The sequence below is a fragment of the Pipistrellus kuhlii genome, unplaced genomic scaffold (genome assembly GCF_014108245.1).
Source record: "Pipistrellus kuhlii isolate mPipKuh1 unplaced genomic scaffold, mPipKuh1.p scaffold_m20_p_8, whole genome shotgun sequence".
Taxonomy (NCBI): Eukaryota; Metazoa; Chordata; class Mammalia; order Chiroptera; family Vespertilionidae; genus Pipistrellus; species Pipistrellus kuhlii.
The window spans coordinates 37,840,447-38,128,804 of NW_023425584.1; the positions used below are offsets into that span (position 1 = coordinate 37,840,447).

At 39.0% G+C, this 288,358-nt stretch overlaps 6 protein-coding genes, 1 long non-coding RNA gene, 1 other non-coding gene and 2 pseudogenes across 37 annotated transcripts; 5 read left to right on the forward strand and 5 right to left on the reverse strand.

The window, feature by feature from the left end:
* Positions 1 to 4,544: 4,544 nt before the first annotated feature.
* MFSD8 (major facilitator superfamily domain containing 8) lies at positions 4,545 to 31,413 on the reverse strand. Of its 3 annotated transcripts, XM_036424523.2 has the most exons (12): positions 31,277 to 31,398; positions 27,849 to 27,940; positions 25,584 to 25,627; positions 18,848 to 19,088; positions 17,283 to 17,396; positions 14,775 to 14,919; positions 13,774 to 13,829; positions 12,481 to 12,589; positions 10,036 to 10,170; positions 6,707 to 6,810; positions 6,373 to 6,617; positions 4,545 to 5,141 (listed from the first exon to the last, which is right to left on the reverse strand). In XM_036424523.2, the coding sequence occupies exons 1-12, from the start codon at positions 31,339 to 31,341 to the stop codon at positions 4,935 to 4,937; spliced, it is 1,557 nt and encodes a 518-aa protein (XP_036280416.2). In that variant the 5' UTR covers positions 31,342 to 31,398; the 3' UTR covers positions 4,545 to 4,934. The 3 variants fall into 3 exon arrangements, with proteins under 3 accessions (XP_036280416.2, XP_045432510.1, XP_045432511.1); XM_045576554.1 differs by lacking the exon at positions 27,849 to 27,940 and having other exon boundaries at positions 31,277 to 31,413; XM_045576555.1 differs by lacking the exons at positions 18,848 to 19,088; positions 25,584 to 25,627.
* A 283-nt stretch (positions 31,414 to 31,696) lies between these two features.
* ABHD18 (abhydrolase domain containing 18) lies at positions 31,697 to 67,752 on the forward strand. Of its 2 annotated transcripts, XM_036424519.2 has the most exons (13): positions 31,697 to 31,831; positions 38,345 to 38,452; positions 39,564 to 39,648; positions 44,389 to 44,489; positions 48,723 to 48,801; positions 48,902 to 48,986; positions 51,390 to 51,417; positions 54,366 to 54,504; positions 57,325 to 57,414; positions 58,060 to 58,161; positions 60,727 to 61,105; positions 61,674 to 61,836; positions 66,086 to 67,752. In XM_036424519.2, exons 2-13 carry the CDS (start codon positions 38,361 to 38,363, stop codon positions 66,135 to 66,137), a joined length of 1,395 nt encoding a protein of 464 aa, XP_036280412.1. In that variant the 5' UTR covers positions 31,697 to 31,831; positions 38,345 to 38,360; the 3' UTR covers positions 66,138 to 67,752. The 2 variants fall into 2 exon arrangements, with proteins under 2 accessions (XP_036280412.1, XP_045432509.1); XM_045576553.1 differs by lacking the exons at positions 31,697 to 31,831; positions 38,345 to 38,452; positions 39,564 to 39,648; ... (2 more) ...; positions 48,902 to 48,986; positions 51,390 to 51,417 and adding an exon at positions 49,423 to 49,441.
* On the reverse strand, positions 61,882 to 84,764 carry LOC123651760 (basic proline-rich protein-like). Its single transcript, XM_045576556.1, has 2 exons — positions 84,359 to 84,764; positions 61,882 to 62,226 (listed from the first exon to the last, which is right to left on the reverse strand). The coding sequence occupies exons 1-2, from the start codon at positions 84,762 to 84,764 to the stop codon at positions 62,204 to 62,206; spliced, it is 429 nt and encodes a 142-aa protein (XP_045432512.1). The 3' UTR covers positions 61,882 to 62,203.
* LOC118712000 lies at positions 65,149 to 65,304 on the reverse strand (annotated as a pseudogene).
* On the forward strand, positions 84,763 to 166,750 carry LARP1B (La ribonucleoprotein 1B). Of its 24 annotated transcripts, XM_045576550.1 has the most exons (20): positions 84,763 to 84,943; positions 84,974 to 85,354; positions 92,053 to 92,111; positions 92,505 to 92,564; positions 94,468 to 94,642; positions 100,702 to 100,842; positions 102,074 to 102,217; positions 102,441 to 102,606; positions 107,393 to 107,537; positions 115,148 to 115,322; positions 121,093 to 121,265; positions 125,932 to 126,297; positions 140,612 to 140,735; positions 150,158 to 150,324; positions 151,005 to 151,111; positions 156,679 to 156,869; positions 157,831 to 157,975; positions 162,281 to 162,390; positions 163,254 to 163,381; positions 165,484 to 166,750. In XM_045576550.1, the coding sequence occupies exons 1-20, from the start codon at positions 84,763 to 84,765 to the stop codon at positions 165,724 to 165,726; spliced, it is 3,381 nt and encodes a 1,126-aa protein (XP_045432506.1). In that variant the 3' UTR covers positions 165,727 to 166,750. The 24 variants fall into 24 exon arrangements, 18 of the variants coding, with proteins under 18 accessions (XP_045432506.1, XP_036280394.1, XP_036280395.1 ...); XM_036424501.2 differs by having other exon boundaries at positions 84,763 to 85,354; XM_036424502.2 differs by having other exon boundaries at positions 84,763 to 85,354; positions 156,709 to 156,869.
* Positions 162,294 to 162,945, reverse strand: LOC118711440. Its single transcript, XR_004985711.2, has 2 exons — positions 162,832 to 162,945; positions 162,294 to 162,599 (listed from the first exon to the last, which is right to left on the reverse strand). It is a non-coding gene; the product is annotated as an uncharacterized LOC118711440 (long non-coding RNA).
* A 1,640-nt stretch (positions 166,751 to 168,390) lies between the features above and the next one.
* Positions 168,391 to 168,527, forward strand: LOC118711937. Its single transcript, XR_004985888.1, has one exon. It is a non-coding gene; the product is annotated as a small nucleolar RNA SNORA66 (small nucleolar RNA).
* Positions 168,528 to 181,153: 12,626 nt separating this feature from the next.
* PGRMC2 (progesterone receptor membrane component 2) lies at positions 181,154 to 200,301 on the reverse strand. Of its 4 annotated transcripts, XR_006740632.1 has the most exons (6): positions 199,849 to 200,301; positions 190,171 to 190,326; positions 184,837 to 185,081; positions 184,240 to 184,325; positions 182,828 to 182,951; positions 181,154 to 181,220 (listed from the first exon to the last, which is right to left on the reverse strand). XR_006740632.1 is itself a non-coding variant. In XM_036424521.2 (4 exons), the coding sequence occupies exons 1-4, from the start codon at positions 200,264 to 200,266 to the stop codon at positions 188,283 to 188,285; spliced, it is 612 nt and encodes a 203-aa protein (XP_036280414.1). In that variant the 5' UTR covers positions 200,267 to 200,300; the 3' UTR covers positions 187,024 to 188,282. The 4 variants fall into 4 exon arrangements, 2 of the variants coding, with proteins under 2 accessions (XP_036280414.1, XP_036280413.1); XR_006740631.1 differs by lacking the exon at positions 181,154 to 181,220 and having other exon boundaries at positions 181,433 to 182,951; XM_036424521.2 differs by lacking the exons at positions 181,154 to 181,220; positions 182,828 to 182,951; positions 184,240 to 184,325; positions 184,837 to 185,081 and adding exons at positions 187,024 to 188,292; positions 188,414 to 188,441 and having other exon boundaries at positions 199,849 to 200,300.
* A 266-nt stretch (positions 200,302 to 200,567) lies between these two features.
* LOC118711294 lies at positions 200,568 to 224,104 on the forward strand (annotated as a pseudogene).
* A 36,192-nt stretch (positions 224,105 to 260,296) lies between these two features.
* Positions 260,297 to 260,688, forward strand: LOC118711436 (cytochrome b-c1 complex subunit 10-like). Its single transcript, XM_036424522.2, has one exon. It carries the CDS (start codon positions 260,320 to 260,322, stop codon positions 260,488 to 260,490), a length of 171 nt encoding a protein of 56 aa, XP_036280415.1. The 5' UTR covers positions 260,297 to 260,319; the 3' UTR covers positions 260,491 to 260,688.
* The last annotated feature ends 27,670 nt before the right edge of the window (positions 260,689 to 288,358 follow it).

The following is a 288,358-nucleotide window of genomic DNA, read 5'->3' on the forward strand; positions in this document are numbered from 1 at the left end:
ATAATATTCTATTTAATAAGAGGGTAATATGTAAATTGACCATAACAACGGAACAGCCAGAATGACCACTCAACCAGTCACTTTGAGGCACACTGACCACCTCTTGATTTCTTTTCCCAGCTGGCAGGCTCCAACTGCCCCGTTATGAACAGAGAACCTGGGAGGTGGGAGGGATGCAGGTGGCACCAAGCCAAGGCCTCAGCCCCCCGAGCTGCCACACACACACAGGGCAACTGCAGCAGGGGCCAGGCCAGCAAGCAGTGGGGAATGGACGACCTCTCAGTTGCTTTCCCAGGCCATCAGGTTCCAATTGCCCGATGGCAAATGGGGAACTGGGGGTGGTTGGTGGCGGTGGGCAGGGCCAGCTGCAGGCAGCCAGGGAAGATGGCCCTGATGGCAGCCCAGGCCTAGGGACTGTACCTGCACATGAATTGCATGCACCCAGCCTCTAGTGGTACTATAAAAAGAATTAAACTATGCATTACGTAATACCTGGGATATGAACTCTATAAATGTTAACTATTATACAATAGTTTCCATCATTACTATTATTGATGTTATTTCTGTCCTTCATGGTTCTTAAACCAAGGGTGAAGTTTACTCTAGGATTAGAGTGCCCCGAAAAATATAAGATAAAAGAAGCTGTGAACATTATGGAAGAGGGATCCCAGGATGTGACCAAACAGCCAGAAAATTTGTTCTAATCTAATTGAAGGATAGTCTTGCTATGGAAGGTTGAGAATAGTTAAAAGCAATCTTAAAATGTAATCACATGATAATTTCTGTCAGATTAAGCCCTTTATTACAGCCAAAGAAGTTGGATTTAAGAATACAACAAACCTCAGTAGTAAAAACCACAGAACAATCCAATATAAAAATGGGCTGATGATCTGAAAAGACATTTGTCCAAGGAAGACATACAAATGGCCAACAGGTAATGTTAAAAGGTGCTCCACATGGAGGAGATTAAAGATCAACTGAAGGACTTGTATACATGCATATAAATACAACCAATGGACACAAAACTCTGGGGAGGGAGGGCATGTATGGGACAGGGGGGTGGGGAGGGAGGGGGTGCAATGGTAAGATATGTACACATAATAATTTTTTTAAAAATTGAAGGAAAAAAAAAAGGTGCTAATGCTTAACTAATGCTAATGCATTTCCATAAGCACATAACTAATGCTCATGGAAATGCAAATCAAAACCACAGTGGAATATCACCTCACACCTCTGTGTGTATATATTATCTATACCAATAATCTGTACTAATAAAATCCTATCTAATAAAAATATGCAAATTATTCTAAAACACAAGTTGGCTGCCCCCATGTGTATATAAGATGGCCAGCAGGGGAGGACAGTTATGAGCAAACAGGCCACCAGGGAAGGGCAGTTGGGAAGGACCAGGCCTGCTAGGGAGGGCATTTGTGGGCAATCAAGTCTGCAGGGCCAGGCAGTTAGGGGTAACCAGGCCGCAGAGGAGGGAAGTTGGGGGTGACCGGGCCTGCAGGGAAGGGCAGTTGGAGACCCAGGCCTGCAGGGGAGGGCAGTTAAGAGCAAACAGGCTGGCAGGGGAGAAGTTAGGCATCCATCAGGCTGGCAGGGGAGTGGTTAGGGGGTGATCACGCTAGTAGGCAGAAGCAGTTAGGGGCAATCAGGAAGGCAGGCAGGCGAACAGTTGGGAGCCAACAGTCCTGGATTGTGAGAGGGCAGTTGGACATCCCTGGAGAGGTCCCAGATTGGAGAGGGTGCAGTCTGGGCTGAGGGCAACACCCCTTCCCTGCCGTGCATGAATTTAATGCACCAGGCCTCTGGTCTATACTAATAATATGCTAGTTAGACCGGATCAACCAAACATCTTCCAGTTGTGCTTCCAGACAAAGCCACGGTGGCAGGGGCCGAGGCAGAGGTGGTTAGAGGTGATCTGGCTAGCAGGGGAGCAGTTAGGAGTGATCAGGCAGGCAGAGTGGTTAGGGGTGGGCAGGCAGGCAGGCAGGTGAGTGGTTAGGATTGTAAGAGGGTGCAGGCCAGGCTGAGGGACCCTGTCCCGCCCTCCCCACCCCTAGTGCACAAATTTTGTGCACCAGGCCTCTAGTCCAGCTATAGCAAAGGAGTTCCTGCCTTTTGTGATGACATGGATAGACTCTGAGGGCATTATGCTAATAGGTATGTCCCAAATTTCATGTGCAATCTGAAGAAGTGAACTATTACAGAGAGTGGTTTGATAGTTTACAGAGTGTTGGTATGGAGGAAACATGAAAATGTTGGTTAAAGAATACAACTTCCGCCGAGGCCGGTTTGGCTCTGTGGTAGAGCCTCGGTCTGGGGACTGAAAGGTCCCCGGATTGATTCCGGCCAAGGGCATGTACATTTTGGGGGCACATCCCTGGTAGGGGGTGTGCAAGAGGCAGCTGGTGGTGTTTCTCTCTCATCGACGTTTCTAGCTCTCTATCTCTCTCCCTTCTTCTCTGTAAAAAAATCAAGAAATATATTTAAAAAAAAATACAACTTCCTATTACAAAATGAGTAAGTTCTGGGGATCTGAGGTACACATGGTGAACATAGCTAATAATACTATATTATATACTTACATGTCACTAAGAGAGTAGGTCTTAAATGGTTTCAGCACCAAAGGGAAATGGTAATTATGTGATGTGATAGAGGTATTAATTAATGCTATGGTAGTATAATTTTACAATATATAAGTATATCAAATTAACATGTTGTACACGATAAACTTACACAATGCTATATGTCATTATCTACCAGCATTTCCCAAAGTGTGGTACGCGTACCCCCAGGGGTACGGGAAGAGTTTGGTGGGGGTACACGTTGCACCAGAGTTTGGTGGGGATATGCACTGCACCGTGCTTAGCTGCGCCTAATTCTACGTTCTCATGAGTACGAGGGGTACTCAGCGTTACGAAAATTATAGAAGGGGTACACATATGTCAAAAGTTTGGGAAACACTGATCTATACTAATAAAAGGGTAATATGCTAATTAGGCCGGATATCTTCCAGACAAAGCCATGGTGGCAGGACCAAGGCAAAGGCGGTTAGGGGTGATCGGGCCAGCAGGGGAGAGCAGTTAGGGGTGATCAGGCCAGCAGGGGAGAGCAGTTAGGATCAGCCTGACAGGGGAGAGCAGTTAGGGGCATCAAGCAGGCAGGCAGAGTCGTTAGTGGTTAGGCAAGCAGACAGGTGAGTGGATAGGAGCCAGCAGTCCCAGATTGCGATATGGTGCAGGCCAGATTGAGGGAACCCCTCTCCCCATGCACAAATTTCATGCACTGGGCCCCTAGTATCTCAATAAAGCTGGAAACGAACAAAAGACAGAGGAAAAATACATCCATCTACAAGCCAAGGAGAGAGGCCTCAGAAGAAAGCAACCCTGCCAACATCTTTATCTTGGACATCTAACCTCTAGAACTATGAGAAATAAATTTCTGTTGTTCAAGCCAAATCAAAAAGCGTACTACATACTTAGTATAAAGTGCAGATTATAGTCTTTACTCAGTTTTGAAAATGTTTATAGCTTAGAGTAGAAAACATTTGGAAAAGTATTTCAAAATATCTTTACTTTTTTTGGTAATACTGATTATCCACATACATATTTCTGTACTAGTTCCTTTTATCAGCATTCAACATATATATAGAAACCATATACTCAAGTAAACTCAGTAAACTCTATTAGGTTAAAGCCATTTGTTTCAAATATTACCCTCACTATACTGGGACTATCATGGTTCATCCAAATGCAAGATTCTGCAGATTTGAATAGCTGTGCAGACAGAGACTGAAAACTGTTGTGTCTACCTTGTCACTAATAAGTGATGGGAAAAGTAAATAAAGTATTAGTTTTCCTCCAAAATTTAAGGGAGCTGAAAATGCCAATCCTATATAATTAAAGGGTAATATGCAAATTGACCCTAATGGTGAAATGACCAGTTGCTCTGACTTGCACTGACCAGTGGGCAGATGCTCAATGCAGGAGCTGCCCCCTGGTGGTCAGTGTGTTCCCATAGGGAAGTTTCACTAGGTCATAAGCCAGGCTTACTGCTGTAAGTGCAGTGGCGGTGGCGGGAGCCTCTCCCACCTCCCTCAGCAGCACTAAGAATATCTGACCGATGCCTTAGGCCTGCTCCCCTAAGCCATTAGTTGGACATCCCCTGAGGGCTCCCAGACTGCAAGAGGGTGCAGGCCAGGCTGAGGGACACCCCCCCTCCCCAAGTGCACAAATTTTCGTGCATCAGGCCTCTAGTAATTATAATAAACAGTTTGCTTTAGTATTTGTATACAATAACATATTCACAGTAACACATACCTGGCTTATGTCTCCAAAGCAAATTATTTATTAGCTCTTGGAAGAAAAAGTAGTTAACTACTAAAGGTAATAAAATTCATCTTAGTGTCTTAATCCTCTTTATTACTTAAATATTACCATTATCCATATTCATCTACTTAAGAGTTATTTAGTGAGATAAGACAGAAGGTGCTTTAAAAATAAATTAAAGAAGGTATGGTATGATGGGAGGCATAGTAATTTAAGAGTCATTTATTTCATAAGGGAACTTTCTATAGTAATAGAAAAAATTTTAAATAAATAAAAGTAGGTATCTATAATTTGGTCAAGATACCTACTATTTAGGTAAACCATTGCTATAATTTCATTCTGTTATACGGGATTCTTCCAGAACTTAACTGTGGTTTCACTGCATAGATATTCTCTTACTATTTTAAGTAATACCTCTGCATTTTGGGGAACAAAACATCTTAATATTCACAGTTACTCATAGAATTCCATGTTATTCAATATATTCTCTTGCTTTTCAAGAGTCACTTTTGGAAACTGACTCATAGCAACTGTCTGGCAGAGCCTTAGTAACGGAAGTCCACACAGCAAGTACTGTGCATCCCAGTGTTAGCTACGTTACTCTTGAATCGTTCCATTCCTTATAGAAAAAGCAATGAGTCTTTTGTAAACCACTCCCAGGAGTGTGATGCTGAGCAGAACTATTCCACACACAAGGCCGAATGCCCACCGTGGGCCCCAGGAAGTGTACACTTGGCTGATGTACACAGGTCCAAGAATCCGTGCTGCACTTCCAGAAGCTGTTAACCAGCCCATGTACACACCCTGTGAGGTGGGGATGGGGAGAAGCAGATTGAAATTCAGGTTTAGTTATTTTTAAAAAAGAATGATGCTGCTATCACAAAACAGTGGGAAACTTACAAGAATCACTTTCTCCATCTTTGATTAATGAATTACATATAAAATGTGTTTTTATAAATACAGCAAATAATGAACAGTAAACTTACTTGATAGAGTCAGCTTAGGAAAAATAAAAGTAGTATTAAAGAACAAATATCTGCTGAGGCCCTGGGAACAATAGAATTTACTAATTTACCTTTTAAGACTTTTATTTTGTACTTGTTATCTCCCACACACTGTGTTAGGTGCTTATATTTTCCAATGTTCACAAATGCTTATTACTGGTGTCCCTACATATGTGGAAGTTGAAGCTCAGAAAATTCAAGTAACTCTAACAAGAGCTTTGAAGTCAGGTGTGCCTAACTCCACTGTACCACCTTCCACTGCACCACGTCACTCCTTCAATTACTGTGCAGGGCAGCATTACCTTTAATAGTCTCACACTGAAAACCTAACTGTCCACGTATTTCACTCATATGTGCGACATATGATCAACATAATCTGATGAATAAAAATAGATCCAAAGACAAATGGCAGGGGAGGTGGGAAGGTTAGAGAGCAACCAAAGGACTTCTATGCATGCATATTAGCATAACTGATAGACACAGACACTGGATCAGTGGGGACTTGCCATTCCCACAGCCTGATCGATGCTTCTCTGTGTCTGGATCTGTTTTTGTTTGTCAGTTTATGTTGTTTATATTCCACAAATGAGTGAGATTATGTGATATTTATCTTTCTCTGACTGTACACTTTTAAGGCAACTATGTTTTCATCTTTTAGTAATTGGACCTAAGACTAAATGCAATTAAGCCTGGAGTCAAATTTGCCTATCAATTTTGGTTTCCCAACTGTTGCCTAGTTTAAGAATGAGTTTCAGAACTTTATGCTCCAGATAATTTTTTTTCTATGAAAATTATTTGAGCTTATAATCTTTGAGTTCAAGAGAGCTTTGCATTTTTAGAGTGCTTTTTGTTCAGTTTCAACACACAAGTCCTGTAAGTACTTTTTAAAAATTGTGCTTTTATAAATTCAAAATGCTGAATATGATTTTAAAAAATCCCCTGTATCAGCTTGTGTGAAAATAGAGAATGGTAGCACAGAATGTTAGTGAAGCATATTTCACATAACTGCTATGCCAGGGTAACTAACTCACCTGAGGTTTTGGTCCCAAAATTTTTGAATAAATTGTATATGCCATAACATTGCTGCATGGATAGCCTATTCCAATTAACACAACTGATGTGATGAACTGAGATAGATGGATCATGGGGGTATAAAGGCACCAGGCTTGTATAATTGGGCAACCAGTTGGTCCTTCTCTCAGATCTCTTGGAGACTGCCAAAGAGTAATAATAATTTCTCCAAATGTGGTATTAGGAATTGTATGATTATGTAAATCTGTAAAAACAAAATTAGTACAGTGCATGACTTATTACTAGATTAATAACAGAGACAATGTAACATTATAGAATTATGTATGGCTATACCTTGCCACTGTATCTTGGGAAACTGATTTCCCCAAGGTAACAAGATAAAGAAGCCAATCCATGTGATGACAAATCCTCCCAGCAGAACAGGACGCTCACCAATCCTGTTAGAGATCAGAAACATTATTACTTTTATCATTTTAAAAACTATAAATAAAGTATTTTCATGCTTTTAGTGATATATCAATTAATATGAATGCTAAATATAATTTCCCAGTAAGAAAAACCAGGACTCTTCTAAAAACTGGCTTATTTCAGGTTTGAGACAGACAATGTATAAACTGAGCCTGGACATCATCTAGTCATTCCAGAGTGCAGAAAAGCTACCAGTGACTACTAGGAATGATAAAAGGACTCGGAGCCAATTGGAAGAAGCTGGCCCAATACATGACAATGTGAACACCAAAATGAATAGTAATGATAATGAACTGAAACACATAAAAATGTTATAATCTATGAATTCATATTATATTAAAACTAGAGCTCTAATGCACGAAATTCATGCAAGGGGCTTGGCCCTTGCAGCCCAGGCTGCCTTGTGGCCCCGCGGCCTGCCCACTGGTCATTCTGGAAGGTCGTTCCACTATCTGGTCTAATTACCATATTAGCTCTTTATCATATAGGATACTCTTGGTCACTTTTAGGGGATATTATCAAACCAATTTTTATTTTAAAAGTCAGTTAATAAAATAAAAGCAAAGAATCACCCTGTCTTTCCTATACACACTATACCTCAGAATACCCAAATAGTTGGCGACAGGAAGTTTCTCTCGAAAATATTCCAGCAAATAAATAAATAAATGATAGAATCAAAAAAGCATTTTGCAATTATCTATTCATGAATTAATGAATCTAGGGAATGTCAATGACCTCTTACATAATAAAAAGATAAATAAAACATTTTTCCTGATGTAAGTTTATAACAACACCTATAAATTATTCTTGCCAAAAAAATTAAACTCAAATCTCATTAAATTTCCAGATCTAAGTATCAAATATTTTTTTATTTAGGAAAGATCATAATTAGTTTTGTTTTTCAATGAGATATGTACACAACTAGTAAGTTCAGTGCAGCAAAAAATCTTTCGCTGCCTTTCTAAGTATCAATTTTTGAGAAATAGAGACAGGAAGATGTTTTTTTAATAAAAAAAACACCACGGATTCAATCAGTGAGATACAAAATATGGGAAACTATAGGTCAAAGGGTGTGTTGTTCTTTTTTGATACTTTATTGTTGACAGTATTACACATGTCCCCCTCTTTTCCTCATTGACCCTCTCCAGCCCACCTCCGTCCCCCACCCCAGGCCCTCACCACTCCACTGTTTGCATCCAAGGGCAAATAGTTTCTTCAATTTGTAAAGGAAAAAGAGTGAAGTGGAAAAGATCAGATTAAAAGAGAAGGCACTTGAGAGCCTTAATCAAGTGATTAAGAACAAAACAAAGAATAAACAAACAGAATGGAAACAGTAGAGAAAACTTGAATACTGCCTGGATATTTAATTTAGAAATCACTTAACATTTTTAGATGTGATGATGTAATTAACTTTTAGAGATACATACTGAAATATTTATGGCAGACATGAAATAACGTCTGGGGTTGACTTCAAAAGAATCAGGTGTAGGAGGTAGGGAATGTGGAGGTATAGATGAATCAAGAGTATGCAAATGTTTATCATTATTGAAGCTGGGTAATGGTTATTAGAGATTCAGTACATGATGCTCTCTGCACCTTTGTATATATTAGAAATTCTCCACAATAAAAAGTGAAATATACAAACAAGATCAAAGGCTTCTTAAACCCAAACTCTTCCCATCTCTCTTAGAATGTCTCCAAGGATTCACATTTTTCCAACCTGACCTACTTAGTCCTCTCATTCTGCTCTGGCCAAACTGGCGTTTCTGCATGTTCCTCAAACATGCAAAGCTCAGTCTAATGTGGGAGGAGAGTTCCAAGCCACTTCAAGGCTGCTGTGACTTCACTCAGGTGTCTGATGGATGTGACTTCCTCAAGTGTGCCTTAAGCACTCTATCAAAATAGCACTTCCCTTCTCTCCCTACCAGCTCCTGCCCCTCTATTCTCTTCCTCTGTTCAGCTCTTCTTCATAGTACTTATCACTACCTGACCTCACCTTTGCATTGGCTTTCTCTCCAATAGAATTCACCCTTGCATTTGGTTTTTCCCTAATAGAATTCAAGCTCTTTGAATGTATGGAATTGGACAATCAGCCTGAATGACTATTAGCAGCTCACCTCTACTTATGTAGCAAGATATAATACATTTATTATTAATTAACTTGGAATATGAATTTGTCATCTATCTACATCTTGGCCCTCTACTGGGCTCTGTAAGAATCTTCATTGGTATTCCGTAACACCTAACCATACATACTAACTCAATATTTGCTCACTGGTTTTAGAACTTTGAGTTCTAAAGTATTAGCATATTTTAGGAATAATTAAGTTATTAGATCTGTATAACTTCATCTACTAATATCCCACCTCAGACTGTAAGAATGAATTTAATTTTATGCAAGCATTTGCCCCAAAGTGTGTTTGTCACAGTTGTCCTTTTACAAAATGCTTTTTTAAGAAAGTGTTTTGCCAAAACCGGTTTGGCTCAATGGATAGAGCGTTGGCTTGGGGACTGAAGGGACCCGGGTTTGATTCTGGTCAAGGGCATGTACCTTGGTTGCGGGCATATCCCTCGGAGGGGTTGTGCAAGAGGCAGCTGATGTTTGTTTCTCTTTCATCGATGTTTCTAACTATCTCTCTCCCTTCCTCTCTGTACAAAATTAATAAAATATATATTTTTTAAAAATTGTTAAAAAAAAAAAGTGTTCTGTGGTCAAAGTTACAAATAATTTTCAGAAATGCTACATGCTGTATTTGTCATGATGGTGATATAGTATGTATACACTGGAGATTTAGAGTAAATAAGTTTGATAATTTTAACCAGAATTTTCCAGATTTGACCACTGAATCTTTTTGTTGTGTAACATATATATCCAGGCAGCAGAACAATGTTCTATAAAATACACTTTTAGAAATACTGTAAGTAAAATATAATAAACAGATGCTACATTAGAAGGCAATTATTCACTTTGTAAATATATTGCTCTACTAAAGAATATGCCATATGGTTTAGAAATATCATGCTCCCTTAATAAGCTTTACATCTATTTTCAAATGTTTAAAGACTAAAACTACCACACAAAAAGAGAAAAGCTTTCAATTGTTTTACTTAACACATCCATTTACATTGTTAACAGTTTCATGTTTCACTTTTAAAACATAGATTTGGAACAAAACCAAAGACATATTACTTACAATTTGGCAAGTGATTTAATCCCTATGAAAACAAGAACAGCCTCAATTCCAAGAGCAGCAAGTATTATTCCATCATACAATACAGCTTGTACTGCAGTCCAGGCATACATATCCATTGTTAATGGAGTTAGGATGCTGAGAAAAACAAAAAAGAAAGTATTCTCACTTTATTTAAATCACAGTCATTGTTAAAGCTGATATAGAAACTTTAATAATGCTCTTGACACATTTAAGAATTTGTATCCCTTTTAACAATAACACCAGATCTAAAAAAACAAAAATTTTAACACACCTTTAGCAGTTTTTTATTTGATTGGTTATAGAGAGAAGAAAGAAGAGAGAGAGGGAGAGGAAACATGAATTTGGTGTTCCACTTATTCATGCATTCATTGGTTGATTCTTGTATGTGCCCTGATCAGAGATCGAACCTGCAACTTTGCAGTATTTGGACAATGCTCTAACCGACTGAGCTACCCAGCCAGTGCATTTTTAGCACATTTCGGTGTTATATTCACAAGCTACTAAGTTTGAGTGTTTGTGTTCTTATTTTTTAACATTTAATTATAAAGTAATATATGCACATTGTTAAGTTTGAAAAACAGGAAAATAAAACAAAGAAACCAAAATTCCTATCATTCTAATAAAACTAAATAAGCATGGTTATGTTTTGGGTAAAATCAGTCTCTTTTCAATTAAAAAATGTCACATTAGATTATTAGAACATTCTGGAATTTCTTTTCCTTGGTCTCTTTCATTCCTATCACTGAATGTGTATATTTTCGCCCTACCTCTCTCTGAATATCTCTCTCCCTATTATAACCATCTCCTTCCTTCCCAATCTTCTTTTCCTATTTCCTATCTCCTTTTGTTAACTAGTTACAAAATGGAATTGAAATATATTTAAAATATTCATTATTTTGCCCTGGCTTGTTTGGCTCAGTGGATAGAGCATTGGCCTGCGAACTGAAAGGTCCCGGGTTCCAGTCTGGTCAAGGGCACATGCCAGGGTTGCGGGCTTGATCCCCAGTAGGGGGCATGTAGGACGCAGCCAATCAATCTCTCTCATTATTGATGTTTCTATCTTTCCCTCCCTTTCTTTCTGAAATCAATAAAAGAAAAAGAAATTTTAAGTTCATTCTTTTTTTAAAAACATAAAAAACTAAAAAGCAAAATTAACAACAGAATATTACCATTTTTAAAATTTTAAAATCATATGAGCTGATATGGAACATAGTTTGGTGGTTTCACAATTACCATATGACCCAGCAGTTCCACTTCTGGATATATACCCAAAAGAACTAAAAGCAGGAACTCAAATAGATATTTGTACACCAGTGTTCATCACAGCATTATTCACAAGAGGCAATAGGTGGAAATAATACAAATGTCCATAGACAGATGAATGGATAAACAAAACTGGTATACATATAATGGAATATTATTCAGCCATAAAAAGGTATGCAATTCTGACACATGCTAAAACATGGATGAACTTTGAAAACATCATGCTAAATGAAATAAGACACTAAAAGACAAATGTACCATTCTACTTATATGAGGTACCTGAGAGAAAGTAGAATAAAGGTTACCAAGGGCTGGGTGACGGGGAGTAGAGACATTGTTTAATGGGTGCAAAGATTCTGTTTGGAATCATAAAAAGGTTTGGGAAATGGATAGTACATTCATATAACATTGTGAATGGACTTACTGCCACTGAACAGTACAATAAAAAATAGTTAAGCCCAGCTGGTATGGCTCAGTGGTTGAGTGTCAACCAGCAAGTCATGGTTCAATTTCCATTCAGGGCACATGACACTGTTACAGGTTTGATCCCCAGTAGGGGTGTGAAGGAGGCAGCCAATCAATGATCTCTCCCATCATTAATGTTTCTCTCTCCCTTCCTCTCTCTGAAAGTAATAAAAACATATTTATAAAAATAGTTAAAATAGTTTGTTTGTTTTTATCCTCACCCAAAAATATGTTGTTGTTTTTTTCATTGATTTTACGGTCTAGATGGTATGCTCAGTGGATAGAGCATCAGCCTGCGGAGTGAAGGGTCCCAGATTTAACTCCTGGCCAAGGGCACATACTTTGGTTGTAGGCTCCAGCCCTGGTCAGAGCACATGCAGGAGGCAACCATTCCATGTTTCTCTCACATCAATATTTCTCTCTGTATCCCCCTCTCCCACTCTCTCTAAAAATCAATGAAAAAATATTCTTGGATGAGGATTAACAAAAAAAATTATTTTAGGAAGGAGGGAGAGACAGAGGTAGGTACTAAGATTACAGACAAAATTAACCAAATTTAAATTAAATATCAAACGCTTTTTACATCATGACAAGAAAAATGTCATACATAAAGTTGAGAACAACTATATGCCTGATTAATATTGAATTAAATACAACTTGTTTACATAATCTAATGTAGAGGAAGACAAAACTTACGTTTCAAAAAGGGCAAAGATAAATAGGATCACAAAAAACAGAACATTGGTAGTCACTACAGCCACTTGATCAATATTTATCTGGGGAATCTGAATATCATCTCTTCTTACTGAAGTGAACAGGAGAAAAATTATATTATTTACAGGTGTTAGCAAATTCTATGACTAAACATTTAAAATCATTTTTAGGCTTCAAAATAATTTAGAAGTAATAATGTATATACTAGCAATGATATTTAAAACTCAAATAACTTTTCTTCCCAGGAAATATACTTCAATTCTGTTATCTATAGGAGATATTCTATTTGGTGTCTCTCAATTCAGAGGAGGCATGTATTTTACAGAATTCTATAAAATGATATTTCACTAAATACATGTTCTTTAAATTTCAGTTGCAGGGTTTTTTGTTTTCCCCCCCCTATCTTACCTTAATCTTAAATTACGAGAATTTCATGAAGACCTGAAATAGTTTATTAAATCAGTTCTCATTTCTATGATTCACTTCAATGAACATATATTTTATTTTTAATTTCAATCATATGTGAAATTAGTATTAGTAAATATCCTCATGTTATTACCATTCAAGTCCTTAAGTTATTTATATTTTTGCAAAGAAATAATTTAGGAGGGCAAGTGAGTGTACTGTCTTATCTTGAACCACTATAGTTAAGCAATCAGTACAAACTATTCCTGATATACTTGAGAAGTGTGAAGCTATATAGATCTTAGATACATCTGTCATGCTATTTTACTCAGAATAAATCCGGTAAGTAATACAAGAATGTGTTCATTTATGCTGTATAATTGTGTATATAGCAACAGCAGGGAACAGGCAGTGACTTTCCTAAAGCACAGTAAGTTTCTATAATTTTTCCATAATGGTACCTGCCTTTACATCTTAGGATTTCTGAGAAGGAATTCCTTCTCCAATTTCAAATGAGATTTGGAAATAGTCTGCTATACTTGGGTACAATTAAGAAAGTACCTTGGATATCAACATAGGGTCATGACCTCCCTTTCTAAACACAGAAATCTATAAAATTAGCTCTCTGAAACCAAGACAAAGTGATTTTTAGCAATGGTTTTAACCTTACCAATCATGAACACCAAATAACTGATATTTGTATGTCTTTTTTTTTTTTTTTAAACAACTTAGGTAACTTTCAACTTGGAAGATCTTTTCTAAGTCACTCCTTTTCTTGTCCTCAGAAGCAAAATACAAGTAAATACCAAAGAAATCATTAGAAACACTTTGTTAATTTTATAGTAATTTAGTTAAACAGCTTAATAATACCTTCTTCATTATTAATACTTGTACACTGTCGTCCTGTGTCATCCACACGATGCTCTCTTAAAAAGAAAAACATAAATATCATACCCATGAAATGGCTTAGTGTAATAGAAAAATGGGTTAAATTTTTACTAGCCTTCTATTTTTTCACATTCTGATCTAACTTTTTATATTGGCTTCTGAGCTATGAAATTATTAGCAATGAGAGATAACAAATAACATTTTAAAGAAACAAGTCATAATTCTTATTATGCTTATAAGATGGGGGAAAAACAACCACCAAATTCATCCAAAAGCATATGTGATCTACCTTAATCAGTATTTGAAGTTCTACAGTGGTTTTTAAACGTTATAAATGTTTTTGGACTCTTGGTTAAAGTATTCCAAAGAAATATAAACTAACCAAATTTTTATAGCTTTATAAATTTTTTTCTAATATATAAAAGATACATTTGAAGTAACGTTTGTATTTAAAGTTGATACTAATCATTAATTCACTTACAATATTGCTTTCATGCCATTTTCCTACTTAGAAAACTAAAATTATTAAATCAAGACCAAACCTTGCCCTGATCGGTTTGGCTCAGTGGATAGAGCATAAACCTGCGGACTGAAGGGTCCCCGGTTCAATTCCGGTCAAAGGCATGTACTTTGGTTGCGGGCACATCCCCAGTGGGGGTGTGCAGGAGGCAGCTTATCAATGTTTCTCTCTCATCGATGTTTCTGGCTCTCTATCTCTCTCCCTTCCTCTCTGTAAAAAAAATCAATAAAATATATTAAAAAAAAAAAAAGACCAGACCTTAACTTCTCAAAGACATTATAATCTGTTCTCATTTATCAAACTGTCTATTATTTTAGTTCTGAGTAAGTACATTAGCAAATCAGAAAATAACACAACTATAGACATGAAGTAACAAATAAAGACTTTTTAGGAATAATTATCCTCCAACAATGATAATGCTTATTTAATTAAAAAAGTAGTTTTATCATTTCTGTCTAATTACCTTAATATAACAATGATCAGAATAATATTTAAAAATCCAAGAAAGGCGCCAAGTAAAGCTGGTGCTGTATACATGTTTATCTGAAGCTGTATAGTCTCCCATGTCACGCCCTTTTCTCCAAGGATTGCAAAACAGGTCTGAAAAACTTATTAAAGTAAAACAACACAGATTTTTAAAGTTGTGAAAGACGTATACCACGAAATTAAAAGTAACATGGAATCATTTATCTACATCATGCCTCTGGACAGACAGAAAAAAAACTAGTTCTGGGTGAGGGGGACAGAAAAATTCACTCTTTTCTATATAAAACACATATACAGTACATACACCATATACAGTATGTCTGTGGTATTAAAATTTCATGGGATAGAATGGTTAGGGAAAAAATGTCTAAAAAAAAACTCCTTAGGGAGTCAATAATGAAAAAAAGATTGGAAAAAAGAAAAAAAGATTGAGAAACACTGATCTGCATAAATTTACAAAGGACTATATCTCAAGAAGTTACTTCAGTAATTTCACTTATTTAAAATCTCTATAAGAAATATATACCATGTTTCCCAGAAAATAAGACATCCTCCGAAGATAAGACCTACTTACAGGTTTCCTTCTGAGTGAAATATAAGGCATCCCCCCGAAAATAAAGCCCCCCTAGGCTAAACATGAGAGATTTGGTCCACTGATTCTGAAAGAAATGGAGTCACAAGAAATTCACCAGGAAATTCAGGAATTGGATTGTTATGATGATGTTCCAGAAGCTGATGACATGATTGTCATTGAATAAATGAGTAAATTCTTGATACTGTAGGATTCACAGCTTGTCTGGTTTGTGTTGACAACTACGGTACTACCGTACCGTATACAGGTAATAAATTTTCTTTATTTTCATTTAACAATAAATGTGTACCATATTCTTCTTCATGGAAAAATAAGACATCCCCTGAAAATAAGACCTAGCGCATCTTTGGGAGCAAAAATTAATATAAGACACTGTCTTATTTTCGGGGAAACAGGGAACTTCTTCCATAAATGGATTATATGTTTAGTAAACCTCGTGTCACACTTCAAGTAAATAGTTTAAAATATTACTGTGTATATATTTAAATTACATACATTTAATATTTTAAATCTAGTTTTATGGCAGATATTTAGATTGGGAGAATACTGATTTGCTCTCCTGATTTATATCTGGCTCTTCCAAAAAATATACATGTACTTCTGTGGTGAGGATTAAGTAAGATACTGCAGCACTTAGAACAGTATCTAGTACATACTCAGTAAATGTTAGTGCTTGTTGATGTAGTTATTATTAGGAAAGTTATCTAAACTTTTCAGGCCTACATTTACTATCTATAAAGAATGTTTAAGTGAAATAGTCTTTAAAATATTTAAGTGGTCAAAATATTTACTGAGAACCTGTGTACACCAGATACTGTGTGAGACACTGAGGGTCAAGTAAGATGCAGAGTATTTTATATTATGGCAGTAGATCCAATTCTACATTTGTAAAATACTGTATAAAAATATAAGTAAAATATTACATATTTTACATCAGCATGCTAAAATGAAATATTAAATATTGATGAATGTTGAATTAGATTCTAATCTGTTGAGCGTTTTCTTGGTTAATTAGCAGTAATGGAAACTGAAGTGAGGGTGGCATCTTGAAGTAAACTGGGTTTAATTCAAACTGCTGATATCCATAGCTTCAATTTTTCAATGCATGAGTCAATTATATGGTTTCAATGTTATTCTAGGCATAAAAATGACTGATTTCTGAACTCAGCAAAAAATACTTGTCCTTGGAGAAGTCTTAAATATCGTTACAATTTTTTTTATACACAGCTAAGGATAGAAGCTTTGGAAGAGAAAGATAATATTAAGTCTTTTTAAATTCTTTCATTTTTTTCATCCTCAGAAAAGTCTTAAAGTATGGACAAAGGGCAAAAGGATAAAGAACTCCTATAATTTTCCTTAAATCATTCAGTCAAAAAAAATTTTGTTTCTAGTTGGGAAAAGAAAGCAAACTCTTGCAGATAGTTCAAGCTAAATGATTATTATTATTTATAATATTATAATTAATTATTTAAATGATTTATTTCACAGAAGATATATTTCAGAGTCAGATAGAATTAGATTTGAACCTCAGATTTCCCATTTATAATCTAGCTGACCTTGGATCATTTGCTTAGATTCTAGGCCTTGGTGCCGTTATCTGTAAAAAGGGACTAACTAATAACACTTAGACAGCAGGAGTTAACATATATATAGGGTGGGCAAAGTAGGTTTACAGTTGTTCCTATAGAAAATAACATAATAAATAAGAAATTTTCACATAAAACTGTGGACCTACTTTTGCCCCATCCTGTAAAGAGTCTAATCTCACTGCTGCATCCAAAAATATCTGTTTCACTTCAACTATGAGGTTTTCTATTCGGATTTCATTTAACATTTGAACTCAGAAATTCTGCCCAATTCAAATGTAAATAGTTACAAGTGAAAAACACCTACCTGGACCTAGAATAAAACCTAATGCTTGAAATGCACTTGTATTTGCCATGGCACTTGTTCTTTCGTGGAGGCAAGTAGCACCGGCAATGTATGCTCTAATAACTGCCACATTCCCTAAGAAAAGACAAAATTAAAGAAAATATCCTTCAGTTTATAAAAGTTCAACTTAAGTTGGCATTATGCAGAGGAAATATTAATCCATAGTATAGTCACTGCTTCCTCTTTATTATCATACGAGGCGTGTTTATTGAGGAAATGCATTAATAGAAAATATTACTTTTAGTAAAATGAAAACACAGTTAAATATTTGAATTAATAAAAAATGGCATTAGCCCTAGCCGGTTTGGCTCATTCATCTGCAGACTGAAGTGTCATAGGTTTGATTCTGGTCAAGGGCACATGCCTGGGTTGTGGGCTTGATCTCCAGTAGGGGGCGTGCAGGAGGCAGGCGGTCAATGATTCTCTCTCATCACTGATGTTTCTCTCTCTCCCTCTCCCTTCCTCTCTGAAATCAATAAAAACATATATTTTAAAAACTGGCATTATAGGAATGACGAACTATTTTTTCATCATTAAGTACTGAGAAAGCACTGAGTACCAGTAAGTGGCATATTACTCATTGCTATAATTTTTTTTTCATTGCTATAAGTATTTTTAAAAGCAAGATGTCACAAACTTCATGCTTACACTAGTAATAAAAGAAACAGAAAAAAAAATCCACTAACAATTCAAAAATTTATTGAGCAATTACTGTGTACAAGAGACTTTGCTAGGGACCAGGCCACAAAATATTTTTTTTTTAGTCAAATTGTCTCTCATTACAAAAAAAGTTTACTGCCTGGTTGGTGATATAAAATAAAAACAGCCCAAAACAGTATATAAGAAAGGAGCAGGGCCCTAACTGGTTTGGCTCACTGGATAGGGCATCAGCCTGTGGATTGAAGGGTCCTAGGTTTGATTCCAGACAAGGGGACATGCCTGGATTACAGGCTCTCTCCCCAGTAGAGAGCATGCAGGAGACAGTAGATCAATGATTCTCTCTCATAATTGAATTTCTCTCTCTCGCTCCCTTCCTGAAATCAATAAAAGGATATTTAAAAAAGAAAGGGACAGGGTAGCCTAAGAAAATTCCTGGAAAATAAAACTTGAGTTAAATCTTGAAGGATGAATGATGGGAACAGAAGAAATAAGTAATAGGAACATCATGAGCAGGAGCTAAACAATAGAAAGGTATCTGTTTGGCTCAGTGGTGGAGCGTCGGTCTGCGGACTGAGGGGTCCCGGGTTCGATTCCGGCCAAGGGCATGTACATTGGTTGTGGGCACATCCCCGGTGGGGTGTGTGCAGGAGGCAGCTGGTCGATGTTTCTCTCTCATCGACATTTCTGGCTCTCTCTCTCTCTCTCCCTTCTTCTCTGTAAAGAATCAATAAAATATATTTTTTTTAAAAAAGAAAGATATCTGTTTGCAATCACATATTTATATGTTGAACATTGGATATGAGATTAAGTGAGACAGTTTGTGAATCTGACACAACAGAACATACACATATATACATGTATATTACCTGCTCCAAATCCCACCAATCCACGAGCCACCAACATGTAGTATTTATTATGAGAAGCTGGGACGTGCACATACGCATAGAGGCAGTTGGCTGCCACCGAAATGAAGAGGGAGATAATGAGAGGTTCCTTTCTTGGTCTATAATTAGACCACCAACCAAACATAGGTGAAGCTACCATTTGGCCAAGACTAAATGAAGCAATAACCCAGCCCAAAAACCTTGTATCAGCGGTGTGGTCAATCTGCAGGAAAAAAAGTACAATGCTTTAAGAATTACCATCCAAGGAAAGTTAAATTTAAAACATAAATACATTTTTATGACATGAAATATATTTTTAAATATATTTTTATTGATTTCAGAGAGGAAAGGAGAGGGAGAGATAGAAACATCAATGATGAGAGAAAATCATTGATTGGCTGTCTCCTGCATGCTCCCTACTGGGAATTGAGCCCACAACCTGAACATGTACCCTTGACCGGAATTGAACCCGGCCCTTCAGTGCACAGGCCAATGCTCTATCCACTGAGCCAAACCAGTTAGGGCTAATATTTATTATTTTAAAAAATAAAAACAATTCTAACTAATGTAAGTTTTGTAATACCATTGTTTACAGTAAGTGATTCAGATTTCTGACATTACAGTGAAATGTACTGAATTCACTATACATCAGGAAAAATGCTTGAGAAGCTTCACATTTTGGAATGATTATGAAGAGTTGGTTCAGCCTGGCCAGCGTGGCTCAGTGGTGGAGCATGGACCTATGAACCAGGAGGTCATAGTTTGATTCCCAGTCAGCACACATGCCCGGAGTTGCAGGCTCAATCCCCAGGAGGGGATGTGCAGGAGGCAGCCAATCAATGATTCTCTCTCATCACTGATGTTTCTATTTATCTCTCCCTCTTCCTTTTTCTCTGAAATCAATTTTAAAAATATTGAGCCCTGGCTGTTTTGGCTCAGTGGATAGAGCATCAGCCTGGGGACCAAAGGGTTCCAGGTTCGATTCTGGTCAAGGGCATGTACCTTGGTTGCGGGCCATCCCTAGTGGGGGGTGTGCAGGAGGCAGCTAGTCGACGTTTCTAGCTCTCTCTCTATACCTCTCCCTTCATCTCTGTAAAAAAAAAAAATCAATAAAATATATATTTTTAAAAAATCTTGTTAAGCCCAGCTGATGTTTACTCAATAGCTGAGCACAGAACTATGAACCAGGAGGATCAATTCCAGGTCAGGACTCATGTCCTGGTTTCAGGCTTAGTCCCCACGAGAGCAACGTGCAGGAGGCAGCTGATTAATTTTTCTCTCTAATCATTGATGTTTCTATCTTTCCCTTCCTCTCTCTGAAATCAATAAAAACTTACCTTAAAAAGTATTTTTTAAAATATAATCACATTAACATTAAAATAATAACATGACATTCTTTAATTCTTAGGAAGTAAAAATAATTATTTAAACATATTATTCTATAAACTAAACAGCCATTAGCACTGTAAATCTTTTTTCCAAAGGGGCACAATAGTCACATGCTTATGAGACAATAAAAACACAAAAACTGAAAGATAATTCTCATTAAACCTATTACTAATTCTTCCTTTGAACAAAAACAATTCAAGAGGGTTTATATATCATGATGAATGTTCAGGGGAGAACCAAATGATTAAAATTCACAAAATGCAATACTTTCAGAAAAAAGAAATTTTCAGCTTACAAAAATATATGTTAGGCTATATAATAATTTGAAAAAATAACCATTAAATTTTAGGAAATAAGTTTTAATGTATAGGTTAAGTGGTAGAACAACAGAAAAACCATGGCCTTTTCTAAAGTTATTTTTAAATAACAGTGAAAATACTGAGGTACATTTTGAGGGAATTAGAAATAACAGTAACTGAGTATAATGATTCATAATATTTTAAAGGTCTAGCCTTTAAAATATTTTTCAGTTCACTAGACAGGTAAGTTTTTTTCAATTACAGTTTACATTCAATATTATTTTGTATTGGTTTCAGGTGTTCAGAACAGCAGTTAGATAATCATATACTTTGCAAAGTGATCCCCCCAATATTTCAAGTACCCACCTGGCACCATGCATAATTATTACAATACTAGAGGCCCAGGGCATGAAATTTCTGCACTCAGGGGGGTTCCTCAGCCTGACCTGCACCCTCTAGCAATCCAGGAGCCCTCAGAGATGTCTAGCTGACAGCCATCAGGTGGACATTCTTAGTGCTGCCATGGAGCTAGGAGAGGGTCTGTGTTGAACTGCCCCCTGCTGGTCAGTGAATGTCATAGCGATCAGTTATTTCGCCATTCTGTCGACTTGCATATTAGGCTTTTATTATATAGGACTAGTGCACAAAAATGTGTGTACTAGGAGAGTAGGAGGGGGAAGGTCCCTCCCTCAGCCTGGCCTGTGCTCTCTCACAGTCTGGGAGCCCTTGGGGGATGTCCTACAGATGGCTTAGGCCTGCTTCCTGCGATTTAAGCTGCAGTCTGGCCTCCCTGTGCAGGAGGCAACCAGCTGATCAGAAAGGTGCTGTTCCCATCATCTTGTCACTGCTGTGGCTGCATTGCAGCTGCAGCAGCTTTGTCTGGATGTCCAGAAGGACGCTCAACTGTCTGGTCTAATTAGCATATATGCTTTTATTATTACAGATTATTGACTATATTCCCTATACCATACTGTACATCCCCATGATTGTTTTTTGGAACTACGTCTCTGTATTTCTTAATCCCTTCACCTTTTGTACCCAGTCCCCCAAATCTCTGCCCCTCTAGCAACCACAAAAATCTCGTTTTAGGCACCATGGTTTTTATTTTCTATCTGTATTACCTTTAGTTCCTTTTCCTCTCTCTCTTACAATATAAAATAACTTCATGCCATATAAATTTTAAAACTAATTTTCCATACAACAATGAAAACTCCATTTTAATATTAAATGTGTAGTGATTTAAAAGCAAAAGATACAAATGTTTTCTCAGAATATCAATGGCTCATAAGCAAATATCTATTTCATGGACAGAAGTGAGCTGACTCTTTAGGATAGCTCTAACAATATTAACAATATTTGCTGGTGACTACTGGAAATTTTTATTTTAACTGCATACTATTCTTTACATTGACTGGAATATGCTAGAATTATAATATCGATAGGAAAGTAACAACAGAAGGTGTTACTTCAGTAATTGAACTATCACCTGTGTTCATGTGCGTTTTCTCTTACAATAACAGAGTCTTATTTTTGGTCACCTCTGATGATCTCCATTATACTGTTTTCAGGAAAAAACCTAACTCACAAGCTGGCCACTGTCTGCCTAACTTCTTCTCTCTGCACAATTTGAACTTCTAGCCAAGTAGAACTGTTTGAAGTTTCCAAAATGAGCAAACGTTTTCTGCCTCTAGGCACCTGTTCTTCTACTGCCCCTTCCACCAGCAATATCTTCCCAACATCCTACTTCCTGGCCCCCACCTTGCCTTCAGGAGACCAAATTCCTCAGGACTTTAAAACTTGTCTTCTAGGATCTCTACTTCGGATTAGCAACATCCCCCTACCACCCATGTCTGTCTATCTGTGTCTGTGTGCGTGTATGTCTAAAAGTCACTTCTTTCTCCCACACCTACACACATTTACTTTTAGACCTTTACCTACTTATTTTGTATTGTTATTATGTATTGTTATTATTTGTAAACATGTTCGGTTTGGCATACTTCATTGAAAATTGGATCTATATCTCCTCTTAAAAACAAAAACAAAAAAATAAACTTTTGGTCCTAGCCAGTTTGGTTCAGTAGATAAAGCATTGGCCTGCGAACTGCAGGGTCCCAGGTCTGATTCCGGTCAAGGGCACATGCCTGACCTGTGGGCCTGATCCCCAGTAGAGAGCATGCAGGAGGCAGTTGATCAATGACTCTCTCATCATTGATATTTCTCTCTTTCTCTCTCCCTCTCCCTCCTCTGAAATCAATAAAAATATTTTTAATTAAATTAATAAAATAAAGTTTCATAATACTATATTTCAAATCATTCTTCTCTAAACATGTTAATAAATTGACAGACTCAAACTTCTAGAAATCTTCATGTTTTGCTATGGGAGCTGAGATATGAATAGAGGTATTCCAAGCCTTAACTATCCTATCTAATAAATATGCTAATTGATCCTCATGCCATTGCAAAGATGGTGGCACCCACAGCCAATAAAGAGGGAATATGCTAATACACTGCCATGCCCTCAAAGATGGCAGCTCTCACAGCCACAAGATGGAGGTACCCAGTCCCCTTAGCCCCTCAGCTACCCAGGGCTGGCCCAAGGTGCAGGCAAGCCTCAGATGGTGGCTTCCCAGCCACCCAGGGATGCCCAAAAATCAGGTAACCAGGTTCGGCTGAGGCTTGCGCTGCCAGCAGTGGCAACAGCAGAAGTGTGATGGAGACATTGCCTCCCACCCCTGAGGGCTCCTGGACTGTGATAGGAAACAGGCTGGGCTGAGGGACCCTCCTCCAGTGCATGAATTTTCATGCACCAGGCCACTAGTTTACTTATAAATGAATAGAAGCCTGTTGCATGAAGAGATTCGTGCAATAGGCCTTCCTTCCCTTGGCTTCCAGCACCAGTTTTCCTCCAGCACCCAGGAACCAGGCCTTTGCTCTGGCTGGAGTCTGCTGTCTTCGTCTTTGTTGCAGACTCCAGTCTGCAGTCTTTGTCTTCGCTGCACTGCAGTGCCAATCCTATAGATCCCTTCGCCCCCTGCCCTCCCTCTCATAACAAGTGTCCTACCCCATCTGGCCACTCCACACCTGGGGCAGCTGGGTGGCAGCCATCTTTGTCCTAATTTGCATATTCCCTCCTGATTGGCTGGTGGGCATAGTGGAGTGATGGTCAATTTGCATTTTTCTCTTTTATTAGTGTAGATTGCTTATTTATCCAATTAACAGTACTGTAATTAAGAGTCAGATTTTGGTTTCAGATAGGGTTGGCTCTGCCATTTTCTAGTTATGTGACCTGGGGCGAGCTATCTAACTTTTCTGAGTCTACGTTTCTTCATCTGTCAAACAGGTGTGATAATATCCACATTACAAAGTTGTTATGAAGATCAAAAGATGATGTAAGTGAAAGATTTAATACTGTCAAGGTGCATATGAACTCTCAATATGACGAAATAACTTGAGAAATTTAAGTTTTCTGGTGAAAATATTATATTCGTATTGCTAAAGAACCAATTATAAGTTCATGAAATCAATACATTTACCTTTGAAGAGTTTTCAAATATCTGGGGGAAGGTGTGAAAATTCAACATATTGGGCTGAGTAGACCTAATTATTGCAAATACCTTCTCTTGAGAATTTTGAGGTTAATTAGACTAAAAACAGGGACCTTACAAATCAACAGTTGTGATGCATGGATATTTAGCAAAGATACTGCTGCAGTATTATTAAATACTGTTTCAATTCCAATAATTCTGCCAGTGGGAAAAGAATTTTTACTGTCATGGATATAATTTAAAAAAAAAATTAATTTATTGACTTGAGAGAGAGAGAGACATCCTTTTGTTGTTCCACTTATGTATGCACTCATTGGTTAACTCTTGTACGTGTCCTGACTGGGCATCGAATCCCCAACCTTGGTGTATTGGGATGATGCTCTAACCAAACTGAGCCCCCCTACCAGTGCTCATACGTAATAATTTCATGTAATATAATTTAAAAATTAATTTACAAAATAGCAATGCAAATGTGGCACTAAATCTAGTTTATTTTTGTTTTTATTAGGGAGGTGGTTTTGATAAAGGTAAAAGTGGCTAAAAAGTAGATGACCATACCTATACATTTGCCTGGGACTGATCAGGTATAATCCTATTTTCCTGGTATAACACTCCTTTCACTTCAAGTGTTCTGGTTTGCACAATAAAGCATATGATCACATAACTTATAATCTTCTATTGAATTATTATCTTGAATTTTTCTAGTGAAGGTTAAATCATAGCCCTAGCCAGTTTGATTCAGTGGGAAGTGTTAGTGTGCGGACTGAAGGGTACAAGGTTTGATTCTGGTCAAGGGCATATGGCCAGATTTTGGGCTCGGTCCCCAGTAGGGGGCCAGGCGATCAATGATTCTCTCTCATCATTGATGTTTCTTTCTCCCTTTTCCTTTCTCTCTGAAATCAATAATGATATAATAAAAATTAAAAATAGATTGCCCTAACTAGTTTGGCTTAATGGATAGAGCATCAGCCTGTGGACTCAAGGGTCCCAGTTCGATTCCAATCAAGAGCATGTGCCTTGGTTGTGGGCACATTCCTAGTAGGGCGTGTGCAGGATGCAGCTGACTAATGGATGTTTCTCTCATCGATGTTTCTAACTTTCTATCCCTTTCCCTTCTGTAAAATATCAGTAAAATATATATATTTTTAAAATTAAATCATAGAATATCAAAGAGACTCCAGAAAACACTTAACTACATAAAAGTTAATACTATTAAAGCTACTTAAGAGAAGAATAGCCAAAACTGGTTTGGCTCAGTGGATAGAGCGTCGGTCTGCGGACTGAAAGGTCCCAGGTTCGATTCCGGTCAAGGGCATGTACCTTGGTTGTGGGCACATCCCCAGTGGGAGGCGTGCAGGAGGCAGCTGGTCAATGTTTCTCTCTCATCGATGTTTCTGGCTCTCTTTCCCTCTCTCTTCCTCTCTGGAAAAAATCAATAAAATATATACTAAAAAAAAAAAAAGAAGAAGAATAAAGTGTACAAACCTTTTGGAGATAGGGCCATATTGACATTATCACAATAGAAAATCCTGTAAAGAGGTAAACTGTTATTTATATTTATAATAATTCCATCACTGTAAATACCATTTTTTGATTCTAGCATGGATTTTAAAATTCTGAATTTAAAATTTATGCACCCAAATGTCTACTTTATCAAACAATGTGGTTTTAGGCTTAAAAGAATATATAAGTATAGTCCTTGACCATAATCCTATCTAATAAAAGAGTAAATGCAAATTGACCATTACACCAAGAGACAAGATGGCTGTCCCCATGTGGACACAAAATGGACACCACAAGATGGCCTGCAGGGGAGGGCAGTTGTGGGAAGTTAATGGTGACTAAGCCAGCAGAGGAGGGCAGTTGGGGGAGATCAGGCTAGCAAGGGAGGGCAGTTGGGAAAGGGACCAGGCCTGCAGGTGAGGGCAATTTGGGGGGCCAGGCTTGCAGGGGAGCAGTTGGGGGCGCGGGAGACAGGCCTGTAGGAGAGGGCAGTTTTGGGCAACCAGGCCTGCTGGGGAGGGCAATTTGGGGGGATAGGCCTGCAGGGGAGGGCAGTTGCGGGGGGAGAGGGTCAAGGCCTGCAGGGGAGGACAGCTGGGGGGGAACCCAAGCCTGCAGGGGTGGGCAGTTGGTGGGGACCAGGCCAGCAGAGGAAGGCAATTGGGAGACAGCAGTCCTGGATTGTGAGAGGGATGTCCAATCACTAGTCAGACATCCCTCAAGAGGTCCCAGATTGGAAAAGGTGCAGTCTGGGTTGAGGGACACCCATGCCCCCTTGCACAAATTTCTTGTACCAGGCCTCTAGTTAATATAATAAAAGTCAATTGCCTATTTTCCCTTCCAAGCCTTTACTATAAATGGTAATTACTAAAAGCTTTGTTAAAGTGTTTACAGCAGAAATTAATGGAGGAAAGGCCACTTGGTTATAGAGGAAGAGCTAGAGTCCTAATCTGTGTTGTTTGGGAGAGATTAATTAACTACAGGGATGTTTAGGAATAAATGAAAGGCAGTAGTTATAAAGAACCAGGACACTGCCTTGGCTGGTGTGGTTCAGTTGGTTGGGCATTGCCCTCATACACCAAAAGGTGGCTGATTTGGATTCCAGGTCAGGGAGGTTTCAGGCTCAATCTCCTGTAGGGGATATGCACGAGGCAGTCCATCAGTGTTTCTTTCCCTTCTCTCTCTGTCTCTCTCTCTCTCCTTTCGTTAATCCTCACTCAAGAATATTTTCCCATTAATTTTTAGAGAAAGTGGAAGGGAGGGAGAGGAACAGAGAGAAACATCAATATGATATTGGTTGCCTCCCACATGAGCCCACCTCCAACCGAGATATGTGCCCTTGATGGGAATCAAACCTGGGACCCTTCACTCTTCAGCTAACACTATGCACTGAGCCAAACTGGCTCCTCTCTCTCTAAAAATTAATTTAAAAATCTCAAAAAAAGACCCCACAAAAAAAGGATACTTAAGAGAAAAGTCATTATTTCTGTCATTGACTGAGATGTAATGATAAACTCCAGTGCTAGTTGTCAATTTTAAATGGTAGGCACATGCAATCAAAATTCTATAAAGTTTTTTTAAAGAAATTTTATTAAGATATAATTCACATATCATACAATTTACACACTTAAAAAATACAATTCAGTGGTTTTTAGTATATCAAATATTTGAAACTATCATCAAAGTCAATTTTAGAATATTTTAATAACCTAAAAAAAGAAACCTGGGCCCTTTAACCATATGTTGCTACAGTCCAGAATAGTCACATTCATAGAAACTGGAAATAGAATGGTGGTCCCTAGAGATTGGGAGGATGTGGAATAAGGAGTTGTTAACTGGGTAGAGTTTCAGTTTTGCAAAGTGAAAAACTAGGTATTGGTTATATAGCCATGTAGATACACTTAACACCTCTGATCAAGATGGTAAAGTTGAAGTTATGCAGTTTTACCTCAATAAAAATAATTTTTAAAAAATTAAATATTAAAATACTAGAGGCCAGGTGCATGAAATTCATGCATGGGTAGGATCCATAGAGCTGGACACCAATCAGGGCCAATCTGCAGGGCAACCAGGGGCCCCCCCGCTAGCACCCACCTTGGCTTGGGGGCAGCTCCTGCATTGAGCATCTGCCCCTATTGGTCAGTGCATGTTATAGCAACCAGTTGTTTGGTCAATTTGCACATTAGGCTTTTATTATATAGGGTACCTTATATAAATTTCTAAAATTATGTGATTTCTAGTACTTACCTACACTGCTGAGAAACATAGTAAGATACAGAATCCTAATAGATCTCCATCGGCTCTTATAATGCTCCTCAGTTTCTATAATTTCCCAATCTCTAGGTGTAAGGAAGAAAAACGTAGTACTAAGTTATCTCATTAAATGCAAACCTTTCTGTGCCAGACTTTTATTTGCTATAGTCTAAAATCATAGAAATTATATCAGAGGTATAATTTACTAATATTGATTTTTCTGTACTAATTCATCTATGAATAAGCATTATTCCTTTGGCTTTCCATGGGTTGTATTTATGCATTATTTTACAATTTTATTATTCCAGAGTGCTGAAACTTGTTAAACTGACCAAATGAATAAAGTTTATAAAAATAAATAAACTAGCTTCAACAATTAGGTCTCCCACAGGTGGGATATACAACTACTAAATATTTTAAGATAATTACTGTCATCATTATGACATGCTCTACTTGATGACAGTAAATTAACTTTGCTGCAGGAAGCTATTCTGGCTGGGTCAAATTAATGTAGACATGACACCAAGAAGGTTTGATGCGACCTAACACATTCCTACCCTGAGACCTCCTAGAACACTTGCCTTTCCTCTAACACACATGTGTCAAACACAAGGCCTGCGGGCCAAATCCGTCCCACCAGGCCTTGCAATGTGGCCCGCACCGCGATGTCATCACTGCACTCCGCTGCGTTTCCATCACAATGACAGTTTATGACTGTTCAGTAAACCATTCGGCCCGCGATTTAGGCTGGATTTTATATTTTGGCCCCTTCTCTGATTGAGTTCGACACCCCTACTCTAACACATGGACTAGAGAGACTGGTTGTTCGTTCATATAGGCTTGTGATCTGGACTAAAGGCCAAGTATATTAAAAAAGACAAGTATATTGATCAGGCATCCTACCTCTGTCAGGTGATATTCATGAGAGTATGTACCCATTACATTTTCACACATGCATAAAGAGTTTAATTTACTTTGAGAATTATGTTTTCAAAGAGTTAAGACAAGCAAAACAGACAAAATAATTTCTGATGGCTGTTCTCTCCACTTGGTAACCACTTGAGGTTTTTGAGCATCGCTTCCTGCTTGAACTCTGGATTCTAGAAGGAACTCCCGCCTGTGACTGGGCGAGCAATGGCTTCACCAGCAGAGCTTAACTGCCCCTCCACAAGGTCCTCTTCTCAGCTGTCCAATGAAGAAGGCTCAGGAAACCTTTCTCCCCAGCAGGACACAGAAGAATATGTACTGACGAGGAGTTATGGCCTGGTCTACAGGAGGAGACATGGAGTGAAGACAATGGCAAGTCTTAAAAAAGACCTCAAAGGCCTGTTTCCAACATGGCTGAGGAGAACGAATGAGGCCATTCAAAACCGCAAGAAGAACAAGCATGAGCCAATAATTGATTGTGACTGTAGTGATTGCCAATCAGATCCAGGTCCTTCTGGTATTATTAAGGATTATGAAGCGGTTTTGGCTGGCTTGCCTCAGTGGCAAGAGTGTCAGCCTGAGGACTGATGGGTCTGGGTTCAATTCCAGTCAAGGGCACGTGCTCAAGTGGGGAGCATTTGGAAGCAGCTGATCAATAATTCTATCTCATTGTTGATGTGTTTATCTCTCTCCCTCTCCCTGCCTCTGAAATCAATAATGTAAGTATATAAAACAAAACTCACACCTTAAAAAAAAGAATTATGACATGGCATATTCTTTTACTCATTTGAGTTGTAACACATTTTTTTGAGGCACTCTTTCAATGTTTAGTAGCAAATGTGTGTATAGGGCATCATTAATAAACTTGAAGCATATCTGAGAATATTAAAATAATAATAATAATAATAATAATAATTTCTGATGTTCCAGGACTATTTTCTAAAATAGATTTCAGACTCACATTAGTCTTAAAAAAAGAAACTTTATTTTTCAACTGTGATGTGACTGGGAGTGGTAGAGAAGGAGGGAAGAGGAGAGATATTAGATCTACTGTGCCAGGTATATTAAATCAGCTCCTGATACAACATATGCGTATGAAGTGCTTAACACCACACATGCCATTGCATAAATAGGAGAAATCTTTAGGCCTTACTCAAACTTCTATGTTCTAACTACACACAATTCTATTGACCTTATATATGGTTTATGAACCAGCACCAAAGTAGGAGTCCCAAAATAAAGTTGGGAGAAGTTGCTGACAGCAACAAAAACAGGTTTGCTAACAGGTAACAAATACATGATGAGGAATAGTCTGTGAAGAACAGAATAGGCAAAACACTAAAAAAAGACATGAAACTTTTAAGTACAGCAGTGTATAATAAATCAGAATAGGCCGAAACCGGTTTGGCTCAGTGGTAGAGCGTCGGTCTGAGGACTGAAAGATCCCAGGTTCGATTCCAGTCAAGGGCATGTACATTGGTTGCGGGCACATCCTCAGTAGGGGGTGTGCAAGAGGCAGCTGGTCGATGTTTCTCTCTCATCGACATTTCTAGCTCTCTATCTCTCTCCCTTCCTTTCTGTAAAAAAATCAATATAATATATTAACATAAATAATCAGAATAGGAGCAGTAGTCCAAAATGTCTCAATAGGCCAAGAACATCACTCCATGACAACATTTCAACACTGATATGACTGTAATCTCAAGATAAAATTACAATTCATGTATTGTTTAGTAAATCAGAGATCAGAGAAAGACATTTTCCAAAGAGTTTCAGACTGGTTAAAATAAGGTTTGGTGCTTTAAGAAGCACAAATGAGCAAAAATTAACGTAGACAGCTTTAACTGTGTATCAGTTTATCTGATTTTAACTATTATTTCAAATATAAAATACTTAACTCCGTTTTCCTAAAGGCAAAAAATACATAACTGGACAGTGAGAGATAAACTAACAATTCCACAAAGTAGGAGCAAAATAACCTTAGAATTAAGGGTCAAAGTACACTTCATCTCCTAAATGCTAAAAAATAAAAAGTAAGTCTTTATATACGGTATTTGGCATAGGACAACGGTGAACCCATTTCAGACGGGTTCACTTGCTCGCAAAGAATCCAGCAATTAGGTCCATGCTAAGGGCACTGTGTGTTCAAATGACAATGCGAACCATCATCTCGGGATCCTTGTGGAAATGTGTGCAGGGCTGAGCTCTGTAAAAGGCCAAGAGCCGAATGACGGACGGAGGCTGCACCCGCGGAGTGCCGTGCGAAGGCCCTGTGACTTTGACACCTTCACCGGGGCCCGCGGGCCCACGCGCGGACGCACGCCCCCCTCCGCGGCGGCGGCGGCGGCGGGGGATCATCTTCCGGTCACGAGTCACCTGCCGCCATGGGCCCCACCCCCCTCCCCACGCCTCCGCCCTCTTCTGCCCGGTCTGGTGAAAGGGACCAGGCCCAACAGCGCAGGAAGGTGAGGGATCCTTCCCCCACATCCGCTCACCTGCTTCCGGGTGTGCGGTCGCCTAAGAGCGGCTCCTGCTCAGCCTGGGTGCCCGGGCCCTCCATAGCTACCGCGCTCGCTAGGAGGTGAGAGAGGCTAACTCTCGCGACACCTCCGGCGCCTTCCCCCTCCTGCCCTGATGCGGGGCAACCCAGTCCAGCGAGTGCGCGTGCGCGCCCGGAAGCCATCCGTTGGCGGAGCGCCCCGGGAGTTTAGATCACGCGGGACTCGGGGCGGGGCGACGGGAGCAGCCAGGGGCGGGGCCCTGCGTCCCGGGCCTCCGCGGCGGGTCTGCGCCTCTCGGGTTCCGCCACCGCCACCGCCACCGCCACCGCGTGGGGAGGCCAGCCGAGGCGAGGGCTGGGCGTGTCCAAAAGGCCACCCCGCCCCGCTCCTTGGGTTTCCCGGGGCTCTGGTCCGTAGCCGAGCTCCCGAGTTCCTGGAAAGGCAGCTGGCGCCGCGGTCGGAGCTCGGACGCGAGGCGAGTCCCGGGAGACGGGCCGTGCGGTGTTGGGAGACTCGTGGGCTGGACGGACGGCGCCCGCTGAACGGCCAGTAAGTCGCCGGTCCGAGCCGCGCTCCCGAGCCCCTCTGACGCGCGGCGAACGTGCCGGGAGTCAGGGCCCGGCTGGAGGGAGACCCAGGAGGGCGAGGCCGGGGTCCGGGGCGCAGGGCCAGGTGGGGTTATGCATAGATGGAGGCACATTAGTTCCTTCCCCCCGTGGAAGCTGAAAGTGACTTCGCGCCCTTTCTCTTGTTGGGCTAACTCCCTGCTTGAGGCGTAGATGGGGCGCGGGAGATGGGGGTCCAGCCTCAGCCGACCTCCTGACCCCCGGATCCGCACCCCACTCCGGGGTCTTCCGCAGAGCCTGCTGCTGCTGTCACCCGGGGCTTAGAAAAAGCACAGCGGCAGCTAAGCAATGACCAGCTCTTAATCACCAGGAAAGTAGTACTGTTTTATTAGTACTAACACATTCTCATGCCCTGTGACACATTTCTGTTTTACATAGAGCTAATTCCGGAGAAGTTACTAGCTTACCCAGAGTCATTCGGTGTGGTAGCGGCAGAGTTGGAGCGAATTCAGTTCTTTTCAACCAGTATTTTATGAACACTTATCCTATCGCCAGACCCTGTATTGTTATAGGTTGCATGGTGTATGCCATCTGCTTCTGATCTTTGTCTTGTCTGTGACCTTTGGCGTATCCTGTCAGACACATTCCGCTGGTGAACAGCGAAATTGGAAATGTGTTTTCTATTCGTTTGGAATTACCTTCTTTGAATCCAGAACTGACATTTTGTACTTGGATTCAGTCTTGCAAATTTGTTAACAGCCAACACAGAGACATATCAGGTTCCTATGATTGGCTCCTAGAAAGTACATATGTAAAAGAATTAGTGGTGTGTTTTTTTTTTTTTTTTCTTGTTCCCCACCTACCCCTGTAATATTACTTTACTGTATCATCTGCTTCTTGTTTAATCCCTGGAGTCTAGTACAGTGTATGGCCTTTGTGTGTGTGTGTGTGTGTGTGTGTGTGTGTGTGTGTGTTTTACAAAGGGATTTTTTTTTTTTTTACAAAGGGATTTTTAACCAATATTAAACCAAGCAGAATGTTTGCTAGTTGAATGAATGCTTATAGAATTTCCTCATTTCACCCCTACAATCCTCCGAGGTGGGATTGTCTCAAGCATGCAAGGAACTGGAAAGCATAATAAAGGGAGCTAGAATCTAAGAAACACAGGACTCCTGATTGTAAAGCCTGTGCTTTTCACTGCCAGCCTTCCTGTGTGTGTGTGTGGGGGGGGGGGGGGGGGAGATGTGAAGAAGAATCATTTCCAATATCTCTTAAAATATATCAGAACAAATAATCAATTTTTATATATGAAATAATTTGCTATTTTGTATCAGGCCAGGTGCTGTTTATAGGCTAAGGTGACTTACTCAAGGTCACATGGCTAGTGGTAGAACTAGCTCTGATATTTTCCATTGCTGCCTCCAAGTGATGACTTGAGACCACAAAAGTACATGGAATGTACTGCATGTAAGCCTTGTGAAATCTAAATAAACTGTGTATTGTACCAATTTAAACAAAAAGGAAGAAAAATTTATTTCTTAATAATACACACAGCACCCAAACAAAGTAAATATTTGTAAAAGCCCATGGAAAAGAGGAGCTAGGTTTGAAAAGCTATTAGATTATTTGCTGAATGTTTCACATAGGTTGAGACAATCCATCTGATGAGTTTCCTTAGATGATTGCTTAAAATAGATACTCACCCTTCTAAAATGAACAGAGAAGTTTCCAATTTACCTGCTCTTCTCTTGTATAAGAGTAAAAGAATTGAATTTGTGGAGGCTAGATTTTAATAGTGGATATCTGTGTTATCAAAACACATTTTAGGTTACTTTACTTGTATTGAAAATATGTGATTTAAAAGTAAAGTTACAAGATAAAAATTAGGCTTGCATTTTTGTGGAGTAAAGTTGTATATTGTGGGTTTTTTTGTATATTGTGGTATTTTTTTTAAATTCATTTATGCCTTTGAGATATGTATCAACTATATGAGGATAAAAGTCCAAAAATTTCATTTTTTAAATGCTTAAGTACCGAGTGATAGGAAATAAAAATATTAGACGGCAAAAGATGTTGAGTACCACTTTAGCAATAGTGCTCATTTTTAGGAAAGACTTTTCATTCCTTGGCACTGTACAAGAATTTCTATTTTTGTTTCACTTTGTTTTCCCCTCCTTGGCTATTTAAAAGTATAGGAGTCAATTATGTCAGTTTGGCTTCAGCAGTGGGTCCTATTTCTGCAGAAGCTCGCCGGTGTCACATTAGTCTGATGTGGCTTTAAGTATTTGGTATGGCTCCAGATGGTGCCTCCATTTGATAAATTGGAGTTATCTTTACCCTGGGCTTGGATTAGTATTATCTCTTCACGGTGGCACTGGATAGCACTAAGCCCTACCTAGAAAGGGTGTCCTAGAAAACCTGATTTTTTTTCATTGTTCTTGGGACTGAAGTGGGACTTAAAAAGATCTGTGTAACCCCGAACTCCAGAACCAAACTATAGTAAGTTATGTGTGTTTGATTTATTTTCTGTTCCTTGTTAAGCCAGGTGTTTTCAGCAAGGGATATACTGGCTCTAGATTTGGAGTACTAACTTTTTTTTTTTTTTAATTTATCTTTATTGTTGAAAGTATTACAGATGTCCCCTTCCCCCCATTGACCTCCTCAACCCCACCCGCAGACCTTCACTACACTATGGTCTGTGTCCTTGGGTTATGCATATAGACATAATATTAGTTCTTTGCTTAATCTCCACCCTATCAATCCCCCACTCCACCTCTGCCTTACCTCTGGAGTGCTCTTTTATGGCCTATATAACGTGAGATTAAAGTGATCTGGAAGGTTGGCTTTTATTTTTTATTTTTATTTATTAAATTATTATCTGTGTACATATTTTAACATTGACCCCCCACATATCCTCCCTCCCCAGAGTTTTGTGTCCATTAGTTGTACTTATATGCATGTATACAAGTGAAGGTTGGCTTTTCTAATATAGGGTTGAAAATTAGAAATAACTAAATTTCATAGTACTTTACAAAATATTTGAAGAGTTCAGTACACTCAGCTTCTTTCTCATTTCCTTTGCAACTTTGCTTTTAAAAATATATTTTTAGCTTTTCGGCCAGAACCTCCATATTCCAGTAAATTGTGAAAATGACTAACACAGAAGGAAAGAGGAGAAGTACCTGCTATATGTTCTCTAGGCCTTTTAGAAAATATGGAGTTGTTCTTTTGGCCACATAACATGCGAATCTACTAGGTGATACTGTGGACATCAAGGGAATGGGCAGTGTTCAAAAAGGAATGTCCTACAAATGCCACCCAGCATGCAGTGGGCATTGTTGTGAACAAAAAAGTTAAAGAATTTTAACTTTTTAACTTGCCAAAAGAGTTTATGTATGTATTGGACATATTAAGCACTCTGAGAACCAAGATAACTTCCTGAAATGTGTGAAGGAAAGTGATCAGAAAAAGAAGGAAATCAAAGAGAAAGGTACCTGGGTTCAACTGAAACTCAGCCTGCTTCACCCAGAGAAGCACGTTTTGTCAGAACCAAAGGAAAGGAGCCAAAGTTGCTGGAACCCATTCCCTATGAATTTATGGAATAAGTGGAGGGTGGGAAAAAAGATTTCTGTGCTAATAAAATATGTAATTAAAGAAAACTTGGTGTCCTAGAAAAGATAGGTAGGTAGGTAGATAGATAGATAGATAGATAGATAGATAGATAGATAGATAGATTGATATAGATTTCAGAGAGAAAGGGAGAGGGAGAGAGAGATGGAGACATCAATGATGAGAGAGCAATCAGCTGCCTCCTGCTATCCTACCACTGGGGATCGAGCTGGCAACCTAGGCATGTGCCCTGACTGGGAATCAACCATGATCATGACCTCCTGGTTTAAAGGTCAATGCGCAACCACTGAGTTACACTGGCTAGGCACAACTTTCTCCTTTTTAAAAAAAGCATTTGGGTGCTTTTTTTTTTTTGCTTTTTTCCCTCACCTGAGGATATTTTCCCATTATTTTTAGAGAGAGTGTAAGAGAAAGAAAGAGAAATATTGATGTGAGAAAAACATTGATTGGTTGCCTCCTGCATGCATCCCAACTAGGGCCCAGACCAGGGAGGAGCCTGCAATCCAGGTATATGCCCTTGACTGAAATCAAATCCAGGAACCATTGGTCCACAGCCATGTGCTCTATCCATTGAGCCAAACCAGTTAGGGCAGACTTTCTTTTATATGTTTGTCTTGTTTTTATCTATTAACAACCTAGAAGAATAGTGCCAAGGAAAATGGATGTCTCATAACCAGTTTAGCACTTCTTTTTTTTGAGAGGGAGAGAGATAGAAAGCTAGAAACACCGATGAGAGAGAGTCATCGATCAGCTGCCTCCTGCACACCCCGCAACCAAGGCACATGCCCTTGACCGGAATCGAACCTGGGTCCCTTCAGTCCCCAAGCCGACGCTCTATCCACTGAGCCAAACCGGTCTCAGCTCAGTTTAGCACTTCTTACTGTGAAATGTGAGTGCTGGAATTTGGGGTTCTCTCTAACACTAACATGGGATCTGCTTATAGCCATTGATGCCATAGATGTTGTGGAGGAAGACATTGACCCCTTCCTTTTCCTGCCACAGTAGAGAAAATAAGTGGCCTGTAATACTCCCAAACGACTATGAAGTCCTGTGTTATCATGACAGTCACTGTTCTACTGCAGTTTAATAAATGTACACAAAATGTACTACTGCTATTTTTTTAAACCCAGAATGACCCAAGGAATAAAATAATTAAAAGCATCTATCATCTCTTAGAATTGTCTTTCCTTATGCTCTAGAACACATGTGTCAAACACAAGGCCTGCTGGCCAAATCCGTCCCGCCAGGCCTTGCAATGTGGCCCGCACCGCGCTGTCATCACTGCACTCCGCTGCGTTTCCATCACAATGACAGTTTATGACTGTTCAGTAAACCATTCGGCCCGCAATTTAGGCTGGATTTTAGATTTTGGCCCCTTCTCTGATTGAGTTCGACACCCCTACTCTAGAAGCTCCCTGAATATAGTTACATATCTAAATACTAGAGGCCCATTGCACGATATTCCTGCAAGAATAGGCCTCTGGCTTCAACTCTCCAGCAAGTCCCCACTCCCCACCCCAGCCACCCAGGAGCTGGCAAGTCCCCACTCCCCAGCCGCCTGGAGCCTGCAAGTCCTTGCCTCTGTCTGGAGCACCACTCCAGTAGCTCCCTCCGCTGCCCCCCTTCCCCTCATAGCAGGCTTCACATGGTCTGCGCCTGAATATGCAAATCAAATGCCATATTTGTTGTGTTGATTTGCATATTCACTCTTGATTGGCTGTGGGCATAGCAGAGTAATGGTTAATTTGCATGTTTCTCTTTTATTGGGTAAGACATAAAAGAGTTGGCTTCCTATTTGAAAAATGGAGCACTAATTCAGAATGTTGGTAATTGGGTAAAGAGTAAACTGTTCCAGCTGAAACCGGTTTGGCTCAGTGGTGTAGCATCGGTCTGTGGACTGGGGGGTCCCAGGTTCGATTCCGGTCAAGGGCATGTACATTGGTTGCGGGCACATCCCCAGTGTGGGGTGTGCAGGAGGCAGCTGGTCGATGTTTCTCTCTCATCGACATTTCTGGCTCTCTATCTCTCTCCCTTCCTCTCTGTAAAAAATCAATAAAATATATTAAAAATAGGTGTTTTGCAAGTATTTTCTCACAGTCTTTGGCTTGTTTTTTCATTTCCTAATGGAGTTTATTTTTAATAAATGTTCACTGAATAAATCAATTTCTTTAAATACATAGAATATTAGCTATATTTTCTTATTATACTGTTACTGGACTTCTTTGAGTGTTAATAGTTTTGCTTTTTACACTTAGCTCTCTAATCCTAATCCACATACGTGGAATTTTTTGTGTCTACTAAGTGTGAAGTGTTGGGAAGTTTAAATGAGAACATGTGCATTTATGTGTGTAGTTTTCTGAATGGTTCCTGGCAAATAATACAAAACTGTATAAGTTTTAACCACTACTATCTTTACCCAACAAATACTGATTTTTTTTTTCTGAGTCACTGTGCTGAGAATGGGAAGGAAGATCCTACACTCAATAATTTACAGTTTAGTGAAACTTGGGTTCAACTTCATCTTTTCTACTTTTATCTCAGTTCTTTCTTTTTCGGTATCTTAATTTTTCTACAGTTTCATTGAGATATGATTGATATACTAGTATAGCATTGTGTTAAACTGTATAAAATAATTATCTGATATATGTATATATTGTGAAATGATTACCAATAAGTTTAGTTAAGTTTTTCTTGTGATGAGTGCTTTTAAGGATCTATAAGCTAAATAATTCCTAGGGATGTAATATGTAGCATGGTAACTATAATTATACATACTATCTTATATATATATTTGAAAGTTACTAGGAGTTACTGACTGTTGCCTAAAATAAAATATTTTAAAATCATTTACAATTTTGTTTCATAGATGTTGGTTACTACTGATGGGTGTGAGTAAGTTAGATGTTCTATACCGGAGACTTCTCCTTACAAAACTTTTTATCAGAGGATGGGGAAAGCCAGAGGACCTTAAGAGGTAAACATTTTTTTCCTGAATGCTTTTTCTGACTTTGTTTTAGTAAACATTTAAAATTTTATTTCACTTTTAAAGTTCTTTGCTATAAATATAAAGTGATTGGAAAATTAACTATTAATATAAAAATGAAATTATTTCCTTTTCTATTTTCTCCCTTTAATTATTTCTCTTGTTTTAACCCACATAATCATAAATTGAACTAGTTTAAAAAAGTCATTCAGTTGTGAAAATAAAGAGCTCTCAGAAATAAAAGTTAGATTATTAACTTTAGTAATTTTAAATTGATTTAGAGTTTCCAGAGACTGAGCATTTCTGGGTAAATTGAAATTGTAATGGCCCTGACCGGTTTGGCTCAGTGGATAGAGTGTTGGCCTGCAGACTCAACGGTCCCGGGTTCGATTCCAGTCAAGGGCATGTACCTTGGTTGTGGGCTCATCCCCAGTAGAGGTGTGTAAGAGGCAGCTGATTGATGTTTCTCTCTCATCAGTGTTTTGGGTTTTTTTTAAATATATTTTTTGATTTTTTTTAGAGAGAGGGAAAGAGAGTGAGAAACATCGATGAGAGAGAATCATCTATCAGCTGCCTCTTGCACAACCCCTACTGGGGATGTGCTCACAACCAAGGTACATGCCCTTGACCAGAATCGAACCTGGGACCTTTCAGTCCACAGGCCAACACTCTATCCACTGAACCAAACTGGTTTCAGCTCATCGATGTTTCTAACTCTCTATCTCTCTCCCTTCCTCTCTGTAAAAAATCAATAAAATATGTATTTTTAAAAAAAGAAACTGTAATTACTATGAAGCTAGGTTATACTGTAGCTTATGGGAATATATGGACTTAAAAATAAATTTTTAAGATTTGTGCCTTTAATTTTGAGTCTTATATATGTTAATTACTTTCTGAATAATGATATTTATCACATCTTTCTGAGATAAAATGTTCAGCTTGCAAAAGACTAACAACTTACTCTTTTTCTTTGTTGATTAAAATTAAATTTTAGCATATTTTATGACCTGGACTTGGTAATTTTTACTCACTATTCATCAGCTTTAACATATTGCTATACTAATTTTTTTTTTTCCCCTTTTGTTCCTCTTTACTATAACAGACTCTTTGAATTCAGAAAGATAATTGGAAATCGAGAAAGATGTCAGAATCTGGTTTCAAGTGATTATCCAGTACACATCGATAAGGTAGTAAAATGAAGTAAATGTAATTATAGAAATTCTATTTTAACATAAACATGTGACAAGAATAGGTGGGGGGACAGGGGCAGGAAGATATTCACCTAAAAATTATATGCACATACGCATAATCTGTGGCAAAGGCAGGCAGGGGCAGAGTGGAGGAGGTCAATGGGAGGAAAAAGGAAAACATTTGTAATACTTTTAACACTAAAGATAAATTTTTAAAAATAATAGGTTGAATGTTAAGAGTATAACAATAGACACTAGAACATAAATACACAATATAGGTTTTTCATTTAATATTTTTAAAATGCTCTGAGTGTTCTAACTGGATGGTTATAATAATTAAATTCATTTATGCTTAGGAGCATATTCTTGCCTAAATATAAGAAAACTAGAGGCCCAGTGCATGGATTTGTGCACTGATGGGTTTTCCTCTCCCTGACCTGTGGGGATCAGGCTGAAATCAGCTCTCCAATATCCCCCGAGGGGTCTTGGATTCCAAGAGGGCACAGGCTAGGCCGAGGGACCCCACCAATGCACAATTGGGGCTAAGGAGAGACCACAGGAGAGCTCCAGGGCATGTCCGGCCTGCCTTGCCCAGTTCTGATCAAGTTAACCTACCAGTTGGAACATCTTTTTGAACCTCATTTTTTTATCTTTAGGCTTATGGGGGTTAAAGTAAATTATTCAAGTTTTCAAAAAAAATTGGCAGTAACACAGGAAAGTACTCTAGTTGAAGAATCACTACATGAGAAGTTATTAGCAAAAAGAACTTAATATCCATTCCTCTCTGTAAAAAATCAATAAAATATATTTGAAAAAAACAATAAAAAGAAAAATATTTTAAACAAAATAACATCAGCCCTGACTGGTTTGGCTTTGTGGATAGAGCATCAGCCTGCGGACTGAAGGGTCCCAGTTTTGATTCCAGTCAAGGGCATGTATGTTGGTTGCTGGCACATCCCCAGTAGGGGGTGTGCAGAGGCAGCTGATTGATGTTTCTAACTTTCTATCCCTCTCCCTTCCTCTCTGTAAAAAAAGGAATAATATATATATATTTTTTTAAATAACATCAGGGAAATGGTATGGGATATATAGTTAATTGCTGAGAAAAATGATAGAAAGAAATACTATAAAATTAGAGAAGTTGAAATGTACAGCTTATCCTTGAATAGTGTCTATTTGTTATAATGTTAATGAGATGCTGTAGGGACTTAACTCTTACTTACCTATCAATTAGCCAATGGTAAAATTGGTTTCCTTGTAAAGTCACAGAACCTATCAAATATGTTAAGTGAGGAACTATTGTATTTGAAATAGTTTTGTTTTTAAGCAACCACATGACTTTCTGGAAAAAAAAAATATATATTTTATTGATTTTTTTACAGAGAGGAAGAGAGATAGAGAGTTAGAAACTTTGATGAGAGAGAATCATCAATCAGCCGCCTCTGCACACCTCCTACTGGTATGTGCCCGCAACCACATGCCCTTGACCGGAATCAAACCTGGGACCTTTCAGTGTGCTCTAGCCACTGAGCCAAGCCGGTTTTGGCTGGAAAATATTTTTCTTTTTTTTTTAAATATATATTTTATTGATTTTTTACAGAGAGGAAGAGAGAGGAATAGAGAGTTAGAAACATCGATGAGAGGAATCATCGATCAGCTTCCTCTTGCACACCCCCTACAGGGGATGTGCCCGCAACCAAGGAACATGCCCTTGACCGGAATCGAACCTGGGACCACTCAGTCCGCAGACCGAAGATCTATTTACTGAGCCAAACCGGTTTCGGCTGGAAAATATTTCTAAGTTTATGAACTTGGGCACTACTGGGAGGGGTTACAAATGGTTGGGCTTCCCATTTCTCATTGCCATTAACCAAAGTAACTCTACTTTCATCTCTTTCATATATGTGATAACTTCAGAAGATTTCATTTTTCAAAAGTGTTCCACCACTAAAGACAAAATTTTAATTGGAAATTCCTCCTCTACACCACCTAAATGTTACTTCTGAATTTAGAACATTTCTTGCTCAATTTTTACTAAAAATATCTGTTTTTTTTTTATTCTCCTATTGAGGCCTGCAGACTCAAGAGTCCCAAGTTTGATTCCAGTCAAGGGCATGTGCCTTGGTTGTGGGCACATCTGCGGTGGGGGGGTGCAGGAGGCAGCTGATTGATATTTCTCTCTCATCAATGTTTCTAACTCTCCCTCTCTGTAAAAACATCAATAAAATATAAATAAATAAATAAGTAAGTAAGTAAGTAAGTAAGTAAATAAATAAATAAATAAATAAAATGCACTCCAATCCTGATTAAAACATTCAATTTAGAACTTAGGTCCATAAAAGGTTCCTAAAATAATTTTTGGAAGAACCATGAGAGTACAATCAGATCAGGAATACCAGAACAGAAAAAGTGGTAAGTAACAACTGTTTTAGTCATATATCAATGGGTGTTGTAAAGTTGCACTATGATCAACAGAGCATGCTATTGGTTCAGAAATAAAAGATGGGCTAATAAAGGATTAAAAATAATATGCCATAATTTATGCAAACTTATTTCATAGTAAGTCAGGTTTTTTGTTTTTGTTAATTCTCCCTCCCCCCAGGATATTTTTTGCATTGATGTTTTTAGAGAGAGTGGAAGGAGGAGGTGAGAGAGACAGAAAGAAACATCTGTGAGAGAGAGACACACATTGATGATTTGCCTCCAGCCCACAAGTCCAACCCAGGTACATGCCCTTTAAATGGGTATCAAACCTGAGACCCTTCAGACCAGAGGCCTACGTTTCTATCCACTGAGCCAAACCACGTAGGGTGAATTTGTGTTTTAAATAAAGCTAGACAAGGTATGTTTGTATTTTGTTTTTTTCTGATTTTAATGAAAATATTTGGTGCTTTAATGCTAATTTAATTTTTATTACTGGCTTGATTTAAATAAAAATTTATTTAAAAAAACAACTATTTGCCCTAGCTAGTTTGGCTCAGTGGATAGAGTGTCGGCCTGTGGAATGAAAGGTCACGGGTTCAGTTATGGTCAAGGCCACATAACTCAGTTGCAGGCTCCTCATAGACCAGGGCAGTGGTCAGGGCATGAAGGAGGCAACCAATCAATGTCTTTCTCTCACATCTACAATACATTTCTGTCTTTCCCTCTCTCACTTTCTCTAAAAATCAATGGAAAAATATCCTTGGGTGAGGATTAAAAAGAAAACACACACACACACACACACACACACACACACAAACAAATAACTATTTGAGGGAAGAAAAGTTTAGATACTATATATTAGCAAATTCCTTTAACACATATATAAATATCTTATTTCTCCTTATGTGATGTGCGGGGGGGCCTGATACGAAAAGAGAGATGAACGAACTGGTTCTAAGTGGAGGTGGCCAGGGATTGAGAAAATAAAGAAGATGCAGAAATAGATTTAAAGCTGGGAGCTAGGTGGACACCATTCTCTCTGATGGAGAGGCAGCGACTCTGAGCCTCGCAGCATGTTTATTTTTATATCCCAAAAATCTAGGAAGTAATACCAAAACTTAGGATCAAAGGAGCTTATTTGCATTTTTAAGTAGGCCCTAGCATTACTGGATTTACATATCTAGACTCACCCCTGCTGAAACCTGGACATAGGTAAGTCAGAAACTGAATAATATACCCTGTCCTCTTGAGGTGGGGTATAACCATGGGCATGTAACCATTGCCTCGTGCTCAGCTGACAATTTAAAGAAATGTCCATGTGCCTTCCCAGGGGCCCTCTACAGTGATGTGTTGACGTATTACATCAGTAGATTGCCTAAAAATATTTTAACATATTTTATATTAACCCTTATTTGATTGTAGTAAATTATTGTTACAATTTTGTAAATTGTTTATATGTTTACTTTTATATTATCAAGTTATCCTAATGGTATTTTATTTGGCATTATTATATTATTGTATATCATTGGGTAAATGAGGCTTAGTTATAGTTTATTTTTCCAACTAGACTGTAGTAAAGGATATTGAAGGAAAAGGAATGTGTATGAATCAGAGCCAGGTCCTCAGCGGCAAAAGCAATTCATAGTAGGCACTGGAGAAAAAGGTTTTTACTTATGGAAATTTTTTATAAAAAAGCATCCTATCTAATAAAGAGGGAATATGCAAATTGACCATCATGTTGTCACATATATTTTGGAGCCCATAGCCACAAGATGGCGGCACCCAGTCCCCCCAACTCCGCTGGAGTCCCCAGTCCCAGGAAGTGGCAGGCAAGCTGCCCCACCTGTTCTTTCACAGAAAATGGGTTGCCTCAAAAATTTGTTAAGCTTCTTAGGACAAAAAGCATTCAAAATCTTAGAAAAGGGAATTCCAATATTTATAAAAGTTTGAACTAGACAATTCAAGGTTACTTCCACTACAACCTTCCATGATTTTGTGATACATTCTGAATTCACATAGTACCAGCTGTATTGTATGTTAAACAGATATTATTTAACAGAGTGGCCGTTATTAAAACAATTTATAAAACCACACTGTATGTCAAGCACATTCTGTGTGGTTTTCCTAATGGCTGGAGTTAATACCCCTAAGCAGTCAGCCATCCCCTTAGGGCTCCCAGATTGGAAAGGGTACAGGCCGGTGCATGAACACCTCCCCATGCGTGAATTATATGCACCATACCTCCAGTAAATCTATAACAGACCAAGGTATCTTCGTTTACATGTATAAATCTTAGTTTTGTTTTTCTTTAAGATTGAAGATCAGTCAGACTGTAAGATCCTAGATGGACACTTTGTTTCCCCTATGGCCCACTATGTGCCTGATATCATGCCAGTTGAATCTATTATTGCAAGGTAAGAATTTTTATTCAGAAAGTTAAAGTACTAAGTTGTTTATGTTAATTTAAATTATAACAATATCAATGCCGTCTTATTTGAAATTACTTAATTATAATAATTATGTGACATTCCCATTATACATGGGGTGGGTGGAGAGTGAAATTATAGAGCTTTATTATTTTGACATATTTAGTATGCATTTGAACTTAAGTTGTTATCCACTGAAAATATACTATATAATAAAAACCTAATATGCTAAGTGTCCAGTCGACCAATAGGCTGTTCAGCCAATCAAAGTGTAATATGCTAGTGTTATGCTAAGGCCTCTCAACCACTCACTATGACGTGCACTGACCACCAGTGAGCAGATGCTCTGAGCAGTAGGTTAGCTTGCTGCTGGGGTCTGGCCAATTGGAACTGAGTGAGATGGGCCTATCATGCCCTGGAGCCCCGCTCCTCCTTCCCTCTCCTCTCCCTCCTTCCCCTCTAGGCTGGACAATCTCCCATTTCCCTCCCTGGCCCCAATCATGCACTGGTGTGGTCCCTTGGCCTGGCTATGCCCTCTCACAATCTGGGCCCCCCCTAGGAATGTTGGAGAGCTGGCTTTAGCTAGATCCCACAGGCCAGACCCAAGGACCCCCTCAATAAGTGCACAAATTTGTGCACTGGGCCTCTAGAACTGTTACAAATATTTTTTGTATAAGTTTCATGGTAATCACAGAACTAAAATTAATAATGTCTGAACAAAAGAGAAAGATAAAGAAATATAATTATATCACTACAGAAAGTCATCCTATATAATAAAAGAGAAACATATAGCCCTGACTGGTTTGGCTCAGTGGATAGAGCATCGGCCTGCAGACTAAAGTGTCCCAGGTTCGATCCCAAGGGCATGTACCTTGGTTGCAGCACATCCTCAGTAGGGAGTGTGCAGGAGGCAGCTGACCAATGTTTCTCTTTCATCAATGTTCCTATCTCTTTATCACTCTTCCTTCCTCTCTGTAAACAATCAATAAAATATATTTAAAAATTAAATAAGTAAAACTCATGAGGAGCCAAGGGCATGGGAAAACCCCCTTTTAAAAGAAAAAAAATTTGAGAAACCAAGATGGCGGCATAAGTTGTTGCGCCATACAGCAGGGCTGCACAGCTTAGAGCTGGAGCTGTACCCCGTTCCCCTGGAATGTTACACGACCCAGGGGACTGCCAACCAGGACAGACTTGACCGGGTCCGGGCTGAGCTGACAGGGATATTGATGGAGTTAGGCAGCCCAGGACCATCCTGCTTGCCACCAGGCCCTGTGGCCATAGGGAATATTATGACGTGGCATTTTCATGACTGGATCCTGTGCTATTCCCCTGTAATGACTCTACTCAGTGGGTGCACCTGAGCTTCTTTCTGGGCCTTTCAAAGCTGAAACCTCAGACTAGGGTGCATTGTACAGAGGCCACCTCATGTTTCAGGTTCATGATCAGTGTGAATGGGGAAAGGGAGGGACACAGCCATGGTACAGGATTGCAGGGACATAAGATGGGGAGTTCATGGGATCTCAAAGGCAGTGTCCTGCAATCAGAAACATGAATCTCATTTGCTTGGGGAGGGTCAGAATTTGGGCTTGAGCTTCTTGTGTGGGAGTGAATCCTGGGGTGGATGATTGTAAAAAGATGATCAGAAATAAAGACAATTTCAAAGGGGAAAAAAATGATGACCAGAATATCTGGTGAATATAATAGAATCAGGGGCATAGAAAGGGAGTGGACTGACAATCCTTGGGGGGAAAGGGATATAGGGGGTGTGGGAAGAGACTGGACAAAAATCATACACCTATGGATTAGGACAGTAGGGGGAGTTGGTAAGGCCATGGGGAGGTGGGAACTGGGTGGAGGGGTGCTATGGGGGGGGGGGGGGGGAGAGGATCAGCTGTAATAATCTGAACAATAAAGATTTAAAAAGAAATAAATAAAATAAAAGAGAGAAACATAAATTGACCATACCTCTGCTACGTTCATCAGCCAATCAAGAGTGACTATGCAAAGTAAATTGACAAATATGGTGGGTTAATTTGCATACACAGGCGCCAAGCGGCTGGGTCCTAGGAACATTCTTGTGTCCCAGGCCGCTCCTAGCCTATAGGCCCGTGCATAGGCTGTGAGTGGCCGAGGTTACAGAATGCCCCCAGCCACTCTGGGTCTTTGGGCACAGGTGCCAAGCGGCTGCGGGCGGCGCGATTGCTTATGTTTGTGCCCCCAGCCAGGCACCCACAACGTGGAGCTGGCTGCTGGCCTTAGGGTCATGTGCAGACCCGGTGGCCACTGCATGTCCAGAGTCTGCACATTCCCCCCAGGCTGGCACCCACAACACAGGGCTAGCTGCTAGACTGGGGGGGGGGGGGGGCGCGCGTGTTCCCCCACCCCCACCCCTGGGCTGTGGGAACACATGCTCCTAGCCCAATAGACATAGTGCAGTGGGTCCTCTGCGCATGAGCTACAGAGGAAACACCTTTTCTTTTTGTTTTAAATATATTTTATTGATTTTTTACAGAAAAGAGGGGAGAAGGTTAGACACTTGGAAACATCAATGGGAGAGAAACATCGATCAGCTGCCTCCTGCACACTCCTTACTGGGGATGTGCCCCCAACCAAGGTACATACCCTTAACAGGAATCAAACCTGGGACCCTTCAGTCTGCATGCCAACACTATCCACTGAGCCAAACCAGTTCAAACATAAACACCTTTTCTGACCGCTCATTTGCTAAGTTCCCTGTACACCGCCACTTGTACTGTTCTTGGTAACTTGGGTTGTAAGAATCCAAGAAGGTGATCCAGGGTTTTTCCACCTCACACCTGGAGGAAAAAACAAAGGTCCGCTGCTGGAGGGCTAAGAAATGTCATATCCTGCCCTAGTTGGTTTGGCTCAGTGGATAGTCTCAGCCTGCCGACCACAGGGTCAGGTTTGATTCTGATCAAGGACATGTACCTAGGTTACAGGCTCCTCCTTGGCTGGGGCCCAGGTCAGGGCTCATACAGGAGGCAACCAATCAAAGTGTCTCACATTGATGTTTCTCTCTGTCTCTTCCTCTCTTCCACATTCTTGTAAAATCCATGGAAACATATCCTCAGGTGAGGATTAAAAGAAAGAAAGAAAGAAATGTCATATCTTATGAAAGACACATCTTGAAAATCCTAAAGGAAGTTGTCATTTTTTTGTGGTGAAGGGACTGGGGTCCGTGTTGATGAAAACATCTTGGTAGCTGAGGTGGCTGGCAGTGGGTGCAGCAGCGGGGTGATGGGGCTGGTGCCTTCTCCTGATCAGCCTGGTTGCCTCCCCCAGAGGGAGGCCTGATGTCTCCCAGTCTGAGAGAGGGGGTAGGCTGGGCTGAGGGTTGAATTTTGTGCACCCGGCCTCTATTCAAATTATAAACGAAGAGAAAAAAAATAAAGAAGATACTCATAAGGACAGGAAGAAACAATGAACAAAATGGCTATAGTAAGTCCATACCGATTAATCTCTTTAAATGTAAATGAGTTAAGTTCTCCAATGAAAAGAAGACATGGAATGGTTGAATGGATAAAGAAAAAAGACCCAGTGCAGCTAGCATGGCTCAATGGTTGAGCATTGACCTATGAGCCAGGAGGTCGTGATTCTATTCCCAGGCAGGGCACTTGCTCAGGTTGCTGGTTTGATCCCTAGTCCCCGGTGTGGGATGTGCATGAGGCAGCCAATCATTGATTCTCTCTTAACATTGATGTTTCTATCTCTCCCTCCTCCAACTGGGGATGGAGCCTGCAACCTGGGCATGTGCTCTGGCTGGGAATCTTTTTGGTGCATAAGGTAATGCTCAACCAAGCCACACTGGCCAGGGCAGAAAAGCAGTTCTTGTTGCCTGAGAATACAGTCACAACCTAAAGAGTACTGTTTTCTAAGACTTAATCATATACATTAATGTTTCTAGAATGAGAAAATTTTATTATGCATTTATAAAGTTGTGGTATTGAACAAGGTAAAAAATGATTACAATAAATTCTGTGTCTATATGATAATTGAGTATTTTACTATCCTAACATAAAGCAAATTTACAGTATCTTTGTTGCCTTTAGGCAAATATTAAATACTTAATTACAGTTTTAATATAAAAATTCTGAAGACTTTTTTCCTAAATAATTTAATTATTAAACTTTTAAGCATTGAAAGTTTGTATTAAAAGCCTTTAAAAGATAATTCAGTGAGGTGCTTTATTTTAAATAGGTTCCAATTTATTGTGCCTAAAGAATGGAATAGCAAATATAGACCCGTATGCATTCATCTTGCTGGAACAGGAGATCATGTAAGACTTTATTATAATATCTAATACCTAATTTGTCTACATATTGTCCTTATCAGATGTGATTATTATATTCTTTAAGTGTCATCTTTTCTTTCCGTAGCATTATTGGAGACGACGAACACTGATGGCTCGTCCTATGATTAAAGAAGCTGGAATGGCTTCTTTGTTATTAGAAAACCCTTATTATATCCTTTTGTGATACCTAGAAGTCTTTTCTCTTATGTATTTATAGATTTAGTCATCCAAAGGAATGATAGGTAATAGCCAACTTTTCTAAATCAGGTAAGCTTAATCATCAGTTCAAAAAATACTTAAGAGTAAAGTGAAAAATTACTTTTTAGATTAAAGAGTAGTCAGACTTTTAAAAAGCCTTTAAGCCTTTTGAAAACTAAAGTAAGGATTGTGTTTCTATTGTATAATAAACGTAAATGGTACTTCTGTTTCTTGTGAGACTTCTTTTATGCTGCATTTTAATATTAAGTCAAATGTTTGTTATTTAAATACTTTACAGTGCTTTACAGTTAAGTATCAGTTGAGGTTTAGAAGAGTTCTTAACTTAATTTTCAAGATGACGTCAGACTATGTCCAGAAGAAGAAACGAAACTGATGCACAAATATAATGAAATGCTCAACATTGCTGGTAATAAGAGAGATGTAAAGTTAAAGCAACAATTAACAAATATTTTAAAAACAAAACATAAAACTCATGAGTCTATTGTGAAATGGGCACTCTCATTACTGATTACTGAATATCAGCTCAACCCCTTGGGAAATTTTAACACATTGAATTAAGAGCCTTAAAAAGCTTCACATCATTCTGAGAAATTTATTTTAAGAATAACATACTAAAAAAAGAGAAAATAATAGAAAAGAGAAAAGATATCTGTATAACTTTATTTATAATAGTAAAACATTAGAAATAGCTTGAATGTATAACAATAGCAACATGGTTGAGAAAACTGGTTCATAATATTGTAATATTATGTAACTGGTTCTGTAATGTTTATTGTTCTACCACTTACTGCCTGTATGACCATGGACTTGTTAACCTAATATTTTAGAACATCAATATTTTTGTTGGCAATGGGAATAGTCTCTTAGGTTGTTCAGAGTATTACAGAGTTAATACTGTCTAGAACATTGCCTGGTAAATAATGTGTTCGGTTAGTATTTTTAAAGTTTACAGCAATGTATGTATTTATAGTGTAAAAGTGGGATATATAACTCTATGGTATGATCTAGGTATACAAAAAAAACAACCTAAAAACAAAACCTATTTAAAAGACTGTGGAAAAAAAATAATAAAAAAAAATAAAAGACTGTGGAAAAAGTACTAGGAAAAATACACCAAGATATTAATATAGTTGTCTTTAGATAAAGTAAATTTTTTCTAATCCTTTCTGTATTTTCTGAACTTTTTAAAATTGATTTTGGAGAGAATTGAACTTGGAAAGAGAGGGAGAGGGGGTGGGAGAGAGAGAGATCAATTTGTTCCACTTATTTATACATTCATTGCTTGCTTTCTTGTATGGAATCTGGAGATGGAACTCTCAGCCTTAGTGTATAGGGGTGATGCTCTAACCAGCTAAGCAACCCAGCCAGGGCTTCTAGGTATTCTATAATAATATAAATGAAAAATTCCAATAAACTTAAGTTGAAGACTATACAACCCAATGAATATACTAAAAACATTGAATTGTACACTTCAAATAGATAAATTGTTTAGCCCTGGCCAGTGTGGCTGAGTTGGTTTGAGCATCATCCTGTGTACCAGAGCGATCAGGGCACATACCTTGATTGCGGGTTCCATCCCCAGGGCGCATACAGGAGGCACCAATAGATGTCTCTCTCACATTAATGTAGGTGTGTTTCTCCTTCCTTTCCTCCCTCTCTAAAACATCAATAAAAATTCTTTAAAATAACTTGTTAGTCCCAAAAAGAGAAAAGAAAAAAAATTATTATCCCTGTCCTATGTCTTCAGTGGTTAGAGCATCTGCCCACAAACCATAAGGTTCAATACCTGATCAAGGGCGTGTATCTGGTATGCAGGTTTGATCCTGTGTGCATGAGGCAACCAGTCAGTGTGTCTCACATTGATGTTTCTTTATCTTTCTCCAACTCTTGCCCTCCCATTCACTCTCTAATCAAAATAATACCGATACTAATAAATTATTTAAAAAATAAAATAGTCCTATCCAGTTTGGCTCAGTGGATAGAGCGTCAGCCTGTGGACTCAAGGGTTCCAGGTTAGATTCTGGTCAAGGGCATGTACCTTGGTTGCAGACGCATCCCCAATTGATTAATGTTTTCTCTCTCATCAATGTTTCTAACTCCCTCTCCCTTTCTCTTCCTCTCTAAATCAATCAATAAAATATATTTAAAATAAATAAAAATTATAAAATAAAATTAAAGCTCTAAAAAAAAAAAGCATTTGAAAAACTTGAGAACTTCTAAGCATCATATTTCAGATAACTACAATATAAAATAGTTATTTCAGTATTAAGTTGTCTTCAACTTTAAGTTAATGTGTTTTGATACCAGAGAATATTTAATTATTTTAAAACTTTCTCTTTGACCCACAATATTAAATGGCTGCAGGAAACCCAAGGATCAAATGTAAGTATATATCATCTTATTTTTGCAGTCTTTATACTGAATTTTCAGCAACATTTAAGTTTTTGGTTAACCATTTCAAAGTTTAATCTCCAAGTGTTATTGTGGGTAAATTTCTTTTATAAAATTATAGTAGGAATGTTAACTTTAATTTTTACTTTAAGCTTTTTGCATTTTAAATGTATGGTAAAGAGATAAATTTTAATAGGTTGACTAAAGATATAATTTATTTGTAAAACTTTAACTGAAAAAATTATAAAACATGTTCCTTTTTAAAAGGAAAAGTACATTTATTTTGTGAAATTAAACTTATAATTTTTTTTAAACACTATTATTTTTATTCTTGCAATGAATAATATAGGTAAACTTTCTTTTCCTTGTCTTTTAAAATGACCAACTTTTGAAGGCAGTACTTTTTGCATTTTCATAATCTGTGTTATATTTAGTTTTGATTCATTCAAGAAATATTTGATCCTAGACACTGGGAAGACAGCAACAAAAAGACAAGGTCCTTACTTTCATAGAGCTTATATTCTAGTATGGGAGAGAGATAAAAATAAGATAATTTCATGTACTTATCAGTACCATAAAGAAATAAAGCAAGGCAATGGGATAAAGAGTAATAAAGTATGGGTGCAGGGATGGAGCAGTATTAGTTATGAGGACATGATGTAACAAGAAGGAGCCACTGGGGTGAAGACCTGGAGGAAGATCAGCCTCAGGGAAGGAAGAGTAAATGAAAAGCACAATGTGAGCAACAGGTTGGAGAGTAGTGCATGATGAGATCAGAAAGGTAGGCAACTCGGTTAGAAAGAGCCATGATTAGAATTTTACTGTAAGTACAGTGGGAAACCTCAGAGTACTTTAAGCAGAAATTAAAATGATAAGACCTATTGATAAATTCATTATTGTGGGTAATAAATCAGAAGTTCTGACTTGAACATATTTGTGATGTCTGTTGGATCTGCAAGTAGAGAAGTCAAATAGGGAGTTGGAAAGTGGTGGAAAGATCGGTTTAAAGTCACTTGTCTATGTGATCATGACATAAAAGAAGTCATGAAAGTGGGGTGTGATATAAGCAAACCTTATAAAGTGTGAGAACTATATAGTTTCCCTAGTGCAGACTTATTGTGAGAATTGTAATGTTTATAAAATATCCTTTTACATTTATGTACCCAGAAAATGTAATAATGCTCAATGTATTTAATTTTTCTCAAATAATTCATCATAAGAAAGAAATAGCTTGCAATTTAAATAATAATAAACAATTACCTCTTTTAAAATATCTTAAGCCTGTTTTTGTCAAAAGTGGTTAAATAATTTGAGACTGGGTTTATTGTTATATATAGCTATTATCTCAAAACCTCACATTGTTAACTTTTTTAAAGAGCAAACTGAGTTGGACCTAAGAATTCAAACTTCTGTATCAGATGAAAATAATCAGGGGAATTCTGTAATCATAAATAGCAAATTAGAATGAGGATAGGAAATAAATACAAGGATAAATTAGTTATTTTATAATGAAGCATGAGTATGATCTGTTTTGATATAGGATAACATCCTATATAATAAAAGGCTAATATGCAAATTGTCCCCTCCACTGGAATTTGACCAGGAGGCAGGGCAGGCTAGCCAACCTCCCATTACCTCTTTTTCCAGGTCAGCACAGGCAGGCAGGACCCCACCTGTGCACAAATTCGTGCACCGTGCCTCTAGTGTGTTCCATAAAGACAAGTCCTGCCTTATAAACATGGAGCCCTGAGAGGATGTGGGAGGACACTGGTCATGATTCTGTTAACAACTTGGCATTCCTGTGGCACCTTATTCTTTTTTTTTTTCTTTTTTTTTAATATATTTTATTGATTTTTTTTGCCCCCCTCCCTCCCTCCCACACATCCCCTCCCTCCCCAGAGTTTTGTGTCCATTGGTTGTACTTATATGCATGTATAAAAGTCCTTTGGTTGATCTATTATCTCCCCCAGATCTTCCTCCCCTCCCCGCTGTAATTTGACAGTCTACTTGTTGATATACTGTCTCTATATCTATCTTTTGGTTCATCAGTTTATAATGCTCTTTATTATCCACAAATGAGTGAGGTCATGTGGTGTTTCTCTTTCATTGATTGGCTTATTTCACTCAGCATGATGTTCTCCAATTCCATCCAGGTTGCTGCTAATGATGAGAATTCCTTCTTTTTTATGGCAGCATAGTATTCCATTGTGTAGATGTACCATAGTTTTTGGATCCAATCATCAGCTGACGGACACTTAGGATGTTTCCAAATTCTGGCTATTGTAGATTGGCACCTTATTCTTTGCATATTATTATTCTATGTAGGCATATAGTGAATGACCATTGATAAAGTGAATTTTTGTACACTTTGGCAAGGTTTCATTCATCTATAATAGTAACCAACTATGTGCATGTCTTCATAAATTGTGTATTTAAGATTTTGGTAATACATGAAACTAGTATTAGGTTAAACTCTAACATTGCTTTTTAAAAAGTGTTATGCTTTTAAGTTCTATTATAATCAGTTCTTTCTAAGAGGGGACAGCTATAAATTTGTTTTTCCTTATACAGTCATGGTAATTTAACAAAATTGGCAGTATATGAAATACTATTTTCCCATAGGTATTTTAAGTTTTTAAAGTGACATCAAATAAATAAGATTCTTTTCTGATCTTGAAAATAGTAAAATAGTTGAAATTCAAGAAAGATTATATGCTAGAGAGCATATATAACTTAAAAAATAAGTTATGTGATTAATATGTAGAACTATATTAGCAGCACTCTAATTACATCAACTCAGTCCATTGTTTTACTCAACTACTATTCCCTTTAAAAGAAAAAGATAAACCTTGACTGCCTGTTGTAAATTTTCACATATGAAAATGTAAATATATTTAAATTTTTTTTTTTTTTTTTTTTTTTTTTTTTTGTGATACTAGAAGGTCCAGCTTAAAAAACGTGTCTGACCTATTTGTGATGGGAGGAGCTCTTGTTTTAGAATCTGCAGCGCTCTTGCACTGGCTGGAGAGGGAGGGTTATGGACCTTTGGGAATGACCGGAATATCCATGGGAGGACATGTAAGCCTTTCATTTCAGATGGTATTTACTTGTGATTGTGTTTATAAGGTGGGAAATCCAGTTACTTTTAAAATTCACTTTATGTATAGAATTTGGTGAAAGAAGAAACAGATTCTAAACTTTCATTCCAGTTATAAAATAATGATGTTATTTTTTTGGTATGATTTATGTAGACTCTGATTATACTTATTCTATTAAACTTTTTCTTAAACAGTTTTTCTCCACACCCTAGTGATCTTCCTCAATCTGATCTCCGCTCTGTCCTACCTAACACCTGCCAAAGTCTTGCTCTTGCACTGGCTGTAACTATGCCAGGTGCTGGCACCCTTCTGGTGCCCCTCCAGTCCCTTCTACCTAGCTGAATAATAGCTTGCTCTTCTGGTTCCAATTTGGAGGTTACTTCCTATGACAAGCTCTCCTGACTCCTAGCCTTACTCCAGACTATACTTCATCTCTCATTACTACTTATTTAGCAGTCAGTTTGTTCCATGAAGCAGTAGATTAACTGAGGGCCAGGAATATGCTCTGGTTCATTATGTGGACTGAGTAGTCATTCAGTACATTAAAAAACAGATTTGCTGTAAGTTATTTGACTTATAAAATTAAGTTCAAAAACTTACTCAAGCCAAAACCGGTTTGGCTCAATGGATAGAGCGTCGGCTTGGGGACTGAAAGGTCCCGGGTTCGATTCTGGTCAAGGGCATGTACTTTGGTTGCGGGCATATCCCCACTAGGGGGTGTGCAAGAGGCAGCTGGTCGATGACTCTCTTTCATCGGTTTCTAACTCTCTCCCCCACTTCCTCTCTGTGCAAAATCAATAAAATATATTTAAACAAAAAACAAAAAACAAAACTTACTCAAATTCAAAGGGGTTACCAAAGAGGTGAAGCTAATAAAATTACTTCAAGAATTTACTCAAATACAAATCAGTAAAACTGAAGGGTGAAAAAGGATTTCTTTTCCTATTTACCGTATTTTTCAGACCATAAGACGCACTTTTTTCCCCCCAGAAGTGGGGGGGGAAAGTCCCTGCGTCTTATGGTCCAAATATAGCCTACACATATACTTTAAAAAAAAAGTTTTTTTACTTGCCCGGCTCTGTGTGGTCTCTGTGTGCTTGCCCGGCTCTAAAATGGTTCTAAATGCTGCTGTTTACTTTACAGGGTTGATTACATGTGTTTATGACTGTGATGTTGGGTTTTAATGCACATAAAATATTTTAGGACACTCTTTGTTTCAGAATCTTTTTTTCTTCATTTCCCTTCTCTAAAAACTGGTGCGTCTTATGGTCCAAAAAATACGGTAGTAGTGTTTCCATTTTTAGAACCTAGATTGGGGCCTTATTATTTCACCTTGACTGCTGCTTCTTAACTGGTTTTCCTACCTCAAATCTGATTATCGCTAATCAGCCCTATAAACCACTATCATTTTAATTTCCTTGAAACATTCCTTTGACATGACATTCCTTTGTTCAGGCCTCTTAATTCCCCATTATCTATAACACAAAGGAACTTCTAATCTAATCTTGATCAATCTTTCCACCCTACCAATCTCCTGAATCCCTTGACTACATGTCACAATTGACAATCTGAGCTGAAGTACAGGGTGTATCAGAAGTAGGTTTACAGCCAAAACCAGTTTAGCTCAGTGGATAGAGCTTCGGCCTGTCGGCCTGCGGACTGAGGTCCCGGGTTCGATTCCGGTCAAGGGCATGTACATTGGTTGCAGGCACATCCCCAGTAGGGGGTGTGCAAGAGGCAGCTGGTCAAAGTTTCTCATTGATGTTTCTAGCTCTCTATCCCTCTCCCTTCCTCTCTGTAAAAAAATCAATAAAATGTATATATTTTTTAAAGTAGGTTTACATTTGTGAATATGCAAAAAAGTTTATTCTTGTATTATTTATTAACTATTGTATTATTTTCTATACAAACAACTCTAAACCTAATTTTGCTCCACCCTGTATTTTGGGTGGTCCCCTATAACAAAGACTCTGTGCTTTCTCACTATCTTGCCTTTAATCCTCTTGTCTTCTTAAATGGAAGACATGACACCATCTATCATTTTCCCTAAGTGACAGCCATTTCCTCTAACCCAAAACAACTCTTCCCCTCTCTAAGCATACATATTACATTATTTTATATCAGTTATATGTTGTTTTGTAGTTCACCAAATTCTTGGCATCTTTTAGTCAACTTCAAGGGTCAGATGTTTCTTGGTTTTATTACTATTTTTTAGGGTCTACGATTTTATAGTTGTAATTTTGCTGTACCTGAGCAATTTACTTAGATGAGTGTATCTACATCTCAGCATTTGTGCTCTATATTTACCCAGTAGAAAGTAGCTCTCTATGAAAAGTTTTAAAGTTACTTAAAATTTTCTAATATATTTTATTAGAGGCCTGGTGCACGAATTCATGCATTGGTGGGGTCCCTAGGCCTATCCAGCATCTCACTCAGTTCTGATTGGGGCGGGGTAAACTGGTCATGGTAGGGACTGCAGGAGGTTGGTTGTGAGAGTATACTGACCACCAGGGAGCAGCTCCTGCATTGAGTTTGCCCCGCTGGTCGTGAAGGTCACTTAGGCTTTTATATATATGTATATATAGTTAGCTTTCAAAGAGGAAAGTTACATGTTGTAGTTGAATTCATGACTTGGAAGTTTGAAAAAGTTGCTAGGCATTCTCATGAGTGTTTAGAGACTTTTTGTTTGTGTCTTATCTCATCAACTACTACACAAAGTGCTTATTAATATTACAGATTTTTTATTTTAATGAGTAGAAACTTTAAACAGAAACTCTCTGACTGTGTTATCATATTACAGATGGCTTCCTTAGCGGTATCCAACTGGCCTAAGCCTATGCCATTGATTCCATGTCTGTCTTGGTCCACAGCATCTGGTGTCTTCACTACGGTAATTTAATTGTAATTAATATTTAGTTATATATGCTTTTAGGTAATTGTTTTGGGGGCTCTCCACACCACCCCCAGGTTTGTTGATTCACTGGAAAAAATCACAGGACTCAGCATGTACTCATGACTAAGACTCATTAGAGCAAAAGGGTATAGTACAGAATCAGCAAAGGAAAAGATACAGGGGACAAAGTCCAAAGGACACCAGGCACAAGCTTTCAGTGAAGACTCATATTCTGTATTGGATTCCTCCAGCAGTGACAAATTAGCAAAGTTGTGTCCATTAGTGCAATTCACTTGAGCACAGAAGTCCAGGGTTTTTCTCAGGGCTCAGTCATTTAGCTGCCCTCTGTCTGACATGTACCAAAATTTCAGAAGGAAAGCAGGTGTTAAGCAGGAACTGCATTGTTTGTATAAGCAGTTTAGGCACGGAGACCCACTTTATCATTAGGAAGTTTTACATCAGGATAAAGAACTGTTTATTAGTAAAGTTCTCAAAATCTAGTCAAGGGCCAACCTTTATATAAGCAGGCTTTTCTAAAGACAGGAAATCTCAAACCTGCTATGTTAACTCTTCTGCACAGTAATAACAATTTTTGGACAGAATAATTTATGGTGTGACTTGATCTTTAGTTTGTTATTTCAGGGTGTGCTGAGTAAATCAATTAATTGGAGGGAGTTGGAAAAGCAGTATTATGCACAGACAGTTTATGAGGAAGAAATTATTCACATGCTTGAATATTGTGGAGTAAGTATTTTTAATTGCTGTATTATGTTAAAGGGAGGGTTGATTGTGTTTAATGATTCAAATTTTTGAAAAGAATTGCAAATTTTGGGCCCTGGTTGGGAAGTTTAGTTCATTAGAGCATCTCCTCATATGCCAGGATTTCAGGTTTGATCCCCAGTGAGAATCAACCAATGGGGGAAAAAAAGAGTTAACCAATGAAATGCATGAATAAGTGGAACAACAAACCTCTCTCTCTCTCTCTCTCTCTCTCTCTCTCTCTCTCTCTCTCTCTCTCTCTCTCTCTCTCTCTCTGTCTCTCTGTCTCTCCCTTCCTTCTTCTCTCTAAAGCACATGTATCAAACACAAGGCCCGCCGGCCAAATCCGTCCCGCCAGGCCTTGCAATGTGGCCCGCACCGCGCTGTCATCACTGCACTCCGCTGCGTTTCCATCACAATGACAGTTTATGACTGTTCAGTAAACCATTCGGCCCGCAATTTAGGCTGGATTTTAGATTTTGGCCCCTTCTCTGATTGAGTTCGACACCCCTATTCTAAAGTCAATATTTTTTTTAAGTCAATTTTTTAAAAAGAATTGCAAAAATTTTAAGCAATACTAACTTATTTTTTTAATTCTTTAAAAAAATACAGATAAATAAAACAACAGATACAGAAAATCATTCAAAGCAAATATGGTTTAATACATTTATTAAACAGAAACACATTTGTAATAGGTCAAAAATAGAGCTTGACCACCCATCTCAGAATTTTTTAAAAAATATTTATTTTATTGTTTTTTACAGAGAGAAAGGGGTAAGGATAGAGAGTTAGAAACATTGATCAGCTGCCTCCTACACACACCCCCACTGGGGATGTTCCCACAACCAAGGTACATGCCCTTGACATGAATCGAACCTGCGACCTTTCAGTCTGCTGGGACACACTATCTACTGAGCTCAGAATTTAACCACCCAACCCTGGAACACCACCTCTGTGTGTCCTGATCAAAGGCTCTTTTCCCCTACTATCATCTGATTTTTACAGTAACTACTTCCTTCTTTCTTTAAAATAATTTTATTATCCAATTGTACATCTCTAGATATTATAGCTCATTTGTTTATTTTTTAATTATTATTATTATTTTTTGTGTGTGTGTGTGATAAAGAGTGGGTGATGGAGAGCTAGATGAAGAGGGACAAGGGGGAAAGAGATAGATACTATAGTTTTTTATTTTATATTTCTTATAAGTATCTTAATCTATATGTTCCCTTCCATCCCTTTCTTTTTTCCTTAAAATCTTTCTTGCCTATTCAGTGTGGCTCAGTGATTGAGGGTCTACCTACGGACTAAGAGGTCACAGGTTTGATTCTTGGTCAGGGCACAAGCCTAGGTTGCAGGCTCGATTCCCAGTATGGGGCATGCTGGAGGCAACTGATCAATAATTCTCCTAATAGATGTTTCTATCTCTTTCCCTTCCACTTTCTCTCTGAAATCAATAAGAATAGACTTTTAAAAAATAAAAATAAAAAAAAAACTAAGTGTTCAAACTAGTTTCTGAATGAACATAGTTAAGGGTAAGTTAAAAAGCAATTTCTATTTTATTTTCTATGACTATATATGCATATCCTTTGCTCATTTTTTTTTTTTAAATTGTGATTTTGGGCTGTCACTTCACTCTAGCTCTTAAGCAATATACTCTTTGTCATATAGGTTGCAAATATATTTTCTCAGGCTATCATTTTTATCTTTTGATTTTGCTTTTAGTATTTGACAAAGCTTATTTTTATTTAAATGATGTATTTACAACTCTTTAAGCTGAGTTCATACTTCAAAATTTTTCATAGGCAATATTTATTCCTTGATCATTTTTAATTCTTATTAGTTCATCCTGAGAAAGATTTGGAGTGGCTATTGTATTACTGCCAGGATACACTCATTAGACTTTTGGAAGTTTAGTAGATCTGGATTTCCATACTTTGGCAATAAGAGAACGAGACAGACTAAATTACACTTTTTAATTACTTTTCAGTAGGAAACATTTAGCAGTAAAATATAAATCTTAGTCCTAAGTTAAATTTTGACATCTCTTTTCTCTATTTTTAATTGTGGTATAATATACACAACATGAGGTGTACCATTTTACCATTTCTAAATGTATCATTCAATAGTATTAAGTACATTCACATTGTTTTGCCACCATCATCTCCAACAACACTATCCAGTTGTAGAACTTTCAATTTTCCTAAACTGAAGTTCTGAACCTGTTAAACAATAACTCCATTTCCTTTTCCTCTTTTTCCTAGCAAGCACCATTCTACTTTCTCTATGAATGTGATTATTCTAGATTCCTCATAAAAATGTAATCATGCAATATTTGTCTTTTTGTGCCTGTTTATTCATTTAGCATAATGTCTTCAAAGTTCTCCCGTGTTTTAGCATGTGTCAGAAGTTCATTAATGATCCATTGTATGTGTACAACATTTTGTTTTTCCCTTTATTCGTTGATGGACATTTGTGTTTTGTTTGAACAAAGTTAAATAACATCCTATTTTTTATTAAATGATGTTTTCTTTTCTTTTATGTATTCAGACAGATTCTTTCAAAATGGGACAAGAGTTTGTGAAATACTTCCCTAGCAGTGCAGACAAGATCACTAACCTTAATCTGGTTTCTAGAACTTTAAACTTAGATATGACTGACCAGGTTGTGTCCTCGAAACATGATGAGTGCCATAAATCTAGTAAAACATCCTTTAGTGCCACATCAGAAGGACTCTTGTTGAAAGATACTTCTAAGATGGAGTGCTTCAATCAAACACTTTCAACCAACAAAAGTAGTTATACAAGTTGTAATCCTCAGTCATACCACCTACTCAGTAAAGAACAAAGAAGAAAGAACCTTCAGAAAGAATCTTTACTGTTTATGAAAGGAGTCATGGATGAATGTACTCATGTAGCAAATTTCTCAGGTATTTTATATGAAATTGAGAATATTTGATGATGCTTAAATTTGTGAAATATTTTTAAGAATACTTTACAAGTTAACTTTGTATATTCAAGAGTATATTCATTGTTGACCCCAGAATGTGCTTAGCAAGATAAGCAGGTTATTTAAATGTATCATATTTTATCCATGAAAATATAAGACCATCTTCTTTTTTTTTTTTTTTTTTTAATATATTTCATTGATTTTTCACAGAGAGGAAGAGAGACAGAGAGTTAGAAACATCAATGAGAGGGAATCATTGATCAGCTGCCTCTTGCACACCCCCTACTAGGGATGTGCCCGCAACCAAGGTACACATGCCCTTGACCAGAATCAAACCTGGGACCTTTCAGTCCACAGGCTGACGCTCTATCCACTGAGCCAAACCGGTCTCGGCTAGAATAGTTGATTTTTTAACTTATTCAAGGGAGTTCGTTTAATAAATGTTTCACTGACTACACTGTATGATGCATTTTATTTTATAATACAATTTAATAGGCTGTATAAAATCTTAAGAGATTTTGTTGCATTTTTTCAAATCTTGTACCTAGTTCCAGTAGACCCAAGCCTCATTATAGTAGTTCAAGCCAAAGAAGATGCATATATTCCACGAACTGGAGTTCGAAGTTTACAAGAAATTTGGCCTGGTTGTGAAATCCGATATCTAGAAGGGGGTCATATTAGTGCTTATCTTTTCAAACAAGGAATATTCAGGTAAGATGGTTGGTGTAAGCAGGTGTCTGTGGTATTTTTCCCCCCCATAAAATAATGGGTATTTTTATTGCATCTTCTAGGTCCTCTTGTTTCTTCCTTGCTTTCCTCAGTTCTCACACTGTGGTACTCTTTCCGTTCTTGTCCTCTTATTTTCTTTTTCTTTTAGAAAATGAGAAAGTAGCATATGATAGGCATGCTTTTTTTAAAATCTGATTTTACCCTCTTTAGATGCCAATGGCCAGGTATTTTAGAGAATAAGGAGAGACACCAGGGTTTGTAAATCTTGTCTAGGATTTTCCCGCCACACTGGTATCCTTCTCTAAGAATGGCCTGAGTATCTGTGGAATAATCTAGCAATGAATGGTTTTTAGTAGCAAGTAAAAGTTGAACCTTAAAATGAGAAGACAAGTATTGGTTTTAATATTAGTAACGTTTTTGTTTTTAATTGCTTTTGTTGATTTTTCCCCCCCTTTTTAATATATTTTTTGTTGATTTCAGAAAGGAAGGGAGAGAGAAAAACATCCATAATGAGAGAGAATCATTGATCGGCTGCCTCCTGCACGCCCCCCTACTGCAACCCAGGCATGTGCCCTTGACTGGAATCGAACCCAGGACCCTTCAGTCCACAGGCAGACGACGCTCTATCCACTGAGCCAAACCAGCTAGGGTTATTTATTTTTATTGTTATTTTTTTATTATTATTATTATTTTGTAGATAGAGGAAGGGAGAGGGATAGAGAGAAACACCATCAATTGGCTACCTCATACATACCCCCTATTGGGGATCAAGCCCACAACTCAGGCATATACCCTAGTCCAGAAGTGAACCAGTGACCTCTTGGTTTATGAATTAACACTCAACCACTGAGCCACAACGGCCAGGCAATGTTAATAATTTTATGACTCCAGTATTTGTTAGAACTTATAAAAACTTGTGCTCTATAACTCATTTTTTGTTATCCTTCATTATTTCAACTTTCATTCAAATTTATGGTAAAAAGTATCATTGGAATTTATCATTAGTGGTTAAATAAATTAGTTCACATAAAGTGCTTAGGTCAGTGCCCTGTGGATGATAAGTGTTCCAAAACTTCCAGCTATAAAATAGAAAAGTTGAGAGTGGTATATGTTTGATTTTATTTTTTTCTATCACTATTTATCCCTTCTATGCCCTCTTACACCTCCATCCATCCTCCCTGCAATCACCACACTGTTGTCTGTGTCCATGAGGCCTATTTTCCCCCCCTTCTTACTCAGTCCTTCCACCATCCACTCTCTCAATGCTCCCTCCCCCCAGAGCTGTCTGCCTGCTTTCTATGAGTCTGTCTCTATTTTGCTTGGTAGTTCAGTTTATTCATTAAATTCTACATATGCATGAAATTGTATGGTACTTTCTCTGTTTTTGATATTTTAAATTACAATAATATTAATCTAAGAAATACTTTGTATAGTTACTTAATTAGTTCAACTTGTAGATGTCAATCTTTTTTAGGTACAGACTAATTCTTTAAATCTGTAATATACTGAAACATTTTTAAAAATACATATTTTATTGATTTTTTATGGAGAGAATGGGAGATAGTTAGAAACATCGATGAGAGAGAAACATCTATCAGCCGCCTTCTGCACACCCCCCACCGGGGATGTGCCCGCAACCAATGTACATGCCCTTGACCGGAATCGAACCCGGGCCCCTTGAGTCCGCAGACCGATGCTCTATCCACTGAGCAAAACTGGTTTCGGCTCTACTGAAGCATTTAATAAACCTTTTTATTGTATGATTTCTTAAAAAATATATTCAGCATTTGGCATTTGAGTTCCTGTTAGTTGGTAATTGAGTACACTACGTATGCAGTGTGACTTTCTGGCAGAGCAAAAGTAAAACAAAAAAAACAAACAAAAATTGTGAGTATCTAGGGTTGCTCAGGTTGCTCAAGTGGAGTCTAAAGTTCTGTTATATTTGTGAATCAGAGAGTCTGCATGATTGCATTAGTAAATCGGTGTCAAAATTATGTTTGTTTTTTATGTATCTAAATGGGAGTGTGGCTGAGAGGTGTTAGGAAGAAGAATCATAGTCATCTGTGAAAACTCAAAAGTGCTCATTTAAAAGCTTCATTTGAGGAAGAGGTGTTAGCTGTTACCATGTGCCAAGTACTAGAGCAGTTGCTTCATGTTATTAACCCCTTTACACAGAAATGGGGGGAGGGGAGTGAATAAATTGCTTAGGTGGAGTCACTAGCTATTTGTTCTCCCTAAACCCGTGGTCGGTAAACTGCTGCTCTTTGGCTCCTTGAGTGTGACTCTTCCACAAAATACCACGGCCTGGGCGAGTATATTTTGCAGAAGTGGCGTTAAAAGAAGTTTAAGTTTAAAAAATTTGGCTCTCAAAAGAAATTTCAATCGTTTTACTGTTGATATTTGGCTCTGTTGACAAATGAGTTTGCTGACCATTGCCCTAAACCACTCTCATCCCCCCACTCCAACCCCCAGTCATTTCAAAACCTAATAAAGTTTGGATGTCACTGGAGTAGAATCTTAAAAAAATCATTCTTTTCAATTACCAGATATAATACAAGTCACTCCTTTATTTGCTCTATAATGTTATGTTGATATTTAGAATTGATTAATACAAGTGAATAAGAGACTCTTCAAATTATTAAATAGGCATATGCATGCCTTTCTTCCTCATATCATGTACCCAAGCCCAGATTGCAACCTTAGGCATCAGGAAGTAAAAGAGATTCATTTTAGTAGAGCAAGTATGCACAACTAACTCTTGGGAGGAAATTGTCTAGTGGACAAACATGTCAGGGCCTTCTCTCTAACCTACAGTCAATAAAATTTCTGATGTGCTTACACCAACATGCAAATGTTCATCATTAGCTTGTTTCCCTTATTTTTTGTTACATTTTATAAAGGACAAATATCTAAGACCAATACAAATGATAAAAAGCTATGTCTTCCCAACATATTGGAAGTCATAATCTATTAGTAGGCTCCCAGTTTCAAAGATAATCTTATCTTTTTTAAGGGTGTGGAGAAATGCTTTGTCCAAGTAGGATGCAGAATTAATATATTCTCATAGTTATTACTTAAACTGGGTGGAAATACAAATGTATGGATTTTAACAAAACAAGCCTCACCGAACCTGTTTGGCTCAGTGATAGAACATTGGCCCAAAGAGTTGGGTTCAATTCTGGTCAAGGGCACATACCTCAGTTGCAGGCTCCCTCCCCTGCCCAGGTCAGGGTGCATGTGGGAGGCAACCAATCAATGTATCTATCTCATATGGATGTTTCTCTCTGTCCCTTTCCCTTCTACTCTCTCTCTAAAAATCAGTGAAAAAGTATCCTTGGGTGAAGATTGACAAAAAAACAACAAAAACCCACAGGCTCATCAGAAATATATGATAACATTATAGGAGATACTTTTCTATACTTGATCTTAGCCAAAAGGCCGAGAAGCGAAATATAGGAGATACTTTAGAGTGATGGATTATTTTTCCCTTTTGTTTTTGGATTTTCTGAGCATTCTACTCTAAAAATGTTGGCCAGTGTGGTTTCGTGGTTGAGCATCAATCCATGAAACAAGAGGTCACTGGTTCAATTCCTAGTCAGGACACATGCCTGGGTAGTGGGGACTCAATCCCCAGCAGAGGGCATGCAGAAGGCAGCCCTTTGATGTTTATCTCTCATTGATATTTCTATCCCTCTATTCTTCACCCTCTCTCTAAAATCAAGAGGACATTTTTTAAATTCTAGAATAAATAAATAAAAATATAAGCTCTCACAATGTGAAAAAAAAAGTTAAAAATAAGTGTCTTTTAATGGGCAATGAATTTGATTCTTCCTTTCCAATTAAAGTACCTAGTAAAATTAATGTGGCTTTTTATTTTAAGTTCAGTTGCTAGGAACATGTTTTAATAAACAAAAGGTATTTATATAAAATCTATGCAATAGATTTAATACTATATTTTTTTAAGTTATGTAGCCAGTTGATATTCAACAAAAAGTTGCTTCACAGGAAAAAGTGGTGCTGAACGCATCATCAGTTGGAAATACATTTGAAGTTTCCCAGTAGTGGTGAAGTTAATGGATCCTAACACCCGCCTTTCAGGTACTTGCCTTTTTGACAGTTCTTTAAAGAGGAGGTCAGGTTGCAAGCCAAAGGTAATTTTGGAAATAAAGTAAAAGCAATGTATGTTCCCCCTTTTTGCTAATTACTTGTAGTTTTTCATTTTTTATTTTAGACAAGCCATCTATGATGCATTTGAACGCTTTCTGCACAAATATGCTAACTGATTGGATCACTGTATGTAACCAGTGTGGCCATCACGCTTCTCACAAAAGAAGTTTCATCCTTTAACAATGTGAAATCAGTAAGACATCACTATATATCTCATTGCTACCTATTTAGTCTGGAATTCAGTGTTACAGGTCAGTCTTTGAATGCATTTGAATAACTTTTAATCAATATTTGGGTGAAATGATGTTGAAGTATTTTGTTATTGCTTGTGGGACTCCCATATATTCAATATTTCTACTTATGAAAACTTTACATTTTTAATTATGAATAGTTTATTAAATTAAAATTAATGTATTCACAGAAACTGTATTGGTTTATACAGAGCTGCTGAGTCAAAATTTGTAATACGTAAGCTTTTATTGCATACCTTTATATGATATTTCTACTACTGACTTGCTTTGAGGAACATGTTTATTTCTTTTGTGGATCCATAGTACATTTATAATCTTATTTTCCTCTTTAATTTTCTGCCATGGAAATACTTATGATGTATGAAATCCCTGTTAACTTTGAATTCTAAAATATCCTGATTCTTTTGTATGTAAGTGCTTTTAATAATTAAAATGAATGTAGGAGTGCAGACATGCTGCAAAAGACTTGACTAACCTTTATAAATACCTAATATTGGGTTAGAGGGGAAAAAGCCAAATGTATTTCTGCTACTTAACAACTTTCAATTCATGAACAATGGAAATAACTATTGCATTAATTGAGACATTGTGTCTTAACTTTTTCTTACATGTGCATCTTACTTTGGGTTTGTAAATCGTGATATATATAACTTCACTTTTCAAGCCAAGAATGTAATCATTTGACCTTTTAATTTCAAAAATTAATGTCCATAAAAATTAATCAACCCATCCTAAATAAACTTTACAGAAAATATATAAATAATAACTTTTTTTAATTGAAAAATTACATGGCTAGATTTGGTGCTCTCTTTTTATAAACCTCTCAAGCTGAGAGCTAAAATACTCTCAAAAGTAGAAAATATTTTTGGGCATTGTTTATTTATTTGAAATCTGTATTATCTACAGATTGTATTTAAATATGTATTCCTAGTCTAGTAAGGATATTTGAATTATAATGTGCCTTTGTAGCCTTTTCAAAGGAAATTTTGTCACTCTAATGCCTCCATCATTTTAATTTTAAAAATCTTTTAAAATTACTAAAGTCATTGATGGCATAGTAGTAAATATTTCTTACTAAGCAATAATGTACTATGTTGTGTGACTTTCTATTGGTAAAAGAATAAAATTTTAATATTTCATTTAAACCCTTGGGCATAACTAATTTTTCCCAAATAAATGAGAAGAGAGGTATTTTAAAGATTTCATCTCCTAACCAGATGTTTTAAGAATGTATCTCTGGGGGAGCACTGGAGATCTTATTTCCCAGGATTTCATCCATTGGCTCAAATAAGCAAATTCTTAAAAAAAGAAGAAGAAAAAAACGAATATATAATAGCAGTTACCTAAACTGATTAATTATTCAAAGTCAAAATACTTTTTCTTACAGTTTTTATCTACTCCCCCCAAATATATATATGCATATATAAGTACATACACACCCACACACACAAAGCAGTGCTGTCTGCCATTTTGAGCATTGCTACATAAACTGCTAGAAATTCATTTAGGCCGAGTTGCAAATGGGTAGTTAATACCCACTAGCTTAGCCCAAAGTTGCTTTATCCAGTATGTATAATATTTCAAAATTTGAAATGTGTTCTGATTGGCATGCATTCCAGTTTGCCACAGTCTACTGGACTCCCTCATTTTAGACCATGTCACTACTTTGTGTTTCCTACTTAGCTCTAAAGACATCTGAGTTTGAGACTCCTGATTTAGATGTGTGGTTAGAAAATTTTTCTGAATTTCATGATTTCCTAATGATCTAATTACTATTAATTAATTTTATGCATTTTAAATTATTTCTTATGAAGGTAATTTTTAATGTGGTGCTTTATCTTGTAAAAAATATTGAATTGTTAACATTGTAACTGAAGTTTTTAAAATAATTTCTAAATATTTTATACTTCACAATAAAAGCTTATTTAAAAAAGTGATTTATCTTCAAGAGTATAATTTTAAATATAAAAAACAAATATGTCACATATCTTTAATGTATCCAAATTTGAAGTATGTATTCCTTAGTTATATTATGACCCAAATAAAGTAAGGCATAAATAAGCTAAGGAGGGGCCCTGCCCAGATAGCTCAGAGAATCATCCCACTATGCCAGGGTTACAGGTTCAATCCTGATCAGGGCACATTGCATAAATAAGTGGAACAACAAATAGATTGTCTCTTTCACTTTCTCACTTACTCTTTAAAATCAATAAATGGCCCAAGCCAATTTGGCTCAGTGGGTAGGTAGAGTGTTGACCTATGGCCTGAAGGGTCCCAGGTTCAATTCTAGTCAAAGGCATATGCTCAGGTTGTGGGCTCAATCCCCAGTAGGGGGTGTGCAGGAGGTAGACAATCAGTGATTCTTATCATTGATATTTCTATCTCTTGCTCTCTCTCTGAAATCAATGAAAATATATTAATAAATAAATAAACTACACTTTCAAAAAATAAATAGGTACATCTACACAATGGAATACCACACTGCTATAAAAAAGAACTCTTACTATTTGAAATAGCAGGATGGACCTGAAGAGCATTATGTTAAGTATTCACATGATCTCACTCATTTGTGGAATATAGATGGACAAACCTCAAGGGGGTAGGGGGGACCAAGAGGGGATAAGAGATCAACCAAAGGACTTATATGCATGCATATACAAGGTGTACCTGTTAATCAGGTTTATTTCAATAGATGGTGTTACACATATATTGATATATATGCTATTTGATATGTATGCTATTTTGTATTTACAAGCTTCAAAACTTCATGTCAAATTTACTGAAGGTGTTAACATCATAGATATTTTTATACTTAAAGATGTCGAATTTCGTGCTAAAAAAAGTATTTGTGGGAAGTTATAATTCATTATTTTGAAGAAAAGTGCTGCTGAATACTTTGGGAAGCTTATGGTGAAAATGCTTCATCTCAAGATACTGTGAACACTGGTTTAAATGCTTTCAAAGTGATGATTTCTTTTATATATATATATATATATATATATATATATATATATATATATATATATATATATTTTATTGATTTTTTAAGAGAGTAGGGAGAGGGATAGAGAGTCAGAAACATCAATGAGAGAGAAACATCGACCAGCCGCCTCCTGCACACCCCCCACTGGGGATGTGCCCATGCCCCTAACCGGAATCGAACCCGGGACCCCTCAGTCCACAGGCCGACGCTCTATCCACTGAGCCAAACCGGTTTCAGCAAAGTGATGATTTCTACGTAAAGGCAAAGAACATCCAGGTCAACCGAAAAAGTTTGAAGACAAATAATTACAAGCATTATTGGTTGAAGATGCCTGCCAAACTTAAAAACAACTTGCAGAAAGATTAAACATTACTCAGCAAACAATTTCCAATCATTTACAAGCAGTGGGAAAGATTTTAAAGGAAGGAAAATGGGTGCCACATCAACGGAATGAAAGACAAATGGAAAACCAAAAAGTCATCAGTAAAATGTTGCTTCAAAGGCATGAAAGAAAGTTTTCTGCATCGAATTGTGACTGGCAATGAAAAGTGAATTTATTTTGAGAATCCCAAACGCACAAAAGCATGGGTTGATCCAGGACTACCATCAACATCAACTGCAAGGCCAAATCTCTTCGGAGAGAAGACAATGCTCTGCATTTGGTGGAATCTGGAAGGTGTGGTGTTATGAGCTTCTAAAATCAGGTGAAACCCTTAATACTGATCACTACTGATGACAAATAATCAATTTGAACCATGCTTTGATCATGAAACGACCAGAATGAGCCAGAAGACATGGCAAAGTAATTTTGTTTCATGATGAAGCAACATCACACACTTAAAATGTTAAAGATATGTTTAAAAGATCTTGCCTGGAAAGTATCAATATTAACCCACCTGCTGTATTCACCAGACTTTGTTCCTTAAGATTACCACTTTTCTGATCTATGGCACACTCACTTTCTGAGCTGCACTTAAAAACATACGAAGTGGAAAATTGGGTCTCTGAATGGTTTGCCTTAAAACAAGAAAAGTTCTATGTGGACGGTATTCACAAATTACCTTAAATATGGGGAAATGTGTAGCTAGTGATGGACATTACTTTGAATAAAGCACTTATGATGTTTCTCTTGGAATTATCCTGTTTTCTTTGATTACAAAACCTGTATAATTTTTTAAAATATATTTTATTGTTTTTTTTACAGGGAGGAAGAGAGAGAGAATCAGAAACATCGATGAGAGAGAAACATAGATCAGCTTCCTCCTGCATGCCCCCCCCACTGGGGATGTGCGGCAACCAAGGTATGTGCCCTTGACTGGAATCGAACCTAGGACCTTTCAGTCTGCAGGCTGACACTCTATCCACTGAGCCAAATCGGTTTCGGCTAAAATCCACATTATTAACTGGTACACTTAGTAAGCATAACCAATGGACACAGACAGTAGAGGGGTGAAAGTAGCTGGGGGCGGGAGCAGGTAGGGGTGGGAGGTGGGAGGGTGGTGAAGGAGACAAATGTCCTTAAATTCTTTCAACAGTAAAGAATTTAAATAAAAAAATAAAAAATTAGCCCTAACTGGTTTGGCTTAGTGGATAGAGTGTCAACCTGCGGACTGAAGGGTCCCACCAGTCAAGGGCATGTACCTTGGTTGCGAGCACATCCCAAGTAGGGGTTTATGCAGAAGGCAGATGATTGATGTTTCTCTCTCATCTGTATTTCTAACTCTATTCCTCTCTGTAAAAAATCAATTAAAAATATTTTTTTAAAAATTAAAAATAAAAATAAAAAATTAGCCCTGTTCCATTTGGCTTAGTGGATGGAGCATCTGCCTGCGGACCAAGGGGTCTCCGTTAGATTCTGGGTGGGGCACATGCCTGAGTTGCGGGCTCGGTCCAACATGCAGGAGGCAGCCAGTCAGTGGTTCCTTCTCATCATTGATGTTTCTGTCTCTTCCTCCTCACTGAAATCAATAAAAATATATTTTTAAAATATAATTTATTTTTTTATTTTTATTTTTTTAAATTTTTTATTTTAAAAAAATACATTTTATTGATTTTGTACAGAGAGGAAGGGAGAGAGATAGAGAGTTAGAAACATCGATGAGAGTCATCGATCAGCTGCCTCTTGCACACCCCCTACTGGGGATATGCCTGCAACCAAGGTACATGCCCTTGACCGGAATCGAACCCGGGACCCTTCAGTCCCCAAGCCGACGCTCTATCCATTGAGTCAAACCGGTCTCAGCGTATTTTTAACATATAATTTAAATAAATAAATAAAAATAATCTAGGGAAGCCCTAATCTACACGAGCCAAAATGTCCCTCTATTTGATCCCACGGAAACCAGCATTCTGACAAACCATGGCTGAATGTTGTATAGCTCAGTATTGGATATGATTACATTTATACTAGTAAATGTACTGCAAACAATTAAAATTTAGAAATTAAAAAACTAAACTTCTAATTAGAAAACTATAGATGGGGAATGAGGGTCCTGGGGAGAGGTTGCTATAGAAGCTGGCTTTGGATATAAAAGGAAAGATTATGGCAGGTGAGACATAGGGAAAAGTTTGTTTTGCAGGAATAGGTAACCTAATTCTAGGAATAGTCATATAGACAGAATCCTAGGAAACAAATGATTGTATGAAGAATTTTGAGACAGTTTTAATTATAACATGTTGGACCAAAAGAATCCGAAATAATTTTCTCAGGACCTAAAGAGCTAATGTGCGGATTTACCAGATTTTGTTAGTCAAAGAAAATGTACTAGTAAACAACCGGAGAAGTTGAATCTGTGACTACCTAAAGCAGTGATCAACAAACTGTGGCTCACGAGCCACATGCTGCTCTTTGGCCCCTTAAGTGTGGCTCTTCCACAAAATACCACGTGTAGGAGCGCACGTACCATGTGATTGAAACTTCATGGCCCACGCCCAGAAGTCGGTTTTCGGCTCTCAAAAGAAATTTCAATTGTTGTACTGTTGATATTTGTCTCTGTTGACTAATGAGTTTGCCGACCACTGACCTAAAGTAAAACAGTTTTTCTACATACAGGATCTGGGTAATTCCACAAACAAAGAGGTGTATGTACCCTAGCACAGCGTTTTTCAACCGCTGTTCCGGATGTTGCCTGGTGTGCCGTAGGTGCAGACAAGACAAGAATTTTATAATTTTTCACTATTTTGTTTGCTTAATATTTCATAATAAATTATAAAATACTTTCTTTGTGTTTATTTGATTCCTATTCAAGAGAATTACTTTATATATAGTCAATATAGGCACAGAGTTAAATTTTTTAACATTTTCTAATGGTGGTGTGCCTCGTGATTTTTTTCATGAAACAAGTGTGCCTTTGCCCAAAAAAGGTTGAAAAACACTGCCCTAGCACTTTGCTGCTCAAAGTGTGGTCAGTCCATTGATAGTATTATGGTAATATTTAACCGTTTTTCAAAATACCCTACAAATAAGTTCAAAGAAGCATAATTTTTTCACTTCTACTTCTCAAAGAGCAGGGATTGTCAAACAATAGGGCATAGAATTTGTCAATGTAAGAAACATCCATACCTGTGTAGAGAATGTTTATGCGTTTGAGCCAAACAGACAACATGCTGGGAACCTATACACTGAAATAAGAGTTTCACAGCTTCTTTTATGCATTTGAAGTAAGGAAAATTTCATGGTGGTGGGCAAAAGCCAGCAGGGATTGGATTACAAAACAGTTAACAAGATTATGTGCTCTCCCAAGGGTTAATACCCGCTTCCAGGGGTAATACTGGTGTTAACCTACAAGCACAAGAACAATGGACAGGGCTGGTTTAGTAAAACCTTTCACTAAAGAATTTTATAGGTCTCAGGCTTGATTGCCCACCATGAGGTCAGATAGTCCAGAGGTTACTTTCCACAGAAACCTTTTTTTTTTTTTTTTTTCTTCCACCCACATTATAAATGAAGTCTAAATAGTTTGCCAGGAAAGGCAGAGTATCAATCCTAACTATTGGTGGAGAGTTCTTAGGCAAGACACTTAAACATTTAAGAGAGTTCCTACTTACCTAGAAAGGTAACCTATATTTGTTTTGAAACTGTGTTCTCATAGAAAGCACAGTGGGGTTGTTTTTTGTTCATTTGTTCTTTTGGTGTTTTTGTTTTGTCTTTTTTTTTTTTTTTTTTTTTAACCTATTTGTATTTTACAGATAAGTGAGGGGAAAAGTTTCCCGGAGGTGCTTTTATTCTCACCTTTTTTTTATTATTGTTTAAAGTATTACACATGTCTCCTTTTTCCCTAATTGACCCCCCGACCCCCTGCGCCGCTCCTACCCCCCAGGACAAGCCCCCACCACCCCAGTGTCCTGTCCATTGGTTAGTTAATATGCATGCATACAAGTCTTCTGGTTGATCTCTTACCCTCCTTCCATGCCTTCTCACATTATCTAAGATTGAATATATCAGTGTATTTATTGAAAGGAAGGTATGTGTGAAGCCTTTCAAACACAATTAGCATTGACCCTGACTAGAAGGTTAGAGATAATTGAAAGTAGTAATAATCCAAGCATTTAGCTCACATCTTTTATGATAAACAGGGCCCAAGGCTCTTTGACTTGGAGGTAATGTTGGTTCAGTGAAAAATTGGTCTCTTTTAAAGTCATTTTATAGGAAGTTACAAATCTCTGGGTTCCAGTTTTATCTTTCCCTTGGACTGTAGGACTTTGAAACAGACTATATCTAATGCATTCTCTGAAATCTCTCCAGCATAAAGTACACCTATTTGCACATTCTGTTTTCCCAGCCTGAACCTAAATTGCACTGGTAATAAAAACAAAGACCTTGATGTTCTTGTGGGACTTTACTTTCCTTAGACACCAGGGGGAGGGGAAGGAGTGGGTTCAATCCTCTGATGATAAATATTAGCGTACTCTAAACAGGAAAAACAAGATTTATCTTTCAAAGGCTCATTTGAACAATCATGAATATCAAGTTTGTATAAGGTAATTAGGTGTTTCATAACTTCTGAGGGCCTAGAGAACTAACTCCCCCCCCCCCCTTTTTTTTAATTGATTTTAGAATGGAAGGGAGAGGGGGAGACAAACATCAATGTAAAAGAGAAACATGGATCAATTGCTTCCTGTGATGACCCTAACTGGGGATCAAACCCGAAACCTAGTTATGTGCCCTGTCTGGGAATCAAAACTGAAACCCTTTGTTGCATAGGACCATGCTCCAACCAACCAAGCCACACCAGACAACACCTATCTCCCTTCTTTAAAAAGATAACCCTATACCTGTGCTCTAGATTCCACTTTTCCATTACCAAACAAACAGGTTATGAGTTCAGGTTCACAAACTTGAGTAGGTCATTCTCTTAATATTTTTTTAAGATTTTTAAAAATATATTTTATTGATTTTTTACAGAAAGGAAGAGAGAGGGATAGAGAGTTAGAAACATCGATGAGAGAGAATCATCGATCAGCTGCCTCCAGCACACTCCCCCTGGGGATGTGCCTGAAATCAAGGTACATGCCCTTGACCGGAATCGAACCCAAGACCTTTCAGTCTGACGCTCTATCCACTGAGCCAAACCGGGTTCAGTTCTCTTCATTCTTTTTGACTTTCCAGTCTTTTCAAATAAGTAGGAAGAAACAGATTTTTTAAATTTTATTTATAGATTTTTTTTTTAATTGTAGAGAGAGAGAGATTGACTTGTTCTACATTCATATATTCATTTAATGGTTCCTGTGTGTGCACTGACCAGTGATCAAAGCTCCAATCTGGCATACTAGGATGACTCTCCAACCAGCTGATTGGTAGGCCAGGGTCTTGATGTTCCAATCTTGAGGAGATAATTTGCCTGGTGGTCAGTGGCTGTGAACATGCATTTAATTAAACCTTTTGAAAGGATATAATGCATCAGGGAGATTATTATAACTACTAGAGGCCTGGTGCATGAAATTTGTGCACGGGGAGGTGCGTGTCCCTCAGCCCAGCCTGCACCCTCTCCAATCTGGGACCCCTCTCACAATCCAGGACTGTGGCTCCCAACTGCTCGCCTGCCTGCCTTGCTGATTACCCTTAACTGCTTCTGCCTGCCAGCCTGATCACCCCTAACAACTCCCCTGCCAGCCTGTTTGCCCCTAACTGCCCTCCCCTGCAGGCCTGGTAACCCCTAACTGCTCTTCCCTACAGGCATGGTCCCCCCCCAACTGCTCTCCCCTACAGGCCTGGGTCCCTCCCAACTGCCCTTCCCTGCAGGCTTGATTGCTCCCAGCTGCCCTCCCTTGCAGGCCTGGTCCCTCCCAATTGCCTTCCCCTGTTGGCCTGATTGCCCACAACTGCCCTCCCTTGCAAGCCTGGTTCCTCTCAATTGCCCTACCCTGCTGGCCATCTTCTGTCCATATGGGGGCAGCCATCTTGTGTATTGGAGTGATGGTCAATCTGCATATTAATTTTTTTTAGATAGGATAGAGCCCTGGTGCATGGGTCGGGGCCAGCTGGTTTGCCCTGAAGGGTGTCCTGGATCAGGGTGGGGGTTCCTTTGGGGCTGGGGGCTGGCCTTCGTGAGGGGCCTGTGGTGGTATGCAGGCTGGCCACACCCCCTGATGACCCAAGCGGAGACCCTAGTATCTGGGGTTTATTTTGTACAATTGAAACTTTGTAGCCTGGAGCAGAGCCAAGCCTTCTGCTTGCTCCATGGTGGTAGCCATTTGTTGGGATTTATGTATCTGCTATAATTGGAACTTTGTAGCCTTAAGCAGAGGCCTGGGCCAGCCAGGGTGTGCAGAAAGCTTGGCTTCCTCTATTGCCAGGGGAAACCCTAGCCTCCTGCTCTTTCTAGCTCTGTGGCTGCCACCATTTCTGTTTGGGTTTATGTATCTTCTATCATTGAAACTTTGTAGCCTTGAGTGGAGGCCTCTGCGACAAGGATGGGCAGAAAGCTTGGCTTCCTCCATTTCCAGGGAAACCCAAACCTCCCTCCTACTCTCTGTGGCTGTAACCATCTTGGTTGGGTTTATTTGCATATTTGCTCCTGATTGGCTGGTGGATGACGTGGCTGGTGGTATAATAGAGTGATGGTTAATTTACATATTACTCTTTTATTAGATAGGATAAGCAGTATAATTTCCCCTGTTTAAAATGTACTTCAGCCCTAACCAGTTTGGCTCAGTGGATAGAGCGTCAGCCTGTGGACTAAATGGTCCCAGGTTCAATTCTGGTCAAGGGCAGGTACCTTGGAGAGGGAGAGGGAGAGGGAGGGAGAGAAATCTATGCTGAGAGAGAAGCATTGATCAGCTGCCTCCTGCACACCCCACAATGGGGATCGAGCTTGCATCCCAGGCATGTACCCTGACCAGGAATCAAACAATGATCCCCTGGTGCATAGGTTGACACTCAACCACTAAGCCATGCCAGTGGGCAGAAGTCACCTTTTTAATATATTTTTAATATATTCTTTTATTGTTTTTTTACAGAGAGGAAGAGAGAGGGATAGAGAGTTAGAAACATCGATGAGAGAGAATCATCGACCAGCTGCCTCCTGCACACCTCCTACTGGGGATGTGCCCACAACCAATGTACATGCCCTTGACTGGAATCGAACCCGGGACCCTTCAGTCCGCAGACCGACGCTCTATCCACTGAGCCAAACCGGTTTTGGCTGAAGTCACCTTTTTAAACCAAGTGGCTTGCTCCAGAGTTTTAGCTTCCCCACAGATGTTAATGTCACTGCAGCAGAATGTACTAACCACAGCTGAGACATCTCTTTGCTCAGTTAAAAGATAGTCAAGGTTTATCCTATTACCAAGAACAACTGTGGCCACAGAGTCTAAGGGTTGATATCTTTTTTTTTTTATTCTTTATTTTTTAAAATTTATTGATTAAGGTATTACATGTGTTTTTATCCCCCATTATTTCCCCCCATCACCCCCATTCATGCCTTCACCCCCGTTGTTTGTGTCCATTGGTTAGGCTTATTTGCATGCACACAAGTCCTTTGGTTAATCTCCCCTCCTTACCCCCACTCTCCCCAACCTTCCTTCTGAAGTTGGAGGGTCTGATTGATATTTCTCTGTCTCTGGATTTGTTTTTGTTCAGTAGTTTATATTGTTCATTATAAGGATCAATATCTTCAATAGTTAAGGAGAGGTTCCTGGTCATGACCTCATTTACATTTATTCCTAAATAGGGAAGTAGGGGCCTGCCAAAGGAAGCCATTTCTAAATCATGAATGCCTCCTTTCTAACTCAAGATGTAAATCCAAAAGAGTTGACTTATGAAGTGCCCTACTTCCTTTGTGAGAAGTTAGGGGCAGTTAGAGGACCCAAGAGACATTGCCTGGTTATCTGCCAACCACTTAGGTATTCATAGACCCATGCAGAATAATAATCACCACAAAGACAAATCCTGTCAGGGCACAAACCACTTCCACCTAAGTGGCACTTTTATTCGAAGGGATTGTTACACTTGCCCATTTAAGCCAGAGGTCACATTTTTAGCACATATTCTAAGTTTTGTAGCCTGAAATAAAAAGTTGTCCTAAATTCTAGAGATTTAACTCCCCCCACCCCTGACCCCACTTTAGTAATGGCCTGGAGATACTTACTGGTGATGGTGTTCTCTTTCTAGGCAAACGTCACAGTAAAAAGAAGAGTTTCATGTTTAGCTAAAGTAGGAGGTCTTAAGCAGCATCTTGTGTGGCAGTAGTCTACATTGATGTGAGCTCCTTCTCTTCTTTGTCAATTTGAGTTAAAGGTGTCCAGCGTCTGCACAAGATCAGATGTCAGGAAAGTTTTCTTCAGTTGTGGATATTTTAAATATTTGTTTAAATATTTATTTAAATTATTTAAAAGCCCTTAAGTTTGGCTACCATCTGGGTAGTGAGGAGGACCTGGTATGGTTGCTTCCAAGGAGACTCGGGCATTTTTTTCCTTTTAATTGAGGAAGAAGGAGAAGGGGAGGGAGCAAGAGGAGGGGACGATTGAGAGATTTATTGTTCCACTCATTTATGCATTCACTGGTTGATTATTGTATGTGCCCTGACAGGAATCAAAGGGCCAGTACCTTAACTATGAATCTCAGTTTGACCTATGACCAAAAGGTGAAGGATTCATGGAGAGATTTGTCTGCAACCTGTAGGAGTTTTATTTTAAAAGGCAACTGCCTAATAGTCTCTTTAGAGTGGAAAAATAGATTAGAAGGAGAATTACTAAAATGTGAGTACTCAGGTGAAAAAGGATGGGGGAGAAGAGGGAAAAACATTTATCCTATCATCTTTTGTTTTAGGTACCTCAAATCTTTAAATTTTCATTAGCCTTTTCTGTTTTTTTTTTCTTCCATAAATCTATTTTGGAATCCTGAGGCCTTTTGCATGCCAATTAATGCAGGCATTCATTTCTGTTTGTTCAACTTTGCTCAAGTGCAGTTCACAAATGAGCCATCTGTTTAACTGGAATGTCCCAATAATGACCATCTTGATTCTAGATTATTAGTAAAAATATTTTTTGTCTTTCTAGATATATGCAGATCTGGCATTATACAATAACTCTTTTCTTTTTTTAAGATATTTTATTGATTTTTTACAGAGAGCGAGAGAGAGTTAGAAACATCAATGAGAGAGAAACAAACATCAGCTGCCTCTTGCACAACCCCTCCTGGGGATGTGCCCGCAACCAAGGTACATGCCCTTGGCCGGAATCGAGCCCAGAACCTTCCAGTCTGCAGGCCAACGCTCTATCCACTGAGCCAAACCGGTTCGGCAAGAAACTAATTTCTTTAGCTAGGCCTTTGAATTTCCTGGAGCCAAACTAATACCCTGTTTCCCCAAAAATAAGACAGTGTCTTATATTAATTTTTGCTCCCAAAGATGCGCTAGGTCTTATTTTCAGGGGATGTCTTATTTTTCCATGAAGAAGAATATGGTACACATTTATTGTTAAATGAAAATAAAGGAAATGTATACGGTATGGTAGTACGGTAGTTGTCAACACAAACCAGACAAACTGTGAATCCTACAGTATCAAGAATTTACTCATTTATTCAATGACAATCATGTCATCATCTTCTGAAACATCATCATAACAATCCAATTCCTGAATTTCCTGGTGAATTTCTTGTGACTCCATTTCTTTCAAAATCAGTGGACCAAATCTCTCATGTTTGGCCTAGGGGGACCTTATTTTTTGGGGATGCCTTATATTTCACTCAGAAGGAAACCTGTAAGTAGGTCTTATTTTCAGAGGATGTCTTATTTTCGGGGAAACACAGTACCTAAAACCTATCATGGGAGTGTTCTTGAGGTAAAGAGAGCTCTAACATCCTTTAAATGCTCAACCTATGCTCACCAGTGTTCGCAGCTTTTTTTTTTTTTTAATTTCCGAGATCCCCCATTAGAAACTAACCTTATTTAAAAGAAATTTTTATTTCTCTGAGGCCTCCCACTGGACTACATCTGATCACGAAACCAGTCCAGTTTACAAGTTGGACTCAATCTAAAGCCAGGTGGCAACTGTTAGGGTCACTGAAGGAGGGATGCAGGAGGCCGAAGTGGTAAGGGATTATAAATTTATTAGGTCATCTGGATACCAGATGAGCTGAGCTCCTAAATGGCGCCAGCACCCAAGGACAGGCAGTCGGAGATTTTAAAGGACTCTAGATGGTTTTCCTGGGTGGAGCATTCTTTGGGCAGGTGTGAATCCAAACAAGGTCCTGAGGGGAAGGGTGATGGTCTTAGCAAGTGGAATGTGGTCTTATCGAAATGGAATTTGGTCTAAGGAAAGGGATTGTCAGTTGTGAAGTGACTTAAAGGTCAGTTCCCAAGAGGAGGTGTGATTCAATTATCTGCTCAAACCTAACTACCGTATTTTTTGGACCATAAGACGCTCCGGACCATAAGATGCACCAGTTTTTAGAGAAGGGAAATGAAGAAAAAAAGATTCTGAAACAAATAGTGTCCTAAAATATTTTATGTGCATTAAAACCCAACATCACAGTCATAAACACATGTAATCAACCCTGTAAAGTAAACAGCAGCATTTAGAACCATGTTAGAGCCCGGCAAGCACACAGAGACCACACAGAGCCGGGCAAGTAAAAAAACTTTTTTTTTAAAGTATATGTGTAGGCTATATTTGGACCATAAGACGCAGGGACTCCCCCCCCCCCCACTTCTGGGGGGAAAAAAGTGCGTCTTATGGTCCGAAAAATACGGTAATTACCAACAATTCTCAACATGGAAGATGGTATACTAGCCTTTATTCTAAACACAACAAAACAGACAAACGTGAACTTTAACAAACCAGCAGTAACCAAAGAAATCTTACTATGGACTGACTAATAGAAGGCTGTGCACACTATCAGCCTTTCCCAGTGTGGGTTACACCAGCCGAACGCTGTGCTTAGGGACTGCAGACTAGAACTGGGGAAGGACTAAGCCAGCAAACCCCAGTCAATGGGAACTATTGTACAAACTGGAATGGGCAAAGGACTAAACCAGTAACCTCCAGTGAATGAGGGCTTCAGACTGGCACTGGGAGAAAGGAATTTCAAACAACTGGGGAACTAAACTGGGAGCTCAAACTGACCTAATCTTAGATCAAGAGCTCAGTGCAAACAGCAGGAATTCAGAACACCAATGGCCTTCAGAAACAGCAAGACAAGAGAATTCAAAAAAGTTCCTGGGCACCACACCTGTTTTTTGCTGCCCCCAAATGCTATCAGAACTTTCCTTCAAATCCCACCAAAGATCTAATTGTGTTGAAAAAGGTGGGGTCTTTCGGGAGCAGATTTCCTCACTAAAGTAGGTAAACCAGATGGCTTAAGGTCACATTCCTGGGAGGGGCTGGAAACAATTAAATTTACGTTTGTTGTGAGGTGGGGGTGGGGCAAGTGATACCACCTTGTTTGTATTTTTTTTTTTTTTTTACCTTGTTTGTTTCTAACAATTGGGAAAAGAGAAGAAAATCTGGTTAAAGGATGCCGCTTTCTCACAGTCCTATTTTTTTTTTTAATATGTTTTATTGATTTTTTTACATAGAGGAAGGGAGGAAAGAGAGTCAGAAACATCGATGAGAGAGAAACATTGATCAACTGCCTCTTGCACACTCCCTTCTGGGTATGTGCATGCAACCAAGGTACATGCCCTTGACTGGAATTGAACCAGAGACCCTTCAGTCTGCAGGCCAATGCCCTATCCACTGAGCCAAACCAGTCAGAGTTGTCACAGTCCTACTGATTCCTGGCTATTCCATTCCCATTTCCTTGATGACAGTGTTTTAAACCAAATAACTTGTTTCTCCAGGCTAAACGATGACCCTATCCAAGGGAAATAATCCATAGGATGGATAATAACTTGTGGGTAATAAGAACTATGACTTATATTCTGGCCTCTAATCACCTGCATATACTTCCCACTGCCTGAACCCATGGAAGATACAAAGGAGGGTCAGGGATCTATTACAATCTAACAGGTCAGCCTTCCCTGACACAAAAGGAGGGAAATGGTGGAGAGCAGATATGGAGGAGCAAATAGAAGACTGGTGAGGTTGTTTCCGAGAAGCAGCTGTCTGTGTTTAAAAGACCAAGTAGCCAAATTCCTTGACTGGCATTATAGGCATTGCCCTACAGTGAAGATCCCAAATACCTACTGCTGAGCTCTTTATAGACAGACCCCTTGGGAACATATTTACCCTCCAGTTTGTGTCCCTCTCCAAGCACAACTATTTCCTCCTGTGTTTCTTCAACCTTTATGTTTTTCACTTTAATAATAAAGAGGAAAACTACTGTTAAAGTGAAAAACCACAGTCTCAAAATGGTGTCACTTTTGCTAAAATCTCATGATACCAAGCCTAGATTAAATATTTGATCTGCCCCGCTGTGTTGCTCAGTGGTTAAGAATAAATAGAGCATAGACCAGGAGGTCATGGTTCAATTCCTGGTCAGGGTATATGCCCAGGTTGTGGGCTCAATCCCCATGTGGGGCATGCAGGAGGCAGCCGATCCATGATTTCTCATCATTGATGTTTCTATTTCTCCTTCTCTCTTCCTCTTTGAAAGCAACAAAAACATATTTTTAAAAAATCTGATCTACTTGCAGTTTCAAACTGGACCAGAAACACAATCTTAATCAACCTGTTTGGGATTTTCTGGTCAATTCCTATGAGGTAATCTCCATAGAAGGAAAAGGCAATCTACATGATAAAAATCCTCCTTTAAAAATGATGGCCTGGCCCATTTTTTTGGTTAACCTATTCCTCCCCCCCCCCCCCTCCCAGCCATGCCCTCCGGGCCCACATAACATTTTTCTCAACTGAATCAACCTTGAACTAAGGTGACCAGACCTCCCACTTTGGGCTGACAGCCACGATTTCTAACAATTTGTCCCGCGTCCCGCGGCGTTTTAAAAAATCCGATGTTTGGAAAGATTGTTAAAAATCGGGACTGTCCCGCCAGGGACGTCTGGTCACCTTACCTTTTAGGAAACGCTTAAACCCATATATGTAGCCATGCACCTCCTAACAATGTTTCTGTGAATGATATATATGAAGGTAGCCCCATAAGATTATAATGGAACTGAAACATTCCTAGCCATCGTAATGCCATAGTGCAACACATTTCGTGTTTGTTGTCACGCTGGTGTAAACAAACCCACTTGCACTGCCAGTAGCAGATACAATTATGTATGCAAGACATAATACTTGATAATAAATGACGATATTACCGGTTTATGTATTTACTATATTGTACTTTATTTAGAGTGTATTCTTAACAATACACACTATACCATACAGCTTAGGTGTGTAAGCACACTCTATGTTCATAAAATGAAGAAATTGCTAATGACACGTTTCTCATGTCTCCATCGCTAAGCAGCGATAGTTAAATAGCTACAGGTAAAATATAATTGTGTTCTCTGAGCCTCATCAAGTGTGAATGTGTTGATAGGCTTTTGGGGAAAAAAAGTCAGGCATTAACTAGCAGGACTCCTAAAGGCTGATTAGGAGGAGAAGCAGCTGGTTTCTAGTTAAAAACACAAAAGCTTCACCAATAAAGGGGCTAGTAGAGGGCACCCCTCTGGGACTGTGGGTGCAAATAACATCCCTCTTGAACTAGAAACGGATTTAGGAGATTGCTTAGGTCAGATAAATTGGGCACTAGTTATATATGAAAGGCTTTATTTATAGCTGTTGTAATATTCGCATAGGCATAGCTGATTAGCTTTACGAAGTGCGACTCCCGCAGGTGCAAATCGTCTGTCTAGTTTGACAGCCCGGGAGCGGAGCCCTTTTCCAGCAACCTCGCACCCCGAACGTGAACGGTCTTAACTCAGGAATGCACTTCACGTGAAACCAATGTCATCGCTCGTTGATTTCAGTGGAAATTAGGAAGGTCTTACCGGATTTTTAAAAATCAAAACGTGTCCTGGGAGAAAACATTTGGGACAGCATTAAATTTGTAAGTGTTTTTTAAGAAAAGATACTTTGTTTCCACTCAAGAGCCCTTTCCATTTTGTGGGTTGGGCTTGGGGCGGGGAAGCGCACTGAGCTAACCGCCTGGGCAAAGGTTTCTCAGCGCCTACAGATGGTACAGTTTTCATTTCGGACGAGGCTTACGATTGCCGGTGCCCGCGGTGCCCCAAGCGCCGGGGAGGCAGGGGTCGGGGCACTTGTTCTCACGTTGGCGGGGAGGCGATTCCCGTCGGGACAGCGCGGCCGGGTCCGGGGCACCTGCCCTTTGGGGAGCGGCCCAAGCTGGGCGCCCGAGACCCCCGGGCCCCGCCGCGGGACGGCTCCGCCTCAGCGCCGGGTCCCACGTGCGCCGCACAGCACGCCCCGCCCAGCCGCCGGCCGTCGACCGGGTCCGCCCCGTCCCGAGTCACAGAGGCCCGGTGCGCGCCCCGCCCAGGCGCCCGCAGCCCGGGAGCCGGGAGTCGCCCAGTTCGCCCTCCCTCCCCCTCGGCGGGCCGCTGGGGCGGGACCGGCCCTCGGGGCGGGCACGTCCGTCAGCCTCCGCGGGCGGCGGCCGGGCGAGGGCCGCGGCCGGCGAGTAGCCACGTCACGCTCCCCCGAAGCCCCGCCCCCGCCGGCCCCTCGGCCCGCCCCCTCACGCCCCGCGAGCAGTTACCGGCTGTTGGGGCGCGTGCCGCCCGCACTCCGCTAGAGGTCCTCGGGCGGCGGCTGCTGTGCTCCTCGCTGCCTGCGCCAGGTGACGGCCGGCGGCTCGCGGCTCCTCGCGGCCGCGGCGCCCGGCGCGGGTTGGCTGGCTCGGGCGTGCGTCGCTGAGGCGGCCGGAGCCAACGGGCGGTTAGCGCTCCGTTCGACGCGGGGAGGGGCGGCACCCCGGGCGCTGCACGGCCTCGGCCGACGCGGGCGGCGGTGGCGGCGGCGACGGCGGCCGGGTTCTCGGGCTCTGTGCCCCAGGCCGGAGCCAGTGGGTGCCCCGGCGGAGAGACGGGCAGCCGGCCTCCCTGGCCCCGGCCTCCCTGGCCCCGGGCCTCCCGCGGCTGGGGCGGCTGGGGCAAGGGGACCATGTCCGCTCGCGCCCCGGTGCCCGCGGCTCACTCTCGGGAAGAGTCGCCTGCCGTGGCGGCGGCTGCTGAGAAGGAGTCGCTGTCGCCCGGGCTGAGCCGGCAGACCGAGCCGCTGCCCCCGCCCGAACAGGAGGGCAAGCAGGCGGCGAAGGAGGAGAGGGCCGTCCCCGCCGCCGCCACCGCCACCGCCACCGCCGCCGCCACAGCCGCCGCCACCGCCACCAGCGCGGGGGCGCGGGGAGAGCCGTCGCCGGCGCCGGTGCTGGGCCACAGCGTGCCTCAGGCGGCCGTGCCCGTGAGGCCGCTGGCGCTGCACCTGGCGCACCGGGCGCGCGGGCCGGGGGGCCCCTTCGGCGGAGAGCCGCTGCCGCCGCCGCCGCCGCCGCCGCGGGAGCCGCCGGCCGAGGACGCCCGGGAGGAGGAGGAGGAGGAGGAGGCGACGGCCGGCTCCGAAGGAAAGCCGCCTCTGCCGCCGCCGCCGCCGCCGCCGCTGCCGCCGAAGGAGAACCCTTGGACCAAGAAGCCGCCTCAGCACCTGTCCCCCACCGGGTCGGAGCCGCCGCCGCCCCCGCTGGAATCCCTGGAAGCAGGTGGGCGGCCCCCGCGGTGGGCGCCGGGGTGTGTGTGTGTGTGTGTGTGTGTGTGTGTTTGGGTGGGGGGTGAGGGGGGGCTGCTCGCGGAGCTACCGGGGCGGGCGGGGGAGGGGCAGGCCGCCTCCGGCTGTCAGTCCGAGGTGTTCCGTGCCAAGGTGTCTGTCATTCACCCGGCCCATTTACATAAATGGACATCTGGACGCGGGCGGCGGCAGGAGGTGGGACCGCGGCTCCTCCCGGGCCGGCGGGGGAGCCGGGAGCCGCCGGGCGGGCGCGGCCCCGCCGGCTTTGCTGTCCCCACGTGCGAAGGGACTCGGTCGGGAAGGCTGAGTTCAGGTGTAGCTACTGCAGGTCGTCGCCCTACAGGGAAGTTCTCGTGGGCGTTTTTTAAAACAAGCTGTGAAGCAGAAGGGGGTTTGTACGTGGAAGCACGGCTGTGTTTTATTTTTTATTATGAAATAGTGGGTGAGCTGGAAATTGTCAATGTTTTCAAAACAACTACGTAGTCGGCTGCAAAAATGAGTCTCTGGTTGCTACTGAACATGTTTTTGAGTTATGATTGGGTGGGAAATAAAAGTAGGATAGTTGACAACGAGGGCGGATCGCCCAGTAGGGAAATGGTAGTCTTCTAACATTCATATCCCTCCTGAGAGGGAATTAGGTTATGTCACTGCCCTTGAATGCAGACCAGGTGGCCTTGGGTACTTGGATTGCAGCAACTGCATTTTTGTTTGAAAGTTTAAATGGAAATAGTAAAAAACAAGACACAAAAAAACCTTTGTAAATTAAGTTGTAAATCAACTGAACTTTTATTTATTTATTTCAGAACTTAAGAAAATTTTTTTTTATTGATTAAGGTACTACACATGAGTCCTCATCCCTCCATGATCAGTTGAACATAGACATTACAGATCTTCACTTTTTCTTAAAATTAAAGGGTAGCTGTAGGATAGGGAAATACAGGGCATGTTTATAGATCTGTGGAGATCAGTTGAAATAAAGGGTATGGTGTAAATGTAAGGTAATTATTGTAGACATGCATTATAGTATTGTAGATATAAAGTATTTCTTCAGAGGAACTACTACAGTTAATTGATTTCAGTAGCTTTTTACACAGTGTAATGTTCATCATTATTAATAATTTGTGACTTGGAGAAAAACTTCTTAATATTTTGTTTTAAATTTTATATTATCATTCTTTATAGTTGCAAAAATCTATACTATTACTAACTGAAGAGAGCAAAAATCTTAAAGTAAAAGTAAAATGTCCATAAAATTAGCTAAGAGAAAAAAGCCCTAGTTAATCTTAATGGTTATTTCATCTCCCTACTTACTAGATTTACCAGTTATACATTTTACTCAGTGAATTATCAGAAAACCCAAATTCTTTGTTGGCTATGAAATCATTTTGACAGGTTTTTTTTTTTTTTTTTTTTTTTTTTTTAACCATTAAGGTAAGACTCAGGAGTTTTAATTGAAAATGACCATGTGAAAAGTAGTTAACAGTTTTGTATAATAAATTAACCTACAGGTGTTTTCATTGGGTATCTCAATCCTTGTTGGGGATTAAGAACAAGCTGATGCTTGTTGTATAGTGTGGTTCCTGAGAATTTTAATTTTGTGGGTGTGCTTCTATAGGCAACTCTTTTTCTTGGAATCTATTCTCTTCCTGTAGAAGTTATATTCTCCAAAATTGGAGTAGCTTCGAAATTTATCTCTCTAATCCTGTTTCTACACTGTCCTACTACAATTTTTATTTGTAGTAGAAGAATACTTAGGTAATTTAAATAAGAGAATGGTGTAGAAATGCACTGTATGAAAGACAGGGTTTTAGTCTAGATGTTGTTACTACCTAGCTAAACTTTTGGCAAGATTTCTGGGCCTTCTGAATGAATGAAGTGAATATATTAATCTCTTCTAGTTTCTAATACCAGAGTGCCATCTATATATAACTTCATAGTCTTGGCTTCCTAAGCAGATTTGCAACTTCAAGAATAATAAAATAGCTGCAGAGGACCTTTAGTGTCCAGAGTAGGTGAAAACTAAGGAGTGTTAAATTAACACAACAATCTATTAATATGACTGTAGGATATTAGTTTTACTGGGATAACAAACTTAAACCATATCTGTCATGTCCAAACCTGGATTTACAGTCACTCTCTTGATGAGGTACAAGTATTCCATCCCAACATACTGCAAGAAATTTTATTACCAGAGATAGACAGAAACATTATAGCAAATGTAGGGGAGTATTTCAGGATTGTTAATTATGAATTTTCTCTGATAAGAATTGCAGGTGAAGGATTATTGTTCTTTCAGTTCTCCTAAGAAACTTCTATTTTGGGGATTGTTCTGGCCTGTATATTGCTGTTTCTGGTAATACAGATAAATCCCTCTTTTCAACCAAAGCCTGAGCCAACCAGAAGTACTAAAATAGTGCCAATGCAGTTTTGAATTCATTCAGGAAACCAAAAAGAATTATTCCTCAACCTCTTCTAAGTTTTACTTATTTTGTTAAAATCACAGTATGGGGTTTATTAATCACTTACTTGTAGCCATGGTTATATTTTACATATTAAAATATCAGCTTTCTAGCTCTGGCCAGTGTGGCCTAGTTGGTTGAGTGTCATCCCATGCACCATAAGGTCACTGGTTCGATTCCCAGCCGGGTCACATGTCCAGAGTACCTGGCTTGATTTCCAATGAGAGTATGCAGAAAGTAGGCATTTAGTGAGTCTCCTCCCTGCTCCCATCTCCAGCCCTTCAGGTCTGCAACATCCTATTGCCTGTGTCCATGGGCTATGCATATAAGTTCTTTGGTTTATTCTCATCCCCCCAATTGCACATTGCACAAATTTATCTTATTTCTAAAAGTTTTACATTTTATGCAGATATATCATAATATAACTTTTCCATATTAATGAATGTAGAGATTACTTATTTGAATAGTTTTTTTTGTCTTTTTTTTTTACTGTATAAACTGCAGTGACCATCTTATATAGCATCTTTATATCTTGTCTTAATTTCCCAAAATAAAATTGCTTTATTAAAAGGTATATTTTCTTCTCTCTATATATAAAAGGCTAATATGCCAAGTATCCCCTCTGGAGTTCCACCAGGAAACTGGGAGTTTGATTGCTCTTGCTGTGACATGCATTGATCACCAGGGATAGAGCACAGAATGAAGGAAGGCCCTGGCTGGCCTGATAGCCAGCCAGGCTTAGGGACCCTAACCATGCATGAATTTAGTGCACCAGGCCTTGAGTACTATATATATATATATATATATATGTGTGTGTGTGTGTGTGTGTGTGTGTATGTATAGGTATGTGTGTATGTGTGTGTGTGTATATATATGTATATGTATATGTATATACACACACACATATTGATTTCAGAGAGGAAGGGAAAGGGAGAGAGGGGAACATCAGTGATGAGAGAGAATCATTGATTGGCTGCCTCCTACATGACTAGGGATAGAGCCCAAAATTTCAGTATGTGCCCTGACTGGGAATCGAACCATGACCTTCTAGTCGCAGGGGTCCTCAAACTTTTTAAAGTGGGGGCCAGATCACGGTCCCTCAGAGAGCTGGAGGGCCGGACTATATGAACTACTAATTCCTACTGTAACACCTCAGCTGCGCTCACTGCCCAAAAAACCTGGCGGGCCGGATCAGACTCCTCTGTGGGCCGCAGTTTGAAGACGCCTCTAGTGCATAGGTCAATGCTCAACCCCTGAACCACGCTGGCTGGGGAAATGTTATATACTATATTTTAAGTGACAGATTATCATTAAAAGATTATACTAATACTATACATTGTTGCCAACAGCTTGAGAGAAATGTCAATTTCTGTATTGGCATTTTTTTTTTTTAAGTGTGTGTGTGTATATATATATATATTATTGATTTTAGAGAGGAAGAGAGAAACATCAATGATGAGAATCATTGATCAACTGCCCCCCACATGCCCCCTCCTGGGGATTGAGCCTGAAACCCAGGCATGTGCCCTTGGCCAGAATAAACCCTGGTACCCTTCAGTCCGCAGGCCCATGCTCTATCCACTGAGCCAAACCAACCAGGGCTTTTAAAAAATATATATTTTTATTGATTTTTTTTTTTTTTTCAGAGAGGAAGGGAGAGGGATAGAGAGCTAGAAACATTGAGAGAGAGAAACATCAATCAGCTGCCTCCTGCACACCCCCCACTGGGGATGTGCCTGCAACCAAGGCAAATGCCCTTGACCGGCTTCGAACCCAGGACCCTTCAGTCCCCAGGCTGACACTATCCAATGAACCAAAATGGCCAGGTCAACACTTGGCATTCTTTTTTTTTTTCTTTTTTTTTTCCCCCTATCAGTATGATAGGGAAAAAATGTTTTGTTGTTTTGGTGCACTTATTAGTGCATTTTTGTACCATTTCATGTTTGACCATTTGTATTTCTTTTAGGATCACTCAGTTTCTTTTTGTTGTAATTAATTCTCACCTGAGGATATTTTTCCATTGATCTTTAGAGAGAGAGGGAAAAACAGAAACATTGATGTGAGAGAAACACATTGATTGGTTGTGGAGGATCCTGCAACCAAGGTTTGTGCCCTTGATTGGAATTGAACCCGGATTCTTTGGTCCACAGACCAATGCTCTGTATACTGAGCCAAACTGGCTAGGGCTTTTAAGCTCATGATCATCCTTTCAACAATAAAAAGATTGGGTGGATGAGGTGGTCTGAGTTAGCAACTCAAAGGACTTCCTGATGTTGAACTTGGAATTAGAGGGATGGTGTTCACACATTTCACAAGTGCAGTTCTCTCCCCTCTACACTCTCCCTTTTCTATCATTGGTAGCTTTTCCCTGTAAAGTTGACAGCATGAGGGAGCAGTTGTGGATAGCTAGCTTTTAAAGGGAAAAAGTGCTGGCTTTGAAAGTTCAATTCTTTTTTCTAAACTTCTTAATCAGGAAACTTGTTTCTAAGAGAGAAATTGGGATGTTGTAACAGGAATGTTTAGGAAAGTCTTCCTCTTAGAAAAGTAAGCTAACTCAAAGGACCATCCTAGAATATCCAACCACATTGTCCAACACAATTTATCACATCCTCAGTGATGAGATTAAACTATGATAAGGAAAAATGCATATGAACATCCCAATTACAATGTATACATAAAGATACTCCATTAATAAACTGTCAGCATTATAAATTCCACTGTTAAATGTAAAAGTTTTTCCCCATTATAGAGGAATTAAAGTTGAAAGATTAAAGTTTAAACAAAAATCCAAAATTTTTGGATCCAAAAAAATTGACTAAAATAAAAATCATTTTTTGTGTGAAGAAATAAAGTTCAAGATTGTTCTTCCCCAACTTCTTTTAGCTAGAGATTGTAATCAGTGTCTGGATAGAGTATGTGGTAGTACTGAGTTTTAAATCAATAGAAAAATAAACTCTGTCACGTTCAAATATTTTTTCGTGTGTGTGTGTGTGTGTATAATTATTATAATAATAATAATAATAATTATTATTATTTTATTTTGTTTTTTTCCAGAGAGGAAGTAAGAGAGAAAAGCATCAATGATGAGAGAGAATCATTGATCTGCTGCCTCCTGCACATCCCCTACTGGGGATCAAGTTTGCAACCCGGGCATGTACCTTTGGCCAGGATGGAACCTGGGACCATTCAGTCCACAGGCCGATGCTCTATCCACTGACCCAAACTGACTAGGGATCTCCAATTTCTTAATAATTTCATTGTGTCATTCAGTATTGAAATTTAAAAGTTTACTTTGGTTTGCATGTGGCCAGAATAATTTTATCTTTAACTTCTGACCTTAAATTTGTGAGTTATGTCTAATTTGTTTGTAATAAAGCCATAAAAATTTGCTTGTGTGGCCTATTCCTTCTTACTTTTCATTATATCATATAGTTTATATAAGGGTGTATTTTGTAACTACCAGGTTAATTTACTTGACTTAGCACTATTTTGGGACATACTTTTAAAAATATATATATTTTATTGATTTTATACAGAGAGGAAGGGAGAGAGATAGTTAGAAACATCGATGAGAGTCATTGATCAGCCACCTCTTGCACACCCCCTACTGGGGATGTGCCCGCAACCAAGGTACATGCCCTTGACTGGAATCGAACCCGGGACCATTCAGTCCCCAAGCCGAAGCTCTATCCATTGAGCCAAACCATTCCTGGCTATTTTGGGACATATTTTTAATTTTCCTGTGGGAAATGTTCCCAAATGTTCTCTATACCATATAACTTTATAAAACATAGTATTTTATAAAACATACTTCAGTGAAATTCTAGATAATATTCAGGCAAATGTAATTTTTATTTGTTTTTTTTTCTACCCCATTTTTTTTGTCCTACTTGCCCATATTTTTTACTACTGTATCTATTTTAATTTTATTCTTAAGCATATTTACATATGTCTATACATATATGTGTGCCTAAAGTATAAAGAATAAAACACTTGTGTACTCACTATTCTGCTTTATTTTTATTTTTATTTTAAATATTTTTTTATTTCATAGAGGAAGGGAAGAGAGATAGAAACATCAAAGATGAGAGAGAAGCAGCCAGGGTAAAGAAGGCCCATTCTTGCACGAATCTTCGTGCATCTGGCCTCTAGTTAAATATATTTAATGAAGTGATTGTAAAAACAATTCCGTGTGTCTTGTTTTGTTTTTTAGAGCTCAGTTCCCCAAAAATCATAAAAGCAGGAAAACTCAAGACAAAGAAATCCAACAAGGTAGGTCTTTTACACAAAGAAGTTCTTCAGTACTCCATATTAATTTTGAAAATCATTGTTCTTAGATTATTGTGAATCTTCTAGTTGTGTTATATTGTTGGTAATTTGAAGTTAATATGCTACAGAATTGTAGCTTTTATATAAAATCCCATATGCTTCTGTTAATCCTGTTTATATTAATTTAGTCAGTGTCATTAAATAGTGCTAGAAATCATAGGCCAAGGCCTTATTGTTTCAGTGTTCTGATGTTTGGAGAAACTTGGATTAATTTGGCAAATGCCTGCATATAAATTGAATGTAGGTGATTTTTAAAATTGCTTTCACCTTTAGAAAATATTTTTTCTACTTAAAATTTCTAATTTGCAGACATAACACCTATTTATTACTTCTTAGGCTAGTGATTTCAGCGATATGGCGAATTGGCCAACACCAAGTGAATTAGTGAACACTGGAGTGAGTATTGTTTAAGGCTTTCTTTCCATATAGGGAAAAGATTCTCATTTCAACATGCAGAACTTATTTTACTTCAAATTTAGAGAATTACATTAATAAAGAGGTGTTGAAAACTACCCTTTCATAGTTTTGCCCATTTTCATATAATATATCTAAAGCCCATTCATTTTATGTTTCAGAATTTATATTGCTTGTTTTTTCTGATTTATAATATTTCCAATGTGTTGCAGTCCTAACTATTGTATATATATGTACATATATGATATATGTATGTCATTGATCAATAAGTGTTCAATGAATGGAATTTTAAAAATATATATTTTTAATTGATTTCAGAACGGAGAGGGAGATAGAAACATCAGTGATAAGAGAGAATCTTGATTGGCTGCCTCCTGCACACCCCCACTGGGGATAGAGCCCACATGTGCCCTGATTGGGAATTGAATCGTGACCTTCTGAGCTGCACCACCTGGCCTAGAATTTTAAAGATTAAAAAAGTTCCAAAAGATGTTTCTAAGATATTGTATTAAGTGGGTTTTTATAGATTAGCATGTGTGGTTATACATGTTTTCATTTGATACTGTGCACTTTGCTGGTTGTAATTTGTGTGGTGTATAATTGTAGGTAGTATATATTAGTTTAAACAGCTTAATTGGTACATGAATGACTATAATAAACTGCAAATATGTGTGTGGTATTTATATCTGTAGTTCATTCTTATTGCTGAGAACTAGTAGTATTGTATGGATGTAATGCTGTTTGTCCATTCACCTATTAGTGGACATTTCTATTAGTGGACATTTGTGTTGATTGTACTTATTTTTTGGCTGTTAGAAATAAAGCTGTTATATTAACATTTATATGTCAAATTTTGCATGGGTATATGCATTTTTCTTTTTTCTTTCTTTTTTTTAATATATTGATTTTTTTACAGAGAGGAAGAGAGAGGGATAGAGAGTTAGAAACACCGATGAGAGAGAAACATCTATCAGCTGCCTTCTGTACACCCCCTGCTGGGGATGTGCCTGCAACCAAGGTACATGCCCTTGACCGGAACCGAACCTAGGACCTTCCCGTCCGCAGGCCGATGCTCTATCCACTGAGCCAAACCGGGTTTGGCGGTATATGCATTTTTCTTGGGTAGATAACCTAGAAGTAGAATTAGCTAGATTGTATGGTAGCTATTTGTTTAGCTTTTTCAGAAACTACTAAAATTTTTATTTCCACTGTCAGTGTAATGAGAATTATAGTTATTTCACACACCACTAATATTCATTGTTCATTTTTTTAAGAATTATAAATTTATTAGATCATTTGGAAAATCAGGTGGGCTGAGCCCCAAAATGGCACCAGCTGCTCATTCTTAATTTTAGTCATTATAGTATGTGTGTAATGGTATCAAATTGTAGTTTCAATTTACATTTCTCTAACTAAAGATGTCAAGCATCTTTTCATATACTTTTGCCATTCAGTGTATCTCTTTAAAGAAGTATCTGTTCAACTCTAGCTCATTTTTCAGAAATTGAGTTGTTTTCTCATTATTGCATTTTGAGAGCTCATTTTACAGGGCTAGGGAAAAGCAGGTTTATAGTTGTGAGTACACGGAACAGTTGATTATTGTATTTATTAAATATTTTTCCATATGAACAACTGTAAATCTACTTTTTCCAAAACCTGTATATATCAGATACAAGTTCTTTATTAGAAACTTAGGAAATATTTTCTCCTAATCTATGGCTTGCTTGATTTTCTCTTAACAGTGTCTTTTGAAAAGTAGCTTTTTAATGTTTTAAATATTAGCATTTGTTCTGTAATATTTAGGTTAGGCATATTACCACAGATTTTTGGATATGCTAGTGAAAATGTTCGTGGAAATTATTTCATTCTGAAATACTTTTTGCAGTGTCAGAGTGTCATCAACCAAGGAAATAAGAAACTTCAAAATAAAAAAGAAAAAGAAGATAAAGTTGAAAAGAGAAATAGCAGTGAGAGCAAAGAAACCCGGGAAATAAAACTAGATGGTCCTGGTGAAAATATCAGTGAGGATGAAGCTCAGTCAAATAATCAACGAAGGAAAGGTTTGTTCATCTATAACTTCCATTTCATTGAGATATGATTATATTAGTTTAAAGTATAGAACACAATGATTTGATGTATGTATATATCAATGCAAATGACTATCACAATGTTTAACATCCATCAATTCATAGTCACTATTTTTTTTTAAATTTGTTCTTTTAAAAAAAATTTTTTTTTTAATCTTAGAAAGGAAGAGGGACAGAGATAGAAACATTCGATGAGAGAAACATAGATTGATTGTCCCCTGCAGGCTCCTTACTGGTAATCAAGACCACATCTTGGGCATGTGCCCTGACCAGGAATCAAACCAGTGACCTCTTGGTTCATGGGTTGACATTCAACCGCTGAGCAGGCACAATTTTTTTTCTTAAGATGAGAATTTTTAGGCTCTATTCTCAGCAACTTTCCAACATGTAATACAGTATTATTATCGTTGCTATGCTGTACATTGCACACTAGAACTTATGTAGTAGTAAGTTTGTAGCTTTTGATCATCTTCACTCAATTCTCCCATTCACCAACTGTGTTCTCTTTCTTTGAGTTCAGTTTTTCTAGATTCCACATATAAGTGAAATCGTACAATATTTGTCTTTGTCTCACTTATTTCATAGCATAATGCCCTCAAGGTGTATCTGTGCTGTTGCAAATAATAGTTTTCTTCTTACTATTCCATTCACTAAATTCAGCACATTTTTGTTATCCATTTGTCTGTCCATGGACTGTTTTTCATGTCTTGGCTATTGTAAAATATGTGGCCCTGGTGAAAATGTCAGTGAGAATGAGGCTCAGTCAAGTAATTAGTGAAAGAGAGGTTAGTTTATATGTTCATTTTAGCCTTACTTTCCGGAAGGAAGTTATACTAATGAAGAATTGTATTTAATCAATTGTTTCCAGGTAGTCAGTCACCAATGAGTATTTTTGGATTTCTTCCGGATACCATCTGCAAATGGTAACTGATATGTTTTTGTAGCATTCATTTCTGAACTTGTAAGCTTTCCTTTTTTTTTAATGTGGGAAGGAAATGAAGTTGTACTTAATAGAGATGAGTATAGATACACGATTGGAAAGTTGTGTAAAGCTAGTGTATTGATTTCAGTGAGGAAGGGAGAGATAGAAACATCAATAAAGTGATTGTATCATTGATCAGCTACTTCTTGCAGGACTGCTACAGGGGATTGGGCCTGCAACCTGGGCAAGTGCCCTGACCAGGAATAGAACCGTGTGACCTTCTGGTTCATAGGTTGACTCTTCAGCTACAGAGCCACAATGACTGGGCCATAACTATTTTTAAAGTATATGTATTTTTATTGATTCAGTGAGTAAGGAAGAGGGAGAGATAGAAACATCAATAATGAGAGAGAATCATTAATTGGCTGCCTCCAATCACACTGGGGATTGAGCACACAACCCAAACATTGAACCATGACCTCCTAGTTTATAGATTAATGTTCAACCAGTTAACCATGCCAGTTGGGCTAACTATTGTTTTTTAAACCGGCATTGCAACTGATCCTGTCTTATAGGGAGTTTTGAGATAATGTTTTTCTGAGAAAAGGGAGAACAATTTTGGTCAAATTTCCCCCCCTCATACTTTGAAGAAAAAAAAGATGCTCTCTTTACATCCTTTTCCATATTTTTAGAACTTTTCATGTGTCTAGGGGACACATGATTGAACTGCTTTGTAAAACCATATATTCATCAGTGTTCTGAGCCTAGGTAAAAGTGTTTGCAGGGGCCTTTTGGTAGGAAAAAAATCTAAACTGTCAGAAGGTCATAACTGAGGCATGGTGAACTTTGGAGATGATATTGGAGAGGTAGGCATAGTCAACATTTATGCAGGATTAAAACTTGGGGTTAACATTTTGAGTTCCATAGGAAGATGTTGAAGCATTTTAATTCATGGAGGGTAGTCACCAGTGAACTTCTTTAATAATGGAAGTAGCAATCTATCATGTATTAAATACTTGACTTGATCTTTATTCTAACGATTATCTAGTCCTTTAGCTGCAGGGTAAGCATTAGGCTCACTTGGTACAATGAACCAAGGCTAATTGCTCAAAGGTGGTGCCAATAGGACAACCATGTGGTTATTAGAAAAAAATTACCCCAGTTCTTAAAACTTTTTCATGCTTTTTAGACACAGGTAGTCTTTTCTTTTTGACTGTTATTTATAGACTAGAGACCTGGTGCATGAAACTTGTGCACAGGTGGGGGTGGTGGTGGTGGTGTTCCTCAGCCTTGCTTGTGCCCTCTCAAAGTCTAGAAGCCACCAGTCAGACATCCTTAGTGCTGCCATGGAGGCGGGAGAGGCTGTGAGCCCAGTTCAGGGCTTCTGGCTGAGGGGCGCACCCCCTGTGGCAGCTTCTGCGTTGAGCTTCTTCCCCCTGGTGGTCATGTGTCATAGCGAGCAGTCATTCCACTGTTTGGTAATTTGCATATTAGCCTTTTACTATATAGGATGGTAGACCTGTCATCCTGCTCTAATATTTGTTTTTCTTGCTAATTGCTTCATTTAAAATTATCAGCCAACACTAAAATCTGGGTGTTTATAGTTAGTGATTCACATACAGTAGGTCCTTGGGTTACATCGGAGATCTGTTCCTATGGCGTAATGTAATGTGATTTTCACCATAAGTCAGAACCCACCTACATAAGCACCTATATCACTAATATGGAGCATATAACATAGCAGTAATGAAGTGAAACAGTAAAAAAAAATTTCAAAGAAAGATAATTCCTGACCTTTACTTGTGGCAAATAACTAATAAAAAATACATAAAGCCAGATGTACAGACTTCGAAATGACAGAACTTTTTTTTTTAATAAATAAATGAGAGATGGCGATGTAATCATGAAGCAAGGTATGTTCAGTCTGACATAACCCAAGGACTGCCTGTACTCAAGCCATGAATTGACTTTCCTAACAGCAAACATTTTAAAAAAATGTTTTATTGATTTTAAATAGAGTGATAGCAACATAAATGATGAGAGAGAATAATTGATCAGTTGCCTCCTGCACAGCCTCCTGCTAGGGATGGAGCCCACACCCAGGACCCGTGTCCTTACTGGGAATCTAACAGTGGTTCATAGATTGACCCTCATCCATGGAGCCACACCAACCAGGCACATATTTTATCTTCAAACAGAAGCCTTATTTATGCTCAAGAATCTCTTGATAGAATTTAGTCTTTAAAGCGTTTTTAGATTATTTCCTATTCTCTTTCACTCATGTCTCCATATATTGTAGGTTTTATAGGAAATCAGTGCTGAGTTTTCACAATAATATTCCTTTTTCTTTTAAAAAAAATATATATTTTATTGATTTTTTTTATACAGAGAGAAAGGGAGAGAGATAGTTAGAAACATTGAGAGAGAGTCATCGACCAGCTGCCTCTTGCACACCCCCTACTGGGGATATGCCTGCAACCAACGTACATGCCCTTGACTGGAATCGAACCCGGGACCCTTCAGTCCCCAAGCCGACGCTCTTATCCATTGAGCCAAACCGGTCCCGGCTCCTTTTCCTTTAATTAATTACCTTAATAGTGTTTCCATTGCTCATGAGTCTTTTTGTTTGGGGGAAAGAAAAAAAAAAAAAAAAATATATATATATATATATATATATATATATATATATATATATATATATATATATGGTTTGGCTCAGTGGAAAGAGCGTCAGTCTGTGGACTCAAGGGTCCCAGGTTCGATTTCGGTCAAGAGCATATACCTTGGTTGTGGGCACATACCCAGTAGGGAGAGTGCAGGAGGCAGCTGATCGATGTTTCTCTCTCACTGATATTTCTAACTTTCCCTCACCTTTCCTCTCTGTAAAAAATCAATAAAATAAAATAATTAGACAAAAGAGTGAAGATTTTGAAATCTTAACTGTGGAATCCACGAATAGGCCATCTTGAGAATTACATTATGACAATTACATTAGCTTTTTGTCAACAAGAAAAGTTAAATTTCTTAATTCTCTTAAGAAGTAAGGAAAATAAGCTGGTTTTGCTCAGTGGATTTAGTGTAGGCCTAAGAACTGAAGAGTCCCGGATTCGATTCTGGTCAAGGGCATATGCCTGGGTTGCTCTCTTGATCCCCAGTGGGCTACGCAGGAGGCAGCTAATTGATGATTCTCTCTCATCATTGATGTTTTTATCTCTCTGCCTTCCTCTCTGAAATCAGTAAAAATACATGTTAAAAAAAATAAGAAAAATGTAAGTAATAGTTTTAACAAGATTTGTCAAATTCAGTTAGATACATGTTACACTTAGACTTAATTAAAAAAGAAACTCATTAGTATTAATGTTGAATAAATCAATATTTTATCTATATTTTAGACTGTGACGCAAAACTAAAAGTTCTTTTGAATCACTATCCAAGCTTTCCAATGTGTACATTATAATGTCCTATCAGGTATATCCCATTCTCAAGCCTAAGAATTAAGTATTAGATAGGAGTGGTGTGTACATGTACTATTTTTGAACACTTTATCCATTAGAATTAAACAGAAAAGTTGGCATTTCACTTAAAAGCAAAACAAGTTCAATGATACTTCATCACTGAATTTTCAATTGATTTTTAGAAATACTGTTTATAGAAAATACTTTAAAGAGCTATGTGAGAAGAAAATTATTTTGATATTGTAGAGATAATCTCTTTAAGAAAAAATTAAGTCTCATTTAATTAAAATACAGTCTTTTAATATATATATATATATACACACATACACATATATATATATATATATATATATATATATATATATACACACATATATATAAATTTTATTTTTATTGATTTTTTACAGAGAGGAAAGAGGAATGGAGAGTTAGAAACATCGATCAGCTGCCTCTTGCACACCCCCTACTGGGGATGTGCCCGCAACCAAGGTACATGCCCTTGACCTGAATCGAACCTGGGACCCTTGAGTTCGCAGGCTGATGTTCTATCCACTGAGCAAAACCAGTTTCGGCCAGTCTTTTAATATTTTTATTTTTTAATTCTATTTTTATTGATTTCAGAGAGGAAGGGAGAGAAACATCAATGATGAGAGAGAATTGTTGATTGGCTGCTGCCTACATGCCCCCTGTGAGTTTTCTTTTTTGCTCAAACCTTCCACCATCACCCCACCCTCGATTCTGCACCCACCCATCAGGGCTGTCTCTATTTTGCTTGCTAGTTTAGATTGTTCATTAAATTCCACATGAGTGAAATCATATGGCACTTGTCTTTCTCTGGCTTATTTCACTTACCTAGCATAATATTCTTCAGGTCCATCATGCAAAGGGTAAAATTTCCTTTCTTTTTTACTGCAGAGTAGTATTTCATTGTGTAACTGTACCACAGTCTATTTATCCACTCATCTACTGGACAATTGGGCTGTTTCCAAATCTTGGCTAGCCCATATAATAAAAGGCTAATATGCAAATAGACCTAACAGTTGAACAACCGGTTGCTATGACACACACTTACCACCAGGGGGCAAGGGCTCAACGCAGGAGCTGCCCCCTGGTGGTCAATGTGCTCTCATGGGGAGTGCCGCTCAGCCAGAATCTGAGCCAACCTCATGGCTGGTAAGCACAGTGCTAAGGATGTCTGACTGTCAGTTGGACATCCTCCAAGGGCTCCCAGACTGAGAAGGCACAGGCCAGGCAACACCCCACCTGGCCTGTATTTCCTCAGCAAATGCATGTATTTCGTGCACCGGGCCTCTAGTTGTAAATAATGATGCAATGATACATATATTCTTTTAAATTAGTGTTTTGGGTTTCTTTGGATATATTCCCAGAAGAGGAATCTCTGGGTCATACGACAGTTCTAATTTTATTATGTGAGTTAACTCCATACTCCTTTCCACAGTGGCTGCACCAATCTGCATTCCTTTCAGTAGTGCACCAGGGTTCCCTTTCTCCACATCTTTGCTAACACTTGTTTCATTGACTTATTGATGATAGCCATTCTGACAGGTGTGAGGTGATATTTCAAGAGACCTTTCAGAATTAGTTTTATTAAAAATTGTGTTGTCATTAAATTATTTTATTTTGTTTTCTTCAAGCTAATAAACACAAGTGGGTACCACTCCACTTAGATGATGTAAGACCAGATAGTCAAGAAAGACCAGGATCCCGGAACAGCACAAGGTGTCAACCTGAAACAAATAAATCATCACAAAACAATAGGAGAAATGATACACGAAGTAAGTTACACTTTTAGGAGAAAAATGACTGAGGAACTATGTCTTACTGCTTATTACTATTAGTTTTCTGCTTATTATTTTAATTGCCATGAATAGTATAAACTATTTGAGAGTAAGTTGCAGACATTGTTCCTTCCTCTATTTTTTTTTTTTTTTCAATACTCACCCAAGGATATTCTTTTTCATTGAATTTTCAGAAAGAGGAAGGGAGAGAGGAGAAAAGGAAAAATGGAGGAGGAGAAGGAAAGGGAAGGAGAGAGAGGGAGGAATAGAGAAACATTGACATGAGAGAGAGAGACACTGATTGGTTGCCTCCTGCATATCAAGATGTGGGATGAAACTGCAACCTAAATAAAGTGCCCTTTTCTGGGAATCAAACCCGAGACCCTTTAGTCTGAGGGCCACCATTCTAACGACTAAGCAAAACCAGCCATGGCCAGGCATTGTTCCTCTTTAACCCTAAATAACTTCATAATATATGTTGTAAAAATAGTAATAATAGTATGAATGTCTACCAGCAGTTTTCCTCCTCTTTTTTATAGGATCTAATCTAGATAACACATTGCTTTTAACTATTTTTTATCTTTAGTGTCCATTAGTTTGGCATAGTTCCTTTGCTTTTGTCTTTCATAACAATGATTTTTTTTTTTTTAAGACAGCAGGGCAGATATACCTCACTTTGTGTTTTCTGGTGGTTTTTGTTTTTTTTTTTTTAATATATCTCATTGATTTTTCACAGAGAAGAAGGGAGAGGGACAGAGTCAGAAAAATCAATGAGAGAGAAACATCGACCAGCTGCCTCCTGCACACCTCCCACTGGGGATGTGCCTGCAACCAAGGCACATGCCCCCGACCGGAATCAAACTTGGAACCCCTCAGTCCACAGACCGATGCTTTTTCCACTGAGCCAAACCAACCAGGGCTCTGGTGTTTCTTGTTTCTTTTTCTTTTTTAAAATATATTTTATTGATTTTTACTGAGAGGAAGAGAGAGGGATAGAGAATTAGAAACATCGATGAGAGAGAATCATCTATCAGCTGCCTCTTGCACACCCCCTACTGGGGTTTGTATCTATCTGAAGATTGCCTGGTTACTAAATAACTAGATACAAAGTGAAGAGAAATGGTTACCAGGTTTTCATAAAGATTATGAAATGGTTACCAGGTTTTCATAAAGATTATTATTTATAGCTGTAAATTGGAATGTATAAAAATACTTTTATTTCAAAAAGGTTGGAGACGTGATAGAGAAAAGAGAGATGATCAAGATGAAGTTTCCAGTGTGAGAAGTGAAGGTGGTAATATCCGAGGTTCCTCAAGAGGCCGAGGAAGAGGCCGAGGACGGGGAAGAGGACGAGGCAGAGGAAATTCTCGATGTATGACATGATTTTGTGTGTGTGTTTTTAATTAGATAAACATTGAAAAAGGGGTGTCTTAGCCTTAGTTTTCCTTACTATCTATTAACTTGTCTGATAATACAAATGATTTTATTTTTTATCCCTTGAAATACTGTACTTTGAATTTTTCTTTATAGTAACTACTTTTTCTGTTTTCAAAAAAAGTTTGTGACCACCTTTTTTTTTCTTTCTTCACATCAAGTGAACTTTGATTATTCATATGCTTATCGAGAACATGGTGAAAGGACTGATCAACCATTTCAAACAGAACTTAATACCAGTATGATGTATTACTATGATGATGGTACAGGTGTACAGGTATATCCTGTGGAAGAAGCATTGCTCAAAGAGTATATTAAGCGCCAAATGTAAGTTGATAAGCTGTAAGCAGATGTAATGATAAAGTTTGTTGCAATATCAAAATTTAACTGATAGCGTTTCATATTGTGTCGTTTTTTAAAATACATTTTTATTGATTTTAGGTAAGGGGGGGAGAAAAACATGTGAAAAGCATCCATTGGCTGCCTCATATATAGTATGGATGCTTTTCACGATGAAAAGCATCGATATATATAATTGATTTTTTTTACAGAGAGAAACATCGACCAGCTGCCTCCTGCACAACCCCCACTGGGGATGTGCCCGCAACCAATGTACATGCCTTTGACCGGAATCGAACCTGGGACCTTTCAGTCCGCAGACCGATGCTCTATCCACTGAGCCAAACCGGTTTCGGCAGGCCAAACCGATTTCGGTTGGCTGCCTCTTTTACCCCCTGTACTGTGAATTGAACAGGCAACCGGGTATGTGCCCCGAGTAGGAATTAAACTGCCAACCTTTTGGTACATGGGACAATACCCAACCTACTGAGCTATACCAGTCAGGGCTATATTCTCTTTTCTTTTTTTTAGAATATGTTGTTAAAATTTGTAACTTAAAAAATTTATATTTGGTTTATGTTATTTATGACTATTGTCTACTGTTTAGGTATTTGCTTAAAGGATATTACTTATACTGTCATGGCATAATTAAATATAATAGAAATTAAGTGTAATAGAAATTAAATATAAAACTATATATTCTAAATGAGGAAGACATTTGGATTATTTATAGATTGTGCAAATAAATATTAATGGCAAAAATGGTGATTTTTTTATCTTTTTAAATTTTATTTTTCAATTATATTTTACATTCATTGTTATTTTGTTATTAGTTTTGGATATATAGCACTGTGATTTAGGAAACCATATACTTTACAAAAAGATAGATTGAAACTTTCTTAGCAATTGATTTCAGAGTTCTAAGTTTCTGCTTCTTTAAGTTTTCATTCTTTGGGACAAATTAAATGAGAACTACCTTATTTTTAGTTGAGATTTCTTACTCTATCTAGTTCTCGTAAGAGTTGCTTTCTGAATACTGAAATTGGTTAGGAGAACATTAGCTTGTTCCGTTGTCTTTAAGAAAAAAAAAGTAGCTCCTCTTCATATTAGTGTAGTATAGGATGTTTTACTTATTTACATAGTGTTAATATAGTGGTGGAAAAAATGTTCCTAAGTGATTTACTTAACCAATCTATATTTAAGAAAGAAAATGGACCCTACTCTGTCACTAGAAAATAATTTATTCATCAGCAACATCATCTAGATATCTCCCTGTGGATTTGGTTGGTTTACAATATGAAGTAGCTTGTTTATTTTGGTCTTGCTTCTTCTGTTACAGTTAATGCAAACACTTTTTATGGACAAAGTTCTTGGCACTTGGCTATCAACTTCAAACTACTATTCCTATCTTTTTGTAACTCTTAGTTCCCAGATCCCTTCTGAGACCTGGCAGTGGACTTTTTTTTTTTTTTTTTTTTTTTTTAAATATATTTTATTGATTTTTTACAGAGAGGAAGGGAGAGAGATAGAGAGCTAGAAACGTCGATGAGAGAGAAACATCGACCAGCTGCCTCTTGCACACCCCCTACCGGGGATGTGCCCACAACCAATGTACATGCCCTTGCCCGGAATCGAACCTGGGACCCTTCAGTCCGCAGACCGTCGCTCTACCACTGAGCCAAACCGGCTTCGGCCTGGCAGTGGACTTTGTGTCTTTGAGGTTTCTCATACATAGTAGGCTCATTGATTAGGATTTACATTTTTCTCTCTAAGAAGTACTGAAAAACTTCTACTTGTGGAAAATTATGCTAAATGAATTTTAAATTAATAGGCTGAGCTGATTATGGAGTTTAAAGAATCATTTTAACTGAAGATATATATTAATTTTTTGTTTTTGATGTTAAGATATTTAAAATTCAAGATTTTCATTATTTTTAGCTGGGATAGTTCTTGGCATTCAGATATAGATATAACTATATGTATAAGAAGGTTCAAAAATATATGTTATATATGCTAGTGTGATTTATGAATTTCACAAAGTAATAGATTAAAAGGCATCTTAATGATTTAGAGACGTTTACACTAAAGAACAGTTTAAACTTCTAAATAAAATGCCTTAAATGATAGAAAATTTAGAAATTAAGAATATGTTTAGTGCTCAACACAAGCCAAGCACTGTGAAAGGGTTTTTGAAGTTTAACAAGAATAAAAATTTTTTTGAAGACTTAGATTATTTATCACTGTTGGAAGAGTACTGGATTTACTAAAGTTGCTGAAATGTCAGTATTTCACTGACACAGGGAGCTTTGCACTATGATAATTGGATAAATAAGCTATCTAATAAAGAGGTAATATGCAAATTGACCATCACTCCAACACACAAGATGGTCGCCCCCATGTGGTCAAAGATGGCTGCCCCATGTGGACACAAGATGGCTAGCAGGGGAGGGCATTTGGGAGGGACCAGGCCAGAAAGGAAGGGCAGTTGGGGGTGATCAGACCTGCAGGGGAGGGCAGTTGGGGAGACTGGCCAGCAGGGGAGGGCAGTTAGGGGCAATCAGGCCAGCAAGAGAGGGCAGTTAGGGGTGACCAGGTTGCAGGGGAGGGCAGTTAGGGGCAAGCAGGGGAGCAGTTAGACGTTGATCACATTGGCAGGGGATTTCTTAGGGGGTGATCAGGGTGGCAGGCAGAAGCAGTTAAGGGCAATCAGGCAGGCAGGCAGGCAGGGTAGGTGAGAGAGCAAGCAAGCAAGCAAGCAAGCAAGCAAGCAAGCGAGCAAGCGTTTGGGAGCCAGCAGTTCTGGATTGTGAGAGAGAAGTCAGACATCCCTTAAGGGGTCCCAGATTGGAGAGGGTGCAGGTTGGGCTGGAGAGGGTGAAGGAAGGCTGGGCTGAGGGACATATACATATCCCTTGCACGAATTTTATGCACTGGACCTCTAGTAAGAGTATAAAGAAACAACTTGGATAGTTACATTTTTAAAATAAGTTATTTTTTCCTCCAGCGAAAAGAAGGTCAAAGCTAGTTTTCGTTTATAGGTGATTTTTTAAAAATAAATTTTACTGATTTTACACAGAGAGGAATTGAGAGGGATAGAGAGTTAGAAACGTCAATGAGAGAGAAACATTGACCAGCTGCCTCTTGCACCCCCCCCCCCCCCCCCCCAGCCTCCACTGGGGATGTGCCTGCAACAAAGTATGTGCCCTTGACTAGAATCGAACCCGGGACCTTTCAGTCCGCAGTCCGACGCTCTATCCACTGAGCCAAACCAGTTTCGGCGAGGTGATTTTTTTATTCAAAGTTAGAATTTGATTTAAATACTTCAAGGATATCTTAGTCACCCAACCTTTCGCACAAATGTATGAGCTCCCAACTTTGCAAAGTCTCTAATTTGGGAACAGTATAGAATTATTAAGCTGCCAACCATATCATTATTGATATTATATATTTCTTTTGAATTCTACATTTTCCTCCATTTATTCTTTTGCTCTGTCTCTTACAATTCTATTCTTATTTTTCTATTCGGAGGAAGTAATTTAAACATGTTTCTCAAGTGCCATGCTAAATGTATTCATATTTGTATCCTGGAACTTGTAGTTATTGATTATACAGTTTGTTCACTCACATTTTTCTCTGTAGTTTCCTAGGAAAGATTAAGGTGTTTAAGCTTATTTTTATATCCTACTCTGCCCCCCAATGTACCTCCTGATGTCATAGGAATTCTTAGTTTTGTTATTTGCTGTTAAATCTTAATATCATTTATAATATTTATTTACCCATCAAAGAAAGGGGGAGATCTTGAATTGTTTAAAGATATAATTGTGTGTGTGCCTGTGCCCATGTAGGTACTAAGTTTTTCACTAATCAATGTACTTGATTTATAGGGTTCAGAGGTATTAAAACAATGTCAGTATCCTGGCAGTTTAGAAAATAGAACAAACTGTAATGTGCTCTGTAAAGTTGACAATTATTATTTCCCATATACCATTCTTCTCAGTGAAGGGAAAAAGTTGGAAGGCAGTCTGTTGACATGAATAGCTTTTGTTATTGGTGATTAAACAAAGCAAATAAAAATAGCTTTGTAGTGAAAAACTTCACCTAAGTGACTCATTTTAAAAATCAGTTATTGAACTTCTTAAGTAAAATGCTGATTAATTCTTTATATTTAGGTAAAGGTGATCTAAGTGTAAAGAATTAGTTTTAGTTTACTATTTAGAATTACTGTTAGTTTTTTGGAAGATAACTCTAGTATTCTAAATTTTTTCTACTCATTAACTCAGTAGGATTTTTTTTTTCTTTCAGTTACATGTAATAGTTTCAGGTGTACATTATAGTGGTTAAACAGTTATATACTTTACCTAGTGTTCCCCTGACATACCCAACTGGTGCAATACTCAATTATTAAAATATTATTCAGTATATTCCCTATGCTGTACTTTTATATCTCCATGACTTCCAGTTTTGTAACTACCAATTTGTACTACTCAATTCTTTCACCTCTTTTGCCAATTCCCTAAACCGCCTTCCCCTCTGGCAACCACCAGTCTATTCTCTGTACCTATGAGTCTATTTCTGTTTTGTTTATTTATGTTGTTCTTTAGATTCCACATTATAAGTACTATCATTTCACATATTTGCTCTGTGTTGTATTAAATCTATATAATGCTATTATAAATTAGGTTTTTATAAGCTGATAATATAAGCAATAGATATTTTTATTTGCTATTGAACAAATGGATGAAATTGTTATTTACTTCCTTGTTTTTCCTTTTAGTGAATATTACTTCAGTATAGAAAATTTGGAACGGGACTTCTTTCTTAGGAGAAAAATGGATGAGCAAGGTTTTTTGCCTATTTCCCTGATTGCTGGTTTCCACCGTGTTCAGGCTCTCACTACAAACCTTAATCTCATTTTAGAGGTAATTATACATTTGCAAAACAGAACAGTCTGCACTTTTTGTTTATGTTGCAAACCTAAAACTGCTCTAAAAAAATAAATTCTATCATAATTTTTAAGAGAAGAAACCCCCAAAACAATCTGTAGTTGCTTAAGGCTTTGGATGAAGCTCATGGTTTTTTTCTAATTTTATCAAGCTCAAATAAATTTCTAACCTTGGAGATCCCTGAAAGAATTACTAATGATGTTTCCTCCTGTATTTAAACTGATCCTTCAAACTTGAACATTATTGGCTTTTTTTGGCCCTAGTCATCTTCCAGTTTTAGTGTGTATTTCCATTTTTTATTAAATTTTTCATGTGGAATAGAAAGGCCTATTTAAAAAAAATCTTCTTGTCTGTCGCGTTCTAGAAATGCTTTCAACTTTTTTTTTTTTTTTTATTGCACAGTTCTATGAGCTTTCAGAGACTAACACCTTTGTGCCCTGGTGTAGCCAGTCCCTTTTCTTATACTTAGCGCAGGGAACTACTGATCTGATTTTTGTCAGTCTACTTTTGCTTTTTCCAGAATATCATATAAATAAGTTATATATCTTGTAGCCTTTTGCTTATTTCTTTCACTTAGCTTAGTGCTATTGAGGTAGATTCATCTTGTATCTATCAGTACTTTTTTTAAATACTGACTACTAATTCCATAGTACCATAGTTTAACAATTTACTTGATGATGGACATTTAGCATGTTTCTAGTTTTTAGATATTATAAACAAAGCATAAAAGTCTTTGTGTGGACATATATTTTCCTTTCTAGTGAATAAATATTGATGATTGTGATTGCTTGATTCTATTCTTGTTCTACTTTTTGTTCTCTTTATTTTCTTACTGAATTAACACCCCCCCCCCCCCAATAAGGAAAATTCCTTAATGATTCAAGATTCAAAGTGAAAACTTTCCTTTTCCTTCTCACCTTTCACCTGTAGTAAACTAGTTAAACTAACTTCCTTGTGACAGTCATGTTATTTCTTTTTTGTGTATCCCTCCTAAGATAGTTCATACTAGACTATATATACTGTTATATTGCCCTTTTTCAAACACAGCATGTTTTGTAAAAGCATTCATTTCCCCGGGTTTTTTTTTTTTTTTTTTTTTTTTAATTTTTCCTGCTTTCAACAGGCATAATTTATACAGTGTATATTAGGAATCATAAGATTACAAATTACTTTCTCTGTATATACCTGTGTAATTTCCACCTAGGTTAAGAAATGGAACTTATTCAACATTCTAGGAAATTCCTTGTGCCCCATCCTGTTCTCCTCAAAGGGAATTGCTTTTCGGAGCTCTCTCTCACCTGTCTTTTAAACTTCACATACTCAGTTATATGTACTATTTTATATATACCTGGCATTTGACCATCATTATTTCTTTTAGGTTTATCCATTGTTGGTATATAGCAGTTAAGTTTCTATTTTTGTGAAATACAATTTATTTTTTCATGCTTTTGTTGATAGACATTTGAGTTCTTTTCAGTTTGAGTCTGTTATGAGTCTCAGTGCACATATTTTTTGGATGGACAGCTCTACTTATTTTCCTGTGAAACTGATGGTTAACAGGAAATAAATGCTTAGCTTTTGAAGATACTGGTAACATTTTCCCATTACATATGTGCTGCTCTCTTATGTCTGGGTCTTTGCACATGTATAACATGTTAAACCAGTTAAAACTACCAGTATTGAGAGTTTGACTTGTTGCATGTTCTAGCTAACACCATTGGCAGTCTTTTCCCAAAACATTATTTTGTAAAACTTAAACTCATAAATTTTCATCAATGATGAGAGAGAATCATTGTTTGGCTGCCTCCTGCACATCCTCTGGGGCTCAAGCCCACATCCCAGGCACGAGCCCTTTTCTGGAATTGAACTCAGGACCCTTCAGTTTGCAGGCTGATGCTCTATATACTGAGCCAAACCAGATAGAGCTAGGTTTTTGGTTTATTTTTTGTTTTTTAATCAGAAATAAATACACTGTAAAATGCAGTGATCTTGGATTTTCAGTTTGAGTTTTGAAAATTGCATAAGCCTTGTCCAAATAAGATATAATCTGGTATTTAGTACTCTTGACAACTTCCTTAGTAACTCTTTCTAGTCACTCTTCCCCCACCTCTCCTATCCCAAACCAAACTACTTTTTTATTCTATTAACATTGATTGACTCTGCCTGTTGTTATGTAAATGGAGTTCTTCTGTCTCCTGCCTCTTTTATTTGTAGTTTTTTTAATATATATTTTTATTGATTTTGGAGAGGAAGGGAGAAGGAGAGAGAGACAGAAACATCAATGTTGAGAGAGAATCACTGATTGCTGCCTCCTACACGCCCATACTGGGGATCGAGCCTGCATCCCAAGCAGGTGCCCTTGACCGGAATCAAACAGGCCGCAGGCTGACACTCTCTCCACTGAGCCAAAGCAGATAGGGCTGTTTGTAGTTTTTAAAATTCATCCATGTTGCGAGATCTGGATACTGGGTACACTGGTTTGCTACTGGGATGTCATTGCTTATAGAGTGTTCAGTGGACAAAACTAGGAAAGTTTATGTCAGAAAAACAGATAATCACCAATTCAAACCCTTTACTATAATATTCTTATTTACTTTCATATTTCAGACTCCTCTTTCAGTGAGTATTCTTATTCCCATCAAAAGTTTGTTTTTTAAACAATATTTAATACTAATTTTAAAGTAATGTCCAGTTATGAAAAATAGAACATGAAGTAAGTATTATACTATTTTTAAGGGCATGCTATATAATAAAGAGCTAATACACAAATGGTTGTCACACCCTCTTGCTGGGGCTGGGGGATCTGGCGCCCCTCCCCCCCCCCCCCAAACTTTGCAGGGCTTGACGGGGTTGGGGCCCGCTGGGAGCGGTGTACATGGGTGAGCGCGGACTTGACTCTGGATCCAGCCGTGCACCCCAGACTCTGATATGGAGGGAGATTTTCATATATATTTTACTAAATTTTTTTTTTCTTTGACACTTTGATTATAGAGAAAGGGCAAATAGCAATATTAAAATATTTCCTCTAATTAATTCCCTTTTAATTGTGTTGCACCAATTTCATGTACCAGGCCACTAGTACAAATATAAAATTCTTAAAACGATACATGTATGTTCTTCAACTAAAATATAACTAAAAATTTAAAGTTAATAAATATGTACAATGAATTTTTATATTATATTTGTATTTTTCTTTATTTCTAAAAGCTGAATACCTTTAAATTTTAGTTAAAATTCTTATCAATAACACTTTAATTATTTTGAAGAAATTTTGTTTTAGTTTTTTTTTTTTTTTTTTTTTTTATAATATATTGATTTTTTACAGAGAGGAAGGAAGAGGGATAGAGAGTTAAACATCGATGAGAAACATTGACCAGCTGTCTCCTGCACGCCCCCTACTGGGGATGTGCCCGCAACCAACGTACATGCCCTAGGCTGGAATCGAACCCAGGACCCTTGAGTCCACAGGCCGATGCTCTATCCACTGAGCCAAACCGATTTCGGCTCTCCTGTTTTTTTTATATAGATTTTTTAAAATTTCTTTATTGGCTGAGACCGGTTTGGCTCAATGGGCAGAGCGTCAGCTTGGGGACTGACGGGTCCCGGGTTCGATTCCGGTCAAGGGCATGTACCTTGGTTGCGGGCATATCCCCAGTGGGGGGTGTGCAAGAGGCAGCTGATCGATGACTCTCTCTCATCGATGTTTCTAACTCTCTATCTCCCTTCCTCTCTGTACAAAATCAATAAAATATATTAAAAAAAAATTTCTTTATTGATTAAGGTATTATATATGTGTCCTTATTCTCCCATTACACCAGTTAATATTGTTCAGCAGATTTTTTTTTTAAATATATTTTATTGATTTTGTACAGAGAGGAAGGGAGAGAGATAGAGAGTTAGAAACATCGATGAGAGAGAGTCATCGATCAGCTGCCTCTTGCACACCCCCTACTGGGGATATGCCCACAACCAAGGTACATGCCCTTGACCGGAATCGAACCCGGGACCTTTCAGTCCCCAAGCTGACGCTCTATCCATTGAGCCAAACCGTTTTCGGCTGTTCATCAGATTTTTTAATTCCCTTGGTTTTTAGATTCACTTGTTGATATGTATTTGTTGTTCATAATTTTTATCTTTATTTTCTTCCTCTTCCTAAAGAACCCCCTTCAGCAATTCATATAATTCTGGTTTGGTAGTGATGAACTCCTTTAGTTTTTTTTTTTTTAGTGATGCTCTTTATCTGGCCTTCGATTCTAAGTGATAGCTTTGCTGGGTAGATTATTTTTGGCTGTAGGTTCTTGCTGTTCATCACCTTGAATATTTCTTGTCATTCCCGTCTGGCCTGCATGGTTTCTGTTGAGAAATCAGCTGACAATCGTATAGGTGCCCCTTTATAGGTAACTACCTTCTTTGCTCTTGCTGCTTTTAATATTTTCTCTTTGTCTTTTGCTCTTGGAATTTTAATCATGATGTGTCTTGGTGTGGTCTTCTTTGGACCTTTTGTTTGGGGTTCTGTGCACTTCCTGGACTTGTAGGTCTAATTCTTTCACCAGGTGGGGGAAGTTTTCTGTCACTATTTCTTTCAATATGTTTTTGGTATCTTGCTCTCTCTCTCTCCTTCTGGGTCCCCCATAATTCTGATGTTGGTTCACTTGAAGTTGTCCCAGAGGTTTCTTACACTATCTTCAACTTTCTGGATTTTCTTGTCTTCTTGCTTCTGCGGAGGAGTGTCCTCTGGCTCTTTGTGTTCCAAATCTTTGATTTGATTCTTGTGATCTTCCATTCTGTTTTTAGGACTCTGTATAATATTTTTTTATTTCAGACAATGTATTCTTTATTTCTAGTTGATCCCTTTTCATATCCTCATATGTCTCGCTTATTTTATCAGCCTTTTCTAGGAGATTCTTGAAAAACTTTATAAGCGTGGTTTTGAACTCTATATCCAGTCGCTTTTTGTCCTCCATTTCTTTCGCTTGTGATCTGTTTCCTTGTCTCGGCATTTTCGCAGCTTCCCCGAGTTGGTAGCCTTAAAAGTCTCTGTGTTCAGCTTGGATGGGTTCGGAGTTTTAGGGTGGAGCCAACAGCCTTGACTTCCGTCAGCCCTGCCCTATGAGGCTCCTGAGTCTCAGTGTTCTTCAGCGTCCTGGACTTGCTGCAAGCACCTCTGAGAGAAAGGTGCCCTTGAGTTTCGCCTGCTACCAAACAGTCTAGGCCAGGAGTCGGCAACCTTTAAGACATAAAGAGCCACTTGGACCTGTTTTTGAAGGAAAAAAAACACCTGGGAGCCGCAAAACCATTGCGACATTTAAAACAAATATAGCACTGCATATATTGTTTCTTACCTTAATGCTATATACCGGATCGTGCAGAAAAAGGATTTTTTCACTTAATAAAAAGAGCCGCAGGTTGCCGACACCTGGTCTAGGCTCTCCCCCAATGAGCCGGGAACTGGGGTTCAGTTCAGTTGTAAGTGGGGTTGGAATTGGCGTTCAGAGCAGTCTGGAGCTTTTGTCTCCTTCTCGTTAGGGCAATCTGCAGCACAGTCAACACTGTTCTCTGCGCACAATGTGCGCGCCTCTGGGACTGCTTTTCACCGCTCCCCTGAGGTTCCTCCTTACAGCCCAGTCTCTCTCCTGATGTGTCTCTCCCAGAACTGGGGTTCAGTGCTGTCGGAACTGGAGTTCAGCACAGTCCAGAGCTTTTATCTCCTTCCCACTAGGGAACGCCAGCCAGGCACTCAACCTCCCCCCTCCTCTGGCTCCTTTCCGCGTGCACAACGTGTCTCCGTACCTTAGGCTTTTACAGCTCCTCTGATTTTCCTTCTGGTTTTCTATTTCCTTCTAGTTGTAGAATTTCCAGTCAGTCGACTTTCCTGTAGTTCTGGGTAATGTCCATTTTATATTTTAGTTGTATTTTATTGAAATTGTTGTGTGAGGCTGCAGTTATGTGTTTACCTATGCCGCCATCTTGGTTTCTCTCCTGTTGATTTTTTGATGATAGCCAATGTGACAGGTGTGAGATGGTACCGCATTGTCAAAATTTTTTTTTAATGTTAATCTCTTTTTTTTTCTTTAAATATATTTTATTCATTTTTTTACAGAGAGGGAGAGGGATAGAAAGTTAGAAACATCGATGACAGAGAAACATCGATCAGCTGCCTCCTGCACACTCCTTACTGGGTATGTGCCAGCAACCAAGGTACCTGTCCTTGACCAGAATTGAACCTGGGACCCTTGAGTCCGCAGGCCGAGGCTATATTCACTGAGCCAAACTGATTATGTCCGCATTGTCATTTTGATTTGCATCTTTCCGATGATTAGTGACTTTGAGCAGGTTTTCATATCTCTTGGCCTTCCTTCTATCTTCTTTTGAAAAGTATTAATTTAGGTCAGTTGCCCATTTTTATATTGGGTTATCTTCCTTTTGTTAAGTTGTATGAGTTCTCTGTAAATGTTAGAGATTAAACCCTTATCGTTATGTTCTAGTTTTATTTTATCCTTAAATTATAGCACATTTATTTTTGAGAAACCCCATAGCCTAGTGGCTAAGATTTTTACTGGTCAACAGATAAATGATTTGAGTCCTGTTATTAACTCACAATAAATCTGTGCCCTTTTTGCCCTATCTGGTTTGGCTAAGTAGATAGTGTTGGCCTGGGAACTGAAGGGTCAATGGCATATGCCTGGGTTGTGGCTTAATCCCCAGTAGGGGGCATCCAGGAGGCAGGCAATCAGTGGTTCTCTCTCATCATTGATGTTTCTCTCTCTCTCTTCCCTTCCCTCTCTGAAATCAATACAAAAATATATATTTAAAAATCTGTGCACTTTATCAACTTAACTGTAGTCTCCCCTTTTTTTCTGGGGATATGATCCAAGACCCCTAGTGGATGCCTGAAACTGCAGATAGTACAGAACCATGTGTATTGTATGTGCTAAATTTTTTCATATCCATCTTACCTTTTCACTTGAAGCACTTTATATAGTTTCTCTTGGTATATTCAAATTGCCAGCATCACTACTCTTGTGCTTTGGGGCAATTATTAAGGAAAATAAAGATGACATGCCACAAGCACTGTGTTACTGTGACAGTTAATACCCTTTTCCCCCGAAACTAAGACAGTGTCTTATATTAATTTTTTCTCCCAAAGTTGCGCTAGGTCTTATTTTCAGGGGATGTCTTATCTTTCCATGCACTAGGTCTTATTTTCGGAGGATGTCTTATTTTTGGGGAAACACGGTAGTAGCAGATAGCTACTAAGTAATTAATAGGGTGCTTATGCTAACAAAGGGACAGTTCTCTCCTGGTGTGAGATTTCATCATGCTATTCAGAATAGAGTGTGTAGTTTAAAGTTTATGTGTTTATTTCTGGAATTTTTCATTTACTGTTTTGGACCAGAGGTAACTAAAACTGTGGAAAGTGAAATTTCAGACAAAGGAGGACTGTTGTACTTTATTTCTTTGAGCTTTAGTGTCCTCACCTATCAATTTGGAGTAATTTAAAAAATTTTTAGGTTATTGGAAATAAGTATGTACAATTAAAATTTTTGAATGAAAGTTCTTTAATTGATCAAAATTCCTATTTATAGGCACTGAAAGATAGCACAGAAGTGGAAATTGTGGATGAGAAAATGAGAAAAAAGATAGAACCAGAAAAATGGCCAATTCCGGGCCCTCCTCCACGTAGGTTGCCACAAACAGACTTCTCTCAACTGATTGACTGCCCAGAGTTTGTACCAGGCCAAGCCTTTTATTCACATGCAGGTAACAGCTTTTCTTCTACAGCGAACAGCATAACACTGGGCTTTTTGATGCAATTTGCCTATCTTTTTAAAGCTTATTTAGCTTCAGTAGGAAAATTGAAGATAACTAAATGACTCTGGTGCTTCAAATTCTACTCATAATTGTCTCCCACACAGAGCTATAAATTAATATGATTTTAAGAATTATGAGTGAAACTCTGCTCTATCTTAAATTATTTGTGTACTTTGTTATGTGGAGTTTGTACTTATCTTTCCTTAATTTTGCTAAATAATTATAGATATATTGTGCCAGTTTTCCTTTTGTAAACTCTGAATAGTCCAGTAGGATTCCAGAATCTAAGTCTCATACCCAAGAGTGGGGAAGACTTTATTTAATTTTCTTACCAATGTATTTCAACCTTGTCTAGAAAAGATGAGATGACCTATCTATATTCTAATGCATAATTGGGATTCTCTTATGAAGTTAATACAGTTATTGATTAAAGAATTGCAGGTACTTAGAATTTCCAAAAACTGCTTTAATGTTAAGATTTTTTTTTTTCCTGGATCATTTTTAAGACATTCCCTCTTGGGAAAAAATATGTGTGCTTAAACTTTTTTCAGTCAGGGTGATGATCTACTGATGCTCTTGGATGTCATTTGATCGGAATATGCAGAGGAAGGAATAGGTGACTCACTGAAATATCATTATAAATATTGGAACAAATCGTGCTGCAGAAATGAAAGCGACCAGAGTTACTTCTTTGCAAGAATGTCTACTCCCAACTCCTTGTGGAGGATGTTGGGGCAACACTACAGTGGAGATAAACACCTATGTGATGATGATGATGATGATGAGAGACAGACCAGAGGACTGCTGTTGTTTTTATACGAGCTGCCCATTTGTGTATAAATAACCTGGGCTGTATGTGCTACCTTTTATTCACGGTGGGAAAGTTAATTTTCATTTTGGAAATATTACAAGATTCTGTCTTTTCCTTTTAGACTTATGTACTTGTGTCCAGATCAATAAAGTAGAAATAGAGAGGCTTCAGTGGCATTTTCCAGATTGTTAGGTTCTTTGCTATTTAATTTGCCCCTCTTTTATAGTGTACTGTAATCTCACATGTTGTCATATTTTACATGGACTTTAAGATTTATTGATGTGAATACTAAGGAATAAGAAATTTAAGAAATGAAAGTATTTTTTTCACTCTTTAAAATTTATTTTTTATACACTAGTGTGAGGCACCTGCCATCAAAAAAGCACTGATGGATAGTCTCACAGATAATTTTATTTATTGTTTCTTTGATTGTCAGCCCTCTGTGCCTCTAAACCTAGAAAGCAACTTGGGCAAGTGTTTTAAAATTTAAAGAAACATTTTTAAGGTTTTTAAAATAAAGATATACTGTCTGTATAAGTTAGATTAATATATTGTGTAAATGTGGGGTCCAAGATGACATTTTTAACCTGCTCATGAACAGGCATTAGTTGAGTTAGATAAAATAGAAAACACTTCTTCCACAGAGTAGCTAAGATAGGTTAGTCAAGTTGGTGATGCCTGTTCATAAGCAATTTATGCATTATTAATAAAATTACAGGAATAAAATCACAATGTCTGGTAAATTTTTGTGTTTTTTTAATATACTCATTTACATGCACACATACACTGCCTAAAACCAGTCAGTGTACACTAAAAATGTTTTTAAAATTTAGGTTCTTTAATATATATATATCAGAAACCAGGTGGATAATGAAGGTATTATAAAAAAATGGAATGTGTTTTGAGTTATGCTGATTCACTTTAAATCATAGGAATAATCACGTAAATTCAGTCTTTTCCTGTGACTGCCCAAATTTCTGACCTTAATAATTCTCCTCTGATAGAAAGCCTTAGTTTCCTAAATTCAGTCAAGAGTACTGCCACCAAAAATTTGAAATGGGAATAAAGGATAGGAAATTTAGATTGTGTTTATCTATATACCCATGCATAGAGAAAAATAGTGAAACTTTTACCTAAACCCTTTTCTCTCAAGTCAGAAGACCTTAAGTTTCAAAAGCATAACCCATGATAATATATTTTCTAAGGGATTTGTGTGGTAAAATATTAAAAACGTTTGGTCCTTTTCACAAAATAAAATTTCTATTTTTTCCTTTATGGAGCTTGAATTGTCTAACATGGATTGACCTTTGTGCTGAACAGAGGACCTTAATGCACCAGAAAAGGTTGATAATGGGAATGGTAAGGTGTTCTAAAATTTAGGTTTTGCAGATATAGTATTGCACTATCAATAGTGAATGAATTTCATTCACCAAAATTGAGAGGTCAGATATCTGACAATCTTTTGTTGTTTTTTGTTTGTTTTTATTTGGCTTTAAAAAATATAAGATTTTCCCTAATGATTGCTAACCTGTGGGATTTTTTTAAGTTGATCTGTAGAAGTGTTCTTAAATGTGCCACACATAAGGCATGTAATCATTTTTAAAGCAATCTTTGTAATTCCTCAGTGCTGTGATTCATGGTGGATAAAAAAAGTAATGATAGCCTGGTCATTGTGCTGTGGTTGAGTGTCAACCCATTAGCCAGGAGGTCAAGGTTTTATTGCCTGTAAGGGCACATGCCGGAACTGTAGGCTTGACCCCCAGTAGAAGGTGTGCAGGAGGCAGCTGATCACTGATTCTCATTATTTCTCTCTCTCAGAAATCAATAAAAAAAATTTAAAAAAAGTCATGACAGGTAAATATAATGGAATATATACAGCAAGGCAAAAGTAGGTTTACAGTTGTTCGTGTGAAAAATAAAATAATGTAATAGATATAAACTCACAACTGTAAACCTGCTTTTCCCCACCCTGTATATGATGATTTATCTTCTTAAGTCATATGGACAATTTTCAGTTACTGAAAACTGCAACAATACTTTTTATTTCTGTTGAGTTTTTAAAAACTAGAAACCATAAATGGCAAAGTATACATCTAATTTTTTGTCTAAGTTTAGTTTCAAGTAATCCAAGCCATATTCAAATTCAATTGGTCTTGGGAAGTTTAGTGCTTTACTATTAACCGTTAAAATTTTCACACATGTTGAAATCTTTTCATTGTAAAAACAATCACACAAAGCATATGTACCCTTTAAAAGCTAAAATTTTCTTGCCCTACCCAATTTCTTTGGCATTTTAATGTCATTTAATTTATAAGCACATGTGCTGAGAACATAGTAAAACACTTCATCATAGAAACATTCAAGCTTAAAGAACATTTAAAGATGGTTATGTAATAAGCGTAAATAGTAGTTTAAATATCTATGTTAAAAATAGTTGCAACTGATTTTCCTAATAGGTTCATAATGGTTACTTAATTGTCACACACATTCTAGTATGGTAGTTCTGTGTCTGCTTTCAAAGCTTTATTCACTCTATGAACATAGAAGATTCATAATATTAGAAATAGGGTTCTCTATAACTTGAACAGTATGGACAGCCCGAAACTAGTATTTTCCTCGTGCTACTTTTGTGGATCATGTGAGAAGATATATACCATTTATTAAGGAAGTTAGCATCAATATTCAATGGAAATATATTTACCATCCCAGCTGGATTGGCTCAGTGGATGAGTGACAGCCTGTGGACTGAAGGGTCCTGAATTCTATTAACCCTTCGCACTCCGAACCATTCTGGACATTGGCTACCAGCTACTCGACGCTACTTTGCGGCGGACACGTGCGTTGAATTAACTCAATTCCCCGTAATCACTAATAAACTGCGATGTCCCCCCTCTTAGGGGACATCGGAGTGCAAAGGGTTAATGTATCTATGTCTCCAAAGCTGCCTTTTCTCACTAAAGTGAGGTAAAGCAGAACAGACTAGGCTCATATCCCATCCCTTGTTTCACGTCCCCAGCTTTAATAAACATCCTCTACCTGAAACCAGTTTGGCTCAATGGATAGAGCGTAGGTCTGTGGACCGAAAGGTCCTAGGTTCGATTCTATTCAAGGGCATATACATTGGTTGCGGGCACATCCCCAGTAGGGGGTAAGAGGCAGCTGGTTGATGTTTCTAGTTCTCCCTTTCTCTGTAAAAAATCAATGAAATATATTAAAAAAATAATAAAAAAATAAAATAAACATCCTCTAAAATAAAAAAACCCCACAACAACAATAATTAAATACAGCATATTAGCACAAAAATTACGGATTTTTTTGTACCATGTCTTTGAAATCTGGTACATGTTTTATACTTATCCTGAGCACATTTTAGGACTAGTCATCTTTCAAGTGCACAATAGCTTCATATGACTAGTGGCTGCTATTGAACAATGCAGTTTAGAGCATTTTTTAAAATATAAAATATATTTTTAAAGTAATATAGTAATCTGTTGGTTCTTGGAACTAGCTATTTGTCCAAAAAGATTAACTTATCTGATTGTAGTATGTAGTAGATGAAATTAAAATTTTAGAATATTCTTCTCAAACTCAGATTCCTGGAATGTGCCTTTGAATTTTAATTTAGCAAATAAAGTGAAAATTGTTCATTATATTAGTTTTCTCTATGTAATATATTCAATTTTGCAGAATTTCTAAGGAATTGGCTTTTGAGGAGTAATTGCTGTTTTGAATTCTGCAATATAAATTTGTTTTTAAAACACTTTTTTGTCCAAAGCAAGTTTGCATTGCATTATAACTTAAGTAGTCCTTGACTTTTAGAAAAGGAATTTATGAAGGACTCAATTTGGATTTTACTTTGAGTATACTTTGATTTTAAAAAATAAAAGAGTGTGGAGAAAGGCATTTTTAATTCCAACAGTTATAAAGTGATTTAAATGTTACTGCCAGGGCAGTGCACTTTAATGATATGACATTCTACTTTTTTTTTTAAATAGCGGTTACTTTTTTTTTTTTAATATATTTTTTATTGATTTTTCACAGAGAGGAAGAGAGAGGGATAGAGAGTTAGAAACATCGATGAGAGAGAATCATCGATCAGCTGCCTCTTGCACACCCCCTACTGGGGATATGCCCGCAACCACGGTACATGCCCTTGACCGGAATCAAACCCGGGACCTTTCAGTCCGCAGGCCGACACTCTATCCACTGAGCCAAACCAGTCCCGGTGACATTCTACTTTTTATTCAGTACTAGTAGCCCTGCGCACGAATGTGGGTGCCAGTAGCTCTCTTCTACCCTCCTGTAGCTCCCCCCCGCCCCGCCCTTTAGTTCTCCACTGCCCACTTGTAGTTCACTACCCTACCCTCCTGCACATCCATGATCCAGTAGTTAAGCCTCAAGGCGTAACAGATAATTAGCATATTCCTATATAATAGGTAAACAGATAATTTATTATGTAGGTAAACCTTGTTAAGCAAAGGAAATATGCAAAGTGTTTGAGTAACGGCTGTGTTAGTATAAAACCTAGCAGAACAACGTAGGACTGGTTTTTGCCCACAATAAGTAGTTTAACTGGCTTAATAGCTTTCAGATTTCATAATTTCATTATGATTAATTTTAATATAAGATTTTACAGAGAATTGTTTCCCAAATATATGTACTGTCAGATATTCTTGAAGTTTTAATGAATTTGGATTTTGTAAGGTTTGGTGACATTGCACTTATTACTCATTGGTTTCACTTGACTGCATCTTACAAACTCTTCAGGTTTGAAAATCATTGAAAAGATTATAATTGAGATTGACTTATCATGCTGTATGAAAAAAATCAACCCCAAGGAAAAAAATGAAATGTTTCATAAGTAATAAAACTATTATTTTTAACTACTGAACTAACTTAAAATTTTAGAGTCTGCCCCCAATTCTCCAAGAATTGGAAGTCCACTGAACCCAAAGAAAAGTACTGAAACAAGTAATCTCCAAGCAATGACTAGAGTTTTGTCTACCAGTTTGCCTGACTTGGACTCAGAACCTTGGATAGAAGAAAAAAAGAGACATCGTTCATCCCCAGTGAAACTGAATGTAAGTTGTTATAAACCAAGTGAACTGTGATAAATTTTATGTCATACACCCACGCACACACACACATTAGGAAACATTTTTAGAAATTGTAAAAATTGGAGGCCAGTTTAGCTGAATGAATAGAGCGTCGGCTTGGGGACTGAAAGGTCCCAGGTTCGATTCCGGTCAAGGGCATGTACCTTGGTTGCAGGAATATCCCCAATAGGGGGTGTGCAAGAGGCAGCTGATTGATGACTCTCATCAATGTTTCTAACTATCTCTCTCCTTTCCTCTCTGTACAAAATCAATAAAACATATATTAAAAAAAAAAAAGAAATTGTAAAAATTGGAACCATTGGTCTTCAGTAAAAACTTGTGGGTTACTCATTAGCTGAAAATAAATTATGTGGCATCAGCTTTTAAAATTTATCTTTTCTGCCGAAACCGGTTTGGCTCAGTGGATAGAGCATCAGCCTGCAGACTGAAAGGTCCCAGGTTCGATTCTGGTCAAGGGCATGTACCTTGGTTGTGGGCACATCCCCAGTAGGGGGTGTGCAGGAGGCACTGATAGATGTTTCTCTCTCATCGATGTTTCTATCTCCCTCTCTGTAAAAAATCAATAAAATATATATTTTTAAAAATAAAATTTATCTTTTCTGGATAAGATTTCACTTTTTTACTTGTGACTAATTTAAATTTTAATACTTCCATTTTTAAAAGCTGACAATCTAGATTTTTTTTAACAATATAAATTTTTAATTTTATAACCTTATTATATTATTTGTAACCGTGTAAATTATTTTTAAAGTTTGTATACAAATAACTACTTTTAAAGGGTAAATAACAGAATTTTTTATGTTTTGGTGATGCACAATAGGAAAGGGAAAGATAGTTGATTTCTTGGTGGGAGTGAGATGGGTACGGTTAGGAAACAATAGTAGTACTGTATTTTTGGTGGCTGGATGCATGACCTCTCCAAAGTGATAAAAATTGCTGTGATCTAAACCACAAATAAAAATGTTCAAATAACACTGGGGGAATCTGAATAAGATTGATAAGTTATGTCAATGGGTATCTTGTTTCTGATATTGTACTGGATAAAGAATAATTGAGATCTCTGTTTCTTATAACTATGTGAATGTGCATACATTTATCTTGAAGTAAAAAATTTACTAAAAATAAACTTGTAAACAGTGCCATTAAATTATTTGAATAGTGAAAATAAGCTCTATAAGGAAAATGTCACTAAAAATAATTGGGCACAGATGTAAAAAGGATAAGAAAGCTATCATATTGAAAGTTATTATAAACAGCTCTCTTTATTTTTTTTGAATTTAATAACTCGTTATTGTTCAGATTATTACAATTATTCCTCTTTTTTCCCTCCATAGCTCCCCTCCACCAGGTTCCTACCCCACCTTCTGCCCTTACCCCCCACCCCTCATTGTCCTCATCCATAGGTGTATGATTTTTGTTCAGTCTCTTCCCACACTCCCCACTCCCCCTTTCCCCTAGAATCATCAGTCCACTCCCTTTCTATACCCCTGATTCTATTATGTTTACCAGTAATACTGTTCATCAGATTTTTTATTCCCTTGGTTTTTAGATTCACTTATTGATAGTTACATATTTGTTGTTCATAGTTTTTATCTTTATCTTCTTCCTCTTAAAGAATACCTTTCAGCATTTCATATAATTCTGGTTTGGCAGTGATGAACTCCTTTAGCTTCTTTTTATTAGTGAAGCTCTTTATCTGGCCTTTGATTCTGAGTGATAGATTTGCTAGGTAGAGTAATCTTGATTTTAGGTTCTTGCTATTCATCACCTTGAATATTTCTTGCCACTCCCTTCTGCATAGTTTCTGTTGAGAAATCAGCTGACAATCGTATGGGTGCTCCCTTATAGGTAACTACCTGCTTTTCTCTTGCTGCTTTTAATATTCTCTCTTTGTCTTTTGCTCTTGGCATTTTAATTATGATGTGTCTTGGTGTGGTCCTCTTTGGATTCCTTTTATTTGGATTCTCTGCTCTTCCTGGACTTGTAAGTCTACTTCTTTCACCAGGTGGGGTAACTTTTCTGTCACTATTTCTTCAAATAGGCTTTCAGTATCTTTCTCTCTTCTTCTGGGACCCCCATAATTCTGATGTTGGTACGCTTGAAGTTTTCCCAGAGGCTTCTTACACTATCTTCAACTTTTTGTATTCTGTTTGCTTTTTACTTTTCTGGAGGAGTGTTTTTTTGCTTCTTGGTATTCCAAATCTTTGACTTGATCCTTGGTATCCTCCAATCTGCTTTTAGGTCTCTGTATAATATATTTTTATTATAGTCAGTATGCTTAATTTCTAGTTGATCCCTGTTAAAGGTTTTTTTGTGTTTTGTTTTATTTATTTATTTATTTATTTTAAATGTATATTTTATTGATTTTTTACAGAGAGGAAGAGAGAGAGATAGAGAGTTAGAAACATCGATGAGAGAAAATCATCGATCAGCTGCCTCTTGCACACCCCCTATTAGGGATGTGCCTGCAACCAAGGTACATGCCCTTGACTGGATTCAATCCTGGGACCTTTCAGTCTGTAGGCCGACGCTCTACCACTGAGCCAAACCGGTTTCGGCTGATCCCTGTTCATATCCTCAAGAGTCTTGTTTAATTTATCAGCCTTTTCTAGGAAATTCTTGAAAAACCTTATAACTGTAGTTTTGAACTCTAGCCTTTTGCTTTCCTCCATTTCCTTCATTTGAGGCCTGCTGCCTCTTTGTCTCCCCATTTTAGCTACTTCCCTGAGTTGATGGAGTGTCTTTGTGTGCTTGGTGTCCTAGCAGGGCCCAGTAGCTCAGCCTCCCTAGTTACCTGTGGTGGACCCTCTTGGTGCAGCCCTTTGTGGACTGTGTAGTCTTGTTGTAGTTAAGCCTTGCTTGTTGTTGGTACCACTGGGGGAGAGTTGATCTCCAAGCCAAATGGCTGTGAGGATCAACAGTGTCTTCGCTAGGAGGGCTTCTGTTCTCAGCTTGGATGGGGCGGAGTCTCAGAGTCATTCAGATAAGCTTTGGTTTCCTGTCAGCCCCACCCTAAGAGGGTCCTGTTCTCAGAGTCCCGCGACAATGGCTGCTGGCCTCTCGCACCTCTTGAGAGAAGGCTGCTCTAGAGCTTCACCCGCTGCCAGACAGTCCAATTTCTCTCCGACCGGAGCTGGCTATTAGTGCAGTTGGGAAGTTTTGTTTTACTCCTGAATGAGCGCTAGCCACTGGGAGGGCTTCTGTGCTCAGCTTGGATGGGGTGAAGTCTCAGGGTGGCGCAGACAAACTTTGGTTTCCCATCGGTCCCACCCTAAGTGGATCCTGTTCTCAGAGTCCTGCGGCAATGGCTGCTGGCCGTGTGCGCCTCTGAGAGAAGTTGCTCTTGAGTTTCGCCTGCTGCCAGACAGTCCTATTTCTCCCCAACTGAGCTGTATATCAGTGCAATCAGGAGATTTTGTTTTCCTCCCCAACAAGAAAGCTAGCTACGCATTAGCTGACCACCCTCTCTGCTTGCTGCGAGTAAGCCAGCAGCATATTCAGCCACCCGCCCTTTCTGTGCACATGGATCTCCGCACCTCCACAGCTCCTGAAGCTCAGTGTCCTTTTGTCTTTTTTTCTAGTTGGTAGAGCTTCCTCTCAGCCAGCTTTCTGTGGTTCTGGACAATGTCTGCTCTGTTTTCCAGTTGTAATTTTAAAATTGTTGTGGTAGGCTACATTGAGGTATTTACCTTATGCTGCCATCTTGGTTTCTCTGAACAGCTCTCTCTTTTTAAAAAAAAATATATATATATTTTCTTGGTTTTTTTTACAGAGAGGAAGGGAGAGAGAGATAGAGAGCTAGAAACGTTGATGAGAGAGAAACATCGACCAGCTGTCTCTTGCACACCTCCTACCGGGGATGTGCCTGTAACGAATGTACATGCCCTTGACCGGAATCGAACCTGGGACCTTTCAGTCCACAAACCGACGCTCCACCACTGAGCCAAACCGGTTTTGGCTGAACAGCTCTCTTTATCCCTAAAATCAAAGCATGAAGAAAGGAAACATGTAGGATTTAAGAATGGTTCTTCTCTGTTGAACCTGGAGGTATTGATATTTTTGCCTCACTAAAGGGCATTAGGCAGTTGTCTGGAGACATTTTTGGTGGTTACAACTGGGGAAGTGCTGCTGCATCTTATGAGTGGAGGCCAGGGAAGCTGTTAAACATCCCAGAGTGCATAAGACACCCTTTTACACACACACACACACACAATTATCAAGCCCAACATGTCAGTAGTGCTAAGTTAGAGAAATTCTGACCTAAGATAATGTCTTAATTTGCAATAATAGTTAAGTGTAGCACACTTAAATGTTAAAAGAGTTTTATTTTTCTTTGGGGGCATTTGAGAAACCTAACAAAGCTTTTCCAAACGTGATTTTTTAAAGATCCTATTTAATTTTTATATCTGTCATGGCAAACCTGGATTACTGGAGAGGGAGAGTAGTGTCCTGGACTGGTTGACAAAAATTTACCATATTTATACCAAGAGCCACATTTTCTCTCCATATTTAAAATCTCCAAATTTAAACATTTCTTTTAAAAATAATGGTTCATTTTTCAATTTGTTTATGTGATTTGTTAAAAATGATAGGAAAGTTTTTATAAAAAAATGCCAATTTCTTCTTTTAGGAATCAGCATCTCTATCTGAAGAGGCATCAAATCAGCCATATCCTCCAGATGAACAAGAGCAAGAAGAACTTGATTTTTTATTTGATGAAGAGATGGAACAAGTAGAAAAACGAAAAAACACATTAATTGATTGGTCTGATAATGATTCAGATTATGAAATAGATGACCAGGATTTAAACAAGATTTTGATTGTAACTCAGACACCACCTTATATGAGAAAACATCCTGGAGGAGATCGAACAAGCAACCACATGTCTCAGGCAAAAATTACATCTGAACTTGCTAAAGTTATCAACGATGGCTTATATTATTATGAACAGGATCTGTGGATGGAAGAAAATGAAAACACACACACAGCCATAAAGGTAATTGTTTCTGGCCAACATCTTTCTGCTGATACTATGGCTTGACAGTGTGTTGTTGCTTATATTTTCCTTCACTTTAAATTTTCTTTTATTTTATGGGTCTTTATTTTAGAAAAATTTAAATATAAATAAGTTATACTTAATTTGGAAATTTCCAAGAAATATATCTGATAATCACAAACTGAGAAATATCTTATTAAAATTACAGTGAAATAAATACTTAAATTACAAAGAACATATTAGCACTCTGAAATAAGTCAGTCAGAGAAAGATAATCACATGATCTCGCTCATATGTGGAATCTAAGTAACAAAACAAACTGATGAGTGGAATGGACCCAGACACATGGAAGCATGGAACAGAGTGTGGAATCTTAGAGGGAAGATGGGAGAGAGTAGGTGGATGGGAGGTAATCAATCAGAGACCTTGTATGCATATATGCATAACCCATGGACACAGACAGTAGGGTGGTGGAGATGGGAGGCAGGGACGTGCTATAGGGAGCTAAATGGGGGAGATGGGTGGGGACATATGTAATACTTTCAACAATAAAGAATTATTGAAACAAAAAAATAGAGCTTGGGGCTCAATATGATCATTGAAAAAAATTACAGTGAAATAAATACTTAAATTACAAAGAAAATATTAGCATTCTGACTAAAATCCTTGCTTTTTTTTAGGTGAAAATAATAAGTCCCTTTCTCAAAAGGAATAAAACCTTAAGTTATAGACAGGCTTAGTTTACATGTTCATTCCTCACTTTGCATTGGTCACCACAGCTATATGAGTGGGCCTTCTGAGCTGGGTTACTTTTTTAATTTAATCTTATTTTTTAAATATATTTTATTGATTTTTAACAGAGAGGAAGGGAGAGGGATAGAGAGTTAGAAACATCGATGAGAAAGAATCATCGATCAGCTGCCTCCTGCACACCCCCTATTAGGGGATGTGCCCGCAACCAAAGTACATGCCCTTGACCGGAATCGAACCTGGGACCCTTCAGTCTGCAAGCTGATGCTCTATCCACTGAGCCAAACCGGTCTCAGCTGAGCTGGGTTACTTTTGTTGCCTCCTTCCATCTTAGTCTATGATGCATTCTGTGATGGTAGAACTGTGTGGACAAATGTAGAAGATTAAACTGGATGATTGTTTTTCATTCTCCAGTCATTACTGTGGTGCTTGGGGTGCTATTTGAAACCTTGTTTCTTTTATTTTAATTTAATTTTTAAATCTTTTTTTTATATTATTCTGATACCTATCTCTATTATTAAGATAATATATGAGATTACCAGTGTAGTCAACTTGCCATCTGCATTTTTATATGAATTTTAATGGGACGGGTAGTTATTAAAAGGAATCTTTTCTGCCTTTAAAATTGGTCAGAAACCTCCCCAAAGTTAAGTATTTGTTTTGAGTTTAGAACAATGAGGGAAAAGTTTTAAAATTATAGTATAGGAAATAGGAAAGAGAAAAGTCATCCACCTAGTGGTTAAATAGGGGGGATTGGCTTTCCATGGAGTTTCATTTCACCAATAAGAAGTGTGCTTTCCTTGTCTTCATTTCTTTTCTTCTTGGAATTCCCATCAGTGTTTTCACCCACTTCTCTAGCCACTGCCTTTTTGGAGACCCTGCCTCAGGATATGGTAGCTTGTCAGTGACTTAGAGCTGAGCAGTTTCCTCTGTCCTGCAGTGAGAAAGGAAGTTTGTTTTAATAATGTTTTATTTTATTTTTTTATTTTATTGAAAATCTTCCCTTGTGTAATCATTGTTACTTTACTTGTAATACTTAGGTTTTATAAGTAATATCTAACTTAAATTCTTTTTGGGACAGAAAAAGCTAGAAATAAATTGAAGTAATAATAGGTTAAAATTGCACTCCATTCATCGTTATCACTCTACCATGCTTTGTTCTTCAGCATCTACCATTCTGTACATTGCACTTCTTTTCTGTTTTGATCACATGGATATAAGATCTATGAGGATAGTAATTTTTGTTTTATTTTGCACATTACTATATCTCCAGTGCTAGAACAGTTCCTGGCACAAAGTAGTGCTCAATTCATATTTATTGAAATGGATAAATGAATTATGGATTAGACATTCTGTACTAACCAAAGGAATTTAGCCACTGTATATAATTTGGTCCTGTGGGAAAATATTTTTAGAGTTCTAAATAATGAACTTTTATGCCACCTTGAGAAGCGTGGCCTATTTGTAGGTGATTATTTGCTTTAAAGTGTAGATAATGAAAGTCACGTACAGAGTTAATTCAAAACTTAGAGCTCTATGACTCATAAGCAGTGTGTGTCTATTTGTGTTTTATTTTAGCCTGATCCCTACATACATTCCTATCACCTAACTTTTTCTTATTTATAATTCCTGTCATAGTCTTTAAAGAGAGAGAAGTCGATAATTTCATGTTTATATCTCCTACTACGTGCCAGATACTGCTAGGTCCTGGAACTGGAATGGGAATATACAATAATAATGGTGTGTCTGCATGCCTGGTTCTTACAAATAATTGGTAGGGCAGACATTGAAACAAACCCACAGTAAGTACTTAAACACAGATTATGATAAGTATTCTGAAGGAAAAGAACAAGCCAGAGCCAGTTTGATTCAGTGGTTAGAGTGTAGGCTCATGGACTGAAGGGTCCCGGTTTGATTCCGGTCAAGGGCGAGTACCTCACTTTCAGGCTTGTTCCTTGGCTTTGGTCAGGGGAAATATCTTCAGGTGAGGATTAACAACAACAAAACAAACAGGATGTTTTTGGATTGGGTTGTCAAGCAGTGCCTAATGAGAAAGTCAAAATTATAGTCAGTTCTGAAGTATGAGTAAGAATAAACCATGCAAAGAGGAAGTAAACCATATTATAGGAAGAGGGAAGCAAGTCAGTGATTTTTTGTTTGCTTTTTATATATTATATTTTTATTGGTTTCAGAGAGGAAGGATAGAGAAAGAAACATCAGTGATGTGAGAGTAGCTTTGATTGGCTGCCTCCTGTATGCCCCACACTGGGGATTGATCCTGCAACCCAGGCATATGCCCTGACCAGGATTCGAACCATGACCTCCTGGTTCATAGGCTAACTTTCAACCAATGAGCCACGCCAGCCTGATCAAGTTGGTGTGTTTATAGTATTATGTAAGAGGACAGTTATGGATATATAGGCAGGAGTCTGATCATACAAGGCTTTTTTGGCCCTGTTAGTTTTTAAATTTTACCTTAAGTTTAAAACCAGGACTTTAAATGGTTTTACAGAGACAACAGGACATAATTAGTTTTATTTTTAAAAGATCACTCTGGTTAATATAGTAGAGAATGAATTAGATGGGGACAAGACTGGCAGAAGAAATCCAATTGAGAGCTATTAAAGTAATGGATGTTGGTAATTTAAGGTAAATTGATGGCAGAGGAAAAATAGAAATGAGAACACCTGGATCTGAACCCTGATGAATGATCATTTAGGAGTGGTATAGGAAAATGTTGTATAAGCAAAAAACTGACTTCAAGATGAGAGAATAGTCAGATGTGTCAGAAAATAGTTAGATGTAAAAGAAAAGAATGCCAAATTGATAGGATAGTTTGATGATCAGTCACTTGATTTTGCAAAAACAAAACAAAACAAAACAAAACAAAAAATAACCACATATTGCTGAATCCAGAAGCAATATTGAACACCAAAGAGTGAGTATAGGCTTTCTCTTTCTGGCTTGTCCTTACTTGCTAAAGACAAAAATAAATAAATAAATAAATAAGTAAAATAAAGCCTGCTAATAGGTAAAAAACATCATGTTAAAAATCATTGATGATCTTCAAGGTAAGTTATTACTAAAGTCTTAGAGAACTAGAATATTAAAACTAGTTTTGCTGTGAGACCATTTTGGAACCAGGGGAGTTTGAAGAAATTCGCTGTGCTAAAGCCACCTAAAGTATAGGAGAAAAGACATAAACAACGGGCCTAACCACAGCTAGGGATTCCAACCAGTCCTTTCCCAGTAAATTGGTACCCACAAGAAATACACCCTCAATGAGAGAAAAATTAACTTGCTTTCTCACTTATTCCTCTGGGGGACTAATAAGAATAGCTACCTAGTTGTGCTGAGTAGAACAAGGAGAAAATAAATTGATTAGAAGTTTATAATCATGCAAACCAAATTCACACTATCTGGATGACTAAAGTAGCCATTAGTCATAAATTTAATGTGATTCAGTTTGCCAGAAAATTATCAAAAGTAAATGCATCTCCTTTGTGAAGACATTCACCTTTATTCTATACCTCAAATAATTTACTCAAATTATTGTATAAGGAAAGTGAGCAGCTCACAAGACAGTTTACAAGAAGTCAGCACAGAGTGCAGAGGTAGAACATATGAAAGAAGGTATGAAATGATATTATAGACAGTCTGCTATTTTTTTGGTACATTTTAAATCAAATTGTATAACTTAACATCTAGTAGGTTTTATTTAAAGAATTTTTTGTTTTTGGCTCCGGTGGTGTGGTTCAGTGGTTGAGCATTAGCATAGGAACTAGGAGGTCACAGGTTTGATTTCCAGTCAGGGGTATGCTTGAGTTGCAGGCTGGATCTCTCTCATCATTGATGTTTCTATCTCTCCTTCTCCTTCCTCTCTAAAATCAATAAAAATACATTAAATTTTTAAAAATTCTATTTAAAAAAACAAAAGGTAAAAAGCAAGTACGAAATGAGAAATATTGAGTGGTAAATATGGCTTGCTGAAACCAGTTTGGTTCAGTTGATAGAGCATCGGCCTGCGGACTGAAGGGTCCCAGGTTCGATTCCGGTCAGGGGCATATACCTTGGTTGCGGGCACATCCCCAGTAGGGGGTGTGCAGGAGGCAGCTGGTCAATAATTCTCTCTCATCCATGTTTCTCTCTATCCCTTTCTCTTCCTCTCTGTAAAAAGTAAATAAAAAATATGGCTTAATTGGAGTTTCAGAAGGAAAGGAGAAAGAAGATGGGGGAGAGTCAGTATTTTAAGAGGTAATCTCTAGGACCTTTTCTGAGCTATGGAGAGGTATTGGTATACTAGGTGAACCAGTTAATTGCGGGTTTTTTCAATAGATGGAGTTACACATATGTTGGTATATATGCAATTTGATATGTATGCTATTTTGTTGTATTGACAGCAAGCTTGAAAACTTGATATGTCAAATTTGCTGAAGGTGTTAACATTATTGATATTTTTACACTTAAAAATTTCAAATTTCATGCCAAAAAGAGCATTTTTGGGAAGTTATAATTCATTATTTTGAAAAAATTATATATTTTGGGAAGCTTATGGTGAACATGCTCCATCTCAAGATACTTGTGAATGCTGGTTTAAACGCTTTAAAAGTGATTATTTCGATGTGAAAGACAAAGAACGTCACATTCTCTGATAGAGTCTAGATGCCCTGCAGAGTTAAAAGGCTACATTATAATCCTAGAAGGATTATCAATTTTTACAAAGTTATTAAGACAACATTTGTGTATTCAACCAAAAAAGTTTGAAGACAAACAATTACAAGCATTATTGGATGAAGATGCATGTCAAACTAATAAACAACTTGCAGGAAGTTTAAATGTTGCTTATCAAATAATTTCCAATCATTTGCAAGCAGTGGGAAAGATTTTAAAGGAAGGAAAATGGGTGCCACATCAACTGAACGAAAGACAAATGGAAAACCTAAAAGTCATCAGTAAAATGTTGCTTCAAAGGCACGAAAGAAAGTCTTTTTCTGCATCGAATTGTGTCTGTCGATGAAAAGTGGATTTATTTTGAGAATCCCAAATACACAAAATCTTGGGTTGATCCAGGTCATCATCAACATCAACTACAAGGAAGGCCAGATTTCTTCGGAAAGTGGACAGTGCTCAGCATTTGATGGGATCAGGAAGGGGTGTGTATTATGAGCTTCTAAAACCAGGTGAAACTGTTAATACTAATCACTACTGAAAACAAATATTCAATTTGAACCATGCTTTGATCGTGAAATGACCAGAATGTGACAGAGGACAAAATTACGACAAAGTAATTTTGCTTCATGATGATGCACTACCACACACTTTGAAACCAGTTAAAGACATGTTAAAAGATTTTCTGCCGTATTCACCAGACCTTGCTCCTTCAGATTATCACTTGTGTTCTGAGTAGCACTTCAAAACATACAAAGAAGTGGAAAATTGGGTCTTTCTATGGTTTGCCTCAAAACAAGAAAAGTTCTATTGGGACACTAACCACAAATTTCCTAAAGATGCAGGAAATGTGTAGCTAGTGCTGGACATTACTTTGAATAAAGAACTTTTGATGTTTCTCTTGAAATTACTGTGTTTTCTTTGATTACAAAATCTGCATTATTAATTACTACACCTACTACAGCAGTCGGAATGAAAGGGAGATTTACTTTCAAAAATACAAGAGTGACTGACTGGACAGTTAACTAACTGCTGACCTACCACCAGCAACAATTGAATGCAAGAATGGAAAGATACACCAAGGAAAAATGGCTATCAGTCTATAATTGTATGCCTTGGAAAGAAAGGTTTCAAGTATGAGGGTAAAATATGAGAAATTACCACCAGCAGAACCTCATCAAAGGAAATTGCAGAGGTAGTATAAAAATGATTCTAGATGCCAAAGATGCAGAAAGGACTGCAAAGTGAGTGATAAATGTCTGAAAAAGTCTAAAGGTTTTTAATCGGAAAAGATTGATTATAGTTAAAGTATTTGTGTTGCCATTTGAAAGATAGTCATATGAAGAAAAAAAAAATAGCCCTGATTGGGTTGGCTCGGTGGTGAGAGTGTCAGATCATAGAAATTGGGCTGAAGATTCAATCCCCAGTCCAGGGCATGTTCCTGGGTTTTAGGTTCCATCCCTAGCCCTGGTTGGAGTGTGTGTGGGCAGCAACCAATTGATGTGTCTCTCACATGGATGTTTCTCTCTTTCCCCCCTTCCTCTCTTCAACTGTTTCTAGAAATCAATGGAAAAAATATCCTCTTGGGTGAGGATCTACCTAATAAGAGTAAGATGCTAATTGACCATACCTTTGTGACACCCATCAGCCAATTAGGAGTGAGTATGCAAATTAACCAACAAAGATGGGCTAATTTGCATACACAGGTGTCAACTAGCCCATGGTAACGCACCTCTCCAGCCACTCCTGGCCTCTGGGAAGGTGGGGAGGCGGAAAGACGGTTCTGGCTGGAGCAAAGGTGGTGCCGCCACCCAGGGGAAGGAAGGCCCATTATTGCACGAATCTTAGTACTTCGTGCCTCTAGTTTAAAATAAAATAGAATTAGAGAAAATAACTTTGAAACTAGGGTAAAGGAAAATACAATAAGACAAAATATGAAAAGGGGGCAAGACTCCAGTAAAGATATAATGTAGTAGAATTATACTCTAATATTTAAGTAAGAGCCCTGACTGGTTTTGCTCAGTGGATAGAGCGTTGGGCCATGGACTGGAAGATCTCGAGTTTAATTCCAGTCAGGGGCATGTACCTTGGTTGCAAGCTCAATCCCCAGTGGGGGACATGCAGGAGGCAGCTGATCAATGTTTCTAACTCTCTATCCCTCTCCCTCTCTGAAAAAAATCAATAAAAATATATTTAAAAAAATAGAAGAATATAAACATTGTCAATTGTATGTAAACATAGCCAAATTATGTTATTTACATATACCACATTTTTAAAAAAATAAGCAAAAGTTGAAAAGTTTAGAAAAATACATATAAAACAGTAACCAACCAAAATTAATCTACAGGTACAATGTAACCTGTCTATATCCTAACTGGCCTCTTTGCAGAAATTGACAAAATGACCTGAAAGTCATTTGGAAAATCAAGAAGGGACCCAAAAGAGTAAAACTGTCTTGAAAAAGTTAGGGCTGTACTACTTCTTTTTACATCTCACTTGACATTTAATACTTTTTGGCTTAAAAACATTAAATTTATAATTACAAAAATATAATTCCATTATCTTTGTGTTATTCATATCCTTTTACATATATTATAAATTGTACCTTAAAATATTTTGATAAAAAATTAAAATATTTTGCTTTAAAATATTTTGCTTCAAACTAAGTTGTTTTTTTTTAAAATATATTTTATTAATTTTACACAGAGAGGAATTGAGAGGGACAGAGAGTCAGAAACATCGATGAGAGAGAATCATCAATAAGCTGCCTCTTGCATACCCCCCACTGGGGATGTGCCCGCAACCAAGGTACATGCCCTTGACCGGAATCGAACCTGGAACTAAACTTTTAGTCCACAGGCCGACCCTCTATCCACTGAGGCAAACCGGTTTCGACTAAGCTTTTTTTTTTTTTTTTTTTTTTAAGGAAATTGTAAAAAGAAACTATCAGCCTTTATATTGGGTAGGCAACTAAGTAATTGTGGATTTTTTAAAAATTTTTTTCATGGAACTAAATAACTTTATTCTGTAATGTATTGCCCATTTTGATCAATGACCTTTTGCCATCTTTCAGGCAGCATCATAATCCCACGTTCAAAAAACTTCTGGTTTTTATTAGCAAAAAACTGAATCAGGTACGATTTGACATCATCATCACTATTGAAATTTTTACCATTCAAGGAGTTTTGTAAAGATCGAAACAAAAAGTAATCAGATGGTGCAAGGTCAGGACTATATGTTGGATGTGGCAAAACATCCCAACCAAGCTCCATTAATTTTTGCCGAGTGACCAAAGATGTGTGTGGCCTTGCATTGTCATGATGGAATACAACACCTTTCCGATTTGTCAATTCGGGCCGCTTTTCTTCAACTGCATTGTTTAATTTCATTAGTTGTTCAATGTAGACATCAGAACTGATCGTTCGGTTGGGTGGTAAGAGTTCAAAGTAGACAATTCCTTTGTAATCCCACCAAACTGATAACAAAACCTTCTTTTGATGAATATCAGCTTTTGATGTTGTTTGAGTTGGTTCACCTGGCCTGCTCCACGATCTTTTCCGCTTGATATTGTTGTAAACAACCCATTTTTCATCGCCAGTTATCAGTCGTTTTAAAAATGGATCATTTTCATTACGTTTCTTTAGCAAATCGCAGCTGCTAATGCGTTGCGTTAACTGTGATTCTTTCAGTTCGTGAGGAACCCATGTATCGAGTTTGTGAACATAGCCAAGTTGTTTTAAGTGATTTTCAATGCATGTATGTGATACATGAAGCTTCTCTGCAATCTCACGTGTTGTACTGTGACAGTCCGAATTGATTATTGCTTTGATTAGGGCGTCATCAACTTCAACTGGATGACCAGAGCGTTTTTCATCTTTGAGTGAAAAATCACCAGAACGAAATTTGGCAAACCAATTTTGACACTGCCGTTCTTTTAAGGCTTCGTCACCATAAACAGCACATAACTTTTTATGAGCTTGCGATGTGTTTTTCCCTTTGCGGAAATAAAAAAGCAAAATATGACGAAAATGTTCCTTTTGATTTTCCATTTTTCAACGAACGCCAAACGAAAACTACAAAACAGATCAAAAAACTTTTTTTACTGATTAACAGCTGAATAGCCAACTATCAAATAACAAAATGTGTTTTACATTTGTACTACGTCTGCAAACCTAAAAATTCAACTGAAGCCATATATGTGTGAAACCCGCAATTACTTAGTTGCCGACCCAATATTTCTCTTTTATTCATTTCTATAATTTGTTTCTATCTGATATAATTTCCCTCGTAGTCTGAATAGCATTGTTTAGCATTTCTTATACTGTAGGTCTGTTGATAACAAGTCATCTCAGCTTTGATTTACCTGACAATGTGTTTATTTTATTGTATTTTGATTTTTGAATGATGTCTTCACTAGATAGGGACTCTAGATTGATAGTTTTTCCTTTTGCCATTTTGAAGCTGATATTCTATTGTCTTCTGGCTTTTACTATTTCTTTTTTTTAATATATATATTTTATTGATTTTTCAGAGAAGAAGAGAGAGGATAGAGAGTCAGAAACGTCGATGAGAGAGAATCATCGACCAGCTGCCTCCCGCACACCCCCATGGGGGATGGGCCCGCAACCAAGGTACATGCCCCTGACCGGAATCGAACCCGGGACCTTTCAGTCCGCAGGCCAACGCTCCATCCACTGAGCCAAACCGGTGCCGACTGGCTTTTACTATTTCTAATGAGAAGTCAACAATTATTTATATAGTTGTTCCCTTATATGTAATGTGTCTCCTACCACACTGCTTTCAAGTTTTCCACTTTTCCACTAATTTTCAGCAATCTAACTAGGATGTGTCTCAGTGTTATGTTGTTTGAATGTGTTTATTTTATAGTTAACTGAAATTCTCGGACCAATAATTTGATGTTTTTCTTCAAATTGGAAAATTTCAGTTATTTCTTTCTTACTCTTTAAAAATTTTCTAAAAAATGTTTTCTATTGATTTTAGAGAGAGGGAGGGAGAAGAGAGAAACATCAATGAGAGGCTGCCTCTTGCATGCCCCTTACTGGGGATCAAGCCCACATCCTGGGTCTGTGGCCTGACCAGGAATGTAACTGTGACCTTCTGGTTCATAGGTTGGCTGTCAACCGCTAAGGCACACTAGCTGGGCTTTTTTTTTTTTTAATTTTTTTTTTAATTTTAGGACTTCAGTTAAACTATTTGATGGTTTCACAGACCCCTGAGATTTTTTGTTTTCTTACATTTTTTTTCTCTTTTTTCTATAGATTGGGTTTATGTCTATCAACCTATCTTCAGTTTCACTAACTTTTGTCTACCATCTCCACTCAATTTTTTAAAATATATTTTATTGATTTTTTATAGAGAGGAAGAGAGAGAGATAGTTAGAAACATCGATGAGAGAGAATCATTGATCAGCTGCCTCTTGCACACCCCCTACTGGGGATGTGCCCGCAACCAAGGTACATGCCTTTGACCGGAATCGAACCTAGGACCTTTCAGTCCGCAGGCCAACGCTCTGTCCATTGAGCCAAACCGGTTTTGGCCCATCTCCACTCAATTTAAAAAAAATATATATATTTTATTGATTTTTTTTTACACAGGGAGAGGGGACAGAGAGTCAGAAACATTGATGAGAAAGAATCATCAATCAGCTGTCTCTTGCACACCCCGTACTGGCACATGCCCTTGACCAGAATCAAACCTGGGACCCTTCAGTCTGCAGGCCGATGCTCTATCCGCTGAGCCAAACCAGTTTTGGCTCCACTCAATTTTTATGCTCATCCAAATATAAACTTTTTGGTTCTACAAAATTTTTGTATACTCTTTTTTTTTTTTTTTTCTGCTGAGATTTCCTATCTGTTCATTCATAAAGACCATAGTTTTCTTTAGTTTGTCAAATATAAATATATACTTTATATAATTTATATATATAAACAATTTTAGCCCTGGCCGATATGGCTCAGTTGGTTGAGTGTTGTCCTCTGCAATGAAAGATTACCAGTTTGATTCCCAGTCAGTATGCATGTTGTGGGCTCAATACCTGATAGGGGACATGTAGGAGGCAGCCATTTGCTGTTTCTCATATTGATGTTTCTTCCCCTCTTTCTCCTTCCGTATCTCTCTAAAATGTCAATTTATAAAACATTAAAAAATGTTTTTAAGTCCTGTCTTAAAATCCAACATTTAAAACATCTGAAAAATAGTTTCTATTGACACCTTTTTTTCTTGACAATGAGATATATTTTCCTGTTTCTTTTCACAACTAAACTGAACATTGTAACCATTATACTGTAGAGATTATAGCTTATGTCATCTTCCTCTGAGGTATGTTTTAAAATGCCAGGCACACGGATTGAAAATTGCTGCAGGGAACATCATAGTTAGAAGGGGAAGTTTCAGGAGCCCCAAAGGGAGGGATTCTTCTTTTGAGGTAACAACTCAGACCTACTGATTCTTTTTGCTGCTATCTTTATAAAAAGGGTTCGGACTGAAACTCTAGGTCCATCTAGATTTATCCTTCTTCGCATGTTTTCCATTGGTAGAGAATAAAATGAAAACTTCTCGATCTGGTAGTAAAGATCTAATAGCTTTCTACAACTTGCAGGCCTTTTTTGCCACTGGTTTCTACACACATTTTCTCATTCACTGGATTACTTTCTAATAAATGAATGCTTATTTTAAGCTTCTCATCTTTTCTCACATTACCTAATTTAGAATGCTTTTCTCTTTCTCTAAATTCTCATTCTTTTAAAAAATATATATACATATTTTATTGATTTTTTACAGAGAGGAAAGGAGAGGGGAGAGAGAAACAACGATGAGAGAGAAACATCAATCAGCTGCCTCCTGCATATCTTCTATTGGAGATATGCCCACAACCAAGGTTTATGCCATTGACCCGAATTGAACCTGGGACCTTCAGTCCGCAGGCCGATGCTCTATCCACCGAGCCAAACCCGTTTCGGCTAAATTCTCATTCTTAAAGAAATGCTTTTGCCCTATCCCATTTGGCTTAGCAGATAGAACACTGGCCTGAGAACTTAAGAGTCCCGAGTTTGATTCCTGACATTAGGCAACCAGACGATGTGTCTCTTTTTTACGGATGTTTCCCTCTCTCTGTTGCTTCCCCTTTCTTCCACACACTCTAAACATCAACGAGAACCAAAACCTGTTTGGCTCAGTAGTTAGAGTGTCGGCCTGCAGACTGAAATGTCCCGGGTTCGATTCTGGTCCAGGGCATGTACCTTGGTTGTGGGCACATCCCCAGTGGAGGGTGTGCAGGAGGCAGCTGATTGATGTTTCTCTCTCATCGATGTTTCTAACTCTCTATCCCTCTCTCTTCCTCTCTGTAAAAGAAATCAATAATATATATATATATTTTAAAATAGGAAAATATCCTCAAGTGAGATTGACAACAAATTAATTAGTTAATAATAAAAAGAGCTGCTTTTGTCCCATCCCTTACTTTTTATGTTCTGCCTAATATTAGTTTTTATGGGTGCATTTCCTTCTTTTATCTAACTTGTAAATTTCTTAAGGGTAAGGAATGTAAATTACAGTAGTGTCCTGGTACATGGATTCATGCACATTGCAAGGAAATTAATGAGAAATATTTTAATATTGCTATTTATCCTTTCTCTATAAAAGAAATGTCAACCAAATTCATGATTGACAATGACAGATCGAAACACATGCATGCAATTGGTGCCAGTGAGAGCTATATATGTATTGCACATGCATGAGTCAACTTAGCCTTTTATATATATAGAATAAACTTGCTTAATTAGACCTGCTTTCTGATTTAGCTAAATTTTTCCCAGCCCAATGAAGCACCCCAACTTCTCTTTCAGGTAATTGTTAGCAACACAGCAGTAAATATCAACATGAAGCAGATTATTATTGTAGATCACGCGGGGAGAACAAAGGGTAAAATATTTAACTGTAGCAGTGTTTGACTATATTCTGCGCAGTGAGAAAACCTGAAGTCATTTTCAAGTTCCACCATTTCTTTTCAGTCGGGTCAAGTTTCTAAACTTTATAAATCTCCATTTTCTGGCTAATGAAAAGAAAATAGGATTCTACCGAGTCTCCTATCTACCTACTCCAGGACTTCTGTGAGGATCAAATGAGATGAGGCATATGAAAACACTTCACAAAAATTTGGTTAAATTGTAAAACATTTGCTCCTGGCTATAAAGCAAGTTTTGTTCCTGGACTGAAAATACTCCAAGGAGACTGGCCTCTAGGGAGAGGAAGCCAGGTGTTACTACCTGACATCATTACCCAGCACTCAATAGTGACTGCTTCCAGACTAGGCTGGACTGTGGGCCGCATTTTGTTCCACGGGGTCTCAGCAGCAGTGGCTGCAATATGGTGGGTGTTGCTTTGGGGAGGTGGTGGGGCCTGTGTCCCACTTTGGAAAAGCCAAGTGTGGTTTGTCGGCACCAAGTCCGTGGTGGCCTTATTTTTAAATGGCCAGTGTGCATCATGGCAGCTCCTGCATTGAGTGTCTGTCCCCTAGTAGTCAGTGTGCATCATGGCTACCAGTCAGATGGACACTTAGCCTTTTATATAGATTATTTAGTAACCTCTATAATACCCTAGTAATCTTGTGTGTAAATGCTCAGCAAATTTAATTAGGATGAATGCTCTGTTTTAATTATAAAATATTTATAATATTTCAGTGTTCTCTATGTCTCTTTAGACTCTGAATATTAATTATAATTAAGTAGAATGTTAGATTCTTTATTAGAACATCTTTTTTATTCTATTGCAATTAATCCCTGTTTTAAAAACTCATTTTTTGAGGTTGGTATCAATTATTGTCTGTTAGTTATGCTGTTAGCCAGTTTAGTAATTAGATTCCTCCATTCTACTTCAGCAAGAAGCTGAGAACTTTAAGAAGCTAAATCTCATTAGTAAAGAGCAGTTTGAAAACCTAACACCTGAACTTCCTTTTGAGCCAAACCAAGAAGTTCCTGTAGCACCTTCGCAGTCCAGGCAAGGTATGTAAATCTGCTTTTGTGTGTCTGAATGCTATTAAAGCAGTTCTAAATTATTTTTAAAGTTTGCTCCTTTATGAAAACATTTAGATACCTGGTAAAAGGCTAGAATTTTAAAACTCAACTTTTTATTTATCTTTTGGTGAACTTCAAAACATTTTAGAGACCTAAAAATACAGATTTTTAAGATTGGTAAACTAGTCTTGTAGTAAGCGGGCAGAATTCGAATCCCATTTTACTCTTGGTGAATAGGCAGGTAGTTATAAAGGTGACCTAGAGTCATCTAGCATCAGATTGTCTAAAACCTGGTTGCTTATTTTTTAAAAGTAGGCAGAATCGATTGGTCCTCTGTGTGTCTTTTTTTATTTTGAGGTGTGGGAATGTTTTTCTTCTCAAAACTTAGAACAATTTTCACTGGCTTGCTAAATTTAAAAAATATTCCACTAAGCTCATTCTTTACTTTTAAGATCTTAGTTTTGTATGGAAATCTAAATACATTCGGAATTATCATAAAATTAATCTGACTTTTTTCAGGCAAGTGTAAATATTTTTGTTATAGTTTTTTCTTGAAGTCAGGTTAAAGAAAAACTTTTAATTGGGAAAACTTAAAACCTATACAAAAATAGAGCAAATTATCTAATGAAGCCCCCATGTACTTATAATATTACCTAACTACTAGTTTCTTTGTTAGACTATTGCCAATTTTGTTTCATCTCAACTCCACCTGACACTTGATTTTTTAAAAGCAAAATACCAATCATATTATTCATATTTTTTCATTTCTAAACATTTCTGTATGTGTCTTTAAAGATATAAGGAATAGCCCTAACCCAGTGGTCGGCAAACTCATTAGTCAACATAGCCAAATATCAACAGTATGATTGAAATTTCTTTTGAGAGCCCAATTTTTTAAACTTCTAACGCCACTTCTTCAAAATAGACTCGCCCAGGCCGTGGCATTTTATGGAAGAGCCACACTAAAGGGGCCTAAGAGTCATGGCCCTAACCAGTTTGACTCAGTGGATAGTCAGTCTGCGGACTTAAGAGTCCAAGTTTGATTCTGGTCAAGGGCATGTGCCTTGGTTGCGAGCACATCCCCAGTTGGGGGTGTGCAGAAGGCAGCTGAATCAGTGTTTCTCTTTCATTGATGTTTCTTACTCTCTGTCCCTCTCCCTCTCCCTTCCTCTCTGTAAAAAAATCAATAAAATATATTAAAAAATATATATGTAAGGAATATCTCTTTTAACATAAGCAACACTATTATCATATCTAAAATTAACAGTAATTTTTTAATATATTTTTTATTGATTTCAGAGAGGAAGGAAGAGGGAGGGAGAGATAGAAACATCAATGATGAGAGAGAATTATTGATTGGCTTTCTCCTGCACACCCCCTACTGGGGATGGAGCCCGTTACCTGGGCAAGTGCCCTTGATTAGAATCGAACCCAGGTCTGCAGGCCGACGCTCTATCCACTGAGCCAAACTGGCTAGGGCTAAAATTAACAGTGATTTCTTAATATAGAATACTTAGTTTTCAGCCGAAACCGGTTTGGCTCAATGGATAGAGCGTTGGCTTTGAGACTGAAAGGTCCCGGGTTCAATTCCGGTCAAGGGCATGTACCTTGGTTGTGGGCATATCCCCAGTAGGGGGTGTGCAAGAGGCAGCTGATCGATGACTCTCTCTCATTGATGTTTCTAACTCTCTATCTCTCTCCCTTCCTCTCTGTAAAAATCAATAAAATATATAAAGAATACTTAGTTTTCAAATTTCCTCATTCATCATGTTTTAAAAAAATCAGTCTCCATATAAATTCCAAACAATGCAATAGGTTGATATGGCTCTTTTAGTCTACAGGTTTCCTATTATTGTTTTTTCTTGCAATTTATTGTTGAAGAAATGAGATTGTTTATACTGTAGAATTTTTTTCACATTCTAGATTCTACAGATTGCATCTTATTGGGTTCATTTAACCTGTTTTCTACTGAATTTTTTATAAGTACTATTTTGCTACAAAGGCTTGATCATATTGAGACTTCAATTTTTGCATTTGACATATATATTTAAAGGAATCTTTTAATTTCATTGATCTATATTTTTCCTAGTTGTATTTTTTTTCAGCTCTAATCTTTAATATTTCGTTCTGCTTGGTTTGGGTTTATTTTGCTACTTTTTTTTGTTTCTTAAGGCAGAAGCTTAGATAATTGATTTGAGAACTTCTTTCCTGTTATAAGCAATTAATACTATACATTCTAAGCATTGTTTAGGTGTATTACACCAATTTTGATACGAAGATAGAAATTTATATTATTGATATGAGACTTTTTAAAAAAATATATTTTATTGATTTTCCACAGAGAGGAAGGGAGAGGGATAGAGAGCTAGAAATGTCAATGAGAGAGAAACATCGACCAGCTGCCTCCCACACCCCACCCCATCGGGTATATGCCCACAACCAATGTACATGCTCCCGACCGGAATCGAATCTGGGACCTCTCAGTCCGCAGGCTGACGCTCTCTCCACTGAGCCAAACTGGTTTTGGCGATATGAGACTTTTCTATTGTGGTAGTTAATCATACATATTTTTCTTTAAGCACTGTTTTAACTGCATTTTACAAACTTGATATGTTATATTTTAATTTTCCTTTTCTTCAAAATATTCTTATTTCTCTCGAAACTTCTTTGATCCATGGATTATTTACAAATGTTTTAATTTTTAAGTGATTGGAAATTTTCCTTACTTTCTGTTATTCTTACTGATACATAGTTATTTTTCTCCAACTGCTTTTAAGAATTTATCTTAAGTTTTCAGGATTTAGAGTTTAATGTGTCTGGGCTATTATATCTTCAAAAAATATTTTATCTCTGCACTCTTTCTCCTAGACTTTATGACTGGAAAAGCAAAAACTTTGCTGAGTTCTGCTTCAGTGGAATTTTATTTATAAAAAAAGTGGCAATTGTCATGTGGCATTTTTTTCTTTTTCTTCTCAAGAGAGAGTAAGGGAGAGGGGGAGAGAGAGAGAAAAATTGATGTGAGAGTGAAACACCAATTGGCTGCTTCCTGCACATCCCCTACCAGGAATGGAGTCTGTAACCCCAGCATATGGCCTGACCAGGAATGAACCAGAGACTTCTCGGTACATGGGTTGATGCTTAACCAATGGAGCCACCCCGGCCAGGCCATGTAGCATTTTAATTATCAGCCTTCAGTGAACATAAACAGCATAAAATAATGTTCCATTTTTATAAAAGCAATTCCTGTCCATAAAGACAATGAGTACTATGGGCACTTTTGCAGGTGTTTTGATTGGTCTGATCATTAGATTTAGATGTTACCAGCCTCATTCATCATATAGTTTCCCTTCAACTTGTTTGTTTGTGTGGGTTTTTGTTTTCTTTTTCTTTTTTCAGTTTTAGGCATACAGCAAAATTAAAAGGAAGGCACAAAGATTTCTTATGTACTCCACCCCCTCAAGTTGCATAGCCATCACCCATCTCGTGAAGGATGTTGCTTCCCCATAGCAGCATTCTACATCAGAGTAGTATACTGGATATAACTGATGAACCTATATTGACACATCATAATCACCCAAAGACCATCACTTACATTAGTGTTTACCCGTGGTGTTGTACATTATATAGGTTTGGACAAATTTACGATGATGTGTATCCATTATTATATTATTAGAGACCCAGTGCAGGAATTTGTATATGGGTAGGGTCTGGCAGGCTCACACTGACTGGGGTGGTGGGGCCAATTGGGGGTGGAGTTGGCTGGGGAGGAGCTGCAGGCTGGCCAGGGGGAGGGGCCGCAGGCAGTTGGCCAGCTGGCCCTGCCCGCCTGGTCAAATTCCTGGTCAAACAATGAGTACTATGGGCACTTTTGCATATTAACCTTTTAGGATTACATTTAGTATTTTCGTTGCTGTAGAAATCACTCAAAATCTATAGTTTACATAAGTTTCATTCTTGTCGCTGTATGTCCCTAGGGTATTATATAAAGAAATGTATCTACCATACAATTATTCAGAACTAGAGGCCTGGTGCACAAAATTTGTGCACTCAGAGGGGGCAGCCCTCAGCCTGGACTGCACCCTCTCGCAGTCCAGGAGCCATCAATCAGACATCCTTAGCGTTGCTGCGGAGGCGGGAGAGGCTCCCGCCACCACTGCTGCGCTAGTCAGCCATGAGCCCAGCTTCTGGCTGAGCAGCACTTCCCCTGTGGGAGCACACTGACCACCAGGGGGAAGCTCTTGCATTGAGCATCTGACCCCCTGGTGGTCAGTGCATGTCATAGCAACTGGTTGTTCTGCTGTTCGGTTGATTTGCATATTAGCCTTTTATTATATAGGATAATGTCTTATTATGGGCAAGGCCTCTAATTCAGTTTTTTTTTTTTTTTAGGTAAAGGGAGAGGCAGAATTTTCACTTAAGTCTTAAGTTAAAATTGCCCTTAGCTCAAAAATCTGCATACCACTGAGACACATCTTGGTGAGACTCATTCTGAACCTCCACGTTGTTCTATTGTGTGTATAAGTATTGTGAACCATCTTATCTCTTTAGTGAAAGGAACCTTTTGTTATGTTACAATGACTAATTTTATCTCATGAGTTGTGTTTTGGCTTCAAGCCTATATCCAATATTCATGCAGCAACTTCAGCTCTTCGGTTCAGTATTTACCTGGAATATCTTTCATTTTATTTTCTCTAAATCTTTCTAGATTTTTATGTATTAGATAGTTTAACTGCTCTAAAAATCCTCTCTGTTTTGTCTATTCATCCCACTCCCCCCACTCCGCCCCACTGGCAATCACAGATCTTTTAACTGTTCATTCTTTTCCATTTCCAGAATGTTGAACAGATTGGATTCTTACACTTAGTAATAATCAGTTAAGGTTCCTCCATGCCTTTTCATGGCTTGATAGCTTGTTTGTTTTTTTAGCACTAGATAACATTTCATTGTCTGAATGTACCACAATTTATTTACTCATTACTTACTGAAGGATGTCTTGGTTGCTTCCAAGTTTGGACATTTATGAATACAGCTGCTATAAACATCCATATGCAGATTTTTGTGTGGACATAAGTTTTTAGCTCCTTTGGATAAATATTAAGGAGGGTGATTAGTAGATTATATAATAGTATGTTTAGTTTTAGAAACCACCAATCTATCTTCCATGCTGAATGTTTTGCATTCCCACCACCAATGAATGAGAGACAGTTCCTATTGCTGCATATTCTCTGCAGCATTTGGTGTTGTCACTGTTTGAATTTTGACCATTCTAATAGGTGTGTTGTGGTATCTCATGTTAATTCACATTTCTCTATGACATATGATGCAGAGCATCTTTTTATTTGCTTATTTGCCATCTGTACATCTTTAAGATACCTTTTCAAATCTTTGGCTCATTTAAAAAAAATAAACTTTTTATTGTGATATTACAGATATATCTCCTCCTTTTCCCTCCCTTTATCTCCATCCTACCAGTCCCGCCCTCCCCCCATGTCTTTACCACCCTATTGCTGGTGTCCATGGGCCATGCCTGAAAGTATATAGTTTTTTGGTTTATATATTCTTGTCCCCCAACCCCACATCGAGGTATGTCAGTCTGTTCTATGCCTCCATGCTTTTGGTCTTATATTGTTGGTCAATTAATTCTGCTCATTAGATTCCACAAATAAGTGAGATCAGGTTATATTTGTCTTTCTCAGATTGGCTTATTTCACTTAGCATAATATTTTCTAGGTCTGCCCATGCTGTCCCAAAGGGTAAGAGATCCCTCTTTTTTACAGCTGCATAGTATTCTATTGTATAATGTACCACAGTTTTTTATTTGTTTGTTTTTTAATATATTTTATTGAGTTTTTACAGAGAGGAAGGGAGAGGGATAGAGAGTTAGAAACATCGATGAGAGAGAAACATCAATCATCTACCTCCTGCACACCCCCTACTGGGGATGTGCCAGCAACCAAGGTATATATGCCCGTGACCGGAATCGAACCTGGGACCCTTCTGCAGGCTAACGCTCTATCCACTGAGCCAAACCAGTCAGGGCCATGGCTTATGTCTTTGGTGTTGAATTTCCCTTCAGTGTTTTACCAACTGGTTTTATACGGTCATTGATGAATATTCCCTAGATTTTTTATTTCATTAAAGTAGCAATATACAGCAGGTCCTTGAATAATGTAATTTCATTGAACATCATTTTGTTAAAATATTGATAAGATACCATAGGAACTTAACTCTTTGTCTATATAAATGAGCATGTGGTAAAGTTGTTTTTGTTATATGTTGTTTTGATTAAAGTCACAGAGGCTATCAATGATGTTAAATGCGACTTACAGTAGTCTTTAAAAAAAAATCCTTCTGTATTTCTTACCTTCAGTTCTTTAAAGAATACTCTTATCAATATTTTCGTTACCCCGATACTTAATTTTTACAGGAAAGGAAGGGTAAATATTTGTTTCTTTTTATTCAGTTTATCAATTTTCTGAATGAGTTGGTGTGTCAGCAGCCTACAAATATGATTTTAAGTTGTAAAGTGCCATTATGAACTTATAGAGCTTATTTATTTGATATGTTTAATTCATTTCAGTCATTATTTTTAGTGGTCAGATCATTTTATTAGTGGGATACCCTAAAGTGTTCTGTTGTATCCTCATGACCTAAGCTAATATTTTCTTTCTTTTTTAAAATTTATTTATTTATTGTCTAAAGTTTTACATATGTCTCCTTTTTCCTCAATTGACCTCCCCCCTCCCATTCTTTTTTTAAAATATGTTTTTATTTATTTCAGAGAGAGCAAGGGAGATGGAAAGAGAGAGAGAGAGAGAGAGAGAGAGAGAGAGAGAGAGAGAGAGAGAGAGAGAGAGAGAGAGAGAGAGAGACATCAATGATGAGAAAGAATCATTGATAAGCTGCCTCCTGCATGTCTCTTAATAGGAATCAAGCTTGCCACCCAGGCATGTACCCTGACTGGAAATCTCGAACCATGAGCTCTTTGTTCATGATCAATGCCCAACCACTGAGCCACACTATCTGGGCAGTATTTTCTTTATTAATCTCTTTGCTGTCTGGCTCCAGATTTTCCAGGCTCAGATTATGCTTTGCTCCAGATTTTATTTCTTTTAGCAGACCAAGTCAGTAGAAAATGTAATTTAAAGACTATAGTCTGGTTTCTAGGAACCTTTCTGTTTCTGGGTTGTTATTGCTCCTAGATCTTCTAGAAAGGCACTAATATTTACATATATTTCAGTAAAGATCATAATGTTGTCCTTGAGATTATTTATATTTTTGGTATAAGGAAAAACAGCATTAACACAATTCTGTTAAGTTGATCAGTCATTTGGTGGGGATATACTTTTTCTAGGTGCTATCATAGGCACTAGTGCACTAATAAAAGATTGTGGCCCTTACTTTTAGGGAAGCACTGAGAATTAGCTTTAGCATCTAAGAGGATGATCTGTAAGAAAATAAATTTTAATTTAATAAATCAAACAATAAATGCAGAGATGACAATCAGGAAAGTCAGGTAACAGTACAGAAGGTGGATTGGGAGAAGAGATGGCAAGACTAATAGAGTGGGTAAGTTCACAAACTTGTGTCTAGAATAGTGGTACTCAATATTTATTGAATGAACAAAAGATTTTTGTGTGAATCTGAAGAAGTTAAGTCTGAAGAAAACTCATATAGAAATAGAGCTTACATTTTAAAAAATTGATATTTAGAGAGTGGAAGGGGGGTGGGAGAGAAAGAGATGTGAGAGAGAAACATTGATCAGTTGCCTCCTGCACATGCTCAGGCCAGGAATCAAATCTGCACCCTGACCAGCAATCAAACATACCACCTTTTGCTGTTTGGGTCAATGCTCTAATCAATTGAGCATCTCTGGCGAAGGCTGGAGCTGACACTTAAAAAACACGTGTATTTTATTGAGAGAGATAGATCAATTATGAGAGTCATTGATTTGTTTCCTCCTACATGCCCCACATTGGGGATGGAGCCCACAACCCAGGTATGTTCTCTGATCAGGAATTGAACTGTGATCTCCTGCTCATGGGTCAACATTCAGCCACTGAACCATACCAGCCGGGCTGGAGCTTACACTTTTTTAAAAAAATATATATTTTATTGATTTTGTACAGAGAGGAAGGGAGAGAGATAGAGAGTTAGAAACATCGATGAGAGAGAGTCATCGATCAGCTGCCTCTTGCACACCCCCTACTGGGGATATGCCCGCAACCAAGGTACATGCCCTTGACCAGAATCGAACCCGGGTTCCTTCAGTCCCCAAGCCGATGCTCTATCCATTGAGCCAAACCGGTCTCGGCTGGAGCTTACATTTTTGACATTACTACTTAATTCATGTGCTTGCTTACTTAGTATTTTACCATAGGATTTTCACAAACTAATTAGTGAAACAAACGAACAGAAAAATAGTCAAAGGATATGAATGGAAAGTTCACAAAAGGGGAACTCTGAGTGATAACTATGTATATAAAAATATGCTCAACTTCACTAGTAACCAAGGAAATACAAATACCATTTAAATCTCATGAGATGGAAAAATACTTAAAAATCTGAAGAAAACCCAGTCTTGACCAAGGTGTGAAATTGCTGGGACTTTTATTGTACATTCTGGTGGAATTATAAATTGATGAAGCCACTATACAAAGCAGCTTGCAATCAGTACTTAAGTCAGTAGATGTATGTGCCATTTGACTAAGTATTTCCATTTTAGATATGAACACTAGAAATATGCTCATACTTGTTCTTTAACCTTCAGTGCAGAAGTGTTAATTATACAAAAACAAACAAACAAACAAAAAAAAACAACCCCAAAACACACACCTAAAATAACATAAATGTTGATTTTCAGGAGAATGAATACATTTTGATATGTTTGTATAACAGCATAATATTCTGCAGTCATATGAATAAACCAAAGGTATGCAAATATGACTATTCAAGTCACAAACAAAATGGAAAAGCTTTCAAAATGATACATATAGTATGATGTCACTTATATAAAGTTAATTATGGAAAATAATATTACATATATAATAGTTGATAAAAATCTTAAACTTAAGACTCTGGTTATCTATCAGGAGGAAAAGTAAAATGTGATTAGGGAAGGTTAGACACTGAGCTCCAGACTGTTTTTGTTTTTTTTTAATAATAAAAAAAGATACAGCAAAATTAAAATTTATAAAAGTTAGGTAATTTGTAAACAAGTGATTTACTTTTATTTTTATTTTTATATATTTGAAATGTTTCCAATGAAGAAATCCTTTGAGAGTAGAGAATTTCAGAATTACCCTTTTTCTCAAAGTAAAATATTTTCTAGCAATCGAAAATACTATAAATAGCTTTTTATTTTGCTGATTTGACTGATGAATTAGCTCAGAAACGGTTTGTTGTTTCAGAAATATCTTCAACAACAGTCTGTTCACTGCCAACAGCAGTTCCAGAATCTTCTAGAATTTATCCTGCAAGGACACCTACAACACCCCGAACACCCAGGTTACAAGATCCAAACAAAACTCCAAGATTTTATCCTGTGGTTAAAGAATCAAAAGCCCTTGATATAAAGGTACTCAAAACAACCAGGAATATAAAGCCTGCATTCTGTATCCTTTAACATTACAAAGTGGGACTTTCTATTGTAGTTTATATCATATTTAAAAAGGTATATTTTAGATTGTAAGAATTCATTAAAAGTAATGTTTTACTACAGTGACACTTTTTCTTTTTTTAAATATATTTTATTGATTTTAGAGAGGAAGGGAGAGGGAGATAGAAACATCAATGATGAGAATCATTGATTGGCTGCCTTTTGCACGCCCCTTACTGGGAATCAAGCCTGCAACCCAGGCATGTGCCCTTGGCTGGAATAGAACCTGGGACCTTTCAGTTCACAGGCTGATGCTCAATCCATTGAGCCAAACCAGTTAGGGCTATAGTGACATTTTCTTAGGTTAAGGAATAACTACTGTTCAGTTGGGTTATGTAGTAAAAGATGATCAGAAGGTGTAATGAAGAATTATGCTAAGTTGTATTTCCTTTCATCCTTAGTTTGAAGTTTAGTCAGGGGCCTTGTTTGTTAAGTTTTGTAACTTGTATGTGATAATTTGAGTTTTGTGACTTCATATGATTTCATAATGTGTCATCCACAGTATGAAAATGCTTGAGTTGGTTTACAGTCAGAGGGGTTTAATTTACTTGAGAAGTTCATACTAGTGAAAGTTATTGCAATGTTTGACTTTTCTTTAGAGTCCAAGAAAGAGAAAAACAAGACATAGTACAAATCCCCCTCTGGAGTGTCATGTTGGTTGGGTAATGGATTCCAGAGATCACGGGCCAAGAACACCCTCTGTCAGGTACTGTATTTGTCAAACATCATTTTCTTCTTGATTTTACGTTTGTTGAAAACAGTTGTTAATCAGATATTTATAAATAACTTACAAATTAATGTTAGCCAATTATAGAGCAATGAAAATACTAAAGAGAAACCGAAGAAGGAGAAGTAAATGCTCTTGGATGATCTGATCTTTTTTTCTAATCATTTTCTGGAAATTTTGATTGATATATATATCCAAGTTTACTAATTCTTTCCTCAGTTGTGTCATCTACAGTTTTTTCACTAATCTTTAATTGATTTCCTCACAAGATGGGGGCTCTTGGGCCTACCTGTACTCAGTGACTTTGCCTTCTATTATACCACAGGGCTTCTGTATCTCATCTCTGCTTTCCCTTGTCTCTCACTGCTCCTTGTTTTGAAAGTTCTTTCTTTCTGGCTCTTTGTGATGTGTATCAGCCATGGTATAATCATTGTAGTGAAATTATTTAATGCTGGCTAATGCTTACTATATTCTTTCAGCAGTGCCCCAGGCACTGTGCTAAATGTTTTATAGGTATTATTTAAGTTTTTATATTTGTCTTATTCAGATAGTAAATTAATGGATGTCAGAACCTCAGTGCCTGGTATATGTAGTACTCAATGAATGACCAGGTGAATGAAACTACCTCTCCTACTTCAAAGCAGATAATGACCTTCTGTGAACAAATGGTGTTGAATATAGAATTACTTTGTATAACTTAACTCTAATCTTCCCATGGTTTATTTGGTTTGCCTGGGGAGTGTCATGAGAAACATGCTGGGCATGGACCATAGTATTGGTCTTGATGGTTGAGTAAGATTTTAACAGGCCAAGGTGGGAAATAGGTAGAGGATTTAGAAGGGAGGAAATAACAAAGTTGCCAGAAATACTATATTGTGGTGTAGCACAAGGCACATCACTTATATGCACCTGGAGTCTAAGATTTGAGAAGACCATAATGGGATTTTATGGGAAATGATTCTTGTAAAAATTATGTCAAGGTTTGATAAGACCTTTTTGAATATCCTGTTGAGAAAATTGGACTTATTCTGTAGGTAATGGGCTTTGAGCAGCAAAGGTGGTATGATTTAGTTAAATACTTTTGAAACGTTTTGGTTTATGGATCATTTTAGACTTTAAAAAAATGACTGAGGACCTCAAAGAGCTTTTATTTTGGGAGTTATATAATTTACTGAATTAAAAAGTAAAACTGAAAAAATATAAATATTAATTTTAAAATAACAATAATAAACCCATTATATGTTAATTTAATTTTAATTTGTTGATTTTGTTGACGTAGAGGAATAAAATTCAGGAAAGGGGGGACTATTCATTAGCCTTTTCAGATAATTTGAAGATATTCTTGTTTGATATTATACCAAAGCTGAATGGATGGTAGTTTTTTAAAAAAAATTTAGTTGCAATGTGGAATATGAAACCATATCAATTACCTTTTCATACCAGTGAATTTAAAAAATATATATTTTTATTGATTTCAAGAGAGGAAGGATGAGGGAGAGAGGGATAGAGACATCAGTGAGAGAGAATCATTGATCCGCTGCCTCTTGCATGCCCCCTACTGGGGATCAAGCCTGCAACTTGGGCATCTGCCCTTGACCAGAATCAAACCTGGGACCCTTTGGTCTGTAGACTGACGTTTTATCCGCTGAGCCAAACTGGCTAGGGTGGTCGGCACACTGTGGCTCACGAGCCGTGGTTTGCCGCTCTGTTGACTGATGAGTTTGCTGATCACTGACCTAGACTCTTGATTCCAATAATTACAGGCTGCTGTTATTCTTTGTGGTTAAGCCCCTATCCAGTGGTCGGCAAACTCATCAGTCAACAGAGTGGCAAACCATGGCTTGCGAGCCGCAGTTTGCCGATCACTGGACTAGGGCATCTGTTTTAACATTTAAAGCTTCCAAGAGAAAGCTTATCTGGTAAATTGTGGTTAATGTTGGTCATGGTCAGCCTTTGATGTGGTAGCAGATACCCATTTCCCACCTCCCAGCTCTATGACAGACTGGAAGATGGCTACCCACTTTATGGTGTGGCTTGCTGGAGTTCTGTGTTCTGACTGCTAACTGCCTCTGATCAACAAGGTGCAGCCACAGAGTCTGAATGAAACAATGGTGTCCATTGTTTCATTTCCCTCTGTCTCAGTGTCCTATTTTGGGGGCATTCAAAAACAACCACTCATAGAGGGAAATGTAGAAAACTACCACACATGCCCAAGGAACAATGCAGGCTCAGAAAAGACCTGAGAAGACTTTAAGCTTTCATCCCAGACTTACCTCCAGCATAGAAACACCCTTTAACAATAAAACAAACAAACAAAAACAAAACTGGCAAACCCTTGGGAAGAGGGAGAATCTGATTGCTAGAATTACTATATTGTAAGAGTCATATATATTTTACCACTCACAGAGACTTGTACACACAGACTCCTAAAAAAAGTAACCACTAATTTCTTTTTTTTAAAATGTATTTTATTAATTTTTTACAGAGAGGAAGGGAGAGGAATAGAGAGTTAGAAACATTGATGAGAGAGAAACATCAGTCAGCTGCCTCCTGCATACCCTCTATTTGGGATGTGCCCGCAACCAAGGCACATGCCCTTGACAGGAATCAAACCTGGGGCCCTTCAGTCCGCAGGCCGATGCTCTATCCACTGAGTCAAACCAGTCAGGGCAGTAACCACTAATTTCATTAGAAAAGTCTTTAGGTATTAAGACTGTCAAACTCATAGGGACAAAAATTTTAATTTTTGCATGAAAGCTCAAATTTTCCCTTGATATTATAGACTAAATTTGTTCATTTTTAAGGAAATGTCTTACACAAAACAAAACCTGAATAACCATATTTTATTGGTTATTCTTCTAATTAAAAATGGTATTCTATGAAAATGTCACTTAGTTCAGCTTACAACTTTATCACACACATGCTTTGACTGAAGACATTTCTCTTAGTTCGAGCTGCTATAACTGGTATGCTATAGATTAGGAAGCTTAAACTACAAACCTTCATTTCTCTCAGTTATAAGGTCAAGATACCAACAGATCTAGTGTCTTGTGAGAGAGCACTTGCAGTTTTCAGATGACCGTCTTGTATCTTTACATGATGGAGGGTAGAGAAAGAGAGAGGAAGAGGAAGCAAACTCTCTCATGTCTCAGAAGGGCACTAACCCCATTTCTAAGAGCTTACCCTAATGACTTAATTACTTCTTAATACCATCACATTGGGGGATAGGAATGAAACGGACATTTAGTTCATTGACTTTGATTAGTCACAAAAGTGTTTTTTGCTTCCTTCCATCCCATATTTTTCTAATTGTGATAAAAACAAAATACATAACATAAAATTTGTCTTAACTATTTTAAGTGTATTGTTCTATAGTGTTAGTATAGTCACATTGTTGTAAAACATCTCCAGAACTTTCTCATTTTGCAAAAGTAAAGTTTCTGCCCCATTTGTCACACACATTAAGACATACTCAGGGGTTGAGATTTCATGAAAATTATTTTTGCTTCATCAAGGATATCAGAAATTTCCAGTGCATAGCAATAAATAACACAAGCACTAGTAAGTGAAATTTGGTGCCACTGTCTCAGTTTGCATCAGTGATTATATATACGATTGCTTTAGTATTATCAGTACAAATGTTAACCTGGTAAATAGAGCAAATACTATTTTAGTTTTGACCTTACAGACTTTTTGGAAACCTCAATGTGTGTATCCACAGACCACACATTGAGAACCACCAATCCTATCAAATAAAAGAGTAATATGAAAATTAACTGTCACTTCACTGCAAAGATGGTGGTGCCCATAGCACCAGAGCATCCCACTCACAGGCTGTAGAGGGAGGAAGGGCTGCAGACAGAATGCTGGGCTGCTGGGCCGGAGGCATGCTCTGAGCCACCACTGTGTGGCTTGGGACAGAAGACAGAAGCCCAGCTGACAGAAAGTAAGGCCGCTGTGTTGGGGGTATGCCCCCAGCATCCCCCCGCAGTGGACAGAAGCCTTTCGGACACAATGCAGGGGGTCCTCTGTGCATGAGCTGCAGAGGAAACACCTTTTCTGAAGGCTTAGCCAATTTGGCTAAGCTCCCTGTAAGCTGCCGCTCACAGTGTTCTTGGTAACTTGGGTTGTAAGAATCCAAGAAGGTGATCCAGGGTTTTTCCACCATACTCCTAGAAGAAAAACTAAGGTCTGCTGCTGGAGGGGCTAAGAAATGCCATACCCTACCCTAGCCAGTTTGGCTCAGTGGATAGAGCCTCAGCTACCGATTGCAGAGTCTGGGTTTGATTCTGATTAAGGGCATGTACCTAGGTTGCAGGCTCTTCCCTGGCCAGGGCCCAGGTCAGGTTTCATGCAGGAGGCAACCAATCAAAGTGTCCCTCTCACATTGATGTTTCTCTTTCTTTCCCTCTCTCTTCCAAGCTCTCTAAAAATCAATGGAAACAGCCAGGACCGGTTTGGCTCAGTGGATAGAGCTTTGGCCTGCGGACTGAAAGGTCCTGAGTTTGATTCCGGTCAAGGGCATGTACCTTGGTTGTGGGCACATCCCCAGTAGGGGATGTGCAAGAGGCAGCTGATCGATGATTCTCATCGATGTTTCTAACTCTCTACCCCTCTCTCTTCCTCTCTATGAAAAATCAATAAAAATATATTTTAAAAATCAATGGAAACATATCCTCAGGTGAGGATAAAAAAGAAAGAAAAGAAATGTCATATCCTATAAAAGACAAATCTTGAAAGTGCCTAAAGAAAGTTGTCATTTTTTCATGGTGAAACACCTTGATGGCTGTGACAGTGGCAGTGGCAGTGGGGTGATGGAGCTGGTGCCTTCCCCTGATCAGCCCAGTCACCTCCTGCAGAGGAAGGCCAGACTGCAGCTTAGGCCCACTCCCCATCTCCTGAGGGCTCCCAGTCTGTGAGAGCGGGCAGGCTTGGCTGAGGGACCTACCCGCCCCCCCACCCGAATTTCGTGCACCGGGCTTCTAGTTTAGAATAATGGCTTAGAAAGATAACTTTGGTGGAAAGATAGAGGAGAGAGATGGAAAAACAAAGATAACAGTTCCATTGAAAGCATCAGAAAGTATAAATTTGAATAATGGAGTGCAAAAAAAAAAAAAAGATGGATTTAGGAAATATTTAGAAGTGAAATTGATTTACAAAATTGCAGGTATGTGAAATTATTGCCTTTGTGCCAGATTTTATTCATTATTTTCACTTATTCAGTTTATATCATTAGCCTAATTACTCAAGAAAATTGAAAAATTTTCTACCATAAAAAATTATCTAAACTAAATAATGGATCTAGAAGAGGCATAAGCTAGCTATTCAGTTATCTTCTTCTAGTTATTATTTTAGGTTCAGAATTTGACTTTTTAAATCAACTTCTGAATTTACCTGTGTGTTGAGCATAAATAGCAATTCATATGTAGATTATATATCATTTATTTAGGAGCATTTTGGGGACTAATGTCTTTTCCATTGCTCATACTCTCAGTAGTGAACCAATAGTGCAAATCATTTTAAACACTTGGTTCTCGATATTTTAGTTTGAAGGCTTTCCCCCCCTCCTCAAACAGCAGTTCGAATGCTTCACCTTCAGAAGGTGCCCAACTCATAGGAAGTTATGGATGTGCTCCTCACTCATTCCCGAAGTTTCAGCATCCTTCTCACGAACTTTTGAAGGAAAATGGCTTTACCCAACAAGTGTACCACAAGTATCATCGAAGATGCCTTAGTGGTAAGATGCTTGTCTTTTACATAGCTATATTTAATATTAAAATGTAATTCTAAAAATTTCAAATTGTGACATTTAACCCTTTGCACTCTGAACCACTCTGGACATTGGCTACCAGCTACTCGACGCTACTTTGCGGCGGACACGTGCGTTGAATTAACTCAATTCCCCGTAATCACTAATAAACTGCAATGTCCCCCCTGAGAGGGGACATCCGCGTGATATGCTAGAATTCCGATGTCCCCTGAGAGGGGACAGCGGAGTGCAAAGGGTTAATATTAGGTTAAGATATTCTTTTATTTGTTATACTTATAGTTACCTTAATTAAACATGTTTATATATTGTATATTCTTAGATATTTTGTAGCTTAGATACATATCCTATATAATAAAAGCCTGATATGCTAAGTGTCCAGTTGGCTGTTCAACCAATCAAACTGTAATATGCTAATGATATGCTAAAGCCACTCAACCGCTTGCTCTGATGTGCACTGACCACCAGGGGGCAGATACTCCTGTAGGTTAGCTTGCTGCTGGGGTCCGGCCGATTAGGACTGAGTGAGATGTGAAGGATACACCCTGGAGCCCTCCTGCAGTCCCTCCCTGGCCGGCCAACCTCCCGCCTCCCTCCCAGGCCCCAATTGTGCACCAGTGGGTCCCCTTGGCCTGTTCTGCACCCTCTCATAATCCAGAACCCCTCAGGGGATGTCAGAGGTAGTTTTGGCCTGATCCCGCAGGCCAGGTTGAGGGACCCCATTGGTGCACAACTTGTGCACCGGGCCTCTAGTCATCATATTTTTGTTACTTTTGGCAAATCTTAAATTTATTTAGAAGAAACCCAAATATAATACATTTTGAAGATGAATACGTTTCAGCTTTCTTTAAGATATGTAAAACATCTGTTGTTTTGCCTTTAGTAAGTTTCTTTACTTTAAAAAATGTTTTATCATTTTAACTTTTTCCAGACCGAAAGCGCTTGGGAGTTGGCCAGTCTCAAGAAATGAATACTCTCTTTCGTTTCTGGTCTTTTTTCCTCAGAGACCACTTCAATAAAAAAATGTACGAGGAATTTAAACAACTTGCTTGGGAAGATGCAAAAGAAAATTACAGGTCTAATATTTTTCTATATTTTTACACTTGGAGAGATTTTAAAAAAATAAAAGCTAGGACTGAAAAGTAGCTCTGAAAGTAGCCTGCATAACTGGAGGAAACTGTCCTAATGACTGTTGCTGCATAGCAAAATACCCCCAAGCTCAGAAACAGAAAACATTTAATAGTCCACAGTTTCTATGGGTCAGAGCCCAGGAACAGCTTACTTAGCTGGGTCGTTCTTGTTCAGTTCTCTAATGAAATTGCAATTAAAGTGTTGGATAGGGCAACAGACTTGACTGTCTGGAGGATCCTCTTCAAGCTCACTCACAGGGCTATGGGCAGGCGGCTTTAGTTCTTGACCATACAGGCCTTTGTTCAGGTCAGAGCTGGTGAACGACAAAAGAGGGAGAACTTCTAAGAGGGAAGTCTCAGTGCCATGTATAATCTATACTTGAAAGTGACATACTATCACTTCTGCCATATTGTGTCATTCGTAGACCCACCCTGACACAGAGTGGGAGGGTATTGTACAAGGTTGTGAATACCAGGAGGTAGGATCATTTAGGATCATTTTAGGGATGGCATAAAGGCCAAATGAAATTTGAAAGATTTATCTTCTCTCTTGTCCATCATTACTGACGTTCCTTGCATGTGCATATATGTCCCCAAATTAATATGTGCTTGAGCCAAGAAAAACTAAGACCTCTCATGATATGACCTGGCTTCTCTGTCCAATCTCATTTTTCCTGCAGTTAGTTCTCTAGGCAGCAGTGGAACTGAACTACGTGTTCCCTGAGAGAACCAAGCTCTCTAGCATCCAGATTATCTTTAGATATTCTTACCTATTTGGTCTTTTCTTCCTCCCTCTGCTTTACTCATTGTTTTTTGTCCAGTTAAACCTGGCTTTTTTTTTTTTTTTTTTTGAGAAATGTTCAGGGGTAATTTTGAGAGTGCTTATAAGGCTGAATTGAGACTAGATCAGGAGAGTGAGAAAGAACATGAAGAGGACTACTACAAGCTATTTTTTTCTTGGGTAAAGAGAGAAAGTAGTAGTGATGGAAAGAAGAAAAAATATAATTTTCCTTTCAATATTTTTTAGATTTACCCATCTTCAAGGTCTAAAAATGGGTTCCTCTTGTAAATCTCAAATAAAAATATATTGTTAGCCCTAGCTGGTTTTGCTCAGTGGTTAGAGTGTTGGCCTGTGGACCAAAGATCCCAGGTTTGATTCTGGTCAAGGGCACATGTCCGGGGTTGTGGGCTTGATTCCCAGTAGGGGGCGTGCAGGAGGCAGCCAATGAGTGATTCTCTCTCATTATTGATGTTTCTCTCTCTCCTTCTCTCTTCTTCTCTGAAATCAATGAAAAAAAAAAAGATATTGTGATCTTTAAGAGGGGAAAATTTGCTGCAAGAAAATTTTTTAGAAAACATTACACTTGTACTGACTTGTAAAAATAATTAAATTTAATTTAATTTGCATCTAGAATCCTTATCTTGGTAAGGAATGACAGGCACATGGCATGTGTACCTAACTCTATTTTCGTCTCCTCTATCCATTGCTGACATCTTTAATCAATCCAGCAGTTTTAATATTGCTCTTGAATTCAGTAGTCTTTCTTTTATCACAATTTTAATAGACATTGCTAGCTAGTTTACCAGATTTGACACAAAAGCCAAACTTGGCCCTTTCTGATCTCGATGTTCTCATTCACAGTGTAGTTTATAACGCATTGAAGAGTTCAGAAATCAATTTAGTAATTCTGACTTGCTTAAAAATATACAGTAGAAAATACAGTATAACTGCACTGAACATAGTAAGATTAAATTGTTTCATAATTCATACATATGTAGAAATTTAAGAGTAGTTTGAAAAACTTATATGTGCTTTTATGTACATACAGTGTATATGAGTGTTGTATTGACTTGCTCACAAATTAAAATATTTTTCTTACTATTAAACTCAGAAAAATTTGAAAGCCATTGTTATAATTAATTTCAGCATATTTTGCTGTTTAATAAGCAAACAACTTTTCTGCAGGACTTTCTAATACTTTTCTGATCCCATTCCTACCCAAGTCTAGGTTGGGAGTTCCTCCTCTGTGTACATTTCTAATAGCTTTGTAACATCTTTTATAATTTTGGGTCTTTTTCTTCAGTGTTCATGACTAGACTGGATTAGCTATTTCTTAGGAAGTATAGCAGAGTGGTTCAGCACTGGGAGGCTTTGAAATGAGACCTAGTTTTGAATTCTAGCCCATTAATTTATTGTGGCCGTGTCGAATTTTAGCTCCCCCTTCCCCCCCAGCTTTACGTTAGTTATAAAGTTGGGGAAATTATGGTAGATACCCTTGTAAGGTTATTGTGAAGATTAAACAAAACAACATGTAAAGGACTGATACATAGCAAGTGCTCAGTGATTAGGAAGAAGATTTTTACTAAATATATCCATTGAAAAGAAGTAAGATTAAGATGGTTTCAAGAAGGAGGGAGAGAAATAATATTTATTGCATATCTTCAGTGTGCCAGCTATGGTCTAAGTGCTTAACAATTAGTATCTCATCTATTCTTGAAAAGTAGGATATTTCAATTCCTATATACAGGGATATAGTTATAAGCCTAGAATTTAAATATAGTTCTTTCTGGTTGGTCTTTGAGCATCTCACAGTGAGGGGGTCACTCGCCCTGCTCTTTAGCAGTTATGCTGCATATTTGGGCTGTGTTAGTAATGTTATACTTTTGGTCTTCAGAATTGATTTTCTAAGATATAAGAGTAAAACTCAAATGTTGTAGTAGTCTATTAGTTCTTTCCAGTAATCTAAAAATTCTAACACTCCTCTATATTAATTTAATATAGTTAATTAAAAGTTCTAAATTCAGCTTTTCAGAGAGAAAAGAAGGAAGGGGCTTGGGCTTCACCCCCAAAGATGCTGATTTTAACGGTTTGCAGTGGAGCCTTTGCATCAGTATTTTTTTAAAAAACTCCCAGATGATTCTTATATGTAGCCAAGGTTGAGAACCACTGATATCAATGTGATATGATCCCTTACGAAGAGAGTCAGGACAGATTTGCTATTCTGAGCTGGTGATCCTTTAATCCTTAGTTCCCTTAACCTTCAGTCAAACAAGCTCAAAGGTAGCCTCATTTATGGCTACCAGAGCACAAGGCGCTAGTTCGTATGTGGGTGTGTAGTTGGTAGTCCTACATTTCTCCTGGCAGGTTGAAATTCCTCTGGACTAATACTCTTTATTTTGTAAATAAGTTAGTTACAAAATACCCCCGCCCCTCACACATCCTTCTTCTCTAATACACTGAGGCTTCCAGAATGACAAGGATTTTTATAATGAGGAAGCTTTTGTGGCATATTTCAGTTGAGTGAGCTAGACATGGCCCTTACACTGCTATCTTATTGATTTTGTCTGCTTTCATGAGTTCTACTTATCATTGTTAGTTGGAGGTTGAGCCCATGTAGTTTGCTGATCCACTATCCACAACTTGTCACAGGTTCTCTAGGTAGTTTTTTGTGGCTCTTTTTTTTTTCTAATCTTCACTCGATATTTTTCCATTCATTTTTAGAGACAGAGGAAGGAGAGGAGACAACAGAGAAACATCGATGTGAGAGAGACCCATCGATTGGTTGCCTCCTGCACGTGCCCCAGCCAGGACTGGTACAAGCCAGGTACCTACCCTTGGCCAGAATCAAATGTGCCTACAACCCAGGTACCTGCACTTGGCCAGAATCAAACCCAGTACCCTTTAGTCTGTGGGCCAGTATTCCACTGAGCCAAACCAGCTAGGACTCCAATTCTCTAGGCACTTAGAGGAGAAAAACAAGGACATTTGTTTTCTAATTTATTTAGTGATCACAATTCTTTTAGCAAAATGTCTTTTATGAAATGTACTTTATTGAATGGGTCAACAACGCCTAAGGTTTAGAGCATAAGAGTGTGGTCTTTATCTTCAAGACTATTTAATTCAATGCACAAATACCATTATAAACCTTGGTTTATCATTAATTCTTTTGGCTAGTTCCTCAGCAATTCCAGGGAGAGATCTTTCCTCAGTCCAAAGAAGTTAACATTCTTGTTGTTCAAGGGTTCCTCTCATTCTCCATGTTCCCAGTGTACCTCCAGGAGGTGCTATGGCTGAGTCAACAAAAACAGCAAAGCCAACTATGGATTACTAGTAACTGCTTCAACTAAACATCTACATATTAAATATTTTTCTGTTTGTTTGGGCCATATTTGCTTATATCAATGCTGTTAAGTATGAAATATTGATATTGTCACGGCAAAAAAATTATAAGTATTATTTCTTTTTCACAGGTATGGATTAGAATGTCTTTTCAGGTTTTATAGTTACGGACTGGAAAAAAAATTCAGACAAGAAATTTTTAAGGATTTCCAAGAAGAAACCAAAAAAGACTACGAATCTGGTAACAAAACAAAAAATAACTTATTCTATTTATTCATTGTAAACCCGAGTGTCAATGAATAGGGAATTTATAACTTTTTCCTTAAGGCAGATCACTTAAGATCTTCAGGCCACTATTATGGTGCTTGATGAAGGATGGGGCACCATAAGGACTAAGACCTTCCATATGAGGAGTTGCATTTGTCATTATTCACTTGTCAAATGTGACTACTGCCCTGACTGGTTTGGTTCAGTGGATAGAGCATCGGCCTGCGTACTGAAAGGTCCCAGGTTCGATTCCGGTCAAGGGCATGTACCTTGGTGGTGAGCACATCCCCAGTAGGAGGTGTGCAGGAGGCAGCTGATCCTTGGTTCTGTCTCATCGACGTTTCTAACTCTCTATCCCTCTCCCTTCCTCTCTGTAAAAAATCAATAAAATATATTTAAAAAAATCAAATGTGACTACTCACTGATGTTCTCTTACACAGAAATTCTGTGTAGCATCAGTGGATGTGTCTGGAATGGTGGGGCGGCACAATGGGTAAGAGCATTGGCCCTGAGCGTGGTCCAAGTCCCATTTCCACTACTTAGTAGCTATGTGATCTTGGGCAAGTTACTTAACCTTGTTTCAGCTTATTCAGCAGTAACATATACAAAAACAACTATATTCCAGGGTTGTATATGCTTCAGATTAGCTTAATATGTAATAAACCACTGAATATAGCAAATGTATAATGTTAGCTGCCTTATTCATTAAAATGTCTTATTCTCAAGACCTAGGTAATGGGAAGGTAAATGGTTTATTGCTGGTAGGATTATGTTCAATATAAATAATCTTTAAAAATTCCTATAAAACTTATTATGTATATTCTTTTCTGTTATTAGGTCAGTTGTATGGATTAGAAAAATTTTGGGCTTATCTCAAATATTCTCAATCTAAGACACAGTCTGTTGACCCAAAACTTCAGGAATACCTCTGTAGCTTTAAGAGGTTAGAAGACTTCCGCGTTGATGTAAGTTTTAAGTACTTTCCTCTGTATTGCTGATTTTATTTTTTTACTTTTTATTTGAAAATTTAACTTTCCATTTTTGAAATCAAATGTTAAAGCAGGTACAAAAGTAGTACAGAGAATTTCCATATATTCTTTTACCTAGAATTCCCAAATGTTAACATCTTACATAACTATAGTGCATTGTCAGTTCACTTCAATTTTGATATGTTTCCTATAGTTAAACAAATTATAGATTTGTTTTATGTGGATATGTTGCAAATTTCCCACTTAGCAGCTTGAATTTTTTTTTTTTTTTTTTTTTTGCCAAGACCGGTTTGGCTCAATGGATAGAGCGTCGGTTTGGGGACTGAAGGGTCCCGGGTTCGATTCCGGTCAAGGGCATGTACCTTGGTTGCGGGCATATCCCCAGTAGGGGGTGTGCAAGAGGCAGCTAGCTGATCGATGACTCTCTCTCATCGATGTTTCTAACTCTATCTCTCTCCCTTCCTCTCTGTACAAAATCAATAAAATATATTTTAAAAAATAATAAATAAAATAAAAAATTTTTTTAACTTGTTTCTACATTTTCTTTTTCTTTCTTTCTTTTTTTTTTAAAAAAATATATTTTATTGATTTTACACAGAGAGGAATTGAGAGGGACAGAGAGTTAGAAACGTCGATGAGAGAGAAACATCGACCAGCTGCCTCTTGCACACCCCCCACTGGGGATGTGCCTGCAACCAAGGTACATGCCCTTGACCAGAATCGAACCCGGGATCTTTCATTACGCAGGCCGACACTCTATCCACTGAGCCAAACCGGTCCCGGCAGCAGCTTGAAATTTTTTAACTTTTTATATACTTTTATAGTTTTTGTAACATATGCTGATATAACAGGAATCTAGGGTTCCCTGCATAATAAAATTACGCAAGAATGTTAGGTGCATCTGTAGAGATAGATAATAGGGTAGACTTTAAACAATGTGATTTTAAAAGGGAAAGGAAAAGCATTAGAAAAAGAATGGGATGAACATAAAAAGGTAAATAAAAAGGATGAAGAAGAGGACAGAGAAATCAGGAAAGATAAAGAAGCATCAAAAAGTAGAAAAGAGAGATGAAAGGAAGGCTAGGTTCACCACTACTTAGTACTGTAATCTGTCTTGAAATTTTGTGTCTAAGAGGATTAGATCAGTGGTCACCAACCTTTCAGAACTCATGGACCACCAATTGGCAACTGCTGGATTAGATGGCCCAGAGGTGAAGTTAATAGAGTGAAGAGCTGTGTTTCTAGAGTGGCCTATCCAGTTCTGTCACAGACACATCCCTGCTATCTTTATAATAGTGATTTGTCCTTTCTGAATTGAAGCTAAGAATTCAGGCCTCCACCTTCAAATACAATAGAATATTGGTGAAGGAGGTTATGGTCTTAACTTGTCTTCAAATGAAAATATTTTGTTGTGTCCTTTTGAGCTCTAAAATCTTGGTCACTGTAAAAGGCCTAAAAGAGCGATTTTTTAAAATGCAGGATACCTGTCTACTGCCTGCCTCTCTGTGCTTGCAGTCTGAAGGGGCTGGATATTTATGTTTAAAAGTGTTTAAATTTAGTACTATCAATAATGCTCTCCAGTCCTTTCCTAGAAATTTGAGATAAACCTTCAAATTTGCTAAAGGTGTTTGACTTGGTATACGCGCCCCCCCCCCCCTTGTTTCCATTTATCTGTTTGTTAAACATTACCATTTAAGCAAGCCTAGGATAGGAGGTTAGGGCTGAGGAAGGAACTAGAGTTATAAATGCTTAACATTTAACAGAAGTTGAAAAAAGATGGAAAATAACGCCTATGAAACATTTTCTTGAAGCAAGGAACCCAAGGTTACACTTATGCCCCGCTGTGTAGTTCAAGCCCTAAAACGTAAGAGAAGCTTGATAAACATGTGTTAAGTGAAAGAATGAAAAAATACTAGCAAGATGATTCAGTTGGGAGGACATTCAAGTCAATTCCTTAAATTGCTGTTAAGTATTTTGTATACTAATAAAATCTGCTGAAGCACAATTTCCTGACCTTAGATTTTAAATGGAAGAAAAAATAGTATAACCGTCACTGTGTTGTCTTTCATAATTTGCAGCCCCCTATTAGTGAGGAATTTGGAAGAAAAAGACATTCGTCTACTGGTTCAGAGAGTGATCATCATAGACTTCCATCTCATTCCTCCACAAAGTCACCAAATGCTGCTAAGCCTGCATCTGCCAGTCAACTTCAGATTCCAATAAATTCTCCCAGAAGGAATATGTCACAGGACTCCAGTGACAATTCACACCAGAACAGTGCTGCCTCAGTCTCCACAAATGGTGAAATGTCTGAGAAGTAGATGCTTATGAAAGTTGCTTGCCCTTGAAATCAACATTTACATCGATATTTATTTGGGAAAACCTTCTGATGTTTAACTGTGATGATCAGAAAAAAGAAAAAGGAAGAAAAGTGGTACCATTTTTTTTCCATAGCAAGATAAATTCTAAAAATGTTTTCCCTGACTTCATGAACAGGATAGTTTTGGTGATCTATTATAGAGATCCTCTATTAATGAATAGGTCTCAGTATTTCTTTTTCAAGGCCATTGTTTACAAGAACAGCATTCCTTAAATATATTCAAAATCAACACAAGGAATGCCTAACATTTCAGGTCATACTTCTTAAAGAAGATATAGTATGTTGTATTCATCTATTGAGATTTCTTAAAGAATCTAATTACCCCACTATCAATTCATATTTAAAATTAAAAGCAAAGGAAGATTACGTAAATATTTTTTAATTCAGAAAAAGAATATGAAATGATACATTTGCTTTTAGATGTGTAATTTAAAGAAAACTTTTTTTTGTTTTTTGCTTTTTTGTTTTAATGAAAGTAGAACTATATTGCAGTTATATTAAAGCATATGCACTTTGGATGAGAGATTTTACTTTTCCCCCTGTGAGTTTAACCTGATGATTTCTATAGTTACTGTTGTGTTGTTGTGGAATATTGTGAAATGGCATTAGCTGGTTACATATTAGGAGTGATTTTTTTTTATTTTTTTTTGGTGATTCTACATAAACCTGCAAAAGCAATTGAAAAGTACTGAAAACTGGGTTGGAATTTTGTTCTAAATTAAGTCTTGCACTGTTTTGAATGCATCAGCTCTTTGTACATCTGCAGGTGGGTTATATCACAAACAGATTACCTTCAATTTAAAAGGAGCACTTAGATTTCCTTTTTGTTTCTTTCTGTTTTTTATGCTTGTATTTTCAAGAGTTATAGTACCTTGATTTCTAATTTTTATTGCTCTTGCAACTGATGTAAATGATAGTTTCAGTTTTTGTGGGAATTAAAAAAATAAAGCACTTATTCTAAGTTATTTGAATTGATTTTTAATTACTTTTGTTTAGCTATAATATTCAAATATTGCTATTAGAAGACCATTATATTTTGTGAATAAAGTTTCAGTTATAAACATATCCATTTTTATTTAGTGCATATTTTCTTACATTGGCAGTAACAGCTGGTTTAATACACTGAATTAATTTATTATTTTCTTTTTGGTGTCTCGATCCTATGGAGTGGCAATATTGAAATACTGTAATCTTATTTTAATAAATGGGCTATTTGATAAGAGATGTTAATTAGATTATTTCCCATGCATAAATAATAATTTTCAGTTTTATAATAGTTAATATTGGGGGGGTGTCATTTTGATGTTTTAATTTTAAGAAACAGTCAAATTTGAATATTTAGAAAATAAAGAAGTAAGTTTTACTTAGAGTTTTGGATAGACAATGCAAAACTAATGGATTAGGATAATAAATGTTTTGTTTTTTTTTTTAATTAGGATATGTAGGCTTTGGCTTTTCAGTAAGAAATTTCCAAACCATGCTTATTCGTTTTAAGTCATCTTTTGAAATTATCTAAAATTTTCTCTCAAATCCCTTTTGTGTTGAACACATACTTCTGAAACCTATAATATAATATAAGATTTTGTACTTACCTAAATTTGATTGGAAAATTGTATGTTTTATATGAAAACATGGTAATCAAGAATTTTGTGATGTGTAATAAGTTAGTAATTTTATCACATTTTTATTATAAAGTTAATGTCTGTACATTGCGGAACTTAAAAAAGCACAAAGAATAAAATAAAGTACCTTTTTAAAACAAAAAACAAAATTGGTATCATGCTATATATATAGCATAATAACCTGTTTTCTTACATGGAGGTGAGCCTTTTAAAAAATTTTTTATGCCATTAATATTTCTAGCTTGTGGGAACATTGGGCTTTTATAATCGGCAATTAAATAACATCTGTTTAGATAAATCATTTTTATTTTTAATAAATATTTATTGTTCAGATTATTACAGTTGTCCCCCGCCCCAGATCCCCTCCACCCAGTTCCCACCCCACCCTCTACCCTTACCTCCTCGACACTGTCCTCATCCATAGGCGTACGATTTTTATCCAGTCTCTTCCCACATCCCCCCACATCCCTTTCCCCCCCGAGAATTGTCAGGCCACTCCCTTTCTATGCCCCAGATTCTATTATATTTACCAGTTTATTCTGTTAATCAGATTTTTTATTGACTTGATTTTTAGATTCACTTGTTGATATGTATTTGTTCATAATTGTTATCTGTACCTTTTTCTTCTTCCTCTTCTTAAAGAATACCTTTCAGCATTTAATATAATAATGGTTTAGTGGTGATGAACTCCTTTAGCTTTTTTTCTTATCTGTGAAGCTCTTTGTTGCCCTTCAATTCTGAATGATAGCTTTACTAGGTAGAGTAATCTTGGTTGTAGGTTCTGGCTATTCATCACTTTGAATATTTCTTGCCACTCCCTTCTGGCCTGCATAGTTTCTGTTGAGAAATCAGCTGACAATCATATGGGTTATCTCTTGTAGGTAACTTTTTCTCTCGCTGCTTTTAATATTCTCTTTGTCTTTTGCCAAACTGGTTAGGGCTGCAGTTTTTTTAAAATTTTATTTCATACAAAAGCCAGTGTTGTGCAAACTTGATTACTAACTCTGCATGACGTTGCAGAAATGAAGGGAACCAGGTTTGCTAAAGTAATTGTGGTGATAGAATGTATAATATTAGCCTCAGAAGCTATTGAGGTGGTTCATTCTATCCTAGTGCAGTGTAACTACCATTTACTGCTAATAATGATTCTAAACATTGTACTAATGTGTTTATTTGATTTTTGGCACTATGTGGTAATAGGACAGTATCACAAAAGTGGGGGGGTTGGGAAAATTAGCCAAAATAAGCGCATATATTGGAAATCTTATTACAAATAAAACACAGCTCTGTCCTCTTTAACTGTATTTTTTAAGAATAACATTTCTGTCTTTTTTATTTTATAGAAAAATCAAAGGCAGTAGTATTAAAAAGTTTAAATGAAAACTACTTTCCTACTAAAAGAGATTAAGGAAGTTATGTTTAAAATTGATTTTTATTTTTCTTGCAGAGTTCAGCTTTTTATTGAATGTGATACAAAAGCGGTTTTGTCAGGAAGACCAAAGCCCGTCTTCCTCAGACCCTCCATTTTTCTTTCTTCGCTTTCACTCTCTTCTGCTCAGCTGGGGCAGCGTGGTGGAGGGGCAGGACCTCCTGCTGGTACAGCACAGCTGCTGGGGCAGGTTCACCAGCCCCTACACTGCAGATGAGGCTCCCCTTGTTGATATTGGCCAAAGCCTTTGCAAACAGGCTGGTCAGAAAGGTTCAATATTGCCCTAGCTGGTCTGACAGAGTGGATAGAGTGTCCACCTGAGGACAAAGGGTCCCAGATTCGATTCCGGTCAAGGGCATGTACCTTGGTTACAGGCTCCTCCCCAACCCAGCCCTGGCTGGGGTGCATGCAAGGGGCAACCAATCCATGTTTCTTTCTGTCTTTCCTTCCTCCTTTTACTCTCCCTAAAAATCAATGAAAAAATATCCTCAGGTGAGCATTAACTAAAAAAAAAACAAAGGTTCACATTTACACTGGCTTCTTTAATGAGGGCATTGAACTTATCCTCAGAGTGAGGATGCAGTAGGTGCAGGTGAGCTCAGAGGCCATAGTATGGATGAGTGCAGGGTCCGTGCTGGGGGGTACAGTGCTAGTTGCCTGATGAACTGGGGGCTCACCCCAATATGGCCCTAGCTTATTTGAAAGGACCAAACATCTTACTGATAGTTAGGGAAAGAGGTTTTTATTTCTTAATTTATTTGCAACTTGGTACTCCAATCTGACACACTCTCATGCTTTTTGCTATTATACTAAATCAGTGGTTGGCAAACCGCAGCTCTTGAGACACATGCGGCTCTTCCACAAAATATTACGTGCTTGCCCGCATGTACAGTGCGATTGAAACTTCATGACCCATGCACAGAAGTCGGTTTTCGGTCTGGGCGAGTCTATTTTGAAGAAGTGGCATTAGGACACTCAAGGGGTCAAAGAGCCGCATGTGGCTCTCGAATCGCAGTTTACTGACCACTGTGCTAAATGATATTACTACTTTCTGTATTTAATCTTGCCTTTCAACTAATTTCTTAGCTCTTGTGAACTGCTTATCTTTATTTTCCTCTTGCATAAGTAAGACATTCAATATAGCCATGATTTTCTACTAGTGTGCCACAAGGATTTTTAATTTTTAAAATTCATTTTGAGAGAGAAACAAATTTGTTGTTTCACTTATTTTTGCATTCATTGGTTGCTTCTTATATGTGCCCTGACCTGCAACCTTGATGAATCAGGACAAAACTCTAACCAACTGAGCTTCCCAGCATACTTAAAAAAAATAATTCTTAATTGATTTTTAGAGACAGAAAGACAGACACACACAGAAAGAGGAAAGAATTCTTTTAAAAATATATATTTTATTGATTTTTTACAGAGAGGAAGAGAGAGGGATAGAGAGTTAGAAACATCAATGAGAAAGAATCATTGATCAGCTGCCTCTTGCACCCCCCTACTGGGGATTTGCCCGCTACCAAGGTACATGCCCTATGACTGGAATTGAACCTGGGACCTTTCAGTCTGCAGACCGACGCTCTATCCATTGAGCCAAACCGGTTTCGGCGGAAAAAATTCTTAAAGCATGCAATACCTAACTAGTCAGGGGCACTGACCTTTTTCCCCTTGGATTATCAAATAAAAAAAGACAACACAATAATAGCCGCCTAGTGTGAATGAATCAAAATCATACCTTTTTTTTTTTTTTCAGAATGGCAAGATTATAATTTTTTGGTGTGCTGCAGAATTTTAGTAATTAGTATGTGCCATGAGATGAAAGAGGTTGAAAATTGCTGATAGAATAATGCCTACTTCTATTGCCACTAGATGGCAGGATGAAATAAGTCAAATCTGTAGTCTTTTGACAGAATGAGTGTGAGTGTGTGTGTGTGTGTGTGTGTGTGTGTGTGTGTGTGTTCAGAGAACTCTAACTCCATCTTGTGGTGACATAAAATTATATCAATTACTCTTGCTTTCCTAACAAGTCCTTATTACTTTGTTAGGGCAATGTCAAGTAGTGCTTAATTATTAGTAAATACAGCAACAACATTAAGATTTGTGTATGGTTAAAGATAAAAATACTATTGCTTTATTTTCTTGTCTTTTCACTTAAGAATTTGAAGTGGCCTGCTGGTTTGGCTCAGTGGATAGTGTGTAGACCTGTGGACTGAAGGGTCCCAGGTTTGATTCCGGGCAAGGGTACATGCCTGGGTTGCAGGCTCAATCCCGAGTAGGGGGCTTGTGGGAAGCACTGGTCAATGATTCCCATTATTGGTGTTTCTCCCCCTCCCTTTCTCTGAAATCAATAAAAATACATATATTTTTAAAAGTGCTTTAAAAAAAAAAAAGAGTTTGAAGTGCTTCATTAGCCTTACTAGTGATGAACTCTCAGGTTGTAAACACACAGAAATTGTAAACTACATCTGTTTAAATGTCTGGCTAACTTAAGCTGTGTAGCTAAATCACACAGCAAGTTAGCGAATGGATCCTGCCTGAAATTGAGAAAGTTAATACTAGATGTTACTCTTACAGATGTTTTTGCACAAATAGGTAAGGTAAAATAAAAACTAAACTGAACATTTTATTTATAATGTGCTTAGAAAATGTAGTATCATTGTCAATAGAAAATACTATAGTATTATTTAGAAATAATGATATTCTAGTCTTGAAAAACAGTTTGAAGGGAATATGCCACGTGGTTGGTTAACAGGAAGAACCTCTGGCTTCATACTCTTTACTGTGAGTCTGTTTTTAACTAGGCCAGTTAAGACATGGTCTGGTTAATAGAATGGTTTCTGCCAATATTCTATACATATTTGCTTCATTTAAAATGCAGATGTACTGTTTGTTGTTTTGATTTTGTTTTTAATATTCCAGGTCTACAAAATTGAGTACCTTTCTAAGGGTTCATTAAGATTCTTTAGATCTTCATTACAATATGAACATAATCATGGTACGATGATGTTAATGTTAAACCTTCCTGGTTTCCATTTGACTACCCTTGAGTATATTCTAAGGTAAGGTTGACTTTTAACAGCTTTGAGAAGGGAAATCCAAAAATTTAGCATGTAGAATTTTGTATATTTATGGGTTCTTTGGGAGAGATAATCCTTATATCAAATCACTACTAGGATTTATTGTTCCAAACTTGTTAGAAACATGAATTGAATCCTGGCTCCCCTCACTAAGTTACTGTCCTTCATCTACAAAATGTGCTTACCTAATAGTATTCTAAAGATTATATGTAAAGCATTTAACATGATGTCTGCGTGCAGTAAGCACTCACCAGTTCATGAATCTGAACTATGGTAATGTCTTACTTGTAGTTCTTTTCTTTTGTTTATTCAGTTAACAATTTTACTCATGTTTACCCAGCATCACGGCAATCTATTACATTTGCCACATCATAAATATCCAGTCCCTATGCAGGATATGATTTGATTCCAGTCAAGGGCACATGCCCAAGTTGTGGGCTCTGTCCCCAGTTTGGGGCATGCAGGAGATCAATGATTCTCTCTCATCACTGATGTTTCTGTCTCTCCCCTTCTGAAATCAATAAAAAAAAAAATAAAGAAAGAAAGAACTTTATTTGGGGAGAAGGGATAATTTTAGAACATGAGGCATGAACCAAAGTAAGAAACTCTGTTACATGGTGGAAAAGGACTTTATTTGGGAGAATACTGAAGGATGGCAAGTCCAATATGTAAAGGAACAAGAAGGAAGCATGGATATGCTTTAACTTATATTGATTCTAGTCAACCATGCGATTAAAATAGCTGTCAGATTTCAAAGTTACTAAAAAAATTGCTTTTATGTTAGGGTAATGATGTTATATGCACCATAAACAGCATGGACTTTATGAATGTCCTTCCTTGTGTTCCACGGGACTTCTATTTTAAGTAGCTCCAAAGTGATATCAGAGTTAACTAGGTCAGCCGCCACCTGTGTTTGTTTCCCTTATAATTCTTTTAATGCTCTAGAGAATTCAACACATTGAGTGTGGCAGTTTCTTTACCTCATAATATTTCTGCTTACAGTGTGGACCTACTAAGGCAGCAAATGAATGGTTGTGGCCATGCCTGCAGCAGAAGCTGGGGAGGGCTGTGGGGTTGCAAAAGTCATGCCTGGTAAACAGGGCACATACACTTGAAACTACCTGGTGTCACCTGACCTTTATATTCACTAGAGGCCCGATGCACAAAGATTCATGCAAGAATAGGCCTTCCTTCCCCTGGTTGCCGGCACCACCTTTACTCCGGCCAGAGCCACCTTTCTGCCTTTACTCCGGCCCCAAGCCGCCTTCCACCTCTCACCTTGTCATGCCAGTTTGCATATTCCCTTATTGGCTGTGGGTGCCGCCATCTTTGTCGTGGGAGTTAAGAGTCAACTTGCATATTTATTAGATAGGATTAGCTACCTTAAAATTTAGATTTACTACTAGAGTCCTTGCATTTAGAAAGGGATTGGAGAGTCACAAGAGAACAATACCTTGAAAAGTGTTAGCCATTGTTCTTGGGAGTATAAATTGGTACAAAAGTTATATGACTGAAAATTTAGAAATAGCTTTCAAAAATTGAAGTGCACTTACCATTTGACCCAACAATTCCATTTCCAGGAATTAAGTAGGTGCAGAATAAACTTCCTCCTTTAATATACCTTGGTCCCGACTCCCATTTCCTGCGCCTGGAACCTTACACAGCCAAAGGCAATCTCATAAATGAATAAGATGATCATTTTATGGATCAATAAACCCTACCAATATAGTCTGTACATGTGTGCAAATGCATAGTCATGAAAGCATTTTTTAATAACCCGTGATTGGGAACAACTTGACTATCCATAAGAGACTGATGTTAAGAGTATGACCATAAAATGGGATTCTATCAAATGTGGCAACTTAACAGTTGATATGGAATAATGGGATATTCTTTAAGGAATAATCTCCAAGTTATGTTAAAGGAAAAATGCAAGGAACACAGCATAGGATTCTACCTTTTTTTTTTTTTTAATATATTTTATTGATTTTACACAGAGAGGAATTGAGAGGGATAGAGAGTTAGAAACGTCGATGAGAGAGAAACACCGACCAGCTGCCTCCTGCACACCCCCCACTGGGGATGTGCCCGCAACCAACGTACATGCCCTTGACCGGAATCGAACTTGGGACCCCTCAGTCCGCAGGCCGACGCTCTATCCATTGAGCCAAACCGATCCTGGCGGATTCTACCTTTTTGGTTAAAAAATACACATATCTGCTTGTATATGAATAAAATAACCCTAGAAGGATAAATAAGAAAGCGATAATGTTGCCCATGGGGAGTACTGGGTAACTGGAGGGTTAAGTGTGAGGAAGACTTTTTGCCCTATTCCTTTTGAATTTTGTGCTATAGTATATATTTTTAAAGACTTATTTTTAAAAAAAAAAAAAGTTCCTAAACTTCACAAGACTGAGAAATGAAGATGTATTCCCATTGATTTATCTTTTTTTAAAAATATATTTTATTCATTTTTTACAGAGAGGAAGGGAGAGAGACAGAGAGCTAGAAATGTTGATGAGAAACATCAACCAGCTGCCTCCTGCACACCGTCTCCCGGGGATGTGCCCGCAACTAACATACATACCCCTGACCGGAACCGAACCTGGGACCCTTCAGTCCGCAGACCGACACTCTACCACTGAACCAAACCGGTTTCGGCTCCCATTGATTTACAATATCTTAACATCCCTTTGGTTTTGCTATAAAGACAAATCATAGCAGCTTAGTGTTTGGTTTTCAAGCAGGAGATGAGAAGTTAAACTTCTTTCTTTCCCTTCAGTGCTCCAGACCAGCTCACAACTACCCAGGAATCAGAAAGGGCAAAATGCGTGTTAATACCAGTAGCGCTGGATCTGACTACTGGCTGTATCGCTCACCATTTGCTCAGAAAATTAAACTTGCTCATCCAGAGATAGCTGGACAAATGTAGGCCTCTCGTTAGTTACAAATGGCTCGCCACAGAAGAGGAAGAGATGAAAAGGGAAAACCAATCGGGTCTACAGAGAGGTCAGCCTGGTAAGGGGGAGAGGGAAACTGGCAAGGGCCAGTAACTGGCACCGGAAGTGTGGACGGAGCAGAGAGGAGAGAGAAAGCTACCTTCCTAGCACAGTACAAACTCCTGGAGGGCTTTTAGTTTCTGTTCTTTGGTCTCTGGCAGGAATGCTGGGAAGAGGAAAGACTGGTTTCTCCTGTAACCTTACAGCATTGCAGCTGTCCAGGCTGTCTTGCTGCTAACCACCTGTACAGACTGGACTCCTAATTTCTTGCCGTCATCTGGTCATACTGGCTGGATTCCCATCCCTTGCTTGTCTTGCACAGCTTGCTACTGCCTTTTGCTCGTGGTTTTCCTGGTTCTCTTCTCCCTTTAATTGTTGCTATTTGCCTTTTCAGATCTAGCTCAAGCTCTGCCTTGGGCAACCCTTACTGCTGGGAGTCCTTTCAGAACTTGTGGCCCAACCCCTTCTCTGGTCCACAGCATGTGTTACCTGTCTTAACATTTCTCCTTATGGCTGGAGGCTTTGTTCCCTCTGCTTTCAGCTCTAACATGATCAATTAAGGAAAGCTTAACCTAAAAAGTGAGAGAGACCCTATGAGTTGCAGTTATACAGTTTATATGCAGGAAACAAAGATAACTTTTGATTCATTTTTTAGAAAATGTTTTTATTTTAGAGAGGGAGAGATAGAAACACCAACGATGAGAATCATTGATCGGCTGCCTCCTGTACCAATCCTGACCAGGAATCGAACTGTGACCTGATTCATCAGTCGACACTCAACATTGAGCCATACTGGCCAGGCTGACTCATTTTAACATCCCAAATACAATATAGAAGACAGTGTGTGGCAGAGATGGAGATGTTCCTTCCCAGGCTGTGGAACTAAGTGTGCAGTGAGGAAATTTAATCTCTATCCTGCTCTCATCTCTTGTTTCCCAGGATACTATGACAATTGCCCCATAAGCTCTTAGAGGCAGCTGAGAATTAAGTTGCTTATTAATTCATTTAGTCTTGACCTACATATGGCTGAATAATCACAGAGCCATCTGTCCTCCATAATTAACATGCAAAGATGAGGTTTCTCTCTTCCTTCTGTGGATTGCGTGTAAATCTTATCAGGAAGGCCCCCAAACAACTTGCTGCCTGAGTCCTGGCAATCACTTCTAAAGTGAAACCAACAGCTAATGGGGAGGGCTTTTGCTGTTTTTGCTTTTTTTTTTTTTTTTAAAAAAAGGACCCCTGTTGTGACTAGCCCTGGCTGTTTCACCAGCCTGTTAGATCCTCCCTTCTCCCATCTGGTGGGCGGAGTATGAAGTAACCTGCGTCTGCCGCTGGGACATCCCCAAGACACTGAACCACCAATCAGCGCCTGCAGAGTGCCCTGGGCCCCACCCCTTTCTGTTCCTCCCCTCAAAACGCGTGTCCACTGCTGCACGTGTCGTGTCGCTGTCTCCCCAGTCTGGGCAGCCGGGCTGGGTCCTCCTCTAATCCTGGTTTTTCTTTTTTTAAGTGCCGATGAGGACTTTTGCTCACATTATGGATAACTCACTCATTAATCAACAAAGAACTATGGAGGCCCCCTCATATCCAGGACCAATTTAGGGAACACAGTAATCTTGGTTTTTCTACCCTCCTCCGGCTCGTTAGTGCGGAATAAAGTTCCTCTCAATATACCTTAGTCCCCCACTCCCGTTTCCTAAGCCTCGAACCTTACACAGCCAAAGGCAATCTGGTAAATGAATAAGCAATAGTGTATTTTCTTTCAGGTTTAGGAGATATTTTTCCCAGATGCCCTGCCCATTTCGGACAGGGCCCTCACACTAGCCTGTATGAAATGGACGGACTGAAGCAGTCACTGCAGAGCCTAACTTCCTCTTGGTGTTGACATGAAATGTGATGGGTTAAAAAGCATTCAACTAAGACTAGACAACCTTTACTGATGACCTTGGGACTTTGAACTTTTATTGACGGGAAAACCCTACTTAACAGTGACCGGATGAGGTCACGTGGGTGATAACTGTTTCCATGTTAGAGTGCCTCACTGCACCCCGAGGACTGCCACACACTTTATGCCATTTGAGTCACAGTATATCCCTGGGAGGTTTGCAGGGCAGGGGGATAGTCTTTTTATGGATCAATGAAAATAAGCTCCTTGTTAAGGATCACTGCATAGCTGGAACTAGAACCCGGATTCTAGTCTTCTTATGAAGTGCTATTAGCAAATATATAGTATCCTAACAGGGTTTCCTCCCACCTTTTATAGCACTACCATACACTATGACCACCTTTCACTTGCTTATAGTTTCTGCGGGTTGGCAGTGGGCTGGGGTTGCACATGCAGCTGCAGCTATCTGGGATTGCCTGGGGTGGATCATCTAAGATGGCTTTGCTCAGATGCTTGGTGCCTCAGACGGGATGGCTGGGCCTCTCTCTCTACAAGCCTTTCACCTCCGTCTTCCTCACACAATGTGGATGCTTTCAAAGAATATTAAGAACAAAAGTTGTGAGGCCTTTTGAGGCTGGGCTCAGTATATTCTGTTGGTCAAAGCAAGTCACAGGGTTAATCTAGATTCAAGAGGTGGAAAAAGAGTTCACTTGTTGATCTAAAGAGCTACAAAGAATTTAGGCCCATTTTAACATCCATCGCAAAGAGAAATACAAGTTCAAAATAGAGATCAAGTTGGGTAACAAGGAAAGGGAAAAGCCATATATGTAATCTTGAGTATGTTTGAATATGTACTTGCTCTGTATGGTTGCAAAGGGACTGTGTTGAAAGGTTTCATGTCCATCCTTGTGAAGGATGTTACAGATGGGCCGAGGGCTTCCAGAGAGGGTATCTGCCTGACTTTTCCAATTCCGTATTTCTTGGCTGCTTCAAAATCCCCATCGATGACCAGGTAAGAAACTGTTTTAGAGTCCCATCAACTTAGGCCCTGCTTTGTATGAGGAGACATATACAGAGTCTGACTTTTGAATAACCTAGGGCAGTGGTTGGCAAACTCATTAGTCAACAGAGCCAAATATCAACAGTACAACAATTGAAGTGTCTTTTGAGAGCCAAATTTTTTAAACTTAAACTTCTTCTAATGCCACTTCTTCAAAATAGAATCGCCCAGGCCGTGGTATTTTGTGGAAGAGCCACACTCAACGGGCCAAAGAGCCACATGTAGCTCTTGAGCCGAAGTTTGCTGACCACTGACTTAGGGCAATTATATAAGTCCTAAATGGGTTAAGACTTGTGAAATTATCCCTTTACATGAAGTTATGGGTACATGATTTTAGCACGATAAGGCATCTGCTAAACTTAACTGCAAGGAAAGACCTGATGATTGTAAAGTCCATGTTCAGAAAGAAAGCGCCAGTTGGAGGAGCATTTTGAATGCCGTTTTAAATGCCTCATGCAAAACGAAATGGGGCAGGGTAGAGTTATAGTTTGAAATCTTCCCTGAAGAGTCAATGCCTAAGAGTTTGGAGTTAACACACTTTGTTTTTGTGATCTCACCAGGAAAGTAAAACTCTATGCTCTTAGGAATGAAAGCAGGAAAATAATTTATTTTAAAAAATGCTCTCCTAGCCCCTCCTTTCTCTTGGAGTTGCATCACTCTGCCCTAACAGATCATCCCTGTCTTCCCCAGGATTCTCTGGGAACTCAGATCTAGTGGAAGGGATGGATTTGGGTCCCATAATCTGCTGCTGACTTCCTTTCTGCCAATTGAGTTAAACAAATGTGAGCACTGCAAGGAATCGGAAATAGAGGAAGCAATCATTTGATAGTAAGTAGCATGTTTTAACTTCTGTCCCTACTTAGCCGATGCATTTGTAGTACCCTTTGTAAAACTGAAAAGTTCAGTAACCTTGCTGGGTCTGCTGGAATGTTCCATCCTGTCCCTTTACTAACTGCATTTAGATGAACACAAGATTCATTTCATTTAGTCTTGGGATCCATATGAAAACTCTCACGAGGACCCAGGGTTTCTCCTTCTTTCTTGTAAGGCATGGTATGTTTGTTGTTTTCTGAGCACCCTGACTAATGTGTTGACGGTGGTTATTCTCTGAGTGCAAATGTGTTTTCTGCTTGACCACAGCTCATGCTCTGTCTCCCACTGGGGCCTGGTCAGGCAAACTGTGTGTACACTTCTTGAGAAGGCGGATTGTTGTGAAAACCCTTCCCACATAAACAGAAACAAGGCACTGGCTCTTTCAGATACGATTGCCATCAACTTTTTCTCTTATAACCTCTGGAACACAATTGCATCAGCTCAAAGACCATCTGGTTAAGTACTTCCTAGCTTGGCGGGTGGAAAAATGCCCAAATGCCCCAGGCACATCTGCCTTGGTCTCCAATTCCTACAAGATCAGTAAGCAGACTAGTACTGACTCAGCCTCAAAAGGATGGTTTTGTCCCGGAGGAATCTGAGATCATATGTCTTCAGAGAACTCTCGGGGGCTTGTGTTTCGAGTTAACCTAAGGAGAAAGTGTTGGTTTAGGACAGACCTAATTTAGAAATGTTCATTATTCATTCATATTTATGACCAGATACTTTATAGAGCTATATACATAACGATTCAACTTCTATTCCTAAAAGCTCGTGCAACAGGGTGAGGATCCAAGAAAGAGAGGGAACAGAGACATAGAAATTGATAGTGATAATACAGAAATCCTTCCCCCATGTTTTAAAAAGTCAAAGTCCCCCCCCCACACCCCCATGAGAAAAATAGAGGTTTTATTCATTTACTTATTTAATCAGAAAACATTTGCTGAATGTCTGCTTCTTGCCAGGCCCCATACCAAGAGCAGCCTGAGGTAATGCCAGGAAGATCAGAGAAGCACATTGCCCTTTCACCTTGTCCTCTGGGCAGCAATCCTAATCCTTTTGGGTTTATAAAAGAACATGCACTGGAAAGGGAACTTCAAAAGGAAGCAGATCTGCAGTGTAAACATCATCTTCAACTGGACCAATCATTTGTCTCCTTTGTCACTCAAGGCAGTGAAGCAGTAACTCACTGGTATCCAAAGACAACTGTACAAATATATACCTGCTTTTTTGTTTATCAAGCACTCCGCCCTCCCCTGCCCGCCCCCCCCCCCCCCCCCCCAACCATACTTTAGTTTGACGACTCATAAAAAAGGAATAAACTATTCCGGGTAAATGTAAATATTCTTAGTAGTAAGGAACTGCTTGAAATCATTGTATGGAAAATGAGATGAAGTAATTTTTAAAAGGTAGATTTTATGATAATAACTAATCTTTTATAGGGTTTATGACTTGCCAGACACTGTTTTAAGTGCTTTGCAGAAATGAACCCATTTGATCCTCAAAAAAACTCAATGGATTGGGCACTATTAGAATCTCTTAAAAATTTGAGAACTGGGGCATGGAGAAGTGAATCTCTTGCCTAAAGTCACACAGCTAGGATTTAAACCTAGGAAGTCTGTCTACAGATTCTGGAACCCAAGCTTTGCACTATTTCCACAGGTACAGCTACATGAATATATCACACTTAGAAAAAAGGTCAGGAGGATGCACTAAACAAAACCATGGTTGTTGTTGGGCAGCATTAATTCAATATTACATTAGCTGCAATATTTTAGGGTTTTCCCCCACAAAGAGAGTGATTTTGTTACTTCTTCTATAACTTAAAAATTATTTTAAAGACCAATGTTGGGCCAAAACCGGTTTGGCTCAGTGGATAGAGCGTCGGCCTGCAGACTGAAAGGTCCCAGGTTCAATTTGGTCAAGGGCATGTACCTTGGTTGCAGGCACATCCCCAATGGGGGGTGTGCAAGAGGCAGCTGATCGATGATTCTCTCTCATCAATGTTTCTAACTCTCTATCCCTCTCTCTTCCTCTCTGTAAAAAATCAATAAAATATATATATATATAAAAAGATCAATGTTGGGGTCAATTTAAGTATTTTGAATAAAACTACACATTATGCTCTTCTACTTTTTACACTGTCCTTAGCATCATTAAGAGCAGGACTGTGGCCGAAACCAGTTTGGCTCAGTGGTAGAGCGTCAGTCTGCGGACTGAAAGGTCCCAGGCTTGATTCAGGTCAAGGGTATGTACATTGGTTGCAGGCACATCCCCGGTAGGTCGATGTTTCTCTCTCATCGACTTTACTAGCTCTCTATCTCTTTCCCTTCCTCTCTGTAAAAAATCAATAAAATATATTAAAAAAAAAAGAAAAAAAAAAAAAAAAAAAAAGGCAGGACTGTGTTCATCTTTCCACTTGGGCAGTCTCATGACCTCTGATGAAATCTTATTTCAGAGAGGAGATGAAAAGTTATCTCAGATTTTTATCTGAAACAATGGGAGATATATTTATAGAAGTATTACACTTCATGGCTGAAATGCCTTTCAGAGTTTAGAGATTGCATATGAGATGAAGTATTAAGTATTGAATAAAGAAAGACTTGTCATTTAATCATGAAAATGAACTAAAACTTTAAAAATATCTTATGTGCCAACAATTACAAAATAGTACTGTATTAGGGTTCACCGGAGACATAGACTGATAGATGAGAAAATATTTTAAGGAATTGCTCACACAATTGTGGGGGCTGGTAAGTCTGACATTTATAGGCCAATCCAGCTGGAAATCCAGGTAAGAGTTGATGTACAGCCTTGAGTCCAATCTACAGGGCAGGTCAGCAGGCTGAAAACTCAGGCAGGAGTTCTCTGTTGCAGTCTTGAGGCAGAATTGCTTCTTTTTTGGGAAACCTCACTCTTTGCTCCTAACATCTTTAACTGATTGGATGAAACTCACCCACATTATGAAGGATAGTTTCACTGATTGTAAATGTTAATTACATATATCTAGACTAGTGTTTAACCTAACAACTGGGCATTATGGAGTAGCCAAGATGACATGTAGTTAACCATAACTAAATTCCAATTTGAACTAAGTTCTGACTGCTCAAGAATATGTTAAATATGTAAGATTTTTACATTTAGGATGATTGCAGCTTTAATTTGCCTTAAGAGACTCAGTCATGTGAGGAAAGTCTTTGAATAGTACATTTGCAATATATTTAGCTATTCTAATCATTAGTTGGGATTTTTTGTTTGTTTTATAAGAGAACATTTATTTGGTAATCACAGAGGAAGAATTAATTCCTAAAAGAAATGGGCTTAGGAAACAAGTTATAGAGGTAAAGGAAGGGCCCTTGGAGCTTGGGAATGAGGAAGCCAAGGTTAATATGCCTGGGGTAGGGAGGGAGAAGGGAGAGGAAAAGGCACAAGCCTGGGTGTAATCCCACTGTCAGGAGAGTGAGCACCCTAATCATTAGTTTTGCTTAATACAAGTTGGGTTATGAGATGATCCCGAATTATTTTATGGCAGTTGAAATAAGGTTAACTAAAACAATGTAGACACATCTTTGAAGCTAAATGGCACTGAATTCTTTACTGCAATGTAGCATTTTCAATTTTGCTCCTAGAGTTAACGTATGCACAATCTGTTTACTGTTCTGAAATGAAGGTGCTCAGTAATGAGACGTTTTCAATTTAATATAGTCATACTATTCCATCTTTCACATCTCATCCAGCGATTATATTATGCAAATGATTTCAGGATAACCTCCACCTGATGGGAGTCCAGATTCTAAATAGAGTTTGGCATGTGAGAATATTAACAAATATGACCTGACTCCTGACATTATAGCTGAACTTTAATATTGCATTGATGCTATCCCTAAATAAATCAATACTTTGTTCCTGATCGACTGTGGGAAACATTTTTCAGATTTAGGACTATCAATTTAACAAAAGGTTATTTCAATTGTTAGTTTAAATTAGAAAGTTGTATGCCACCTGAAAAGATACTTGAATGTCTTTCTACCTGTCAAGTAGATGAAGGGAATATGTAGTATATGCCATGGAGTTGATGGCCTTTATCTTGTTCTCACCTGTGACACAGATACTTAGTCCCTTTTAACAAATGAGGAAAAGGAGGCTCAGACACTTGCTCGAGGTCACAAAAAACACAGCACACCCCCTTCGAAGTTTAAACTCTTTCCGCTACAGACACAGCTGAAACACAGAAAGAATTAACAGTTTGTTGTTATATTTCTCACATAAAAGGCTACGTATTCCTCTTACCTTGCTTTTCTCTTTTAGCACAGTTGTGAGGGCAAAGTAAGGCATTGCTTTTTAGGCAAATGTAGTAGGCTGGACTGTCTTCATTATACTTTGATTACACTGCAGTTTGTCTTTGGCAAGATCAAACTTAAACTTGCTTCTCACTTCAACTTGTCTTTTTCTAAATGATAATTGAAAGAGACTAGGAGCTGCAGTGTGCTCTAATGCGATGGTGGGAGGACATTTCAGAGGAGAGCAAGGACTCCCTGGGTAGGATTTCAAAGGCATTGATGAGTGCTTTTAGTTATGAAGAAAATAATTGGGAGTCCTTTCCTTTTCTCCATTTTTCTTTTCATTACCCCAGAGAGCCTGTAAGCTGTAGTTGCTGCAAAACACTTCTAACTAGCTAGTCACTCAGGTCTGGGTTGCGCTCTAGTCAGATGTCAGGTAGACAAATCTGTGCTTTGCAGTCATACAACATGGCTAGATATTTATAAGATAGCACAGTTCTATCCTTGAATTATATTCATTAACTGACAGGGAACTAGAGATCATTTAGTTCACTGGTTTTCCAACTTTATTCTTTAAAAAAACATATTTTGATTGATTTCAGAGACAAAGGAGGAGAGGGAGAGAGAAAAACCAATGATGGGAGAGAATCACTGATTGGTTGCCTCCTGTATGCCCCACACTGGGGATTGAGCCCATAACCGGGCATGTGCCTTTGACTGGATTTGAACCCAGGACCCTTCGGTCTGCAGGCCTATGGTATATCCACTGAGCCAAAATGGCTAAGGCTCCAATTTTTTTTATAGCACAAAAACTGTTTAAATTCTTTGACATGGTTTAATTTTAAAAAGACAGTTCTTTCACAGCATAAAATGTGGGCTAAAATTTTAGGTTGCTGAAAAATTCTTTGCCCAAGGAACAATTTATCCTCATATAATTAAAGCCTAATATGCAAATTGTCCCCTTGACTGGGAGTCTGACTGCTTGCTATGACATGCGCCGACCACAGGGGTGATGGGGGGGTCGGGCCATACAAAACACAGCAGGTATTGGCCATGTGGATCTGGCAGCAGGCAGCAGAGGAGGCACTGTTGGCCTTGATGGGCCCCAATAAGAGTGGGACTGCGGTGGAATGCTGGAGCAGGTGAGTGGGCAGGGAAACGAGGTCAAATTTAAACCGCCAACAGGGGCTGGAATTTGATAAGACAAGAAGGGAGGTAGGAAGGCCTACCTGTAGCTCTTTGACAGAATATCAAGAGCAGGAGCATGACTGGATGGATGGCTCAAGTCTGAAGTCTTGGCAAGTAGAGTATGATCCTGTATACATAAAAAGGGATGGAGAAAGATGTAGGAAAAGGTTAGCTTTGCTTAACTCTTGACTTTTGGGTTCTTATTAATCCTTTTCTGTATTCTGAACATATTACTTTTATAACTAGGCAAAAGCAGTTATTTTACTTTTTAAACTTTCCCTCAATTTTCTTTAAGCTAAATTGATACTATACCCTATATGGAATTTCCTACATTTTTTTTTTAAAGCAACAAACTTCCTTTAATTTATTCATAAGTGGTCTGTGGCTACCATAAAAATCTAAAATACATAACAATGGCAAGCATTTGGTAACAAATTCAAAGAAACAGATATTGAAGGCTGGAAACATGTTAATTCATATAATGTAACGAGAGCACAAAGATCTGACAAAGATCTGTCATATTGGGAGGCAGAATTTCCTACATTTTAATTCAAAATTGTATTTGGGAGCAATATCATGTACTAGTAGCCATTAAAATCATGCCTTCAAAAGAAATATGCATTTATCAGTCTTCTTACACTGAACTTCATGATTTGATATAATAGGGTCCTATGCAGACACAGCAAGGTAGAAAAATCTCTTGGGATTAAACCAGTATTCACAGCACTTCAAGCACTCTCTTGAATGGAGTAATCATAGGCAACGCAATGTGCTCAGTCACAGGTGATGGTAGAACAAATGCAAAGCACAGGGTCTCCTTGTCTGACACAGGAGTGTGTTGAGGAGACAGGCTTTTCTGACACTGACTGAGGATGAGCCTTCTCTGAAAACAGTAAAGAAAGGTTGGGTGGCCTTTAATTGAACTCTCTTGCCACAACAAACATATCATAATCTGTGTGATTAATATCACCTACCAAATTGATAACTGACCTTTATGAAACATACACAAAAGCTATCGATGAGCTTTTGCTTTTAATTCACTGGAGAAAAAAGATCTACCACTGTAATACTGACTTATTTCTACTATGCTCAAAGCAACTTAAAAGCATCTAGAATTACTATGAGGAAAACATAACCTTAACTCCACACAAGGTTTTAAAAATCTGCCTGTAGCTGAATGGGTTTATTTCCTTGTAGAGAGAAACTGACTAGTACACACGTATAGATTTCACCTGAGAAACATGCAGACTTGGAGCTGCTATCAAAATATAAAAACCTGAGCAAAAGTTAATTTTCAATCATACAGGTTTTTATGTGAGACTGACTTTTAACTCAGGAAGTTTTAGAAGTGATACAAAGTGAAATACAGGGAATCAAACCCAAATTATCCAAGAAAAAGCTCAATTTCTCTTTTAAGTGGTTGTCAAAGATGGACAATATATTTGAAAAGATCAGTGTGATATTTCTCAAACATGCCTGATTATAAGAATTGCCTCAGTACTTTAAAATAAGAGTCTGAGACCTGTTCTCTTTCGATTCTAGCCCAGTGGGTGTTGGTTTGAATTGGAATCCAAGGTTTTGTATTTTTAGCATCCCAAGTTGTTCTAATAATCAGGCAAGTTAGGGAAATAGTGGCTAAGGGGAAAACAACGGTAACAATACCATCACAGCTCCTTTCCCCATATTCAAAACCTGCCCAACACACTGCCTGAAAATGAGAAACACTCAACTGAAAATGAGGAATTGTCTGTAGAACATGGTTTATTTTGAGTCCAAAACACAAAATTACTCATTTTTCTTAACATACTATATAATTTCCACTGCATGAATATTTAGTGTTTCTGTATTCACAAGTATATATTTCTGAACTTTAGGCTCAAATGATTCACATATATATGAATATGTGTATTCATATATATATTCATATTATATATTAATACAGAAGACAAATACTTTAACAAATCTGTTTAGAAAATATTTTACATAAAAACACACAAAGCATTTACTAGCATTCTTCATCTTTACAACCAGTCTTCAGCTAAGATTTGGCTGAAGTCTATCATTTTCTACAAAACATTCCAAGACTAAATATGATAGAATGTAGTACATTAAACCCTCACTTAACATCATTGATAGGTTCTGCAACTTTAAGTGACATATAATGAAACCAGTTTTACCATAGGCTAATTGATATTAAACAACACATAAGTTCTACAGCATCTCCTCAACCTCATAATGAAAACAATGTTTTTCGAGGACCTGCTGTATTTTACATACGTTCACTTGTTATTGCAATTAAAGTTCCCCTTTCTTTGATGGCTTGAGAGCATTTATCATACTAATAATGCAATAGAAGACTTCTTTAATTCACGACTTATGAAATTTGTCTTTTTTGGTATAATTTATCCCTAAGCAAGAACCAAATAGTCATGATGAAATCACGTATCTGACATAAAAGAGCTTTTTCAAACTAACAAGAGAAGCATTTAATACCTATTGTTATAATACCCTAATTGTTTTGTGTCCAATAGCAACCACCTGGAGTGCTGTTAATTCTAGTATTAGTTGGCATCAAAATATAAAGTAAGAATATGTACATTTTTTTATATATCAATTCTTACCTGAATAATCTCAGATTTCTTGAGAGTGTTCCACAAAGTGGAATTTCTTCCTAAAGTTATAGTGAATGTGGTACAATGTGTACAACTTGGTTAACCAGTCTTTGCTTTTTCATTTCCAAGACTTTTCCTCATCTTGAATCAAATGCACAATCTTGACTACCACATAATGCACTGGCTTAGTATATAAAGTCCAACTCAAGCTTATTTTGGTTTATTTTACATGCTTTATTAAAACAGTACTGGTATTTACATATCTGCAGAGTCCCTCCCAAGGCGCTCTCACACATTAAGACACACCCATACAACATCCATACTACGGCCCCATGGACTCACACTAGTGAGCTGTGAGGGTCAGAGTCCTAAAATTAGGGAGCTGTTGGGGGATAGAGTTGTTGATTTGGTTTTCTTTTCTTTTTTTTCCTTTTTTTTGAAAAAAGCATGGGGGAATGCATTTGGCCATTAAAATGCTAATTAAGTTTGTGTATATTAACATATATGGCAGTAACACTGAATATTCCTTTTACATTCTATATACACAGAATGACAAGGTTTTGCGGTCAACAGAAGATTCCAACTTCGGTCTCAATGCTGCTTGTAGTGACTTCTGAATTCACATAGGGGCTTTCCCTAAAAATAATTCAAGTCTATGTAAGTGAAATAAGGCACAAGTAATATTGATTTGATCTAGGTAAAGGGAAGGGATGAAAACTAGTTTCAAATGATCTTACTGTTGGAGTTCTTTAACTTAAAATCCACTTGAAATCCTGTCTCCTAATATGCAAAGATTTCTTAGAATGAAGTTTTGTTTGTTTTTTCCCTTTTCCCTGACAAAGCCCAAAAATAAAAGTTTGGGAATTCACATTTGCATGTTTCAGTAGCCTAAACCAGCAGTCGCCAACCAGTGGTCTGCAAAGTCCAAAAGGTTGGAGACGGTCTAAACGACTCAAATTGATATGCACCCTGCCTTCTCCAGCCCAGGTCTCCTCCCTCTCAATACCAAAACAAAAGCACAGCAAAGGAAATAGGAGTCCCTTGTTGTTTTTGAGATTTGTATACTTAAGTAGCAAATACATATCTGGTTGTCTTTGATTTTTTTAAAAATAAGAAAAGCAACCTTGTAACTTTCTTGCTCTATAAAAAATAATTCCTGTCTTCTTTTCAGGATGATGAAGCCCCAACCAGACATTACAAACAACTGTAACAAATGAGTTTGGCAGCATAAATAATGTCTAGTTTCCAAAACTTCATAGTGAGATTCATTTAGCTTGTACACAATCTGTTGAATGTTTTTTGCAGCAGGTGAACCAAACCCAAAGACGCTGGACATTCTGTGAAAGGGAGTAAGAAGGCCCCTGACTTTAGTTGTTTACAAAGTTCAGTCCTGTTTATTGTGATCCTTGGTATCTTCTTCATCTGTATATTCTGACGGTTCTTCTCCTGGTTTTAGCAGTCTGCCTACATAATCATATTTTTCTGAAAGACATCAAAAGAAAATCAGTAGCAATAAAATGTTTCACTATTCCATTGTACAGCACAGAAGGCACTTGCTTCTTCTGGAATGATATAGAATAAGCTACATTTTCCTACTGCTCACCTTGGCTGGTCTTTGTACTCACGTAAGGCTTGAATAAAAGAAAACAGAATTAGGGAATTTATGAAACTTGGGAATTGTGCTTTGCAGGAGAGTGCTCCATACTACCACTTCGAATCAAGGACACTGTATCACAATCACTTAAGAGAGTTTAAAAAATATATTATGTATGTTCAGAACTGATCTTGGAGCTACTTATCCAGGCTCTTGGGTTAGGCCTGGAGAGAGATATGTAGTCTTAATCTGGTCTAACTTTTTTGTGTACTATGGGTCTTAGAATAGTTCTTTAAATCTTTTTTTTTTTTTAAATATATTTTATTGATTTTTTACAGAGAGGAAGAGAGAGAGATACAGATTTAGAAACATCTATCAGCTGCCTCCTGCACACCCCCTACCGGGGATGTGCCCGCAACCCATGTACATGCCCTTGACCGGAATCGAACCCGGGACCTTTCAGTCCCCAAGCCAACGCTCTATCCATTGAGCCAAACCAGTCTCGGCTTTAAATCTTAATAGCCCAAAATATAAAGAAACAAGTTGGCAATGAGGGAATTTCCAAGTTATTTAAAATCTATAGGTATATCAGGGTTTATATAGAACTGAGATGAAATAAAAATGTACTATTCTTTTTTCTATTAAATTCTCCTCTTAGATCTGTTACATTACTTGTTTTTTGAATTCTCACCCGAGGATATTTTTCCTTTGATTTTTTAAATTTATTTAAAATATATATATATTTTATTGATTTTTTACAGAGAGGAAGGGAGAGAGAGAGAGAGAGCTAGAAACATCGATTAGAGAGAGACATCAACCAGCTGCCTCCTGCACATCCCTTACCCGGGATATGCCTGCAACCAATGTAGATGCCCTTGACTGGAATTGAACCCGGGACCCTTCAGTCCGCAGGCTGAGGCTCTAACAATTGAGCCAAACCGGTTTCGGGTTTTTTTTTAAGGGAAAGACAGAAACACGGATGTGAGGGAAACACATCAATTGGTTGCTTCCTGCACTCGCCCTGATCTGGGCCTAGGCCCGGTAGGAACCTGCAACCGATGTACACGTCCTTGACTGGAATTGAACCTGGGACCTTTCGGTCCACAGGCCAATGCTCTACCCACTGAGCAAAACTGGTAGGACTACATTACTTGTTTTTATGTTACCAGGTGTTTCATGTAGAACATTGCTATGTCCAAGGTGATACACAGTCAGTAATTTCTTGGTTAGAAATTTGAACCTATGTTAATTGAATTAACTCACAAACCAAGAGGATAAGATAGGACTGCTTTTTGCAGTAGAACTAGTACAAGTGCCAAGAAGCTAGAAGAACTGTTCCAAAGGATCCAAAGGTCACATAGATCCAAAGTGTCACATAGGTGGTAGTAATTGATGTCGCGAGGGTATAAGGAGAAATGAGATTTTCCCCATATAGCTGGATGGTAAGATAATCAATTAGAATAAATAATTATATTAGTAACCAGCTCAGTTTTAAACATAAGCCTATATATTTTTTAAAACTATGCCTTAATAAACAAGCCTTATACCACTCAAGGTATTACAATTTTTGTTAGACTTATAGTTTGTAACAAGTCAATGTTTAAATATAGATTTTATAAATCATATGTAACAATCATTTATTTTATCAAATAATGATAGTGATGAAAACATATGGGATCCTTGGGCTCCTAAAGAATGTGAAATAGCATTCACTTTCTTTGGCCAAAGACTGAGTATTTCCAAAGAACCCCAAGAAATGAAGGTACCTTTAAACTGCATTTCCCATTCTCGGACACTTTCCATTTGTACAGCATTCAAATCTGATAGATCATCATATTCATCTTTAAGTGCATCTTTATCTAGGCAAAATGTCGCCAGTCCTCTGGAGGCGTCCCTACCAGCAAATATTCCATATGGACCCGCTGTGGGGGAAAAAGAAATTATATTTAGATAGCCTAACAATATTTTAAAGCGTCTCAAAGGAAAAAGCCAAAAAAAAGAAACTTAATAATGACTCATATTTGGTAACAGCCTTAACTTCAAAACATGCACAGGTACTAGATAGGATGAGAGGAAATTTCTTGGAATCTGCCTTTTGACCAAAATAAAGTCTTTCACTGAAAATGGAAACCTTAAATTTCACTTATTTCATATACCCCAAAACTTGTAATCAATGATGAAGATAATGCTGTGCCAGGGGGAGAATAGATTATTTCAACAATTAGGTTTGGAAGCTAGTTGGCTTCCAAATGATGCTTTACTGTTTGTTATTAATTGTGGCATCTAAAAATAACTGACAGAACATCCACTGGTAAGAATTATGTAAAGACTCAAGTGATTGTGAATCTAAAACATTTTCCCCCCCTACCCAATGTAGGTTGAAAGTCTGAGGACAGAGACTGAATCATCTTTGTATCTTCACTGACTACTTCAGTGCCCAATCCATGTGTGATGTTCAACAATTCTTTGCTAAATAAATGGCCTGATAAAAAATATGACCCGTTTTCAAAATAAATACCACCCAATTACTATAATATACTCATAATTACCTATATAAACTATGAAATGTTATTAAAGAAAATAATGGTTTTCATTTACCATGACTTTTGGAAAACAGTGGCTTTATAAAGAACAGTTCTTCTGATTGACACATAATAATTAACATTTTGTCCAAGGAATTAGGAACCACCCTCTTTAAGGAGGAATGGCATGATTTATATGCTGTTGAAGTGAGCCATTCCCAAAGTTTGTCCTTGAGAGCAAAAACTATCTTACTCATCTCTGTATCCTCAATGCCTAGCACAGTGCCTGGCATGAAGTAGGAACATGATACATTTCTTCCAAATGAATTAGTTACAATTTCAAATAAAGAGAAATTAGCTTTTGACCCTTTAAACAGATTCACTTATGGTAAGCAAAGTCTACACCTACTTTAAGTATAGATTAAAAAAAGAGACTTGTTATTTAAAATATATACTAATATGACTGAAACAACCTAATTTTCTATATCAAGAAATTGGTTAAATAAATATTAATATGTTAACTTAATGTAGTATACACCTACCAAAGAGAATGAGGTAACTATATGTACAGACATAGAGGTCTATGATATATTAACTGAAAAATGCAATTCAGAAAAACATGCAGACATATGTAAATATAATACACACACACACACACACACACACACACACACACACACACACACACGAGGCCTGATGCATGAAATTCGTGCAAGGGGTTCGGCCTTCACAGCCCTGGCTTCATCCAGAAGGTTATTCTGCTGTACGATCGAATTAGCATATTAGCCTGTTACTATATAGGACTAGAGGTCCAATGTATGAAATTTGTGCATGAGTAGGGTCCCTAGACCCGGTCGGTGATCAGAACTAATCTGAGGGGCGACCAGCAGGGCAATCAGGGGGCACCCCCTGGCACCCATGTTGGTCAGCCTGGTGCCATCTGCTCTCTGGCCCCAACCCCCGCCGCCAGTCACCTCCCTCTACGGGGCAACCGTTGGAGCAATTAGGGGCCCCCCTGCTGACACCCACCTTGGCTGGCCTGGGGCCTGTGGGCAGCTCCGGCGATGAGTGTCTGCCCCCTGGTGGTCAGTGCATGTCATAGCAACCGGTCATTCCACCGGTCATTCTGCTGTTCAGTCGATTTGCATATTAGGCTTTTATTATATACGATTATGATTCACTCTGAATTAAAGAATATACATGTATGCACACTTTAAACTCTGCATATGCATGGAAAACACCAGGAAGAATACAGACCAAACACTTAACAGTGGCAATATTTCTGGGGAATGGAGGAGAAATCTTTACTTCATTTAATTGGTAAGGTCTGGCTATTGAAAAATTTATTTAAAAAATAATCTTTCAAGAGTTTTCTCTCTTTATGTTAGGTTGCAGACTTTTTCATTTAAAATGTTATTTTAAGAATTACGTACTAATAAATATTTCCAAAATATGTTAATTATTTCCTGAGACTGAAAGTTATCCATACATGACAGAGGTAATGTGTTTTTTTAAAAATATACTTTTTATTGATTTTTTTACAGAGAGGAAGGGAGAGGGACAGAGTTAGAAACATCTATGAGAGAGAAACATCAATCAGCTGCCTCCTGTATACCCCCTACTGGGGATGTGCCCGCAACCAAGGTACATGCCCATGACTGGAATTGAACTTCAGACCCTTCAGTCCGCAGGCCGATGCTCTATACACTGAGCCAAACCGGTTTCAGATGACAGAAGTAATTTAGAGAAAATAATTTTAAAACCAGAATTACTGGCTTAACTGAACAACAGAATGGTAAGAGAGCTCCCATCCAGTTAACTGTATAAAGTATTTTCTAATGAGAAGTAAACAAGTAGAAAAAACTGGAAATTCCTTGATTTTTAAATTAGCAGAATAATGATTATATCCACAACACATTGGAAATATTTAGGAAATTAAAGGTTATGAGTCACAAAAGCATTTGTACCTTTTAGATAATTCAAATTTTTAAATAGACAAAAATCTAAACATTACTTTGGATGATAGAAACCACTGCACCATAAAGAATGTAAGAAACTCATTGTCTGAAAAGTTTACTATATGTACCTAAAAGTGGTTCTTTTAAATAATATTTAAAAGTAGCACTGTTACTCTACAGTTAAAATTTCTACAACCCAGGGCTCAAAGAACATCACAGAAAATATCCCAAGATACAAAAAGATACTGATTGCTGAAGGAAAATTTGCAATGAAAATTATAAACTACATAAAGAAACACCATGGAGGAGTGAGTACATTTAACAGATGTGAGAACGGCATCCCAAGAATAATAGTAGCAGTTTAAAGAATAATAGTATGTTTGCTTATCATTATTAAGAAATTGAGATAGGTCAAAAGGAAAGATTAACTGACATGATGGAAAGAATGAAAAGATAATGTGTATCTGAGCTCCAGAGGAAGGACTAAGGAGAACGGGAGAAGCAATAATTGAGAAAAAAATGGGTTCACATTTTCTAAAACAAATGAAAGGTACACATCTTCAGATTTTTAGTAGAGTCTGAAATAAATTGCTGCCTGGACAAATCCTAGTGAAAGAGAACTCCAAAACAGGAGGCCTTGTAGCTCAGTCAGTAGCTTAGACTGTCCAGTTTTGCCAAGGTTGTGGGCTTGACCTCCCGCCCCCATTCCCCCCACCTCAGGGCAAAACACAAGAATCAACCAATGAATAAATACATAACTGGAACAACAAAATAATGTTTCTTTCTCCCCTTACCGGCTTTCTAAAATCAATTAAAAAAAAACACACAAAAGGGAAAAAGTCTCAACTATAACAAGTTCTCAATGTTGTCCATAGGTTCTTGGAAACTGTGACTCTAAGTGAAATGATGTACAACAAAACCAATTTTATCACAAGTTAACTGACATAAGCAAGAGTTAAGTTCCTATGACATATTGTATTTCTAGTCAGGAAAACATCACCAAAATTCGAAATAAAGACTCAAACCACTTATAATATTAAACACTGAAATAAATGTGAGCTATATGTAATTTAAGAAAGATGAATAAAACAAGAGAATTCTTTTCAACCCAAGTGTTGGACATGTCCCCCATTCATCACAGGACTGCTCACACCCACATTCACTCAGACCAGCACAATGAAGACACACCAATTCATCTAACATGCACATCTTTGGGATGTAAGAAGAAACCAGAGTCGCTAGAGAAAATCCATGGGAAGAATACACAAACTTCAAAAACAAGTTTTTTTCTCATCAACGTTATAACAAAATAAAGTTGAACAAAATAGTTATCTGAGGACCTGCTATACAACCAAAGGGAAAAGACATATTAAAGGAATGAAAAACAAACCAAAAGTAGACTAAAAGAAGTAGCAGACAGTGGCATAACACCACTTAAGATTTTAGGTACAATATCTACAATTATACTATCATTCCAGAGTGAGGGAAGATAGAAACAGAATGTTTTCTTTTTCTAGCAATGACATAACTATAGGATGTACTCCATTAAAATGAAAACTGAACCCTGAAGAAATAAGATGCAATAGACAACAGTGAATAAAGAAAATAACTACATTGACTATAGATAAAAAGGCAATAATAATTTAAACAACGTGGGGGTGAAGTTTAAAAAAATACAGTGGAACTAAGAGTCTAATATCAGTAACACTGAGCCAGACCAACCAGGTCACTGTTCGATTCCCAGTCAAGGCAAGAATGGGCCTTTGCTCTGGCCAGAGACGCCTTTTTGCCTATACACAGTCCAGGGACCCAGAGCCCCTGAGTGGCTGAGGTGATGAGGAATGCCTACGTCATCGCCATGGCAACGGCACAAGTGCCCCCCCCCCCCCAGCCTGCATATGCGAACTAACCTGCCATCTTTGTTGGATTAATTTGCATACCCATCCATGATTGGCTGGTGGGTGTCACAAAGGTGTGGTCAATTAGCATGTTACTCTTTTATTATGTAGACTAGTGGCCTGGTGCATGAAATTCATGTACATTATTAACATCTATCAACTGTCTCCTGCACACTCCCCACTAGGGATGTGCTGGCAACCAAGGTACATGCCCTTGACCAGAATCGAACCTGGGACCTAACAGTCCGCAGGCTGATGCTCTATCCACTGAGCCAAACCGGTCTCGGCTTAAATAAATCTTTATTGTTCAGATTATTATACTTGTTCCTCTCTTCTTCCTCCCATAGCTCCCCTCCACCCAGTTCCCACCTCACCCTCTGCCCTTACCCCCCACCCCCACACTGTCCTCATTCATAGGTGTACAATTTTTGTCCAGTCTCTTCCTGCACCCCCCATACTCCCCCCACCTGAGAATTGTCAGTCAATTATTTCCTCTAATTAAAAGAAGAATAATTAGAGGAAATAGTTTAATATTGCTATTTGCCCTTTATAATAGAAGTGTCAGAGATAAAAGAAAATTGGTAAAATGTATATGAAAACCTTTCTCCTGTCAGAGAGTCAAGTCCCCACCCACCCACATGTGCCTCAAAACTGCATGAGACCCAAATCTGGCCGACCTCTGCCCACAATGGGCTAGATCCAGACCTGGCCAGTCCCATCCTTGTCAAGCCCCTTCAGGCAGGGGATGTAGCCTCAGGTCCCCTGCCCTAGCACTGGGGCTGGGGGTGTGGCCTGAATTCCCCTGTCAAGCCTCATGAGGGTAGGAAAGGGTGCAGCCTCAGGTCCCTGCTGATTGCTCATTAAGGTTCCTTATGGGAACTTGGCTTCAGCTCTGGGTGCATCCACCTTTGTGATGGAGTGATGGTCAATTAGCATATTCCCTCTTTATTAGATAGGATAGTATTTAACATAAATACAATTCCCTCAAATGTTGAACTCAGGGTGCCAATCTAGCAGGCACTGTAGAAAAAACTAGTATGTATACATTTGAGAAGATTATTAAAATCCATCAGAAAACTAAGCTGATCCTTTTATTTTATAGGTAAATAATGGATGTGAATGGACTTTAAGCCCTAACAACAGACCCAGTTGGCTTCAAAACAAGAAGCTGGGATGTGAGCTGGTGGTGTCAATTAACACATCCATGATGGAGTAGGGCAGGTTGGGCCTGGTCTGTATGTTATAACTTTTGCTTCTATTGCAGTTTTGTAAACTAGAAGTGAACATGTTGAAGATAAAGCTAAAACAACAACAACAACACAAAAACCACTTAAAAGGCACATGTGTTCCTTTCTCCAACTCCCAAATATTAGACATCTCATCCAGTACTTCTTATAAATGACTTATTTCCCACCCCTCCCCCCCAATGTAACTTAAAAGTTAAGTTGAAGAAAATACAGAGTTGGTATATATCAAAATACTTTACGTAGAATAAGGGAGAAGCAATATACCTACATTTCAGAAATGTGGGATAAACAATTAGAAAGGTAAATTGTAAAATCTCTTGCCATACTAAATAAAAACATTGTTTTTAGTAGAGTTCCATTGCAGTAATATTAAATCATTTAAAATTATACTATCTGTTTGAATCTTCCTAATCTATTGATTCTGGAAACCTGTGAAATTATGTTGTGATACAATGGGAGAGGATGGCTTGTGAAGCCAGTTCACTGGATTTGATCTCTAGCTTTGCCATTTACTAAATATGTGGGCAAACTTCTTGGAGTTTATTTTCACATTGGTAAAATGATAATATCTTCAGAGATGGAAATACCCTATAGATTTCACTGTTCAATAAGAGCACTGTGGCTACTGAGAGGAACTCAATTCAAAATTACATTTAATCTAATTAATTTTTAAGAGCAATATGTGGCTTGTGGCTATCATATTGGACAGTACAATGGAAAGCCATGAAAGTGTGTTTCTTTGAGGCTTTAAATGCTTATGGGAACTAGGAGAGGGTATAAAAAAACAGCGGTAAGATAGATTCTCAACAAGTTTATCCCCAAAACTGAAATAGTGTAGATAGCCTTGGTGGTGAAATATGTCTATATTTCAATGCCATGTCTGTGTGAGCCTAGCAAATTTATCCAAAATACTGAAACCTCAGACTCCTGAAGGACAGGAACACCTACTAACCTCTCTGAGGCATTGTGCAGATGACAAATTAATGGATCCGATATAGTAGGTGCTTAATAAATCTGGTTTTCTTTCTCCTCCCACATTTTATTTTCTCACATGACCACTTTCTTCACATGCTGGCCAAGTGCTTGAACTGTTACTAAATTTAATATTGACAAATATAGTTAATGCCACCTGTTTGCCAACATGAGTGATCCACTAAATTGTCACTATTTATTTTTTAAAAGAATCTGAACTTTAAAAATGACCAACAATGTATCCTCAACATAGAAAAAAGAAAATATTCTTTAACTCTAAAACCATTATTATAAAATGGAAGTAGGTATTGCCTACGTATGGCATAAAAACTAGGCTTTCTGGCACCCTTAGTTCATTCTTTTAAGCTATTAAGATTCTCAGATAAGGATTACTGCTTCTGAATTATTCAGCTACAAAACTGCTTAATTGATTTGAGGATGAAAATAAAAACTTAAACCAAAACAGAACTTATATATGATATATAGAAATTTGGCTACAAAATTTTTGCAAAGTGCTATATCTTTTACATATTCCAAGCCCATAAGATGAGCCAGCTCTTTAAGGTTCCTTTTAATAATAAAATATTCCTAATGTCTTTATTATGTTGTTGATAAATAAATACCTAGAATAAAATAATTGTCTATAATTCTTAAGCTGGGTATTGGTGGAAGCTAACATAAAGCTGACTTTCTAGGCTGTTATCTGAGTCGTCCCCTCACTGCTCAAGCCACAGGAAGGCTATCTACATTACACCTATGACTCTTATCTTAATTTTTAATTTCTGTTGCAGAACATTTGCTGCTGGAGGCTGCCAAACTGTGTCGATGACTGTCCCTCTTAGCTATTTTCAGATGGTGGCAAGGCATAATGTGTAAGGACAAATATGCTTATTTGCATTAAAACTTTGGTTGCTTCACTGTCAATTTAGACAAGGGGCTACAAAGGCAGATCTTTTAGATTGGTATGCTCCATATTATATCATAAGTCTAAACCTGAACACAATTTCTAAGCACTGAACTCACATTTTAATATCAATGGGGGGAAAACTTTAGATACAAATACCATGTAAATCTTGACTAAAAAATAAAAAGGACTAATTTGGTCTGTGCATCTATTACTGTACTTTGGCCCTATTTTCTTGTCTCACATGCTCTTAAGTAAATAAGTAAATAACAAAAAGTACTAACCATTTCAGCTGTTTTTCTTATTCATATAAGTAGAAGCAAATACTTGACAAGCTATCTGGTTCTTAGTATGGCTGAATGTAGACATATACACAAAAATCCAAGCGACTAAGATAATAGTTTGATACATAAAATCTCCCATTTCTTATCTCTATTCTAATTAACAAACTACACACCAAAACACTTCTTTTCCAGCCACAAAGCACTGAAATCATAGGTATATATTAGCAGGTGTCAATAAATCTCATGCACCAACAGGCTGAGTCAAATAGGAAACCAATTAGTTTTTAAGACTTGCCAACCTCCTTGACTTCAAGGCTTGACGTACTCTTTTTGAACTCACTAGGTCTCTAATTTCATTACTACACTTTTATTGTCACTTTTTATGAAGTTTAGAATTAATTACTACACAGCCAGGAAGTACGATGTTGCTCAATTTCATGGTACACTAGCAGGATCCAACTGAAGCTTACTGGCATAATCTTAAGTATAAGCTATAACCACATACTAAAAGAAGGGTTTCTACACCAACTATCCCACACACACGGTTCTCTGAAAGCAAAGTTCAACTTGCAGAACTGGTGCATGAGGGATAATGAATTTATAGCTTTTTAACGTGCTTTTTTTTTTCTCCTCTGTGAAAACACATTATCAACGTGTATTTGAATACTTGCTTTCGTGCTACAAAAAAAGAGAAAGAAAAAGAGAAGGGAGAGAGGGAGAGAGGGAAAGAAGAAGAAGAAGAAGAAGAAGAAGAAGAAGGAGGAGGAGGAGGAGGAGGAGGAGGAGGAGGAGGAGGAGGAGGAGGAGGAGGAGAAGGAGGAGAAGGAGAAAAAGAGAGAGAGAGAGAGAGAGAGAGAGAGAGAGAGAGAGAGAGAGAGAGGGAGAGAGAGAACATATCAGACTGACATGCCTGCTGGGTGTTTGAGCTCCACCCCCAAAACTCTGGGCGAATACCCTTGCTAGTCTTAACTTAAGATCTTCATTCTGGTCTGCCCTCATCCCACATAGTACATTGTTAATCTTGGAAAGCATCTCCATACAAAAACTGTTTGTTTTTAAAAAGTCTGAGGTGTTGTTGATATGCCCAGATTTCACAGACTACGGGGCTGGGACTTGGAGCTACGTGTACTAAAACGTGGCCTTATGGAGAGTAGTAGTGGGGAAAGGGAGATCAGTGGCAAAGAGAGTAGAGAGAGAGAGAAAAGCTGTGAACTTCAGGGCCTAGAATTTCAGGTCCCCCCTTTAGAAATCGCCCCTGCCTGCTGCCCTCACCCATCCCAGGAGTCAGAGAGCTCCGCAAAGCTTTGAGGGGTCAGGCGTGATTGGCGACAACCAAGCGGGTTTTGAAAAAAATTCAGCCCAAAACAAGGCGGCGAGTAGAAAAGAGATGGGATTACATGATGAAAGCTGAGAGCTGCTTCCTGGGGGGCAATCCTGGGCCCCCGACTTGAGGGGACAAGCTGGCGGTGCCCGCGGCCGGGGGTGTGCGCGGGGCGGGCCGTCCCAGGTGCGGCGGCGAAGGCGCGGAGGTCCAGGCTCGGAGGAGGCTGGGTCCGGGCTGGGCCAGCTCACCCGGCGCCCGGGGGGCCTCCCCATCAAAAGGGGGTAGCGCCTGAGGGCCAGGGGGGGTCCTCCCCTGCCCTTCCAGCTCCTCCTTACCGGGACCGTAGAACTTGCTGCCTTTGGTCACATCGAAGACTTTCCCATTGACCGCGAGCAGGATGCGCGGGGTGCGGGACCCGTCGAACTGGCGCAGCTGCTCCAAGCTGAAGTCGCGCTTCTTCATGCGCGGCAGAGCGGCTGCGGGGCTCTCCTCGCCCGCCCCGGCCCCGGCGCCCAGACCCCGCCGCCCCCAGCGCACCCACAGCCGGTAGGCCCCCAGCAGCACCAGCGCCACCAGCGCCACGTTCAGCAGCATCTCCCCGCCCCCCGTCAGCAGCGCCAACGCCGCTGCCGCCCAGCCGCCCCCTTCTGCCACCACTCCCGCGCCGCCCGGGCTCCCGCTGCCGCCTTCCCTGCCGCTCTCGCTGCCACTCCCCAGGGTGCCTAGCTTCACGTCCCCATCACCCGCCGCCATCACTGCCCGCCAGCGCCTGCCTCCTAAGTCCCCGCCCCCTTGCCCTCCCCCAACCCCGGTACGCCCCGCCCACCAGGCCTCCCAGCCAATAACGTGGGGCAGGGGGCGGGGCAACTCCGGCTCCCGATTGGCTGTTGACGGGGTAACGTTGTCTAAGGATCTTCCTTCCCCGCCCCTTTTTTTGCTGGCCGCGCTCGCGTGCAACGCCCCGCCCACCTCGCCCCACACTTCCCGGCTCTCTGAAGTAGAGGAGGCGGGGCCGGACCGGATCACATAGGTAGCGCGGGCGGCGCGCGCGCGCATGGGCGGGGCGAGGCCGCGGTGCGTGCGCAGGTGCCGGAGCGCCACGCGCTTCCCATTCCTCCGCTCGCCCTCCGAGAGGGAACGCCCCGCCCAGTTCCCTTTGTGCGCGTGCGCCCGGGAAACGCTTCCTTCCCCCGTCCGAGCGGGCGTCCGCGAGTGCCCGCCTGTTTGCCGCCGCTCCGCCCGGGAGCTTCACGTGCTCCGAAGCGGCCGCGGAGGTGGGGCCCGGCGGGGGGGGGGGCGCCTTTCTGAGGTGGTTTGTGGGAGGTCGCGACCGTTGTAACTGCTGGCACACACTGGTGAGGGGCCGCTGTCTCCCCAGGGCGCTGCCGCGCCCGCCCGCCCGGAAGCCGGGAAGCGGGCTCGCAGACAGGGCTGCCGCCCAGGCAGGAGTCCTGGCGGCGCGCCGGCCTGTCTCCCGGGCGCGGAGAGGGCGCGGAGCCCGCACCCGGGCGGTGTGGCGCCCGGAACCCACCGGCGCTCCGCACTGGCCCGCGCAGCCGCTCGCTCCCTGGTGGTTTGGATCCAGGGTGCTGTTGTGGGATTTCCTCTCAGGTTTTAGACTAAAGGTGTCGTTATTCCCGAAGTGACACGTGCGTAAGATGAAGTGGCCCTTGTAGAGTTTTAGTCTCTCGAGTCCTTACAGTTCCACGGCCTCAAATGTCACCTCCGAAGCCTCATGACCAGCCCCTCGGCTCTTGCGCAGACTCAATCCGGCGGACGTGCTGTCTGTCTCCCCGGTCCTGGTCAATTTCCTTTGTGTCGCCGAGGCACCCACGCACACCCCACACCTAAGTGTGCATGGAGGGAGGAGCCACAGTTTTCCTGAGGGACCCACGGGATGCGGGAGAGGCCTGGACCAGCAGCGGGGACGTGGGGCAGGAGTGAGAGAAACAGCAGGTGGTTCATTCTGGTTTTAAGAAGAGAAGAGGAGCAAAGTCTGGGAAAACCAGGCTTGACCTACTGCGTTTTGGAGGAGACACTGAAGATAATGAAAGGGCAAACGACAGGATCAAGACTTCCCTAGAGAGATGTATGGGTGTGTGAAGGAGCGGAGTGGGGGGAAGAGTGGGAACCCAGTAACAAGTAAGGAAAATCAGAACCCGTGGTGGCAAGAGAGCAGGGGTCTGCAAGCTTCTCTCTTCTATAAAGGGCCCAACAGGAATATTGAATATATATGTATATTCAATATATATATTGAAAACGGAATCCGCATGGTGAGGGTCCAGTACAACTTTGTGGATACTGAAATTTTAATTCAATATAATATGGGGTATCATGAAATATTCTATTGGCTTTTTTCAATCATTTAAAAATGTAAACATCCCCCCCCCCCCTTTATTTATTTTTTCCTTCCTTGGAAGTATAAAAGTAAAAATAGCCCACAGGCCATAGTTTGCTGATCCCTGTTTTAGAGGTATTTTCTGGAGGCTGAGTGAACAGGATTCAATTGGGAAATAAGTAAGTGACCCTAGAATCTAAACTCATCCAATCTGTAACATTTTTGGACGTGAAAGAGGGCAGCATTAATTTACTTCTGGGAGAACAGAAGTAAAATCACATTGTTATCTCAAGCAAATCTGAATGAGTGGTCATCCTAGGATTAAGGTTAAGAGGTCAGAACTGACTCAGAACTTGGTAAAAGGAAGTGGAGAGGCCAGTGATGCGAATAGGGAGATTGGGAAGAAGCTGCTTTGCGGGAAGAGATGGCTGTAATAGTCCTGAGTGTCATACAGTAGGACAGTATCGACCGGCAGGAAGAAACCACTCCACCGTTTACAGCAGGCCACTCCTTATATCTTACAAGAACTGAGTCGCTAGCTAGTCCCTGAAGCGTTAACTGACAAAGAGCATGGGACTGCCATGATTGGTTAGTGTTTACCTGGTTTTTGGCAGTTCTTAGGCAGGAAGCTGGACCTTTAGCATCATGCCAGTAATGTACCGGAGGTATTTTGACACCAAAAAACAAAAACAAAAAACCCTACTTCCCCTTCACCCCACACACACTCCCCATAGAGATGGTACTGGTTGAGAACCACAGGCTTAGACCAAACAGGATTTACGTTGGAGCTGAATTAGGAGTTTTTAGGTTTCTTTTCCTTGATTCGTTTGGAGGGAAGAGAGGAATTAAGCAGCATTGTTACATTGAAGTAAGTAGGGTGGGGAATATTGGATAGGTAACAAATATCTGCCATGGGAGGTAAAAAATTAAATGTTTATATACTGGCTGGTGTCCCCAGTGGTTAGAGCACCAAAAGGCCTTGGGTTTGATTCCCCATTAAGGGCAACCATACTTGGGTTTCAGGCTCCATCTCCTGTTCAGATTGGGGGCATGTGAGGGAGGCAATCAATTAATGAGAGAGAAGTCTGTCACATCCCCTTCTTCCCCCCCTCTCTTGGCTCCCCTCTTCTTCCCACCCATTTATCCCTCTCTCCTCTCCATTTCCCCCCTCCTTTTCCTCCTCCTTCTCCCCCCTCAGAAAATCAAAGGGAAAAATATTCTCAGGTGAAGATTAAAAAAAAGAAAAAGAAAATTAGATGTTTTCTTTTATACCCTTGATAATTGTCTCAGTTTCTCCACACTTGAAGCCTTTCCTCTTTTATTTTTTTATTCCTCTGAGTAACTTATTCTCATTCTAAGCCTCCTGATCTAGTCTGGGAGAGACTCCTTTTTCTCCCCTAGGTAATGATCTCTCCCAATAGGATAGTCCTGCTTTGACTACTGTCCAACCAGTGGCCTACTCTGTCTTCCCCTTCTTAATTCCCACATGAAAGAACTAGTCTTGTATGCTGATTTCCCTTACTCAGGCACCTCTCTTCAGTGATACTTAACTATTGTATTTAAAGGAAAGAACTCAGAAATCTCAGTTGTCACTCACTGGCCTCCATTAAAACCACAAACAGCTTCTCTGCTCTCCCCTTCCACAGTAAACATAATCCACTTTTCCTGTTACGCCTGACACACCCTTTATTGCCGGGATATATTTCCCTTTACAATAACTAATCTTATACCACTACCCCCCCATTCCCCCGCATTGCTAAATTCATTCCCCATCCCAAGAATTTACTCATGCTATTTCCTCATTGAGAGTACCCTTCTCTCTCCAACCATCCAAATTCTGCTACCTCCCAGTTCCTTCTCTGATACTACCTCTGTCCCATGTCTGACTATACCGGCCCACATTGATCTCTTTCTTCAAATTTCTATGAATACCTTGCCCATACCAATTTTGGCCTTTTATTTTATGCTCTTCCTGAATATTCTGTTCTTGAAACCCTCCTTTTGGTCCTAAAATGGCTCCTTTTGCCCCATTTCTTTTCTGACTCTTCCACTCTCCTTTTCCTCCTCATGTGCATGTCTCCCTGGACTTGCACTTTCCTCCTCCTTTGAACTCAGCATGGCCAATGAAGTAAAAGCGATCTTTGTCCTTTCCAAGCAAAAGCTTTAAGAACCCGTGTACAATTTCTCACAAGGTCTCTTTCCTTTGACACAGTGATGTAATATTTTAGTTATCTATTGCTGTATAACAAACCAACCCTAATTTAATAACTTAAAACAATAACTATTTGTCCTAGCTGGTTTGGCTCAGTGGATAGAGTGTGGGCCTGCAGACTGAAGAGTCTCGGTTTGATTCCAGTCACAGGCATGTACTCAACTACAGGCTCGATCCCTGGCCCAGGTTGGGGCAGGCAACCAATTGATATATATCTGTCACAACGATGTTTCCTTCACTATATCTCTCTTCCACTCTGAAAATCGATAGGGAAAAATATCCTCGTGAGGATTAATAAAAAAACAAAAGCCCACCAGTAACTTTTGTCTCTGATGGTATACAAAACCCAAGTTGAATGGGTTCATGGACAGTTGCCTAATTTTGCTTGGGGTCTCTCATGTAGTTCCAGCCAGGAATTGTCTGGGGCTGGAGAACAGGGATGCTAGAATGGCCAAGTGCTATTCCAGGGCCTCACTTCACATTGGCTTCTCCAGCAGAGTAGCCTGGTTTCTTACATGTGGCTTAGGACTCTCAAAAATGCAAGAGCAAAAACTTCCCGGTTTTTGTAGGTCTTGGGCAGGGAAATAACACATTCTATTGGTTAAAGCAGTCACAGGGCCAGCTCAGTTTCAGGAGAAGGGGCATAAACTCCACCTTTTGATGAGAATTGGGGAGAAAACTGACAGAATTTGTGGCCCTGTTTAGTCTACAGTAACAACAATGTCTCAGATAGTGGCTGTTTCCATCAGGTAGGGTCATAGAGTCAGGACAAAGCAGAAAAGGGCCTTTGGCTAACATATATGAATGAGAAATACATCTTTGCTGTTCTAAGTCACGGAGGTGTTTGGTAGCAAACAAAGCCTTATCTATACTGATACAAAAGTGGTACCTGAAGTAAAGCACTGTTATAACAAAAAAACAAAACAAAAAAAAACTAAAATATGTCACGTAAACATATATGGATATGCTATAAATGTTAGTGGTTGGGTTGTTAGGCAGCATCCAGCTCTGAATCTCCTAGCAAATCTAGCTCAGAAACTTGAGCTCAATAAATATTTCTCAAATAAGAGCGACTGTTTCTTGTAATTCTGTTACATTTCCCAATTTTAGGGGAAAGCACTTCTTTCCCACATCATATGTTTCTTGAAGTATGGAGGAGGTGTCACTCACATAACACTGATACTTTATTCCAGTGCTACTTGCAAGTTTCCTGATGTGTAAGTCTGGCACGTGCAATCCACTTTCTTCTTATACCCTTTCTCATGGGAGCCAGCACCACACACTAAGTGTGCTTTTGGCTCTGCTGCTTCATACCACAAGTTTCACAGGGGCCTGCCCATGCCAAGGGAGGCCTGGAATAAGCTTAAAAGATAGATCCTCTGGGGGAAGGGAAGCTTCAGTATTAGGAGCTAAGTTCACTGCCAGGGAGTGACAAAACCTCTTATTTGAACTTTAATTCACAAGAGCAAGAGAGTTCAATGTTGGACATTATAAATGTGGACTTTAACACAAAAGTTGGTACTGATTACTTTGGGCTCTAGAACAAGATAATTTAATCTCAACTTTTCATTTCTCTCTGGCTAATTCATGTCGGGAGTGATTCATAATCATATTGAGGCAATCTTTTTGGCTCTTAATTTTTAGAGTATTTTTATGTTATCATTTGATCTTCTTTTAGAACTTCTGATTATATTGAATATGGTAGTGGGACATAATTTGAGATGGCAATAGGGCAGGTTGTGAATTATATATTGCCTTGGGTTTCAAATAGCATTAGAGCCGAGTTGATTGGTGTACTATTCTGACCCATTCAGGGCATTCTGGGGACAAAATCTATTTTATCAGGGGCCCCAGGAGATCCCTCAAAAGATGAAATCAGTATTAGAGAAGTGTTCTTATGAAGATGGGAGCAAGACTATCTCAATTGACTGCTGACTTCTTACCCATGGGGGATAACCGTATCTCATGGGGTAAAGCTGAAAGAGTTAAGGCAATGGTCTTCATACATTTTTGCTGACATACCTTTCTAAAATAATTTCTGTCGGCATGTAAAATTTTTTTGTCCTAAGTTTAGTTGCAAAAGATATAATTTCTGTTGTAATTTAAATATGAATATTTTAAAATAAAAAGGATTATGCCAATTAACAATGCATTTCATGAAATTTCAGAGAAATGAAAACTATAATCATCCATTTTTACAGAAATTTTATATTATTATTTTTTTCTCTTTGAATTTGTATTTTCATTCTATTTCCTCATAGACATTTAAAAAAAATATTTTGAACCCTCACCCACCCCACTTCCAAAAAATTATTGGATTATTCTTATAAATGAAATGCATGTTCTTTGTGGTAAGCCTAAGAACTCCGAGATGTACAAACAAAAAGTTAAAACTTCCTCCTTTCCACTCATCACCACACATATACATACACATTGTGGTTTAAAATATATATATACTTTTAACTAAAATAGACCTGTGCTACACAATGTGTACAGTTCTCCTCATTCTTACCCCCATCACCCAAAAACAATATCATGGACATCATTCCAGTATCTGCTAGATGTCAGGATTTATCTAATTTACTCCACAGCTACCATATGAGGGTACTTTTAGCCCCATTAGGTGGACAAGGAACTGAGATGTGATAAACTATGAAGCAGTAGTGTGAACATGGGCCATGTGGCTCTCAAGTCCACAGTGCTAGCTAGCCACTGCCTATTAATATCTCCCAAATAATGTTATTTTTGTTCTTTTAAATAACTGCACATTTATTTGGTTATCTAGAATTTATTCAATCATTCTATCAATAAATGTTGAGGGTTCTTTTTTGTTGTTTTTTGTTTTTCCCATTACTTAAAATGCCTCAATATGAAATTCTCCAAAGTGGGGTTGAAGATCAGAGGGCATGCTTATTTTATTATACATGGCCAGATTATGTTCCAAGGAGTATGTAACATTCTTACAGACCAAGAAATGTGGGATGGTACTGATATTTTCCTATACCCTCACTAGTCCGCAGGATACTGATATTTTTAGGTATTTGTTTATTTTCCACTGTGGTCGGTAAAAACAGTGCAATTTTGATTTGATTTGCATGTTTCCTGACTACAGGTGAAGTTAAGAATTTTCCTATGTTTTTGAGATATTTGCATTTCCTTCTCCATGATTTGTTCATTTATTTCCTCTCCTGTTTATTTTTTTTTCTATTGGGATTTGTCTTTGATCATTTTTGGGGAGGAATGTTTATAGTAGTAGCAATGTTAACCCTTTTCCTGATATGTGTATTCATTCACCTTTCACTTTTTTAAAGGGATCCTTTTCTTTATATAAATGCTTAGATTTTTTTGTGGTAAATCTGTTGGTCTATCCCTTCAAGGCTTTTGGGATTCCTGGAATAGATAGGTTTAGGCAGCTCTCTTCATTAAGGTTTGGACAGCTAGCCACCACTCCTCTTGGAGGGTGTTTGATGGGCTTTGATAACTTTTGCCTAAAGCCCTTTTACATTTGCTGCTTCTTCCCACTCTCCTGAGGATTGCTCTTTCTTGGGATTTGCTATTACATTAAAGCAAAGCCATTCTGGCCTGGGTGTCATTTGTCACTTGCATGTCTTTGCTTTACTTGAAATGTGCTAATTTTCAGTTTCTCCTGGTTTTAAGAAGCAATCACCATGAGGGTTTCTATTTTATGTTTTGAGTTTTGGGTCATCTTCAGCCTCTGGGTTCTTAAAATTTTTTTAGAGGCAGTTTAGACAGAAGATATGCACTTGGTACAAGAACTGTGGATGGTGAAGATAAATTGGTAATGGGGAGGTTGTGGGTTTGAAAGTGGATTTGACTCTGTCTTTGATGGTGTATAATCCAGATAAGGTTGTTCCAAACCTCAGGGCCCTTTTCCATAAAATGGAACTGATAGTAATACCGCTCTGAGGCCACTTTTTGACAAAGCAGGTTGGTCTCTTAACAGTTAATTTAGAATTTTTTTCCTTTTTGGTCACCTTTCAAGAATATGTAATTTAACAGATCAGGCCTTCACAAATTACCTTGGTACTCCTTTTGGCAAAACAAACTCTTTTGATTTACTGTCAGCCCATCAAGAAGGATAAACTTTTTTGGCTTTAAAGACTAGAATCCTTTACAGAGTCTCTGGAATGAACTGCCCATGTTTCATTATTCAGAAGAGAAACACTTAAACTCTCAGTGGAAATTAAATTTGAGTTTATTTTACACAAACCATGGCTCGGGTCCAAGACTCTAAGACAGCGCATGCGTGGGTGGGGGTGGACCCTAGGGAAAAGAGTTTGGCCTGCATTTGGGTGGATTTCAAAATGTGCACAGCATTTGTTCCAAGACTTCATTAATGGGCTCATCGAAAAGAACGTTAGAAGGAACCTAGAATTAACGAGGCCTGTGCCCTGCCCTCAAACTGGTGATCACAAAACCAGTTAGTAAACCAGGTAGTTTGTTGATTGTTCATTTGTTAGTATTCCTAGATGGTAAGTACTGAGGCTGAGAAGCTAAGTAGAAGAGGTGGGCCACAGGAGAATTTATGCCTGACCCTGTATAATGATCTGCCTTCTTCTTTTCCTCCCACTTGACATTTAAGGCAGCACAGACCTCTTAATTCTGGATCCAAGAGACAAGGGGAAGGAGATTAAACCAGCAGTTCTTAGCTTAAAAGTCTTGCTGTCCTTCAAGCTCAGGCCTTTGAAGGGTTCAGACTTTATGCAGGGATTCAAGCCAGCTAACATATTGGGATGCTAAGTATAAGATACTGTGTGGGATGTTTATATACAAGAGAGATGGAGAGAGATGGAGGTGGAGGAGAGGGAAAAGGGGATGAAGAAGGAAGGCAGAGTTCTTGCCCTCAAATAGCAGAAGTGGCTAACTCAGGTGTCTAGGAGACCAGGCATATTTAATGGCTTTGCATGTATAAGAAAAACAACAGAATAACTATGATAAAGGACAGGAAAGACTGTATCACTGACAGTAGGAGGTGGAGTTCAGGGGAGAGCATGACAAATGATAGTGTGCATCCCTATTGAACAGGATCATGGACCATCAGCACCAGAATCACCGGAAAATGTGTTAGAAATGCAGGTTTTCAGCCCATCCCAGACTTACTGAGTCAGAAACTCTGGTGGGTAGGGTTCTGCAGCCTGTTTTAATAGTCTCTCTCCGTGATTCTGATGCTCCCTGTAGTGATTGTTGCCTTGCGGTAATTGGGACCCAGTGTTGCTAGATCTTTGAATTTTTTAAGAGAAGCTAGAAAACTAATTTTTTTATGGACATTTTCTGAATTTTAAGTGTCAAAAAATGAAGAGGATATATGTAATTTGAGGGGGGTGCGCTGTGTAGGCCACACTGTAGGCTAAAGAGAACATATCTGTGGGCCGTGCGGTCTCTAGGCTTCCAGTTTCAACTTACAATACAGTGATCAAATATCTTGTTGACAGTGGAATAATCGAAAATACTGTCAGACGAGAGGCACGATGCTCAGTGTGTTTGTGGCGCGGGTGAGGCAGCAGGGCATTAGAAGCTGGCAGGAGGGGGCTTTTAAAAGCTGCATGGAGTCTGATAGTTCCTGAGCCCAGGTGCTTCCCCATCTCCCTCCATAGGGTACAACAGAGGAGAAGCCTGTGTCACAGTGCTAGAGCACTTAGTCAAGACTTCACGAACTGCTTTCACACATGTCCTTTTATCAGGTTCTTACAATCTTGTGCAACAGGTAAGACAGGTATTGTCTTCATTTAGAGCTGCTGAAATACACGGAGTGATTTGCCTAAGGTCACACAACTTATAAGGGGGTAAACGTGAAACTAGATATCTAATCTTATCATTTCTAAATTAGAGTTCTTATCCCATAAGTAATTTTAAGCATGTATGTGTATTTATTCATTCAAGTCACCACAAATTCTTGAAAGGATGTAATATGGCTCACTTCCCTGACAGGTGGTTGGTCTTCCCATGTCCTATGACCAAGCCCCAGCTGTTTCCCTTCCAGATCATCTTCCTTTTGCCTCTTGTGAATCCCCCAAACCAGTTGCTTGTTTTGAAACCCTTCTCCATCACCATCTTTGCTTCTGACTGCTGTCTGTTCACAGGTTTGGGGTCTCTCTGTTCTGGCTTGTCTTGCTACACACAGAATATCATGGGGATACTCTGAACCCAGAGCTGTCCCCAGTACAGGTCATCTGTGCCCTGGTCATCAGTTGTCAGGAACTGGATTGGACTCATTTTACATAGATTGCTGAATATCTGGCAAAGCAATGCCTTTCTGACACATGATAAACGTGGGTGATAGACATCATTGGGAAAGCTTGAATTTAGGTTTCTTCAAGTATCCTCCTGAGCCTAGCTTAAAATGAAACAGTCATGCAGAGAGGCAAAAGGAAGAGAGAGAGAGAGAGAGAGAGAGAGAGAGAGAGAGAGAGAGGGAGAGAGAGAAAGAGAGAGAGAGAGAGAGGGAGAGAAATGGGAGCTACTTAGTGACCAAGGAAGCACTGCAGTGTAGAATGCTCAGTACAGCCCTGCTGTGGATATTTAAAGGAGGAAATGGGTAAGGTGCCTTTTGCCAGGATCCTGCTTTGCCCAGGACTGGCTTTCATGACAATTTCCCCCCCATTATTTTTATTAAGGTATTATATGTGTACATATATTACCATTGCGCCCCCCTCCCACTCCCGTACATGCCCTCACCCCCCAGAGTTTTGCGTCCATTGGTTATGCTTATATGCATGCATACAAGTCCTCCTTCGGTTCATGACAATTTTTTTTATTTTTATTTGGGGATGGCAGATCACCATTTGGAAGGGTGTGTTTCAGCTTTATCTTGGATGCTTCTTTACTTTATATAACTTAATTCAGAAATTGTTCAGCAGTTTAGTATATAGATTGTACTACTTCCTTTACATGTAATGAAAGTTTTATTTAAAGTCTTAGTCCTAGCTCGTTTGGCTCAGTGGATAGAGCATCGGCCTGTGGACTGAGGGGTCGTGGGTTGATTCCAGTTGGGGGCACATGTCCAGGTTGCTGGCTTGATCCTCAGTAGGGGATGTGCAGGAGGCAGCCAATCAATGATTCTCTTTCATCACTGATATTTTTATCTCTCTCTTCCCTTTCCCTTCCTTTCTGAAATCAATAAAAATATGTTAAAAAACAAAGTCCTCATAACCATTTTCACTATTTTTCTATAATAGGAATAGTCAAGTGAGAGTTGTAAACAGTTTTTTTGGGCCATTTCTACTTGGCAAAACAGTTCGGAGACAGACAGAAAAGTTGTCATTTAGGATTCCTGCCCTTTCTTTGAAAGTCAAGTAAAAACAATAACAAAATAAAACACCTTGGGATGTAATACGAATTTCAAATATATTTTTAAACTTTGGGAGAGGTGTGTAAGTTCACTTTTTCCTATTGGCCTGGACTCAAGCACTTGTCTTTGTCTTGCATAGTCACAAGTACATAAACAAAGCTCTGGAGGCAAAGGTCCTTTAGTCACTGTGATAGAACAGGAAAGTCCTCATGAGCACGCCAGACAGGACAGCGTGAGCTCGGCCACACCTGCCTGAGAGCAGCCTTATCGAGGACCCTCAGGCAAACTGTTGTCTGTTGTCTATCTTGAGCAGCCGGTTTCTTTTTTGGAGTCTATATATTTTCCTATCTCTGCCATTTATTGCTCTTGACCATGATTCTCCCCACTGTCACAGGGCTGGTCTCCAGCCTCTCACTCTGATACTAGTTTTTCCTACTTATTCACAGGTACCCCAGACTCTCCTTTCTGGAGCCTAGGATCCCCTTGGCCATAACTCTCCCCATTCTATCTTTATCAAAGGATGAAAGTATCATGAGGCCCATACACTTGTGACCAAGAGCCCTGCTCTCCTGGGAGAAGGTGTCTAGAACTAAGCAAATTACACTTTCTGGAGGCCCAGGTACCCAGCCTCAGGCAGCCAAGATGGCGGCAAAGATGGCCACCAGTGCACAGTGTATTCCTGTGCTGCAGGTCCTGTCCACTCCTCTCTCTTTCATCCTCACCTCCTCAACTTTAACCTCTCTCTTCCTTCTGCTTCAGAGACTTCTGCTGTATAGTTTATGTTTTTCAGAATTTCCAGTGTTATTTTAATGAACATTTAATTATGTTTTCTTACTGTATAAAGTACTTGTTCTGATGTTGGGATATGACTATTAATGCCTACATTATTTCTGTCTGAAAATGAAGTTTATGACAAAGAAATATGTTGATGGAATACAATATCTTTATTAACAGAAGTAATTAGTAAACTGACTCAGCTGTTATTAAGGGATATTTTAATTTGCTTTTTGACAAAATGATGGGTAAATAGTAATGCATCAATAGTTGTTAATTTCTTATTTATCAAATCTATATTAAAATAATAGTAAAGAAAATAAATTTACAAAAACTGCACTTATAATTCTGTCATTCCAGATAATTGCTATTTTTATCTTCCTATGTTCTCTTTCACACCTAGGCTATGTATTTTGGCAGCTACAGATGGGGTTTCTGAGGCAGTTCTGTGGTAGAGGAATTCTTTTTTTCTTCATTTTTTTATATTTATTTATTTTTTAATTTCTTTATCGATTAAGGTATTACATATGTGCCCTTATCCCTCATTATCCTCCCCTCATCACACCCACTCATGCCCTCACCCGCCTGATGTCTGTGTCCATTGGTCAGGCTTATAAGCAAGCATACAAATCCTTTAGTTGATCTCTTCCCCTTAACCCCACCCTCCCCTACCTTCCCTCTGAGTTTTGACGATCCGATTGATGCATCTCTGTCTCTGGATCTGTTTTTGTTAATCAATTTATGTTGCTCATCATATTCCATAAGTGAATGAGATCATGTGGTATTTATTTTTCTCTGACTGACTTATTTCACTTAGCATAATGCTCTCCAGTTCCATCCATGCTGTTGCAAATGGTAAGAATTCCTTCTTTATTTTATTTTTTATTTTTTTTTAACCACAGCATAGTATTCCATTATATAGATGTACCACAGTTTTTTAATCCACTCATCTGCTGATGGGCACTTAGGCTGTTTCTAAATCTTAACTATGGTGAATTGTGCTGCTATGAACATAGGGGTGCATATATCCTTTCTGATTCGTGTTTCTAGTTTCTTGAGATATATTCATAGAAGTGGGATCACTGGGTCAAATGGGAGTTCCATTTTCAGGTTTTTGAGGAAACTCCATACTGTTCTCCACAGTGGCTGCACCAGTCTGCATTCCCACCAGCAGTGCACGAGGGCTCCTTTTTCTCTGCATCCTTGCCAGCACTTGTCATTTGTTGATTTGTTGATGACAGCCATTCTGACAGATGTGAGATGATACTTCATTGCGGTTTTGATTTGCATCTCTTGGATGATTAGTGACTTTGAGCATGTTTTCATATGCCTCTGGGCCTTTCTTCTATCTTCTTTTGAAAAGTATCTATTTAGATCCATTGCCCATTTTTTGATTGGGTTGTTTATCTTCCTTTTGTTAAGTTGTATGAGATCCTTGTAAATGTTGGAGATTAAACCCTTATTGGTGATAATATTGGCAAATATGTTCTCCCACACAGTGAGCTTTCTTGTTGTTTTGTTGATAGTTTCTTTTGTTGTACAAAAGCTTTTTATTTTGATGTAGTCCCATTTGTTTATTTCCTCTTTAGTTTCCATTGCCCTAGGAGCAGTATCAGTGAAGAAATTGCTTCGGTATATGTCTGAGATTTTGCTACCTGTAGATTCCTTTAGTATTTTTATGGTTCCCATCTTATGTTTAAGTCCTTTATCCATTTTGACTTTATTTTTGTGTATGGTGTAAGTTGGTGGTCTAGTTTCATTTTTTTTTGCATGTATTTGTCCAATTGATGAAGGAATTCTTGTGAAAAGTTATATTCCATTTGACACTTGTACTTCACACCACCAACTCTTAGTAGCACCCACAATTTGACTTGCTGCAGTAAACAGCTTTAGTCTATTATCTCAGAACTATGGCTGTTCCTTATAATGTTGAGGTTTTTTTGGGGTGTGTGTGTGTGTGGGGGGGGGTGTTGGACGGGAGGGATGGCTATGACTTGACCATCAGCACATGGGAGAATAGATGTGTGACAGTAGATTTTCGTTGTATGTAGTGAGTCTGTGGGTATTAATAGGCCTTTACACAGAAGAGCTAAATAATTCCCTCCTTATCTTGACTGACTGTGTTCTGTTGACATCATGGAAAGTTCAAGATAGGCAATGGATGGGCCTGAAGTAATAATCTACCTTATCCTTCAAAAGGGTTAGGAATGTGCATTCTGAAACTCAACTCAGGGGAGAGAAACAACGCCCTCTGGCCTCTCCCTTTTCCTAGTTTTCTTTCTGAAATTGCAGATTTCTTATCTTGGTGTTTATAAAACTTGCCTGATTACAAAAATTATCTAAAGTGCTGGTTAAAAACATAATTTTCTGGCCTTTTTCCAGACCTATTGAAATTGAATTCCGAGGGACAGCTTGGTTTAAAAAGATACCTTGCTGATTTTTACAATCTATGCAAATTTGGCAAGCAGTAGTTTATTTGAAGCCAATTTATAGCTGCTGGGTCACACATTTGTTTAGCCCACTTTATAAGAGAGTTGGCCAGCAGTTCCATCCTTAGGAGACTGATAGCTGTGGGTCCTGTCCTCTCACTCCGAGTGGCTGTGGCCATGGCTCAATGACATATAAGCACAGGGCAGCGGAGCAGGCCACTGTGGAAGGATCTTCCCCACCCAAAGCCAACATACCACAGCCTTTAATTTGTATACATGAAGAGGGAAAAATAGATAGGTGAGGTTATTTTCTCTGTGTCACTTGCAGGTTTGGAATTCTGTTCTAACTGAAATTACAATTATGGACATCAGTGTGTGTGTGTGTGTGTGTGTGTGTGTGTGTGTGTATGTATGTGTGTTTAGAGTTTTTCCTTATGCTTTTATTTTTTTAAATATATTTTATTGATTTTATACAGAGAGGAAGGGAGAGAGATAGAGAGTTAGAAACATCGATGAGAGAGAGTCATCGATCAGCTGCCTCTTGCACACCCCCTACCGGGGATATGCCCACAACAAAGTACATGCCCTTGACCGGAATCGAACCCGGGACCCTTCAGTCCCCAAGCCGACGCTCTATCCATTGAGCCAAACCGGTCCCGGCTCCTTATGCTTTTTTAAATGTGGTTATTGGGTTATTTAAAAATATATATTTTTATTGATTTCAGAGACGAAGGGAGAGGGAGAGAGAAATAAAATCATCAATGATGAGAGACAATGATTGATTGGCTGCCTCCTGCATCCCCCACATTGGGGATCGAGCCTGCAACCTAGGAATGTTCTCTGACGGGGAATCAAATCATGACCTCATGGTTCATATGTGGACATGCAACCACTGAGCCATACCAGCTGGCCTTATTGGGTTATTTTTAATTGTTTATGCACTGAAAGATTGCTCCCTCATTAATTCCAGTGGTATTAATTTGAAAGTTAAGCAGAGTTTATGCAACTCTAGGCCATTGCCCAGATCTGAATAGTATTCCCTGAAGTATGCTGGGTCCCTCTCACACTGAGCACCAGGGCCCTTCTGCTGTCTTCCTGTACTCACTTTCTACTTGACACTGCCCCCTTCCAAGGCAGTGTCCCATGCTCCCTTTTAACTTTTTTCTTGTGTCAAAGATAAAATAGAATAATAACAATAAATCATAACCTGGTAACTCTTTATCTTCCAGATTTGGTGGTTTCAGCCAGCTGGTAGAAAGAAGGGAACAGATTAAATGAACTCAGGCCATCATGGCAACTACTGACTGGTGACTTCATTAACAAACTATCCCATGGACTTTACATTTTAAGACAGTGCTTGTTAAGCTAAAGAATACCAGGTGGTTTTAAAGGAGAGTGTGGGGAAATTTGGGGCAAAGGGATCTTTAAATCACACCACAAGGGCCATAGTTCACTCTCATACCCGAGGTCAGCTGTTGCTCTTGAAAACGTGTTGATATGGTGTCAGCCAAGAAGGCTAGGGAAATATGCTTGAGTCTGGCTAAAGGGCAAATCCAGACCTTTCTCCCCACTCCCTTTGTCTCTCTGATATCTAGGAGGGAATTACATGAGTGCACTCTCTGCAAGGTGGGTTGTCATGGAAGCAAATGGATCACCTGTGAGTGCAGGGTCAACCCCAGAAGAGGGAGCATTCATCCCCTGCAGAGCTAGGAACTGCACAAACCTCGTCAGGGTCCTCACATTTTTATTATTTAAGGCTGATGACTTGTAGACTAAGTGGGTGTCAGTTATAGTTCTTTCATGTAGACAGAATCAAGAACCTTTGGCACAGGCTCTTATCACTGTGTAAAGGTGAAAAATTGATTGGAGGAAAATGTAGTACTTTATTCTGCCTCGTGTCAGTTGAAAGTTTAGTCTGTGTCACCAAAATTAAATAAACAAATCCAAATCCAACAAGACAGGCTTTTTTTCTTCATTAAAAGATTCTGCATTAGGAAATGAAAATGTTTGACAGAGTAAATGCAGAATGAATAACAGAGCAAGCATATGGCACCCTCTCACATGAAACCCTAGTCATTCATCAAGCTGTGTAGTGTGACACGTCTGCTTCCTGCTGTCCTTGTGTTCTTAGGTACTGTGACAGCCTGGTGATGGGACAGACCTGAGACAAGGCGGGACATGTCTCTCTTGAATTTTATTTTTCACCCCTTCCCCACGCATTTATACTTCCCATCCTATCTAATAAAAGAGAAACATGAAAATTAACTGTACTCTGCTATGCCAACAATCCACGCCCACTAACCAATCAGGAATGAGTATGCAAATTAACCAAACCAAGATGGCAGTTAATTTACAGGTGCAGAGCGAAGATTGAAGACAGCATAGAAGGAAGCCAAGCGCTGCAGAAGGGAGTGAAGCTGCAGAGAAGCAAGCAGGGTGGCGGAGAAGGGAGGGAATTAGGTGGGACAGCAGATACGGCTGCAGGAAGCCCTAGTCTTGTAGAAATAGACCCAATGAAACCCTATTCTTTTTTTTTTTTTTTTTTAAATATATTTTATTGATTTTGCACAGAGAGGAAGGGAGAGAGATAGTTAGAAACATCGATGAGAGAGAGTCATCGATCAGCTGCCTCTTGCACACCCCCCACTGGGGGATATGCCCGCAACCAAGGTACATGCCCTTGACCGGAATCGAACCCGGGCCCTTCAGTCCCCAAGCCGACTCTCTATCCATTGAGCCAAACCGGTCTCGGCGAAACCCTATTCTTGCAGGAATCTTCCTACAACTGGCCTCTAGTATTAAATGAAAACCAGAAATGTTGGCAACATAACTTTGGTGGGCCTGATTTCTCTCATCTATGAGGTGGATGGGATGAAATTGAAGAACCCTTTTGGCTCAAGATCAATGATCAAATATTCCAAAAGACATATTTTTCCCTGAGTGCCTTTGATTTATTGTAGTGTTTTGAGTGACTTTGAGTTAGAGTATTTAAATTACTTACTTTTCAACTGTATTAGAAGAAGTAGATACAGATATTTTATTATGAAATAGTCAATAGTTTATCAGTAATAGTTGAAGCTTCTAGGTGCCAGGCTCTGTTCTAAGTGTTTTATGTATATACTAGAGGCCCAGTGCATGGATTAATGCACAGGTGGGATCTCTCGGGCTGGCCTACCAGCTCTCTGACATCCCCTGAGGGGTCCTGGGTTGTGAGAGGGTGATTCTAGGTAATGCACCCTGGAATTGGGCTTCCTCCACTCTGGTTCTGGGTGCATCACCTGAGAATCCCACCTGCCAAGTAATTGTCAAAGTCCTAAGTTGGGTTATTAATTTCCACTAGTTCATGCCACTTAAATTTTTTTTTCAATTAGAATCTTAAAGCTGGTGGGTAATTTAGAGGTCATTGAACACAATCCCCTTGCTTTTCAGATGAGGAGACGGTGTCTCAGTGACTTACTCACAGAACAAATTAGTGACAGAGTAGGTCTGCTGATGCCCAATTTTGTATACTTTCTACAGCATATTTTGAGATATATACCTTTCGTGGAATAAAACATACAGCTCTTAAATGAGCAGTTTGAATTTCAGCAAATGACTGTACACATGAAACCAATTAAAAAACCCAAGATGTAGATCATTCCTATGACCCCTGGATGTTTCATTGTGCTAGATATCTTTTTGAAAACGTTTCCTTTGTTCAGTAGTGTATATTAGTAAGAATTTAAGTGCTTACATTTCATGTGTGTCCACAGATTTTACAGTTCTCAACAAAGACACCCCTTAGTGTGTGGATACTTCAAGACGGAAACAGGGTTTTCACAAAGTCCCATGCTCTTCTACAAACCAGTTTCTAATGCTGAAGTCAATAGTGTTCCTTGTTTAGAATCAATTACTCAAGTTGGCTTAATCCTGACATAGTTATCATTTCATACAAAATTATTCTTCCATGCTTTGATGTCCAAGCACCTCAGACATATTTATAGTCAAAGTACACTTTTTTTTTCTTTTTCTTTTTTTTTTTTTTAACCAAGCAGTTTATATGTTGCTAGAGACCCAGTGCACTCATTTGTGCATGGGTAGGGTCCAGCTGCCCCAGCCCAAATCGGGGCAGATTGGGGCCAGGCCTGTCAGGAGGAGAAGATGGTGGGAGGTTGGCTGGCCAGCCAGCCCACTCTGATCAGGGCCCAATCAGTGCCAGGCCAGTTTGGGGGAGAGGCCGAGGGCTATTGGCTGGTGGGCCCCATCCCCAATTGGGATGGGTGGGCCAATTGGGAGTCAGTGGGTGGGAGAGAGGCTGTGGGAGGTTTGCCAGCCAGCCCCACCCCCAATTGGTGTGTGTGTGGCCAATTGGGGGTGGCGCTGGCTGGGGGGAGGGGCGATAGGCCAATTGGGGTGGTGGGAGTTGATTGGGGGGGTAGCCGGGGGGTGCTGTGGATGGTGGGCCAGCCAGCCCGCCCCTGAATGGAGTGAGGGGGCTTATCAGGGGCCAGCAGCCTGGGGGAGAGGCCATGGGTGGCTGGCTGGTTAGCCCTGTACGTGATTGGAGTGTGTGGGAGGGCAATCGGGAGTGGAGCTGACTGAGGAGAGGGGTTGCGGGCTGATAGGGTGGTGGGGGCCCATTGGGGGAAGAGCTGGCCAGAGGGAGGGGCCTCAGGCAGTTGGCAGCTGGCCCTGCTCCTGATGGGGTGGGGGGACTGATCTGGGTGGGGGAGGGGCTGGGCAGGGGGCAGGGCTGCAGGAGGTTGGCCAGCTGGCCCACCCCCTTTGGGGTGGAGTGGGCCTATCGGGGTGAGATCAGTCAAGGGCAGGGGCCGTGGGAGGTTGGCCAGCCCAGCTCCCTGATAGGCCAGTTCGCTGGCCGCAGTAGGCTTCATAGCGACCAGTTGTTCTGGTTGTTATGGCATTCCTGTCGCTGGCTTTTTAGGTATAGAGTAGATTCATCTGTTTGGGTTTGTGTGATGTTTCTTCATGTTTCTTCATGACTCGATTCAGATTTCCTTATGATTAGATGTTTGGCTAAAAAGTAACAAAGGAAAGGTCATGTCTTTCTCAGGGTATGGTATCTAGAGCCACATGATAGCCATCTGCTCCTCATTGGTCAAGTTAATAATGATTACTGATTAAAATGTTTGGTTTCTTCACAACAGAGTTCCTTTTTGCCCCCTAACATATAATAAGCAGTCTGAGGGGTGATGCATTAAGAACACTTAAATACCATGCTTCTGATCCCAGTCTCTCCACCAGACTGAGCATCTATCTTGGTTCCTTTTTAAGACACATTTTGCAAGGCTTATTTACATATATCCCAGGTAAACAGGAAAACTGGAGTGATTTTGCTGAGGCTCTCTCTTTGCCTGCATAACATACCACCATCCAAACCTGTCTAGTTGGTATCACAATTGAAACCTATCTAAAGATGCCATCTTCTCTCCTTTCCTTAATTAGATTCAATGTCTTCCTCTTTAATCTCCAGGAACACTTTGTACTTTTCTTGGGGCACATATTAACTTCTACTTTGTGCTTACCACAAATGGTGTACTTCCCTTATTCTAGTTACCAGACAGTAAGTGCTTTGATTGCATGGGCTGTGTCTTATTCATTTCTGCATCTTCTACTGGGCCCAGAAGAGACAATCACTGGGAGACACGTGATCCGTGCTTATTCAAGAAATACGTATTTACTCCTACTACTCATCCTTCTGATGTGCTAGTTGAATGCTCATTTGAATATTTTAAGAACTCAGTTTCATCTCTTTAGCATCTCTTAAACCTCCTGTTTAACAACATGTTGCTATTTTGCCCTTGAAGTAAGAATGGAAACCCTTCAATGTCATTTCTGTACTCTTAGCTCAGGTGTTAAGAAAAGTGTTGAGTGAATGAGTTGCTTCCTTATTTTGAGGATGTATGTTTCATATTTCCATCTAAGTCTCTTACTGGAGCACTGGGCCAGCTTCTCATTGTTTTGATAAGAAGGTATGATGAGGTCTGCTCTTCTTCTGGGGCATTTGTCTAACACTTATTAAGAATAACTTCATGTGTACTGATAGAACAGAACCCTACCTAAAGATTACCCTGTGTTTCGGTTTTAGAAACTGAAAGTATAACCTGTCAAAATATCAGGAATTAGGAGCCAAGGTTATTAATTTGTTCAGATAGTATTAATTTGTTTTGCCAAGACATGTAAGAACATTCATTAATTTAGTTTATAAGTTTAATGAATAATTGGAAGAACAAAAATTCTAAGTAGGTCAATCAAATGTTATGGTACAACTAACTTGCAGTTATACTAGAAAAGGGTGTCCAGATAGATGGACACTAGGCTTTTTATTACTTTATGTAGAAAGTGTATAAAATACGTCTTTTCTAAAGTGTGTTTTTTTAAGTGTTGTTTTTTAAATGGTTGGAACCACATAATTCTTTATAGTGGGGCTTTCCTTAGAATCTTAACTAGTCTATTATTTTAAGAAGAATTTTACAATTTTATAATAGTTTTAGAATTCCAGAAAAGTTGCAAAGATAGTACAGAGAGAGTGCATATACTCCTCATAAAGCTTCTTCTATTGTTAACATCCTACAGCACTAGGCACAGTTGTCATGAGTTAGAAATAAACATTGGTTTATTATTATTAACTAAACTTAATACTTTATTCAGAGTTTTTCTCTATGTCCTTTTATTTGTTCTGGGATCCCATCTAGGACATCACATTACATTTAATCATATTTCCCTAGCCTCCTCTGGTGTTGTGACAGTTTCTCAGAGTTTTCTTGTCTTTTTTTTTTTTTTTTTTTTACAGACTGTTCCTCAATTTGAATTTCTTCAATGTTTTTCTTGTGTTAGACAGAGGTCATGGATTTGGGGGAGGAAGACCACAGAGATGTAGTGCCATTTTCATTACATCATATTAAGGTTATGTACATACTATCAACATGACTCATCATGTTGTTGTTAATCTTGAGCATCTGGTCAGAGTAATGAGGTTTCTCCACTGTAAAGCTACTTTTTTTTTTTTTTTTTCTCTCCCCATGTTCTTCTCATTGGAAACCAGTGATTATGTCCAGCCTACTCTGAAGGGGGAAAAGGGATAGAAAGTTAAGTTCTACTTCTTGGAGGAGGGCAGATTATCTACATAAATTATTTCAAATTCTTCTGAAAGGGAGATTGAGCTCTTCTCATTTATTTAATCTTTTATTTGCATGAGTATAGACTCAGGCATTTATTTTATACTTTAGAATAAAATCCAATATTTTGTTATTTATTTTATTGCTTAAATTGTTCCAGCTTTATGAAACAGACTGTGGAATCTCAGAGGGAAGGTGCAGGTGGATGTGGGGAAGAGATCAACCAAAGAACTTGTATGCATAACCTATGGACACAGACAATCAGGTGGGGACAGGGGTGGGCTAGAAGGAACCAACAGGGGTAAAAGAGGACATCAGGAGCTCTTTGGGAGGAGGCCTTTGGGAGCTCTTTTAGTTGGTTTCTGTGTCTCTTTGATGTGTCCCATCATTTTGTTTTTTGAGCACTTCCTTATTTATAAATGGGGAAATTGAGGCCAAAAGTGAGGGGTGACATTAACAGTATCTCATAGCCTATGGATGGCTGACCTGGGATAAGTCCAACTTCTTTTGCTACACCATGTACCTCCTGGGACCTGTGAGCTACAAGGATTGAAAATCCACGGTGGGTTTTACAAAGCATTTTGAAGCCTTGACCAATTATCCCTGCCATTGCTCTTTCTGAAGTGATTCATTTTTCTCTCTCATACACTGGGCTCTTCAGAGTGAGAAACACTTTCTTGTCTTTTTAACGAGGAAAGGTTACAATAATTATTCTCTGAGTTCATCATTTCATCCATCAGCTCAGCCATCACTATGATTTGAGGGAGAGGCCAAAAAAGGCGGGGGAAGACATTTCGCAGCTATGATAAATATCTGTGTTCTAAGCCTTTCTGTCAATTACTAAGAGATGTGTCACCAAGAAGACCTGAAAGCTACATTTTGTCTATGTAGACAAATGATTATAATAAGCAGTTTCAAAAAATACTAAATTCCAGTGTGCAATTTCTTAAAGATACACACATAAATTGAACAGATATTTATAGATGACCTTTTTTATGTACAAAAATGTTGGTTTTCTTTGGGATATGAAAATTAAGAAGACATGATCCCTGATACCTTTTTTAATGAGCTTATTACATGGTAGAGAAGTCAGATATATAAGTCATTAATTACAATAGAATAAAATAAGAGTCATAAAGATAAACCTATTGATGCCCTAGCCAGTTTGGCTCAGTGGATAGAGTGTTGGCCTAAGGACTGAGGCCTAAGGTTCAATTCCAGTCAAGGGTACATACCTGGATTGCAGGTTTGATCCCTAGCCCTGAGGGAGGCAACCAATCAATGTCTCTCTTTCACATCAAAGTTTTTCTCTGTGTGTCTCTCTGCCTTCCTTCCACTCTCCTTAAAATTTCAATGGAAAAATATTCGTGGGTGAGAATTAGCAAAAACAAAACAAACAAACAAAAAACCTAATAAAGCACTAGAAAAAGAACAACCAAGTTCAATTCAGAGGATCAGGGAAGGCTTTCCAAAAAGATTTGAGCAGAACTTTGAATGTTGGTCAGATTTCAGTAGTTTTAGTTGGGGATGAAACCTTTATAGGCCAAAGGAAATGCACAAACAAATGTGCATGAATGGTGATCTGGGAGGAAAAAGGGATTAAGAAATATAATAGTCTCTTTTCGGTGGCATCTCAGAGGCTGTTGTTTGCTTCAGGATGAAGCTCAACACCTCTTCACAGTCACTGGCTGCCAGAAACTCATTGAAGTGGACAATGAACAAAAATTTTGTAACTTTTATGAGGAGCGTATGGCCACAGAAGTTGCTGCTGACGCTCTGGAAGAAGGATGGAAAGGTTATGTGGTCCAAATCAGTGGTGGGAATGACAAGGTTTTCCCATGAAGCAGGGTGTCTTCACCCAGGCAGAGTCTGCCTGCTGCTAAGTAAGGGGCACTCCTTTTTTTGACCAAGGAGAACTGGAGAGAGAAAATTCAAATCTGTTTGGGGTTGCATTGTGAATACAATCTCAAGAGTTCTCAACTTGGTCATTGTAAACAAAGGGAGAAAGATATTCCTGGTCTCCCTCATACCACTGTGCCTCATCACCTGGGGCCCAAAAGAGCTAGCAGAATCCACAAACTTCAATCTCTCTGAAGAAGATGATGTTGGCAAATACGTTTTGAGAAAGCCTCTAAAAGAAGAAGGTAGGACTAAAACACCCAAGAGAGTGTCTTGTTCCTCCACATGTCTTGCAACACAAATGTAAGCATATTGCTCTTAAGAAAGAATGTACTAAGAAAAATAAGGAAGAGGCCGAAGAATATGCTCAAATTTCTGGCTAAGAGAATGAAGGAGGTCAAAGAAAAATGCAGGAACAGATTACCAAGAGATGTAGATTGACCTGTCTGAGAGCTTCTACTTCCAAGTTTGAGTACAGTAAAAAATGATATTTTTGTAACTAACAAATAAAGGACAGCAAATAAAAAAAAAGAAAAAAATAGTGACTTTGGTCATATATGCAGGGCTGTGATTGCCAAGCTAGGGAGTCTGCTCCATTCAATAAGCTTGTGGGGTCTATGACAGGCTATTGAACAGGAATGATCTGGGATGTTTTTAGGAAGATGAAACTTGCAAAGTTAAGTAGGAAGAGACTGATGGTGAACAGACCACTAACAAAGTTATTGTGAAACTTTCAACAAGAGCTGGTGCAGGTTTGCATAGGTGGATAGCGTTACTATAGAAATAGGAAAGAGAGGGAGAGAGGATGGTTTGGGATGGAAGTTTCAAACTGTAGAGATCAAGGAGTTGTAAAGATATGTATGTACATTTGTGCATTTGGTGTGAGTGCATTTCCATAGGAAGGTAGTGAATTATCTGAACATTGGACCAGGATTGGGCCTAAGCTGGCAGTTGGACATCCCCCGAGGGGCCTGGACTGCAAGAGAGTGCAAGCCAGGCTGAGTACCCTACCTCCCCCCCAGTGCACAAATTTCATGCACTGGGCCTCTATTATATAATTTAAAAAGTTAAGATTTGACTATATTGAAAGGAGGCTGAGTTGGAATGAAGACAGTGTTTTCTGGGATTGAAGAGGAAGGAGGCCCATATCAGAGTCATCAGTAAGTATGGATCTTCCCAAAGATGATGGAGTGTTTCAAGTGTAGAGGAAAAGCCAAAGACAATGGTGGAAGAGTGGGTGTGGAGGAAGATACAGAGCCTGGTTCTAAAGCAACTGGGGAGGATCCTTCAGGTCTGTGAACAGCCATAAGGAGGGATGGCAGATGGAAATCAGATGGGGAAATCAGATGTTCTTCACCTGAAATGAGGAGCGGTTATTAAATAAAGGTTTGGGAATATAAGACAGCGTGAGAAGTGTGTGAAGAAAGCATGAAGAATGCTTATTCACATTAGAAGGGAGATTAGAAGTCATATTAAAGAAGCTGATGAAGTGAAATAAGATGGTCAATTGCTAGAGTCCATTTGGATAGGGATGAAAATGTTGAGATTGAAGGAGAGGAGGGATAACAGAAACAGACATTTAAGAGGAGGCTGGAGGGGTTTGGGAGTTCTCAAAAAATCTAATTAGACTGCTGGCTGGATTACCTTAAACTGATTATAAAGCTAACTACCATAAGTAAATATAGCTCAAGTGTGTTAAACCACATAAATGTTTTGGAATATAGAATGGAGCTGTTGCACAACAATGCCCAAATGCTTACTTTGGATTGACTAATCAAACCATAAACCTGAAGAGGTCAGGGGAATTCTCTTTCTCTCTTTTTTAATTGAATAGATGTCACCATACAATAACTTTGTTTTAAAAGTTGTAGTAGTTCTATAAATAGTTATGTGCCCTGGAGGAATAATTCTCACACTTTTTTTGGGGGGTGGTGGTGGTGGTGGTAATTTTACTTTCTTTGAAATGTTATATAGAATTTTAAAAAACAAGTTCCCATTTGCTTGGGTAACTACCATACCATCTTTAAACAGTGCGGATGTTCCCCCAAATAAGCCATATTTTAAAGTAAATCCTTTCCTTCTGAATTACAGAAGCCTCCTGAAAGTGGACAGGGTGGTGTTCACAGAGTCAATACAACACAAGATCTGGCATCGGATGCCCTGCATATAAGACCAGCCTTCCCATGCATTAAAGGAGTAACTTGGCAAAGCTACTCAACCTTCAGTTTCAGTTTCTTCATTTATAAAATGGGAAAGAAAACAACATCTTTCCCAGAGATTACACATGAGGATGAAATGAAGTAAGGTATTTGAATTCATCAACTCTGAGGGCTGGGTTCTGGGAGCTCCTCATTGAGGAATTCATATGTACATCAGAGGTTGAGAATGTGTGTCTAAGGCTAAGTGTACATTTCATCTGAGTCTCTGGAATGTCTTATAGTTTCTATAACCAAAACAAAACTATGGTGCTTATTTATTTTTAAATATATTTTTATTGATTTCAGAGAGGAAGGGAGAGGGAGAGAAAGAGAGAGAAACATCAAGGATGAGAGCAAATCATTGGTCGGCTGCCTCTTGCATGCCCCCAACTGGGGATGGAGCCTGCAGCCCAGGCATGTGCCCTTTACTGGAATTAAATCCGGGATCCTTCAGTCTACAGACTGACACTCTATTCATTGAGCCAAACCAGCTAGGGCAACCATGATGCTTATTTATGGACCACTGAGGGAATATACTCACTCTAAGGACTTTAAGAAAGCACTCTGTTGGCTATGACCCTTGAAACTGCTCCTGACTCCCTTCTTGAGCTGAAACAATCCACTTGCTTATCCTTCTTGAGAGACAATGCCAGTTCCTCACCATTATGGAGAGATTAACCCTGATTTAAGCCTCTAATTTTCCTGGCAAGAGCAGGGTTCAGGCTCTATTTATAGCAGGTCTTTGGACTAGAGTCTGGCTTTGTCTCTGAACTGACTTTTTTACCCTGGTGATTGTAAAGTCAGTTCTGATCAGGTTAAGAAACTGAATATCAGAGTGGCCTTCTAACTCTTCCTGCTTCAAATGAACATGTCTCAGGGAGCTGTATTTTTCTAGATGTAGAAATTGGAGAATTAGGAAATTAGTTGATTAAATTTATAAATAATATTATCCTTTTTATAAGGTTATGGGACTGGATTAGTCCAAAGAATACCTAGACATTTTTTAGCCATCAAAGGGTTACTCAGATCATACTCATCTCTTCTCCTCTTCCCTCTTCTACTCTTTCTTCCCCTCTCCTACTACCTCTCTTCTGTTCTTTTCCCTTCTGTTCTTTTCCCTTCTGTTCTTTTCCCTTCTCTTCTCTTCTCTTCTCTTCTCTTCTCTTCTCTTCTCTTCTCTTCTCTTCTCTTCTCTTCTCTTCTCTTCTCTTCTCTTATTCCTCCTCTCTCCCCTTCCCTTTTCTCATTTATTTATTATCTATCATTTATCTACCTATTGATCTGTAAGTCTGTCTGATCTATCTATCTATCTATCTATCTATCTATCTATCTATCATCATCTAACTACCTGTCACATGTCTTTGTTCACCTGTTGTTTTATTTTCATGGAAATGAGAGAAAAGGGTGATGAGGAAGTAGAAGTTATCTGAAATATCATTGGAGTTTTTTGGCAATGTTGCATGATAGCAAATCAATTACATATACATACTTGTACCATTTATTAAAATAATGATCAAGGAAGAAGAAGACTTTTCTGGAGCCAAATGAGGCACAATTTAGGGTAATGGGGAAAAACAGAGCAAAGGAAACTTGTTGGTTAAATGCTAGAATGCCAGGTGGCAAGAAAACAATTATAATCTCCTTTATCTCCCCAGAAGAATTGAGTCTAGTGGCTCCAACTCATGTGCTTCATTTTCCTGTTGCCACAAAAATATCTTCTCTATACTCTGGCTGGTTTGGCTCAGTGGATAGATCATTGGCCTGTGGACTGTTGGGTCCCAGGTTTGATTCCGGTCAAGGGCACATGCCTGGGTTGCAGGCTCATTCCCGAGTGGGGGGCGTGTATGAGGCAGCTGATCAATGATTCTTTCTCATCTTTGATGTTTCTCTCTCTCTCTCCCTCTTTCTTCCTCTCTGAAATAAGTAAAATGTCAAAAAAAATATCTTCCCTAAGACAATGGCCTTTTGGTCTACACCTGTTACCTTTGGGAGCAGCCAACAGCCCCACAGGTGCTCAGGCTGTGACAGTACTGCAATGAAGGGGGAGATCAGGGTGCTCCCAGTGAGACAGCTCCTCCCCCAGCCAGCTCACTGATGAGCTGTTCTCTTAGGAACCCTCACACATCCCAGCTAAATACTCTGGATGACACTGGTTATTCACATTCCTCCAGCTTTCCAGGACTATATTCAACACCCCCCGCATCCCAGTTACCTCAGTCAGTACTAGAAGCCAAAACCTCACAGACCATCATCATATGTTGCTTATCTCAAAATTGCCTTCTACCTCCCCTAATCTGACTCAATTTACTTTGCTTTCCTGTAATATCATATTCTTCCACTGTACTCTGGAATGCCTGGTTTGCCATCAGCAAACTCTCCTGTCTCACACTCTTTTCTGAATATTTGCTTCCCCTTCTTCCTCTAACTGAAACCTGGCTGTCCCTCTCACGTGGAAGATGTCTTTTCTTTTACTCCCCATTTGCCTCAGGACCTGTAGACAGAGTAAGTCTTGGTTTCCATATCTCTAAAATTTGTGGATAGTCCTTGGCCAGCCTCTCAGAGGTTCTCCAGAGAATCAAATGCACTCTGTAGGGTCTCTTCAACTGCAAGGAATTACTCAGCTACCTTTTGCATGTGTCACAGTCCTGGAATCTTCCAAGAAGTGATGTCTTTGGTATCCATGCCAGGAGCACTGTAAACTCACCTCCCTTACTGTCACTTTTCCATTGTCAGATCTATCCCACCTGATGTCTCAGCTGCTGTCATTCTTTCTGCTCCATGTAGGCCATGGAGCTGCCTGGTGCTTTAAATGGATGGACCATAAAGCCTTTGTGAAGTTGCCTGTATATCCTTTATGTCTGTACATATATCAGATTGTAAACCCCCAGAGGAGCAGAGCCAAGTTGTTAACTCATATTCACGGCTCTAAATTCAGTGCAGTGAGCAGATCGGTTTATCTTCATCATCATGATGAAGAGGAGTTGGAAGATTTTTCTCCCATTATATTGAATGCAACTACTGAATTTTACAGACTCCCTCTTAGAATTTTCTGGATCCTTTGAATTTGCATATCTTATTATCCCAGAGTGAAATCCAGGATAGAGAGGTAAATGGTCTGAAAACAAACTACTATAATCCATTCACTTTGGCTACAAAAATAAAACAACCCAAACCTAGTTTTTCTTGCAGTGTTTAAATCCAGATGGTAGTAAAATTTGACATTTCAATTCTGTTTGTGAAATTCATTTTGTTTTTAAATTGGGAAGAACCATGGAGCTAAAAATTGTCTGAAGTACTAGGAAGGCCTGGTGAGACCTCTTTAGGAGTTTTATTAATAAGAATTTAGAATTCTAAAATGAATTTGGAGGCAGTGTAGATAGAGCTGCAAATAACTGCAATAGGTATGAACCAGGGTGCCAATACCAAGAAGTGATGTGCTACCTCATATCTAACCTGAAAAAGAGGATTGGCTCGAACAGTAAAAGGAAACAGACATCTGGACAAAAATAAAAACTCTTTTGGTAGCCAAATTTAGTTAATTTTTTATAGTTTTCATTTTTTTGTTTATAATTCTCATTCCATAAGGTAGGTTATCATTCTCAACAATCTGTTCTGAACTTATATATGGTCTTTTAAAATAAATAAACATCAATATTGTAAAGATTCAGTTTAATTAATTAAACTCAAGATTTAGGGGTCCAGAATGTTCAAAACCAGGTAAGAAGGCCTCCTTACAGAATACTTTATTGGCAAGTTTTATTTCTGATTGGGTCTGTTCTATATTTATTCCTGGAAGAAATCAAAGAAACAAATCAAAGCATTTATATGTTATAAGCAGTGTATCAGTTAACTATCTTTGGTTGAAAGTGAAGAAAGCTCAATTCAAATAGGTTTACTATAAAAAGGGGATTTACTGCCTTTAAAACTGAGAAGTTCAGTGGGGAGACTGGCTTAACTGTTGTTTGACACAGATAATTCAGAAACATCTGCAGGCCTGCCAGGTCTCACCTCACTTCTCTCTCTTCCACATACAGGTTTCATTCTTAGAATTTCCCCTCTTGGCTGACAGAAGGCTGCAGCCTCCCAAGAATTCACACTGCCAGGACTTCAAGTCTGGTGGGGAGAAGGAGACCACTCATCCTCAGCATGTGAACAAAAGCCCCAGGTCTGGTAATCAGTGGCTGAATTGGGTCATGTGCCCATCCTGAAATCAATCACTTTGGGTAAAAGGATGGATCTGCTGATGAACTTAGTCTAGTCAAAGCTCACACTAGATTTAAGCATGGGAGTCAGCCATTCAAACCACATGGCTTGAAATGGGTGGGAGTGTTTCCTGTAAGGAGATTCATGATGAATACAGGGGCTAAAACAATATATATATATATCAGCTAGTGATATTTAATTAAAATACTTGACACTTTTATAGAATATTTACTAATATTGACTGTTTACAGTGTGCTAGGACATTGAGGTGAATACGAAAGGTGCACTCCTTCAGATTTCTTATGGGAAACCACTTGATTCTTAAAGCTGATGCTGCTATGAGAACTTTATGTTTCCTAGCTCTCATGTATTTAATTAAGAGGGTCTGAGTACCTGACTGCTTTGATATATTGTAGAAAGATAAATATATTAATGAGCTATTTTCTCACCTTTCTCCAGGGAAGCACACATTCTCTGGAGATTGAGAGAATAAATTTCTTCAAATACTTCCTTCCTTTTACTAACCATATTCTATATATAGATGAAGATGAGAAAGTTATTTCTAGCACTGGGCTGAAGGAAATTCCTTTGTGGTGTATTGCTAGCATATATATAAACTCTATATTTGTGTGGTGACAGTTACAGTTTCCTCCACTGGCTCTGGTTTGGTTCTCCTTTCCTCTGATGATTTTGTCTCTGTTTCCTTCCACATCTCTGCCCTCCTCCATAAATACATAATACTTATGTATGTGCATGTATATGTGCATGTGTTTATATACAATAGATATTTAAAATATTTATCAAATGATATGGCATATTCATCTGCCAATCAGAGTGGATGCCAGCCATGAGCAACAAGAACTATTTTAGTGGGACATAAAGGCTGTGAAGAAGCAGAAACCATGTTTTATGTAAAGAAGCAGAGATTCAAATTCACACAGAATAGGGTGAGGGAGCCAATCAAGAGTAAGAGAAGAACAGAACTAGGTCGAGAGTGAGGGTGATCGTGAGAGAGAAGGGAAGAGAATACTTAGTATCCAAATTGTCTCCATGTTTGATGGCTCCCATTCCTTTGAGGGCTGTCTCTATTGTACCATGGTTCTTCTGAGATACCTGTTTCTTTTATTGCTCTCTCGATTCTTCTAAACCACTCTCTTCCCTTTAAAAGCTACCTTGAGGGACTCTGTTTCTATAAACTAAAGCTAACTAAGTAAAATTAATGGGCACATAGAATTTTGTAACTTGCTATAATAACAAACATCTTCCATGTCCACAGATAGAACTAAATCCTCACTCTTGAGGCACAAGTCTACTTACTGATCCACAAATCCACATACTTTAAAGGCTTTTGGTACACACTGGAGCAAAAACAGTTGTCTTTAACAGTTTCATTTACTTGTCAAAAAATTAGCCACTAACCTGAGGACATAATCTATTTACAAAAAATCCATCTAAATGACTGATTACATATTGAAAATTGGCTGCCTTCCATAACTGTAAGCCAACACCCTAGATGTGACCAAAATAGAGTGACTAACTTTATTCGGTCCAAATCAAACTTAGTACTGAGTTCTTGGGGTTAGCTTTGCCAGCCACACTTTGGTTCTTTTTTATTTTTATTTTATTATTTTTTTAAAAATATATTTTTTATTGATTTTGTACAGAGAGGAAAGGAGAGAGATAGAGAGCTAGAAACATCGATGGGAGAGAGTCACCGATCAGCTGCCTCTTGCAGACCCCCTACTGGGGATATGCCCGCAACCAAGGTACATGCCCTTGACGGGAATCGAACCTGGGACCCTTCAGTCCCCAAGCCGACACTCTATCCATTGAGCCAAACCAGTCTCAGCACACTTTGGTTCTTTTTAACACTATGAAGTAAGAAGTGATCAGAGATTAGAAGAGGAATGTTTATTTAGTTATTTTATTTTATTTTTTAAAAAAGTATTTTTTTTTAATTGATTTTAGAGAGGAGGGGAAAGAGAGAGAAATAGAAACAATGATGAGATAAAATCATTAATTGTTCCCCACTGGGGTCCAAGTCTGCAAGCCAAGCCTGTGCCTTTTACCAGGAATCAAACCATTGACCTCCTCGTTCATAGGTCAGTACTCAACCACTGAGCCACATTGGCTGGTCTTATTTAGTTATTTAGCATGGCTGTGTTAGTGATAATGCTGCTCCAGAAAGTTTTCAAACACACAAAAACCTTTAATTTAGCTTCTAATGCTCAAGCTTTAAGTTTCCCACAACAAAAAATTTCTTGAGAGAGATCACTGAGAGTTGCAAGTACCTCTAGGTCTCTCTTTCTCAAAGATGTTGTCAGGATTGACCCAAAATAATTCTCCTAAATTCTGTGTCTTTGGTCAAGGTTCTCTCACCTTCAGCTTCACTGCAGTGAATATAAAGTGGAAGTTATCAAATAAGCAAAGAAAATTGTATAAGCTTTGATAGTATATCATATGAAATGCATTCTTAAGATTGTATTACCTAGATTGCTTACATATACACTAAATATCTTTATATTTTACACTGCACAGAGAGGTTAACTTATAGTTAATTGATGGTGATAATAGGTTTCATAAAGGGGTGCTCAATAGACGCTTGGTTAGAAATACAGTTGTTGCTATAGAAGAGAAAATTCTACTAATGACCTATAATAAAAATGTTGAGCATTAGTTTCCTTGTCAAGAGTGAAAATATTTATAATAATATTGTTTTTATGAGAAAATTCATGTCTATGTTGTGATAAAAATAACTTTTTTAGGGACTTAACTCACCTAAATGAAAGAATTGCTTGTCTCACAAATGTTTTATTTTTTTTGTGTGTATGTAAACTTAAAGGAAATTTGGTCAAAAACATTAATACAGTTTAAAATCGCTTTTGAATAGGATTCCTATTGACTAAGTTTGGACAGAAGAGTTGGAGCCAGCACTTGGAGGCTGGGTCATGGACTTTGGGAGTTTGAGATAGGATGTGCGAAGCTTTTCCACTACTGTATCTTCAGTGTCTAAATCAGTGCTTGGCACAGAGTAGGTGTTCAGTAAATATTTGCTGAAAGAATGACAGGTATATAAATCACCGGAAAGGCGATGAAGTTACCATATGACTTTCTTAAATTAATTCCTCACTTGACATTTGTGAATCACCCACCTGAGACTCAGTGCAAATGTTTGCCAATTATATACTATGGGTTTTCTCTCCCACCAGCAGACCTGGTTTGGAAATTTGTTTCTTAGCATGTCCATCATGTTATCCCTTTACCTTGTCTCCAAGGAGTGCATTCTCCAAAGAGTGATGCTCCTATGATTTTTCCTTCATCATTGGAGCAACAAATGATTTGCTGGTGGACCTGGCTACCAGTTTGCTGCCTCCATGAAGTTAGGAAGAGAAGTATGCTACATTAGTATTTACTTGCTTTCTGTGGTGTGCAGAAAGTGGAAGGGTTGACTTGCAAGGAGGAAGCCTAAGGGGCCAGAGTTTATACCCATGAAATCCCTTATTAGGAAAGATTATGGAGTTTTGGGATGGTTTAAAGTTCCAGTCTTAAGTTGAGGAATCCAAAATAGTATGGTGGAAAGAGTCTAAACAGGAATCAAAGAAAATTCACATGGATCCCTGGCTGCCTGAAAATGTTGTGGGTTCAATCTTCAGTTGGGGCATATATAAGAATAAAACAATGGATGTATAAATAAAATATGTGGAGGAACAAATCAATCTCTCTCTCTCTCTCTCTCTCTCTCTCTCTCTCTCTCTCTCTCTCTCTCTCTCTCTCTCTCTCCAAAAACAAATCAAGAAATAAAGAAAATTCACGTGAGAGTGGGCAACTAGAAACTTTCATAGGTCTTATTTTCTTCATCTGTTAAAAAAGAGACTTGGGTTAGGTAATCTCTAAGATCTTTTCCAGCCCTACAGCCCTGAAGTCTGTAATTTTTTTTTTTAGACCCAAGGCATTGATGAAAATATCATCTCTTCTTCATTATGGCTTCCATTCAGCTTCCTTCTGATTACCTATCCAGTGTTCCACTGTCCTTCCAGTACATACTTTTAAGATCTTACCAGCATTTTGACTGGGTTCCATAGCTTGTTATCCTGACAGCACTCTTCTTCATTTTGTTAACACTTAATAATTTATTCAAGTCAGATAATTCAGCTATTGTGTTTGAAACAACTAGTTTGGTGAGGTTGTAAAAGGAACCCATAAATTTATTAGGAGTGGCCTTAGACACAAATCAGCCTGTCTGCCCTATAGTTAGTGTCCATAACACACATATTTATACTCCCACTGTATTTTCCCCTGAGCCACAGCATTCCAGGACTCAGTGGCTGTGTGAGCCCTTGCAATTCTAGTCCATCATCTGGAACCATCTTTCTTACCTAATGTCACATGGACATACAGTCCTATCATAAGCATTAAAGATTAAGCATCTGTCTTGTTAGAAAAAGCCTGAGCTTCCATATTCCTAATTCAGATTTATTAACAGGTTATTGCCTGTTCTATTTTATTTTTATTTTTTTAAATATATTTTTTATTGATTTCAGAAGGGAAGGGAGAGAGATAGAGAGATAGAAACATCAATGATGAGAGAGAATCATTGATTGGCTACCTCCTGCACGTCCCCTACCGGGGGGGGGGGGGGGGGGGGGAGTTGAGCCCGCAACCCATGTGCCCTTGGCCAGAATCAACAGGCCAACGCTCTATCCACTGAGCCAAATCGGCTAGGGCTTCCTGTTCTATTTTAAAAAGGCTACTATATTATATTTGTTCTCTGAGAAAATTCTTAAATAAATAGATCTAGGCTCGCTAACCTCAGATTTCTATGTATTTATTAAATTAGGATGGTGAAGTTTAACAAGGAGGTCATAGCTTTAAGTTGACAATGTAAGTACTGGCTATAACTTATAGGTAAAGATTGAACAGAGATTCAGAGCCTGCGTAAAAATTTTAACCTTTGCTTATAAATGCAATGGTGTTAACTCCCTTAAAAAGACACTTTAAAAAAATGAAAACAGCACATAAATATATAGAGGTATCAACTATCCAAAGAGAAATATTACTTCTTCTTTGTTGGTGTTTTAGATGCTTAGATCACTGTCTGGAATCAGTAACTATCTAATCTGGGCATTTATGGAGTTCCAATGGGGACTTTTGTTAATAAACCCTTCATTTAAAACAGAGACTAACCAAGACTTGCAAATTCACAGCTTGTTTCTTAGGAGACTCATCTACCTCTTTGTATATTTCACATAGGGAAGTGGAAACTTGGAGAATGCAGATTTTCACACACATGACATGAACTTTAAAATAGATAGATGAAAAAGAGGCTCATTAAGACTTAATTCTTTAAAAAATATATTTTTATGGATTTCAGAGAAGAATCAAACCTGGGACCCTTCAGTCCACAAGCCGATGCTCTATCCACCGAGCCAAACCAGGTAAGGCAAGACTGAATTCTATAAAGAATCCTATTTGGTGTAACGCTATAGTCAAATAGAACCCACCCAGCCCAAGTCTCTGTGATTGGGGTATATTTCACTATTGTTGTATTCAAATTCATATGCAAGTTCATAGTCCTGTTCAAGGGCTCCCCTTTCATGATCCGCTGCTCTTCTGAGTGTCATATACTTATGACTATCATAGAATGTTCTCTACGGACAGTTCATATGGAATTCAGTACGTTTTGGGGCATGAGTGGGTTAGATGCTTCAAGGATAATGTGCAGATCTTTAAAGAAATATTTTTTATGGATTTCAGAGAGAGAAATGGAGAGGGAGAGAGGGATAGCAATATCAATAATGAAAAAGAATCATCTATTTGCTGCCTCCTGCATACCTTCTACTGGGGATTGAGCCCATAACCCGGGCTTGTGCCCTTGCCAGGAATTGAACTGTCACCTTCTGGTTTATGGATCAGTGCTCAACCACTGAGCTGCACTGGCCAAGCTGAAGATGCTTTTTATCTTACCTTCATATTTGACTAATAGTTTGGCTGAGTGTGAAATTCTAGATTGGAGATAATTTTCTTCTGATTTTGAAGCCATTGCATCTTTATCTTCTTGCTTCCAGAATTATTGTAAGATGTCTAAAGCTGTTCTTATTCCATATTTTTTTATATGCGATTTAAAATATCTTCAGAATTCATTTTCTTAATGTTGTGACATTTCATAATGATGTGCCTGGTGTGGATCTATTACATTAATTAGGCCAGGTATTTGTTGAGCCTTTTAATCTGGAAATTCATGTTCTTCTGTGTGAGGCGTTCTTGAATTATGAAATCATTTTCCTGAAGCAGCATAATTGAAGGCAGAGCTTCTTAACCGGATAAGTGTGTAACATTATTTGGGAGCATTTTTAAAATATACATTCTCAGGTCTCTGCTCTAGTGTTTCAGAATGATATATCTGAGGCAAGCTCTCAGTATATGTATTCTGAAAAAGCTTTTGGGGTAATTCTGATAAGTACTTTTGGACAAGAGCCATTATTTTTAGTGACTTATAGAGTATAGTCTAAGGTAGGGGTGTCGAACTCAATCAGAGAAGGGGCCAAAATCTAAAATCCAGCCTAAATCGTGGGCCGAATGGTTTACTGAACAGTCATAAACTGTCATTGTGATGGAAACGCAGAGGAGTGCAGTGATGACAGCGCGGTGCGGGCCACATTGCAAGGCCTGGCGGACGGATTTGGCCCGCGGGCCTTGTGTTTGACACATGTGGTCTAAGGAGTATGGTATCATGGACCAAAATTGTGTGAAAAAAATAGTACTTGAAATTAAACCTGGGTCCAATGATTCCTTCCCAATGATCACTTATAGTTACTGTGTGATCTTGGGCAAGTATTAAATGGGATTGATGATGATAAACTAGCTTGTTTTTTTGTGAGGTAAAATATAAAAATGCCTACTAAAGTGCCTGGAAACATTAAAGTCCTAGATTTCTCTCCCCCCAATTCCTGCGTGTGATATGAAGAAAATAGATCAAGATTAGAACTGTTTCTTGGAACATGCAAACCATAGCCTGCATTGTATTAGAAGGGCAGTGGGTACCAGGGAAGCAATTCATACTTCACATTCTCACAGCACTTGAAAGCTTGTTTATATTGACTCATGTGTTTAGATCTTATGTCACTCTGTAATTGCTCTTTAATAATTCTGATGGGTATTTTGCCTACCCAATCAAATAACAAACTACACAAAGGTAGGGATGCTGTCTCTAAATTCTGAGTCATTCATAGTACCAGGGACAGGGTTCTGTGTGTCAAACATTCCTTTTTTAGTGATAACAGCCTACAATGAGACATTTATTCATTCTTTTGATTGATTGAGGAGATAGAATATGAATAAAACAGAGCTTAGGAGTTTAGGAAAATGTGATTACCAAATCAAATATCCAACATGATGTGTCTTAGCAGTTGTCTGGATGGCATGATTATGCAGATTTATTGGTGCTTTGCTTTAAATATCCATTAGGAAGACAAAAGCAGTATTATTTATCTGTTTTTACTGTTGACTCTGGTTGACTATTCATCCCTTTATTGTTCCTGGGTGACATTATTGGCATACATAAAATTATAATATCTAAAACATGCATGGTTTCCATTTTATTCATAAGAACTTTCAGGACAAGAACCCTGTCTTAATAACTTTCATATTTGCAATGTCTAGATGTATGCCTGGCATATAATAAGCACTCAGCATAAATTTTATTGATGAATCTTTATATTTATACATAATTCTGAATAATGATATAAGACAGTAATTTTTTGGAATGCTGAGAATTTATTGGTTTTCAAAATAGAACATTAGTTTTTCTCAGACTTTGTGGAATACACACTTCTAGGTATTTTACTGTAGATATCTATAATCATCTTATCTTACCAAAGTTATGAACTTGGGGTTTATGTTATTTGACTTTACAGCATTCTGACTTTTCAATTCAATATGATAAATATTCACGAAACCTCTTCTATTTTCAAGATTTTTTGAAATTCCACTGCAATGGTAAATTTATTTAGAAATGGAACATTTAAGGCTGACATTTGATAATTTAAGCAATCTTGCATTGATAAGTATTCTTTAATCAAAGCATTTTTACTGTGGAATATTTCAGAGTTGCATCATATATTTAACAATTACTTAGTTGCAAGTGATTTTTTTATTGTAGTAAAATTCATATAATATGAAAGTCACCATTTTAATCCTTTAAAAGTGTATAATTCATTGCCATTTGTGACATTCACAATGTATTGGAACTATTGCCACCACCAACTTCAGATATTTTTATCACCCCAAAAGGAAATAAGACATGAATCACTCTCCCCACCACAATGTTCTTAGCAGACACTACTATGTTTTCTGTGTCTATAAATTAGCATCTTCTGAATAGTTCATAGTTCTGGCTTCTTTTACTTAGCATAATTTTTTTCCTAGGTTCATCAGTATTGTTCCTTTATAAGGCTGAATCATATTCCATTGTGTGTATATGCTACATTTTGTTTATCCACTCATCTGTCAATGGGCATTTGCATTTTTCCCATCCTGTTATGAATAGTGCTGCTATGAACATTCATGTATAAGTATCTATTTTAGTCCTTATGTTTTTTTTAAATATCTTATTGGTTTTAGAGAGAAAGAAAGGGAAAGAGAGAGAAACATTATATATGAGGGGGAAACATTGATCAGTTATCTCCTGTATGCATCCAATCAAGATTGAACTTGCAACCTGGGTATGTGCCCTGAGCAGGAATTGAATCGGCTACCTTTCAGAGATGATGTTCAACCAACTGAGCCTCACTGGCCAGGCCTGAGTCCTTGTTTTTTATTCTTTTGAGTTTATACATGGCACTGAAATCTGTTGGGTCATGTGGTAATTCTTTGAGGAACTGTCAAAAATCATCACTTTTTTCATTCCCACTAGCAATGTATGAGAGTTCCAATTTCTCCATATCCTTAACACTTGTTACTTTTTAAAAATTCTAGCTGCCCTATAAATGATTTTAAACTTTACTACAAATTCTTATCCACCCACATAGCATATTTATAGCTTTTCATTGTGTATTTCTGGGACAGTTCTGAATTTTGGTTCAGTGCTACCGTGAGGACACTTGTGCACTGAGCAGAGGGAATGTGGTGTTCTGTGTAATTTCCTGGTTATGCTAGCAGTGCTCTCAGACCGCCCAGCACTGTGTTGTTTGTGTGTCTGGGAATATCAGACTTGGGGTGTTACTGTTGATTGCTATGGACAGTTTTCATCTTTGTAGGGAAGATTTATAAGTTTATGACTAGAGTGAAGATTTTTTTTTACCACATCCAAATAACTCTAAGCCAACAAATACAGGCTGAATAATCATTCTTACTGTTTTGATGTCACAAAGAGTACATTTGCAATAGCTCCACTCTTCTGCTAAAAAGAAGTGTCTCTGTTAGAAAATTACTTTAGACTGCAGTATTTTGGCAAGTTTAAGAGTTTTTCTATCTGATTTATGACAGCATTTTCTCCTTTGAGAGAAATTTACATAGTAAGATATATAAGGAATTATAAAAAGCAGCAGTATTTAAACACATTGTTATGTACAGGCATGACTTAATGAGCTGAACTGTTGAATGGGTATACAAAAGAGGTTTTTTTTTTTTTAGTTCACCTAGGGGTAGAATAGGGCTACAATATTTATGCCACATTTTCAATTGTTACAGATTGCTTTCAGAATCCAGAGGAGATCTCTGAGTTAAGTATAAAGTTTCAGAGATAAATATAAACAGACAATGGTCCATTCTTTCCATTAGTTAACAATCTCCCTCAGGATATGAGTTAGGGTCTTAAGCCATGCAATTGAAAAATACTCCCCCCCCCCCCACACACACACCTTATTGATTGATTAGGGATATGTGGTTTAAGTATTAGGCTGTTATTAACTTTCTTATGCACCTCCCTAAAGAAGCCTATTAGGTAGAAATATAAATATATAGGAATCATTTTTAATACTGTCTGGTGCTATATTATTTGGAAGGAGAAATTAGCTCTGTTGGAAGGGAAATCTTTATTACTAGTATAAAGCATCTCAAAAGATATCAGACAGTCTTCCAAGTGCTAATAGCTAACCTAACTGGGACAGAAACTGTAAGTAAGAATAAAAGGCAAAGTAAAGCCCAACATCTATAGTTTTCAGCATATAAGCACAGGACTTTGAGAAGCACTATTATACAACTGCATGCATAGTAGTAGTCTTTACAAAAGTGTTTTTTAGAATTAATTAGAATAATGTAGGAAAGAAAAAATGCTATAAACTAAACTCAACCAAAATATTTAACTGAAAGGATAAGATAATCCAAGAGGGAATCTTTGTTGCTATCCCCAAAGGACCTCAAAATTTGTTTACCTCTAATTCAAGATGTCTGTTTAGTGCCTTCTACATGCCAGGCACAGAGATGAAACAAAGAAATGGGATGAAGAGTAGACAGGGACCATCACTGTTCTTGCTCAGTGGTTAGAGGATCAGCCTATGCACCTGCGGTCAGGAGTTTGATTCCTAGTTAAGGGCATGTACCTGGGTTGCAGGTTTGATCCCTGCACAGCACACGTGGGAATCAACCAATCAATGTGTCTTTGTCACTTTAGTGTTTCTCTCTCTGTCCCCCTCTTCTCTCTCTTCCACTCTCTCTAAAAATCAATGGAAAAAATATCCTCATTCCTTGGATGAGGATTAAAAAAAAAAAAAAGGGAATGGGAGGAATGTAAACAAAGATGTGCAGCCATAAAAGTATGTACTAAGGTCAGGAGCAGGCAGGGGAAGAAAGAGGAGGAACACATTAACTCTGTCAGTGGTGGCATAGCAGAAGGAATTAACAAAGGAAATGACTCACTGAGCTCAGTTTTGAAGGTAAATGCTGGCTTATCAGGAAGGCAATGCACAGGATATTCTGGATGGCAGGGGAAAACGTGGGAATTAGTGCACTCAACTAGCTTCCTAATGATTCTGTTGAACCCTAAAGTTTCAAGCTGACTGCCGCCTGGGATGGGCTTGAAGGAATGAGCAAGAACAAATTTTGGGAGATTATCTAGGAGGTGATATGATTTTCCAAGTGAAGAGGTTTGAGCAGGGACAATAGGGAAAGAAGGATGAAGTGAAGATGATGGACTCAATAGAGACATTTTGGAGATAAAATCAAATTCAGTTGGTGATCAGACTGAGTGAAGAGGAGGGTTTTAAGCCAGGTTTCTAGCTTAACTGGGTCATGCATCAATAGTTATTATTAATGTTTTAATAAATTATATTTTTTCTTTAAGTATATGATTTAAACATTTTGTATATCCCTAAATTTGATTTATTGTTTCCTTTTGGACCAATCCATTATTTTGTTGTTGTTGAGTTTTATAGTAGAAATAATAGGGGGGAGAGGGGAAGAGAGAAACATGTCAATTTATTGAGCTCTATTACAGTCAACTTGTCAGGAAAATGTTTATTTATTTAGTTGTCTCTCCCAGAGTATCTATTTGCCTCTATGAATTAAATGAACAAGCAGTTTTATTTCTGATTATTTCTGAGAGAACTTACACTTGCATAATGTAAGTCTGAGTTATCACATGACTGGTCTTTAGGAGCATTAGCCACAAGAGACAGTGAGGTTTAGTAGGCAGATCTTTGAAATCAAGCAAAACCCAGTAACATTGTCAAGTATGCAGATTTGTCTCTGTCACTGTCCCTCTTTCTGGTCCTGTCCTGAAAAAGAGACTCCTTCCATATTATTTTTGTCTGTTGTTGCTACTAACTCTCATCAACTAATATGCAAACTGATAAAAACCAAAGCTGCAATTCTTTTAAAAGTGTGGCGGGGATGATAGTCTTCCCCCGCCCCTCTGCTTCCCTGAATTTCCCAGCCTTCTGTAAAAAGGGTAGGTTGGCCAGCAGACTGTGGATGGAAAGGATGAACTCTACTTGTAGACTTGCTTGATCTGCATGCCATGAATCTAAAATATCCTGCACCCTCTTTCATGCTCTCCTTGCCTCATCACTGATTCCCTTAAAGGACTTCAAACCTCTGCATCAGACTTTGCATGAACAAGACATACTTTTGTTATGTCAGGTCACTAAGATTCCAGCTTATTCAACTAGCTTCTGTAGCATAGTCTACTGTGATCAATGCTTAAGTTATTTTTAATTTCATAGGTGACTATTATGGACATTAGGTCACCAATGAATGAAGCTAATGGGACAAAAGGGGACTCTTGGTACAATCTTAAGTCAAATCATGATTATCCTCTTTGAGCCCTAAGGATATTGTATTGACATCAGTACTTGTCCCTTACTTGTGTGGTCCTGCTCCCACCATGTTTTTAATTTTTTGATTTACAGACTGGGGTAGTTAATATAATAGAATTATTGTGGGGATTTAAAGAGTTGCCATTCCGGTCAAGGGCATGCACCTAATTGCAGGCACATCCCCAGTAGGAGGTGTGCAGGAGGCAGCTGATCGTTGTTTCTCTCCTATTGATGTTTCTAGTTCTCCATCCCTCTCTCTTCCTCTCTATAAAAATAAATAAAATATATTAAAAAAAGAGTTGCCATATGTGAAATGTCCAGACCAGTGCCTAGCACATAGCAGGTGCTAGAACCATCCTGGAGAGCACTGGAGATGTGATCTCATAATTAACTTAGTATACTTCTGATGTGATTCCCAGATGGGTGTTATTTACATTAGTGACATCTAGTAGTTTTCAAATTCTTACTTAAAAATTGAACTCTCTGCCAAAACCGGTTTGGTTCAGTGGATAGAGCGTCGGTCTGAGGACTGAAAGGTTCGATTCCGGTCAAGGGCATGTACATTAGCTGCGGGCACATACCCTGTAGAGGGTGTGCAGGAGGCAGCTGGTCGATGTTTCTCTCTCATCGATGTTTCTAGCTCTCTTTCCCTCTCCCTTCCTCTTTGTGGAAAATCAATAAAATATATTTAAAAATAATTGAACTGTTTTCCAGTGCCACAGGGCTCTGACTGCCCTGCATGAATAAGTGTCCAGTAAATGATAGCTACTGTTATTTTCTTGCTGCTCTTTAAAAGCAACAGGGGGTGAGGGTGACATTGTCATTGTAGGACTGATTATTCTTCAGGCCCAGAAAGGCTGACTCTCCCTGGCTTAGGCTGTTCGCTGGGCAATGGTGTGCAACTGGTTGGACTGATGCCAATCAAACAAATTTGTTCTAAAGGCCAGAAAAACTGGACTGAGCATAATAACTACGTGTTCTAATTATGTTTATCCTTGAATTGTTTCTTTCTGTAAACAATTGCTGGAAGAGTGTTGAATGGGAGTGGGGTGGTAATTTTCAAACCTGTATCCAGTCCACCATAATTCCCCGCTTTACTATTATATGACAGCAAAACTGACTTAACCTTCCCAGCTCCATTTCTTCACCTTTTAAATGAGAGTTTGGACTAAAGGATCTCTAAGGATTCTTTCTGTAATCTTTTATAAACCAAACAAATTTAAGTTCCACATGGCTCAGTCTGTGTAAGAAGGAATTCAAAGAAATTGTGTGATACCCAAGAAGTAATTAGAGTTCTTAAAATATTATTTTAGTTTTTCAATAATTTGCCAAACTGGGGTTTGCTTTTCTTTTCTTTTCTTTCTTTTTTTGAGAGTATTCGTTTAAAAAAATAACACCATCACACATTTCACCAGACAATGCACCCATTTAAAGCGTACAATTTAATATGAGGTATGCATTCTTAATATAGAAAAAGTCTTAAAATCTCTGTACTTCACTGTCATCTTCATCCCTTTTCACATGGACATCGGATGCTCCTCAAAACTCTGAATCTTCAACTGACACCTCCCAACCCTGAAAACTTCCCTGACATCCATTTTACATGATTCTCCTTCCTTCTCTTGCCACCTCTCTCAGCTCTTTAATATGTATGATAAACTGGGACTTGTCCATTTTTCTGTTTTCTCTGCTCCTTATTCAGATTCTGAGCAACAAAGGAGAGTCCAAGAGCAACCTGGACAGTTAAGAAAAATTTCTATTTTGACATAAAAGGAGGACCTGGGACCTGGAGGGAGGACTGTGAAATCCCCCACTTACCTGTCATTCCTGTTTCTCTGTGGGCACAACGTGGCTCCTCCTCACACTTGTTCCTCTCTGCATGCCCAGGCGGCTCTGCCATCATGCACACCTGGAAGTGCAGCGCTGTGTCTGAGGGAGGCCTAGGGTTTCAGGGGACAAACTGTTGAAACATTCTCACAGATTGATGCAGATTACACTTGTCCCATTTGTGCTGTAAAATTGTAAGGCTTTCCTACTTATGTTTTCTCTTCTACCCAAGGGGAGTAGACCTCTTGATAGCATCTCTGGGATGGTGTGGGTGTGCCCATGCAGTGACAGGCCTGCCCTTGTCTGCTGCAGCAGGCCCTTCCCTGATAAGGCCACACTAGGCCTCTCAGCTCCCCAGGAAGTCATCTCCCTGCAGGGTGAACATTTCACTGTGATTTAGTTTGTTGTTTCACTGAATTTCATACAGATGAAAATCAATTAAATAATAAATATTTATTAAGCACCTGCTGTGTTCAAACTGTGCCCTAAGTATTCTGTATAATACAGGGTCCCTAGACTCATATGGTTTTAAAATGGAAAAGCATATATATATATATACATTGAACATTATCATAGTAGACCTAAAAAGAAGATTATTTTTTGGGGGGCAAATTGGAATTCTTTTTTTAAAATGGGAAATATCTTTGTAATAGATTGATATTGGATAAATAATAAATAATGCATTATTTATTGTAAAAATTTTTTGGTAATACATAGAAATATAAATGAAAAAGTATAAGGAGAAATTTTGTTTCCTAGAAACCTTTAGATGTTTTAAAGATTTTTAATTTTTAAGATTTAGTATTTAAAAATATTTTTATTGATTTTTAGGGAGAGAGGAATGGAAAGGGAGAGAGAGAAACATCCATATGGGAGTGAAACATTGATCGACTACCTCCTGTACTTCTTTACTAGGGATCCAGCATGTGCCCAGATTCAGAATTGAACAGCAATCTTTTGACACTCAACCGAGTCAAACTGTCAAGGGTAAGAAATTATTAGAGGTTTTCTTTTTCTTTATTAAGGTATTACATATGTGTCTTTATCCCCCATAGCTCTCCCACCCCCTTCCCACTCTTGACCTCACCCTCCTGGTGTCTGTGTCCATTGGTCAGGCTTATATGCATGCATACAAGTCCTTTGGTTGATCTCTCTCCCTTACCCCTACTCTCCCCTACTTTTCCTCTGAGGTTTGATGGTCTGATCAATGCTTCTCTGTCTCAGATCTGTTTTTGTTCATCAGTTTATGTTGTTTATTATATTCTACAAATGAATGAGATCACATCATATTTATCTTTCTCTGACTGGCTTATTTAGCTTAGCATAATGTTTTCCAGTTCTATCCATGCTGTTGCAAATGGTAAGAATTCCTTCTTTTTTTTTTTTTTTTTTTTTTTTTTGCAGCATAGTATTCCATTATGTAGATGTACCACAGTTTTTTAATTCACTCCTCTGCTGATGGGCACTTAGGCTGTTTCTAAATCTTAGCTATGGTAAATTGTGCTGCTATGAACATAGGGGTGCATATATCCTTTCTGATCTGTGTTTCTAGATTTTTGGGATATATTCCTAGAAGTGGGATCACTGAGTCAAATGGGAGTTTCATTTTTATAGTTTTTTTTCAGGAAACTCCATACTGGCTGCACCAGTCTGCAATTATCCACAATGGCTGCACCAGTTTGCATTCCCACCAATAGTGCACAAGCGTTCCTTTTTCTCCGCATCCTCTCCAGCACTTGACATTTGTTGATTTGTTGATGATAGCCATTCTGACAGGTGTGAGATGACACTGCATTGTCATTTTGATTTGCATCTCTCAGATGATTAGTGACTTTGAGCATGTTTTCAAAAGTCTCTTGGCCTTCGTTATGTCCTCTTTTGAAAAGTATCTATTTGGGTCTGTTGCCCATTTTTTAATTGGGTTGTTTATCTTCCTTTTGTTAAGTTGTATGGGTTCCTTGTAAATGTTGGAGATAAACCCATATCTGTGATAACATTGGCAAGTATGTTCTCCTACGCAGTGGGCTTTCTTGTTTTGTTGATGGCTTCTTTTGCTGTGCAAAAGCTTTTTATTTTGATGTAGTCCCATTTGTTTATTTCTCTTTAGTTTCCATTGTCCTGGGACCTGTATCAGTGAAGATATTGCTTTGGCACGTGTCTGAAATTTTGCTGCCTGTGGATTCCTAGTATTTTTATGGTTTCCCGTCTTATGTTTAAGTCCTTTATCCATTTTGAGTTTATTTTTGTGTATGGTGTAAGTTGATGGTCTAGTTTCATTTTTTTGTATGTATCTGTCCAATTTTCCCAACACCATTTATTGAAGAGACTGTCTTGACTCCATTGTATATTCTTGACTCCTTTGTCAAATATTTTGATGAACATCTTTCTAGTCATCTTGCTGTGCATATACATACAATTATATTATACACACATAATTCTACATAAATGGATTAATTATATACTCAATAATTTTTTTTCACTCAGAAGTATATCAGGAACTAGCCTGCTTGCTTGCCTGATCGCTCCTAACTGCCCTCCCCTGCCGGCCTGATCTTGCCCCCAACTGTCCTCTTCTGCAAGCCTGGTTGTCTCCAACTGCCCTCCCCTGCAGGCCTGGTTACCCCCAACTACCCTCCCCTGCAGGCCTGATCTCTCCCCCCACCCCCCCCAAACTGCCCTCCTCTGCCTGCCAATTTGGTTCTGATTGGTTGGTTTCTATGCCAATCAGTATCAAAAGCTCCACCTTCTAGCTCTAGGCACCTCCTAGGCAGGCATTGGCTCCTCAAAGTTAACCCAGATTTGGTTTTGATTGGTCAGTTTCTATGCCAGTCAGTATCTCTGGACCTATCAATGGGGCCTGATCAGAAAGGCGGGGCTGATCAACAGCCTGGTGGAGGCCTAGAGAAATGGAGGCATGGCTGCTGGCCAGATTGGGAGAGAAAGAGAGAGGCAAGTGCTGATTAAAAGCTGCCACAGAGGCAATGGATCAGTCCCTGTTTGTCTCTCCAGGCCTCTCTCTGGCCCTGATTTGAAGCCCCCTGAGCAGTCAGTGCTGGGGTACCGCACCTGCAGTGGAAACCGTCAGCCACGGCACCCCAGTGCTAACTGCAGGACTGACTTCTGGTTGGTTGAGCCTTGGTCTTTACCAGTCATTGGGACTCAGGATTTTTAAATATTAGGATTATAGCAGAGTATTCAATTGTATCACTATACTTTATTTAACTAATCCCCTATTAATGGAAATTTAAATTATTTTCAATTCTTTAAGATATTATAAACAGTCATTGTATATGTGTCCAAACTCCTGGAGGTGGCTTAAAGGATATAAGTATTAAGCTTTTGATATATAATGCCATATTTCCCTAAAAAAAACATGCTCCTGATTCAGATGCTGTTTTCCCCTTAGCCAACTCTGAGGCCTCTCAAGTGGAACAAATTTATGGCCTCCTGTGTGTCTCAGCTAAGACATCCTGTAGTTATGGATCTCTTCCATAGTAAGGGAGGCAGGAAATGCTGAAAGTGCCAGGGAGTTATTATGAGCCCTAACTAATAAATGATGGTAATTAGCCGATAAATAAATGCCCCATTCCTCAGAAGAATTCAGTCCATTGCCTATATTGTTATCCTGTGTAGTTGCTTTCCTCCCTTGCTGCGTGACTTCCCACTCATTTACTTGGCTTTCTGGGATTTGTACTCAAATCTTAGTTCTGGGTCTGCATTTGGGAGAATCCAAATAAAGACATCCTTCATATTACAAATGAAAAGTGTGGTGTGCAGAAGAGTGCCCCCCTACCCCCAACAAAAAAATGGTCATGTCCTAATCCCTGGAACCTGTGAAATGTTACCTTACATGGCAAAAGTGACTTTGCAGATTTAATCACAGATTGGGAACCTTGGGATGGGAAGATTATCCTGGGTTACCTGAGTGGCCCTTCAAAATAAAAAGAGGAGGCAGAAGAGGAGTGTCAGGAGGAAATGTGAAAAGTACTCAGAAATGTGGTGTTTCTGGTTTGGAGGATGGAGGAAGGGACCATGAGCCAAGGATTGTGTGTGGCCTCTGGAAACTGGGAAAAGCAAAGAAATAGATTCTCCCCTAGAACCTCTAGAAAGGAACCAGCCTGCTTGCACCTTGATTTTATCGGACTTCTAATCTACAGAACTGTACAGTAATAAACTTGTGCCAAGTTTCTGGTAATCTGTTACAGCAGCAATGGAAAACTAATAAGAAGGAACGTTTCGCCAGAAGCATCGTATGGCAGTGCCCATTGTTCCCAACGAGGGGCATGAGCAGTGATGCTCGCAGAAGGGAGAAGTCATGGAGCATTCTCTCCTCTTGAGTGCAGCTGGAGTTTGCTTGTGGGTGAGTTTAGAGTAGATGACTCAGTCACCATTAAGTACAGGCCTTTGGCCAGAAACTCTCCCAACAAACTGAGGGTTTATGTTTTGTTTTTGTTTTTTTAAATATTTTATTGATTTAAAAAAATATATTACTTATTGATTTTGTACAGCGAGGAAGGGAGAGAGATAGAAACATCGATGAGAAATGAGAGAGAGTCATCGATCAGCTGCCTCTTGCACACCCCCTACTGGGGGTATGCCCGCCACCAAGGTACATGCTCTTGACCGGAATTGAACCCGGGACCTTTCAGTCCCCAAGCCAATGCTCGATCCATTGAGCCAAACCGGTTTCGGCTATTTTATTGATTTTTTATAGAGAGGAAGAGAGAGGGATAGAGAGTTAGAAACAACGATGAGAGAGAATCATCGATCAGCTGCCTCTTGCACACCCCTAATTGGGAATGTGCCCGCAACCAAGGTACATGCCCTTGACTAGAATCAAACCTGGGACCTTTCAGTCCGCAGGCAGACACTCTATCCACTGAGCCAAACCGGTTTAGGCTATGTTTTAATTTACTTGAAAATTCTGTCAGATTTTAAAAACATTTAACGTATAGAAAAATTATCTGGGAAAATAAAAAGATCTTCTGGGAAATTTGTTAAAAATGCAGATTCTTGGAACACATTTTGCCAGAGGTTCTGGTCAAAAGGTCTGGAATAAGGTGCAGGAGTTTGGAGGTTATCCTGACACGGGCTGCTTTTGGGACTTTCCCACTGGAAAACCCTGTTCCTTGGTGGCTGGGATGGGGTCTCTGTGGTACCTATTCTGTCAGACAGGTTGTATAGGCAAGATAAGAAAAGAAGAGAATCACTAGAAATCATCTTCTGTTGTATCATGTGCAAAAACCCTAGTTTAGTTGCTGCTTGGGGAATGTGTCACAACAGTAATTAGAGTCAACTGAAGTCTGCTTTTCATGGGTGATGTGGCCTGGGTCACAAGAGATAGAGTATCTGGACCCCTGCACCTCTGCGGATTGTTTGATCTTATGGTTGGTTTGCCTGCAGTAGCATTTCCTCATTTGGCTAATGGGCATATCATTTCCAGATGACCTTGGAGAGCCAGCCTGTTGGGCTCTTACTCATTGGAAGAAGCACACTCAAACATTTGGAACATCCTAAGAATTACAGATGTGCTGAAGGGTGTCTCAGATCTTCTCCAGCAAGGGCTGTGTAGGTCACCCCAAAAGAATGCTTGCATTTGCCTCATGCCTTTTTGAAGGAGGGGCTGTGCTTGTCTAGCTCCATGCAGCTCTCTGAAATGTCAGAAGATAAGAAATGCCTCTCAGCACGAAGGCTTCCAGACACATATGTGACAAGAAATTTGGCATCAGCTTTGTGTCAGATGCCTAGGATAAAGCAATATGGGTATAGTATTTCTAGTGCTATTTTGGTGCCTTGTGCATGAGCCTGCAGCATTAGAAAAACTGCTTTTCAGCTTTGGCGGTAGCCTTACTGGCCGTTGGTGTGCATGTCTGAAAGTACAGTTGTGCCATACACTAGTGATGGGTTCAGCAAGTCACCTACAGTCACAGTGCCCTTGAGGGACCCAGGCATTCCACAGCCCACGATGACTTGGGTGGAGCAGCCACAGAGCATCTAATCAGATGGTGCTTTATAAGCATTAATTAGCTCTTGCAACACCCGCATGAAGTTGGTAAACACGCTTAACCTAACTTTTCCAGACAGGCAGCTAAAGCATGGAGAGTCCAACAAACAAGGTCACACACTCAGTCAGTTTACTTACTGTTTAGTGATATCAGGTGAATGCTTTCAGAATTAATCTCTACTGTATACTAGACACCTGAGGCACGAATTAGTGCATGGATGAGGTCCTTAGGCCTAGGATGGTATCTGGCACAGGTGAGTTTACATAAAACTGTTAAAAGAGTGAGTGAATGAATGAATACAGACATGGCCACCTGTACTTTGAAGATACAAATAGCTAACTTCAGCAAACTTAACTTATGCATCTTTGAATTTACAGTTTGCATATATAAAAACTGTGGTTTGACTATTTTTAAAATCAGATCATTGTATTTATAAATTTCCTCATGTCTTTCACTGATGTTGAAAAAGAATTTCTTATTTTAATCTCAAATAGTGATACTGCAGCAGCTAACCCCATAAGCATATTTTTGAAAGAAAAAGGATAAATCCTATGAAGTGCTGAGCTCTAAGAAGGATAGTTGTATTGTCATTATTAATATTATGCAAAGGAGAAAGAATCACACAACCCTATCAGTGTCATGGGAATTTCATCACCCAGGTTAATAGGAACTCAGAATCTATTAAATGAATTAAAATCATTCAAAATATTATGCATGTTTTATTATGCATAAAATATTATGACATCCCACCATATGACAACTAAGCCATTTTTTAGGGCCTGCTATACACAGAGAGGGATTCAAATGCCCTTTTTATCTGTCTATATGGATGTGAACAAAGCACCTGATGTATATCTGCTATTTTAAAACGATGCCTTTTTTTGTGCATGAAGCCAACAACAGCAACAAAAAAAAATCTAATCATGACTCAGTTGTGCAGAGTTTTGGAGAGGGCAGTTTAGAGCCACTCAGTTTGAAACGCTATGTCTTGGGCACAGTGTTTACAGTTTAAGAGATGGAGACTTCCTAGTCTATACTGAGTGTGGTGAGCAGAATAATGATCCCCAAGGCTGTCATGCCCTTAATCCTCGGAACCTGTGAATGTGTTAGATTATATGGTGAAGAGGAATTTAGTATCACATGAAATTAGTATTGCGAACCAGCTGACCTTATAATGGGGAGATTATCCTGGATTATTTGAGGGCTCAAGGTAGTCATCGTGTCCTTATAAGTGAAAGAGGGAGGCAGAAGGAAGTGTCAGAATATATTGACAAGAGAAAAACCAACCATTGCCATGTAGCTTTGAAGTTGGAAGAGGATTGTGAGCCAAGGAATGTGTGCAGACTCTGGAAGCTCGAAAACACAGGAAAACAGCCTCTTCTGCTAAAGTGTCCAGAACAAGACACAGCTTTGGTTTTAGCCTGGCGAGACCCATTTTCAGCTTCTGGTGTCCAGTACTGTTGAGTGGATTTGTGTTGTTGAAAGCCACTGAGTTGTAATTTTGTTACAGTAGCAATAGGGAACTAAGGTACTGAGTCTCATTCATACCCTTCTGAGACCTTTACAATCTGATCCCATCCAACCTACCCAATTTTCCCTCTTTCCTATTAACTTTTGCTCTTCTGCACCATTGAGACCAGTTGCCTCCTTCCACTTACCCTATATTGTTTCTACTCCCTAGCTCTTTGTCCTTATTTGGGTTTCTATGACCAGGAAAGGATTTCTTCCTCTTGCTGGAATGAATCTATGTGGACATGGTTTCTTCTTCCTGTCAACTGCTACCAAGCTTGGTTGCCCCGACTCTTCAAATGCTCAAATGTTAAAAGATTTCAACCAAAATGAATTGAATTTCTGCCATGTGCCAGCACTGATGTCATGAAAATGAGGAAGATAAAAAGGCTCACTTTTGCCCTAGCCAGTGTGGCTCAGTTGTTTGAGTATTGCTCCTTTTCACCAAAAGCTTGCTGGTTCCATTCCCAGTCAGGGCACTTGCTTGGGTTGTGGGTTCAATTCCCAAGAGGGGGCTTGTAGGAGCCAACCAATTAATGTTTATCTCTCACATTGATGTTTCTCCCTCTCTCTCCCTCTCCCTTTCTCTCTTTGAAATCAATAAAAACATATATTAAAAAGGCTTATTTTTATTGACACACATCAACCTGTTGTGAAGGTATATACAGAAGCAATTACAAACAGCTTGCCATCCACTATAACTGAAGTATGTTTAGAGTTATGAAGGCATGGAGGGGAAGGAATGACTAGGCGCTTCATGGGCACACATGAGGATGACAGGTTAGGTTTAGGTAAAACTTCTCAGGTAAGGACTCATGAATGATGAGGCAGTGAAAACATCCAAAGCCTCTGCTTCCTTTATGTCATAGGAACATTCTATAAATCTCAGAACAAGTTTTAATATTTTTAAAAAATATGTATTGTTACTAGTGACCTGGTGCATGGATTTGTGCACATTGAAAGGAAATTAATTAGAAGGTGGTCAGTGGAGCGGGTCTGGGCGAGATGGTCCAGACACACCCTGGAGCCAACTTCCTGTGGTCCTTCCCTGGCTGGCCGCACCTGGAGTGGCACCATGGCTCGAAGGGTGTCTGCAGCGTGAGCAGGGTCCCTCTGGCAGGTGGGGTCTCTCGGCCTGGCCTGTGGGGATTGGGCTGAAACTGGCTCTCCGACATCCTCCAAGGTGTCCCGGAGTGTGAGAGGGCACTCTGCGAAGTTGCTCTTGTACAGGGTGTGGAATGCAAATGCAAGTGTGCAGTAAACCAGATTCAGGCACAATAGTGCTCCAGCAACAACATAACCCATGGCCAACGGTGGAATCGCACGGCCCCTTGAGGAATTGAGATCCCTTCCCTCTTTGGTTTTGGAGTGCATCACCTGAGAAACACCCCTGCCAAGTCACTGCAGCTCAGCAGTTCCTGTGTTGAGTGCCCCCTGGTGATCAGTGTATGACATAGCGACTGGCTGGAGGGTCAGACACTTAGCATATTAGCCATATATATATTGATTTCAGAGAGGAAGGGAGAGGGGGAGAGAGACAGAAACATCAATGATGAGAGAGAATCATGGCTCAGCTGCCTCCTGCATGCCCCCCACTGGAGATCAGGCCTGCAACTGGGACATATGCCCTGACTGGGAATCAAACTGCGACTTCTTTGCTCATAGGCTGATACTCGAACACAGCCACGCTGGCCAGGCATACTTTTTAAGATTTTTTTTGATTTATCTTTGGAAATAGTACTTGACAAGATCTAACTAAAGTATAGAATAAAGATGGTAACAGGACCCACAGAGACAGATGTGGAGTCCCAGCAAGGCTTTCAGAGGGTACCCATCTAACATGGCCAGTGTAGGAGGGCCTGAGTCATAGTGCATGCAGGCACATCAAGAATAAATGAAGTGCCAAGACCGGTTTGGCTCAGTGGATAGAGTGTTGGTCTGCGGACCGAGGGGTCCCAGGTTCGATTCTGGACAAGGGCATGTACATTGGTTGCGGGCACATCCCCGATGGAGGGTGTGCAGGAGGCAGCTGGTTGATGTTTCTCTCTCATCGATGTTTCTAGCTCTCTATTCCTCTCCTTTCCTCTCTGTAAAATATTAATAAAATATATTTTAAAAAAAGAGTAAATGAAGTGATTTTAACATAATTAACATACTGATTACAGTTAAATGCACTGCTTGTACAACAATTCTTCAATAGACTAAAAAATATTTACTTAAAGTAACAGGAAACCAAAGACATTTCTTATTCATGATACTACAAAAATATGTTTCTCATGCCATCAGCTAATAGTTTTATGTTGATGAGTCTCAAATCTCTCTCTCTCTAGTTATTAATTCTCACTTTTACTCTAATGCCTGATTGAAAACCTCTTAAGAATATTTCTAATGAGAAATTCTATTATCACATCAGTGTTTACTAGTATATATTTAAAGCCAAATTAGTATTATTCAGCAACCCCAGCAATCTCTCTCTAAATCTTAATTTCTGTTATTGATATCATCAATGTTTTTGGTCCCTAAGATTTTCCATACTGAGAACAAGTTACGGGATATATTCTGGAATAGTTGTCAGGATTTAGGGATGTTGTTTAGAATCTGCCACTCACATTTACATAATTTTGGTTAATTCACATAACCTTCAGGATCTGTTTTCTCATGTTCAAAATGAAAGGCTTGGACTGGAAGCTAGATGACTCACTCATTTATTTAACAAACATGTTTTCAATGTCTGTGATGTCAGTCATTAATAGAGCCTGGTGTGGGGATTTGATGGTGACCAAGCCAGGCACAGATCCTGGCAGCCCTTACCTGTTAATGTCTCTTGCATCAATCTATCATTAAGCCCCAGGGATTCTATGCTCACAGTGTCTCTGATTGGGCCCTTACTTCTGTCCTCTGAGGCTATCATTTTGGCTCTCACTGCCTTGTGCTGGGGTCCCTGATGGAGCCTCCTCCCTGTCTCTCTCAATCTCCCCACACGAGGCCATGCTACACAGTGCACTCTTGTCAGGTGACTCTCTTCCTCAAGAACCAAGTGTTTTCTGGTGCATCTTGTAAATGATGACTGATTTTGTATACTGTTGTCAAGGGTCTTCTGTAATTTGTCCTTTCTTCATGTCACATTTGTTTCCCAGCCTGAAACTCATTTTTTGTCTGGTCAGTCTCCTCATGCTTCCCCAAACACGGGTCTCACCTGCATCTCTGTACTGGCTGAGTCTCTGGTCTTGGTATACTTCTTTGAACTCACTTCCTAACCAACTCCAATCCTATAAGGCTCAGTGCAAGCCATATTCTCTAGGAAAGCTTCCCCAGAATTCCATTCCTACTCCTGAGGAATGCAGTGGGCCTCTACTGCATTTTTTTTTTTTTAAAAAAAAATATGTTTTGGGTATTTGGATGCAGCATATTGTAGCATTCTCATTTGTTAAATGTGTAGGTCTTACAGCTTTAATATGTTTTTGAGCACAGGGACTGCATCAGACATTTCTTTTATGGCTCAGTCCTGGTCCAGGAAGGGGAGAGTCAAGGTTAAGACTGTGAATTCCTAAATCTGGCTGCCTGAGTTCTGAACATGGCTTCATCTTTTCCTAGCTGTGTGACCATAAGAAATTTACTTATCCTCTTTGAGCTTCCATTTTCTTATTTGTAAATTTGGTACAACAATATTAACTGCCTTAATTACTTACTAGTTAGTATGTGTAGGGGATTTAGAATAGATCTTGATATATAGTGAGTGCTTAAGAAGTGTCAGTTACTATTATTTCACTGGACTATTGTTAGAATTAAATGAGACAATTGATGTAAAATCCTCAGCATGGTGGTTGGCCTGTAGTAAGTATTCAGTAGATATTAGCTTTGATACTATTGTTACATTTAACAGGATGAAGAGACTTTGTGGGAAAGAAAATGGTCATAATTATTGTCAAATATTTAAAAGTTATGAGGAAACATTATAATGATGTCTACTTTTTAAAGATGTAGAAACTGAGGTTTAAAGAGGTTAAGTCTTTTTGAGAGGTCAGGCATCTAGAAAGTGATGGGAACAGATTAAACAAAAAGGAAGCCCGACTGCAGAATCTGTGCCTTTAAAACCATCATCCTTAAGCTTCTGGTCCTGAACTAGGCAGTGTGGGGGACATTTTGATCTGGTAGTGAAAACAAACATAGAATTTGAATTCACACAGTCCTGGTTCCCATCCTGGTTTTACCACTTACCTGGGCAGGATATCCAATCCTTCAGAGGTTATGTTTCCTTATCTGTAAGATGGGGACAATAATACCTCCTTTGTATGATTGTGGTGGGAATTAAGAGGTAACATAAGTAAAGCTCCCAGCACAAGCGCTGGCCTTTGTAGGTATTCAATACATTTTTTATTTCTTCTTCTTTCTCTCCCTCTTGAAAATTTGAACTAAATTTTATACTTTTTTTAGTGTGTTTAATTAGTCTGTGATGTGAATTAAAATGCAAGGTTGAGACCAGAGAGGCTGCTTGTAAGAATCAGTGTTGCATTGACCTGACTTTGTGTTATAAATAACCAAACATGACTGGTATTTGTGACATGTGAACACCTGGCACAACTTATTCATGGCCACTGTCAAAGTGGTGTTTCTAATTAGGTGGAGTTCTTTCTACAAGCCGTGGCATGTTCCAGTGGGGAAAGTCTTTTGCCAAGCAGGTGGGGTGAGTAAAGAATTTAAGATTGCAAATATAGTCTGAGTTGAGGATCCAGTTGTGCATGTGGGGAGCGGAGAATGCCTGGATTCTGAGCAGCCATTTCGGTGAGCCTTCTGAAGGTCATAGCTCTCTTTGACAAGCACGCCACTAGAATTTTCCTTGGATTGTTTTATTTTAGTCTTTGGACTGAATTGGTGATGACACAATTTGTGGTTGAAAATAGCATGAACAATTAGGTTAGAGGCAACATTAATGTCCCAAGATGTTAATACAGCCAGCTAGCAGACTGGAAGTCCCTTCCCAAACTTGAATCCTCAATAGGTACAAGTTCTATATGTTTCAACAGCCAGTAAGAGAAAACATCAGCCTCTTGCACATGTTGTAACCTTCAAGTAGGCAGTACACAGGCTGCAGTTTCCTTTTCTTCCTTTTAAAATTTTAATCAAGACGTGTTACCTTACACAGAGTGGATGAGGCCCTGCAGCTTCACTGCTCCCTCCGAGGGGCAACTGCTGACGAGTGCAGCCAGCACGACAGCGCCTTGAGTTTCCAAGTGCTCTCCTATTCTGTTTCCCACCTGGCTCTCATTTCAAAGACTCTACATAATACAAGTCTATCCCGTTTCATGGGGCTAATTTAGGAGTAAAATTATTTCCTAAATTTGTCCTGGGTAATAATTTGAATCAACATATTTTAAATATTTCACATCTGTGGTAGAATGAAAGTACTTGGTCATTAAGAAGAAAACATTCAAAATAGCAACATAAGAAAAATGTTGAGTGATTTTATCAGAGATTAGATTAAGTAATAGAACTCTGAACTTAGTCTAAGTTCAAATCCTGGCTCAGCCACCTTGGGCAGGCTACTTGTCTGAGCATCATAGGACAATCATGAGGATAAAATGAGAGAATATCTATAAAGCCATGATATAGTGCCTGGCATAGAACATCTCTCAATAAGTGTAAGCTATTTTTATTATTGTTAACATCAGTATTACAAAGGTTGGAGTCTCTAAGAGGGAGATGAGATGGCTTTTAAAAAGCCACTAAACTTGAAGCTGACTAAGCATATCCTTTTGAAGAAATGTGCTTACCTGAAAAGAAAATGGTTGTATGGAGAGCCTTGGACTTTTTGTGTCCTTTGAATGGCTAGGAGAACCACAGAGGAGAAAAGGAGTGGGAAAGGTTGGCTGATAGTATTGTCATCTCTATAATTCTACGCTTATCATTCACTGAAAAGATTACACCATGTTCAAATACCTGCTTCTTCAAGATATCTTTGGGGATTCCAACTATCTTTTCATCCATCCATCCTCTCATCATTCACCTCTCATCATTCATCAGCATTTATTGATCATCTACTATATTTCAAGAACTAAGAATTTTGCTGAGGCTACAAGTTTCATCCCTAAGGCATTTATTGACTCTTAATCGGAGACAGATATGAAAACATATTATTTTAAGGCATTTACCAACTACTTGGGGAGACATGTGAAAACAAATGGTTTTATGGCATTTACCAACAAGTAGGGAAGACAGATATAACAAGTGGTTTAAAAAGCAATAATAGAGGAGCCTTGGCAGGTGTTGCTCCGTGGTTGGAATGTTGGCCTGTGTATCAAAGGGTCTTGAGTTCAATTCCTGATGAAGGGTAAATGCCTGGGTTGCAGGTTTGATCCCCAGCCCCAGTCAGGGCACATGTGGGAGGCAACAAATCAATGTGTCTCTCTCACATTAATGTTTCTCTCTCCTCCTCCCTCCCTTCCACTCTTTCTAATAATCAGTTGAAAAAATATCTTCAGGTGAGGATTAACAAAAAATAAAAAAATAAATGGAAAAAAAAATAGGGGAACATATAATACCAGGGAACTCCAAGGAATATATTATCTTCATTTGGCTTATACTTAATTCTAATACATTTGAAAATATTGATATATCATTGTAGTACTGACAATTTTTGAGAGGGGGAGAAAAAGAGAGATACTTCCACTTTAAATGTACTCATCTATTATATGAAACATTCTGACGTCAGAAATTAGAATGGTTGAAAACTTTGTACCTTGCCCTTAAGACAATACAGACATTGGAAAACAGGGTTCTGAAGGAATATCTCAGAACAATGTTCCAATGTACCTTTCTATTGAGAGGCATGTGAAGATTTAGGGAAGGTCTTGCTGGGATTTAGCTTTTCCAAGTAGCAAAGATGGCAATTCCTGATGGGTGAGGATTCAAAACGTGGCACAAAGGAGGTTGGTAATTAAATATGAAGCTAGGGGTAGGTGGAGCCTTTAGTGATGGGCCTGAATTCTCCACTTTCTCACTCATAGTGAGAGTTTTAGAGGTGGAAAGAAGAAGCTCAGACCTTGTCTTAGGCCCTTCCCTCTGTCCTCTAAACAAGGGGGCTCTGAGCCCCAATTTAGGAAGTCAGTGACTCAGAAAGGAGTCATTGATTAAAAGCCTTCCCCTGTGGAGAGGCTTGGAAAAGCCAAGGTTCAAAGTCTTTGAGATGAACCAACCTCTGAGCTCCTACTGGGAGGTCATCAGTGCCAGAGGGTCATATATGGTTATTTTTGAAAGATACATCCTTGTTGACTTCAGAGTAAATAAAACTTCAAAGGTGATAATCCAGCACTTATAGAGATGGCTGTGTCCTTATGAACTGTGGACAGAAGGTAAAACAGGAAGGAGACAGGTAACTTTCTGGACAGCAGATTACGAGTGTGTTGTTGATTTCAGTGTAACTATGGCATCAATGAAAAGGTCTCAAGTCTTCTGAAGAATGAGAAGCTCCACAACTTAGTGGAGAAAACAGGAACTTTGGGTAAATGAGCCTATTAATACCATGAAAACAGTATTTACCTTGGTGGTTTTTGTAAATAATAAATTATGTGATGTGACCCAAAATAATGCCTGGCAAGAAAATAATTTACTTTTAGGGTCTCCCTGCTTGATATGGCAGCCAATCATTAAATAATTCTTCAGTGATTCATTCTCAGGGCATAATAATAATGAATCTTTATTGAATGTTTACTTATATGCCAGATTATACTGATTCCTTTAGACATGCTTTTTCATTCACTCCTTATATTAAGCCTTTGGGGATAATAGCATTATCCTTATTTTATGGATGGATAAGACAACTGAGGCTCAGAAGGTTCAGTAATTTATCCAAGTTCAGAGTTAGTATCAGAACTAGGATTCCCTCCTAGGTGGTATGACTCAAGTACATGTGTCTAGCCACAGTGCTATGACATATGTGAACTTGGTAAGTGAGAACACCCAGAAAGAACTGTGGCATTCTCTCCTGCACTTGTGAGGACCACTGCAGGCTCTGATCAAATGAGCACTGAATGGGACAGGGTACCATTCTGGCATCTGATGGGTTTATAGGTTTGTGAACATTAGGCACAGAATTCTAGGCAATAAATTAGGATTTCCGAAGACTGACAAGGGGCTGTATTCTGTGACTTACAGTGTAGTGTGAAAGGCGGGCAGAGTTAAGGTCATAGGACTGTCCACAATCACACACACGGTGGCTACCATGCAACTAGAAAGTCTGGGGAAGGGTGTTGTTGTTGAGTTCCTTCACTATTCGAACCCAAAAAATGAAAGGAGAGATGCTATTGTTAATGATATCTCACATCTATCCACAGGCTGCTGAAATTTTATTATATGGTTTTTATTACACTAACTAGTGGCCTGGTGCACAGATTTGTGCACATTCAAAGGAAATTAATTAGGAGAAATATTTTAATATTGCTATTTGCCCTTTCTTATAATAGAAGTGTCAGAGATGAAAGAAAATTAGTAAAATGTATATAAAAATAATATATAAATTGATTAATAAACAAACAATAACAACATGATATAACAACAAAGACATGTTATAAAAACAACAAAAACATTATATAAAGACAATATTGACAAAAAACAATGACTGATAAACTGATTAAACTCATTCTAATATCTGCCTATATACCACATTAAGAGCAAAAACACTTTGAGGTCGTGTGGCCTGGAGCAACTGGGGTCACCCTGAACTGCAAACTTCAATGTGATGCTGAGCAAGTTCCTGAGCCCATGCTACCACCAACTGGCCAAGAACTGGATCCCCACAGCGGGCATGTGGGATGACATGGGCACCATGGGGCTAGTGTCGGCCACTGACTGGCAGCTGATTCTGGCCTGGGTGCCCTACATCAATAGCAAGTTTAAGAAGGATGACTAATTAAACTGACCTCCTCACAGCCCTCTGGTGACTGGTGGTGCCAACAGCTTCCTTCTCAGCACCTGCTACATCTGGAACAGCCCCAGCCTTCAGCATGGACCGAGAGGAAATCTACTGTGTGACTTAGGACTTTCTATGTTTCTGAAAATAACTTTGATGTGTTAATGCATTAAACCTTGCTCTGAAACCTGAAAAAAAGAAAAAAAAGAGTAAAAACACTTTGAGAGTGGCTTGACTAATTTCCTTGTGATAAAGTATTTACAACTTTAACTTTAACATCACACGCTCTTTGAACTTGAGAGAAAGCAACCTATAACTGACCATGTCTGAAACGGGTTCAGGTAGGAATATTCCTACTCTGTCTAGAGTTTGTCCTTGTGATTTATTAATAGTCATCACAAATATTGGCATCACAGGAAATTATCTTCAAATTAATTAAAATGGCAGGACAGTGTCAGACGGGGACAAATAAATTCTTGGAATCAGAACAACTTCTCTTTCTGCAGATCCTGTTAATACTTCAGCTTCGATTATGTTAGGTTGCAATCTTTTGCTAATAAATCTAGTATCATTACAAAGACCCCATTTACTATTAAGATTTCTCAGTAGCATGATGATTGCACCTACTTTCAATTTTAATTTATGACATGGCATTTCCAAAGGAGTAATACTATTAAGAAATTTGAAGGGAGCTTTATATGTTTCTTGCATGCATGAGTCAACATTTATTTTTAAATTGCCAGTTTGCATAATATGTACTGGCCGGCTAGTTAGTTGGTCAGACAGTAGTCATTTAGCCTTTTATATATGTAGGCTAGAGGCCTGGTGCATGGATTTGTGCACTGGTGGGGGGCGTGGTCTGTGGGGATAGGCCTGCTGTGGGAGCACCGCTCATTGTGATCAGCCAAGAGGTCCTCCCACTGTGGGAGTGCATTGACCACCAGGGGTCAGCTCCTGTGTTGAGCATCTGCTGCCCTGCTGGTCAGTTTGTGTCATTGCAACTGGTTGACCAGTCATTCTGATAGTTCCACTGTTTGATTGCTGGGCTTTTGGTTACTGTTTTCATCAGTATGAAGGTTCTGTCCTCACTATGCATACTAGTGAAAATGGTAGGTCCTGGAACTCAAGGAGGCCAATTCTGCCTGGGTAGCCTCAGGATGTCACAGTGGCCTCAAATAGTTGCTTTGATTGAGACAACGTTTTTAAAAATTTCTTATGGTTTTGCATAGGCCTGGACTTTAGTTTGAGATACAGACTCAGTTTGTTTCCTTTTCCTGAACTAGAGATTATCATAGTTGTGTTTAATGGTGCCATAGTCATACCTGATCAGACAGATATTAACCATCTTACTTAGGCTTTCCACCCTGCTGAATACTGGGTAAAATATAAAGGAAGTGGAGCCCTAGTCGGTTTGGCTCAGTGGATAGAGCATTGACTTTCAGACTGAAGTATCCCAGCTTTGATTCTGGTCAAGGGCATGTACCTAGATTGCAGGCTTCTCCCTGGCCCAACCTCAGCCCAGGAAGCAACAATTGATGTGCTTCTCTCACATTGATATTTCTCTCTGTTTTTCCTTCTCTCTTCCACTCTCTCTAAAAACCAATGGAAAATGTCCTCGGATGATTATTAAAAGTAAATAAAAACAAATAAACAAACAAACAAACATATGAAGGGGAAGCGCCACTCCTGTCCTCAATGACATTTTAATTTTGATTAAAGAGGAAAACAAAGAGTACTTGCTAAGATTGATTGCTCTTTTAAGGATTTAGATCACATGTAGAAAAATGGAGTTAATTGAAACATGAGAAAACTCATGAAGTTCTACTGACAAAATTATTTCAACATTTATAGGTCTGAATGCTTGACATTTGGATTTGAGCCTAACTGAATGGTTGTGAACAGAGAATGATGATTAATAACTATTTCTCCAAAGAGGTTGAAATATTTAGGAGAAATGAAACAAAGCTTTTAAAAAATTTTAACACATTTACTAATAGACTAGACAAGAGGATAAATAATATGTGCTACAGATCAGCCAGCATGGCCTCAGTGGTTGGGTGTTGACCAATAAAAGAGGAGATCTCAGTTTGATTCTCTGTCAGGGCACATGCTTGGGTTGTGGGCTCGATCCCTAGTGGGGGGTGTGCAGGAGGCATCCAATCAGTGATTCTCTCTCATCATTGATGTTTGTTTCTATCTCTCCCTCTCCTTTCCTCTCTAAAATCAATAAAAAATACTTAAAAAATTTATATGTTCTACAAGCAGTCATCGAAACCCATTCACGATAATGAAAAGTAAATGGTGCTGGGTTTTCTCTAGGTCACCAAAGGGAAGTCATTTGATGTCTTTGACCTCAGGTAAAACTTTTTAATTATTGAAATCTTATTATTTCCATGCATTTGCTAAGAGGTTTACATATGTCATATCATTTAGTTCTTACTATAATCCTGTGAGGCAGATGCTATTATAATCTACAGTTAATCCTAAAGAAATGAAAACTCAGAGAGGTAAATAAACTTGCTCAAATATGTTCAGCTACTAAGCTGACAAATCCAGAGTTCAAACCCTTGAGTCTCTGACTCCAAAGCTAATACCTTTATGTACTCCTCTATCTATTTTATGAAGATGGTGGGTGGGAGTAATGTGGAATTTTTGCATGCAGCAAGCTTCAGAAATGGAATTCCAAAATTATTGCCAATGAAGATTTAATGTAACTTATTTGGAGGTGACTAAAGCTGTTTCTCTGGTCAGCATTAGCTTCCTTGCAAACAACCCCCAGATATAGGTGTTAAAGCTGATGCCTTGCACTCAGCCAGATGTGTTAGATGGAGGGGACTCAGCTTCAGAAGTAGAAACAGTGATGGATTGAGGACGATGGTGGTTCAGTGATGAACTGTTTAGCCAGCCACCTCTCCTCTTGTGCCCTGTGGTCTTTTCAACTAAATCTTTGGCCAGAAGTATTCTCATCCCCTGGTATTCTTAATTCAGTGGAGTATTTCATGAACTTCAGAGTTAGAGGCATAATCAACATGTCACAAAATAGGTTCCTTCCTTCAGAGACTATGGACTGGTTTATTTATCTTTGGATTCAGTGGATTAAGTACTGTTCAAATAGTTCCTTAGATCCCCCCCCCCCCCCCCAATTCTGTGCTTCTCTCTCTCTCTTTGCCCTTTTAATTGTTCTGTCATACCCTCGAATGTATTCCTTTCTCCTTCTCTTTGTTCTGGCCTTCTTTCCCAGTGACCTCTGAGAAATGGTGTTGAGTGATTTTGTCTGCACCATCTCATAACCCAGGACCTGTACTGAGCTGATTCCCTCGTGGCTTCTTGAGTGAAGACGTGCTGCTAATGCGAAGTATACGCACTGGTGTTTGACTAGGCTTCCAGTCTGCATACTTGAAACAAGCAGTCCTTGGGCTCTTATGGTTCACGCTGGTATTCAGGGGTGAATACAAATCAGACCTTCATATTCTTCAAGAGGTGTCAGCATTCATGAAAGTTGAATATGAGTGAGCGACTCTTATTTTTATAATTTCATTTAAATCATATAATTTATTACCATAAATTTACATGTTACTCTACTGCAGATTAAGCCACACCAGGCTGATATCCAAGCACAATATCCCTTGTGAATATTATTCTTTTCATAGAGGCTCTTAGGAGGGACATAGATGGTGTTTTACATTTCAAGAAGTAATTTATTTTCAGAGCATTCAGGGACTTAACCACTGTGATTATTTGCCCAGTCTTCCCAAGATTCCAGAGAGCAGGCCATGTTCAGCTGGATGGGATAGTGCAGTTCATTTATTTATTCAGTGCATACTTAGTGAATGCCTCCCTGTTCCAGGCCCTGCTGAGTGTTAGACTTGTGCGGAGAGTGGGATTGGATCAGATCGATGCTTTGACTGTAGAATGTGTCACTTGACTCTACACCAAAGAGCCCAGGTGTCCAGAAGTAAAACCACTTAGCAATTGACACAAGGGAAAATTTCTTTTCATGAAGTGGCAGATTGGACACTGGAAAGAGAGACTGATGACTGAAGTAAAACAGTCCCCCCTCTTTTCCCCCCTCACCCCCCTCCCGGGACTGCTGCTGCTTTAGGGTCTGCCTGCCTCAGGGAGCCTGCTCAGGGTAACCTCCTACCTCTTAGAACTGGAGGTTCTGCAGGTGCCACCACCCAGAGGGCCACAAGAGGGTGCTTTCCTCCTTTCAGGTTATGGCTTTTTGAAATGCAGTTCCTCTTTCAGATCCAAGTTTCTGGGCCCAAGGAAATTCAGTATATTCAGCTGTGGGCCAACCAACTTGATTCTAGGGGAGAGAAAGGTGTAATTTTATAAGCATATGTTTATTTATCTAATGTCTATTTTCTCCAGTGAACTGTAAGCTCTGAGAACCAGGTCTTCTTGCTCATCCCTCTTTCTTTGACTGGCTTAAAGTCTGGCACATACAAATAAAAATATTTGTGAATTTAAAGAACTGATCTTTATGCCCTAACTTAAAGCTTTTCTACCCGTCAGAATCACTGGGGTCACCGACCCTGGGATTCTCAGCATCTGGGGCGGGTCTGGGAATGTGATTCTGAAGAGCTCTTGTTATTCCTACTGGAGGACTGTAGTCCAGCTGTCCCAGCTCTGCACACAGCTGTTTTATTTTGCTCCTCTGGCCTTTCAGGCCTGGGGGTTCTTAGCTGCTTGGGTAACAACAGCCTGCTACCAAGATCCCTTCAATCTGCCTTCTTTTCTATAATATATTTTTTTATTGATTTCAAAGAGGAAGGGAAAGAGAGACAGAGATAGAAACATCAATGATGAGAATCATTGATCAACTGCTTCCTGCATGCCCCCTACTGGGGATTGAGGCCACAACCCCAGGCATGTACCCTGACCAGGAATCAAACCATGATCTCCTGGTTCATATGTCCATGCTCAACCACTGAGCGACACCAACTGGGCTTTTTTCTTTTTTTTTTTTTTTAAATTTAAAAGAGGAACAGCCATTCCTGGAGCTTTGGTTTCTTGTTTATTTATGTATTTACTAGTGGCCAGGTGCACAAAATTTGTGGATTGGAGGGGGGGTTCCCCTCAGCCCAGCCTGCATCCTCTCAAATCAGGGTCCCCTTTGGGAATGTCTGACTGCCGGTTTAGGCCCGATCCCACAGTCGGACATCCCTCTTACAATCTGGGACTGCTGGCTCCTAACTGTTCACCTGCCTGCCTTCCTAATCACCCCTAACTGTCTCTGCCTGCCTACCTGATTGCTCCTAATCCCTCTGCCTGCCTGATCGCCCCTTACTGCCTCTGCCTTGGCCCCCATCACCATGGCTTTGTCCAGAAGGAAGTTAGATGTCCGGAAGATGGCTGGTTGACTTGGTCTAATTAGTATATTACCCTTTTATTAGTGTAGATAGATTATATAAGATTGGATTGCTTAAATGGCACGTGGGGATGAGGGCTTTTTCAGCAGGAGGAGATGCTCTTGGCAGCCAAAAATACATAATAGAGAGGAGGTAGTAAAGTAATTCTCACTGTAGACAAATTTCCCAAACTGGAAAGGTGTTACTGCATTAGATAGTAGTATGTATACTTCAAAACAGAGACTCCACATCGTTTAACCTTGGCTTGGAATTACCTGTTAATAATCCCAGCCTAGACTAAAAATAATTTAAAAGTGATTTCAATCTTAATTGGGTCTTTTGAAGCACATTACAGGACAACTTGTTCTTCTCTGTCAGTGACATATCATAAAATCTTGCTTTTCCTTTCTAATTCTCTTTCACTCATAACCTCCTACCATATCCACTGGTAACTAGACATACCCCTTTGTCCTCCTACTTTCCAGCTCTTTATCAAGTGGACTGACCAAGCTTCTCTGGCTAGAATCTCACTGTTACCTCACACCTCTGGACTTCATCCCGTTACTCATTCGCTGATTCTGTGTCATAAAAGATTTATGAAGTAGGCTGACAAAGACAATTCTTCATTTGTGGGTGGGTTGAGGAATTCTCACATGTTAATAAATCTTCTCTGTCACCCAGGAAATAAATGATGACTAATGTGTGGCAGAAGAGGAAAGAACTCTGGAATTTGCCTCTATCTCAGGAATACACTCAAAGCACATTTGGGCAAAGGTCAGGGCTTTGTTTTTCTGGTCCTGCCTCTACTCAAGCTTCCTTTGCCCCAGGAAAAGGGACTTTATGGCATCTGTAACCTGGCAGTAGAGTTGCCCTTGTGTTGGATGAGGCTAAAGATATTGGCTCAAAGTCGGGGGATGATGATCCACCCTGTTCTCGGTTTTCTGTGCACTGTGTGGGGATGGTCAACCAGGCTTGTCCAGTTTCTGGATGGAGTAAGGGAAAGGACACAGTCTCAGATCCATTATACCCAATTTGCTAATGGAAAGTGGAGACATCCATACACTAGTCATTTTCTTGCTCGGAGAAATCCAGTAAATAGTATGTCAATTTATTGCAAGCCTACTAGTATATGCATATGTATCATTACATCATCTTTAGGTATCCAGACTGATGTCAGGATAACAGTTGAAAAGAAATAGAATGAGAGCGAAGCCAAGTCAGAAAATTAAGCCACATAAATATTGACCTGGTACCATGGAGTTAATTAATTAATAGGATCATTTTGAATTGAAGTGATGGGTGTTCCCCTCCCCCCTCATTTTAAGATCACATTCTTTTCTTCAATGAATATTAATTGAGTGCCTACTTGCTAATTCTGCTAAGTGCTAAAAACATTAAGATGATAAGGCATTGGCCAGTGCCCTCCAGGAACTGTAGTAGAGAGATAGTAAAGGAGATGGGTGTAAAAAGGATAATTATAAAACAACATATTCAGTGCCATGATTGAGGTGAGAACATAATATCATGGGAACCCACAAGAGGGCCAGACTAACTGGGCCTGGGAGAGTCAGGGAGGAGGGACACTGGAGCTGGGATTTAAGGACAAGAAGGTGTTTGCTCATTTATAGGTTTTAGTTTGATCACACCACCTCAAAAATATTAGAAAACATCTTCTGGCCAAATATGGTTTTAGCATTTGGCCTTTTGATTCTGCCATTAGTGACAGACCATAGTAGCATCCCTGGAATGTTCTTCTGAGCCGAAGAATTTAAAAAAAATCATACATAGCCAGAGACAAACCACATCCTTGGGGCTCAGCAGATAAATGCTCTGATACTTTGTTGATGAGGTTTATGGAAGACTTTCACTTGGGCCACCCAGTATTTATGTCCTGTGGCAATAACACCATGTAAAGTATGTACTGGGAGAGACGATCATTCAGCAGGGAAATATAGAAGCTCCAGGTCCAGGTGATTGCTATCATTGGGAGTGCTTGGGCTCTGCAGGAACAGTGGGGGTTTCCTGAAGCAGGAGTAAGGTTGTGGGGTTCCAGTGGAGGTCTTGCTTGCCACGTACACCAGTATTGCCACCCAGAAAGGCAACGTGGGGGCACCACGTCTCCGAGGCCGTCCTTAGCACTCCAACACATTTCTTTCCATTCTTTAGAAATAAACTCTGATTTAGAGCTTTGTATTTCTTTCTTAGTGTTTGCTATAAAAGTGACCATTAAATACAGGTTTTAGTGACTAAAACAGTTGGAGACCACAGCCAGGCTGACAGATTTAGTAGAGAGTTTATTTCCAATTTTTTTTTTTTTGTTCTCCTCCAGTGTGGCTTCAGTGTTAAATTAGATTGTAATAGTCATGACAAAGCTCCTCCCTGCCCTTAGCTGAAAGCACACTGCGGTCCTGGGATCTTCCTGGAATCTTATTTATGACAGAATCCCACACCATTTCAGAGCTTTCATCTTTCATGTTGCCCCACATTTTATGGGTCTCTGTTTTCTAAAGAGCATTTCAGAAACCACAGTTGAGGCACTATGAATTCTCTAGGGCATTATAAAGATCTATAGGAGAAGCATTGTCTGCACTATTGTGACTCTCATTGTGTTAATGCTGGATTACCCAGTAAAGTGGGTTAGTTAAGGTATTGGTTTTGGAGCCTCATTATCCAGGTATAGTTCCCAGGCTCCTCATTTACTAGCTGTGTGACCTTAGACACAATACTAACATTTCTGTGCTGCAGTTTTCTCAGCTGTGAAGAGAAAACAGTGGTAGTACCAGTCCCAAAGGGTGGCTGTAAGAATTCAATGAATAGGAATACAGTACTTAAAGCAATTAGAACAGTTCTTTGCAGTGGCAAAAGCTTAAGAAATGGTAGTTGATGACTGGCTTAGACGTTTGTGAACTTATGTAATGTAATTAATACATCCGATGGACCGGTAGTCATCAAATAATTTTACTTTGGTTGGTCTGCATGTACATGCTTGCTAATGAGATGGTTAGAGGATTTCAAACTCTGGACAACTATTCTCAATTGGCAGTTACTTAGAATTGTAATTTCCTAGAGACAGTATAAGGCAGAGAGTATTGAGTTTGTTCAATTTGAGCTGTTAAGAGTATTGGGTCAGACAGTAGTCAAATCCCAGTTCTGTCACTTATGTAGCCTCTTGGTGGTTTGGTTCTCTCATCTGTAAAATGGAGTTGATTCCTCATGAGATGAGTATAAGTAAAATGGGGTTGATTCTTTACAAAACAAGCATAAGGAAATGGATATGAGTATTTGGAACAAATACCCAAAACAGCTGTGGGAGCGTGCAAAGGGATTGATTGATTGAGGTCAGATTTGTTTATGATTATTTATCCAGTAACAAGTGATCGAGATAATGGGACTTTGCCCCAAGAGCAAAGGGGAAGCATTCAGTTTTTTTAAACTTCAAGAATGTTGACAAATTACAAAACTAAGAGGGGCAAATGGCAATTTGTTGCTGTCCATATAATAAACATAAGTGGGAGGTTGGACAGTTTAGGTCAGATGAGTCATTCTGGATGTGTCCTGTCTTGTCCAGGAATTCTACTTGCATAAGATGGGGCGACCTCAGTAGAAGGCAAAGGAGCCAGTCTTTTCTTCTTCCTGCTGGGAATAGTGATGGTGGTTTATTCACTGTTACAAGATTTTCAAACATCAGTGGGTATAAAACTCAAGCGAGGAATTATTGAAAGGGAACCTTCCAAAAATTTCCAATCCAGTAGATTGTTGATGTGTCTCAGGAATCTGCTCTCCTGGCTTCCTAGGTGCTTCTGCTGCAGGTGGTGAGAAGACTATCCTTTGAGAAAGAAGACACTCATGAGCCTGGGAAGAGCAAATTCCCCTGTAGAAAGCAGCTGCCCCATCCATCGGCCTTTTCCTCGGCATGATGATTTGCTTCCGAAAGGCAGAAACAAAAGCCAGTTTTGCTTTATTTTGAGCCAACACACTACTTAATAACCTATGTTAATTGTTCCTTACAACATTGCATGGCAGGCTATATTAACTCCATTTGACACAAGGAGAATCAGGGACACAGGGAAGATTTCTTTAGGAGTGCAGTATGATTTCATGCAAGCATAAATTATGGGCAAACATCACATAGGTCCTTCAGTTTTTCCCCTACCATCTGGGTTGCTGCAAACACATCTGTTTCTGCTCCTGGAGAGGACACTCCGATGCTGCCACACAGTTTAAATTATGTCAAGAGAGAGAGGTTCTCAGGGATGGTTCTGGGGAGCCTTGTTCCCCATGATTGGCATTCATTCAGGGCCCAGGTACTTAACTCTGTATTTTGATTTGGGCATTCAGGTCTGATATTCTGCTAGAGCCTTCCCAGTCTGTTCTCAGCTATTTTGCTCCTGGAGATTTACAGCTAATGAAGGGATAAAGAAAGGTCACGGTGAGAAGCAGCAGCATGTGGTAGTGACTCATGGCCTGGGCCTGGTGTGGAGCCAGTTTGGGTGGAACACTCGACTGGCTGCTGAGCTTGTTTTCATGTGGCTCTCTGCCACGGCCCTGCTGGAAGCAGTTTCTCGCCTGTTGCTGGTCAGAGGGAAGGCCTGGTAGTTCTCCCCATCCCTGCTGTCATGGAATCAGGTCAGGCCAAGGAAGCCTGGTGGCCATTTGGAAAAGAACCCCATAGAGTAGGAGCTCAGGAAAGAGTGGGATGGGCCAGTCTAGGCAGGTGTCTGGTCTTAGAGACCAGCCACAGCTACCAGCTAGGGGATATCAATAGCAGGGGCTAAAGGAAGTTGGGAGTTGCTGGTGTTGGCATGTAGAGCTTCTTAACCTTGGCACTTACTGACATTTTGGACCAGTTAGATAATTTTTTGTTATGGGAGGGACTGTGCTGGGCATTATAGGATGCCAACAGTCAGAGCCAAGCCTGGGAAGATTTGTTTGGTAACAACTGCATTTTTTTTTAAAAAAAAGATCAGACTTCCGATGGTGTGGGTGCTCAATATCAAGAGTACCAGGAGGAGGTGAGGAAGATGCTCCTTGAAATAGAAATGAGCCTCTCCAATGAGCCTTGAAGGATATTTTCCCATAATGGGGCAGAAGGGATTTCCAAATGTACGGTTATTTTGTAGTCTGCCTGATACCTAGAATCAAATGGCCTTTGTTTGGGAAACAACATCATTAGGTAGCACTGGCTTCAACTACACAGATTTCTCTACCCAATTAATTAGCACTTAAACTCATGTGCAGTGAGAAAACTCTGAGTACCCTTGCAGAAGGGTCAATTCTAGCTGAGTTGCACAGGGCCTACCTGGGACCATCAATGGTCAGGGGGCTTCTGCTGTTCACATGCCTGGTGGGTACTGATGTCCCACCAAGCCTCCTCAGGACACGGACGTGTATTTGTAATCGTCACTAAGTAGGTCTCAGTGTTTCTACAAGATTCATGACACCATCTTTGTGATTCTCCCTGAGCTCTGAATCTCCTTTGCCCTGCCCTATCTAGAGAAAATTGTAGTTGATTCTTGCTGGTTCAATGAGGCATCGTTTGAGAAGGCAACATAAGACAGCACAGCTGCTCAATGGAAATGTTTTGCTTTTGCTCACTCTGTTATCTATAATGTGTCTTTTAAGTATTAAAAAAATACATGTTTAATGAGAACAAATTAGAAAATATAAATAAACAACAAAGAAAAGGAAAAGGAATATTACCTTGTAATCTTGTAATCAGATATAGCCACTGTTAACAGGAGTTATTCCTCATGTTTTTGTTTTGCCTTTTCCAAAGGAAGGGGATAGAAGAAATTGCTATAAGATATGTGGCATAATCATAGTATTTTTTCAAAGCGATGCTTAGATACACCTTTTGATTTCTTGGCAAATGGGTCCAGATAATTTTTGAAGACCTATATGGTTTTGGAAATATAATAACAAATGCTGTATTTTCCTCTTTGCTGATAAAGGGTAGATCTGTGTGTGTGTGTGTGTGTGTGTGTGTGTGTGTGTGTATAAATGAACTGTCTGTGGCTTCTCAAAAATAAATTCTGTTGCTAGATTTGCTGACTCACTGCCAAGTAAGCAGAGAGCAGATTTTGAGTTATTCAAGCCAAACATTTGGCCCTCATGGTTTATTGGCCACTGTGACAGACTTCTCATCACACCTCACCTTCGCACGCCTTCCTCATTGGCATGTGGACATATCTGGCATTTTGTTCATTTGTCTCCTCTTCACTTATTTCTTTCATTTACTCTTTAGCATTTCACAAATTTATATGAGTACTACCCCCACTCCCTAATGCACAATGTTAGCAATACCCAGACACTTCCTTCCTGAGGTCACTATAGGAATTCACCATCTTCATCTAAGACTTTGTTTGTTCACATGTGTGCCTTTAGAAGTGCTGAGGAGTCCTCAGGGGAGGGAACATTCTTCACACTCATTTTCTCACAGTCACTCAAGGAGTGGCTCTCTATTGCCTTTCTAGCCCATAGTCAGATCAGGGCACACAACAGACCACAAGCTTGGTCACTGCTAAGATGGATAGGCTTGGTGAGATGCATTGGACTGTAGGACTTCATGGATAATTCCTCACCCACACTGGCTAAAAGATAACTTTGTACAGACTGGCATGACCAGTAATGCTGTCACTGAGCGAATGCATCGTAGGATCATAATTTTAAAAAGTTAAAAAAATAAGTCTCTAGCTCTAGTTGGCTAAGAGCTAGACAAAAGAAGAGAGATTATGGCCTGTCTTAAGGGGTCGTGGGGCAGGGCTTTATATGCAGAACTATAAAGCACCCTGGCTTTTCCACTTCTGAATTCAGGTGTTTGTTTTTAAAAGTTTGGAAAGGATCCTAAGCTAACATGAGGCTAACAATAATTGCTTTCTAAGTTCCAACAAATGCTATTCTAAGCACTAATCACATAGTCACTCATTTAAACCTCACGCAACCCTCATGGGAAGATCATCACCCTTTTATTTATAGATGTGGAACAGTACAGACTTTAAGAGACCTACCCAAGTTCATACAGCTGGTCGGCCATAGAAGGAGCATTCAGGCCAGGAGTCTGCTGCAGATACCACACTCTGCTCAGCCCCCTCCTGCAGTAAATCAGGTGAAATACTCTGAGTTCCACACAGATCTCTGCTAGTAACTTGCTGTGTTGTCTCAGACAACTCATGCCACCTTTGTGGGCCTCAGTTTCATCATTTAGCTAAAAACTTCTGTGACTTTATAGTTATATTTGTGCCATTCCCCTACCCACCTCTGCAGATGTAGCAAGAAAGAAAAATGCAGTTTACCTCCAAGGAAATCCAGACTGGGTTTTTTGTTTTTGTTTTTAATATATTTTATTGATTTTTTTTTACAGAGAGGAAGGGAGAGGAATAGAGAGTTAGAAACATCGATGAGAGAGAAACACTGATCAGCTGCCTCCTGTACTCTCCCTACCGGGTATGTGCCTGCAAATAATGTACATGCCCTTGACTGGAATCGAACCTGGGACCCTTGAGTTCGCAGGCCGATGCTCTACCACTGAGCCAAACCAGTCAGGACCAGATGGGGTTGTGGTTTTTTATTTTTTTTATTTTTATTTTTTTAATTTATTTTTTTTATCTAGCTCTTTAGTCTTGATTCTGCTTCATCTGCAGGGGACAATTGCTGTTCTGTAGCCGGGTCTCTATTGTCAGCAGGGAGAATTCCCTGCAACAGCCAATCTCACTGGCCACTCCAACTTAGTTATAAAAAAAGTATTTATTATATCTTTCAGAAGAAAAGATTTAAGAGAGGGCATTCCAGAGATCTGAAGGCATTCTCTAGTTAGGAGGTGTACCATCCCATGTTTCCAAGAAATAATTTTAATCCATAGAGCAAGGATATGTTTAAAAAGAGAGATATATGGTCCGAAGGATGAAGCACTAAATTGGATGAGGGAAATGCCTTTTTTCTACTGATCTGCCATACATTCCCTGCAAATCATGGGGCTGTTTTAGACTTCTTTTTCTTGGGGGTGGTTGCTATGGTAAAGCTTAAAGAATCACCAATATAAGTCGCTGTAAATATTGCCTTCTGATAATCTTGTTCAACTTCAGAAAATGAAGTTTCTTGGCATTTCATTTGTCTGCAAGTCTACCAGGGGTACTGCAGCCCTGACCCCTGTTGGTTGAGCCTCATTTTCTGACCAGCCCGTGGTCTGAGCTGCTTCTAGCAGTGCTAGGGTTTGGGTGTTCAGAGAGCCTGCTCCTGATAGGAAGGCTGTTTGCTGTTGACCCAAACAATACAGACTATTGTTGGTTCTTGCCAGTCTGATGGTAAGCTCAACTGAGACTAACTCTGTGACAATCTGGTAATGGCAACATGGAGGATGGATGGGACAATGGTGTTCACTTAATGCTGACTTATCATCACCAATAAAATAACTAATGTTGTGAGAAACTGTGGGAGGGACTCTGCATAAAAAGGGTGAGAAAAAGGTTTACAGAGTTTGTTTTTATGTTATTATTTATTAACTAGAGACCTGGTGGATGAATTCATGCCCAGGTGAGTCCCTTGGCACAGCTGGCAATCGAGGCCTATTGGGGGGCCAGCTAGCCAGGGGGAGGGACCATGGGAGGTTGACCAGATAGCCCTCTGATCAGGACCAATGGGGGCGTTGGCTGACCCAGGAGGGTGAGGGGGCAGGAGAGAGGGGCCGTGGGAAGTTGGCCAGCTGGTCCCCCCAATTGGGGCTGTTTGGGGGCCACGTGGTAAAAAGGGCTGCCGGAGGTTGGCTGTGGGAGCATACTGACCACCAGGGGGTAGCTCCTGCATTGTCTTTCTGCCCCTGGTGGTCAGTGCGTATCATAGTGACTGGTCAACCTGTCATTCCAATCATTCCAGTTGTTTCATCATAACGGTAGCTTAGGCACACACACACACACACACACACACACACACACACACACTAGAGGCCTAGTGCAAAAAAAATCATGCACAGGGGTTCCCCTCAGCCCAGCCTGCATCTTCTCTAATCAGGAATCCCTCGGGGGCCTAAACCAGCAGTTGGACATCCCTCTCACAATCCTGGACTGCTGGCTCATAACTGCTCACCTGCTTGCCAGCCTGATTGCCCCTAACTGCCCCCATGCCAGCCTGATCACCCCTAAACATCTCTGCCTACCAGCCTGATCGCTCCCAACTGCCCCCCCTGCTGGACTGGTCTTTCCCATATGCTCCCCCTTGCTGGTCTGGTCACCCCTCACTGCTCCCCTTGTTGGTCTGGTTGCCCCCAACTGCCGCCCCACCGTCAGCCTGGTCACTCCTATCTGCCCCCCTGCTGGTCTGGTAGTTCCCAACTGTCCCCCCTTTCTTGCTGGCTTAGTTGCCCCTCAGTGCCCCCATTGCCAGCCTAATCACCCTTAACTTCACCTCCCTGCTGGCCTGGTTGCCCTCAACTGCTTCCATGCCTGCTTGGTTGCCCCCAACTGCATCCCCTCCTCCCACTGGCCTGGTCATCCAAACTGTCCCCCTCTGCTGGCCTGGTCGCTCCATGCAACCTGCTGTTCAGTTGTTTGGTCATCCCTCACTAACCCCCTACCGGCCTGGTTGCCCCATGCAGCCTGCTGTTTGATCAAAACTGTTACTGTGATGGCATCCTGGACAATTTGTATTATTATTACAAATTAGTAATCTATTATTAGTACAGATTACTGTGTTACTTATTTGTGTTACAAATGTAAACCTACTTTTGCCCACCCCTGTGTTTATGAAATTAGTTCTGTTCTATTAGATGTTACAATATACTTGGGACCAACTTTCTAATTCTGTATGTCTCAAAGCAAAATACATCCCTTTTCTTTCTTTCTTATGAATAGGTAAACATTATCCAGTCATGTTGAAGCCTATATCTCTACTCTCACTCTTTTACAATGTCTTTGTTTCCTGGCTTTCATTCCCTGCATTCCAGGACTCACTCTTGTCTCTGTTTCTGACCTTTATGGGAATGCCTCAAGACTCAACTTTCATTAACTGAGATCATCATTCCATAAAGGTCTAGGCGGTGTGCCTAGGAGGAGAGCAATCTTTGCCCCGATATGGTGCTGAGGTGGAGGGGCAGGTGATGTCAGAAAGGAAGACTGGAGTCAGATTAAGAAAAGTCCCTTATGTCACATTGAGGAAATCATATTTTAAGATGTAAATAATAGAAGTTTTATACAGATCTCTCTTTCTCTCTCTCTCTCTCTCTCTCTCTCTCTCTCTCTCTCTCTCTCTCACACACACACACACACACACACACATGCACACACATATACACACACACAGATTCCGGCCTCTTTTTAATAAGGTTTAGTTTGATAAGCACCAATTTTCTGTGACACTCTATAGTAGATACTTGGGTTACAAAATGGGCAAAAACATGGTTCTGTCTTTCATGTCAGAGCCAGTCTGCATGATGAGAAATAATGATGTAGGTGGAGTTCAGGTTAAGTGCTTATTTTTAATGCTAACAGAAGTTTTTAGGCAGGAGATGAACAATGTTAAAATCTCTCTCTATATAAAAGCCCAGCTACTGACTGGCAGACTGGCCAGAATGACCAGTTGACCAGTTGCTATGACATGCACTAACCACCAGGTTGCTCAATGCAGGAGCTGCCCCCTGGTAGTTAGTATGCTCCCATAGTGGGAGCGCCACTTCCCTGACTGGGATGAGCTCCACAGCAGGAGCAGCTGCTAGCAGGCCCAGGGTGAGGCTGAATCTTTGCACCTATCAAATACCTGAGACAATCCAGACTCTGGCCTGATCCCACCAGCTGATGCAGGCTCTCTAAGGTGTGTTCTAGAAAAAGTGCAGGGAGCTGGCATGAGTGATGTCAAGAGGGGACGTGACGGTGGACCCCTTGGGGAGGCTGTCCTGATGGCTAAGGATCCAGGAGCATGGCTGCCATGAACATCCCTGATGGTGTCACCAACCTAGTATCACACATCAAGGACATTCACTGAGTGGCTTTGGGATGCAGCGCTCTCTGCCAGATTCCTCAGGACACAGAACAGGCCTTTACCCAAGACATTACCCCGAAATATCAGCTCAGACTAATTTCCTCATTCAGCAGCCTCTCAGTGGGCAGATCCACAGCCACTCAGCTGACTGGGATAAGTGGCTGCTCCTACAGTAGGCCGATCCCCACAGGCCATGCCCGCCCACCAGTGTGCACATTCGTGCACTGGGCCTCAAGTTTTAAAATAAAAATAGCTTTGATATTTTTGTGGATGGTAAAATAGAGAGTAGGAACTGGCCAAGTGTTAACTCTCAATTTCCAGTCAGTGTTGCTGTCTTCATTTTTATGGCAATTTCCATCAATTTGTTTCTTTGACACATGAAACCTGTATTACCTTTATTATGAGAAATCCTACCCGATGGATTTCTTTGTAAGATTCAGTAGCTAAACCCCACTTGGGCAGAAAAAAACAAAATGTTGATATCAAGAAGTCAATTGGTACATGGCCAGATTTGCTACACATTCCAAGAGCTCTGCCTGTATCCAAATGTTCTGGGTAGTTGTACATTATTTGGAGACAATCCAGAGAAGTCATTTTATGAATAAAAAAATGTTGCTGTAATTAAAATCTTTCAGGTTCAAGTTTCCTTTTCCCAATAACTTGCTTTTGATTTATACTTGGAGACATATATAATATCAAATTACCTAAGTGGGGAGGAGGAAGAGGTGAAAGGGAAAGAAAACTTAGCTCTGTTGTAAGAATCAGTTGGAAGAAAATTGCTGACTTCATAAACCACTCGGGCTTTTTTTCCCCAGACAACACTTGCTGTATTTATAGCCTTGTAATTTGGTTACCTATCACTTAGCTTATATGTGAGTCACCCATGAAATATATGCGCAGAGACCAGATGGACTAATTACCAAGGAGTGGGCAGGTGGGAGGGCCCTGTTAAGACCCCTGTTTAACAACAGTGGCAAACTGTGAGGGAAGGATCATTTTTCATGAAGTGACATAAAGACTCCCAGGGCAGAGTTAGCTTTGCTCCTGTCAAGCCGGGCTTGCTTTCTTAGAGTCACAGTGTTCCAGTTGGATGTGGCATGGTTGTTTCATGAGCAGGGTAGGTGGCAGGAAGAGGACTGTGGTGGCAAGGATGCATAGTAAGGAAGGCTACAGGAGCGGGAGCAGCCATTTGAGCAGTGGCATTTGTGGTAACTTAATTTTGCTTCAGAAATAACATTCTGACATAGCTGTCAGAGATTATTTTTTATTTATTTACTAGAGGCCTGGTGCATGAAATTCATGCATTGTGTGTGTGTGTGTGTGTGTGTGTGTGTGTGTATGTGTGTGTGTGTGTGTCCCTCCGCCCAGCCTTTACCCTCTCCATTCTGGGACCCCTCGGGGGCTGTCCAACTGCCGGCAGTTAAACATCCTCCTCACAATCTGGGACTGCTGGCTCCTAACCACTCACCTGCCTGGTTGCCTGATTCCCCTAACCACTCCCCTTCCAGTATAATTGACACCTAACTGCTCCCTGCCAGCCTGATCATCCCCAATTGCCCTTTCCTGCAGACTTGGTTGCCCCCAACTGCCCTCCCCTGCTGACCATCTTGTGACAATGTGGGGGTGGCCATCTTGTGATGATGTGTGGGCAGCCATCTTGTGATGACGTGGGGTAGTAATCTTGTGGTGGCAATCATGTGATGATGTGGGGGTGGCCATATTGTGATGTGAGGGCATGACAGTCAATTTGCATATTACCTCTTTATTATATAGAATTATTTTAAGGCTCCACATTGTTCTTTTCTTGAAATAATTTTCTATTCCAGACTCTACCTGATGAAATCTTGCTCATCTCTCAAAATCCATTTTAAAAGTGATTTCCTCTATGGAAACTCAGGTCTTACTTTTTCTTTCAAGCATATCTAGCTTAACAAATTCAAATGGAAGGTGTCATATTTTGGAGTGAGGAAACTTCAAGGTACAAGTGAACACCTTGTCCTGTGTCAAGCAAAAGTCTATTTGAGGTTATTTCATCAATTTTTTGTAAAGCTTTCTCCTGTGACTTGTAAAATGATGGTTTCCATCTAGCATTAAGAGGAATGAATCAGTTACTTTGAGGACAGATGGCATACTTTCTTCCCCCTGTGCTTGTCCTTACACAGAAGAAGAAAACAAAAATAGATTTTGGGGAATTTTCTTGAGCAAAGTTATGTATTCAGGAGCCAACTAGACCTGGAAAATTAATTCACTGAATTTGTATGCAGTGTTTTCTCTCTCAGCTTCGCTGTCTGAGTGGTCCATTTCAGCTATGCAGGCCTACCTTAGACATTTTTTGGAAGCAAAGAAACTCAAAGCCAGATTAATTATTAAACAGTGAATCACAGTATTTAAAAGCAAGCTCAACACAAAATAATGTTTTCATGCTATTTAAAAAACTCATTCCAAGCTTCCCTTTCGAGGTTGGGGGGCTGCTAAAAATACCTAACACGTACAGAGGGAAAAATTTCCCCTTGGCACTTGGATGCTATTTTGTGGAGCTAGAGTTTTACCTGGGCACGGGAAGGATGAAGTCCCTGTGGCCAGTGCTGAGCATAGTTGCTGGAAGGTTTTGGTAACAGTGATTCAGAGGCTGCTGGTGATCACTGGGCGGGATCTGGAAACAATGCCTGACTTCAGTGTTCTTGGACTGGGAAGATCCAGCCACATCCACTCAAACAAAGCATTCATTTTACACACTCCACCAAAATTCCTTCATTTACACACAGAGGTTTTAATGGAGACTTAATGGCTGAAATTGAGATGTTGTTCATTCATTAATTTTTTTCAAGAGATAACTGTTGAATGCATATCATAACTTAAGTGGAAAGAATATGGAGTAGAAAGAAATAAGATTGATTTCTACCAACCTCCTATCTTATACAGGCTAGTATGGGATGAGTTATTTTGGTGAGAAGATCCTAGAGATTAATAACAGCTTTTTCTAAATTCCTCATGTATTATTTTAAGAACAATTTTTAAAAATGTAAGTAATCTATGAATATGGTTTAAAACATTAAATAGTAGTGGAAGAACTAATATTGAAAAGCATCATTACTCTGTCCCATTCCCTCACTTCTCAGAAGTCCCCAAGTTTAACTATTTCTTCTTTTGGTGCTTATACCCATATCACTAAAAATATGCATGCTATGAATTCCTGGTTCATCACTCAAGACACTTTCCATTGATCTCCTGCTATGGCAAGTGAGAATTTAGCTCATTCTTTACTCCCATCTTTCTTCCTTTTTGTAATATACTTATAACATGATTTTTGGTTCTTCTAAGGGTTACTTTTAACCTTCTCTTTCTTGTTCAATCAGTTATTGATATAATCTCTTGACTATTCATTTTGTAAGAAGAAGATATTGATATTCCCACCCTTCCTGCCATATATAACCATAGTGAAGGATATAAAATTATAAATCTAGGTGTTTACTGGTACCATAAGCTCCTGGAAAGAATATTAAACACTCTCTACTTCTATTCTTTTTTGTTGTTTGTTTTGTTTTCAGAGTGGAAGGGAGCAGAAGAGAGAGAGATAGAAAGATCAATGATGAGAGAGAATCATTGATTATATACCTCCTGTACACCCCACACTGGGACTGAGCCCACAACCCAGGCAGATGCCCTGACTGGGAATCGAATCATGACTTCCTGGTTCATAGGTCAACACTCAACCACCGAGCCATGCCAGCTGGGCACTATTTCTGTTCTTGTATCAACCACATGGCACATTCTTTCAACCCTGTCATCAGTGATGTGTCCTTTCTTGGGTGAAGCTTTGAGGACCAGATCTGTGACCTGAAATGGACTGGGACTCTAGCCTGACTTAGATGAAAGTGTGGCAGTCAGTATCAGAGCTGTGGTCAGGACTGACTGCCACACTTTCATCTAAGTCAGGCTTTGTGGGTTTCAGAAGTAGGACTTTTTCAAAATTAGGATATTTTCCAGATTGAAGAAAACATTGGAAGTATGTATTCCCATGTAGGATTACTTCAGACAGAATGTTAATTGATGATTCATTCCTTCCATGCAACTGGTATTTATTGAATGCCTATACCAGCAACTGAAATAATAAGAAAGAATAAGGTGTTGTCTTCCTCCAAGAAGTCCATGGAGGCAGATAATTATAGAAAGTGTGATGAGTACTGTGGCCATTCTGCTTTGCATTGGAAAACTTTAGTATAGCTCTGTAGCCAAAGGTCTTTGAATCTAATATTGTCCTCTAAATAGGTTTTTAAAACTGATCAATCTGGTATATTGGTTGAGTGTAGGTTTGTGCATTTAGGTGGATCATTTCACAGTATGTGATTGTTTTGATCCATTACTATGTGTCCTACATCCCAAAAGACACTAAAATGGATTGACCATGTTTCCTAGACAGGCTTAGAAATAGTGCAGATACTGTAATTGTTAAGTTTAAAATGTCAAAGAGAAATTTTTCAGTTTAGAATTTAATCAACCCATTTTTATTTATCTCAGAAGAGCTAAGTATATATTATATTATATTATATTATATTATATTATATTATATTATATTATATTATATTCTTTTAGATTATTTCTGTAAAACAAAGCAAAATCCTACTCTTTATTAATTAGCATGATAATCTTTTCAAAGGTAACCAGGAAATTGTTTTTAGGTTATTTCCTATTTAATGTAGTTTCCTGAAAGAATTTTTATTTTGAAATATGAGATCTGCCTGTTTCTTATTAGAAGAGAATGAGAAATCAAAATGTGAGTGTGTGTGTGTGTGTGTGTGTGTGTGTGTGTGTGTGTGTGTTGGTGGCGATGGTGGGGGGCACCCATTACTTTCCAATGCATCAGTATAACTCTTTATTTTTATTCATTATTATTCACTTGGTTCCTCTTACAATATGAATAGAAGGAGGAAAACATTTATAGATCACTTAAAACACTTTACCAGGAGAAAGGGAACAAATTAGCCCACTTGAATCAGTAGTGCAGAAAAAAATGAGCAAAAGATATATTAATCTTTCATCAAAGACTTTATTTGAAATTACTAACATGTAGTTCCACTCAGAACAGTGCTAAGTGAGTTATTAGAACATTTAAACAAGCTCATCGTTGTTTTTATTAGCAGCATTATTCCTTTCTCCTTTTGTTAGAAAAACACCCCGCAGTGTGTGCAGATCCGTTTAATTGCCATGCTTTTACATTTTCTCTCATATGTAGTTGACTTGTTTTATAAATATTTCAAGTACATAATTGCTGTTTTGTTTTAATAAAAATCACAGATGCATTTAGATAATGTAAGAGGTGAGAATGTATTTGCTCCCTGCCAGGTTTGTAGGGGAGGTAGGCATGACTTGCTAACCTTATGGGCTGTAGTCCTGAGGGAGGGTCTCTCATCACCATAGCCCATCTCCCCCCAGTTGTAGATTTTCAGAATGAACAGCTAAGGATGCAGTGAAAACTGTGGCATCAAACAAACTTGGGCTCCAACCTTAGTTCTTTTATTTAATGATTGGGTGACCTTGGGCACATTCTTTACCTTCAGGATATATATTATAGAATTTATCAGGTGTAATAGCATCAAACTTGCTAGACCAATATGAAGAGAGATCACTAATATTAAGCACCTAACAGAGGGCCAGACAAATGGTAAATACTCAGTAAGTATTAATTTCTTTCCTTTTTGCCTGCTTTTGATTGATGAAAGAGATTTGCTAAGGATATTCTTGAGGTCCAGATTTGTCAGCAGAGATTTATCTGTTTTTTTTTAAATAATTATTTGAGTTAAGAACCCCTAATTTAACCCAGAACCATCCCTTCTGTCTGCTGTGCAGAGAGTATATCTTTATCCTCATCCATCTTCATTTTTGTGCTTCAACAGTGATCACAAAAGCAAATGTGAAGATACAGTGCTCATTTGGAATGGAGAAAAGTGGAGCAGATATAGAGTCCAGGCCTTGGCTAAGGGTGTTTGGAAAGTGTGCATGTGGTGAATGTCTGGGAAACCAGAGAAACAGGTATCTTTTGCAAGAATGTATTGGTGGGGAATGGAGGGATGAGGTGGGGAGATGGGCAAGGTTATGGCCTTTCTTATCAGGGCAGAGACAGCTATATGCATCTGCAAAGAATCCATCCCACAGTCATGATCACTGTTTGCCCCTAGAAAATATCTGGGAAATTTATCCATGTTCTTGTCACTTATCTTTGCAGCTCTGTGCCCACACAGTGCTCACTGTCACTTTGAAATGAAACTGGTTGTTTCTATTAATGGCATAGTCTAGTGATTTCCCATACAGGCACATGTTTCTTAAGGCCTTGTGCTGAGAAGATAAATTATGGGCCTGAGCTCATGTGGCTTTTACATGTTGCTGTCCTGCTGTGGGCACAGCAATGACCTTGCCTTGAACTCGTGGGTTGTGCAGGGCTTTCCATGATATCATTGCCCAGAGAATCATTAGAATTTAAGAATGAGTTGACTTTATCTAACTTGATTGTTATTTGTCCCATTATGTTACTTCCCTTGGCCAGTTTTCAACCTACCTTAGAAGTGTGATGGACACCGAGGCAGGAAAGCCAAGTCTTAACTGTCCATCAATCATTCTGAGCTCTGGAGAAACTGAAGGCTGACCTGGAAGGGCATTTCTCTCCATTCCAGACCTTATAGGATGAGCAGGGCCTCATGGGAGTGTTTCTCTACCTCTCAGAGCCCAGAGCAACATCTTAACCACAAAATAGTTGCTCAATAAATACTTTTTGGATGAATAAAAGTTTATTAGGGAAGGCTTTTTTTTTTTTTTTTAAATATATTTATTGATTTTTTAACAGAGAGAAAGGGAGAGAGATAGAGAGCTAGAAACGTCGATGAGAGAGAAACATCGACCAGCTGCCTCCAGCACACCCCCTACGGGGGATGTGCCCGCAACCAAGGTACATGGCCTTGACCGGAATCGAACCCTGGACCTTTCAGTCCGCAGACCGACGCTCTACCACTGAGCCAAACTGGCTTCGGCGGGAAGGCTTTTTTTTTTTTTTTTTTTTTTCATATTTTCCATGTAAACCTGTGGACAAATGTGCTTTTCAATGTTATCATCATCAATATCATCAATGTAATTGTCACTAGCAGAAAATATACTACTGTGCAAGGAGTAGTGCAAAGAAAAATTCAAGATACAATCTACGTAGAAGTTTTGAGGGCAGGGATCGAGTTCTTAATTGATTTTTTATTCCTAGAACTTAGCACAGTGTTCTTCACACAGTAGAGGCACACAAGTTGCTGAGTGATACCAGAAAAATTGAATGTGTGGTCCTAGCTGGTTTGGCTCAGTGGATAAAGCGTTTTCCTGAAGACTGAGGGGGCCTGGATTCAATTTTGTCAGGGCACAACATGCCCGGGCTGCATGCTCTATCCTCAGAAGGGGCATGCAGGAAGGTGCTGCTCAATAATTCTCTCTTATTGATGCTTCTATATCTCCTTCCCTCTCTTTTTCTCTCTTAAATCAATAAAAAAATATTTTAAAAAGTGAATGTGTGATAAGAACAGATTAGTGAAAGGCTGCCATGGCTGGAGAGCAACCTCTTCCATCCCCATTTCTCTTGCTTTTTTATCAAGCCACCTCCCTAGCACCTCCACTCCACCCCTGAAAGAGAACTGGAAAGGAATGTGTGCAGTCTCTCGGGACCTATACTGGGACCTACCACGGTGAGCACAGAATGCAGTGCTGCTGGAACCTTAGGATCTTTCTTGGCTGCCTTGAAATGTACAGAGAGAAGAATTCTTTCAAATACTAGAAATAGATCAATGTCCTGCTCCTGTTCTTTCTCTGTGTCCAGGACACCCACTGAAGTCAGGAGGAGCTGGGGGTTGTGTGGGAACAGTGGAATGGGAGCCTTTGTCTGTTAATTTGAGTTTCATTCTGTCATTCCACTCCATAAGTGATTCTGAAGAATGAATGCATCTATGAGGCTAATAATAACCATGTCTCTCCCCTGATCATTATGATTAAGTCGTTGGTGCTGCCATGTGCCTGCAGCTTCGTCACAGAGTCTGGAACAATTTTGCTTTACTGTTTGACTACACTGACATGCTGACTGACTGTGTCAGAGGAGTTGCCGCTGTTTTTTCCTTCTCCTGCCCATAGATTCAAATTCTTACTGAAAACAGAGAGTAAAGTTTAAAATAATATTCTACATCATAAAAGTCATTCTTCAGTTAAGGAACAATAAGTCAGCCTTCCTTTTATTAGACTATTCCCAAAGAAGGTTTTATGGTCAAAATGCCGCAGCTGCTTTTTCCCACATTTTCTCTTCTTCCACCCTGAATGTCTCATGCTCCAGTCATTCAGCGCAGCTTGCAGTTCCTGACACTTTATTTTCCCCATTGTATTTACTACAAATATGTCCCATGCCTCCGGAGTATTTCAGTTTACACCTGCAGTACCACAGAGCAGAGCAGCATACAAGCCCTAAAAGACTACCTGGGTCTGAGCTGAGGCCCATTCTGCCATTTACTAGCTCTGTGACCTAGGTCAGCCTCACGAAGACTTTGTTTCTTCATAGGAAAATTGGAATTACAGTAGCAACTACCTCTTGGGTTGGTGATGAAATTAAAAATTTCCTGACATATTAAAAGTGCTCCTGAGCCTGGCTGGTATGGTTCAGTGGTTGAGTGTTGACCTATGAACCAGGAAGTCACAGTTTGATTCCTAGTCAGGATACATGCCCAGGTGGCAGGCTTGATCCCTAGTGTGGGGCATGCAGGAGGCAGCTGAACAATGATTCTCATCATTGATGTTTCTATCTCTCCCTCTCTCTTCCTCTCTGAAGTCAATAAAGATTAAAAAAAAAAAGAAAAGTGGTCACAAAATGGCAGTTCTATCGTGATGTGAAAGAGAAAAGCAGTCCCCAATATCTGGGGGTTGGGACTTTCCCACTAAACAGTTTTACAAAACATCAACATCAGACAAGACCACTCTATGAACATGGAGGATTAAGAAAAATGTGTAACCATGTTTAAGCACATACGGGATATGGGTAGTGTCCCATCTACAAACATTTATTTATTATTTATTTATTTATTTATTTATTTATTTATTTATTTATTTACAAATTCATGCACCAGTGAGGTCTCTTGGCCTGGCCTACAGGATCAGGCTGAAACTGGCTCTGTGACATCTCCTGAGAGTTCCTGGATTGTGAGAGGGCTCAGGCCAGGCCGAGGTGCACAATCAGGGCCAGGTGGGGACTCAGGAGGTTGGCCAGCCGGAAGAGACTGTGGGAGGGCTCCAGGGTGTGTTCCTCCTGTCTTGCTCAGTTCCAATTGGCCGTACCCCAGCAACAAGCTAACCTACCAGTCAGAGTGTCTGCCCCCTTGTGGTCAGTGCATGTAATACAGACTGGTTATTATTAATCCCCAAATTATCTAAAGGAGCCCAAATTCAATAACCAGTTGACTGTCTGCTTCCTCGTGGTCAGCGTACATTAGGGGTGTCGAACTCAATCAGAGAAGGGGCCAAAATCTAAAATCCAGCCTAAATCGCGGGCCGAATGGTTTACTGAACAGTCATAAACTGTCATTGTGATGGAAACGCAGTGGAGTGCAGTGATGACAGCGCGGTGCGGGCCACATTGCAAGGCCTGGCGGGACGGATTTGGCCCGCGGGCCTTGTGTTTGACACATGTGGTGTACATCATAATGAGAGGTTGAGCGGTCTTAGCATATCATTGGCATATTACATTTTGATTGGTTGAGTGCATGACCGGACACTTAGCATATTGGGCTTTTATTATATAGGACTAGAGGCTTGGTGCATAAAATTCCTGCATGGCGGGGACAGTTCTTCAGCCCTGCTTTGCACCCTCTAGCAATCTGGGACCACTGGCTCCTAACTGCTTGCCTGCTGGCCTGCTTGATTGCCCCTAACCACTCTGCTTGCCTGCCTTAGCGCCTCTAACCATTCTGCCTGACTGACTAATCACCCCTAACTGCCTCTACTGCCTGATCACCCTTAACTGCCTCTGTTTGCCTGCCTTATTGCCCCTCATATTACACTTTTATTACTATAGATTATTACTATAGATGCCTTGCTCCAAGTTGTAAGGACCTGCTTGTCATAAAGATAGAAAAGTTTTAATTTTTACTCTTGATTATGGCAATTAACTAACACAGATGGTCACAAAAAAGGTGACTTATCAAAGGGTGTAGAGCAAATGGTGCTGTTAAGTCCTCTTCCATGAAAACATGCATGTTGTGCATTGTATCTGCCTGGGTACATGAAAGAGTGAAGTTTCTGTCTGTCTTTGCAATCATATGAGCGAATTGTGTGAGACCCCAGTCCAGTCTGGTTAGGTGCTCACAGAATAATAGAGCTTTTTTTTTTCTTTGTTCCATGGTGGAGATTTCCTTGAAGTTGCAGGATATCTTCCTTTTAACTTTTCCTTCACACTCTGACTTACGTTTCTCACTTTGCTTTCCTTCCATCCCCCAACAGTAATTTGTTCCACGCCCACTTTGCTTAAGTGTCTAGGAGATCAAGCAATGTGTCCACCGCCAGAACCACAATTCCCATCATTCCTGGTGCTCCTGGTGCTCCTGGTGCTCTTGGCTTCTGCTTCTGGCCTGAGGCCCCTTACCTGTGGCCACGTGTTGCTGGGGTGATGCTGCCAGCACCCCACCCTGGCAAGTATGGGCGTCACCATCTTTTTTGCAGAGTGATGGTTAATTTACATATTACTCTTTTATTAGATAGGATACTGGCTAATACAATATAAGTGACTGCTGATTCTTTATCAATTATAGCTTTAGTCTAGCTCTTGTCTTCCCTCTTTCTGAGTGAGAAAGGTATTCAGTCATAGAAATACTCCTACTTCCTGGTAGCATCCTATCCAGAACAAAGTCCATTTCCTTAAATTAATCCCCAAATTATCTAACGGAGCCCAAATTCAATAAAAGGTTCTATTTAGCACTTTATTATGAGACACTTTGTGGTTTCTCACTCTGTGTGTTCTTCCTTACTGCACAGTAATAGTCCCACTTATGCATCCACACCTGGGTTTCTTGATGTCTCTGACTGGAGGGCATTGACAATTATTAACTCTTTTGACAACCACAAATCACAGAGTTTGAGTGCATATATATCATAATAGCATAGTGCAGTGAATGGAAAGGATACTGGGGGGCCTTGGACAAATTATTTAATGTCTTATTTGCTTCCTCATTGGTTAAAATTAAAGGGTTGGGTTCATGAATCCTATGGTTTTTTCCAGCACCAACATGCGATTAATATCTGTGTCAGACACTTACTAACAATAGGGTGTCATGGAACTAAAATTTGAAAATGTTCTCAAATTTCTTGTCTTTCCTATCCTGCCAAAGAGAGTCCTGTAATTACTGACCCAATTTCTCCTTTCCTCCCATCTCCTTATGGAGACGCTCTGTCTTTCTGGGAGATAGGCTGCTATGCTGAGATTAGAGGGAGGAGAAGGAAAGAAAACCACACAGGCTTCGAAGAAGAGGTTTTCTCAGGATCACAGGGTGTGG

Excerpts from the sequence above, each read along its gene's own strand:
- MFSD8 (XM_036424523.2), bottom strand. The coding sequence starts at position 31,341 with ATGGAGGGCCCGGGCACCCAGGCTGAGCAGGAGCCGCTCTTAGGCGAC. Across the intron at positions 25,628-27,848 it reads TATGTTTCTCAGCAGTGTAG|GATTTTCTATTGTGATAATG; the intron begins GTAAGTACTAGA and ends ACCTCTTTACAG. Across the intron at positions 6,811-10,035 it reads ATTAAATCACTTGCCAAATT|GATTGGTGAGCGTCCTGTTC; the intron begins GTAAGTAATATG and ends GATCTCTAACAG.
- ABHD18 (XM_036424519.2), top strand. The coding sequence starts at position 38,361 with ATGGGTGTGAGTAAGTTAGATGTTCTATACCGGAGACTTCTCCTTACA. Across the intron at positions 48,802-48,901 it reads TTGCTGGAACAGGAGATCAT|CATTATTGGAGACGACGAAC; the intron begins GTAAGACTTTAT and ends TTCTTTCCGTAG. Across the intron at positions 54,505-57,324 it reads GAATATCCATGGGAGGACAT|ATGGCTTCCTTAGCGGTATC; the intron begins GTAAGCCTTTCA and ends ATCATATTACAG.
- LARP1B (XM_036424501.2), top strand. The coding sequence starts at position 84,763 with ATGTCCGCTCGCGCCCCGGTGCCCGCGGCTCACTCTCGGGAAGAGTCG. Across the intron at positions 94,643-100,701 it reads AAATAATCAACGAAGGAAAG|CTAATAAACACAAGTGGGTA; the intron begins GTTTGTTCATCT and ends GTTTTCTTCAAG. Across the intron at positions 156,870-157,830 it reads TCATCGAAGATGCCTTAGTG|ACCGAAAGCGCTTGGGAGTT; the intron begins GTAAGATGCTTG and ends AACTTTTTCCAG.
- LOC123651760 (XM_045576556.1), bottom strand. The coding sequence starts at position 84,764 with ATGGTCCCCTTGCCCCAGCCGCCCCAGCCGCGGGAGGCCCGGGGCCAG. Across the intron at positions 62,227-84,358 it reads GGCACGCGCCCCAACAGCCG|GTTCAACTTTTACTTGCTAC; the intron begins GTAACTGCTCGC and ends TCTCATTTTAAG.
- PGRMC2 (XM_036424520.2), bottom strand. The coding sequence starts at position 200,266 with ATGGCGGCGGGTGATGGGGACGTGAAGCTAGGCACCCTGGGGAGTGGC. Across the intron at positions 190,327-199,848 it reads CAGCAAGTTCTACGGTCCCG|CGGGTCCATATGGAATATTT; the intron begins GTAAGGAGGAGC and ends TTTCCCCCACAG. Across the intron at positions 188,293-190,170 it reads ATGGGAAATGCAGTTTAAAG|AAAAATATGATTATGTAGGC; the intron begins GTACCTTCATTT and ends GATGTCTTTCAG.
- LOC118711436 (XM_036424522.2), top strand. The coding sequence starts at position 260,320 with ATGCTGAGCAAGTTCCTGAGCCCATGCTACCACCAACTGGCCAAGAAC.